This window comes from Mesoplodon mirus (assembly GCF_964341445.2).
Source record: "Mesoplodon mirus genome assembly, chromosome: 2".
Taxonomy (NCBI): Eukaryota; Metazoa; Chordata; class Mammalia; order Artiodactyla; family Ziphiidae; genus Mesoplodon; species Mesoplodon mirus.
This window is the reverse complement of record NC_138977.1, coordinates 31635349-31923706: the sequence shown is the minus strand read 5'-3', so window position 1 is coordinate 31923706 and position 288358 is coordinate 31635349. Positions and strand designations below refer to the sequence as shown.

The following is a 288358-nucleotide window of genomic DNA, read 5'->3' as shown; positions in this document are numbered from 1 at the left end:
GAATAGTCTTGGTTAGAGGAATTTACTCCCATCCAGGATGGGACACTTGTCATCTAGAGATAAAGGTAACGTATTACAGGAGAGAAAGAAGAAATGTTTCAACACATCTGTTGAAATCTATTTGACAGTGGATAGAGTCGACTCTAAAATGACATCATTTTCTATAATCCAAAGAGGCATCTAGTTTATCTGGAAGCCAGTAGTTTTCAATCCTGATCACCAGCGTCTCCGAGATTCCAAAACCACCTCAGGGTCAAGGCTTAGTTGTTCACCTGCAGGGGTCAAGATTGGTCTTTATCAAGTAATCAACCAACTCAGGGAGGATGAGAAGATAATGCAATAGTTTATGTATCCTAAAAACAATGAGTAAATTATAGTTTTACATGTTAAGGAAAAACTAAAACAGGGCACGATTTCTCAGGACACGATCCACAAGTGCCTTCAACAGAAGTATCTGAGGGAACTCTAGAATCTACTTTTGTATCAAGTTCCCTAACTAACTGTCATGCACATTAAAATTTGAGGACCATTGTTCTGAAGTTTCTCACTTGAACCACTAGCCTATATGAAAAGTACAAGACACTTTTGTATAGTATACACAGTACACAAGAAACAAAAAAGGAGTTAAAGGAGGAGAAATCTGTGCGGGCTGCTATCAGAAGATGTCATTGAAAATACAGAACTTAGGCTGAAACTTCAGAGAGAAGAAGATGCTTCTTCTAGATTTTAGAAGCAGAATTATACAAAGCAAAGAGACGCATGTGTAAGCCTGCAACGTGAAAAGTCTGAAAAGAGAATGGCCAGAATCTTTTATGGGACATAGTCTGAGTGATGGGCGAGGTAAAATCATATAGATCATGTATGGCTTGATGTAGTATTCATCTTCTTAAATTTGATGATAATTTGATTATAAAAAACAGGTAAGGAATTAGATCTAGCAAAAGTATAAATAATTAATTATTTATACATATATATATATATATATATATATATATGAATAGTAATGGGGGGAAAAAAACAGAGGTAAGGAGTTTGGCTAAGTAACTGCTTCAGAAAAGATGCACTGAAGGGAAGAGAGAGGTTCAGGCTTGGTGTGTGACTGGTCACCTCAGTATCCTGCTACAGAGATGGAATAAGTGTGAGAGAATGTATTCTATCTGAAGTTGAAATTTTATAACTAAATATAAATTTAACCAAACATAAATAAAGTCTTATTTCCATCTCTCCCTTATTGACCTTGTTCCCCCCTACCATAGGTGGTACCATGTAAAAATTTACCATGTTAAATTTTAGCATATCCTTTCAGCATTTCATTTTGCAGATAAACAAATATACACACACATGCACACTCTCCCCCTTTCCTACACAAAAGATGATATGTCTTAAAGGTGTCATTCTGCCCCTTGCTTTATTCACTTAAGAATGTATCCTGGAATCCACACCACATTGCCATGTACAGGATTGTCCTCATTCCTTTACATGTCTACCTAGTATTCCATTGTGAGGTGTACTACACATTTGGGTTGTGTTTGTTTTTTCTCTACTATTATTACATATATATGCATTTGCATTTGTATATATTTACTTATAAATATGTAATTCTTTACTATATTACACATACGTAACACAGTGTATATACAAATAACACTATGAATAATCTTTTGCTGACACCAGTCCTATTTATACTAATGTGTTCTTGGATTATATTCCTAGAAATTGGAATAACATCAGAGAATAAATGAATATGTAATTTGGAAAAATACTTCCAAATTTCCTTTTATGGGGGGTATAACAATTTTGCATTCCCACCCCATCATATGAGAGTGCCTAGTTCATCAAAACCTTGCCAACAGAATGTACTGTTAAACATTTGAAATGTTGCCAACCTGATAAATGAGAAGTAGTACCTCAATATAGTTTTAATTTGCATTTCTTCTATTGTGAGTTTGAGGATTTTAAAATATCTTTAAAGATCATTAAACTCGACATATATACACTACCAAATGTAAAATAGATAGCTAGTGGGAAGCAGCCGCATAGCACAGGGAGATCAGCTCAGTGCTTTGTGACCACCTAGAGGGGTGGGATAGGGAGGGTGGGAGGGAGACACAAGGGTGAGGGGATATGGGGATATATGTATACGTATAGCTGATTCACTTTGTTATAAAGCAGAAACTAACACAACATTGTAAAGCAATTATACTCCAATAAGGATGTTAAAAAAAATCATTAAACTCAATTTTTACTTCTTGTGAACTGTCATATCATTTACCCATTTTTATGTCTCTATTTGTCTTTCTTTTTCTTGTTTTTAGTATCTCCTTTAAATATTAGAAATACAAGATACAAATATTTTCTTTACAATGTGTGATTTTTCTTTTATTTGTTTATGGTTATTTGCCATGCAATTGTTTCTAAGTAGTCAAATATATCAATCCTTCCTTAAATGAGAGAGTCATAAAGTTTTAGCTGTTTTCCCAACAATGGTAATAAATTTTGGATAATTCATTGTCTTACCCAGACACTATTGCAAACAATGAATAATGTCTCAAAAAATGAATATAATTAAAAACCAGTTTGTGACACTAATGATGTCACTATTCTACCTAAGGATCAAATTGAGTGCACAGTTTTCACTTTATTAGTACTTTCATTCAGCCACATTTTATGATATTATCATCTGCACCAATCCCCTCATTTTACTAAGGACATAACTGAGACTCAGAGAAGTGGCCTGGTTTACCAGCACTCACCCACTGAATTAGGGGAGGTAGTTCTTGGGTTGGAACCAGCATTCCTAATTCTTCCCATACTGGCTTAACTTAGGGCTTCTTGGTTTCTATATTCATAAATCACCATAATAAGTATAAAGAATTATGTTCTCTACACTTTACTTCTTAATGAACAAACCTGACTTTTCATATCTTACCTCTTTTTTGGAAACCTAACCAGGAGTTATTTGGAGTTTTTCTGGCTTAATGGAGAAAAGACACAGGTGGGAACACAAAGATGACATTTGAATTCTCTTTGTTGTACATCCTTCTTTCCACATGCTGTGAAGAAAAACTGCCAGGTAGATATCATTTTCCAGGTTTCTTACTCCACCTTTCCCAATATGGTAGGCTGTGTTTTCCTGCAATTTCTCTCTCTCTAAACTAGATATTTAAAAGTAATGAATTTTCCTTGTGAAAACTGCCTGAGATATTTTAAGTTTCTCATTTTGGTGGCTTTGTCTATAGAGCATCCGCATTCACAGTGAGGGAAAGTAAATCACTGATAGTAAGGTCTTTCTCACTGGAAGTCTAAGGAAAGTAATCCAAAGCACATGGATCACAGAACAGTGAGGGGCAATTCCAGGAAGGAGAAATCCAGAGAAAATGCAGCCCCACATCTGGTGAATAAACTTTGACCAAGTCTTGAGATGACGCCTGAACCACATATGCCTTGGGCATCAGGAAGCCGACTTAATGAAGCTCTGTGCTGTAACCAGTGAAGCTATGAAAGTTTCTAGTTTGAACAAAACCAACCTAATTGTTTGCTAAAATAAAGCATATACACTCTAGACAAATACAACAGAACCCAGTACCCACAAAATAATGTTCACAATATCCAAGAAGAAATACAAAATTACCTGATGTACACAGAACTAGGATAATTTGACCAATACTCAAGAAGAAGAAAAATAGCCATTAACGTGACTAATCCTGAGATAATCTAGATGTTGGAAACACAAGACAATAAATTTAAAACATAAAAAACTCATCACAGAAATAGAAAATATAAAAAGAACAAAAAAATTAAACCAGAAATAAACAACACCTAAAATTTTAAAAAAAAGTGTTAGATGGGTTTAGTAACATAATTTAGTTAACAGAAGAAAAATATATTAAATTTAAAGAGAGATCAATAGAAAGGAGAGAAATTTTTAAAAAGTTAAAAACATGAACCTGGCATCAGGTGTATATAATAATATCAAAATTATATGACATATATAAATTTACAAGTAAAAGAAGCTCAATGAAATCCTAGCATAATAACTATGGAGAAAATCACACGTAAACACATCATAGTCAAACTGCTGAAGATCAAAGATAACAAGAAAACTTTGAAGGCAGCCAGAAACAAAACAATCCATTAAATACTGGGAGAAAAGAAAGTTTTAGGCCAGGGATTACTCATCAGAAACCCTGGAGTCCAGAATATATTGGTACAATATTTAAAGTGAAAAATAAAATAAAATAAAAGTAATGAGTTTTCCTCTGTTCTACTAAAGTTGGCTCTTACCACACTGTTTAACCATATTATTATAACTTTTAATTCAGTCTAATCACACAAATATTGCTTTCAATAATTAATATGAGCACTCTTTAGAATGTGTTAAAAGCCAGAGAAGAGAAAAAATTAATCAGTAAGAAGGAAGAACATTTATACTTTATCTTTAGCCAGAGATAAATTCAATCATCCATTTCCTACACACACACACACACACACACATCGCTACTTCTTATTGATGACTGTTTACACTCACTCATATGATTCTACTTTCTTTCTCTACTACATTTGTTCCAACTTCACTATCTTTGATTTTACTTTTTCCCATATTTTCTAATCCAAAATTGACCAGATGGTTAAGAAACCCAAGATACCAAGTGCTCCATGGATTTCTTTACAAAGCAGTAAATATGCCATGTGTTTTAGTTAATAAAAAGAGCCAAAACTGCTTACCATGATCTTTTTACTGTCTTGGTCATTAATATTTTAAAATATTTCTTATTCACCACTTTCATAAAAACAACTTATTCAAACAATGACTCATTATTGTACAATTTCCTTAACTAGCAAGTACACTTTATTCTCTTTTGAATAAGAACTCAAATATGTATTTTGCTTAAAGCATTTTTTATTCCATAACCAAGCAAAGCATGTTTTAGAAGAATTCATCAAATCATCCACTGTATGGAAGAAGTTTCATAAATTATAGTGCTATGTTTTTAAAAATGTAAATATAGTTCTCCATTGCTAATGGAAGTTTAATAGACTGATTCATCACAGGCCAAATAAATTACTGAGAGTAATTGAGGGACTTCCCTGGTAGTCCAGTGGTTAAGGCTCCATGCTCCCAATGCAGGAGGTACGGGTTTGATCCCTGCTCAGGGAAGATCTCACATGATGCATGGCACAGCCAAAAAATAAAATAAATTTCACAAGTGATATGTGAAAATATTTTTTTTAAAAAGAGTAATTGAGACTAAAGTGATCAAGATCTTATTCAATCATAAGTATCTCTGACCAACGGAAGCTAGTAAGAAGAGCAAAATACATCTATTGTTTTTCTCATAACTGAATATCTAGAGTTCAATAAATGTCACCTAAATAACCCACTCCAATTAATATTTTAAATTGAAGAATTATAGATCAAAGTACAAATTCTAGACTGTAATAAATAAAAACACATCCACGGTCAAGTAATTAATTTTACAATATCACAAGTCATTTTCACAAGTTACCAGACCTTTGGAATATTTTTGACCCTGAAAGACTTGCCTCTCTGTTCTTTTATAATGTCTCCCTTGGCCAAGCTATTATCTTATCTTTTTCTCAACTCCATGTCTTTTAAAACTAAGAGAATCTGCCCAAAGCATCATACAAGTTTTCAAAGCATGTTTGGCCTAAAATATTCAGCTACATGAATCAAAATTGACTCTTTTACCAAAATTTTCCAGACAAGTATTGATACCTCAATTTTTGAGTTTACTTCGCTTCTGTAATATATACTTACTATATGCAAAATCTAACATGTGTTTTTTATGTAATGCAGGCACTTTTTAAAACCATAGCTGGTGGAGTGAAGTGAATTGTATTCCCCCCACAGATATGGCTGGGTCCTGACCCTGGTATCAGTGAATGTAATCTTACTTGGAAACAGGGTCTTTGCAACTTTAATGAAACTATGGATCTCAAGATGAGCTCATCCTGGATTTAGAGTGAGCCATAAATTCAGTGACTTGTATCCTTATTAGAAAAATTAGAGAAGTTTGAGACACAGACTCACAGAGTAGAAGGTGATGTGAAGATGGAACAGAGATGGGTGTGATGAGCTAAGAGATATCAAAGATTGCCAACAGCTTCCAGAAGCCAGGAAACAGACAGAGAAGAGAACTGTGGGGGAATATACATTTTTGTTGTTTTCAGCCACCAAATTTGTGGTAATTTATTAGAGCAGCCTTAGGAAACTAATATACATGGTTAAACAGTAAGACAAGTAGTAGTTGCAAAAACTAGTTATTCATACACACAAGGTTTATAAGATACACCAGTTTCCAGTTTCTACCTGCAGTTTTACTTATACAAGTTTACAAATCAGTACTTCCACCACTATTTACAGTTTTGAAGCTGGGTGGCTGACATAATCCTCGAAATTTTAGAGGCTACTTGGAAAATATCCTCTTTTCTTTTTATGGTAGCCTACCTTATCTCTCAGATTGTTTCCTTTTGCTCTGTCTCCAAAAAAGAGTTTCACTCAGTTCTCCAAGGGTAAATTTGGAGAAGACATTTCCCCTGGTTTTCTAGAGAACGTCGTCGGCAATACAAAGAAAGAGATGTTTCTGATGTTGTCTGGGTGGAAGAGGAGCAGATACCTAGACAATTACTCTGTTCTCTCAGCCTCAGTTACAGAAGAAAGACCCTTGGTCCCTGGAAGAACAATATTCCTCAAAAACATACCTGACTACTCTTGGTTGAATTCTCTGATAGTCTATGGCTATTTTTGGTCAGATAGTTATTCTCTCCTGAAGTGTAATATAGTCTGGGCAATATATTCTCATGAAAGAATAGTATAAATCATAGAATGTTCCCAATGCATCCATCTTAGAAGTCTTTCATTCATTTGTTCAGTAAACACTTATTTAGCCTCTGCTTTGACTCAGGCACTGTAATAGGTATAGTAAACACAAAACCATTCAAGAAATAACTTTTTCCTGGCCAATAGGCAAGTGAAATAAATGCTCAATACCACTAATCATCAGAGAAATGGAAATCAAAGCCATAATGAGATACCACCTCACATGTGTCAGAATGTCAATCTTTAAAATGTCTACCAGTAACAAATGTTGGTAAGGATGTGTAGAAAAGGGAACACTCATACACTGTTGGTAGAAATGTAAATTGGTGCAGCCACTATGGAAAACAGTATGGATGTTCCTCAAAAAAACTAAAAATAGAGCTTACCATGTGATCCAGCAATTCCATTCCTGAGTATTTACCTGAAGAAAATGAAAACTATAATTCAAAAAGATACATGCACCCCAATGTTTATAGCAGCAATATTTACAATAGCAAAGGTATGAAAGCAAATTAAATGTCCATCAGCAGATGATTGGTTTAAGAAGATGTGGTATATATATACCATGGAATATCACTCAACCATAAAAAAGAATGAAATTTTGCCATTTGCAGCAACATGGATGGACCTAGAGAGTATCATGCTAAGTGAAATAAGTCAGAGAAAGACAAATACTCTATGTTATCACTTATATGTGGAATCTAAAAAAATTTTTTTAATGAACATATATAAGAAAACAGAAACAGACTCAGATATAGAGAACAAACTAGTCGTTACCAGTGGGGAGAGGGAAGAGGGGAGGGTCAAGATAGGGGTATGGGATTAAGAGACACAAACTACTATATATAAAATAAGTAAGCAACAAGGATATAGTGTACAGCCCAGGGAAATACAGCCATTATTTTCTAATAACTTTAAATGGAGTATAAGCTATAAAAATATTGAATTACTATGTTGTGCACCTGAAACTAATATAATATTGTAAATCAATTATACTTCAATAAAATAAAATGACTCTGGAAAAGATAATAAGTGAACCTTTCCCTCAAGTGGATAGAGGAATTGGAAAATAAGAAAATAAATTACAGTGTGGGATTAAAAAGAACCATTACAGAGATGTGGACAAAATGTTATGAAAACAAAACAAGAAAATGGAGCAATAAACTCTGCCTGAAAGCACTTAGAAAGAGATCACCGTCCAGACTTCCAGGAGGGACCCATGAAGGTGGCTACTCCCATGTGAGAGATGAAGATGGTGGAGGGAAAATAAGGACAAAGGCGAGGGGTGTGCAATGTTCCAGGATTCTCATGCACCTTGCAAAGGGGGAGCGTGTGTTCTCTGGCACTAAAGGGAGAGTTAGCCTTATTCAAATTAATCCAATCTGCATACTTGTCACAATGTGGATTAAGCCATTGGAATCTGAATCGGCAATGCCAAGAGGGAGAGAATCAGCTAGACACAGCCACGTTGGAAGCCGTAGGTCTCCCTCTGGGTCTTGGTGACCTCTCTGTAGAGCCCCTTGGTGCTGTTGACTGAGTATTTCCCAGGAAAGCCTGGCGCCACATACCCAGGACATGACACATGGCTTCACATCATTGAAGAAGAAAATGTTCCAGAAGAGAAGCAGCTCTAGCCCAAACAGAGGGAAAAAATCAAGCCCATCACAAAAAAGAGAGGTTCTAAATTAAAACGTTCACATTCCTTAATGCTGAATATATTGAATTTTGGTTGTCAGATCACCTTGGTTAACTATTGCTTATCCCTGCACTTATATGCTCCTGTGTGGAAGGTGTATAGAGGAATTTCTATAAAGGGATGGAACTAGGTTTTAAACAAACCTGAATGAACCTGCAGTGTAAGTGAAGTGGTCTCTCTTCATAACCACCCAAGAAGGTCATCTACTATTGTGGTGAGATGCTCAGCTACAAATGAAACTTGGCTCTTCATCTTTTCCCCTCCTCTGGCTAGAAGTGTGGTAGATAGCCCCCCAGAGGTGGGGAATTGGAAGTGGCTCCAATTCCAAGGGGAGCGTGGGCATTTTGGAATAATCAGAGGCTGATGCCAAGAACAGGAGATGGCTTTTGAGGCACAGAAGGTAGCCCTTTCAGAATACGAGTGTTTCCAAAAATGAAAGCTTGCGAAAGAATATCTTTTAAGAAGGTGTTTAATAGTTCCATGCTACAGTAAAAGGGAGTTTATTCAAACTATTTAAAAGTTTTTATGAACAAAAGCTGCTTGTCTCACAGTGATCCCTGAGAGCATGGGAAAGGGGGCTTGTTGTTGGATTCCTCAGAGGGGGATGCTTCACTCAACCATGGACCAGTGCCCCAAGCATCTGGGACCCTGGGAGTTGGGTAGTTACAGAACTGAGAGGTGAGAACTGGAATTAAAGATGTGTTGCTATAACTACATCAGGAGGGAAAGGGAGGGTGAACTCACCCAGCTGAATCTCCATCTACCAACACAGGAAGTTAAAGAGAAGGTCTTAAATTGAACAATAAAAATAACTGCTGGCACATATCATTGAGAACTATGGAAATAAACACCAGAGGTAACAGCTGAAGGAGTTGTGAATGGTTGTCTATGGACACCAGGAAAGAAGGGCAGAGACAGTGAAGCCAAGAGGCATCCTTTTAAAAATATAAATCTTTATTATAAATAATGAGCATTCATTCCTTTTGCAAAAATGTTTAACTTTAAAGAACCAAAAGGAAAACATACTGTATTATCTAAAAAAAATCAAGAACTGGGCCTCCCTGGTGGCGCAGTGGTTGAGAGTCCGCCTGCCGATGCAGGGGATACGGGTTCGTGCCCCAGTCTGGGAGGATCCCATATGCTGCGGAGCGGCTGGGCCCGTGAGCCATGGCCGCTGGGCCTGCGCATCCGGAGCCTGTGCTCCGCAACGGGAGAGGCCACAACAGTGAGAGGCCCGCATACTGCAAAAAAAAAAAAAAAAAAAAAAAAAAAAATCAAGAACTGATGTTTGATTTAACTAATGATAATGAGGTACATTTTATATAAATCAGTGTGCTTTCATCCCTTTAAAAAAATCTAGTAATTTAATATTTTTTCTATAACTCTTCACTAACTGGTAAGAAATCCACATACTCTCAGATTTATAACCAAGCACAGGAGGTTAGCAGCTGAGGTACACTGGTCAGGGTTGATTAAGGATCTACCTCTCTTTTTTTTAGATTCCATATATATGTGTTAGCATACGGTATTTGTTTTTCTCTTTCTGACATACTTCACTCTGTATGACAGACTCTAGGTCCATCCACCTCACTACAAATAACTCAATTTTGTTTCTTTTTATGGTTGAGTAATACTTCATTGTATATACGTGCCACATCTTCTTTATCCATTCATCTGTCAATGGACACTTAGGTTGTTCCCATGTCCTGGCTATTGTAAATAGAGCTGCAATGAACATTTTGGTACATGTCTCTTTTTGAATTATGGTTTTCTCAGGATATATGCCCAGTAGTGGGATTCCTGGGTCATATGGTATCTAAAAAAAAGAGAAAGGAAATTGCCCTGGGGCAGGACAGGAATAAAGATGCAGACATAGAGAATGGACTTGAGGACACAGGGAGGGGGAAGGGTAAGCTGGGACGAAGTCAGAGAGTAGCATTGACATATATGCACTACCAAATGTAAAATAGATAGTTAGTGGTTAGCAGCCACATAGCACAGGGAGATGAGCTCGGTGCTTTGTGACCACCTAGAGGGGTGGGATAGGGAGGGTGGGGGGGAGATGCAAGAGCGAGGGGATATGGGGATATATGTATACATATAGCTGATTCACTTTGCTATACACAGAAACTAACACAGCATTGTAAAGCATTTATACTCCAATAAAGATATTAATGGTTCTGAAGAACCTAGGGGCAGACAAAACTATAATTCAAAAAGATACGTGCACTCCTATGTTCACAGCACCACTATTTACAATAGCCAAGACACAGAAACAACCTAAATGTCCATTGACAGATGAATGGTTAAAGGAGATGTGGTACAGATATACAATGGAATATTACTCAGCCATAAAAAAGAATGAAATAATGCCATTTGCAGCAACATGGATGGACCTAGAGATTGTCATACTAAGTGAAGTAAATCAGACAGAGAAAGACAAATATCATATGATATCACTTATACTTGGAATCCAAAATATTACACAAATGAACTTATCTATGAAACAGACTCACAGACTACCATCTTATGGAAAAACCCAAACGAAATTTTTGGCCAACCCAATACATATATATATATATATGTGTGTGTGTGTGTGTGTGTAACCAAATCACTTTAGTGTACAGCAGAAATTAACACAACACTGTAAATCAACTATACTTCAATTAAAAAAACAAAACAACAATGATACCTAGGCCCTATGCCTGATAAACTAAATTCAAATAACTGGGTGTAGGACCCAGGCTTTGGTATTGTTTAAATCCTCCCAGATGGTTCTAGTATGACCCTAAGTTTACTAACCACTATTGTAGACATTTGTTTCTGTGGTGGCTCTGGTGTCAAGTATGCAGTTTGGTGATTATGTCACAGAGGGCCTGGAAGAATATTTTCATCTCTGCCTTGTCCTTCCCTGTGCCAAGTTCTTGAAACATGCTACTGTAGACTGAATGTCTGTGTCTCTCCAAAATTCATATGTGAAACTCAGTGTGATGGTATTAGGAGGTGAGGCATTTGTGAGAGGATTAGGTCATAAGGGTGGAGCCCTCATGAGTGGGATTAGTGACCTTATAAAAGAGAGTCCAGAGAGCTCCCTCCTTCTACCCACCATGTGAGGATACAGTGAGAAGGCAGTCATCTCTGGACATCTGACATCAAATCTGTTGGTGCCTGTATCTCAGGATTCCCCGCCTGCAGATCTGTGAAAAATAAACGCTTGTTGTTTAAGTCACCCAGTCTAAGGTATTTTGTTATATAAGTACAAACAGACTAACACAATGTCTACTCCAATAATGGAATCTATATTTATGCTTCTTTTATTACAAAGACTTTTGTTGCTACTTCTTTTTTTTTTTCAGAATATCCAATGTTTGCCTGGCCCCAGTAAAACAGATAGAATGGAGGGAAACAATAAATAATTAAGGAAAATAAAAATGTACACCTGACATAGGCAGATAATAGGAAAAATAAAAATCCTCCCTCATTAAAACTTATGAAAATTGTCTCAGTTATTTAATTTATTTTGCTTGCACCAGTTCCCAGACAGCCCAGACCTGAAACCAGCTGCCTTGGGACCCACAGGCCCATAGTCAGCTCTGCTATGGGACACAACCCCACCCATGAGTGAGCAGGCACCAGACCCAGGACTCCCTGGTCCATGAAGCCAGCTGCACCAGCACTTGGCCCTTCCACCACTACCTACAGTAGTCCATGCTGCCACAACAGAATAGAAGGGCCCACTCAACCCACATAGAGGGCACACTTGGTAACATAGCTCTGGTGACCAGAGAGGTATGCACTGCTGGGTCCCCTAGTATGTCCCCTACATAAGACTATTTCTCCAAGATAGGGAATTATAACCAACCTACCTAATACATAAAAATGAAAACAGAGAATTAGGCAAAATTATGTGACAAAGAATGTTCCAAATGAAGGAAGATAAAACCCCAGAAGAACTAAGCGAAGTAGAGATAAGCAATCTACACAATCAAGAGTTCAAAGTAATGATCATAAACTCAGGAGAGGAATCAATAAACACAGAGAGAAGTTTAACAAGAGTTAGAAAATAGAAAAAAGAACCAAACAGGGCTGAAGATTACAGAAACGGAAATGTAAAAACACACTATAAAGAGTCAACAGTAGATTCGATGATACACTGATACACTGATACAGATCAGTGAACTGGAATAGTAGTGGAAACCACTGATCTGACCGGAAAAAAAAAGGAATTTTTAAAAATGAGGACAGTTTAAGGGACCTCTGGGACAACATCAAGAGAGCTATCATTCACATGATAGGAGTCCCAGAGGAGAGGAGAGAAAAAGGCAGAAAATTTATTTGAAGCAATAATAGCTGCAAACTTCCCTAACTTGGGAAAGGAAACAGATATCCAGGTCCAGGAAACACAGAGAGTCCTGGTCAAGAGAAACTCAAAGAGGCCCACACTGAGACATATTATGATTAAAATAGTAGAAAATAAAGATAGAGAGAAACTTAAAAGAAGCAAGAGAAAAACAACTAGTTAAGTACAAGGGAAAAACCATAAGATTGTCAGCTGACTTTTCAGCAGAAACTCTGCATGCCAGAAGGGAGTGGCATGATATATTTATAGTGATGAAAGGAAAAAAAACTACAACCAAGATTTCCCAACCTCATGAGGATGTCATTCAGATTTGAAGGAGGGACAGAGAGTTTAACAGACAAGTAAAAGCTAAGAGTTCAGAGCCACAAAACCAGCCTTACAAGAAATGTTAAAGGGATTTTCTAAGTAGAAGAAAAGACCACAACTTAGAAATATGAAAATTCCAAAAGGAAAAATCTTATTGGTAAAGGAAAATACACAGTAAAGGTAGTAGATCAATGACTTAAAAAGCTAGTAGTAAAAATAAAAGACAAAAGTAGTTAAATCATCTATACCTGCAAAAATGGTTAAGAGAGACACACACACACCAAAAAATAAAAAAGATGTAAAAGTTGACATCAAAAATATTAAGCATGGTGGGTGGTAAGATGCAATGTGGTTAGAATGCATTTGAACTTAAAATATCATCAACTTAAAATAAGCTATATATATGTATATAACATATATTTGGCTAAATATAAACTTCAAGGTCACAACAAACCAAAAATCTATAATAGATACACACACAAAAAGAGAAAGGAATGCAAATATAACACAGTAATAGTCACCAATCACAAAGGAAGAGAATAAAAAAGAAAGGAATAGACAGAAACTATGGAAAAAAAAGGAACCAATTAACTGAATGGCAATAAGTATATACCTGTAAATAATCACTTTAAATGTAAATGGACTAAGTGCTCCAATCAGAAGACACAGACCGGCTGAATGGATACAAAACAAGACCTGTATATATGCTGTCTACAAAAGAGTTACTTCAAATCTAAAAACACATCCAGACTGAGAGTGAGGGGGTGCTAAAAGGCACTCTATGATAATGGAGACAAGAGGAAGGCTGGAGTAACAATACTACAATCAGACAAAATAGACTTTAAAACAAAGACTAAAACAGAAAAAGAAGGACCTTAAATAATGATAAAAACATTGATCCTACCAGAAGATATAACAAGTGTACATATATATGCACCCAAAATAGGACCACCTAAATACATAAAGCAAATATTAACAAACATAAAGGGAAAAACTGACAGTAATACCATAATAGTAGGGGACTTTTAACACTCCACTTACAGATTATCCAGACAGAAAATCAATTTAAAAACACTGACCTTAAATGACACATTAGTCAAATGGACTTCACAGACTATATATATATATATAATATATATATATATAAATATATATAATATATATATAATATATATATATATACATATACATTCCATCCAAAAGCAGCAAAATATACATTACTTTCAAGTGTACATGGAATATTCTCCAGGATAGATCACATGCTAGGCCAGAAAACATGTCTCAATAAATTTAAGGTTGAAATCATATCAAGCATCTTTTCTCACCACATTTCTATGATACTAGAAATCAACTATAAGAAAAATAATGCAAAAAACACAAACACATGGAAGCTCAACAATATGCTACTAAACAACAAATGGTTCACTAAAAAAATCAAAAAGGAAATAAAAAAATATTTGGGGACAAATGAAAATGGAAATGCCATTTTCTAAAACCTATAGGATGCAGCAAAAGCAGTTCTAAGAGGGAAGTTTACAGTGATACACACCTACCTTAGTAAGTAAGAAAATCTCAAATAAACAACCTAACCTTACACCTAAGGGAATTAGAAATAAAATAACTAATAAAACCCAACTTTAGTAGGAGGAAAGAAATAATAAAGAGCAGAGCAGAAATAAATGAATAGAGACTTTAGAAAACTAGAAAAGATCAATGAAACTAAGAGTTGATTCTTTGAAGAGATAAACAAAATTGATAAACCTTTAGACATACTCATTAAGAATAAAGAGAGAGGGCCCAAATATATAATCAGAAATGAAAAAAAGATGTTATGACAGACACCACAGAAATACAAGGGATCATAAAGAAATTACTGTGAACCTTTATATGACAATAAAATTGACAACCTAGAAGAAATGGATAAATTCCTAGAAATGTACACTCTCCCAAGCCTGAATCAGAGAGAAATACAAAATATTGACAGACCAATTACCAGTAATGAAATTAATTCCAAAAAAAAACTCCCAAGAAAATCCAAGACCAGATGTTTTCATAGATAAATACTACAAAACATTTTAAAAAGAGTTAACATCTATCCTTTTCAAACTATTCCCAAAAAATTGCATAAGAAGCAAAGATTCTGAACTCATTTTACAAACAACGATTCTGAACTCATTTTACAGCTCATTTTACAAAGTTACTGATTCTGAACTTTGTCTGGTTTGGCATCACCCTGATACCAAACCAGGCAAAGACACCACAAAAAAAAGAAAATTATAGGTCAATATCATTTATGAACATAGATGCACAACTTCTCAACCAAATATTACCTAACCAAATTCAACAATACATTAAAAGGATCATACACCATGATCAAGTGGGATTTATCCCCAGATGCAAAGATGGTTAATACCAGCAAATCGGTCAATGTGACACACCACATTAACAGACTGAAGAATAAAAATCATATGATCATTTCTATAGATGCAGAAAAATCTTTTGACAAAAATTCAACATCCGTTTATGAAAAAAACTCTTAACAAATGGGTCTAGAGGGAATATACCTCAATATAATATAAGCCATACATGACAAAACTACAGCCAACATTATATTAAACAGTGAAATGCTGAAAGCATTTTCTCTAAGATCAGGAACAAGATAATGCAGCTATACGTATACATATATCCCCATATCCCCTCTCTCTTGCATCTCCCTCGCACCCTCTCTATCCCACCCCTCTAGGTGGTCACAAAGCACCAAACTGATCTCCCTGTGCTATGCGTCTGCTTCCCACTAGCTATTATTTTACATTTGGTAGTGTATATATATGTCCATGCCACTGTCTCACTTCGTCCCCGCTTCCACTTCACCCCTTGTGTCTTCATGTCCCTTCTCTACCTTTGTGTCTTTATTCCTGTCCTGCCACAACGTTCATCAGTACCGTTTTGTTAGATTCCATATATATGTGTTACCATACGGTATTTGTTTTTCTCTTTCTGACTTACTTCCCTATGTATGACAGACTCTAGTTCCATCCACCTCACTACAAATAACTCAATTTTGTTCCTTTTTATGGCTGAGTAATATTCCACTGTATATATGTGCTACATCTTCTTTATCCATTCATCTCTTGATGGACATTTAGGTTGCTTCCATGTCCTGGCTATTGTAAATAGTGCTACAATGAACACTGTGGTACATGATTCTTTTATTTATTTATTTATTTATTTGCGGTACACGGGCCCCTCACTGTTGTGGCCTCTCCCGCTGTGGAGCACAGGCTCCAGACACGCAGGCCCAGCGACCATGGCTCAAGGGCCCAGCCGCTCTGCAGCATATGGGATCCTCCCGGACCGGGGCACGAACCCGTATCCCCTGCATCAGCAGGCGGACTCTCAACCACTGCGCCACCAGGGAGGCCCACATGACTCTTTTTGAATTATGGTTTTCTCAGGGTATATGCCCAGTAGTGGGATTGCGGGGTCATATGGTAGTTTTATTTTTAGTTTTTTAGGGAACTTGTATACTGTTCTCCATAGTGACTGTATCAAATTACATTCCTACCAACAGTACAGCAGGGTTCCCTTTTCTCCACACCCTCTCCAGCATTTATCGTTTCTAGACTTTTTGATGATGGCCATTCTGACTGGTGTGAGGTGCTACCTCATTGTGGTTTTGATTTGCATTTCTCTAATGATTAGTGATGTTGAGCATGTTTTCATGTGTTTCTTGGCCATCTGTATGGAGAAATGTCTATTTAGGTCTTCTGTCCATTTTTGGATTGGGTTGTGTGTTTTTTTAATATTGAGCTACATGCACTGTTTATATATTTTGGAGATTAATCATTTTTCCATTGATTCATTTGCAAATATTTTCTCCCATTCTGAGGCTTGTCTTTTTGTCTTGTTTACAGATTCCTTTGCTGCGCAAAAACTTTTAAGTTTCATTAGGTCCCATTTGGTTATTTTTGTTTTTATTTCTATTTCTCTAGAAGGTGGGTCAAAAAGGATCTTGCTGTGAAGCATCCATGAATTATTTTAAATGCTGTAGAAGGAGAAGGAGGAGGGGGAGGGGGAGAAGGGGGAGGAGAAAACTTTCAAGAAAACATTTGACAGCATAACTTGTGATTAGTAAGTCTGTCATTTGCCTCACACAATACCCATCCTCTGGATGGCACTCCTCTCCATTGCTGGATTGCACTTTGTAATGTGATGTTTTTGTTCAGGCACCACATCATTTTTGGTGCAGTATTCCTTTTTTAAAAAAGTCATATTACCATGTGACATTTTTCCAGATTGCTTTGTCCATAGGAGCCACTGAGATCAATCATTTTTTGAAATGCATACTTCTTTTTATGCAAATGAGAAAATCGCAAGGATTCGGGTCACAAAGTTTGACCTAAGAACACATTTAATACAATCAGGCCTCCATATCTGTGAGTTCCTCACCCACAGATTCCACCAATCACAGAACAAAAATACTTGAAAATTTTTAAAATTCCCCAAAATTCCAAAAAGCAGGACTTGAATGTGCCACACGTGCTGGCAACTATTTACATAGCGTTTGCCTTGTATCTACAACTATTTCCATAGCATTTACATTGTATTAGGTATCATAAGTAATCTAGAGATGATTTAAAGGACACAGGAGGATGTGCATAGGTCATATGCAAATGCTGCACTATCTCATATAAGGGACTTGAGCATCTGTGGATTTTGGTAACTGAATAGGGGGTGGTCCTGGACCACTCCCTGCCCCCCACCTCATGGATACTGAGGGATGACTGTGCTAAGAAGAGCCTCCTCTATCCGCTTTTCTCTCCAACTCACTATTTGTAGCAGCACTAGAATAAAGGGAAATCTTTTCACTGAGAAAAAATCGGAAAGCAGAATAATCTTTTTAAAATTCAAGTAAAAAATGAATTTATTTTCCAAATTCTTGTTAACTAACAAAATTCTAAAATCAAATTAAAGTTAGTTTATAGGAGAAGACAATGGTGGAAAAAATAATATAGGCACCACTGTGGCCTGACTTGTATCCCCCCAAAATTTACATGTTGAAACCCTAATCCCTGATGTGAAGCTATTTAGAGATGGGACTTTTGGAAGATAATTAGATTTAGGTGAGGTCATGAGAATGCAGCCTTCGTGATGGAATTAATGTCTCTATAAGAAGAGATACCAGAGCGCTCTCTCTCTTTCAATCCCCACCATGTGAGGACAGAGTGGGAAGGTGGCCATCCACAGCCAAGAAGAGGGTCCTCACCAAGAATGACCACCTTGGCTCCCTGCTCTCAGACGTTCCGGTCGCAGGAACTGTGAGAAATAACTGTGTGTTGTTAAGCTGTCCAGTCTGCAGTATTTTGTTACAGCAGCCCAGCTGACTGAGACGTCATTCCACATACTTTTATTATCAATGAAAGGTTTATATTATGTTGAAATAAATGTGTGTATTGCTATAGAAATACAGATATATTACTTTGAGTGGAATCCCTGGACATTTAGAAACAAGGCACAAGAGGAAAAAAATATTATTCTAGAATAATTTGTGAATATCTAAGTAAAAAGAGATGGTCATGTTCCATTGGCTCCCTGTCTGAGGGTCATGTGAGTCTAGTGCTGACCCAGCAAAACCTCCTGGAACCGAGCACACAGTGGGAGGACAGACAAATCCTCAGCTGAGACTCATTCAGAATCTACCTGCCATACTGGTTGACAAACAAATTCAGTTCAAATATAAGAGGTTTAGGCCTTCCTCACTACTGTGAAAGATTGAAATAAAAATATAGTGCCGAGTTTGGGATTGACATATACACACTACTATATTTAAAGTAGATAACCAACAAGGACCTACTGTATAGCACAGGGAACACTGCTCAATATTCCATAATAACCTAAATGGGAAAAGAATCTGAAAAAGAATAGATATATGTTTATGTATAACTGAATCACTTTGCTATGCACCTGAAACTAGTGCAACATTGTAAATCAACTATAGTCCAATATAAAATAATTTTTTAAAAAAATAGTGTCAACACGATATAATTGAATAAGGGTAATTGGCTCTTCAATCAGTACATGTGAGATTCACACTGAGCCACTTCCTGAAGACCTTGGGTTAATTCCTTAACTTCTCTGGAATTCAGTTTCCTCATCTGTAAAGATGAAAATGGTAATAATAGGCCTGCATCACTGAGTTGTGAGGATGCTAGGAAAGTGTCTGGGTTACAGCAAACTCTCCACTGATGTTTAATGCCCTGACATATCTGAATATTTAATTTGGTTCATAAACTAACATTCATCCAGAAAACAGCATAGACTCCAAAGACTCTGGAAAGCTTTAACAAATCTTTTTTTTTTTTTTCAGACCCTACTGAGAACTCAGTAGGCCTTTTACCAGTAAAAAATACATCCCCACTGTGGAAACAGTAAGTTTCATGGCATCATAAGATATGGAGAATTTTTGTAGCATATATTTATTGATCCACAGTTTTGGATGAGAATTGAAGAAATCTAGAAAAAAATATGTTCATTGCGTGTATGTGATTAGTTTTGTCAGAACACAGATATAATTGAAACAACTATATTTTAATTTTGATACAAGTTTTACAAAATTATACATACCTTCCCAATGGTCATGAATCAGTTTTCATAACAAACTTAAAGTAATTTTTTTAAAAATTCAGGCAAAGAAGCTTGGATTTAAGAAGGATTTAATTGTTCTTTCATGGTACCATTTTACATTCCAAACACATTGCTTTTTTTTTTTAATTTTAAAATCCTTTATAGCTTAAAAAATGCTAGCCATCATCTGAGCCATCAATGAGTAGAGTCATAACATCAAAGATCACTGATCACAGCTCATCATTACAAATATAGTAATAATTTTAAAAACTTGAAATATTGCAAGAATTATCAAAATGTGACATAGAGACATGAAGTGAGCAAATGTTGGAAAAAATGACATCAATAGATTTGCTCAACACAAAGAGTTGTCACAAACCTTAATTTGTAAAAAAAAAAAAAAAAAAATGCAGTGTCTGTGAAGCACAATAAAGTGAAGAGCAATAAAATGAGGTTTGTCTGTATCTTCTTTTAGCTCCATAAGGGGGTTTTATATCTCTCAACGTACAAGCTCCTATGATTATCTATTTATTCACCTAATTATAGCTCTAACGTATGTTCCAAAAGGATATGTTGTTGGAATTAACTAGCCAAATAAGTATTGAGAAATCTAATCCAACTGTCATACCCAGCCATTCTGTAGAGATAAAGAAAAATTTGGCCAAATTTCACAGGCCCCTATTAAAAGTGTTAATTTTTACACTTGGGAAAGGTCAGCTGTTAGATTTAGAACTGAAATGAAATATTTCTAGGAGGCAGTTGCCTCATCGTTGGTGTTTCTTTCCAATGTTGCCATTGAAGAGAACCCACTTTGTTTGAAAAATATTTACATCAAATTTCCAATGCAACCAACTCTAGGAGCTGCTGCTTTTTAATGTCATTAAAAAGACATAAAATATTTTGAAATTTTAAACATGTCCTCAAGAATCATTTTATGAGTATTTATAAAATGATTCAACCTGAAGGAGATGCAGGTGATATAAAAAGAAATTTCAGGTAAACTCAATGTCTTTGCTGAGGTGAAAAAAAGTTAAAAACTGAACTCTATAGGAGCCTGTACGTTAAGAGATATAAAACAAAACACATTGCTTTTTTATTCAATCTGAGAATTTCTGCCTTTTATGGGAGTGTTTAGACTATTGGGGGATTGTACCTTCTGGATCTTTGGGGTATTCTTTTCACCCTTGGCCTCAGGTAATTTTCTTACACACACGCACTGGTCTATACTCAGGGGAAGACTCTAGGGGACCCTCTACAGATCTTTGAAGTTCTCTGAAGCTCCCTTCTCTCTGCTTTGTAAATTTTTTTATTGAGATATAATTGTCATATAACACTGTGTGAGTTCAAGATGTACGTGTTGATTTAGCACACTTATATATTGCAATATGATGACTGCTGTAGCTTTATTTTACACCTCTGCCACATCATATAATTATCATTGCTTTTTTGTGGTAAGAAAAATTAAGATATAGTCTCTTAGCAACTTTGAAGTTTATAATACAGTGATGTTGATTATAATTACTATCCTGTGTGTTAAATCCCCAGAGCTCATTCACTTTCTAGTGGCAAGTTTGTACCCTTTGACCAAAATCTCCCCAATTTCTCCCCCAACCCCAGCTCCTGGTAACCACCACGCTAGTCTCTGTTTCTATGAGCTCAGCTTTTTTAGATTCCACAAGTGAGCGATATCCTTCAGTATTTGTCTTTCCCTGTCTGACTTATCTCACCATGCACAATGCCCCAAAACTTTCATGCCTCAGCCTACCCAGTCTCTCACCTCCATCTCCTCAACTCAGGGTACCATGACCTCCACCTGGCCACCCCTCTGCCTCTGCCACAGCCTGAAAACTCTCTCAGGCAGTGAACCAGGGAAATGGTAGGGATCACCTCACTTGTTTCTCCCCCCTCAGGGATTCTTGTCCTCTGTTGCTTGATGTCCAATGTCTTGATCAACCATTATTTCATGTATTAGGTCCAGTTTTTGGTGTTCAAGCAAAAGACTAAATCCAGTTCCCTGTTACTACAAAAGGCCTCTCTCCTTGATTTCTGAGATTAAAATGAGCACCTGCCCTGGGAGAGCCTTGGTTGTCCTCTCCCCATTGATGGACATGGAACCCTTGATTGCCTTCAGCTAATCCCATGATGCTTCCCAATGCCACAAATGGCCAGTCTCACTACTGCTCCAGTGGGATGGTGGTGGCCCAGGGATGGTCCTCTAGCACGCCCCCTGCTCTTCCTCACTGCAGCCCGTCATGCTCCCGGGCGAGGTCTCCAAGGCACGGCAGGAAGTAGGAGACACCAGTGCAAGCCCAGTGTGCATCATTTAAAGACCACTTGCCCTTGACAGCTGACTTGACTATCATCTTCTCATTGTATATTTTTTTATTTTTATTTTATATAGGAGTATAGTTGATTAACAATGTTGTGTTAGTTTCAGGTGTACAGCAAAGTGATTCAGTTATACATATATGTGTATCTATTCTTTTTCAAATTCTTTTCTCATTTAGATTGTTAAAGAACATTGAGCAGAGTTCCCTGTGACCTACAGTAGGTCCTTGTACTTTTATTTAAACTCAGTGCTATTCATTCCCTTTACACATTGTGTATAAACTATCTTAGAGAAAAACTGCTTGCCCTTCGGATTTTCATGACTTCTTCCTTCCCACCCAAGGCCTCCCCTATCATTTACAACCCAGGCAGAATGCAACCCAAGGTCCCTATGCTATCCAGCCTCTACTCACCACCACCACCCAGATCCACTTGGTACCCCAAGGGGTCTCAGTGCACATCTGAGGGGAAGCCAGACCACATCTCCATGCCCTGCTTACACCTCTAACAGTGCCCCTGAGCCCTGCGGCTGCAGTGGGGAGCAACTCAAGCTCAGCTGAGCCTGCAGTGATGCTTCTGGGGAAGATGCCTGAGTGGGCATCAAAGGCAGGCTTGGAGCTTGAACGCCAGCCTGTGAATTTGTACAGAGAGAATTGGGGGTGGGGAGAGAAGCAAGGGGGAGGGAGGAGTTCCTGGTGGCAGGTGCCCTGGCCCCATGATGGAGAAGGCACCCAGGGCTCTAAGGCCAGAGCTGCCCCACTGTAAACCTCTCCTTAAGGAACCATATCTAAAGGTACTTAACTATTTAAATGCTTCTGGTAAGAAACCTGCTTCTCTGGACCTAATGTAAATTCCTTGGAAAAAAATCAGACTCATAAATTTAGTGGCAGCAAATCTAGAAAAACCTGAAGGCTTCAGCAGAAAACTCATCCCCTCACTGGTGAAGTGGCTTTCTGACAGACGGTGACTAAAATAACACGGAGGTGTCTGGGGGGCAGATCGCAAGAACTAGAATGAAATAAAGTGTGCTTCTTCACATAGTATTAGCCATAATTCTAACCAGCATTTGCTTATGAGCTATGGTTGTATTTGTCTGCAGTGAATGGGCTCCAGGAACTTTGATTCCCATGATGGGGCTTGAATGCCCAGCACATGTCCTCATGTAGATGTGAGCCCTCCAGGGAGTTCCTGATGAACCTGGAAACCATCATAGGAAGAAATGTTCTCTGCCAAACCTTCCCTTCCATCCATTTCACTGCAAGCACTTGCCCAAACTGCACCAACATCTAAGTTTGTCATGTGGAAATAAAAGGAAATCGTCCAGATAAAAAGCTGACCATGCGCTGCCAAGATGATTCCTCACTAGGTTTGTTTACACACATTTACAGCTGACTGAAATGCAGTTTATCATTCCTTTGGGCTAAGCGAAACTTCTCATTTTGGCAAAACAATCCAAAAGGGCTTTTATAAACTAACAAGATATTTTTATTGCCTTGCGTCAGTAACAAAATTAAGAGATTTGTTTACGTGTTTCTTCTATTACATTTTTAGGTGAAATTCACAAACCAAACAGGAAGCCTAGCTTCATTAACCCATGACAGAAGGAAAGTGTCATATCTGAAAAGAACTTGTAAAACTTTTTAAAAAGTAGCATAATTTTTGCAATGTATTGCAGTGACAGTAAAAGACAGAAATTAGGTTTGATTTAAAGTCACACGACAGCACCACAAAATGATATTTTACACAGAAAACTTACTTCCTATCTCCAGAGGAAGACATAGGGAGATGGCAGTAACTTTCAAGGTGAAAAATGATTGGAAATTATCTTTAAACTCCAGCTGGGCACACATATAGCTGTGTCTGACAGTAATGCTAGTTGAAAGTTAAATGAATCTTACCAGAAAATTGGCAAAATGGAGACATTTGAATAAAATATATAAACCTTTATGTCTTTGACTTGTCTGGGAACTTGAATTTCTTCTGAGATTCAAAAAGGTATAGGACTGAAAAAATACGAAAAGTTAGGCACCAGGTCTATTTGTTCAGGGATAAGACAAGTGATACAAAGGAGATGGTCCTGAAAGGAAATGATTATGTGAAACCACTTAGGAGAAGAATCAGGCCTACACTTTAAGGAACTAGGATTAGCTTAAAGGGTCTTCGGTACCAGTGGTTATGCTGAATGAGACAAAATGCACAATATCCCTAAAATTACAGAACCAAACGCCAACGCAGTGGGGCACCCTTCCCACCGTGTCAGGACCTGACTCTTCCCCAGGACTGCCTGTCTGGAAGATAAAGCACACCAAGGAGGCAAATCCACTGCAAATGTCACCCCACCCTCATCTTGACACCCAAGACACATCCTTTTCACAAACTGAACAAAGTCCTGCCCCAGGAAAAGGTCACCCAGGCAACCTTGAAAGAGTAAATGGCTGCAAAAGTGTTTTTGTCAATTCAGAGTTCTTTCCTATCAACTCTGGTTAATAATTACTCTCTATACATTTATCCTTCCTTTAGAAGCAGTAGCCTTCTGCTTCCGGCCAAAATGGGATAACAGATCAGAATTCCCCTCCTGCCTGAAGTGATCAAGAATAGCGGCCGATACGATATACATAAAATAAATAATTGTAACTAAACATGCTTTTTTGCTAAAAAACGCTAACCATCATCTGAGCCTTACGGGAGTCATGATCTTTTGCAGTAGTAACATCAAAAATTACTGATCATAGGGTTTCCCTGGTGGTGCAGTGGTTGAGAGTCCTCCTGCTGATGCAGGGGACATGGGTTCGTGCCCCGGTCCGGGAAGATCCCACATGCCGCGGAGCAGCTGGGCCCGTGAGCCATGGCCGCTGAGCCTGCGCATCCGGAGCCTGTGCTCCGCAGCAGTAGAGGCCACAACTGTGAGAGGCCTGCGTACCATTAAAAAAAAAAAAGAAAAAAAAAAAAAACACTGATCACAGATCACCATGACAAATAGTATAAAAATGGAAAACTTTGAAACATTACGAGAACTACCGAAGTGTGACACAGAGACGTGAAGTGAGGGAGCCAATGCTGTTGGGAAAGTGGTGCCAACAGATTTGTTTGATGTGGGATTGTCGCAGACCTTCAGTCTGTAAAGAAATGACACACAGTATCTGCAAAGTGCAACAAAGTGAAGCACAATAAATTGGGGTATGTCTATAATTGCTTCCATAATGAGCTTCCAGTTATTATCTCATTTATTCCTCACAACAGCCCTTTAAAAGTAGGTATTAACCTTGTTTTTCAGATGAGAAAACAAGTTTAGAGAAGTTAATTGATCTTGCTCAGGGTGAAATCAGTAGACAACAGAAAGGACGTTTGATTTCAAGTCTATCTACCTCTGAAGGAGGTAATCTTACTGCATTAGTTTATCCTGACCCCCACCGCAGGTTAAAAATAAACCAGTAAGGTGAACTTTTAATACACAGTCTTTTGTTAGAAAGCGTTGGTAATAAGGATCTGAATTCTTGTTCCCAGGAGAGGGTGACCAGTCTCCAAGCTGGGCCCTGCTGTGTGCGTGTGATGGACCGGGGTGTGGATCGTACCTGTGAGCTCGTATCTGGTATGAGGGTCAAACCTTTTCTGCCAGGCTGAGCTAGACTCAGGGCTGCCAAATGGTGTGGCAAGAGGCAGCCATTCCTGGGAGTCGTCAGGTCGGATAACAGCTGGTAAGAAGCAGGGGGTTAAGTCACGAAGATGAAGGGAAGTCCTTCCTTCCATGTACTAACACTCACACGCTCTCCTGCCTCTTGTAAGCACCCTGGTGATTGTATCAGGCCCACCTGGATAATTCAGGACCCTCCTCTCACCTCCAGAGCTTCAGTTTCTCACACCTCCAAGGGCTTCTGCCATATAAGGATACATCCTCAGATTCCAGGGATTAAGATGTAGACACGGGATGGAGGATCATTTAGCCTACCATGGGCATGGGCAAGCATGTTTCTAATTCAAGCAACAGAACACATGGAGAACACCACAGCCCAACATGCAAACCAGTTAGGGAGCAGCAAACCACGTGCCCATCCTTCAGTGTTTCATCCCCCCCACAGCTTGTCCGGACTTCCTTCCCTAAGTCATGCACATTAGTGTTTAAGGATGACTGTGTGCCTAAAAGCAGGTGTGGCCAACAGCAAAGGAAATCTTGATTGAGCACCTACTGTGTGCCATGGACTGTTTGGGCACCAGGGATACAGCAGTGAAGTGCTCATTCAAGAGAGGCTGACTCAGTGGGGGGTGATTAACTTCTTGGTACAAAACAATTTTAGTTTATTATCCTATTACATTTTCCAACAGCCTTTTTTGTCGCTCTCCTAATAGCCTGTTTCTCTTGAGCTTTCTCCTCTGGTTTAGTGCTCCTTGGCTGGGAGGTTTTTTTTACTTATACATATGAAAAAGAGGCATTAAGTAGCATCTTAGTGATCCTCTGGGCCTCATCAAGAAAGCAAAATAGAAAGTCTATTTTAAGCACATCAAGTTTTAAAGCTTCTTCCAGAAAAATTAATTCCCTTGGCAGGGGGGATAAATTAGGAGTTGGGACTAACAGATACACACTACTATATATAAGAGATAACCAACAAGGGCCTACTGTATAGCACAGGGAACTCTACTGAATATCTTGTAATAAGGTATAATGGAAAAGAATCTGAAAAAGAATATTGTAACACACACACACATATACACATATACATATATAACTGAGTCACTCTGCTGTATAAACAACACGACATTTGTAAATCAACTATACTTCAATTAAAAAGTCACTGAAGGGCTTCCCTGGTGGCGCAGTGGTTGAGAGTCCGCCTGCCGATGCAGGGGACACGGGTTCGTGCCCTGGTCCGGGAAGATCCCACATGCCATGGAGCGGCTAGGCCCGTGAGTCATGGCTGCTGAGTCTGCGCATCCGGAGCCTGTGCTCCACAATGGGAGAGGCCACAGCAGTGAGAGGCCCACGTACCACAAAAAATATATATATATTTTTTTTCATGTCCAAAATCTTTTCAATTTGTAGTATTTTCTTAAAATGATTTTTCCTTTTTTACTACTCAGCCATAAAAAAGAAAAAAATAATGCCATTTTCAACAACATGGATGCAGCTAGAGATTATCATACTAAGTGAAATAAGTCAGAAAGAGAAAGACAAATACCATATAATATCATTTATATGTGGAATCTAAAATATGACACAGGGCCTCCCTGGTGGCGCAGTGGTTGAGAGTCCGCCTGCCGATGCAGGGGATACGGGTTCGTGCCCCGGTCTGGGAGGATCCCATATGCCGCGGAGCGGCTGGGCCCGTGAGCCATGGCCGCTGGGCCTGCGCATCCGGAGCCTGTGCTCCGCAACGGGAGAGGCCACAACAGTGAGAGGCCCGCATACCGCAAAAAAAAAAAATAAATAAAAATAAAATAAAATAAAATAAAATATGACACAAATGAACCTATCTATGAAACAGAAACAGACTCATAGAGAATAGACTGGTGCTTGCAGAGGTAGGGGGATGTGGGAGGGATGGATTGGGAGTTTAGGATTAGTGGAGGCAAAATGGTGTATATAGAATGGACAAACAACAAGGTCCTACTGTATAGCACAGGGAACTATATTCAATATCCTGGGATAATCCATAATAGAACAGATGTAGAGAACAAACCTACATACACCAAGGGGGGAAGTGGGGAGGGTAGGATGAATTGAGAGATTGGGATTGACATATATACACTAATAAGTATAAAATAGATAACTAATAAGAACCTGCCATACAAAAAATAAATTAAATTTAAATTTAAAAAACCATAATAGAAAAGAATATGAAAAAGAATGTGTATATATATATATATATATATATATATATACACACACACATATATATAACTTAGTCACTTTGCTATACAGCAGTAATTAACACAACACTGTAAATCAACTATAGTTCAATTTAAAAAGGGATCTTTCCTTTTCAATCTAACAAGATTCAGAGGAATGATATTTGCTCCTAACAAATCACACAGCACTAAGATAGGGGAAGGAGGGACGTGCCTCTATCAAATGTCACCTCCATGAACTGAGAAGTAATCAAACAGTATGTTAGCTTCTTTATTACAGACAAACGTGAAAATAATTCACCATCCTTCTGAATATTAGTCATTGGGAAAATGTAAAATAAAATCTTAAGACAGTATGTTAAACTCTTGATTGCATTGCAGATATAATGACTAAGGGTGAACAAAAGTCCAGCCAAACTGAAGTTCATTCCTTCTTGCTGGTGAGATCATCATGGCACCGAGGGAAACGTCCTTCAACGCATATCCTTGACCAGAACAAATGAGTCCAGGAGGCATAATATCATTATCCCTGCCAAAGCCTTTCTCTCTAGGGGCTTATACTGTCCCAGAGAAAAATGCATGTAAATTTCCCATGAATTCAGACACATTACATATTCTATGAAACATAAAAGAAGCAAGCAATACTTCATTGTTGAGTTGAAATTGTAGACTGATCATTACAATCTTCTTTTTCAGGTATTGTACTGTTCAAAGGGACAACTGTGCTTTCTTTAGAAAAAAATATGGAACAAGACAAAAAATTACCCTCTGTGACAGTATAATAGTTTTGCCAATTTTAAGTAACTATAGAAATAGGTCATAGATCTGTTTTGTTTGTTCCATGAGTCGTCACCAGAAAAATTAAATCAATAACATATAAAAATTTTTGCAGTTTTACATTTAGGAGAAGACTATGGGGGTGTTTTTTTGTTGTTTTATTTTTTGTTTACTTACAATTTACATGTAATAAATTGCACAGCTTTTAAGTTTGCTGAGTTTTGAGAAACGTATGCATCCATATAACTGAAATGTATACACCTATAACTGTGTTCAAAAGGGGCCCACATTTAGTCGAGTGCCCTACTATTACTACTGCCTTGAAGTTCTTAATAATTTCATCTTTGATCTTGTGTTTTATAAATAGAGCCTGTTTGGAAAATAGAACAAGACAAGCATCTATGGTTCCTTATTGCCCCATTGGCATCTGGCCTTTGCAAAGCCCCAGGAGGACAAAATTCCAGGAGACAAAGGATGAGTGGGAGTTCAGCTCAGTGAAACTCAAGGCAAGTGAAGCACCTTACCTCTTGGAACGAACAAACGTGAACACCACGGCCTCAGAAGCCATGATTCCCATGCCAGTCAGAACTTGCTTCCAACACAGGAAGGAAGTAACAGTGTTATAGGAAACACCAATGACCAAGGAAGGAAATGTCATATCCTTTCCTATTTTTGAGACTTCCCTGCATTGGCCAATCACTTATGCTGAAAATGATGCTCTAAAAGGAAAGGGAAGATAGGGCAGAGTGTAGCTTACTCATCATTAAGCCTAAGATACAGAGTGTTGGTGGAATGTTTCTGTGTCAATAAATGAAATTAAATCAGTTAAATTAGTTTTGTGCAGCATTTCCACTGTTTGGATAAGAACAAAAGACAGATGTGCGTATGAGCTATAAAACACAACAGTGTCATTTCAGTTATATAAGATAAATGTTCTTCTATTTGTATTTAGAACTGACACTGCACAATTTAAAGATGAACAGTAAATTTGAATATTGAATACTAAATTTAAATTTAGCCATTTTAATTGTTAATTTTTCCTTACTTTGAACAACACTAAATAGCAAGTAAAATGCCATGATAATTCAAATAGCAAATAAAGATGTCATGATAATTCAAAAGACTTCAGACAACATTAAATAGCAAATTAAAATGCCATGATAATTCAAAAGTGGCAGAAAGAAAAAGCTTTACATCTTAATACCTTTAAGGGCACTTGTCCCTGCTCTTTGAACAATGGCTCCACACTTTCCTTTTGCACTGGGCCATCCAAATTATGTGGCCGGCCCTGCTGCCCCATATACAGAATCTCATAATATTGTTTCTTGTGTGTCTTTTTAACCTCAACATAAAGCTTCTATGAGATACATACATGTTGTATGTATAGAGATTGTTCATTCCCTCCTGCTGTTAAAGCGCATTCCACTGGATAACCATACCATTGCCCATGTTGATGGACATATGTATTACTTCAAGTTTAGAGCTAATAAGAATAAAGCTGCTATGAACACACTCGTATAAGTCTTTTTGTGGGTATATGTTTCATTTCTCATAGATACCTAGGCGTAGAGTTGCTAGATCATTAAATATATATATTCATAAATATATATGAATTTGACAGATACTACAGAAAGCATTTTACAAAACGGTAAAAAGTTCTTTATCCTGGTATCCTTACCATCCTGATTTTTAAAACGTCGACATTTCCCCTTGTTTGCTTCATATTGCTTCTTTTAAAGAGTAAAACATTTGATACGGCTAATTCTCTACCCCCAGCTAGTCTCCCAACATCACAAGAAGTAACATGAAACCAAAGTTGGATCATGCCATTTCAAACATATTTTATGCACGTACATATCCAAAAACTATAAACTATGTATACCTTTTTTAAGCGTGATAGAATTTATGTAGAAATGGTATCACACCCAACATATTATTCTCTTGCTTCCTTTTTTCACCCTACATTACTGAGATGTAGTCATTTTGATAACTTTCTTTACTTCTTTATTTCATCTTTTCCTTTAACTAAACCTTTCATTGTTTGTGGTTACCATGACGTTTTGATACTGCAGTCGATTTATATTTATATATATATATATATATATATATATATATGTATGTATGATTGTTTTAAGTTGCTGATCTCTTAATTTCAAATATCCTGCATTCATACTCTCCTCTTCTCACGATTGCTGGTTTTGATATCATATTTGTGTGTGGATGACTTCCTACCTTTACAGTACGTTTGCCTTTGCCAGTGGGCTTTCACTGTAGGACGAAACCAGAGCTTACTTATTCATGTGTCTATGGACTGACAATTTGGCTGATCCCACATTTATCATTTTCACTATTACAAACAACACTGAAACAGACATTCTTACACCTTTCACCTCGTCCACCTACAAGGGTCTATTTAAGGTCAATACGTAGTATATGTGCATCTTTGACTTTATTGACAATTGTGAATTATTCTCCAAAATATTTGTGCTAATTTACATTCCCATAGCGATGTCAGATTCTCATCCTCACCAAAAGGTAGTATAGTCAGACTTTCAATTTTTGCTGACTTATGGGTGCATTTTCCAGATTCCTGAGATTTTGAATATCTTTGCATATGGTTATTGGCCAAATATGTTTCCTCTTTTGTGAGTTGTCTATTCATATTCTATACCTATTTTTTCTATTTTTGGTGTTTTTCCTATTGATTTGTATCTGTTCTTTATTCTGGACACAAACTTTTTGTTAGTTATGGTGTTGACAATATAATCTTCCAGTAAAAGATCTGGCTCTTAATTTTGTTTATGGTTTTTTGAGTCATACAGAAATTTTTCATTTCAGTGTAGTCAGAAATTTCCAATTTTTATTGATGACTTGTACTTCATTTGTCTCAAGAAGTCTTTTCCTATCCTAATATCATATAGATATTCTCCTAAATTTTCTTTCAAAAGTTTTAAGGGTTGGATTTTCATATTCTACCAGAACATATTTAGTAATTTTATAGAGAATGTGAGATTGATATCTAATTGTACTTTTTCCCACCTAGTTAGCAATTTTTACCCTATTTAATAGTCTTTTATCCCCACTGGTCTATAATGGCACCTCTTTTATACTCCAAATTTGTGTGTGTGTGTGTGTGTGTGCATTTGTGGGATCTATTTGCATCTCCTGATATCAAATTCATGCGTATTTAATTACCATCATTTTATTAAAAGTCTTGGAATCTGATGGAACAAATTAACCTTTTCTAATAAGTTCTTTCCTATTTAGAATAGTTTCTTATTTAATAACTCCAAAGGGGGAATTTTGTGATTATGCAATATTTTCTTTTGACTCTATTAAATTTATTGTTGTTCTAGGGCTATACATGGCAACCAGTTTTTCATAATTCAATCTCAAAATTCCTACTAGTAATATGCTTCTGTCATAGAAAACTTTGTGGCAAATAAAAATATGCTTGCAGATCTCTATGAAGTTTACTAAGCATTTTACAAAACATTACCTTGTGATTTACAGTAAGGCTGCAAAATAGATTTTCTCCCATTTTACAATGTGCAATCTTCAGAGCGCTTAAGTAAATTGCCCAAGTTCCCACTAACTTGCTGCTAATAAGCAACAAATCCAGGCGTCTAATTCTAATGTGTGACCTTTCCAATGAATCCTATTATCCTTTTGTAATGACTGTTATGGTCTCTATTATTACTTTTTTATAAGTTCACTTTTCTTAGTAGATCATTTGCCTCTCAATTATATTATAAGATTATAAAGGCAAGAAGACAGTGTCTTAGATACAGAGGTATCTAATAAATATTTATGGATTAGTTACCCAAAATATACAGACCTAACATTTAAGTTATTGATTTTTAAAAAATAAACTCTATAAATGAAGAGAAATGAGACCACCCTGAGTCTGTGTTATGTGGCATCATAGTGGAAGGAATACAGTGTAGATCTTGAAATAGAAAAATAAATGGAAAGTTTGTGGTAGACATTCCAAGTGAGCTCTACCCGCACTGTCCTTGATGTACAGTGAGTAAATGTCTTGGCCTGGGGATAAATTGAGGCCAGCTGGCTAGAGCTAGCTGTATAGAATAATGCCAAATTTTGGATTTTATCCTGTAGATAACTATGGAATAAAATTATTAGTAAAAAAAGAAATGAGGGAATTCCCTGGCAGTCTAGTGGTTAGGACTCGGAGAGTTCACTGCCAGGGCCCGGTTCAAATCCCCTGGTTGGGCTACTAAGATCCCACAAGCTGTGTGGCATGGCCAAAAAATAAAAATAAAAATAATTAAATAAATAGATAGATAAATGAGTCAAGAAGGAACAAAAAGTTATGGAAAAGTTTATTTCTAATGTGTTGTCATGTCCACATACTATTTGTACTATTAGTTATGTAACATTTATCTTTACAATGGATTCGCTTTCAAAACTTGGCAATAACATATGTGAAATCACAAGCTAGCTGTGCTTGTCCTAACTTTTCCAACATATTCAAATAAATATATAACTCTAAAGATAAAGACGGTTACCATGTTGTGCATCCCTGGGAACTAACCACTCTTATAGTGAAAAGCTTTGCCTTGACACTTACCGGTAATGTGACCTGCGCCAATTACCCCATGTCCATGTGCTTCAGTATCCTTCACTGTGAAATGGAGATAATATCAATTGTTCAAAGTTGCTGAGATGTTTGCATGATTGCAAAACTGCAGGGCAGGTGCTGGACATGGGGTAAACACCAGCCAATGTGACATCCTCCCTCCACGCTCAACTATTAAGCATCGGGGCAAATATGTCTGCACACATGTTCTCTGTCTTATGCCTATAATATCTGTTCAGTGCTAAGTCTATTATTTTGAAGATTTGCTATATCTTTGGATATTTTAAAAAGAAAATAGTTTTTAAAACGGGTTTACAAAGGAAGAAGTATTAACATTACATAATATTGTTTTCAATGCATTGTAGGTACCTGTATAATATGCTTTATTTCAGCAGTGCTTTTTACTTATGGAAATGGCATTCAGAAGCAACTTTGGCATCCAAATGTGTTTCCTTAATTTATTCGGCAGAGGAGCAAAGCCTAAGCCATTTTTATGGTGCTGTATGCTACTCTAATTCTCAGCTTCAGGGATCATTTCATAGGCAGAGGATGATCCTACATGTTGAATGCACAATTTGGGGGAAGATTACAGAAGGAAACTCTCAGAAAGGAGCTAGAAGAAGAAAGTGATTTAAAGCCCCATGGTTTGTGGCAATTGTATAATTTTTAGCACACCTGTACAAATTCAAGAAAAGCAACACTGATCTAATGAATTGTATATTACTGAGAAAGCAATACAAATATTCCCTATTGGTTATTCAGAAATTATGCAAATGAAATTTATTACTAAAATAAATTGTTAAGTTAGCCCTATAAGTCAAGAATGATACTGATTGGAGGAACGAAAGGTAAGGAAAGATTAAACCAGACTTTTCTTTGTGAAGCATTCTCATACTTTGGGCATTACAGAGTATAAAATAGTTTTGTTCTGTTTTGCTTTGATATGTTGTCGTGACCCAGTTTTGAGGCCCTAGTTAGAGGCCGGCCAGTTCCCCTTGTTGAGGAGTGGATTCAGTCCATACCCCAACCTCTTTCTTTACCTTATGGGGCTTTCACACTCAGGGCCATTATGCACCCACCCTAATCACCTGGGCCAGGTACCGGACACCTGGGGATGGCCCCAATGCCAGCAGCACTGGAAATTATTTCAATTAGCCAATCCACATGGAGCCCATGAAACCTGGCCCAGCTCACCTTGTTTGCCATCCTTAAGCCTCTTCCCATGGCTCCAGCTTGCTGTTACCCTATCCCCGTGCATCTGCCATGTGACCCTGAGTGGCAGCTCCACTCGTTTGGAGTCTATGAACCAAGAGTCCTGCATTTCATTTAGCCCAGCCTTTGTGTTACATCCTGCCACCCCAGGAAACTTAAATCCAACCTAATATCTCACATTATAAACGTGAGGTAACAAAAAACAATGTAAATAATGTTGTGCTCTTCTCCGATTTGTTAGTGACTAATTTCTCTTTAAATATAATTCGTTATTTTTACAATTGAAATTCCCAAAGAGTACCTTGAAGTCCTCCACTGGAATACATCCAGGAGGTGAATTTTGGACACAGATACAGCAGCTAATATTTTCTCAAATAACCAAAATATTTTGCATGATCTTAAAATCTGAGTCCATGGGGTAAAAAAAGTGTGGGAAAGGTGAGAATTGTGAAAATACAATCAATAAGAACTCCCTCATACCTATCACCGATATTGACCTTGCTAAGTACAGAAAAGGCTGGTGGAAGTTTTAAAGGATGGTTAAATTTTAAGTTCATCAAGGATCAGTCAGAGCATTGCATTACTTTGCCCAAACCCTCTACTTACCAAAAAACAATGTGTTTGTTTATATATCTAATCATATTTGTAAACTAAGAAAACCTGTACTAGTGGAAAGAACCACGGCTATAGCATCAGGCCTATCTGGGTCCCAATCTTGACTAGCCATGAGCTACCTTACGACATTGGGTAGATCCTTCAAGGTACTTTTCAAATATTACGTGTACATGTATTTGTAATTGTCACATGAGTGTATGAATGTGATGATATCACTCACACATGTTTAAAACACTCATTTTTTTCAGTCTTTTCCTTTTTGATGTGCTCCTCTATTCCCTGTCATCCCTGGGCTTCAGGCCATGCCACCTGCCTGCCTCCGACAACACACTTCCAGGGTTTGGCATCAAAATTTATCATCTACATTTTTCAAAGTTTAGACAAGACACACAAACATATACACACACACACGTAGCATATATATCATACATATCACTCCTGTGTAAAATAAAATCATAACCATCTCATTACACACACACACACACACACACACGTTTCTTGCTTTTTTCACACAACAGCTCACAAAAATTCCACTACCTCTATGAGTACAGTTATAATTATTTTTAATTGTGTATCTATACTATAATTTATTCAACCATTCTACTGATAAACGTGTACTTGGCTCTATTTACTTGTGCATTCATTTATTCCATTATTCATTTTCTTATTCATTTATTTTGGCTGCAGCAAATAATGCAGCAGTAGATATCTTTGAAAATATATGCTTATGTACTGAGACTCATAATTCTGAGACGCTTCCCAAGTGAAGGACTACTGAGTTAAAATGCACATGTATTTTTTATTTTTAATAGATATTTCCTGATTGCTTTCCCCAAAAGTTGTCAAATTGATATTTTCACAAGTATGTTTGAGGATTTATGTTCTCTGTATCCCAGCAGCAATTGCCGTTAGCAATCCTTTTAAGTTTAGTCAATCTGATACATGTGAAGTGGTATCTGGTTATCACTTTAAAATTGCCTTTCTTCTGATTATTAGTTAATTTGGCCATCTTTCAGTTTTTGTTGGGCATTTGGATTTGTTCTTTTCTTAATGACCTAGTCATATTATGTTTCTATTTCTTACACTAATAGATGAACCATTATATTGGTTATCTATTTGTTTTGCTAAGTATAATCTTTTAATCAAATATGTCTATCTTTATTTGCATAGCTGCTAAGTTTCTAGACTTTCTTAGGAATATCTTCAACAAACCTAGACAGTGCATGTATCCTAGATTTTATTGTAGGAGTTTTGTTATCTTATTTCTCACACTTAACTTGTTAATTTATTATACATGATGGATCTCCAATCTCATCAGCACCTTTATTATAGAATTAACATTCTGCCTCAAAACACTAGCTTTGTCAGTCACTAAATTTATTCTGAAGCCCATGTGCAGCAACGAAGACTCAACGCAGCCAAAATAAATAAATACTTTTTTTAAAAAAAGAGAGAATAAAGGTGCACAGAGCCGACAGGCACCAAAGTCAGGAAGAAGCATGCAAACAATCACTGCTAGCCAGGTGGTGGGGTCAGACACGTGTCCTAGCAGAACAAAGGTATCATCCCTGTTTTGCAAATGAGGAAACTGAGGTATAGAAAGGTTGAGAAACTTGCCCAAGATTGACAACCAGTAAGTGCTGGAAACAAGATTTGAACCTGAACTCCATCACTTTGCTAAACTTCCTCTTTCAGATTTCATAAATGGTTTCAAGAGTGAACCCATCCCTTGTATCAAAACACACATAATAGTAACTCAGGAAATAGCAACTGATTGATTGAATGATTCATATTTTTCATATACAGAGGGTATATACAATATTTCCCATTCTTAGGTACTATGGTAACTCCTAAGGGGCTTGGAGGGTTTTTTTGCTTTTTAATTTTTTTTTTTACAAATTTTCCTGTCGGCTATTCTTTTTCAGCTTTATTGAAGAATAAGTGACAAATACAACTGTAAGATATTTAAAGTGTACTCATGATGATTTTATATTCATATACATTGTGAGGGGATTAATACATCCATCACCTCACATATTTACATTTTTTTGGTAAGAACATTTAAGCTTTACTCTCTTAGAAAATTTCAGTTATACAATACAGTGTTATCAACTGTATTTATCATGTTATACATTAGATCCTCAGACCTTATTCATCTTATAAAGGGAAGTCAGTACCCTTTTACCAACCTCCCTTTATTTCTCCCACCCTCCTGGCCCCTGGCAACCACTTTTCTATTCTTTGTTTCTAGGACTTGACTTTTTTTTTAGATTCCACATATTTAAGTGATATCATGCAGTATTTGTCTTTCTCTGTCTGGCTTATTTCATTTACCATAATGCTCTCCAGGTTTATCCAAGTTGTTGCAGATTACAGGATTTCCTTCTTTTTTAAGGCTGAATGATATTCATATATATTTATCACATTCTCTTGATCCATTAATCCATTGATGGACATTTAAGGTATTTCCATACCTTGGCCATTGTGAATAATGTTGCAATGAACATAGGAGTACTTTGAGATAGTGATTTCATTTCCTTTGGATATTATGCCCAGAAGTTGGATGGCTAGATCATATGGTAGTTCTATTTTTAATTTCCTCAGGAACCTCCACACTGTTTTCCACAGTGGTACACCAATTTACATTCCCACCAACAGTGCACACGGGTTCCCTGTTCACACCCTCTCCAGAACTTGTATCACTTGCTTCTTTGATAACAGCCGTCCTAACTGGTGTGAGAAGACATCTCACTGTGGTTTTGATTTGCATTTCCCTAATGATTAGTTATGTTCATCACCTTTTCATGTACCTGTTGTTCACTTACATGTCTTCTATGGGAAAATGTCTATTCAGGTTCAGAAGGGCTTTGTTTATAACAGTTAGGTGAAAACCTTGCATGGATCTAGTCTGTACATTCTGAGCTCAGAGGGGCATTCACTGTAGTCAACAAGTGTACCTGGCCTGGAAAAAGAATCTAGTCATATTTTTCTCTGTAGATCCAAGAGCAAAAGTCACTGATGACAGCAGATGTGATGTAGAGCTGAATAATTCTCCTATAATTTGGTACCCCAGTTTATTCCACATACTTATATTTCTTGCTTATATTTCTACATACTTATATGTAGAAATATATTCTGGCCTAATCTTATGGTAGGTTTTATACTATCTTATTCACTGTATCGTCATTCTTTTATATCAAGTGCCTACTTTGCCACTAACCAAGGGACTTGCTACTCCTTCTCTGCACCTCGGAAATGACTCCCAGGAGGTGGGAAATCACCTGTCTTTCTCTCTGCTGCTCATCACACACCCCAGGTACCGTGTTGATCTGAAGGCAAGATCTGCTACCATAACCTGTGCTCTGCTCCGTCCCCCACTTCACATTCTCTCCCTTTCTTTTCTGTTTAGGAACAACATAAATTTATAGAGTAAAAAGAAGGAGAAGCAGTATATACAGAGTCATTCATTATAGCTCATGTGTTGGTTTACTTTGTTTTTAAGAAAACGTATGTTACATTTTTCCCAAAAAATCCATCAGTTTGTCTGATTAGCTTTTTACCTTGGCCTTATATCAAAAAATTATGTTTCACATTTAATGTATGAAATTGCAAAAGGCCATATCCATGAGTTCAAATTAACTTTTGGGGATGTGAGTGTTCTAGGAGACTTTTGTTTCCAAGTCTTAAAAAACACTTTGGTTGTTAGAAATACTTTTAACTTTTTTATCACAAATATAAATCTGTGAACCCATATCATCCTTCCCACAAACACCTGACTCACTTCTAACTCTGAGACTCTCTATTTACTGGCATTTACAAAGCAAAAGAGGTAAAAAATGCTCTTGGTCAATTCATGCCTTTCGTTTTGGTTTTGAGCTAAGCATTTTTGAATGTGTTTTATTAGAATGAGAGACTTTCAACACACACACATTGTGCCAGCCACATAAACTTGATGCTATGATATGAGATGGTCTCCACCTTCATGCTCTCCAAAGTCTCACATCGTCATTCTGACTGAGGCAGAAGAAGAGGTCATGGAAGGTCATACTACCGAAGCTTTTTCCAATTTTAAAACATCCCTGGCCATTTCACAAGGGATTGGAATTTCGAGCACACAAATCAGATGAGTTTGAGGCTGGCTCCATGATACTCTGCATAGTAATTGAAAAATCCTGTTAAGTTGTATCATTTGCCAAGAAACCTCTGAGTCTCTCTAGACCTGACTTTGAGTCTGCATAAGCAAAACCAGAAGGATTACAGAACAATTTTTTATCTGTTTGAGTCAAATTCAGTAGCTATGTTTCAGTTATTCCTATGGAAGTGGAATAGCACAGTGGCTAAGGATTCAGGTTTTGGGGATACATGTTTCAGTTACCTGCTGGTTGGGTGGGGTTAGACAAGTTGTTTAACCTCTCCAAATTTTAGTTTTCTTATCAATAAACTGGGGAATTAAAGTCATTAGTTTGTGTAAAGCATTAACACAGTGCCTGACAATAGTGAGTATTCAATAAATTCTATTTATTAAAATAGTAGAGCAAATCACACTTTTAGTCTTGGCTAATACACACAGTATATTCAGGTCAAAGATCATCCAAACATTGGGAAATAACTCAGAGTTGCTCTGCAGTGGGTCTGTTGCCATGAACTAGACACAGCCTGAGGAAACATATTTTAGTCCAGGTTTAGTAGAGCTAAAATTCCTCAGAGTAATTGAAAAATTCATACAGGGCAAGCAATTAAAGTTTTACACACTGTGATGTTATTCTCTATAACTTTCCTTAAAATTAGGATTTTTCCACAGAATGTTCAAGAAAACTTGCAATGAATGAATCATGTTTTTATAACCAAAATATCTGTGATATATTAAATATTTCTAGGTACTTAAGTCATAGAAACTATAAGTGTAGACAGATATTATAAACATCAATACAAATTTTAAACTGATGCACTGAAGACTTTTGAACTAGCCATTATCAAACTGTTAAGTCATCCATCATGCCAAGACAATTAATGCTAATAAATTTTTTTTTTTAAATGAACAGATGTAGAAAACAAACTTATGGTTACCAGAGGGGAAGGGAGGAAGGGATAAACTGGGAGATTGGGATTGACATATATACACTACTATATATAAAATAGATAACTAATAAGTACCTACTGTATAGCACAGGGACCTCTACTCAATATTCTGTAAAGACGTATATGGGAAAAGAAGCTAAAAAAAAAAGAAAATTGATACATGTGTACTTATAACTGATTCACTTTGCTGTACAGCAGAAACTAACACAACAATGTAAATCAACTATACCCCAATAAAAATTTTTAAGAAAACATGATCCAATGAAATGTATGAACTTTATTAAGAATTCCATGTATCTCAAGCTGTGTAGTAGGAACTGGGAATTGTAAGATTAAATCCTCACCTTCAGAGAATTCATAACTGAAAAAGGAAGCAGACAAACAAGTCATAATTTAAATGTACCTTTTAAGTGCTATAATAGAGACATGTTTAACTAGCTAAGAGAAGCAAGAAGAAATCCAAGTGGACTGGGGAGATGAGAGGAGCCTGGAAAGCTAGAGAGAACTTATCATCCTCGAACTGTACCTTAAAGAACAAGTAAGAATTTTCCAGGCTGGTAGAGTGAATATAGCATGGAGGGATGAACATACTATATGGCAAGCTTGCACCTCCTGACACACTGGCCTTTAAATCAGACCAAAACACCCGCACAAAATTTTCCCACATGGCTCAGAAATGCAAGTTTGGAGATAAACAGAGCTTCTTGACCTCATGTCCCTCCCACACTGCTCACTAATTCACCCCTGATTTGCCTGTCCCTACACTTCTGCTCCACACCCTGACTTCCTTACTACACCTCCCCCATTCAGTATTTGTGACCCGCTAGACAGTTAGAAATTTCTTAGACTCTGGTACACCTACAAGACTTTGGACTTCATTGCTTCCTTTCATGCATAGAGAATCACAACCAATATTTTAGAATTTTCCCTCCCAGTTTATTTCCTAAATAAAGACACATATAGATATTGATTTGGATATGTGCATATATACATGATGAGGAGAAAAGAAATTTGCTACACAGAAACATACTACAGCCCAACCTGAGCCAACCATGGTAAAACTGAGACCCTTTTGTTCCACTGAGCACCTTTATAGATTGGGTTCTATAAATATGAGCCCAGAGGAACTTCAGATTTCATCATAATGAAATAAATGAAGCATTGCTCCCTCCATAAAGAAGGTGAGAAACAGAAATATGAATCTACATTTGGTTAAACTAGAGCAATCTGAGCCTCCAAATCATAAAACAAAAGAAAGTGTACAAAAAGTTGGGAAGGTCAGACAGGAAGTACAGGAAGATATGAAGAAAGAACAATTGCAGCTGAAAAACTCAAAAACACCAGCAGAAACTCAATTCTCTAAAGTGAGTGTCATGCCCTGAGATATTTTTAGGAACTATTGCATACTTGAAACAAGATAAATGAAGCATGTAAACTAATAGTGGAAAGCTCCCTGGATCCTATTTGCCATCAAGTGTAAAATATCTCAGGGAGCAGAGATAATTTAGGAAACACATAGAGGAGCTATATTTTGGCAACCATCTGAGTGAGAGGCAAGGATGATTAAAAACAGACTATAGTGCCATTTTGAATTGACTAGAGAGGATTAAAAGCTAAAAGAATGTATTCAGCCCCATGTCATAAGTAGAATTCTCTTTATCAAGCTCTCCTGAAAAAGAAAAAAGATTATTCAGGAAAAATTCATTCAAAAATATAAACAATAATGAAAAAAGAAAACTGCATAAGATCTATTTTTTAAAAGGAGGCAGGCAGCAAGGAAAATAAATAAATGGTGTGTAGACTAATTACTGAAGAAATAATGACATGGAGCAAATAAAAATGGTAGCCTAATATACTGTGCTATATATGAAAAGCATGATGAAGCAAGAGCCTTTTTAAAACAAAAACACAAATCAGAGATACTAGAACTCAGAGCAGTCACAGCAAAAGAACAATAGAAGGTGGAAAATAAGCTAGGTCAGCTAAAGAAAGAAGCACAAGGAAAAAAAGCCATCACAGAAATGAGAATCAAATTGGAAGCAGCACAACAAAAAATAAGCACAGTAAGAAACTAGAGCACGGTTATACAAAAATTGAGTAAAATAGAAAGAGCTAAGGTTTTTAAATATTAGAAAGGAAATGGTGGCTTAGGAAGATAGGTGAAGGAGATCCAACGTTTGCATATATAGTGTTACCAAAGAAGAAAATCAAAGGACTAGAAAAGAAAAAAAAAAGACATAAATTAAGGAAATGTTCCAGAAACAAAAGAATTAAATCACAGATTGAAAAGAACATTTCTACAGGAAAATGGAACCATATTAATAAATAATAATAATCATTTATATTTATGTTTTTCAGGTAGTAACTCATTTAATCCTCACAACACTGAGATAGGCAGTATCACTGTCTGCATTTTACACCTGTAATAAAACTGAATTAGAGAAAGGTATCTAAGCAAAATGATCAAGTGACCTCTGTAGTAAAAGTTCTGAATAGATGTGACTTCTGTAAAAAAAAAAATAATTCATCATTAGAAGACAATAGAATAACACTCACAAAGTCCGCAAACAAAGAAGGTACAACCCAAGAATTTTATACACAGCCAAACTGTCATTCAAGCATAAAGACAACCAAAAAATACTCTTAAATATTTTAAAAACCCAGAGAACAAAATTTGCATAAATCTTTCCTTAAGAAACTGCTGGAAGATAAACTTCAGCCAAACAAGTGATGAATAGAAAAATTACTGCAGAAAGATTGGGCTTGAGTATTGATTCTACTTAAATATAGGACCAAGAACAAAAGAACCATTTTTTTAGTCTACATTGCCAAAACTTAGTCAAAAGATAAATTAAAATCTTGCCAAAAAATATCAAAACACAAAGCAATAATTTCTATAATATGGAGATTGCTCCTATACCATAATCTAAGTGTGATAAATTGAATTATTTTTCAAATTTTTCAATCCTCCTCCTATGGGATAATTATACATCCCCTGGCTTGTCGTACATAGGTGGAGACACTTTTGCTTTGACCAATGCGCTATGAACTGACACGTGTCACTTCCAAGCATTATGTATGCTTTTTGTTTGGCTTCTTTTGCCGGACACAAGATTTTTGAGATTTGCTCATGTTGTTACATACATCAGTAGTTTGTTCCTTTTTGTTGCTGATTCATATTCCATTGTGTGAGTAGACTACAGTGTAAGTATCTGTTTTCTTGTGGATGAACATTTGGGTTATTTCTAGTTTTAGGCTATTATGTATAATGCTGCTTTGGACATTCTTATGCAAGTCTTTTTGTGGACATGTGTTTTCAATTCTCTTAGGTAAATACTTAGGAGTAGAACTACCAGGTCATAACGTATCATAAAATAAACCTATGCTTAATTTTATATAAAGCTACCTGTTGGAGGAGGTCACTGAGAGGACATGACCACCAAGTGACCTGAGACCTGGACTCGGACGATGGGAGACTCCTCACTCCTGCCCTTTGTCCTTGGAATGTAGGATCTGCCCACTGTTCCTACACTAGGGCCATTTCAAGGATGCAGCCTTGAGAGAATAACTGTTGTCAGACTGAATATATGAATGAACCCCGTTAAGGTCTCTCTATAAACTTTGAGACTGAGGAAATCTATTCATCTTGTGGTGCCCAAGACTGCCTCATATGTAGGTTCCCTTGTTTGTTAAAGCTGCCATCTACCAATGTGGAGGGGCCCTCCTCGTCCTTCAGCCTCCCCCTGAGCTCTGTGTACAGGGGCCAGCTTTGAATTTCACCTGGGAAACTCCCAAGGTTTCAAACCAACACTCACAAACTTCCAAAGTGAGAGTTCTTCATCACTAATGTTTGGTGTTGCCAGTCTTCTCAACTTTAGCTATTCCAATGGGAGTAAAGTGGGAATTCACTGTGGACTTGATCTGCATTTCCCTGGTAACTGGTCAGGTTGAGTATATACCATTTGAATAACCTCTTTAGTGAGGTATCTTTTCAAGAGATTTGCTCCTTTTTATTGTGCTGTTCATCTTTTTTACTTTGTTCTTTACATGTTAATTTCAATGAGGGAGAGCTCTTCATTTTCTTTCTATTAGTTAGTGGATTCATTGTCCTCTCTAAGAAATTTTGCCTACCCCAGGATCATGAAGATATTGTAGAAGATTTTATTTTTATGGAAGAAGTTTTTTTTCCTCTAGAAATTTTATAATTTTAGTTGTTAAGTTAGGTACATGTTTCACTCAATTTGGAGTGCTGAGTGTGGTGAATGTCAAGGTTCACTTTTTCCCAGATATGTACCAATTATCTCAGCCACATTTGTTGAAAAGACTTTTCTTTGCCCACTGAATTAAATTGAACTGGCAACTTTTCAAAGAGCAATTGATGTCTGGGTGTCTATTTGGGGACTTTCCATTCTGTTGCATTGATCTATTTATCTATCCTAATATCAGTACCACTCTGTCTCGATTTCTGTAGCTTTGCAGTAATTCGTGAAATCAGATGCTGAAAAGTCCTCTAACTTTTTCTCCTGCAAGTCTCTTCTCACAATTCTAAGTTCTTTTTTTTCCCTCTAGAGAGAAAATCGATGATTCAAGAGAGGTAATAATTGTTCATGGTATGTATACAAGATTAACCATATTCCTTGTATTATCTATATCTTCTTATTTGCTGTATTCTTGTTTTCCTTTTTGGCTGCTTGTGTTGGGTCTTCACTGCTGCACACGGGCTTTCTCTAGTTGCCGTGAGAGGGGGCTATCTTTGTTGCGGTGCATAGGCTTCTTATTGCAGTGGCTTCTCTTGTTGCAGAACACAGGCTCTAAGCACGCTGGCTTCAGTAGTTGTGGCATGTGGGCTCAGTAGTTGTGGCTCATGGGCTCTAGAGCACAGGCTCAGTGGCCATGGCTCACAGGCTTAGTTGCTTCTCAGCATGTGGGGTCTTCCCAGACCAGGGCTCGAATCCATGTCCCCTGCATTGGCAGGGGGATTCTTAATCACTGCACCACCAGGGAAGTCCCAATTTGCTGTATTCTTGATGCTCTGGTATCTGGAGCCTTGCTGATGGGAAGGAGTCACTAATTCCAGGTTAGCTAATTCCTAGAGAGAGTAAAGGGCTTGCCTAGAAGCATGTCTTTGATATGAAATGCAATCAATTGGGGTCATAGACCCATATGCCTCACTTTATCAGGCTCTTGCTGTCTGGGAACACTATCCCCATGCCCCATCACCCCAAGGCCAGTTACTGGACAACTAGGGGTCACCCTAGCAGCCCCGAGCCCACCAAAATCCTTCAAAGTACCCATTCCCAAACCTGCTTAGCTTGCTTACCTGGTCCATTCCTTCCCATGAAAACCACAATAAAGGCTCCTACCCAGCACTTCCTCTCCCCTCTCTCTGTCAACTCCTCTTGCCCTGGTGCTTTCCCGTGTGACCTCACATGGCAGCCAGGCCTCCCATTTGTAGGGGGTTGTGAGTATAATGGAAACTTCTTCCTTCGCAACAATCATTTCTGTGTCTGCATGTCTTACCATACCTGCTCAACATATATCCCAGGTACCATTAAAACAATCACACATCACCAATACTGGGATTTATCATTTTAAAATTTTGTATCAATTTGATAGCCAAAATTGATGTTTTATTCTTAGTACCATCACTTGACTACCTAAGTATTTTACGGTTTTCTCTGTATGTTTGTTTTTTCATATTTCTTTATTGAAAAATTTCCCATGTTCTTTGTTCATTATTTTATTATGCCTTTGTATTGTTTTCCCTTTTGCTTCAGATAAGAATGCACAGACCACGCCTGAACTCTCTCAAGTGGTGACAGAATACAGACTTGCTGGGGTGACAATAAATAGTGCAATATGGCAGAAAAATTGTGCATTTGGAGAGCAGATGGAAATGCAGGTAGAAGCCAATATATGAAAGATCATGCATTACTTGCACAGGAAATTGCGTGTGTTTACTGCAATGTCACAGCTGAAGGGATAGGTAGGACTGGAGTGCTGACAAGTTAGTGAGCAGTTATTACCATACAGAGACAGACTGAGACTTTCAAAGGAAACATATCCAAGAACAAAAAGAAAACTCATAGCAAAAAAGCCAAGATCACGGAAAGACAACAAAACTGCAAGACAAATACAGAGGCTAGAAAAGGCTACAAAGGGTGATTGGGGTCAGAATGAAGGAACACAAGTCTTAGAATGACCCAAGTGAACCAAGCTGATGGTGATCAAACTTAAACTTAGAGCAGACCCAGGTCATTAAGATGGAGACGGACAAATCCAATCTCAGGAATGACAGAAACAAGGATTATGTACCCAAGAATTAGTCACAAAAATAATACTAATTAATCAATAAGTAAATAGAACAGGAGGAAAGTTTAGAGGTGATGAATGTGTTTATAGCATAAACTGTGGTGATGGTTTCACAGGTGTATACTTATCTCCAAACTCATCAAGTTATATGCATTACATATGTACAGCTTTTCGATGTCAATCCTTCTTCAGTAAAGTGGTTTTTAAAATGAAGAACCAATGCCTGGTGGGGTGAAGGATGTGAGACAGTTGTTTCAAAAAATTTAAAAAGGGATTGATTAGAAGTAAAAGTGCAATTGAAGACCCAGATAAAATAGGAATTCACAGATGTGTCATGGAGTCAATCATTATGCTTTTGCAGGATTTTCTACCAACATTCAGAGTATCAGGAGTAACAATGAAGAAAGCGGGTAAGCTCCACGTTAAATGTACAGAATTCTCTAACCGTTGTAAAGTTTATTGTCTTTTCTAACCAACCAGACTGTAAATTCCTGGAAAGTGGGGACCTGTGTTACACGACTTCTCATGCTTTACATCTCCTTGCTGTCATGTACAGATGAGCACTTAATATGTAAATATTAATAAATATGATACTGATATTTCTATTCTATTTCTTTAAGTGCATACTGCAACTGTGTTGAAGATGTCCAATGTCATGAGAAGTTCATGTGTTCATCCCTATCATGTGAACTGAAATACCCTTTTTTATACAGCAGGTTCTTATTAGTTATTTATTTTATACATATTAGTGTACATATGTCAATCCCAATCTCCCAATTTATCCTACCACTAGCCACCCCGCTTTTCCCCCTTGGTATCCATACGTTTGTTCTCACTGTCTGTGTCTCTATTTCTGCCTTGCAAACCCGTTCATCTGTACCATTTTTCTAGATTCCACATATATGCTTTAATATACGATTTTTTCTCTTTCTGACTTACTTCACTCTGTATGACAGTCTCTAGGTCCATCCACAGCTCTACAAATGACCTAATTTCATTCCTTTTTATGGCTGAGTAATATTCCATTGTATATATGTACCGCATCTTCTTTTTTTTTTTTTTTGCGGTACGCGTGCCTCTCACTGTTGTGGCCTCTCCCACTGCAGAGCACAGGCTCTGGATGCACAGGCTCAGCAGCCATGGCTCACGGGCCCAGCCGCTCCGCGGCATGTGGGATCTTCCCAGACCGGGGCATGAACCCGTGTCCCCTGCATCGGCAGGCAGACTGTCAACCACTGCACCACCAGGGAAGCCCCCACATCTTCTTTATCCATTCATCTGTCGATGGGCATTTAGGTTGCTTCCATGACCTGGCTATTGTAAATAGTGCTGCAATGAACATTGTGGTACATAACTCATTTGAATTATTGTCTTCTCAGGGTATATGTCCAGTAGTGGGACTGCTGGTCATACGGTAGTTCTATTTTTAGCTTTTTAAGGAATCTCCATGCTGTTCTCCCTAGTGGCTGTATGAATTTACATTCCCACCAATAATGCAAGAGGGTTCCCTTTTCTCTACACCCTCTCCAGCATTTATTGTTTGTAGTGTCTGGCCTTACATTTAGGTCTTTAATCCATTTTGAGTTTATTTTTGGGTAAGGTGTTAGGAAGTGTTCTAATTTCATTATTTTACATGTAGCTGTCCAGTTTTCCCAGCACCACTTTTTTTTTTTTTAGCATCTTTATTGGAGTATAATTGCTTTACAATGGTGTGTTAGTTTCAGCTTTATAACAAAGTGAAGCAGCTATACATATACATATGGCCCCATATCCCCTCCCTTTTGTGTCTCCCTCCCACACCCCCAATCCCACCTCTCTAGGTGGTCACAAAGCACCAAGCTGATCTCCTTGTGCTATGTGGCTGCTTTCCACTAACTATCTATTTTACATTTGGCAGTGTATATATGTCCATGTCACTATCTCACTTCGTCCCAGCTTACCCTTCCCCCTCCCCATGTCCTCAAGTCCATTCTCTACATCTGTATCTTTATTCCTGTCCTGCCCATAGGTTCTACAGAACCTTTTTTTTTTTTAGATTCCATATATATGCGTTAGTATACAGTATTTGTTTTTCTCTTTCTAACTTACTTCACTCTGTATGACAGACTCTAGGTCCATCCACCTCACTACAAATGACTCAATTTCATTTCTTTTTATAACTGAGTAATATCCCATTGTATATATGTGCCACAACTTCTTTATTGAGGAGACTGTCTTTTCTCCATTGTGTATCCTTTCCTCCTTTGTCATAGGTGTGTGGGTTTATCTCTGGGCTTTCTATCCTGTTCCTTTGACCTATATTTCTGTACCATACTGTCTTGATTTCTGTAACTTTGTAGTATAGTCTGAAGTCAGGGAGTCTGATTCCTCCAGCTCCATTTTTTCCCCTCAAGATTGCTTTGGTTATTCGTGGTCTTTTGTGTCTCCATACAAATTTTAAGATTTTTTGTTCTAGTTCTGTACAAAATGCCATTGGTAATTTGATAGGGATTGCATTGAATCTGCAGATTGTTTTGGGTAGTATAGTCATTTTCACATATTGATTCTTCCAATCCAAGAACACGGTATATCTCTCCATCTGTTTGTGTCATCTTTGATTTCTTTCATCAGTGTCTTATAATATTCTGAGTACAGGCATTTTACCTCCTTAGGTAGGTTTATTCCTAAGTATTTTATGCTTTTTGCTGTGATAGTGAATGGGATTGTTTTCTGTTCTTTTGGTTTAAACCACACAATGAGTTTTCTTATTTAAAACACGGTCTAACTTGTCAGAATCACACTGAAATAGTGTGTGAGGCTTGGATATAAAAGAAGCACTAATAAAGTTCATGACAAGCATAAACTACAGCCTAGCTACAGAGATAAGCTAGACATCAAACATTGAAAACTATTTTAGTGTCAATAACCTGTCTGGACCACTACCTCATCAGAGGTGTTTGAGGTCACACTGCATACAGCCTCTGTGTTTCACAGGCCATCTGTTCCAGGCCATGGGAACCACAGAAATAAGATGTATGAATAGGAAACTTCTGGAAGCCATTTAACTCCACTTGACTGCACATTCTCCCACCTCATACTGTTTGGAGCCTCTTAAGCAAACTATCTAATGTAAGTGGAGAGTAGAAAATGAATATATACGAGATCAGTGCATGAAACACAGGTGGCCAGGGGTGGCCTCTATTTGGGATAATGTTATTATTACAGAAGTTTCAAGATATTAAGAGGTCAATTTTAATTTAATGTTTTAGAGGAATAATTAATAGCTATATTGTTATAGTTTTTAAATGTCATGTTCTTTATAAATAGCACATGAAGAGATTTTTATGGGGAATTGGATCTATTCTGAGGCAATTATGAAATACAGAGTTTAATGCCAATCAATTTTTAAGCTAGTTGTTAATAGATCCTCCTTGCTTTCCACCACCCCCCCTTCCTCTTCCTCCTCACATAAATTTATTTTCTTTGGCAAACAGCAGCAACTACAACTGTAGTGATTTTCAATCCTGGCTTTGCATCAAAATTACCTGCAAAACTATTTTAAAATATTGATGCTGGGGCCTCCCTGGTGGCGCAGTGGTTGAGAGTCCGCCTGCCGATGCAGGGGATACGGGTTCGTGCCCCGGTCTGGGAGGATCCCATATGCCGCGGAGCGGCTGGGCCCGTGAGCCATGGCCGCTGGGCCTGCGCATCCGGAGCCTGTGCTCCGCAACGGGAGAGGCCACAACAGTGAGAGGCCCGCATACCGCAAAAAAAAAAAAAAAAAAAAAAAAAATATTGATGCTGGACCTTTACCCACAGATATTCTGATTCTGTGGAACTCATATGGGGTCTGGGAATATTTATACATTATTCCATAGGAGATTCTGAGGCACTGCTAGGGGTAAATATCCCTGGCTTAATTTCTATCCTGAACAATTGATAGATACTACATAAATTACAAGCAACAGGGATCCAAATGGTTTACACAGATGTCATTCTAGTTCCAGAAATGAATACAACTGCGATGTGTGTAACAGTAGTACGGACATTCCATGGGGATTGGTGGGCTGATGTAAGCACAACTCCTCACAAATCCTCAGGCCTGGTTGATGATGAAGCCTCACTGAAAACACATGATAGCACATTTTGCATCCACTGAGCACCAAGAGATAATGCCAGCCTTTTCTACGTTCCTGACAAAAGTGACATCATCTAGAGATTTCACTGACCCAATAGGAACAAGGGTACAGTCATGCTCTCCTCCTTCAGACAATGATTTCTGGATACTGTACTTGTCTCTCTTTTCTGAGATTTACGTGAACATTTCCCTGAGAACTAGTGTGTTTTCTGTTTATAGACAACACATGTAATCTTCTTGTTCCCCCTTTTCTTTGAAAACCAGGAAGTTTAGAACCACATTTTTTGCTCAAATTTAGTAACTATGTAAAACACTACTACCTGCATGTTTACAGTCTTTCTTCCCGGCTTTGCATTATTTTATATTTTCTCTCATACAGATCTTGCTTAAAGAGTTTCCATTTTGGGCCTTCCCTGGTGGCCCAGTGGTTGAGAGTCAGTCTGCCAATGCAAGGGACACAGGTTCGTGCCCCGGTCCAGGAAGATCCCACATGCCGTGGAGCGGCTGGGCCTGTGAGCCATGGCCCATGAGCCACGGCCGCTGAGCCTGCATGTCCGGAGCCTGTGCTCCACAATGGGAGAGGCCACAACAGTGAGAGGCCCGCAAAAGAGTTTCCATTTTGTTACATGAATTAGTTTAATTTTCCATTGAGTCAGCTTAACATGGAAAGTGATGATATTGGAATCATTTCTTTTTTTTTTTTTTTTTTTTTTTTTTTTTCTTTTTGCGGTATGCGGGCCTCTCACTGTTGTGGCCTCTCCCGTTGCGGAGCACAGGCTCCGGATGCGCAGGCCCAGCGGCCATGGCTCACGGGCCCAGCCGCTCCGCGGCATATGGGATCCCCCCAGACCGGGGCACGAACCCGTATCCCCTGCATCGGCAGGCGGACTCTCAACCACTGCGCCACCAGGGAGGCCCTGGAATCATTTCTAAATACAGTTACATAATTAGCAAAATAGATTAATTCTCAGCCAAAGGAATATTGAAAGGTCATCATGATGAGCCTTCCTGAGCTTCTCAGAAACTAAAGCAATTTAGAGGTAAATTCTGCTGTACAAATGTGTCATCATCACCTTCATAGATAACCTCGGTTGCAGTTCATTCTAAACTCAAATTTCTCCAAATTGGGAATCAGCAGTGATCATCTTACTTAGTTACACTCAGGAGGCTGGGGGATGGGCAGTCACTCAGGTGTACACCAGACAAAACACCTAGATGACATTTGTGATTGTAGATACAATGATTTATGTCATCTTTCCTATCTTCACTTCCTAGAGTAGCAGCCCTTATTTTAATTAAAGGATGCAGTGTTTTGACTCGTCATTGGCTAGGAAGGATCTGGTATATTTTCTGAATAATTATGCTTATAAGAAAGTCAATCAGCTTTCTCCAGAAATTTTTCAAAGTCTGTCCAGAACAAAGGTCTCCCAGGCCCTTGTAACCATTCAATATTTATGAAGAAGAAAGCAAGGTTTTTCATTATATATTATTAAATTGTTCTCAAAGATTTCTAAAGAGAAATCACACTGGAGTCTTAGGAAATTATTTTATTCTTCTGTTATGTTGTGATATTGTTGCCTGAAGACTATGATTAGAAATGGTCAAAAGTTTATTTCCATTGTTTAAGAATGGGTTTATACCCATCACTACAATAACAGAGAAATAGTACACAGTAGAGAATAAGTTAGGTAAACACTCCAGAAACCTAGGACAATTTCATAACTGCCAACCCAAGGCAATATTTTACAAGGTGGAATCTTCTAGATAAGAAGAATAAAACAGAATCTACCACCTTGAATATTCATCTTAGCTAGAGGTGGTGTGGTAGACATAATACAAGGTCTTGTACCTTGTATCCTCAGGTACCTTATCCTATTTAATGAAGATTATTGTTGGAGCTGATGTCTTTTTCTAAGAGTTTATTTGAGCAAAAAACAGTTCTAAGTGGGCAGGACCAAACTGCAAGTGATTAGGAGAGCTCCACCAACAAGAAGGAGTTTTATAGAGAAAAGGTGAAAGCACAGAAAGCAAATTATTGATGGGCTATAGCTTACCACCTAGTTGGCTATTTGTGATTGGTTGTCTTTAGCTTTCAATTTTGTAACCTTGAGCTTATAAGCTTAGATTTGAGGTCGTTTATGTTGGCCACCATGGCATTAGAACATCATAGGTCTAACAGCCTCCTTGTTTAATTAATTTAACAGTTCCCCCTTTTGGTCATCCTCACACATGAGCAACTGACCCAAACTTTGGTATTATCACCACTCTCAGTCACCACCTGAGTTAAGTTACTCCTGTCTTGTCCTGAAATTCATAAGCTGTGGTGTCAGAAGCTGATGACAGAGTCATGTCCTGTCTGTAGAGCAAGGGCTGCACATTAGAATCACCTTATAAACTCTTAAAATTCCCAAGACCAAAGCCAAATCCAGCCCAGTTGGATCAGAATATCTGGAGGAAAGATCTATGCATCAAATTTTAAGCTCCCATTAAACAGCCAAATTTGATGTCTAGCATCACCTAAAACCAAATAATTAAATTATTTTTAAGTTATATGTAACTTGAATCAAGAATCTCATTACAGAATGAATAAAATAATCCAATCAATCAATGATTTCACTTAAAGATCACTCTTAGTAATGTATGCTCTTTTTTCTACTGATATCTCCTTTTCCTTAAACAAGAGATTCCGAATTAGTGTTTTCATGGTAAATTGAGTGAAATTCCATAAAATATTTTATTATTAATTTTATTCAGGATGATTTTTGACAAATATTATACTCTTGGTTTAAATTTTAGACAGGAGTCTCAGAGCCAAATCATTACTCTAAAGGACAACAGACTTAATCTACAAGGCAAAATTTGTTTATAAAATATTTAGAAGGAGGGTCTATTTAAAAACATATGATTTATTCAGAATGAAAACACAATGAGCAAATTCAAATGAGTCTTGAAAAATAATTTGAAAGAAGAAGGAGTAATTCTGTTTTGCTCAAGAAAATTGCTACATTAGGGGGAAAAATCAATGGATAGTAAATTTCCTTTATCTGTCATGTGTCAGTTTCAAACAAAGAGTAAACAGGGCTTGCCATTCCCATGTCTGATTCTTATGAAATCTCATTGGTTTATGAATTCATTTGGAAGACAGTGTCATTAGTTTATACAAAATACCTAAATTCCAACGATTAGACATAAACTCTTATCTGTACTGTGTGTCAACTTAACTTACACTTTCAAAGGATGAATTGAGGTACAAAGACATTAAATGACTCAAATAAAATGTAAGTTTACTAATTTAGTATTATAATACCGACATTATCTCTGTATCCCAGAATCCCAGTAGTTTTCATAATAACCTCTTTTTCCATGAGAGCATCCCAATTTATACAAATTATTGTTCAAGACCCTTGTCAGGGTTTCAAATATCTCTTTAAAAAAAGTAAACACTTGTACTTCTTTCAAAGCTCTTCTCTTTGAGATTTCCAAAATTAATGGTGAAATTTAGTCTTGACATTGGTGAGTGGAAACATTCAAACCTGATGGGGAAGAAGACTTCCATATCCAATAAATCGAACAAATTTTTCAAGAACGATTCATGTTTATGGAAAGATCCACATGTAATGTTCCCAAGTCTGCCTTTCTGAGCCATCTGCTGTGTCTGTCATCAGACCAGTTGCATAAACCAGCACCTGGCCTTTCCAAAAATTGCCTGTTTTGCATCCATGAATCATATTGCTGACTTCAAGTGGTTGGTAACTCTTGCCATCAAAATTGGAGTTTTCTGACACAGCAAGGTTGATGTGCGCTGATTAGGAATAGGTTGTATAGGGAAAATGGACTGCTTATTTTCATGAGAATACTAACCTCAAACTGGAATTTCTATAGTAATTTCATGCTTTCTTCTTTATGTGCCGTAGAGATATATTTTAAGATTATCACAAAACAAAGCAATAGTAGTAATATTAGTAATAGTAATATTTAAAAGATGGACAAATATCTATAGCTGAAACTCCTGATCAGACAGTTTAGTGGGTATCTGGAACAGATTTTATGTCATAATTCCCAAGTGATCTTTACAGTTACCAATATTATATCAGTATTTTTCAAAATATGCCAGTCAAGAAGTCAACACCCAAGATTACTTAGCCTTCCCCCTACTGAGATGATTTACCCAAAACCTCAATGCCATGCCTTTCTCTAGGCTGGGAAGTACCACCCAACTTCCAGACATAGAGTTCCCATTTCCAGAGATGAGGAGTTATATCCATGTAAGACCCCTGTATGGGCCCACCAAATGCTATTGGACTCGACACTTTCTGGTCTCTGCATTTCTGTTCCGTTAGATCCTATTTCCTGGCCTCTTGTCCTAATCACACCCCTGCCTCCAAATTTCTCCTCCAGGTCCTTGGTAGAACTTCCCATGACACCTTTGACTGTGATGTCACCATCCCTTGACTCTGATGTCAGCTTCATCCTCTGAATTTATGATACTTGCTTTTCTCCAATTCAATGTAACTCATTTTGTTTTCTCCAGCTTGTAACCTCATGCTTTCCTCTCATGTCTCATCCACAAGCTCTCTGGATACTCTGTCATTTTCTCCTGACCAATCTCCACTGATCCACCACCCAGAACTGACAGCTGTACATGAAACACATATTATATACAAGCTGGGAATTGTGCATATTTATGAAGTAGGGCAGTGGTGATCCTTTAAAAGACAATAAATGGTCTTTATTTCACATGCTAACATGAATATCTCAATAAATAATTAAATGGGCAATTCACTGAGAGACAACTTTAAAAATAATAAATAAATAAAACCCAAAGAGAAAAACAATGCGCCAAAGACAACAGATGGTCAAATAATACAGCATGTATAAAACATTTGGGTAAAAAAACAATTTGTTGAGTGGAGTGGACAGAAAAGGCCAAACAAAATACACTAGAGATCTTCATAAACAAAACGAGGTGTGCATCTTTCAGGGAATCATTTCATTGAAATAGAAGGATACCTAACCTAGGATTTTAAATAGAATTATTTGACTTCTTTTGGAAATAACTTTTACAAAAATCCGATTTTCCCCCACATTCAATCTTTTAATGAATAAAGCAAACCCAAAGCATTTTAACGGTGCTCTACTCAGTGTGACCTTCTGTAATTAGTTTCACATGTGATTCTTGTGCAACTACTAAAGAAAAGGAAGAGATCTTAAGGTTAAAAAAGATTTATCGCGTTTTATCTTTGCTCTCCCAGTGTGTATGCACATACACACATAGGCACACGTAAACTCTCAAATCACCCTGGGAATAATAACCAGGGTCATGCAAGTTTACATCCTTTATGGGGGCGAGGGCCAGGGCAGGTTATGCAGCAATTGCGTAAGGAAACCTCAGCTGTCTCTTTATTCTTATGTAGCAGGAATGTGAAGGCAAAAATCACTCCCTCACATCAAACTGGCATTATAAACTTTGAAGGAAACATAGAACAAGGACAGTCAACCTCAGACTGGAAACATTTACAGGAAATATGCCTAATATGAGACAGAGTTAAATAAATGTCTAAGACCAATCTGAGGAAGGACACTCAGTTTTTAGAAGCAGCTACTCATCATCCTCTAAGGGATCTGCTGAGACATTCGCTCTCTGGCAGCACTGAGGCCACCATCTCCCAAATGTAATGAAAACAAAGACAAAGAGTACCTCCCTTGTCAGGAGCACACACTGCTAATTGAGACAGAGCTTGTTTCAAATCCCAATCACTTAAATGCCACTGAAGCTCTGTGACTTTGAGCAAGTTCCTTAATTCTCTAAGTCTTAATTTCCTTATCTTAATTTCCATTACATGGAAAATTCTTGGTTCTGTTGTTTGGCACAGGGTACATATTCAATAAATGTTAGCTGGAATAATAAACATGAATAACATGAATAACTTGATATTCAGAAGCATGCCATTGGTTTCTTACTAGACCCCCTTTGGTTCTCCAAGGACCTGCTTTTGTCTTGCAATTTCGTAGGTCCCAAGTTGGGAGTGACAAAAAAGCCTTGCCTAAGAGACTGTAGGCTGAATTCATGGGACAGGCTAAGGTAGGTGGCATTATCCTGATTAGAAAGGGAGAGATAGTGAAAAATAAACATAAATCTATGCCAGGACAAGAGGTACAAACATGGCCATGGAAAGCTATGAAAAGTTAACTATGTAACGTGAGGTAGTGAGTAGATGAACAGCTACATGGAACTGAGGTCAAGTTCTAAAGAGAAGGCAGCTTCATGGGTTGAGTTGTTGGGTTTTTTGTTTGTTCTTTATTTTTTTAATTTTTATTTTATATGGGAGTGTAGTTGATTTACAATGTTGTGTTAGTTTCAGGTGTACAGCACAGTGATTCAGTTATGCATATACATGTATCTATTCTTTTTCAAGTTCTTTTCCCATTTAGGTTATTACAGAATTGAGCAGAGTTCCCTGTGCGATATAGTAGGCCCTTGTTGGTTATCTATTTTAAATATAGCAGTGTGCATATGTCAATCCCAAATTCTTGGGTTGAGTAGTTGTGATGGTTAATTTTGTGTGTCAACTTGACTAGGCCAAGGGATGCCCAGGGAGCTGGTGAAACATGATTTCTGGGTGTGTCTGTGGAGTTGTTTCTGGAGGAGACTAGCATTTGAGTTGGTGAACTGAGTAAGACAGGTGACCGACCCTCCCCATCGTGGGAAGGCATCCTCAATTCTTTGAGGGCCTGAAGAGAGCACAAAGGCAGAGGCAGGTTGAATTCACTCTCTGCTCAATTGATTGAGTTGGGATATTGATTTTCTCTGCCCTTGGCACACCTGGTTATCAGGCCTTCTAGCTCAGCTTGTATCTACACCATTGGCCCTCTGACACTCAGGCCTTTCAACTACACCACTAGCAATCCTGGGTCCCCAGCTTGCAGATGGCAAATTGTGTGACTTCTCAGCCTCCATAATCCCCTGATAACAAAACTCTTTGTATATATTTTTTTCTCTCTGTGTCTGTCTCTATCCCTATCCTCCACTTGTTCTGTTTCTCTGGAGAACCCTGATTCACACAGGACTGTACAGCAAGTCCCCTCCATACGAGCCTTCAAGTTGCGAACTTTCAAAGATGCGAACGTGTGTTCGCATGTCCCGTCACGTAAGTTAGTTCACATGTCTGGCGTACATTGTCACGTGCGTGCATCCTCTACAAGTGGTTGTGCTTTTGTGTACTTTACTGTACAGGACTGCATAGAGTATTTTATTTCAAGTACTTTATTTCAAGATCAGGATGTCTGGAAGCAAGTGCAAAAGCAGCAGTGAAGTGGCTGGTACTGCTAAGAAGCGCCAGGAATTGGAGGCCCAGGGAAAGGATGAAGAGAGACAAGAGGAAGAATAAGTAACGGAAGAACTGAAGAGATTCATGACACAGGAAATGGCAAGGGGATTTTCTCTATCTGAGGAGGCACTGTTAGTTTCTTCAGGCACAGAACCTGAAGGTAGAAAGGTACACAAAGATTCCAGCAACCGTTCAGAATGCAATCCAGTCTTATCACATCATCTATGATGAGAGAAAAAGAGCTATGACCCAGACACCACTGGATCATTTTTTCAAGAGTGTAGATAGAATTGAATCCAGCAAGGAACCAGAACCTGTGCCATCAACGTCAGGCATGAATGAAATTGCAGCTTGCCCTCCGTTTCCTATTACTGATGATTCTTCAGCTCTACCATCTCCCACCTCCTCTCCCTCCTGCAGTCAGTAAGTCTTCCTGCCTGTTCACTCAATGCCAGCCCCTGTATGCCAGCTGTTGTGCTGTACTACTGTACTTTTCAAGGTGGTATACTGTAAGATTAAAAATGTTTATTTTTTGTGTTTGTTTGTTTTTATGTATTATTTGTGTGAAAAGTATTATAAACCTATTACACTGCAGTACTATATAGCCAACTGTGTTAGTTGGGTACCTAGGCTAACTTTGTTGGACTTACAAAAAAATTGGACTTACGAACACACTCTCGGAACGGAACTCGTTCCTATGTAGGGGACTTACTTGTAGCATATTTTCCCTTATACCCTGTATTAAAGGCTGTGTTTTGGTAGCTCTCCCAGTTCTACATCAGAAGAACTAGGCTTAGATGACTTCCTGGAGCAGGAAAACCATGTTAATTATCTGCATCAACATAAGAGATGGGATTAAAACATTAAAATTAAACATTAAAATTTTTTAATATTAAAAATTTTTAACATTAAAATTTTCTCATAGATTACCTACTCCCAGGCTAATGAGCCCAACATAAAGGTAACCCACTAACACATATGTTCTGTATGATCCCCCTGGACAGATGTCAATAGTGTGACTTCAAGAGATAATTTTTTAAAGTTAACTCTGTAATTCTAGGAGCATAGCAATTGCAGTGGAAGAATAGAAATGAGAAATAGGAAGCCTTTTCCAGTAAGAAGAACCCATGCCCAGTGAAGAGCAGCACCTCTGGTCATTGGGAATCTCACCTGGGGACTCTCCACAGCTCCACAAGCACAAGCTGCAGGGTCCACGAACACCCGAGATGACAACGTCACATAAAGGATCCTTTCAGCAACATTATGACCATGGTATCCCTACTTCCATGAGTCCAACATCTTGTAAATATTTTCCTACAGAGATCAAAATGCCAATATAATATAAACCACATTTATAACCTAGTGTCTTATTTCTTAATATTCTGTCATTGTCAATAGCAAAGTCATCCACTCATTGTCACCTGTTATTCAATTTTATAGATATTGTCTATAAAACACATCTTTGAAACTTAATAAGTCAATTCTGACATTTACCACCTAGAAAGCAATTGTATCTTCCTCGTGGGTTCTACAGCATATCACTTTGTGTTCACAGCACCTTTGGAGATGAGAAGAAAGACCTCTAAAAACATTCACAATTTTATCAAGGTAGACAACAGGAAAATATCTAAAGGACTTACTCAACAAGAATGCCAAAATTATCAAAGGAGGGACCACTAGTATGCACACACATCTTTTGGCTCCTGGTTTGACACCCGACTGCTTTGTGAATGCTGGTAGCTTAACACACACCTGCCTGAGGGCAGGAATAAAGACGCAGACATAGAGAATGGACTTGAGGACACGGGGAGGGGGAAGGGTAAGCTGGGACAAAGTGAGAGAGTGGCATAGACATATATACACTCTCAAATGTAAAATAGATAGCTGGTGGGTAGCAGCCACATAGCTCAGGGAGATCAGCTCGGTGCTTTGTGACCACCTAGATGGGTGGGATAGGGAAGGTGGGAGGGATACACAAGAGGGAGGGGATATGGGGATATATGTATATGTATAGTAGATTCATTTTGTTATAAAGCAGAAACTAACACAACATTGTAAAGCAATTATACTCTAATAAAGATGTTAAAAAAAGAATTTAAAGAAAAAAAAGATAAAGAATAAAGACACATTTTCTAATTAAAAAAAAAAGAGACCTGCCTGAGTAGTTCAATGATAAATCAATGAACCTGAGATTTAATGCAGCAAAGATAATGAGTGCTCTTTTTTTTAAATTTTATTTTATTTATTTTTTTATACAGCAGGTTCTTATTAGTTATCTATTTTATACATATTAGTGTATATGTATCAATCCCAATTTCCCAAATGAGTGCTCTTATACCACACCCCTTGCTGTTCACTTTGTTAAAGGTTCATGTTTTCCAATTCCTCTTTAATTCAATGGGACAAGAAGAAGAGGTAATCTTGGCCTGGTTCCATTTCATTATTTCTAAACCATTAATTTATTCCTTCCTTCAAGTTGTCTGCATTTGATTTCAAATTTACTATATTCTCCAAATCATCAACTGAACTCCAAAAACTATTTCTACCCCCTGTGATAACCTAAGGACTGACAGAAATTTCTCTAGTTCTCAGCCCTGAGTATCACTTCCCCACTTACTCTTGCATTTATTGATTCATTCATCCATTCAGGTCAGCATGTTTTTGCTTCCTATTACCATGGCCAGTATATTTGCTTGCTAGGTTTGCATGATAATGTACCACAGACTGAGCGATTTAAACAAGTGAGACTTATTTTCTCATAGTTCTGGAGGCTAAAAGCCCAAAGTCCAAATGTGAGCAGGGTTGGTTCTTTCTGAGGGCTGTGAGGGAAAGATCTACTCCCGGCATCTCTCCTTTGCTTATATATGACAGCTGTTTCCCTGGGTTTCTTCACATCGTCTTCCTTCTGTGTGCATCTGTGTCCACACTTCCCCATTTTTATAAGGACATTAGTCATATTGGAGGAGGGACCCAAGCTACTCCACTATAACCTCATCTTTTTTTTTTTTTTTGCTTTATAACAAATTTAATCAGTTATACATATACATATGTTCCCATATCCCCTCCCTTTTGTGTCTCCCTCCCACCCTCCCTATCCCACCCCTCCAGGCGGTCACAAAGCACCGAGCTGATCTCCCTGTGCTATGCGGCTGCTTCCCACTAGCTATCTACCTTACGTTTGGTAGTGTATATATGTCCATGCCGCTCTTTCACTTTGTCACAGCTTACCCTTCCCCCTCCCCATATCCTCAAGTCCATTCTCTAGTAGGTCTGTGTCTTTATTCCTGTCTTACCCCTATGTTCTTCATGACATTTTTTTTCTTAAATTCCATATATATGTGTCAGCATACAGTATTTGTCTTTCTCTTTCTGACTTACTTCACTCTGTATGACAGACTCTAGGTCCACCCACCTCATTACAAATAGCTCAATTTCATTTCTTTTTATGGCTGAGTAATATTCCATTGTATATATGTGCCACATCTTCTTTACCCATTCATCCGATGATGGACACTTAGGTTGTTGCCATCTCTGGGCTATTGTAAATAGGGCTGCTATGAACATTTTGGTACATGTCTCTTTTTGAATTATGGTTTTCTCAGGGTATATGCCCAGTAGTGGGATTGCTGGGTCATATGGTAGTTCTATTTGTAGTTTTTTAAGGAACCTCCATACCGTTCTCCATAGTGGCTGTACCAATTCACATTCCCACCAGCAGTGCAAGAGTGTTCCTTTTTTTCCACACCCTCTCCAGCATTTATTGTTTCTAGATTTTTTGATGATGGCCATTCTGACTGGTGTGAGATGATATCTCATTGTAGTTTTGATTTGCATTTCTCTAATGAGCAAAGATGTTGAGCATCCTTTCATGTGTTTGTTGGCAGTCTGTATATCTTCTGTGGAGAAATGTCTATTTAGGTCTTCTGCCCATTTTTGGATTGGGTTGTTTGTTTTTTTGTTATTGAGCTGCATGAGCTGCTTATAAATTGTGGAGATTAATCCTTTGTCAGTTGCTTCATTTGCAAATATTTTCTCCCATTCTGAGGGTTGTCTTTTGGTCTTGTTTATGGTTTCCTTTGCTGTGCAAAAGCTTTTAAGTTTCATTAGGTCCCATGTGTTTATTTTTGTCTTTATTTCCATTTCTCTAGGAGGTGGGTCAAAAAGGATCTTGCTGTGATTTATGTCATAGAGTGTTCTGCCTATATTTTCCTCTAAGAGTTTCATAGTGTCTGGCCTTACATTTAGGTCTTTAATCCATTTTGAGCTTATTTTTTTGTATGGTGTTAGGGAATGATCTAATCTCATACTTTTACATGTCCCTATCCAGTTTTCCCAGCACCCCTTATTGAAGAGACTGTCCTTTCTCCACTGTACATTCCTGCATCCTTTATCAAAGATAAGGTGACCATATGTCCGTGGGTTTATCTCTGGGCTTTCTATCCTGTTCCATTGATCTATCTTTCTGTTTTTGTGCCAGTACCATACTGTCTTGATTACTGTAGCTTTGTAGTATAGTCTGAAGTCAGGGAGCCTGATTCCTCCAGCTCCATTTTTCGTTCTCAAGATTGCTTTGGCTATTCGGGGTCTTTTGTGTTTCCATACAAATTGTGAAATTTTTTGCTCTAGTTCTGTGAAAAATGCCAGTGGTAGTTTGATAGGGATTGCATTGAATCTGTAGATTGCTTTGGGTAGTAGAGCCATTTTCACAATGTTGATTCTTCCAATCCAAGAACATGGTACATCTCTCCATCTATTTGTATCATCTTTAATTTCTTTCATCAGTGTCTTATAATTTTCTGCATACAGGTCTTTTGTCTCCTTAGCTAGGTTTATTCCTAGATATTTTATTCTTTTTGTTGCAATAGTAAATGGGAGTGTTTTCTTGATTTCACTTTCAGATTTTTCATCATTAGTATATAGGAATGCCAGAGATTTCTGTGCATTAATTTTGTATCCTGCAACTTTACCAAATTCATTGATTAGCTCTATTAGTTTTCTGGTAGCATCTTTAGGATTCTCTATGTATAGTATCATGTCATCTGCAAATAGTGACAGCTTTACTTCTTCTTTTCCAATTTGGATTCCTTTTATTTCCTTTTCTTCTCTGATTGCTGTGGCTAAAACTTCCAAAACTAGGTTGAATAAGAGTGGTGAGAGTGGGCAACCTTGTCTTGTTCCTGATCTTAGTGGAAATGGTTTCAGTTTTTCACCATTGAGGACGATGCTGGTTGTGGGTTTGTCATATATGGCCTTTATTATGTTGAGGAAAGTTCCCTCTATGCCTACTTTCTGCAGGGTTTTTATCACAAATGGGTGTTGAATTTTGTCGAAAGCTTTCTCTGCATCTATTGAGATGATCATATGGTTTTTCTCCTTCAATTTGTTAATATGGTGTATCATGTTGATTGATTTGCATATATTGAAGAATCCTTGCATTCCTGGAATAAACCCCACTTGATCATGGTGTATGATCCTTTTAATGTGCTGTTGGATTCTGTTTGCTAGTATTTTATTGAGGATTTTTGCATCTATGTTCATCAGTGATATTGGCCTGTAGTTTTCTTTCTTTGTGACATCCTTGTCTGGTTTTGGTATCAAGGTGATGGTGGCCTCGTAGAATGAGTTTGGGAGTGTTCCTCCCTCTGCTATATTTTGGAAGAGTTTGAGAAGGATAGGTCTTAGCTCTTCTCTAAATGCTTGATAGAATTCACCTGTGAAGCCATCTGGTCCTGGGCTTTTGTTTGTTGGAAGATTTTTTATCACAGTTTCAATTTCAGTGCTTGTGATTGGTCTGTTCATATTTTCTATTTCTTCCTGATTCAGTCTTGGCAGGTTGTGCATTTCTAAGAATTTGTCCATTTCTTCCAGGTTGTCCATTTTATTGGCATAGAGTTGCTTGTAGTAATCTCTCATGATCTTTTGTATTTCTGCAGTGTCAGTTGTTACTTCTCCTTTTTCATTTCTAATTCTATTGATTTGAGTCTTCTCCCTTTTTTTCTTGATGAGTCTGGCTAATGGTTTATCAATTTTGTTTATCTTCTCAAAGAACCAGCTTTTAGTTTTATTGATCTTTGCTATCGTTTCCTTCATTTCTTTTTCATTTATTTCTGATCTGATTTTTATGATTTCTTTCCTTCTGCTAACTTTGGGATGTTTTTGTTCTTCTTTCTCTAATTGCTTTAGGTGCAAGGTTAGGTTGTTTATTCGAGATGTTTCCTGTTTCTTAAGGTGGGATTGTATTGCTATAAACTTCCCTCTTAGAACTGCTTTTGCTTCATCCCATAGGTTTTGGGTCGTCGTGTCTCCATTGTCATTTGTTTCTAGGTATTTTTTAATTTCCCCTTTGATTTCTTCAGTGATCACTTCGTTATTAAGTAGTGTATTGTTTAGCCTCCATGTGTTTGTATTTTTTACAGCTCTTTTCCTGTAATTGATATCTAGTCTCATAGCATTGTGGTCGGAAAAGATACTTGATACAATTTCAATTTTCTTAAATTTACCAAGGCTTGATTTGTGACCCAAGATATGATCTATCCTGGAGAATGTTCCATGAGCACTTGAGAAAAATGTGTATTCTGTTGTTTTTGGATGGAATGTCCTATAAATATCAATTAAGTCCATCTTGTTTAATGTATCATTTAAAGCTTGTGTTTCCTTATTGATTTTCATTTTGGATGATCTGTCCATTGGTGGAAGTGGGGTGTTAAAGTTCCCTACTATGATTGTGTTACTGTCGATTTCTCCTTTTATGGCTGTTAGTATTTGCCTTATGTATTGAGGTGCTCCTATGTTTGGTGCATAAATATTTACAATTGTTATATCTTCTTCTTGGATCGATCCCTTGATCATTATGTAGTGTCCTTCTTTATCTCTTCTAGTAGTCTTTATTTTAAAGTCTATTTTGTCTGATATGAGAATTGCTACTCCAGCTTTCTTTTGGTTTCCATTTGCATGGAATATCTTTTTCCATCCCCTTACTTTCAGTCTGGATGTGTCTCTAGGTCTGAAGTGGGTCTCTTGTAGACAGCATATAGATGGGTCTTGTTTTTGTATCCATTCAGCCAATCTGTGTCTTTTGGTGGGAGCATTTAGTCCATTTACATTTAAGGTAATTATCGATATGTATGTTCCTATTCCCATTTTCTTAATTGTTTTGGGTTCGTTATTGTAGGTCTTTTACTTCTGTTGTGTTTCTTGCCTAGAGAAGTTCCTTTAGCATTTGTTGTAAAACTGGTTTGGTGGTGCTGAACTCTCTCAGCTTTTGCTTGTCTGTAAACGTTTTAATTTCTCCATCAAATCTGAATGAGATCCTTGCTGGGTAGAGTAATCTTGGTTGCAGGTTTTTCTCCTTCATCACTTTAATTATGTCCTGCCACTCCCTTCTGGCTTGTAGAGTTTCTGCTGAGAGATCAGCTGTTATCCTGATGGGGATTCCCTTGTGTGTTATTTGTTGTTTTTCCCTTGCTGCTTTTAATATGATTTCTTTGTGTTTAATTTTTGACAGTTCGATTAATATGTGTCTTGGCGTATTTCTCCTTGGATTTATTCTGTATGGGACTCTCTGTGCCTGCTGGACTTGATTAACTATTTCCTTTCCCATATTAGGGAAGTTTTCAACTATAATCTCTTCAAATATTTTCTCAGTCCCTTTCTTTTTCTCTTCTTCTTCTGGAACCCCTATAATTCGAATGTTGGTGCGTTTAATGTTGTCCCAGAGGTCTCTGAGACTGTCCTCTGTTCTTTTCATTCTTTTTTCTTTATTTTGCTCTGCAGCAGTTATTTCCACTATTTTATCTTCCACCTCACTTATCCGTTCTTCTGCCTCAGTTATTCTGCTATTGATCCCATCTAGAGTATTTTTCATTTCATTTATTGTGTTTTTAATCGATGCTTGATTCATCTTTAGTTCTTCTAGGTCCCTGTTAACTGTTTCTTGCATTTTGTCTATTCTATTTCCAAGATTTTGGATCTGGGAAATAGAATCTTGGATCATCTTTACCATCATTATTCTGACTTCTTTTTCAGGTAGACTGCCTATTACCTCTTCATTTGTTAGGTCTGGTGGGTTTTTATCTTGCTCCTTCTCCTGCTGTGTGTTTTTCTGTCTTCTCATTTTGCTTATGTTACTGTTATAACCTCATCTTCACTAATTACATCTTATTTCCAAATAAAATCACATGTTGAGGTCCTGGGGATTAGGACCTCAACATATGAATGTGGGTACAGGTAGAGGGAAACAATTTAACCCATAATCACCAGATGTAGTACCAAATCCTGAGGATCAAAGACCTCATGTAACACCTCCCTCCCAGCAACTTAACCAGAGGCCTTTGCCTCCTACTTTGTTGTAAAAACAAGATCCTTCAACTGTCATCATCTTCACCTCTTTATTGTAGATATTTCATTTCATATTTTTTGTCTTTCCATCCTTTTGTAAAGTGAATCCCACCCCTGTCTTAGGTCCCAAACTTCACCAACTATTCAGGGGCCTGAAAACCCACTTAAGTCTTCTCTCTCTAGCATTTTCACTTTTCCATTGACTCACTTCCTTATGCTCATAAAAAAGCAAAGTTTCTTCCATCCTGAAAAATCCATTTGGGGGACCCTCTCAATACATGAGAAACTAGCCATAAATAAGACTCACTAAGCAGAGGCTTCGAAAGAGTGCCGATGGTGATCCCATCTTTTTCCTTCTCAGACAGTGTTAAAATTATCTTGTTCTGTCCTCTACCCTCTTAGGTTCAATACTTGGGGGCCTGCAAATTTAACTGACCAAAGACAGATTAACAGGAGAAAAGGAACAAAAATGTTATTAGTATTTTACATGCATAGGAATTCACAGAAAATAAGTGAAACCCAAAGAAGCATTTAAACTCAGGGGTTTATATACCATTTTCACAAAGGAAAGGGGGGTTGGTCTTTGAAGGACACTAAATTGTGGCAAAATGACTAGGAAATATTTGGGGGAACTAATGGAAGATAAGGGTTATTTTAGTAAGATTGTTTATGCGGACCCATCTGTGGCCAACTCTCCATCTCCAGTGATAAGAGTTACTCTTCTCTTCCTGAAACAGAAGAAGGGGATACCTTCACAAAGGGAAATTTATGTCCTGCTTTTAGGCAGAAGAGGGGAGGGAAGCGAATTCTTCCTGCATCTTCCAAACAATCCTTATGACATTTTGGGGTGGCAGGTCCTGATCCCCTTCAGTTTCCACATGTTTGATTTTGAAATAAGTGACCCTACAAACTGTTGGTTTGCCCACATTTCCCACTCTGAATGAAATAGTTTTCAGTGTGTACCAGGATATAACTTTTCTAACCTATGTAAAGTGTCATTAAGTGATGTGGGCATCGTGTTTTCACATAGCTGTCATCCCATGTATTAAATTCACTGCTGAGGCAGTTTCTAATTTTAGAATTTAGATGGTAGATATTTAGAATATGTTCCATCAAGATAATCACTCAAATGTATTCTAATTTGTCAGGTATATTTACAAAGGTTTTATCTCTATTCAATTATATATTGCCTTTGGAGATAAAACCCTTTACTATACTTCTAATTGAAAATTTCTCTTGATAATTTTTTTTAAATGTTGTGGCTGCCAAGGGGGGAGGAGGGGTGGGGGAGGGAAGGAGTGGGAGTTTGGGGTTAGCAGAGGCAAAATATTATATATAGGATGGATAAACAACAAGGTCTTACTGTATAGCACAGGGAACAATATTCAATATTCCGTGACAAACCATAATGGAAAAGAACATGAAAAAGAATATATATATATACATATATATATGTGTATATATATATATATATATATATATATATATATATATATGGTCGAGTCACTTTGCTGTACAGAAGAAATTAACACAACATTGGAAATCAATTATGCTTCTATAAAATTAAAAAAATTTTAAATGACTCGATTATTATGAAAGAGTACTAAGAAACCAGGAGACCCCAGAGAAGAGCAAATGATACATATTCACAGCCCTGACAAGTAGGAAGAGAACTAAAAAGTGAGAAATGCTTTTGCAGGTAATGGAAGAAAAAATTCCATTCATGAGTAAAATTCAAGACAATGGTTGTTTAATAACCAAGTGAGAAATGTATTAGTCAAAAGATGTCTCTCGATACACAATTAACCTAATTTTCTATTCAGACACTAAAATGATCAAAATGGGGGAAAAGCTTCCAAAAGAATACTAAACACAGCATTCATTCATTTGCTCAACACTCAAAAATATGTATTTTGCTTCTGTTATGTCCCACACATGGTGCTAAGCACCAGGAACATAATACTGAGTAAGAATGACACAATTTTAATTACTCAGTAGAACAGGCTAACAAAGGAAAATTATACTACAAAGTGAGATACTGTTACAGAGAGGAGAGGAGATGTGAAAATACTTAGCAAGAGTTTCCAACCTCATATAGGCCTCTCTCCTATCTTTCTAAAGGAAAAGTGCCTAAAAGATAAATAGAAATTAAAGCAAACAGAGAGGGAAGTGTGTCCCAGGCAGAAGTAAGGAGAGTCAAAGAGACTGGTCGGATGAATTGGGAGATTGGGATTGACATATATACACTAATATGTATAAAATAGATTACTAATAAGGACCTCCTGTATAAAAAAATAAATAAAATAGAATTCAAAAATTCAAAAGAAAATTTTAATTAATTAATTATTTTAAAAAGAGAGACTAGTAGGGAAGTTTGGAATAATTCAGACAACCAGCATCAGTTCAAATGGTGGCGGCAGGGATTAAGAAAAAGAATGAATTTGAGAAATATTTATGGGATGGATTTGACAGCATTTGACGGTTGGGGGGACCCCAGGGAATGAAAAAAAAAAACAAAAGGAGTCAGGAGTGACTATCAGATCCCTGACTTCAGCAAAGAGGTTATGGTTCCCCTGGGTGAGGCCAGGACCACAAGAGGAGGAGCAGATGAAGGAGGAGAGATTGTGAGCGGCTTTGAACGTGCTGACGCTGGGATGATGCTGGGATGACGTTAGGATGCTGCTGGACAGGGCTACCAGGCAAGAAAGGAGCTCCAAAGAGTGGTCTCAGCCAGAGATCCTGACTCGGGACTTATCAGCAAATGGATGGTAACTAAAGCTAGGATAGGATGAGATTTCCCTGAGACCCTAAAAATAAGATGTGAACAAGGCCTAGGAGAGCACCTTGAGAATGAAGGTTGAACCCATTCAGAACATTTGCATTTTAAAGAGGAGCTGGTTGGGATAGGGGTTGGGTAGAAAAGAGTTCTGTTTCACACATACAAAGTTCATAAAGACTGAACATTTTTTTTTAAGCCTAGGTTAGAATTAGGTTCTAGCAGGCATCTTCCTGCTTCAGTAAAGGTCAGAGTAACAAAGGTCAAACTGGAGGAGTGACCACAAGTATTGATTTCTGCTGTTTATCAAGACCCTTTAAAATTGTTATAAAGGAATGAAATAGTTATAAACTCACTATAAACCTTGTAGCTGGAAGATACAGAGTTCCAGGAAGAAGCTATCTCAGAAAAATATTGCAGATTTAGTATTATTCTTGAGAAATTATTAAGAACTTGTGAGGGTAACAAAAACAAATGCAACAAATCAGAAACATAAGTAAAATCTTCAGGAAAAAAAACAAAAGATGCCTAAAAAAATGAGATATAATCAAAGCATAATGGGAGCCAGAGCAAAAGTAGTTACATAGCCATAACAAAGTAAATAGTATTTGCTGATTTTCAAGTTTCAGAATCCATCACTAAATAAAAGCAGAAGAATTAATTATAATTACTAAATAAAATTTATATCTTATCAACCTTAACAATTTAAAGTAAAATGCCAGAAATTTGGTGAAAAAGAGAAATAAAATTTGAAAGAAAGTCACATTCCAATGTGGGGAGTAAGAGTTATTGCCTATAGTATGCAACAAGAATTTAAAATACATTATTTAATTAATTATTTAAAACAGGCAGAATACTCTTTGACATAAATTGTAGCAATATTTTTCTTTTTGGATCTGTCTCCTAAAGCAAAGGAAATAAAAGCAAAACTAAACAAATTGGACCTAATTAAACTTAAAAGTTTCACACAGCAAAGTAAACTGTCAGCAAAATAAAAAGACAACTTATTGAATGGGAGAAAATAATTTTGCATTTTTCCAAAGGAGGCATGCAGATGGCCAACAGACTATGAAAAGATGCTCAACATCTCTAATCACCAGGGAAATGCAAATCACCACAATGAGATATCACTTCACACCTGTCAGAATGATCATCATTAAAAAAAAAAAAAGAACACAAATAACAAATGTTGGCAAGGATGTAGAGAAAAGGGAACCCTCCTACACTGTTACTGTTAGTGGGAATGTAAATTGGTGCAGCTGCTAAGGAGAACAGTGTGGAGACTTCTCAAACAACTAAAAATAGAGCAATTCCCAGCAATTCCACTCCTTGCTTTGTATTTATCCAAAATAAACCCCAATGTTCATAGCAGCATGATTTACAATTGCCAAGATATGCAAACAACCTAAGTGTCCATCAACAGAAAAAATGGATAAAGAAGATGTGTTATACATATATACACACAATGAAATAGTACTCAGTCATAAAAATGGATGAAATTTTGCCATGGATGGACTTGGAGGGCATTACACTCGGTGAAATAAGTCAGACAGGGAAAGACAAATACTGTCTGATATCACTTATATGTGGATTCTAAAAAATACAACAAACTAGTGAATATAACATAAAAGAAGCAGACTCACAGATATAGAGAACAAACTAGTGGTTACCAGTGGGGAGAGGGAAAGGAGGAGGGCCAATATAGAGGTAGGAATGTAAGAGGTACAAACTATTAGGTATAAAATAAGCAACAAGGATATATTGTACAATACAGGGAATATAGCTAATATATTATATAACTATAAATGGAGTATAACCTTTAAAAATTATGAATCACTATGTTGTACACTACTATACTTCAATGAAAAATACATAATTTAAATTTATCTTAAGGAACAAAAGTAAAATAATAACTATATTGGCATAAAGTAAAAAGGAAATTGAGTAAATTATGTAAGTGAGATGAATTTTATCTCTTATAGCAGAAAGCCGTGTCTAAAATTAAATCGTGTCTAAATTGTATTTAAAATTAATAAATCAAGTGTTAATGGTATGTGTATTCTATATGCAGAAATGCTGAAACTTCAAGAAGAAAGCATTGAAAATTAGCTTCCTCTGGGAAGGAAGAAGTGTGACTGAGAGCTTTTCATTACAAACCCTTAGCTACTCTTTGATTATCAACTGTGCACATGTTTTGTTTTCCATAATTTTTTTTTTTTACCATAATGAGGTCTGTAAAATTCTACTCCCAACCTGTTTGTCTCACTTTATTTCTCATTTCTCTCTCTCTTTCTCCTTCTCTGTCATGAAAACAAGCTGCAACCAAAATTGACTATCCAACAGAAACTCATCAGTCAGCCTATGTTCCCTCATGTGTGCCGTGGAGGAGCTCTACTTGGTGCTGAAGACAATTAAATCCAGCTGGAGCACCATTTCCTTTGCCAGAAGAACTTGTCTGGTCCTCTTGCTTGCAGCTGCAAACACTCACACCACCACCACCACACCGCCACCCACTGTAAAGCACATTTTTGAGAGCTGATGCCACTTGGTCTTTGGCTTAGCTTAGATCTGTAGCTTTGAAACTCTCTGCTACTTCTCAGCTACTGTGAGGTCTCTCCTGGAATTCAGCTCTGTGGAACCCTCTTCCCCTACTTGAGTCATGGTCTCCTCTGTTAATGTAATGACCCACTTCACATGACTGGTCTTCCCCCAAACCTCAGAAGCTGCTGACTTTGCATAGAGGTCACCATGTGACTTGGTGACTTCTTCTCCATCTGTCAGAATCTCACACATTCTCCCAGACCCACATCAAATACCAACTCCTCACAATTTCTTCTCTGTGCTCCACAGAACTTTGCTTCCTCTCTGTAATAGCAAAGGTCACCATGACTTATCACAAAGTTATTATTTATGTACATTTTTACATTTCTCTCAGTATTAAATTCTTTGAGGCCTAGGACTATGTCTTGCTCATCTCTTCTCTAACATAGTAAATGGAATAATTCAAAATATATAATACTCATTAGATGAAAATTTAACTACATTTCTTTTGGTGAGTCAATTTTCACGGTTATGCTTTGGGCAATTGGGAGTTATTTTCTATAAGTTTTGTGGGGAAGCCTCTTTTATTTTCTTTGCAAGCGTTTATTGTATGTTACTCCATTATTATATTATGGCTCTTATGAAATAATTAAAGATGGTTTGCAAAATAATAATATTTAATGAGGTTAATAAAATGGAAAATGTAAGTGTGAAAAGGAATCATATATGCAAAACATATTTTCCCTAATTGAGCCTCAATTTTGTTGGGTTTTTTTTTTTAGCTTTCTAACACCCAGAGCAAAAAGGGAAATACTAATTAATATCAACCTATATCTCTAAATATGCTCTAATCTGAAGATATTTGGAAACCTGGTAGATTTCTGAGAGAACTTTCCAACAGAATGAAAGATATATCAAAAGGTCTCACATATGGGTAATTGCAATCCCAGAAGCAGAAAATGGGGCAGAAAAAATATTTGATGAAATAATGAATCAATAATTCCCAAATTTAATGGAAGACATAAGTTAACAGTTTCAAGAAGCTCAGAAAACTCCAAGCAGGATAAATTCAAAATAAATAAATATAGACATACCACAATCAAACTGCAGAATCTCAACGTAAAGAGAGAATCTTAAAGCAGCCAGAAAAATACATAAATAAATAAAGAAAAAATTACATAATTTGAACAATGATTCTACTAATTGCTGACTTCCCATCAGAAGTTATGGCAACCAGAGTGAGTGGGTCAACATCTCTAAAGTGCTGAAAGAAAAAAATAGACAACCCAGAACTCTAAATTCAGTAACAATATCCTTTACAAATGAAGTGAAATAAGCACACGTCCAGATAAAAAGAAAAGTAGTGGAATTCATGACAAACAACTGTGCACTACAACAAAAGTTGAAGGAGATATTTTAGGCTGAAGAGAAATAATACCAGGTGGACATTCCAAACTTCAGGGAGGAATGAAGAGCATCAAAATTGTAAACATACATTCTAAAATAATAGATGATTATTTTATTTTAATTTCTTTAAAATGCATATGATTTTAAAGTGAAAGCTATAACACTCTTCTGAGATTTACAGCATAAGTAGATGAAATATATGTGACATAACACAATAGATGGGAAGGTAGTAAATGGACCTATAGTGTTGTAAAATCTCCCCATTTTACATGAAGTCAGACAATATTAACTCTGGGTAGACTGTGAAAGTTAAGGATGTACACTGTAATCCCAAGAGCAACTGCTAACACTGAAAAGGGGTATAACTGAAGACCAGATTTATAAATTAAAATGGAGTTCCAAAGAATATATATTCAATTAATCTAAAAGAAAGCAATAAAGGAGGAACAGAGGAACAAAAAGAAAGAGGACAAACAGAAAACAAATAGTAAAAGGGTAGACCTAAGTCTAATCATACCAGTAATTGCACTATTGGACTAAACACCCCAATTATAAGACAGAGGTTATCAGAATGAATTTTTTAAAGACTCAAATATATGTTATTTTAAGGAGACACAATTTAAATGTAAATATGCAAATATATTGAAATTAAATAGCTGCAGAAAATATGCCATGTAAAACTGTAAGCATAAAAAAGCTTAGAGTGTCTATACTATTTTTAGATAAAGTAGACTTCAAGACAAAGCATATTATTGGAGATAAAGAGGGACATTTCTTAATAATGAAAGAACCAATATATCCGAAAGATATAACAATCATAAATGTGTATGTGCCTATTAACAGAGCTTTAAAATACATGAAGAAAAATATGAGAATTAATGGAGAAATGGACAATTCCAGAATCATCGTTATACATTTTAACTTTTAACTCTCAACAATAGAAGAATTATTCTAAAATTTTCAGTAAAGAATAAATTATATGATTTTTGAAAAAGGGCTAACACCTGATTAAGACAATAAAAAGACACATACTAATGTTGTTGCTAATATCAATCTATGGAACAGTATTTACCAATGATTTTAAAATGTGTATTATTGCATTTGTTTACACTTATACGTGTACTGGTGTCTAATTACTTACTGCTGTTTTATTCTTAAAGCAATGAAGAACCATTAAAGATTTTTTATTGAGATATAACTGACATATAACATTATAGTAGTTTTAGGTTTAGTTTTCCTTTCTAATTCTGTTGATTTGAGTCTTTCCCCTTTTTTTCTTGATGAGTCTGGCTAACGGTTTATCAATTTTGTTTATCTTCTCTAAGAACGAACTCTTAGTTTTATTGATCTTTGTTATTGTTTCCTTCATTTCTCTTTCATTTATTTCTGATCTGATCTTTATGATTTCTTTCCTTCTGCTAACTTTGGGGTTCTTTGTTCTTCTTTCTCTAATTGCTTTAAATGTAAGTTTAGGTTGTTTATTTGAGATGTTTCTTGTTTCTTGAGGTAGGATTGTATTGCTATAAACTTCCCTCATAGAACTGTTTTTGCTGCATCCCATAGGTTTTGGATTGTCGTGTTTTCACTGTCATTTGTTTCTAGGTATTTTCTGATTTCCTCTTTGATTTCTTCAGTGATCTCTTGGTCATTAAGTAGTGTATTGTATAGCTTCCATGTGCTTGTATTTTTTACAGATTTTTCCTGTAACTGATATCTAGTGTCATAGTGTTGTGGTCAGAAAAGATACTTGATACAATTTCAATTTTCTTAAATTTATCAAGGCTTGATTTGTGAACCAAGATATGATCTATCCTGCAGAATGTTCCATAAGCACTTGAGGAGAATGTGTATTCTGTTGTTTTTGGATGGAATGTCCTATAAATATCAATTAAGTCCATCTTGTTTAATGTATCATTTAAAGCGTGTGTTTCATTATTTATTTTCATTTTGGATGATTTGTCCCTTGGTGAAAGTGGGGTGTTAAAGTCCCCTACTATGATTGTGTTACTGTCGATTTCCCTTTTTATGGCTGTTAGCATTTGCCTTATGTACTGAGGTACTCTTATGTTGGTGCCTAAATATTTACAGTTGTTATATCTTCTTCTTGGATTGATCCCTTGATCACTATATAGTGTCCTTCTTTGTCTCTTGTAATAGCCTTTACTTTAAAGTCTATTTTCTCTGATATGAGAATTGCTACTCCAGCTTTCTTTTGATTTCCATTTGCATGGATTATCTTTTTCCATCTCCTCACTTTCAGTCTGTATGTGCCTCTTGGTCTGAAGTGGGTCTTTTGTAGACAGCATATATATGGGTCTTGTTTTTGTATCCATTTTGCCAGCCTATGTCTTTTGTTTGGAGCATTTAATCCATTTACATTTAAGGTAATTATCAATATGTATGTTCCTATTACCATTTTCTTAATTGTTTTGGGTTTGTTTTTGTAGGTCCTTTTCTTCTCTTGTGTTTACCACTTAGAGAAGTTTCTTTAGCATTTGTTATAGAGATGGTTTGGTAGTGCTGAATTCTCTTAGCTTTTGCTTGTTTGTAAATCTTTTGATTTCTCCATCAAATCTGAATGAGATCCTTGCTGGGTAGAGTATTCTTGGTTGTAGGTTCTTCCCTTTCATCACTTTAAATATGTCCTGCCACTCCCTTCTGGCTTGCAGAGTTTCTGCTGAAAGATCAGCTGTTAATGTTATGGGGATTCCCTTGTGTGTTATTTGTTGTTTTTCCCTTGCTGCTTTTAATATGTTTTCTTTGTATTTAATTTTTGATAGTTTGATTAATATGTGTCTTGGCGTGTTTCTCCTTGGATTCATCCTGTATGGGACTCTCTGTGCTTCCTGGACTTGATTGACTATTTCCTTTCCCATATTAGAGAAGTTTTCAACTATAATTAATTTTTATAACATCTTTATTGGAGTATAATTGCTTTACAATGGTGTGTTATTTTCTGCTTTATAACAAAGTGAATCAGTTATACATATACATATGTTCCCATATCTCTTCCCTCTTGCATCTCCCTCCCTCCCACCCTCCCTATCCCACCCCTATAATTTCAGATATTTTCTCAGTCTCTTTCTTTTTCTCTTCTTCTTCTGGGACCCCTATAATTCAAATATTGGTGCATTTAATGTTGTCCCAGAGGTCTCTGAGACTGTCCTCAATTCTTTTCATTCTTTTTTCTTTATTCTGCTCTGTGGTAGTTATTTCCACTATTTTATCTTCCAGGTCACTTATCCATTCTTCTGCCTCAGTTATTCTGCTATTGATTCCTTCTAGAGAATTTTTAATTTTATTTATTTTGCTGTTCATCATTGATTGTTTGCTTTTTAGTTCTTTTAGGTCCTTGTTAAACATTTCTTGCATTTTCTCCATTCTATTTCCAAGATTTTGGATCATCTTTACTATCATTTCTCTGAATTCTTTTTTATGTAGACTTCCTATTTCTTCTTCATTTGTTAGGTCTGGTGGGTTTTGATCTTGCTGCTTCATCTGCTGTGTATTTCTCTGTCTTCTCATTTTGCTTAACTTACTGTGTTTGGGGTCTCCTTTTCGCAGGCTGCAGGTTCATAGTTCTCATTTTTGGTGTCTGCCCCCAGTGGGTAAGGTTGGTTCAGTGGGTTGTGAAGGCTTCCTGGTGGAGAGGACTGGTGCCTGTGTTCTGGTGGATGAGGCTGGATCTTGTCTTCCTGGTGGGCAGGACCATGTCTGGTGGTGAGCTTTGGGGTGTCTGTGAACTTAAGATTTTAGGCAGCCTCTCTGATAATGGATGGTGTTGTGTTCCTGTCTTGCTAGTTATTTGGCATGGGATGTCCAGCACTCGAGCTTGCTGGTCATTGAGTGGAGTCGGGTCTTAGTGTTGAGATGGAGATCTCTGGGAGAGCTCTCGCCAATTGATATTACATGGGGTTGGGAGGTTTCTGGTGGTCCAATGTCCTGAAATCAGCTCTCCCACCTCAGAAGCTCAGGCTTAACACCCGGCCGGAGCACCATGACCCTGTCAGCCACCTTCTGAGAAGTCTAAGGTCTTCTGCCAGCCTTGAGTAGGTGTCCTGTAGGAGTTGTTCCACATGTAGAAGTATTTTTGATGTATTTGTGGGGAGGAAGGTGATCTCCACATCTTACTCCACCTCCATCTTGAAGGCCTTCCTCCTCCCTTGTTGCTTTTAATATTTTTCTTTGAATTTAATTTTTGTTAGTTTGATTCATATGTGTCTTGGTGTGTTTCTCATAGTGTTCATCCTGTATGGGACTCTCTGTGGCTTCCTGGATTTGGGTGACTCTTTCCCTTCCCATGTTAGGGAAGTTTTCTACTATAATCTCTCCAAATATTTTCTCAGACTCTTTTTTTTCCTCTTCTTCTGGGCCGCCTATGATTTGAATGTTCATGAGTTTAGTGTTGTCCCAGAGGTCTCTGATATTGTCTTCAAGTTTTTCATTCTTTTTTGCTTTATTCTGCTCCTGGGCAGTTATTTACACCATTCTGCCTTCCAGCTCACTTATTCGTTCTTCTGCCTCAGTTATCCTGTTATTGATTTCTTCTAGTGTATTTTTCATTCCAGTTATTGTGTTGTTCATCTCTGTTTGTTTGTTCTTAATTCTTCTAGATCTCTGTTGAATATTTCTAGTATTTTGTCAGTCCATGCCTCCATTCTATTTCTGAGATTCTGGATCATCTTTACTCTCATTACTCTGAATTCTTTTTCAGGTAGGTTGCCTATTTCCTCTTCATTTATTTGGTCTTGTAGATTTTTACCTTACTGCTTCATCTGTGACATATTTTTTTGCAGTCTCCTTTTTTTTTTTTTTTCAATGGGTGGGAGTGTGTTCCTGTCTTACTGGTTGTTTGGCCTGAGGCTTTAGCACCGGAGTTTGTAGGCTGTTGGGTAGAGCCTGCTCTTGGTGCCAATATGAGCACCTCCAGGAGACCTCACTCTGATGAATACTCCCTGGAGTCTAAGGTTCTCTCTTAGCCCAGTGGTTCCGACTCAGAGGTCCCACTGAAGAAATTCTGGCCCAGCACCCAGCTTCTGAGCCAAGATCCCACAAGTTTTCTCTTAGAAAACTAAGAGATATGTTAGAAAGAATAAAAAATTAAAGAAATATATAAAACAACAACCAGAAGGTAAAACGGAACCACAGTAGTAAAAAAAAAAAAAAAAGGAGAAGAAATAAAAAGCAGGAAAAGGCCTTGGCTGTGGGGGGTGGGGTTAAGCAGGGGTGGGGTTTAGCCAGTGGGTGGGGCTTACACTTAAGATCCACAGGGCTGGAAATGCTCTGGGGGGTGGTGTTGGGGCTTAGGCTCAACGCAGCAGGAAGGGCCCAGGTGTGCTTCTGGCCTTGGAGGACAGAGGACCAGGTCCAGAACCCCAGCAGACTCACTGGGCCTGAATGGATTCGGGAAACACCCATGGTGTCTCCCCTGATCCTCCAGTACTGGAGGGTTCCCCCCACACTCCGCCTTTCCTCCTCTCGCCCCCCCCCACCACGCCCTGAGGACCAATGCAGCCCAGAGGGGGACTTGGAGGGCTGGGGACCCAGCCTGGGAGACCAGCAGGCCTCCCAGGGCCGAGTGGGTGGGGGAAATGCTCACCGTGCCTCCCCTGATTCTCCTATCCAGAGGTGGCCCCCTCCCTCCCACACCCCCAGGACCAATGTGGCCCAGAGGGGGCCCCGGAGAATGGAGAACCAGGCCCTGGAGCCCCACAGGCTTTCCAACGTCGGGTTGGGAAGGGGAAATGTTAGGCGCACTCCCCCTGATCCTCCAAGCCCCCGAGGATCCCTCAGGTATGGGAGCCCCTCCCCCCTCCAAGCCGCCCCTCAGGGGCACTGGTTCTGTCCAGCTTCCACATCTCCCCCCCCCATGTCTTACCTGGTTGTTCAGGGGTTCCTCCCATCTCCTTGGGCACTGAGGTCCACCACCAGTGTCAGGCAGTCACCCTAGCTGTGGGAAGACATACTCCATGTCCTTCCCTGCCGCCATCCTGACTCAACCCCTATAAATTACTTTGAAGCAGAGTATTACATATCATGAAATGACACATCTATATTGTATCTAAAACGTCAGCTATTTGTTTTCCGAATGAGGCAAGTAAAGACCAGAGCATTTAAGTGACTTATCAGAGTTTACACATCTCATCAGTGGCAAAACTGGGACTGTGACTCTCCATCTTCTACTGGTCCTGCTGGAACAAGCTACCTTTACTTTTCTAATTTAATCTTCCTTCCAGCATGTGGGAGACACCCCTTGCATAAATCAGGTAGTATCAAGTGCACCAAGCAGAGGTATCTGCCACAGACTGGGATTCTTAGGCTAGGGCTAAGGGCACTTAATCTCCTGTACAGCTGACCCCACGGAGTGAAAAGCAAACCAAATCACAGGCAAGTGAGCTTGCATTAGAGGCAAGGCTGCTATGGTTTCAGGGGAGCTGAATGCAATCTAGAAACCTGAAGCTGGACTCTGATGTCTGAGCATGTACAAAGTGTTTACAGGAAAAAGGCAAGGAGGAAGGATGCTCAGGGAGAGGGCAGGTGGCCAGACAGGGAACAGCAAGTCTAGTTTCCAGATCCCACCCCCTCGCTCAATCAGCTGCACTGTACTGCTTCTTTCATTCTGTTCATCTTGCACTAGGTAGGCTCAATCTGGGTAGAATGAGCCTGAAACTTGAGTGCCTTCATTTACAATAGTCTGAGAGAACTAAGTAAGGCAAGGTTAATAATACTAAACTCTGGCGACAGTTTGCATTTAACAAATGCCATCAACTGGTATTTACTGAGTAAGATGATAGATGATAGATAGATAGTTAGATAGAAAGATAGACAGATATATAGATAAGATAGGGAATAGATTAGATAGATAATAGATTAGATATATTAGATACATGGTAGATAGGTAAGATAGATAATAGATTAGATAAGATAGATTAGATAATAGATTAGCTAGGTAGATCAGATAGATATATGATAGATGATAGATAAGATAGATAGTAGATTAGTTAGATAATAGGTTAGTTAGATAGATTAGATGGATACATAATACATAATAGGTGATATATAGATTAGGTAGATAGATAATAGATTAGATAGATACAGGATATATGATAGATAGATAATTAGAGAGAGAGAGAGAGAGAGATGAGATAGATGCATGATAGATCATAGATAATAGTTAACTAGGTGTTGAGCTAGCTAAGACTGTCCTCATCTCCACCCTGTCAGTTCAGCAGAGGATCACTTAATTCTGTTGTGTCCTTATTACATCTCTCAAAGGCAACACATGAATCCACATGGGACTTGGTTTACCATTTAATCATTGATTCTCTGCTAAAATGACATAATAGCTTCAGATCATTTCCATCTAGGGTGAAATTGTTTATATTTTGTGCAAAATATATTTTGAAATACCTGTACCTATCCGTTGCTCTGTCCCTGGTGCACATTTTGTTTGATATCATTCCCTAGAAGTCATTTCATTCCAGAATTGTTTAATTAATGCTAAATTGAGACAGCTAAAATTGTCTTTTCATGTGGCTTAGCAATGATGAGCATCTCAAAAGTGTTGCCTGATTGACAGCTGTCTATTAGAAATGGATCCATAGGATGAACGATGTGACAGCATACATTTTAGCTCTTGGATTGCACTTTTTTTTTTTTTTTTTTTTTTTTTGCGGTACACGGGCCTCTCACTGTTGTGGCCTCTCCCGTTGCGGAGCACAGGCTCTGGACACGCAGGCTCAGCGGCCATGGCTCACGGGCCTAGCCGCTCCGCGGCATGTGGGATCTTCCCGGACCGGGGCACGAACCCGTGTCTCCTGCATCGGCAGGCGGACTCTCAACCACTGCGCCACCAGGGAAGCCCTGCACTTATTTTTAACGTATGGGTTGGCTTACTGTTATCTGAATATCTCTACATCATGAGGCCCTAATTAAGATTTTTACCAACCTCTTTCATTGGGACTTTCCCAGGTCTACAATCAAACAAACATTTAATAAAATGACTGTTTCTACTGCTGAAAATGATGATGGCAAATAGATTCAGAAGAATGGACCAAAGCCCTTAAATATCATTATCTAATTTTAAAATATGATACTGAAGAACATTATAGTGTATTTCAGTAATAGCAGGATGGAAAAACCACAAGATTAGAAACTTGAATCTATGTAGTACAGACAGGTTAATAATGGTCATCTGGCTTGACTCACTGGGTTGTTCTGAGAAGTAATTTTCAAACAAAAGATCTTGTTACTATTCAGAGAGCCACAATAAGGTTTCAAGAAGAAGTTCCAAGGTAAGAAAAGCTGTTGACTTCTATAAGCCTGTGTCAGCTACAGATGTGGAGTGGAAACCAGGATGCGCTCAGCCAAGCAGAGGCCGTGACATCACAGATTCTATGGAGCTCACAGTGCACGTTGATCACTGAACAACGTGGGCAGGAAGGGAAAGCAAGGCAGGGACAATGTCTGTTTGGGTTTATTGTTTTGTTTTGTTTTGTTTCATTTGTTCTCTATTTTTTTATTTAATTTTTATTTTATATTACAGTTGATACAATGTTGTGTTAGTTTCAGGTGCTTCACAGCAAAGTGATTCAGTTATACATATACATAGTTCCATTCTTTTTCAGATTCATTTCCCATATAGGTTATTACAGAGTATTGAATATAGTTCCCCGTGCTCTACAGTAGGTCCTTGTTGGTTATTTATTTTATATATAGTCATGTGTGTGTGTTCATCCAAAGCTCCTGATTTATCCCTCTCCCCACCAACATCTATTTGTTTTTAAAACTTTTTAAAGTATGTCTTCAAAACTGCAAAACAAGAACTAACACAACATTGTAAATCAGCTATACTCCAATAAAAAATTTTTTAATAAAATTAAATTTTTTAAAACGGCAAGAAAAACAAACAAGAAAATGAGAAAACACTTTAACTTAAATATAAGTAAGAAGAATTCTGTTTCAATTATCTGGTAAAGATCAATATTTAAACATTGTTCAGGGAAGTCTTTTGCTACAGTGTAGTTTTTCTCAACCAGGAGCAAGTTTGCCCCCAGGGGACATTTGCCAATGTCTGGGAACATTTTTAATTGTCACAACCTGGGCGTGCTATTGACCCCTAGTGGGTAGAGGCCAGGGATGCTGCTTAACAGACTATAGTACAAGGCAAAAGACAGCCCTTCACATTAAATAACGCTCTGGCCCTAAGTAAAAAATAGTGTCTGCTGCAATGTATGAAAGGGATACTCTGATACGCTCGGTTTTTTTCCGCCAACATGTTTATATAAAACTAATATTCCAGATTCACTGTCTTTACTAGAAATAAGAAAAAAGTGTTATCCTGAAAAATCAAATGTCTAAAACTGTTCCTCAGGGTAAATAGCTATGTTACCAAAATCTAATATCATCTTAATGAAATGAGAAATTATTTTGAAGTTTTGCAGGGATAATTTGAGATTAAAAATACATTGCAAGTATATATTGCTAAAGAGTATTTCCTGGCTGCTGGTCAATTGTGTATGTCTGTGACATCAGGCAAAATGTTCAAAGCTGACAAAATAACATCAGGATAGCATTGGAAACCTCTGTATTAACAGCTTACTTTATGCCAGACACTTCCCCAAGCAAGTTCCTCAGCTTTACTGTTGAGAAGTTTCTGATGGGTCTGCTCTTGACATGTCCCACAGCATCCTTCCAGGAAGCACTATTTCTAGAATAATTGTTTAAATTATTAACCACTTAAAACAATTATAGTATTATTATAAACAATAAACATTTAAGAAACACTTATTGAACATGAAATGAGCACTCAAATCCAGTTAACTATAAACAGTTCTACCAAAAGAATAGGGTTTTCATTAAATAAATCTGCTGAATGAATAAGGAATTGTGAGGATTCATATACCTCATTTCTCATTTCATGGTATTAATTACTTCTACAAGAAAAAAGAAAAGCAGTGTCAGTATAACCATATAGCCACCATTTAGAAATAGGAGTCAATGATATATTGGAGTCAATGATATAAAGTTAAGTAATTTAAATAGATTCTACATGAAGAGTGGTTAGGAGACTAACTTCACAAACAAATTTCTCATGTCAAAGTGCTACCCTTTGTTCTAGCAATAAGTGATCCTGTTGCAAAATAAGAATGATATAGCCTAGTTTAAAGAAAATGCATTCCTAATGCCATTTGCAGCAACATAGATAGACCTAGAGATTATCGTACTAAATGAAGTAAACCAGACAAGGACAAATATCATATGATATTTGTCTTATACGTGGAATCTTTAAAAAATGACACAAAAGAACTTATTTACAAAACAGAAATAGACCCATAGACATAGAAAACAAATTTGTGGTTACCAAAGGGGAAAGTTTGGGGGAGGGATAAATTAGGAGCTTGGGATTAACAGATACACACTACTGTATATAAAATAGATAAACAACAAGGACCTTTCGTATAGCACATGGAACTCTATCTTTTTTTTAAACATCTTTATTGGAGTATAACTGCTTTACAAGGGTGTGTTAGTTTCTGCTTTATAACAAAGTGAATCAGCTATACATATACATATATCCCCATATCTCCTCCCTCTTGCATCTCCCTCCCATCCTCCCTATACCACCCGTCGAGGTGATCAAAAGGCACCGAGCTGATCTCCCTGTGCTATGCGGCTGCTTCCCACTAGCTATCTACCTTATGTTTGGTAGTGTATATATGTCCATGCCACTGTCTCACTTCATCCCAGCTTACCCTTCCTCCTCCCCATGTCCTCAAGCCCATTCTCTATATATGCGTCTTTATTCCTGTCTTGTCCCTATCTATTCAATATCTTGTAATAAACTATAAAGGAAAAGAATCTGAAAAAGAATATGTACGTATACACATATATACACATATATGTATAACTGCATCACTGTGTTGTACACCTGAAACTAACATGATATTGTAAATCAACTATACTTCAATAAAAATTAAAATAAAAAAGAAAATGCATTCCATGCAAATGTTCTTTACATTTACATGTTTTTCCCCCCCACTGCTAAAAATAATGAAAGTCATCATCCTATGAACGGCTGCCATTTAGTAACCACCCACAATGCTCTAGAACCCATGCCAGACATTCCGTGTGCTCTGGGCTGATCATCACAGCTACCTGGCTGGAGAGATGTTTTCCTCCCGAGAGGCAAGGCTCGGCCAAGAATTAGCAACTCCACAACTCTCAAGAAGCAGACTGTGACTCAAACCCAGGAAGGTTTTACTCCACAGCCAATGACCCAGCGTGGTCTCCACCGTAGTAAAACTCACAAGTTTGAGAAAATTTAAGATTTTTTTGTCATTCCTTTAGATTGTTCTTTGAACAATATCCTATCCTTCAAATGCCTAAACTCAGACAGCTCATAAAAGATTGCTGGAAGTTACACTTTAATTCTTGCCTTATAGATAATTCCACAAAGGCATTTTTGCCCTGTGTAGTTCTGTTCGTTTCCCAGTCCCACGTCGTAGGGGAAAAAACAATTTGGGCTTGTGATGTATCTCCAAGCTCGATTTCTGTCTCTCTGCATGACTTTGATCAGTTCAGACATTTGTCAGAGTTCATACACACCCTCCTTTGTAGACTGTCACAAGGCATGCAAGCATGATGTTTAGAGTCAACAAGAAGAGCCTGTTTGTTCTCTGTCTGAAACTTTTCATCCCTGCTCAGATTTGTCTGTGCATGTGTGTGTGTGCACGTGCATGTGTGTGTGTGCGTGCCTGTGTGTGTGTGTGTAAAGAAGGATATTAAGACTTTGGAGAAGGCGGGTGGGGAGGAGAGATTCTGAGAGAGGAAGAAAGAAAAAAGAGGGAATGGAAAGAGAGAGGGAGAGTCAAGGGGAGAGGAGGGGGGAGCAGCTGCTTTGTAGCTGCTAAGATTGCAGACAGAAATAGCACACAACCACCGTGAGCCGATGCGACTCAGAAGCCAGGACCAAATTGTATTCACTTTCATTAATCAGTTTCTCTGAGGGAAGGAAATGACATCTGGTCCTGTCTTCCTCTACATCTTGATTTTTGGAAAATATTGTAAGTATGCTCAGCATTTAATTTTGTCTACCTTAGGATTTTATGAAATAATCAAAAGTACAAATGTTTATTACTGACATGTATGCTTTTAAGGTGCAACTGCTTTTTCTGATAAAACTGTTATCTCACTTCAGAATGATTCCTCTGAATACATTTCTGGTGTTTATATTAAAAACTAGAATACTAACATGCCAATGTAAACCTATGCTTCGTAACCACCAATTGGTTTGATATTAACAATTGTTTTATAAGCCATGGTATATTTCAAGAGGAGTGGTCCTTAAAGAGATTGCGTTCAAGGAATGTGCCCATTGACACATCCTGGGGAGGTCTGTACATTTGCTCCCGGCTCCTGTGTGTTTATAACGCTTCATTATCCTAGCCCTTTGTGATTTCTATCATAGGTACGCCTCCTTAGGGAAAGATGCATTCAGAAAACTCCTTTTTTTTATTTTTAGCACGGTTTCTCACTAGAAAGAAAAACCAGAGAAAGCAGGAAGCGGTGAAAACCACAAACACATGAGGAGCCCAAATGGACATTTTACTTTGGCTATCATGACAGTTTTTGCTTCCTCTCCGTATACGTGTTTTATTTTCAGAAAATCTGTTTTTTGATCAAAGGAAAGAGTTGTTCTTCATTAAACCTTATTGAAAGTTTATTAGGTAAATAGAAATAAAATGTTTTTGTTTCTTAGGTAATACATGATGAGGAAAGTCAAAGCAAATCAAGAAAGAAAACTTTCTGGTTCCCTTTCATACCTTGTGATGCTGGGAATTATTAAGCTGTAACAAATTTAGAATTCACAAGCATGTTTCCATTCCTCTGTCTCTTAAAAGTTTGCAGAAGTTTATTTACACTAAAACATGCTATTGAAGAATATCTCAAAGTAAATTTCAGTCCTAACTCTCTCAATTCTGATGGCAGGCACTGCACCAAAGTGATTTTTTTCCTTTATCTCCAGTCTTCCTGACCTCTTAGTACACCTCACTTTGTCAGTTGAAGATGTGGGTTTGCATGTAACCAAGGAAATGGCTCCAAATCCTTTAGAAACATTCTACTTCCTAGCTTTCTCCATCTCTGATCTTATTGCTGACATTCCCATTTTTTAACTAGAGGATGAAAAGTCAAAGTGCACACCATCACCAAAAGCTGAATGTTTCTAATATAATCCAAGTGTTTTGACTTTTGCAGCCAACACCCTCATAAATCCATAACATATTTTTCTATCTCCTCTCCAATTTCAATAAAATGAGCAGATTGAATAAGCCAAAGGAATACTTCCAAATAGGCATTCTAGGATGAGGGATTCAAGGGAATGTAAAAGGTATTCAGGGCAGGTAGAGAAGCAATTTGGCTGATGTGTTATCAGTCATTTGGTAACAATGTTCTATGTTTAGTAAAAAAGTTCTATGTTCTCTTTTGTCAATAAAAAATTATCTTCATGAGCAGAAAATAGGTAATAGTGATGAAGATGATCATTTTCAAGCCCTCCAACTTTTAAAATTTATCTTTGGACTTTTAAAATATGTTGATAATGCACTCTGAGTCCTCCTCCCTCCATGCCTTCCAGAAACAGAATTAGGCAAGCAAGACTTCTGGCTACATGCTGTCAACAGGGTGGGTGGGCTGGAGGGGCATTTGACAGGGGCCCCCAACCCACACCTATGACTCACCAGTTAGTTTATCCCATCATCAAGCCCCACCAATGAGAGGATTTCCTGGGCATATAGCAGAAGAAGTCAACCACATAATGACAACGTCTTAAATCTCCATAACTAACCGCATGGTTGTTGTTAGTGGTTTGTTTGTTAACCCACTCTCCTGTTGCCTTGAAAGGACAGTGTGCTATTATGGAAGATTTAAGGTGCTTGACAGCACTGCCCTGTACTAGCTCTATACTTTTCCACAATGACTTACCCTCTGAGTCTTAGTTTGTAAAATGGCAATAAAGTCTTTTACCCTATCTACCACCCAGAGCCCTTGTGTCTGGTTCTTTATTACATTAAGTGGCCTCCTTGGATCTTCAGAACAACTCTATTAGGTAGATACAATTAAGCACATGAGGAATGAAAGACCAAGGACATTCAGTACCTTGTCACAAGACTCAAGCTAATAAATGCCAAGATTTGAATGCTTTCATAGTCTACGCTCTTTCTCCCAGACCGTGAACATTCTCAGTAGAGATAATGTATACCACAGGGCTTTGAAAACGGAAAGCCCTTTATACACCTAAGCAATTATCAGTCACCCTTTTAACCAAAAATATTTATCGAATGCCAGTTACTTTAATAAGCAATAAGACTAAAGGGTGTCTACAGCATGGTCCCTGCTCTGAAGGGTTAGAGTGAAGGAGAGAGAAAGTTATCTAGGGTCACCAAACTCCAAGACAAGGGCAAAAACCTAGGGGTGCACAGAGAGGGGTGACATTAAGATTCAGAAAAGATTTCCTTTCAGCCTTGAGAATTTTTTATTCTTAAAAAATTCCTCCATCTATTGTCTAATTAGCTGTATTGTGCCAATGTTAATTTCTGAGTTTTGATAATGTACTCCAGTTAGATAAGATGGTTCCATTAGGGAAAGCTGGGTGAAGGGTATATGGGACCTCTTGTACTATTTCTGCCACTTCTTGTGAGTCTAAACTAGTGCAAAATTAAAAGTTATAGAATAATCCCCTGGAAGAATTGTATCCTAATTCCTTATCAGCACATTCTCTACTCATTACTTAAATGGTATCATCAAGCAAAAAATAATCATTTTACTTAACACTTTGTTTAGGCAGGGAATAAGTAAGGAAATAGGAAATAGAAGGGCCCAGATATGAACCTGATCCATTTTAGTATTTTGCCAAGGCTCAACCCATCTGGGAAGGTCCTCACTTTTGGATTCCAAGTGGCTACCTACAAGACCACCTGGTCTTTGCCTTGGGTTCTGGTACTGGCATATCTTCTAGCAACTGTCTTCTTTAACCATGAGGAAGGAGACAGGAAGAGCCTTTCCTGAACTAACCATCAGTACACAAAAACCAGACCTTTAGTACATGAAACAGGAGAATACTGGCATATTTACCCACCTCCAAATGATGGAAGAAAAAACTTTCCAATGTGCAGACTACAGAGTATCTAACAGTTCACCTGATATTTTTTAAGGTTGCTAACAATTTTATATTGTTCTTACTATGAATTTGGAATCACATCTTTACATTTCAAACAGAAAATTAACAAGTCTGTGCAAATGCAGCACCAGCATCTGTATAAAGATAAACAAATTATTACATTTGTGAACTAAATCGTTTTGCAAGCTTAATTTCACGCCTTAGGACAAACCTGTTAAACTGAAATGCCTGGAGTTGGGTATTCTAGTTAGGCTTATTTTTTGTCTGAAAAAAATAAGCTTTTTTATTATATAATTTTTAGGTGTACAACATTATAATTCAACATCTGTATACACTACAGAGTGGTCACCACCCCACATCTAGTTACCATCCATCACCATACAGCTGACATCCTTCACCCATTTCACCCACCCGCCCCCAACCCCCTTCCCTCTGGCAACCACTCATCTAATCTCTGTATCTATGAGTTTGGTTTTGTTTTACTTCATTTGTTTGTTTTGTTTTTTCAAGTCCATATATGAACGAAATCATACAGTATTTGACTTTCTCCATCTGCCTTACTTCACTTAGTGTGATGCCCTCCACGTCCATCCATGCTGTAAATGTAATCCATGGCAGGGCTGCATTCTCTTTTTATGGCTGAATAGTATCCATTGTGGATGTATACCCCATCTTCTTTATGCATTCATCCATCAATGAACAAAATCTGCACAGACCAGTTACTAGTAAGGAGTTTGAAACAGTAATCAAAAATCTCTCAACAAACAAACTGTACACATTTGTACCATTTTAGTGTCAAGTTCTAGGACTGTGTTATGGATGTGGTGGCCGTTATATCTCCCATTTATCGAGAGCTTTCCATGGACCACAAACTGTGCTAAATGCTTTACAAACATGATCTGACTTTATCCCTGTAACAACCTTAAGGGATATTCTCACTTTACAAAATAGGAAACAGAAAATGAGAAATATTAAGTCACAAGCCTGGCATCACCCCTTAGTAAGTGTTGCAAAAAGAGTTTTCAATCCAAGTCTGTGTTCTTGAATGGCCTACACTAGTAAAACATGATTCAGTGCTAATGCTTTCTAAAGCTACAATATCTTAGAATTAAAACAGACCTGAACAGATCCCCTCATCTAGCCCACTGGCCTTTAATTAAGCACGTTAGATATTTTTCCATTTTGGAGATTAAGCAGTAGAGAAATATTGACGAGCCCAAGGTCACAGAACTGGTAAATCCAAACATAAACAAAGTTTCCATTAGAGCAGGCTGTCCTCACCCCAGGGAAGTTTGAGAAATCCATGCTCCATATTTATGCATGTCCTCCTATGGGCCGGTACCATCTGCTTTACATACACTTCTCATCGTGCACCGGGGATTGATGAATGAGGATAGATGTGTAAATAATGAGAATGAATAGAAAATTAGACTCAACCTGTACTGGTTCCAGGATTTTGCTTGGAAAGCACTTTTGCTTACGGCCCATGGCACAGAGCTTTACCCACAGGAAGTACCAGTACATAGTGACTTCATTCTCATCTTAGCTCACTTCTCCCGCCCCCTGGATATTTTCTCCCCTTGTTGTGTCCACAGTCGCAGCAGCCCTATTTCCTGTCTCACGCGCAGTGGTCCAACACTCTCTCCTCTTCTCAGCTCTGCATCCCCACCCATCACCCTGGTCGGAATAAGTAGGCTCCATCTCTGAAACCAAAAGCTGTTTCCTTCTTTGGAAATAAACAGGGACAAGTTGTGAGTATTTCAAATTTAGTTTTTATTCTCTATCACAGCAAAGGTAAATGTTGAGTGGGAAAAAAGGACAGTATTAAGTGAGATCTCTGGTTATTTGTGTTAGGAATTGACATTCCTGTAAAATAGTTGTAGTTTATATAATAATTTGGAGATTTGATTTTCTGTTAAATAGATTTGTTTTATAATGATTTCAATATTACCTGAATTAACTAGAGCCACCTTATTTCTTACGTCTTCTATAATAATGAACATGTCTTTTAAAAATATTCAGTGCTCCCAAACTATGTGAAGATTATTTTGGGGGAGGGGGACCCTCGGCTTTTTCACTGGCTGTTCCAGGCCACACGGAGCCCTGGACCTTGGTCACCTCTGGTCACTCTGCCATCTCCTCTGTCCCCCTCTCCCTCCCCATCCTTCCTCCTCAACCTGCCCCCTACCCACATTGCCCCAGGAGCTCAAGTTCTCATTCTATAGTGAAGAACAACACAGAATCCAGGCCCACCTTTAGTCAAGGTGCCCACGTGATTTGCTATGAACAAGGACAGCAGATAATCTGATACATTCTCTAATAGTAAGGTTCACCCCTTTTAGAAGGCAGTTGAGTTTTTAAATCATCCTTTTTGCTTTTTGGTAGAGGGTTGAGTGTCTGCTTGAAGGTCACACAACTACATCCTCGAATCCACTGAAAAACCATTTCGCTGCACTATTTTCCCCTAACAGTCTTTTCTCTTGATTCTTACCTAATTCATTTAAAGAAACATTATATGAAGTCTCTTTTTCCATCTCCAGCAGTCTGAGTCCTCAGTGAATCGCAATTTGACAAAACAGTTTCCTCTTATGTCTGTCAAGTACTTTATAAATTTAAGTTTTATAAAATTAGACATTTTTGAGTTCAAAGGAAATGTAAAGCTCACAGCATACAACACGCTCATTTTTCATGTAGGAAGAAATTGAGGCCAGATAACTGTGCTCCCTTTTGTTTTAAGCTTTATTATCCTTTACTCACTTTTAAAAGTGGGTCTCCAGTTTCATATGTAGGACAGGACGGACAGGATATGCAAGAAAAATCAGAAGGGTAAAACATCACCTTTAAATAGAAAGAACCTAGACTGGGGTTATTAAACCCAGGATTATTACATTTATTATCCACCAAAATCCTAGCCTCAAAAATTAAGATTTGGCAATACACTGACCTTGTGTCATCATGTTTCACACACCCTGCCTGGCAGATAAACATTTTCTCAACCAAGGATAGACTGGGCAGAGGAGAGAAGCATCCTGATGACACCTTACCAAGTCCATGCTTGCACTCAGGTCCAAGTTTAAGGAAAGGGACTTTTCAAATTGTCAGAGTAAATTCAGACCCCGTGGATGTTTCCACTCTCTGCATCCCTCGCTCCCATGCTGTTCCCCAGACAACTATCTTGTCTTTAAAGATAGAGCATTTTCATCACGTGCCACGCCAATGAATGAATGGGGCCCCTGGGGTGTCCCGCTAAAGTGAAAGAGGCCTTGGGCGTGTGCTGCTGGGATGAGACTGAGATTGCCATGCACGGGTCCAGGAGAAAACTGTCTACGTCCCGGGACTAGTTGGTAGACGATCAGAGTCTCACTGCTTCTCGTTTCAAGACAGGTGCTTTCTTTTCTCTATCTTACCCTCCAATAGCTTAGGCACCAAATACCTATGTGATTAACCCCTCCCATAACCCCTTCCTCCTTTCCACCCCCAAAATCATCGTGTCTTCTGTCTCTGCGTCTACGCCGAGGCTGGTACCAGAGAGACGGGATGCATGTGAGACTCTGCTCCTATGAATAGAGGCCCCTACACTGGCTTCCCTCCCTTGCCTCACCGCAGCACAGACAACATTTCCTGAGATGGGCTCACACGTTTTCCAATATCGTGGGGCTTGAAGGGACGCTTACGCAAGCCGTGCAAGGCATCTTCGCTGCTACGTGATGCTCCCCAAACGTATTCACAATTCACTCTTCAGTAGCAAGTAAACCCCACACTGGTAGTAAACTCTCGGCTACCAGGCCAGTCCAACGTTCTACTTTTCATGTGGGGTGAGACTGTCTTTGCATTTTGGCTCCAGGCATAGAGAGATAAGGTGGAAGGTAAGCAAGTCTCCTTGGGCACTCTCCCACTTCCTTCAAGTTCTGGTCCTGCTCTGTGCTCACTTTCTCCTCCTTTTCATCCCTCCCCCGTAGAGTCTCAGCAGCATCTCCCCTCCTGGCCCCCACGGGGCCCAGATATTGATTCCCAGTTCTAATCAACCAGTTCCTCCTTCTCCCCTTTTTTATCTGAACCGTCCTCTCTATTCCTTAGGCTCACCACCCCTCCTGACAAAATCCACACGAGAGAATCTCTTGGTTCCAAATCTTGCAACCAGAATTCTTATTTCTACCCACCTCTTCTCTCTAAGATGCCCTCCTCATGAATTAGCACTTTCACAGAGGACGGTTGCCTATTAAACACACAATATGCACATTATACCCCATCCCCCCACCCGCATTTTGCAGTTAGTTACCAGGATTCATGGACATTTTTGGCTAATTTTGCAGTATTTAGTGAGATGGTTCCAATACCTGATCCTTGCAGTGTTAAGGAAGTTACGACCCTGAAAATTTCTGTAGTTGCGGCCATTTCAACAGATACATATTTCTTTACAGATTTCACATTAAAATGTTACAGACCAAGATATGCAAATGGACATGAACTGACACATTCTGAACAAAATTTATAAATGTGTGTACCTGGATCTACTGGGAGAAATCAGAGAAGCTGAGAAAGGCTTTTTTGGAAGCCTTCACGCAGGACACATACTGCAAGTATAAATTAGTGAAATAACTGATTAAGTTCTGAGGTGTGTCGGGCGCCGAGAACACCAATCACGCCTCCACCGAGTTCACTCACAAAGCCTCTAATCCTCGTCTTTCTTTTTCAACCTTTTCTCTCATCCTCTGCTGCTCACCCCAGGCTTTTGATATTTTAATAGGTTTTTCCCAGAGCAGGCTGGAAATGTTTGACTCATTTTTAACGGTCCAGAAGATTTCCCATTTTGACTTTCTTAGCTGTGGCCGATTTGTTGGAAATTGCAAAACTGCCTCATGATTTATAAATGTTTCTGCGTTCTCACACATTTCAAACTTAGATGAGAAGACGTCAGCAATCAGGCTGTCTGTTAGCTTCTCCTGACCTCCACTTAACCCTCCTCTTTGTGTTATGATCAGGAGAGGTGGCTGGTTTGGCTACGTTAAATATAGATTTTTCTTTCTGCCCTCTGGTTGCAGTCCTTACCCCTGATCTTCTGAACTCACAGCACAAAAATTTGTGCTCCCTGGAAAAAGGGATAGTTTTTGTTTGTTGAAGTTCAGCAACTTTTCTCAGCAACTGAGCATTCATCGCCAGTGTTGACCTGAAATAACGTGACAACTCATTTGTTCATCAAATCCAGTTTAATCGGGAAAAAAAAAACCCTGTACAAATCTTTTTGTAGTGCTGCTGGTTCTTAGGCATCTTTTTTCAAAGTTTCTAAGCTAGTTTATGTAGCTTCCATATAATCTCATGATCCATTCCAGTCATTATCTCTGAAGTTCCTTAGTTCAGAATCTAAGACAGATATAATGTATATCTTACTAGATAGACATGCATAAACACGAATTATTAAATTAAAATGAGAACAGATAGGTCAAGGCCAAGCATGTTATTATTACTGTATCCCCTCAACAGTTTGCCTGTGGCATAGTCACCATGAATGCCTGAATAGGCAAATGGAAAATGAATGTAGGACTGATCAAGAATGGAATTTAGCAAGGCGCATGTTACAGAACAAAGAAAGAATGATGCCACGTGGTATGGAATAAAAATCGTGTTTGCAGACAGAAAGCGAACCCTCAGAGATGTAACCACCCAGCTGGCCGTGATGTAGACAGGGGAAGGAATAAGACAAGGCGTATGTGTTGGCGATGATGTTAGTGTAACCCTTTAAAGCCATTATATGTGATACTAGCCTGGAATGGGCTCATAGGTAAAGACACTCATCTAGAACAAGGGCATCCACCTTTAATCATGCCTCTGAAAGGAGTTTTAAAAAGCCCCTTACACATGATCTCCTAAAAGGAGTCTTAGCAAATCCCATGGTCTCCCTTCTTGTCCATCTGTCTTCCATGCCCAGGAGCCTTTGCCTCTTTATACCCCGATTTCTGTCCAATCCAAGGCCGCCTGGACCCCCATCTTCCTCTCAGTTCCCCATCACTCAGCCTCCACTCCCGCTACACTCCTCTGCTGTTCTTGGGCACAAAGTTTCCTTTCTATTCTGACCCATTTTTCAGGAGAAAACTTTCTTTGCCCTTTTTTCCCCTCAGAACGCCCATGTAGAGGAGGAGTTCGCAGAAGAAGGTCAAAAGGCAATACCAGTATTCTCTGTCATGAAGTTTGAAGGTGGTGGGAAATGTTATAAACGATTACACACACACACACTCCAACAGTTTTGTTCCATCATTAGTATTAAGTATACCCAAACCAGATATCATATATAATATCAAATTTCCATACTTTTAGGCCACAAATCTCATGTTAAGAGATCAACTGAGGCAAATTAAAATGTTTAATAGTTTATGTGAGCAAAATGGATTTGAATTGAACAGCACCAAACTGGAAAGGGAAGTGGGAGACATACAGAGAAAGTTGCAGAGGCCAAGTGAGGAAATTGTTGCTTGGCTACCGCTTAGACGTTAGTCAGCTGTTTCTGATCGGTTGTCCCAGCTCTTTGGTTTCATGACCTTGAGGGCTTTATGGGCTTAGGTTTTGGTTTGCTTACCTCTGCTGCCATGGCTTGAGGGCCACCTCCATCTAAGGGGCTCCTTGTTTACTTAATTCAACAGTCAGATGTGCAGAAAATGAAATTTTATGTTTCTGTGACTCAACTCAGAGCTTGTGACTCCTGCGTAAAATAGCAGGACGATAAACTTGCTAATTCGAAATAGCTTGGCTTAAAAATCAGGCACTTTTTAAAAATATATAATCTTAATCACTTAAGAATTGTCTACTTGCTCCACCCTTTTCCAATTCTTCCCAAAAGCTTTTAGGTTCGAGGGCAGCTTCGGAAACATCCACGTGAGGGGGCAGGTAGAGAGATGAATTATCTACGTAACTTTGCCAGCTTCTCATGAAATGTAACTCGTTCCTCTGGGTGTGGGCATCAGCGCCTACCCAAGCATGTAAACACTTCCACCTTCTCTGGCTACCCGGCCAGATAACCCATGTTTCCCACCCAAGCAAGAGGCCGCTTCACACGGACTGTCTGCACCTAGCCAGCCTTCTCAGGAGAGCCTAGGAAACCTCAAAGGTCCTTCCTCCTGTGTCGGGAAGCAAGGGAGACGTGGGGCTGACTCAGACCCACAGCCATCCGGGCCCTGGTGCCATGCAGAGCACATGGCTTCTGCCAGAGTCATGCCCTTTCCTTGGGCTGTGCATTAGAATCTAAGATTCTAACCACCTCTGCTTGGGCAGCCCTACTCTCTGGTGACTCCCACCTCCTCCTTCCCCTAAGGAGCTCTAAATTCCAAGGGGACAGGAGGTTGTCACAAGCAACCATCACCAAGTTCAGGGAAGCAAGCTTGACCTCCCCTACAGGCTGTGGAAAGGCTCAATGCTCTGTGTCCTTCAGTATTTGGTGTTGATAGTCAAGCCAAGATGCTCAAATTCAAAAAAGCATACCAAGTTTCAAAACTATTCTCTCTCTCAAGCATCTGGCTTTTGCCATTGGCTATTTTTGGCAGATGACTCTTCTACAAAGGTTCTTCTGAGCTCTACACTCCCTGAGCAATCAAGTACAGTCCACCTGCCTCCTATGAGTGGGGAGGGGTTAAAAAAAATAAAGGAATAACCAAGAAGGAAGTATATTTGGATACATCCTAAAAGCATGGAGCATTTGACAAGCAGGAATTATAAACGCAAAGCCACAGACGTTTGACATAATAATTACAATGACATACATTAGTAAAATATGAACTCTTTGAGAATACGCAAAATATATAATATGAAATATTTAGCTGTATTTCCAACCGTGTTACGTGGACACTAATGAAGATACACGTTTACTCCCACTTTTAAGAAATTTCTAAGGAAAAAACAGAATTTACAAAACTTTCATAATGGTAGTAAATATGGTTATTCACTTTATCAGAGGGGTATCTTTGTTTGGTAGGGTTTTTTTAATCACCCAAAAAAGTGCCCACCCTATTCGGATTCTGATCAAAATCCTAGGCTCCTTCTGTGCTATTTCCTCCCACTTTCCATTCTGTTGCCCAGACCGGTGCCTCTTATTTCACTTACACCTACCTTTTGTGTGATTTTTGTTTTCAATCTCTTTTCCCTGCATTTTACCTAGTGCTTTCTTTTCCTGTTGTTCTAACCTACATTAATTACAATACTATAGACAAAAACACCAAAACATAGAAATGTCATTCAAATTGTGAAAAATTGTGTTTAGCTATTAACTTTCTTCCACAAATCCTTTCTGATGGAATGTCTTAAACAACGGAGTTTGTGATAAATAAGAGGAACAAAGAGTAGTCTGTCATGATGCTCCCATCCTACCTAGAAGCTGCACCATCACATTCACACGTCTCCAATGAGCTCCCAGGAAGCTACACTACTTTTAACTTCATCCTGGGGAAATTGTTGCAAGTTTTTAATATGACTGATAATGTGATTAGATACAAGAAATGTGCTAGGCCAAAGTTACCATAGTCGGATGATTAACATGAATTATTTATGCTATCTTATTTCTACATTGTGAGTCAGTTACCATATTGACGTTCTGATTAAATGATAACACTTGAAAGTGTTGTCTAATTAAATCCTCCCATGAACCATGAAGGGCGATGGATCCTCCCCTCACCAGAGGAGGGACTCAAGTCTCAAAGAGACTTGGGAATTTGCCAAGATCACAGGCTCCTAAGTGCTTAATGCAGGACGTGAATTCACATTTATCTGAGTTCTTTCCACTCGCCATACTAACACCAAAATCATCGTGCAGAGTTATGTATATTATCTCTCATTTTGTGGGACAGATGAGCAAACTGACCAAGCAAGTTGCACTCAATTCAGATCTACCACTTACTGCTTCCGGGGGAAGAGGTGGAGTCAGGGCAGGCACAGGTGGAGCGTGGGCAGGGCCAGACCTGGCAAAACTAGGAGGAGTTGGATGGATGCATTAAGAGTAGGGCTCAGGACAGGCTGGGAGATGCAGTTGGAGGAGCTCCCTGGAAAGACCAGGAAGCCTTTGTGAGCCACACTCAAGAATGACTTCAGACTTAGTGCATAAGCAGTTGGAAGGGAGGTTTTGCACAGAATGATATAGAGTTTTTTTCTTTAGGAAGTAACTCTGGCAACTTACCCAAAATAGTCTAGAATGTGAGAAACTGAAAGCAAACCCTAAAGGAGCGTGGAGGTTGCTCTCCATCTCTAAAGAGGAAGCGGCTGCGGCCAACACAAGTTGGCTGCTGCTTTTGACATTGCTTTCCTAGAACCTGAGTACATTTTCACTAGGAAATATACATTATGAAATATACAAAATACATGTGGAATACAACACAAAGTTTTTGTTTAATACCCACGTGCTGCAAACTACAGAGCCCACGAGCCCTGGCGTCTGTGCGCCACAACTAGAGAAGAGAAAACCCACACGCCACAACTAGAGAGAAGCCCACGCACCACATCAAAGAGCCTGCGTGCTGCAACGAAAGATCCCACATGCCTCAAGGAAGATCCTGCAACTAAGACCAGATGCAACCAAAAATAAATTAAATAAATAAATAAATAAATAATAAATCTTAAAAAAAAAGATAACAGAAAACACAGTTAACAAAGGAGCGTACAATGACGGACAGTAGGTGGACGAAGTGTCCATATACCTGGTCATTTGAATCAAATAGAAGATACTGACTATCTCGAGGTATAGTCCATCCTCTTCAATCAATAAGTAGCTTTGCAAAGCAGGGCTGTTAACTAAGAAAGTATTAGTCCAGTCAACAACTCAAAAGATTTTACTCAGCAGCTATAACCACCCAACAGTGGAGAAGTAGCATATATAAAAATAATTTAAAATACTTTGTTCATAGGTCCAAAACCTAATAACTATAAGAATATAATTTTACTCTATTTTAACACATTTACATTCTAATCAGTAACACTACCCATGGTAACTTTGATGCACAGGTGTACCTTGATGACTTCATTTCTAGGATTTTCCTTTAGGAATGGCACAATAAGCATAGGGTGAAATGGTGCGAAAATTTAAGGCGCATCATTGAAAATGTATCAAGATACTTTCAACCCTCAACACATTTTTAATCTCCCTAAAAATTGCAGAACCATAGTCATACTATCTAGAGAAATAGCTTGTGCAGAACATCTTTGAAGTCAGAATACATTATACCATTCTTGCGGTAATTATTAACTCAAGTACTAAACTTGAGATATATGACTGAAAATGGGCTCTTTTTGCAAATACTATATGCATTATAGAAAAACCATGTTAATGGCTTCTAACATGACAAGAAATGTTCTAACCACAGGTCACAGAAAGCTAAAAACAAATACATTTATGAAAAGACAAGTGATTCACCTTTAGTTGGACCAAGTAATGTCTTTCCACTGAATAAATTACTTTCTGGTCCAAATTAAATGCACATTTGGGAACTCTATTAACTCTTTAAAAATAACATAGTCAGAAAATTATATACATTCTGGAGTTGCAATATTGGCATACTAAATAGGGTATACACCGGTGGGCTGAAAGAATTCCATGCATACAGAATGCACAAAGTTTTATTTTTCCCCAAAAAAGTAAATCCCATGACAATTTAATTTCTTGTCAATTTAGAGAAACCTAGCTAATCTAGGAAAATAAGTTTGTATTTATTCAGTTAATGCAGATGTGTATTCTAGATTCTAAATCTAAACCCTCTTTAGGATTTTCACCATCATTTGATAACAAAGTACAAGTGTGATAAAAACAGTATTATTCCACCACCAGTTTTACTGAAAAGCTAGTCTTAATTTAAAATATTTCTCTCTTTATCCCTTTAATTTTCTCTTTCTTTCCTCCTTTCCTCCCTTTGCCCTAAAAAACAACTAAGGCTCCTTAGTCTGGTGGTTCCATAGACAATATGTAGCCCCCAGAGTTGCTATGGGACTGTAAAGGGTTCATGTCCTTTGAGGAAACAAATATTTGGTGGCTGATTATACTAGGATCAGGCCCAGGATGCTTTGGAGGACTTTGTTTTATCTTAAAACTGGAAGTTTGTACTTTCTGACCACCTTCATCCAATTCCCCTTCCCCTCACCCCGCCTCCGCACCTCTATTAACCACAAATCTGATTTTTTCTTCTATGAGTTTGTTTGTTTGATTGTTTTTGAAGTATAATTTACCTAAAACACAATGTTAGTTGATAGTGGCTGTATCAATTTACATTCCCACCAAGAGTGCAAGATGGTTCCCTTTTCTCCATACCCTCTCCAGCATTTATTGTTTGTAGATTTTTTGATGATGGCCATTCTAAGTGGTGTGAGGTGATACCTCATTGTAGTTTTGATTTACATTTCTCTAATGATTAGTGATGTTGAGCATCCTTTCATGTGTTTGTTGGCAATCTGTATATCTTCTTAGGACAAATGTCTATTTAGGTCTTCTGCCCATTTTTGGATTGGGTTGTTTGTTTTTTGGATATTGAGCTTCATGAGTGCTTGTAAATTTTGGAGATTAATCCTTTGTCAGTTGCTTCATTTGCAAATATTTTCTCCCATTCTGAGGGTTGTCTTTTTGTCTTGTTTATGGTTCCTTTTGCTGTGCAAAAGCTTTTAAGTTTCCTTAGGTCCCTTTTGTTTATTTTTGCTTTTATTTCCATTTCTCTAGGAGGTGGGTCAAAAAAGGATCTTGCTGTGATAGAGTGTCATAGAGTGTTGTGCCTATATTTTCCTCTAAGACTTTCAGAGTGTCTGCCTTACAATTAGGTCTTTAATCCATTTTGAGTTTATTTTTGTGTATTGTGTTAGGGAGCATTCTAATTTCATTCTTTTACATGTAGCCATCCAGTTTTCCCAGGACCACTTATTGAAGAGGCTATCTTTTCTCCATTGTTTATTCTTGCCTCCTTTATCAAAGATAAGGTGACCATATGTGCGTGGGTTTATCTCTGGGTTTTCTATCCTGTTCCATTGATCTATATTTCTGTTCTTGTGCCAGTACCATACTGTTTTGATTACTGTAGCTTTGTAGTATAGTCTGAAGCCAGGGAGCCTGATTTCTCCAGCTCCATTTTTCTTTCTCAAGATTGCTTTCACTATTTGGGGTCTTTTGTGTTTCCATACAAATTGTGAAATTTTTTGTTCTAGTTCTGGGAAAAAAATGCCACTTGTAGTTTGATAGGGAGTTCACTGAATCTGTAGATTACTTGGGCACTATAATCATTTTCACAATGTTGATTCTTCCAGTCCAAGAACATGGTATATCTCTCCATCTGTTCGTATCATCTTAAAATTCTTTCATCAGTGTCTTATAGTTTTCTGCATACAGGTCTTTTCTCTCCATACGTAGGTTTATTCCTAGGTATTTTATTCTTTTTGTTGCAATAGTAAATGGAAGTGTTTCCTTAATTTCTCTTTCACATTTTTCATCATTAGTGTATAGGAATGCAAGCGATTTCTGTGCATTAATTTTGTAACCTCCTACTTTTCCAACTTCATTGATTAGCTCTAGTAGGTTTCTGGAGGCATCTTAAGGATTCTCTATATATAGTATCATGTCATCTGCAAACAGTGACAGTTTTACTTCTTTTCCGATTTGGATTCATTTTATTTCTTTTTTTGTCTCTGATTGCTTGGCTAAAACTTCCAAAACTATGTTGAATAATAGTGGTGAGAGTGGGCAATCTTGTCTTGTTCCTGATCTTAGTGGAAATGGTTTAAGTTTTTGACCATTGAGAACAAGGTTGGCTGTGGGTTTCTCATATATGGCCTTTATTATGTTGAGGTAAGTTCCCTCTAGGTATACTGTCTAGAGAGTTTTTATCATAAATGTGTGTTGAATTTTGTCAAAAGCTTTTTCTGCATCTATTGAGATGATCATATGGTTTTTATCCTTCAATTTGTTAATATGGTGTATCACATTGATTTATTTGTGTGTATTGAAGAGTCCTTGAATTCCTGGGATAAACCCCACTTGATCATGGTGTATGATACTTTTCATGTGCTGCTGCATTCTGTTTGCTAGTATTTTGTTGAGGATTTTTGCATCTATGTTCATCAGTGATATTAGCCTGTAGTTTTCTTTTTTGTGACATCTTTGTCTGGTTTTAGTATCAGGGTGATTGTGGCCTCGTAGGATGAGTTTGGGAGTGTTCCTCCCTCTGCTATATTTTGGAAGAGTTTGAGAAGGATAGGTGTTAGCTCTTCTCTAAATATTTGATAGAATTCACCTGTGAAGCCATCTGGTCCTAGGCTTTTGTTTGTTGGAAGATTTTTTATCACAGTTTCAATTTCAGTGCTTGTGACTGGTCTGTTTGTGTTTTCTATTTCTTCCTCGTTCAGTCTCAGAAGGTTGTGCTTTTCTATGAACTTGTCCATTTCTTCCAGGTTGTCCATTTGATTGACATAGTTGCTTGTAGTAATTTCTCATGATCCTTTGTATTTCTGCAGTGTTAGTTGCTACTTCTGCTTTTTCATTTCTAATGCCATTGACTTGCGTCTTGTCCCTTTTTTTTCTTGATGAGTCTGGCTAATTGTTTACCACTTTTGTTTATTTTCTTAATGAACCAACTTTTAGTTTTATTGATCTTTGCTATCATTTCTTTCATTTCTTTTTCATTTATTTCTGATCTAATCTTTATGCTTTCTTCCCTTCTGCTAACTTTGGGGGTTTTTTGTTCTTCTTTTTCTAATTGCTTTAGGTATAAAGTTAAGTTGTCTATTTGAGGTGTTTCTTGTTTCTTGAGGTAGGATTTTAGTGCTATAAACTACCCTCTTAGAACTGCTTTTGCTGCCTCCTATAGGTTTAGGGCCATCATGTTTTCATCATCATTTGTTTCTAGGTATTTTTTGATTTCCTCTTGGATTTCTTCAGTGATCTCTTCATCATTAAGTATTGTATTGTTTAGCTTCCATGTGTTTGTATTTTTTACAGTTTTTTTCCTGTGATTAATATCTAGTCTCATAGTGTTGTAGTCAGAAAAGACACTTGACACGATTTTAATTTTCTTAAATTTACCAAAGCTTGATTTGTGACCAAGATATGATCTATCCTGGAGAATGTTCCATGAGCACTTGAGAAGAAAGTGTACTCTGTTGCTTTTGGATGGAATGTCTTATAAACATCAATTAAGTCCGGGTTGTTTAATGTATCATTTAAAGCTTGTGCTTCCTTATTTATTTTCATTTTGGTTGATCTATCCAATGGTGAAAGTGGGGTATTAAAGTCCCCTACTATGATTGTGTTACTGTCGATTTCCCCTTTTATGGCTGTTAGCCTTTGCCTTATGTACTGAGGTGCTCCTATGTTGGGTGCCTAAATATTTATAATTGTTGTATCTTCTTCTTGGATTGATCCCTTGATCATTATGTAGTGTCCTTCTTTGTCTCTTGTAACATTCTTTATTTTAAAGTCTAATTTGTCTGATATGAGAATTGCTACTCCAGCTTTCTTTTGATTTCCATTTGCATGGAATATCTTTTTCCATCCCCTCAGTTTCAGTCTGTATGTGTCCGTAGGTCTGAAGTGGGTCTCTTGTAACATTCTTTATTTTAAAGTCTAATTTGTCTGATATGAGAATTGCTACTCCAGCTTTCTTTTGATTTCCATTTGCATGGAATATCTTTTTCCATCCCCTCAGTTTCAGTCTGTATGTGTCCGTAGGTCTGAAGTGGGTCTCTTGTAACATTCTTTATTTTAAAGTCTAATTTGTCTGATATGAGAATTGCTACTCCAGCTTTCTTTTGATTTCCATTTGCATGGAATATCTTTTTCCATCCCCTCACTTTCAGTCTGTATGTGTCCCTAGGTCTGAAGTGGGTCTCTTGTAGACTGTATATATATGGGTCTTGTGTTTGTATCCATTTTGCCAGTCTGCGTCTTTTGGTTGGAGCATTTAATCCATTTACATTTAAGGTAATTATCAATATGTATGTTCCTATTACCATTTTCTTAATTTTGGGGGTTTGTTATTGTAGGTATTTTCCTTCCCTTTTGCTTCCTGCCTAGAGAAGTTCCTTTAGCATTTGTTGTAAAGCTGGTTTGGTGGTGCTGAATTCTCATAGCTTTTGCTTGTCTGTAAAGGTTTTAATTTCTCCATCAAATCTGAATGAGATCCTGGCTGTGTAGAGTAATCTTGGTTGTGGGCTTTTCCCTTTTATCACTTTAAATATGTCCTCCTCCTCCCTTCTGGCTTGCAGAGTTTCTGCTGAAAGATCAGCTGTTAACCTTTTGGGGATTCCCTTGTATGTTATTTGTGTTTTTTTCCCCTTGCTTCTTTTAATGTTTTTTCTTTGTGTTTAATTTTTGACAGTTTGATTAATATGTGTCTTGGCGTGTTTCTCCTTGGATTTATTCTGTATGGGACTCTCTGTGCTTCCTGGACTTGATTAACTATTTCCTTTCCCATATTAGGGAAGTCTTCAACTATAATCTCTTCAAATATTTTCTCAGTCCCTTTTTATCTTTTTCTTGGACCCCTATAATTCAAATGTTGGTGCATTTAATGTTGTCCCAGAGGTCTCTGTTCTCAATTCTCTTCATTCTTTTTTTCTTTATTCTGCTCTGTGATAGTTATTTTCACTATTTTATCTTCCAGGTCACTTATCTATTCTTCTGCCTGTTATTCTGCTATTGGTTCCTTCTAGAGAATTTTTAATTTCATTTATTTTGTTGTTCATTGATTGTTTGCTCTTTAGTTCTTCTACATCCTTGTTAAACGTGTCTTGTATTTTCTCCATTCTGTTTCCAAGATTTTGGATCATCTTTACTATCATTAGTCTGAATTCTTTATCAGGTAGACTGCCTATTTCCTCTTCATTTGTTAGTTCTGGTGGGTTTTTACATTGCTCCTTCATCGGCTGTGTATTTCTCTGTCTTCTCATTTTTCTTAACTTACTGCACTTGGGGTATTCTTTTTGCAGGCTGCAGGTCGTAGTTCCCATTGCTTTTGGTGTCTGCCCCCAGTGGGTAAGGTTGGTTCAGTGTGTTGTGTAGGCTTCCTGGTGGAGGGGACTGGTGCCTGTGTTTTGGTGGATGAGGCTGAATCTTGTCTTTCTGGTGGGCAGGACCATGTCCAGTGGTGTGTTTTGAGGTGTCTGTGAACTTATTATGATTTTAGGCAGCCTTTCTGCTAATAAGTGGGGTTGTGTTCCTGTCTTCCTAGTTGTTTAGCATGGGGTGTCTAGCACTGGACCTTGCTGGTCGTTGTGTGGAGCGGGGTCTTAGCATTGAGAGAGATCTCTGGGAGAACTCTCACCAATTGATATTACATGGTGCCAGGAGGTCTCTGGTGGACCAATGTCCTGAACTTGGCTCTCACCTCAGAGTCTCAGGCCTGACACCCTGCCAGAGCACCAAGACCCTGTCAGCCACGCAGCACCACACTGGGTTCCGAGGGGCTCGCTGCGAACAGGAAATGATGCCACCGCTTGGCCTCAGCCTCCTGAGGGATGACCTGGATGCTCCAGGGACACCATCCAGGGCAGAGTGAGAAGAGCTCCCACACCGAGGGACGCCCCCTCCCCCAACCCCACCTCCACAGGCTTCACTCTTAATTTCAGATGGCAGCATAAACAGAAATAAAATGTCGGGCAGTTGGCAACACAAACAAAGTACCCTTAGGTGGCTATGTTCATTAGAACTCAATCATGAATGATTTGAGGATGGGAGAGCTCTACAAAAGATTAAGTGGAGTATTAACTAGTTCCTGATAGACTTTTACAAGAAAAGCATAAGCAACCTTTACTTGGTATCAGAGAGAGTGTTAGCCCTCAAGTGGACCACGTGACTCTCAGCATCTCTGCCAATATTTGGCCCATGCTGCTTACAATTTCATGGGTTGTACAGTATAGAGTCTGTTAAATATAATTTAACACAGTTGTTAGTTACAATAGAAATTACCTGGAAATCAAGACCAGTGGATAAATGGACAACCAACAGAGACCTTCTGTATAGCACAGGGAACTCTGGTGAATATTCTGTAACAACCTAAATGGTAAAAGAATCTGGAAAAGAATAGTTACATGTATATGTGTAACTGCATCAGTTTGCTGTACACCTGAAACTAACACAACATTGTTAATCAACTGCACTCCAATATAAACTAAAAAAGACCAGTGGACTTAAAAAGAAGGGGAATTCACATTTAGTACATATGACTTCTGTGAAAGGCAGTAAGGGGCTCTTTCACATCCATTAGTTTTGTCTAATCACACCAAAAACCCTGGGAGGGAGTTTTACTAATCTCCATGTTCTGGAAGAGGGAACTGAGAAGTGACAAGACCTACTGAGAGCCCACAAGGGCACACTGGGAACTTCCAAGACACCCTCCCTGCCCAGCAGCAGGCACACTCAGCCTGTGCTGGACATGGGGGTGCAGGTGTAGGCACCAAGCGTTGGGAACTGCAATGGTCTGAAGTTGTGGTAACTCCAAGAAGAGGCAGAATCAGGAAAACACTACTTTCAGATTTAAATGAGCCTGTTTGACTTTGCTGAATAATACGTAGCTGTAGGGAAAAGCATTAAAATTAAGCCCATTGTATATGTCATTCACAAAATAACAGCTACATGGGAACTCTACAAAGGAAGCAGTGGCCACTTAATCTGTAGCCTGCAGATGTGCAGTTGGCTAACAATCCCTGCTCTGAGCTGCCCCATAATGGCATTTAGAAGCCTGCTTATTGTATATCCTCCCCAAAAGGTAATATCCCCACTATGCATCGTGAGACATTTGTGTCACGTCCAATAACAGTTTGTCCAACTCTCATAGCCTGTAAGTGCCTTTGAAATTGTCATTTGGCTTGAAGATGGAAAAAATATCACTTGGAAAAATATTTTCAAAGATGGAAAAAAATATCACTCCAAAATTAAACTCCAAGTCATAAACACACAGATGATATGGAATGACATATCTTATAAATAATATTTCTGGCATTTAAAATTCTTTGTGTCTCACACCCATAATTCTGAGAAAGCTTAAAGCACACATGCATCACACACACACACACACACACACACACACACACACACACACACACGGTGTCCAGGTAATTTCATATTTACTTTAAAACTGTGTGGGTATGTGTCCAAATACCAGGCAGATGGGAGTGAGTTAAATATTCTTCAAATAATAAAAATTCTAGGGAATTCTCTGGAAGTCCGGTGGTTAGGACTCAGTGCTTTCACTGCCATGGCCCAGGTTCAGTCCCTGGTTGGGGAACTAATATCCTGCAAGCCACGTGTCTCAGCCAAAAAATAAAAGCTAAAACCTGGAAACTTTACAAACGGTTTCAGCTACAATAAGTTTAAAAGATTAAAATACTTACCAAGCTTTTTTTATTGTACTTTGAAAATTTTCAAATCTACAAAAGTAGTACAATGAATACCCATATACCTTTCCTCTGGATTCACCCATTAATATTTCCCCACATTTACTTTTTCTCTCTCACCAAACTCACACACATGCATATGTTTTCTTGCTGAATGATTTGAGAGTAAATTGCAGACATCATGACTCTTCCCACCTAAGCATTTCAGCCTGGATCTCCTAAAAACTACATTCTCTTGGTCCCCATATGATGACTAAATTCAAGAAATTTAACATTAATAAAATAAGACTATCTAACGTCCATATTCATATTCCATCAATTTTCCTAATTATGTCCTCTATAGAAAAAAATATCTTTTTCCTAATCCAGGCTCCAGCCAGGATCACACCTTGCATTCAGCATCCTCAGCTCTGTAGCTTCCTTTAATCTGGAGACAATGATGTGAGTTTTGAAGAACGTGGGCCAGTGGTCTTATAGAATATTCCTCAATTTGGGTTTGTCTGATGCAAACACAAGACTGTTACAGAAGTTGTCATAGAAATACACCAGAGGAAAGCTACCTGCTGTGTTTGGGGTCTGATCTCTTGGTAAAGCATCTCCTCACATTTTCAATTCTTTTTCTTTAAAATTGTGACTCACGGGACTTCCTGTTTTAACCTGTCCCTTACTCTTCTAATTGTCCTCAGACAATCTTCAAACAGAGACTTGCATTTATCTAGCTTAATTTTCAAGGTCATCTCTGAAGTCTTAACCCTAACCCACACTTCCCCTTCCCTGGTTGGCAATCATTTCCAGGGTTCCTTCACCCTCGGAGCTCTGATGTTCCCCTCCAGGTAGCGAGCCTGCATTTCTGTTTTCATCCATCCCCTCTCTATCAGTGAGAAATGCACTCTACATGCAACAAAGAGAAAGACCAATCATCAGTGGGTTAAACAAATAAGAATTTATTTTTCTCACATAAACAATCCAGCAGAAAGTGTTTGCTGACACCAGATCAGCTGTCCAGCCATGCCATTAGGGTCCTCGGCTTTTCCTGTATTTCCCAGTCCACGATCCTTTGTGCTGGTTATTATGTTCCAGGCTTATCTCCTAATTCATGGAAAGATGGCCACTGTCGCTCCAGACATCAAGTCCATGTTCAAAGCAGGACGAAAGGGAAGAGTGGCATGTAGCTCCATCTTTCCCTGTTAGCTTTCCCAGAAATTCCTTTAGAAGACTTCTGCTTCTTAGATCTCATTGGTCAGGATTTAGTCCCAGAACCGTGCTTAATTGCCAAGGCAGCAGGAGAAGTGGGAAACAAGAGTAGCCTTATTGTTGAAGCCAGACATCTCCTCAGCCGTGACTGAAGGCATTGAGAGGCAAAGGGGAAATGGACAACAGGTGGGCAACATGCAGATTCTCTGGCTCCTCCAACACTATGTAGATTTACTCATTCTCTCCTGCTCAATTTTATTCTAGGTGCCTTCTCAATTTTTCTTCATTTATCTTCTCTCCCTTCTACATCCCCTTGAAAAATGAACTTTCACACAGTTTTATTATCACTTCATCTTCTTCCTAGAGTCAAATAATATTACAACCACTGGTACTGTCTCCACCTTTTACAGGTGAAGAAAGCTGAAATCTGGCAAGGTTGGCCAAATTCACCCATCAGTTGAGAGGCACACCCAAGAATAGAACATAACTCTACTATCAGCATTGTCAGATCTGCTGCTCAGAATACATGGTGCCTATGTTCCACTCTGCTCTGTTTGGACCCTCTTGCCCATGCCTTGGACATTTAAATATAAAATTCTCCATGAGGCTTCATCAATCCAGTTGTTTGTTTCTGGAAACTTCTCCAAAAAGCAAAAATAATGAGAAAACCTTATTTTTCCCTTTTTACTTTTTAAATTTACTCTCTAAATATAAAGGAGGGAGAAGTGGGGTGATAAACTATTGTCCTCCTTGGAAATGATTGCTCCTCTGAACCCTGAGTCTGAATTTGTAGAGCTTTCATCTCCAATACGTCTGTCAAGTAGCAATGGGACCATGTCTATTTAGATGCATCATTCTTGTCTTTGGCCTTGTTGGGAAACATCTTGGGACACCCAGGGCAACACAAACATAAAATACCTTTATGAAGCAGCCAGCATCTCATCCCTGCACTGCAAGATTTAAAAGGGGGACAGTGCACCCAGAATAGAAATAGTCAGAGAGGGAGTCAGTTTGAAGGTGTAATTGACCTTGGTCTTGAAGGGTAAGACTTAGCTGATAATAAGATATGTGGCAAAACTGTCACGAGCCAAGAAAGGGAAGCACAAATATGAATGGTTTTTCAGGGGTCTTATAAACAGGTCAATGGAGGGTGTGGGGGGACCAGTAGAGGGCAGTGGTTAAAAACACATGTTCTGAAGTCAGACAGACCTGTGTCTGAATCCCAGTTCTGCCACTTCCTAGCTCTGTGATTCCCCAAGCAAGTTACTCCTCTATGCCTTACCTTCTAAGCTGTAAGATCATGATAATATTAATAACTACTCAATGGCATTGTTACGAGGATGAAATAAAATAAGGTATGAAAAGTGCTTTGTGCTAGTGCCTCAAATATAGTAAATGCTTAAAAAATGAAAGAAAAAACTACTGATCAGAGTGCAAAGGTCAATGTACTGGACTCTTGGGTTTAGGAAAGTAGGTTGTGGCCAGTTGTGGAGGCTTTGGCTCTAAGGCTAAAGTGTAATCCAAAGGAAGCCATTAAAAGTGTACCAGCCAGACATGAGCTAATCCACACTGGAATCACAGCTGGGAGAGGGGGAGCGGAAAGCCACTGCTGGATGGAAAGCCTGTTAAGAAGATGCACAACAGTCCTTGTTTTATGGTTTTTATCTCTTGGCTGCACTACTAGTGTCATCAATGAACTGAGAAGGAATCAAATGGGAAGGTTACTTTTGTGTTCAATAGATCTCCAAATCTTTAGAAGTAAAGCTACACCCAAAACTTGAATCAGAGATACCAGTATAGAATTTCTGACAAGTTTTTCTAAAAAAGGGAGATGAGAAATGGGGATGTACTTGGCATGGGGAAAGAAGTGTGTTTTCTTCTGTCTTGTTTTTAAGAAGGGAGACACAAGAGCATGTTTCAGGAAAGAGGTGAAGATGGACGATGCTGAGAGAGAAGGGAGAACTGCTGGATCCGTCCTGAGTGGGAGAGAGAGATGGAGGCTGAGCTCAGGGGAGGGACTGGATTTAGACAACGTGAAGGGGGCATGGAAGAGGTGGAGCTCATGAGGGGGGGTCCATGTGGGATTTGTGAGGCTCCTCGGGTGGCCTCAGGAGGTGCTGGAGGCTCAAGGAGAGAAGGAAGGAAATAATCGTCTAAGAGATGGGAGAGTTCATGGGAGAGAGAACACTGCCGAGTGGCATCAAGGCCCCTCTCCCACCTCATTGGAAGGAGGCAGCAGTGTGCACGGCACATTTGGGGACCACAAACAGATCTGTTCATGGGTCAATGCTGTGTAAGTTCTGCAGTCAGACGGGAATGAGGACAGACAATAAGAAAGGCATAATTCTTAGGAAACTGAGTGTCCAATTCATCTGGCCCAGCATAAGTTATGAGAAAGAACATTAACAAAAGATTTAAAATGAGAAACTGGACTAAGACAAGATCATGAAGGGATATTGAGTGCCTGGATTTTGTCAGGACATTGGTATGTTTTTCTTTTTGTTTTTGTTTTGGTTTTTTTTCAGCTTTGTTGAGGTATAGACAATTGAATTTTTCAAGGTTTTCTGTGTATATCAGAGTACACACATGGCAAAATCTCAAATTTGAAGTCTAAAATGTTCCTTTAAATGGTAACTTCTTTTAAACATCTGTTTATGTTATTCATAGATTGATGGAACTAGTTCAAGCAGCCTGAAAATATTTGTGGCTGATCCCCTTAATTTTGGCAGAATATCCTTAAATTATCTATCCAATTTTTCAAAACCTCCAGAGATTCTCTTAGTAACCCAATCCATTGTTTAATGGTTCTTGTAGCTAAGAAACGATTCCTTATAACTAATTTGAAAATCGTCCCTGGCATCATAGCACAGAACAAACGGCAGCCTTTTCCTCATGTTACCTGCCAGAACAACAGCAATCACAGCCTTTCAAGAGATACAACAGCTGCACTGGTCCCTCTGCTTGGTAATGTCCATCTACTTCTAAGATCTCATGAAATCAATTAGAAAATCTCCACTAGAAGATAAACAAGCCACAGACGTAATGAATTGCCTGTCCTGCAAATGAGTGCATGTGTTCACAGGCTGCTGACACGGGATGCTTTCCCACTGGTGCTTCACCAATGCCTAATTCTGAGTTTCTCAACCTGGGCACTACTGACATTTTAGGATGATAACACTTTTGCGGGGTGACCTGTCCTGTGCATTGTGGGATACTTAGCAGCATCACTGGACTCTACTTATTAGATGCCAGTAGCACACCCCCAAGAGGTGATGATAAAAAAATATCTCCAGACTTTGCCAAATGTCCCTTTGGCTGCAAAATCATCCCTGACTGAGAGCCACTGGCTTGGTCCTACCTCGTTTCAAAAGGTCTAAAGAAAACCAGCTAATTACAATCAGTGTATTTTCATCTATTGCCAAAAAACCAGATTTTCATGCATTTGAATCATCTGTAAATAGCTTCAGATTATTTTTATTTTTTTTATTGAAGTATAGTTGACTTACAATGTTCTAGGAGTACAGAAAGGTGATTCAGTTATACACACACACATATACATATATATTATTTTTCAGATTCTTTGCCATTATAGGTTATTACAAGATATTGAATATAGTTCCCTATGCTATACAGTAGGTCCTTGATGTTTATCTATTTTATATGTAGTACTGTGTATCTGTTAACCCCAAATTCCCAATTTATCCCTCTTCCAGATTATTTTTATTAAAGAATAGTCACTTTAAAAAAAAAAGTCAAAATTTTCCCAAGGATATAAACTGAAGAGTAAAATCACCCCTTTCTCTTACCATTATTGTCCCACTTCCCAAAGACAACCACTGGCATTAGTTTCTTGTTAGTATATCAGAATTTTATAAATGATATAAATATATATCTTATACAAATAAAACCAGACTATATAGGCTGTTGTTCAACATACTTTCTGTAACTCAATGATATGTATTGAATATCTTATTATATTAGTAGGTGTATATCTACCTCACTTTCCAAAATGTTGAACTGAATATCTTATTATATTAGTAGGTGTATATCTAAATCACTTTCCAAGTTGTTGAACTGAATATCTATACAAGAATGCAGAGTTCTATAATTACATTATATATTTATTTAACAACCCCCTATTACTACTGGTATTTTTATTTATTTTGTTGTTGGATATCTGAAATAGTTATTGATAGTTAGCATTTAAAATAGAAACTATAAAATAAGTGGGTTAAATATAGGGAAAGTTTGCCTTTGTACATAGTTTTTCATATTTTGGTTTTGTAAATTTTGCTTCCTAACAAAGTATTTTAGCAAATTGCCTCTATACCTTTTATGCTGTGGGTAGTTACCCAAGAAAATAGGAATACTGCATAGTCTATAAAAAGGATTTCAAATGCTGGTGATAAGTCAGAGAATCCAATGAAACTCTTATCTTAGTGTTTACAAAAGCCATGGCTATTCAGAAACACTACAAACAATTAAACAATACTCACCTCCTTTATTTGAACCTAAGTTAGCAGAACTGCCTCTAAACAGTGACTGCATTGATTCCAGACTAACCATGCTGACATTTTCCATTTTAACATTTAATGTTGTTACAGAATGAGGGTTATAATTTCACTGAGTTAGTGTTTTCCATAGAAAATGAGTTCTCTAGACACATTCGTAAGTGCTTGTGCGCTACTGTCAAGGTCTGTCAAAAAGTAAAAGCTCAGTTTTATTCCATTAGTGATAAACCCCTAGGAACTTAGCTTCCAAGATATGTTTATTGAAACCCTTAATATTTTAGTTCTGATAGAGGGATTCAAGATTTGGACACAAGCCAGGTCAGATCATGTCTCCCCCCAAAAATGATAACCAGCCCCAGTACAATCACCTCACTATATGGTTAATGAGGGCAGTTTCCTCAAAACCACATTATTAAAATGCTTCACTGTACTTCCTCTTTGGCTTTGGCCCTTGAATTACTCTGGAACCCAATTAAGTCAAAGAGAAGCTATGATCACTGCAAAAAGTCTGGACCGTCTTTCCCTTTTCTGTGTACTACAGTTCCCCCAGACCCACAAAATGCAGATACGTATTTTTTAGTTATAAGGGAATGACAATAATTTGTCCCCCAGCAGAAAAAAAGAAAGCCACTGATTTTCACTCAGTACTGTGTCTCACTTGGCAACCAGTACATGTAACTGTTCATCTGTTTTTCCATCCACTTAATCTCAAAGGATTTCCAGGAGAAGAAAGAGATTTAAGTGCTTCATCCAAAAATATTTCTGCTGTTGCAATTAAAATTATTAAGCATGTTTTCCAAACTGCTTCAAATTTTGACTGTAATATTTACCTGACTTCTTATGCATCAGAGTAACTTTTCAGTTAGGGTGCTTTTCAAAAAATAATAATTTATAAATTTCTTAAATTATGAGTGATTTTTGTATGAGAGTATTCAAAGGAAAACAAGCTGTATTTGCAAAAATTTTAATTCAAGTATCACTAAAAGCAAGATGCACTTATACCAACATTAAGTACTAACGTATACCATGCTGACAGAGCCAGTGCCTCATCCCTGCCATGTTGTCACCGTTATCAACTGCCCCCTGCATCACGAGGGCTCTGCTAAGTGTTTTACTTCAGTTCTGAGTCTGTTGCTACCCATTCTATGTTGAAATTATTAATTTCCCCGTCCCAGTGCCTTACAAACTCCCACTGCAAAAATATATCCAGATATATTTAATACTTGATTTACTGTGGTCAGAAAGCCTTCAAAAACTTATTTAGAGTCTGGCGCTCAAGATGTCAAAGTGAGGAGGTAGTGGGTCCTCTGGTGCGAAATTCCGGATTTCCTTGGGTCTTCCGGTTGGAGCCATGATCAACTGTGCTGACAACACAGGAGCCAAAAATCTGTATATCATCTCTGTGAAGGGGACCAATGGATGACTAAATAGACTTCCTGCTGCTGGTATGGGTGACATGGTGATGGCCACTGTCAAGAAAGGCAAACCAGAGCTCAGAAAGAAGGTACATCCAGCAGTGGTAATTCGACAATGAAAGTCATACCAGAGAAAAGACGGTGTGTTTCTTTATTTTGAAGATAGATAACGCAGGGGTCATAGTAAACAATAAAGGCAAGATGAAAGGTTCTGCCATCAAAGGACCATTTGCAAAGGAATGTGCCGACTTGTGGCCCAGGATTGCATCCAATGCTGGCAGCATTGCAGGATTCTTCGGTGTATTTGTAAAAGAAAAATATGATAATAAAAATTACTTGCTCCATGTCACTCTTCTTGACACCACCTAACACTTACCCCCTCTGTAAAATAAAACTACCAGTGCAAAAAAAAAAGAAACAAAACTTATTCAGAAATACATCTACTCCTAAGCCGCGTATTTTCCCTGTGAGGTAAGTTTAGCAACATTTGCACTAAATCCCATATGCTTAAACTTTTCTGTCTCATCTATTCACTCCTTATCTAAGAGAGCTTGCTATCACATTTAAGACTAAAAAACTTAATTTAAAAATAAGCAAAGAAAAAAAAACCAATGATTCAAATGAAGCCATCTATTGTCCTCCTGCTGCTGTTCTCTTCCTTCATGCTTTGATGCCTGGTGTGTGCGTGTTTGCAAATTCACACACACCCAAGACTAACATAAACAGAGAGATGAAAAAGTGTTTGCTTACTCCGTTTAGGCCTCACATCCAGAAATCACTGAATCTTCCTTATTTAGAGCCAAACAACATAGAACCATCTAAACAGATTCTCAGTGAAGAGTAGCTTATCAGGATTGAGGGATAGATAGAGTAAGGCATGTATGGCTTAACAGAGCAGCTCCAATATTATAAGTTTATATTTTGAAAAGCCATTCTTTATTCCTTTCTTAATAACTACAGAAAAATAATAGAACTGGACCAAATTGTCTTGGTTGCTATGGAGCCACAAAAGATATATACTCTTTCACACCATACACAAAAATAAACTCAAAATGGATTAAAGACGTAAATGTTAGACTGGAAACCATAAAACTCCTAGAAGAAAATATAGGAAGAATACACTTTGACATAAATCGTAGCAATATTTTTTTGGAACTGTCTCCTCAGGCAAAGGTAACAAAAGCAAAAGTAGACAAATGGGACCTAATTAAACTTGAAAGCTTTTGCACAGCAAAGGAAACCATTAACAAAATGAAAAGACAACCTACTGACTGGGAGAAAATATTTGCAAATGATATGACCAGTAAAGGGTTAATATCCAAAATATATAAACAGCTCATACAATTCAATATCAAAATAACAAAGAACCAGATTAATAAATGGGCAGAAAACCTAAATAGACATTTTTCCAAAGAAGGCATACAGATGGTCAACAAGCACATGAAGAGATGCTCAACATCACCTATCATCAGGGAAAGGTAAATCAAAACCACAATGAGATATCACCTCACACCTGTCAGAATGGCCATCATCAAAAAGAACACAAATAACAAGCATTGGTGAGGATTTGGAGAAAAGAGAACCCTCCTACACTGTTGGTAGGAATGTAAATTGGTACAGCAACTTGAGGGCTTATATACTATTTTAACAAAGATGATAAATTGTGGGAAAGTGACAAGAGAGGGAAGGGGGCGATTGGGCTTCTATAGGTGGCAAGTTGTGGGCAGGTAAACCCATGGGGAAACCAATGGAAGAGAGGCTTGCTTTAGTAGTTTGTTTGTGCAGACTCATCTCAGTGAAAACTTTCCTTCTCTAGTGATAAGGGTTGTTCTCCTCCTGAATCAGGAGAGAGCAGGGGAATACCTTCATCTGGAGAAGGGATTTTTACATGGCTTCAAAGACCCCCTCTACAAAATGCTTATTAATCACAAAGGCTAACTTTACAGTGGAGAAGTGTGGGAGACATTACCTTGATAAAGTGACCGAAGTGATCATCACCAGGAATGGGACAAAGCAGATTTTGCACTACCTGACAGGTTGACATGAGCATCTCTTCTGTGAATTTCTTGCCGAAGGTGCCTAACCTAAATCTAATTATGATGAAATAAACCAAAATTCAGGAACACTCTAAAAAATAATTCAAGATAAGGAAAGACTGAGAAATTATTTCAGATCAAAGGAAACTAAAGGACTGTGACAACAAAAGGCAAGGAGTGACTGTGAACTAGATCCTTTCACTACAAAGGACATTTTTTGGTTAATACGTGAAACTTGAATGTGTTCTGAGATTTAAATGGCAGTAAGGGATCAATGTTCATTTTCTAATTTTGATGGTTCTAGTGTGGAGAATGTCCTTCTAGTAGGAGAATGTCTTTTCTTATAGGAAATACACACCAAAGTTTTTAGGGGGATGGAGCATGGTCAGGAACTTACTCTCAAATTGTTCAGAGGGGAAAACGTTCTTAATAATACATTTGCAACTTCTCTTTAAGTTTGAGGTCATCTCAAAATTAAAAAGTTATTTTTAAAATGTCTCTAAGATTCCAAATTTATTTATTGAATCATAATATTTGAAAATGTAGGACTAATTTCATGACACTATCATTAAAGAACTATACCTGTTTCTGGGTCTTCCCTGGTGGTGCAGTAGTTAAGTATCCATCTGCCAATGCAGGGGACACGGGTTCGAGCCCTGGTCTGGGAAGATCCCACATGTCATGGAGCAACTAAGCCCATGTGCCACAGCTACTGAGCCTGTGCTCTAGAGCCCGTGAGTCACAACTACTGAGCCCATGTGCCACAACTACTGAAGCCCACTCACACTAGGCCCACGAGCCACAACTACTGAGCCCGCATGCCTAGACCCCGTGCTCCGCAACAAGAGAAGCCACCACAATGAGAAGCCCGCACACCACAACGAAGAGTAGCCCCCTGCCTGCCACAACTAGAGAGAAAAGTCCGCAAGCAGCAATAAAGACCCAAGGCAGCCAAAAAATTAAATAAATAAATAATTTTTTAAAAGAACTATACCTGCTTCTAAATATAAGTTTTAAAGATAGGACATAAAAGTACAATATTCATAAAAGTAAGTTAGAGAGGAATTTTCAAAACAGGAGGATGAAAACACAAGCAGGTATGTTTAGTTAAAATGTCTTCAAACAGTCTCTGTGACTGCAGCCTTACAATTCATCAAAGAATTTTTCTGAAACCCTTGATTTTTAAAGTTGGTTCTTAAAAAATTAATAAATATGTAAAACAGTCTCAACACAGATCAATGTATTTATATGTACACTGCAGGTCTCTGAAATGTGTGATGTTCTACCAATGATATCCTGTGGTATACAAATCCTGTGTCTTGACTCTGTTCTAACCAATTTGTTGAGAAGAGATTGATAAATAATTTTTAAATAATTCCACAAGTGAGAACATTATGTGTAAAAAGCTCATTATTAAATAGATTTGACTATTTCCTTTATCAAATGATGTTCTCTGAAACAAGTAAGGACAGTCAAAACCTGACATAGATGGATTTCTCCCCTAGGAGAATGTCACCTGCCTTGTTATCAAAATATTCCACTGTATCTTACAAAGAAAATACTCACTTTTATTCTTTTCATGTTTTGATGATAGACCACAAATACGTTTTTACACAATAAGCTTTATTGACTGTTCAAACTATTCTGTTTTTCTCTTTATAATTGACTATTATTACTATTCTATAAGGTCTCAATGATTTACAAACTTAGTAAAGATAATAAGCAACAGCATTATCTTGGATTCTACAATAATCTTTGAAATCCTATAAATATGAGGTTTTAAATGGCACAGTTAATTTATGTCCCTCCACACAAAAACCTGCACATATATGTTAATAGGAGCTTTATTAAAAATTGTCAAAACTTCCACACAACCAAGATGTCCTTTCCTTAGGTGAATGGATAAACTGTGGTACCTTCAGACAAAGGGATATTATTTAGTACTAAAAAGAAGTGAATTACTAAGCCATGAAATGACATGGAGGAACCTTAAATGCATATTACTTAGTAAAAGAAGCCAATGTGAAAAGGTCAGGAACTATTTTATTTGATGCTATAGCACAATGTCTTGCGCAGGACCTTGCCCTCGGGACCTACCCCCCATATGAGTGAGCTTGGGCAGTGCTTTCCTGTTACTGCCCCTCCTCTTCTTCCCCCAGTATCAGACCAGCGGTAATTCTAAGCCAATGGTAACAATGCAAGAAAGTCTTGATTTCCAAAATGATTGGATGAAATGTTTTTGAAAGAGAAGAGGGGAATTGAGCTCAACTGTCAAGTATGGGCAGACATTTCATAGAAAAAAGAGGGATGGTGAGGACATTCCAGGTGGGAAACATGAGAAAAAGCAAAGAGCGGAGAATCCTGGCATCTTCTGGGGACTCGGAAAAGAACATCCTTTACGGTTGGAGGTTCTTGGAAAATAGTTGGCGTCAGGCTGGCGCGCAGGGTGAGGCTGCATACGGATGGTAGTGCCTGCCAGGCTGACAAGAAGGAAGGTCTGTGGAACGTGGGGAAACCGCTGTTTGCAGTGCCTTGGGTAAACCTCTCTCCCTTCCCTCCTCGCAGTTGCTCCCGGGAGCGGGCAGGATGTCTCATGCGCCCTGGGCTACTTCCCCTGCGGCAACACCACCAAATGCTTGCCTCAGCTGCTCCACTGTAATGGCGTGGACGACTGTGGGAACCAGGAGGACGAGGACAACTGTGGTGAGCATGCCCCGAGTTACAGCTGGATGGGGGTCGGGTCCCAGGAGCACCAGGGGAGGGAGGACCGGGGTCAAGTTGCTGAGACCTCTCGGTACAGAGAGAAATGGGAAATGAGAAAATGAAGTTGAAGTACAAAATATATGGCACTTAAGGAAATCTTACATTTATTTTATTAGCTTAACACATCCATTCTTATAAAGAAGATGCGGTTTTATACATATATATGTTTGTGTGTGTGTATAATATATACACAGTGCATATACAGTGTATAATATATACACAGTGGAATACTACTCAGCTATAAGAAACAATGAAATAATGCCATTTGCGGCAACATAGATGGACCTAGAGATTATCGTACTAAGTGAAGTAAGTCAGACAAAGACAAATATCATATGATATCACTCATATGTGGATTCTAAAATATGACACAAATGACCTATTTACGAAACAGAAACAGAATCACAGGCTTGGAAAACAAACTTATGGTTACCAAAGGGAAAAGGGTTGTAGGAGAGATAAATTAGGAGTCTGGGATTAACACATACACACCACTATATAGATAAACAACAAGGACCTAGGTATAGCACAGGGAATATATTCTTTTTTTAAATTAATTTTTATTGAAGTATAGTTGCTTTACAATGTTGTATTAGTTTCTGCTGTACAGCAAAGTGAATCAGGTGTACATATACATATATTCACTCTTTTTAAGATTCTTTTCCCATATAGGCCATTACAGTGTATTGAGGAGAGTTCAGCACAGGGAATATATTCTTTATCTTGTAATAAATTATAATGGAAAAGAATCTGTAAAAGAAAAAATATATATATTTACTTACTATGACATACATATGTACAACTGAATCACTTTGCTGTACACTGGAAATTAACACAACATTGTAAATCAACTATACTTCAATTAAAAAAAAAATCCATTCTTTCCTATGTATTAGCTCAGATTCTGTGGGGCAGCAATCCCAGCTGGGCTCAGCTGAGATCAGCTACACGGTCTTCTTGCCTCTGCTGCGCTTTCTCGATGCCTCTGCAGGCCTCTGTGGGTTGGCTCTGTCCCCGTGCCTGCAACCTGGGCTGAGACAGCTGGGGACACTGGCCCTTCTGCCACATCCCTCCCAAAGCACGTCATAAGGCCAGCCCTGTTCCAGCAGGGGAAATGGAGCGCTCCTCCTGCAGAGAGCAGCTCAAAGTTAAGTGCAAGGACCTCAGACAGAGGGAGGGCAGGCTGCAGGCATGCTTGACACAGTTGGTATTACATTTACTTTTCCCACAGACATTAATATTAACTTGCAGTGACTCAAAGAGTCCCACCTGCATGACCTTAGGAAGGTCTGTCTTTTAATTTAAATATTCCCAGGAGCAACCATGATTTGTCTGTTTATTTACCTTATTGAAACAGTAGCTGATATTTGAAGAAGTGATATTTTTCTACAATCTTGATTTTGTAGTTATGTGTGTATGTAGGGGTGTGTGTGTGTATGTGTCCTCTTGATTCAGGGATAGTTATTCAGGAGGTGGGTAAGCTTTCCCCCATCTCCTGAAAATGTAACTGTAGTTTATTTTGGGGGGGGGATAAATTATGCAGATTTCTATATTTGGTCCTGAAGGATGTTCATTACTCTGAATCCTGGTGAATTTTAATAGAGAGAATATAACACTAGGAAAGACATTCAGGTCTATTTCTTCAAACTTAGAATTGAATTCTGATGACAAGCATGGGCATGACTCTTGTGGAAACAGTACTTAATGGGAAGCAAAATCAGGTTGGAGATGCATCCTCCATAACTGTTTCTTCTTTCCCTCCTCTTCCTGCGGTGATTCCCACTCTCTGCAGGTCTGTGACCAGCCTCTCCCTCTCTGTCCCATCATTTCCATGTGTCTCTCCTTCTATTCCTCCTCTCTAGCTGCCCACCCGCATTCCTTCCTTTACTCTCTCTCAACTCCCCTTCTTATTTTCATCCTTCTCTTGTCCTCCATTCTTTTCTTTTTCAAATCAAATCCACCTCAGTATTCATAAATTAGATTTTAATTATTATTTAGCTCACTCCATTAAGTTTATACGCTGCTCATTATATAGATTTTAACACCTTTACTTCCAAAGAAAAAATCCAAGGAGTTGCTTTTAATTTCCAAGTAGCTGTAAAAACATTCCTACCACGCCTATCCCAAACTTGGGCTGAGATGCCCAGAAGGGTGGTTTTTATCTTATGGTCAGTGGACTCTGAGAATCAAGAAAATCTTCGGGCACGGTGCGGGGTCTGTAAATCCCCTGAAAACTATGAAATGTTGTGTATTTGTGTACATGTGCATTTTCGACAAGAAAAATGTTCGTAACTTAACAGCTCTGCAAAAGGTTTAGAGTTTTTAAAAGGCAAAAAGCTTCCTTATTCCTGTCATTGGCTAAAACAGAAATCTAGAAAAACAATTTCATCCCAAGCTGGAATCAGTTTCTCCCAACTAGCACTCTAAATCTGTCCATATAAAATCAGTAGTTGTGAGTAGTTTATGACAGTAATCGCAAAAGCAACAAATTTCCCTCACCTTCTTTGATTTATTTTTATTTTTATTTTTTTTGACAAGGAACTAATATTTATTAAGCACTTAATGTATACTAAATACCAACATTATACTTAAATTTTTTTTAATTTTATTATGGTAAGGACACAACATGAGATCTAGCCTTTTAAACTTTGAAGCAATTTTTAAGTCGGCCGTACTGTTCTTTTTTTTTTTTTAACATCTTTATTGGAGTATAATTGCTTTACAATGATGTGTTAGTTTCTGCTGTATAACAAAGTGAATCAGCTATACATACACATATATCCCCATATCCCCTCCCTCTTGTGTCTCCCTCCCACCCTCCCTATCCCACCCCTGTAGGTGGGCACAAAGCACAGAGCTGATCTCCCTGTGATTTCTTTTTAAAATAGAAACAAAGTTGTAGCAAGATTCCTCAACCAGGCATCAGAAGCTTCAGGCTCAGATCCTGGAAGTGCCTCTTTCTGTCTGTCATTACTTCAGCAAATCATTTCTTTGGGCTAAGTCCCGTTCCTTACTGTGAAATTGGAGTAATAAATTTATTGTAAGGATTAAGTGAGTTACAGGGGTAGAAATGCTTGTCATATAACGGGCACGCAGTAAATCTGGGCAGACCAGATTACTGACTACCATACTTGGCAGTTACTCTGGAATTCACCTCTTTGAAATTCTACCCGAGGAATTGTTTGCATTTGATGGGACTCCAAACCAGGGAAGTACTGGTTTGTAGGTGTGAAGAGAAGTATGAAGCAAGTTGAGACAAGGTAGTGTAAGCAATCTCTCCCCAAGCGGGAAGGGTATGCTGTGACAAAGCGAGAGAGAGGCATGGGCATACATACACTACCAAACGTAAGGTAGATAGCTAGTGGGAAGCAGCCGCATAGCACAGGGAGATCAGCTCGGTGCTTTGTGACCACCTAGAGGGGTGGGATAGGGAGGGTGGGAGGGAGGGAGATGCAAGAGGGAAGAGATATGGGAACATATGTATATGTATTACTGATTCACTTTGTTATAAAGCAGAAACTAACGCACCATTGTAAAGCAATTATACTCCAATAAAGATGTAAAAAAAAAAAAAGATCTTGCTAATGTATCATCTTAAGGATCTCGGACATGAGCAGGGAATGGTGTGTACTACTACCTTTTATGAAAAAGAAATATTCAGAGCATGGATCAAATAACTTAAGTTCTAGCTACATGTGTGTATAAATACCTTAAATATTAGCATGTGAAAATAAACAGCATTTATTTAATCAACTATTACAAATTATTAAAAATACAGGTGACATTTGGAAAGTAATTAAGATTTTTAAAACGAATAAGAGTATGCTCTTTTAAAATCTTTGTTACTCACCATTGTCGACATTTAAAAATCCCCACATCCAATTTTGGAAATTGGAAATTGGGGAAAATCATAATCCATTCCTATGAAGACATGTCTTTGTAACAAATATTATGTTAAACTGTTCCTGGTCTTCTTATGCCAGGATCACATAACTCTCCTGAAATTCACCTAGATCAGCAGATCCCCAAATGTAGTTCAGGACCAAACCCATCAGCGGCATCTAGGAAGTTGTTAGAAATGCAGGTTCTCAGGCTCCATCCCAGCCCTATTGACTCAGAAACTCTGCCACTGGCCCTGCAGTTTCTATAAGCTCTTTGTGTCTTTCAGACGCACAGTAGACTTTGAGAACCACTGACCTAAACCAAAGTGAGCAGGGAGTAAGGGATGCACGCGAAATAGTAGCCACAGCAGAACTAAACTTGAATCAAGACTTCAGTATGGCGTGCAAGCATTCTAACTTGCTACGAAACTCCATTATTGCAATTATTATCAATTTTTTTTGTTTCTATAAGAAAAATTGACACTCTACTAGTGGCAGTCATCTGGAAATACCAAAAAATTGAACTACGCTCAAAACCTCAAAGATGGCCAGTTGAGATGTTGCTGCTATTCATGCATGAAAGGGCTCGAACGTCCCAAGAGGGATGTCAGAATTTCACACCATTTTTACAGTCCAGGTCATAAAAATTATGAGATGTAGTTATTTCTTCCTGCTTCTCATTACTTTAATTTCCTTCACTAGCTGTGGTTTTTTCCTTTATTTTATAGTGTCTGGATAATTTATGCTCCCCCAGCTGTTCATTTTTAAGACATCCATATTTAAATTTGGTCTAAAAGGACCAAGTCAGAAAGTTGGTCCTTTTCAGAATATGTCAACCTCATGCATATTTGAATAAGCAGCATTAAATATATTTGCAATCACATAAAATACAATATCTTAGATATAAAAGGAAAACGCACAGTTAAAAATCACTTTCAGAGTGATCATTTACAGCTTAGTATATTGTCAAATAAAAAATCTTTTTCTAATGGAAGGGAGGACTTTTTTCTTGGTTAGACCTTTTAAAAGATACATCCTAAAATAAGTAGCTCCAAAAAGCTCTCCCTTATTCCCTTAAGCTACTTAACTTTGACACCAATAGTAATTATTAAAGTGGAGAAAAAAGTCAAACGGAAATAGTGGTAATAAAATTTAAGGAAGTCACTTAAAAAAAATGAAACACCACCAAATAAGTTAAACTGACTCCCTATGGATTGAACTATAATATAAACTAATTATATTTAGAAAGAACTGTTACTTTTGTATTATCACAGACATCTTAAACAAGTAGTCTAATTTGACTATAATTTTCCAGTTCTCTTAGAAAACCCATAAAAAAAAAGAATATAAAATATTTTTTAAAAGTAAAATATCTCAGTACAAAAAGCATAAGGTATCAAATCACTGAACATTTTTTATGGACACAATGCAAGGAAAAGTTTAAATCAAGTTTTTGATATAAAATGATTAAAGTTTTCAGTTGCATTCACAAGGATCCCTTCTTTCTAAAATATTTGGGGAATATAGAATTTATATACATATATATATATATATATATATATATATATATATATATATATATATGTCTACTAGGCAGTTACTCTGGAGTTCACATCTTTTTCATTCTATCCCAGGAATTGTTTACATTTGACTGAACTCCAAACCAGGGAAGTCCTGGTCAAAATTGATTGCACCGTTTTTATAACTTTGATCTTTACTGATAAACTCCAATATGGAAATGTACAAATTTTTCCTGAATTATGCCATTTGATATAATTCCCATATGTTTCCGCCATGTATTACTAACCCATTTATTCATCTCCATGCAGAACTATCACAGATGCAATCAGAAAAGAGGCTAAAAAAGAAATCTTTGAGTCATTACAGTAGTGTTTAGTGTTTAGTAGTGTTTAGTGTGACAGTAGTGTTTAGTGTGAACCAAAAAAGGAGGGACCATTCACTGTTTCAGCTAAAACTCTTAGATACTTGGGAGAATATGTCTGGGTAAATACCAAGGGAACCTGATTACAAAAAGGTGTGAGACTCTCATTCAGGAATTATCTTTGTTGATTTCAAACTGAGTGCCCACTTGGTAGTAAAAGTGAAATATTAAAATAGCATCAGAGGGGTGGGGCTCCGTCCCTGCCTCTGACACCCTCACATCTTACTTCTCTCAGCCTTCATTCTCTACTCCTGGAAAACGGAGATCAGCAACATTATAATGAATGTGCTTTGAGATCTCATGATGGTCTTTAGTATGCGTTAAATAGAATTTTGGCCGGGAAAGTGGAATCATATAACCTGAAGCACCTTAAAAATAACAAAGGACTGAAGACCTTCAAGATGGCGGAAGAGTAAGATGCGGAGATCACCTTCCTCCCCACAGATACACCAGAAATACATCTACATGTGGAACAACTCCTACAGAACACCTAACTGAACGCTGGCAGAAGACCTCAGACCTCCCAAAAGGCAAGAAACTCCCCCACGTACCTGGGTAGGGCAAAAGAAAAAAGAAAAAACAGAGACAAAAGGACAGGGATGGGACCTGCACCAGTGGGAGGGAGCCGTGAAGGAGGAAAGGTTTCCACACACTAGGAGCCCCTTCGCGGAAGGAGACTGCGGGTGGCGGAGCGGGGAGCTTCAGCGCCGCAGAGGAGAGCGCAGCAACAGGGATGCGGAGGGCAAAGTGGAGAGATTCCCGCACAGAGTATCGGCGCCGACCGGCACTCACCAGTCCGAGAGGCTTGTCTGCTCACCCGCCGGGGTGGGCGGGGCTGGGAGCTGAGGCTTGGCCTTTAGTCGGAGCGCAGGGAGAGGACTGGGGTTGGCGGCGTGAACATGGCCTGAAGGGGCTAGTGCGCCACGGCTGGCCGGGAGGGCGTCCGGGAAAATGTCTGGAACTGCCGAAGAGGTAAGAGACTTTTTCTTCCCTCTTTGTTTCCTGGTGCGCGAGGAGAGGGGATTAAGAGCGCCGCTTAAAGGAGCTCCAGAGACGGGCGCGAGCCGCGGCTAAAAGCGCGGACCCCAGAGACGGGCGTGGGATGCTGGGGCTGCTGCTGCCGCCGCCAAGAGGCCTGTGTGCAAGTGCAGGTCACTCTCCACACCTCCCCTCCCGGGAGCCTGTGCAGCCCGCCACTGCCAGCGTCCCGGGATCCAGGGACAACTTCTCCGGGAGAATGCATGGCGTGCCTTGGGCTGGTGCAACGTCACGCTGCCCTCTGCCACCACAGGCTCGCCCCGCCTCCGTGCCCCTCCCTCCCCTCGGCCTGAGTGAGCCAGAGCCCCCGAATCAGTGGCTCCTTTAACCCAGTCCTGTCTGAGCGAAGAACAGAAGGATGCCCTCCGGCGACCTACACGCAGAGGCAGGGCCAAATCCAAAGCTGAACCCCGGGAGCTGTGCGAACAAAGAAGAGAAAGGGAAATCTCTCCCAGCAGCCTCAGGAGCAGCGGATGAAATCTCCACAATCAACTTGATGTACCCTGCATCTGTGGAATACCTGAATAGACAACAAATCATCCCAAATTGAAGAGGTGGACTTTGGGAGCAACTATATATTTTTTTCCTTTTTCTCTTTTTGTGTGGGTGTATGTGTATGCTTCTGCATGTCATTTGTCTGTAAAGCATTGATTTTACAATTTGTCCTAGGGTTCTGTCTGTCCGTTGTTTTTCTTTTCTTTTTTTTTTTTTTAGTATAGTTTTAGGAATTGTTATCATTGGTGGATATGTTTTTGGGTTTGGATGCTCTCTTCTTTCTCTTTTTTAATTACTTTTTAATTTTTAATAGTTATTTTTTATTTTAATAACTTTATTTTATGTTATTTTATTCTTTCTTTCTTTCTTTTTTCCTCCCTTTTCTTCTGAGCCGAGTGGCTGAAAGGGTCTTGGTGCTCCAGCCAGTTGTCAGGCCTGTGCCTCTGAGGTGGGAGAGCCGAGTTCAGGACACTGGTCCACAAGAGACCTCCCAGCTCCATGTAATATCAAACAGCAAAAGCTCTCCAAGAGATCTCCATCTCAACGCTAAGAACCAACTCCACTCAACGACCAGCATGCTACAGTGCAGGACACCCTATGCCAAACAACTAGCAAGACAGGAGCACAACCCCACCCATTAGCAGAGAGGCTGCCTAAAATCATAATAATGTCACAGACACCCCAAAACACACCACCAGACATGGACCTGCCCACCAGAGAAACAAGATCCATGCTCATCTACCAGAACAAAGGCACTAGTCCCATCCACCAGGAAGTCTACACAACCCAGTGAACCAACCTCAGCCACTGGGGGCAGACACCAAAAACAACAGCAACTACTAACCTGCAGCCTGTGAAAAGGAGACTGTAAACACAGTAACTTAAGCAAAATGAGAAGACACAGAAACACACAGCAGATGAAGCAGCAAGGTAAAAACCCACCAGACCAAACAAATGAAGAGGAAGTAGGCAGTCTACCTGAAAAAGATTTCAGAGTCCTGATAGTAAAGATGATCCAAAATCTTGGAAATAGAATGGAGAAAATACAAGAAGTGTTTAACAAGGAGAACTAAACAGCAAACAAACAATGATGTACAACACAATAAATGAAATTAAAAATTCTCTAGAAAAAATCAGTACCAGAATAACTGAGGCAGAAGAAAGGATAAGTGACCTGGAAGATAAAATAGTGGAAATAAATACTGCAGAGCAGAATATGGATAAAAGAATGAAGAGAATTGAGAACAGTCTCAGAGACTTCTGGGACAACATTAAAAACACCAACATTTGAATTATAGGGGTCCCAGATGAAGAAGAGAAAAAGAAAACCACCAAGAAAATATTTGAAGAGATTATAGTTGAAAACTTCCCTAATATGGAAAAGGAAATAGTTAATCAAGTGCAGGAAGTGCAGAGAGTCCCATACAGGATAAATCCACAGAGAAACACACCAAGACATATATTAATCAAACTACCAAAAATTAAATACAAAGAACAAATATTAAAAGCAGCAAGGGAAAAACAACAAATAACATACAAGGGAATCCCCATAAGGTTAACAGCTGATCTTTCAGCAGAAACTCGGCAAGCCAGAAAAGAGTGGCAGAACACATTTAAAGTGATGAAAGGGAAAAACCTACAACCAAGATTACTCTACCCAGCAAGGATCTCATTCAGATTCAACAGAGAAATTAAAACCTTTACAGGCAAGCAAAAGCTAAGAGAACTCAGCATCACCAAATCAGCTTTACAACAAATGCTAAAGGAACTTCTCTAGGCAGGAAAGAAAAGAAAAGGAAAAGACCTAAAAAACCAACCCAAAAAATTAAGAAAATGGTAATAGGAATATGCATATCGATAACTAACTTAAATGTAAATGGATTAAATGCTCCAACCAAAAGACATAGACTGGCTGAATGGATACAAAAACAAGACCCATACATAGGCTGTCCTCAAGAGACCCACTTCAGACCTAGGGACACATACAGACTGAAAGTGAGGGGATGGAAAAAGATATTCCATGCAAATGGAAATCAAAAGAAAGCTGGAGTAACAATTCTCATATGAGACAAAATCGACATTAAAATAAAGACTATTACAAGAGACAAAGAGGGACACTACATAATGATCAAGCGATCCATCCAAGAAGAAGGTATAACAATGTAAATATTTAGGCACCCAACATAGGAGCACCTCAATACATAAGGCAAATGCTAACAGCCATAAAAGTGGAAATAAAAAATAACACAATCATAGTAGGGGACTTTAACACCCCACTTTCACCAAAGGACAGATCATCCAAAATGAAAATAAATAAGGAAACACAAGTTTTAAATGATACATTAAACAAGATGGACTTAATTGATATTTATAGGACATTCCATATAAAAACAAGAGAATACACTTTCTTCTCAAGTGCTCATGGAACATTCTGCAGGATATATCATATCTTGGGTCACAAATCAAGCCTTGGTAAATTTAAGAAAATTGAAATCGTATCAGGTATCTTTTCTGACCACAACGTTATGAGACTAGATATCTGTAAAAATACAAACACATGGAAGCTATACAATACACTACTTAATGACCAAGAGATCACTGAAGAAATCAAAGAGGAAATCAAAAAATACCTAGAAACAAATGACAATGAAAACACGACAGCCCAAAACCTATGGGATGCAGCAAAAGCAGTTTCAAGAGGGAAGTTTATAGCAATACAATCCTACCTCAAGAACCAAGAAACATCTCCAATAAACAACCTAACCTTAAACCTAAAGCAATTAGAGAAAGAAGAAAAAAACCCCAAAGGTAGCAGAAGGAAAGAAATCATATAGATCAGATGACAAATAAATGAAAAAGAAATGAAGGAAACAATAGCAGAGATCAATAAAACTAAAAGTTGATTCTTTAAGAAAATAAACAAAATTGATAAACCATTAGCCAGACTTCTCAAAAAAAAAAAAAGACTCAAATCAATAGAATTAGAAATGAAAAATGAGTAGTAACAACTGACACAGCAGAAATACAAAGGATCATGAGAGATTACTACAAACAAGTGTATGCCAATAAAATGGACAACCTGGAAGAAATGGATAAATTCTTAGAAATGCACAACCTTACGAGACCAAACCAGGAAGAAATAGAAAATATGAACAGACCAATCACAAGCACTGAAATTGAGTCTGTGATTAAAAATCTTCCAACAGGGCTTCCCTGGTGGCGCAGTGGTTGAGAATCTGCCTGACAATGCAGGGGATACGGGTTTGAGCCCTGGTATGGGAAGATCCCACATGCCGCGGAGCAACTGGGCCCGTGAGCCACAACTACTGAGCCTGCGCATCTGGAGCCTGTGCTCTGCAACAAGGGAGACCGTGACAGTGAGAGGCCCGTGCACCACAATGAAGAGTGGCCCCCGCTTGCCACAACTAGAGAAAGCCCGTGCACAGAAATGAAGACCCAACACAGCCATAAATAAATAAATAAATAAATATTTTTTTAAAAAAAAAATCTTCCAACAAACAAAAGCCCAGGATCAGGTGCCTTCAGAGGCGAATTCTGTCAAACATTTAGAGAAGAGCTAACACCTATCCTTCGCAAACTCTTCCAAAATATAGCAGAGGGAGGAACACTCCCAAACTCATTCTACGAGGCCACCATCACCTTGACACCAAAACCAGATGAAGATGTCACAAAGAAAGAAAACTACAGGCCAATATCACTTATTAACATCGATGTAAAACTCCTGAACAAAATACTAGCAAACAGAATGCAGCAGCACATGAAAAGGATCATACACCATGATCAAGTGGGGTTTATCCCAGGAATTCAAGGATTCTTTGGTGTATGCAAATCAATCAATGTGATAAACCATATTATCAAATTGAAGGAGAAAAACCATATGATCATCTTAGTAGTTGCAGAAAAAGCTTTCGACAAAATTCAACATCCATTTATGATAAAAATCCTCCAAAAAGTAGGCATAGAGGGAACTTACCTCAACACAGGCCATATATGACAAACCCACAGCCAACATCATTCTCAATGGTGAAAAACTGAAAACAATGGTGAAAAACTGAAAACATTTCCACTAAGATCAGGAGCAAGACAAGTTTGCACACTCTCACCACTATTATTCAACATAGTTTTGGAAGTTTTAGCAACAGCTATCAGAGAAGAAAAAGAAATAAAAGGAATCCAAACTGGAAAAGAAGAACTAAAGCTGCCACTGTTTGCAGATGACATGATACTATACATAGAGAATCCTAAAGACACTACCAGAAAACCACTAGAGCTAATCAATGAATTTGGTAAAGTAGCAGGATACAAAATTAATGCACAGAAATCTCTTGCATTCCTATACACTAATGATGGAAAATCTGAAAGAGAAATTAAGGAAACACTCCCATTTACCATTGCAACAAAAAGAATAAAATACCTAGGAATAACCCTACCTAAGGAGACAAAAGACTTGTATGCAGAAAACTATAACACACTGATGAAAAAAATTAAATATGATACAAACAGATGGAGAGATATGCCATGTTCTTGGATTAGAAGAATCAACATTGTGAAAATGACTATACTACCCAAAGCAATCTACAGATTCAATGCAATCCCTATCAAACTACCAGTGGCATTTTTCACAGAGCTAGAACAAAAAATTTCACAATTTGTATGGAAGCACAAAAGATCCCAAATAGCCAAAGCAATCTTTAGAAAGAAAAACGCAGCTGGAAGAATCAGACTCCCTGACTTCAGACTATACTACAAAGCTACAGTAATCAAGACAATATGGTACTGGCACAAAAACAGAAATATAGATCAATGGAACATGATAGAAAGCCCAGAGATAAACTCACGCACATATGGTCACCTTATCTTTGATAAAGGAGGCAAGAGTATTCAATGGAGGAAAGACAGGCTCTTCAATAAGTGGTGCTGGGAAACCTGGACAGCCACATGTAAAATAATGATATTAGAATGCTCCCTAACACTGTACACAAAAATAAACTCAAAATGGACTAGAGACCTAAATTTAAGGACAGACACTATAAAACTCTTAGAAGAAAACATAGGAAGAACACTCTATGACATAAATCACAGCAAGATCCTTTTTGACCCACCTCCTAGAGAAATGGAAATAAAAACAAAAATAAACAAATGGGACCTAAGGAAACTTAAAAGCTTTTGCACAGAAAAGGAAACCATAAACAAGACAAAAAGACAACCCTCAGAATGGGAGAAAATATTTGCCCACACATCAGTGGACAAAGGATTAATCTCCAAAATTTACAAGTAGGTCATGCAGCTCAATATCCAAAAAACAAACAACCCAATCCAAAAATGGGCAGAAGACCTAAATAGACATTTCTCCAAAGAAAACATACAGATTGCCAACAAACACACAAAAGGATATTCAACATCACTAATCGTTAGAGAAATGCAAATCAAAATTACAATGAGGTATCACCTCACATCAGTTAGAATGGCCATCATCAAAAAATCTACAAGCAATAAATGCTGGAGAGGGTGTGGAGAAAAGGGAACCCTCTTGCACTGCTGGTCAGAATGTGAATTGATACAGCCACCATGGAGAACATGGTGAGGTTCCTTAAAAAACTAAAAATAGAACTACCATAGGAATCCCACTACTGAGCATATACCCTGAGAAAACCATAATTCAAAAAGAGTCATGTCCACAGTGTTCATTGCAGCTCTATTTACAATAACCAGGACATGGAAGCAACCTAGGTGTCCATTGACAGATGAATGGATAAAGAAGATGTGGCAATATATACAATGGAATATTATTCAGCCTTAAAAAGAAATGAAATTGAGTTATTTTGTAGTGACGTGGATGGATCTAGAGACTGTCATACAGAGTGAAGTAAGTCAGAAAGTGAAAAACAAATACGGTGTGCTAACACATATATATGGAGTGTAAAAAAAAAAAAAAGGTTCTGAAGAACCTAGGGACAGGACAGGAATAAAGACACAGACGTAGAGAATGGACTTGAGGACACAGGGAGGGGGAAGGGTAAGCTGGGACGAAGTGAGATAGTGACATTGACATATATACACTCCCAAATGTAAAATAGATAGCTAGTGGGAAGCAGCCGCATAGCACAGGGAAATCAGCTCGGTGCTTTGTGACCACCTAGAGGGGTGGGGTAGGTAGGGTGGGAGGGAGATGCAAGAGGGAGGAGATATGGTGATACATGTATATGTATTAGAAAAGTAAAATAAAATACCATCAAATTCTCAAACGCTATGAAATTTATTGATTACATCCAGACTTTTATTTCAAAGGAACTCTGAGTTTCCAGATTAGAATTTGCTAGCACTCCTTCTGTATTATAAACAAATGACTGTGCAGAAAAAGGCTCCCCATCACAGTCATGCTGACCCATCCTCATCCCAGTTGGAGGCAGGTTGAATCACTCCACATTGGAAACCCAAGTTCAGATGCTGACCTCGGCAGCCTCTGAACATCACCCTGCTCTGCAGTTTAACAGCCTTGTCTACAGGAAAAGGATGAAGACATTGGTCCCTCTGTTTCCATATTTGTATTCCTTTGATCCACAGGGAAAACGGAAGCTTCCTCTAATACATTTTGGGTGATGCAGTAAGTTAGAATCTGCTAAAAATGTATGTCCACCCAGAACCTCAGAATGTGACCTTATGTGTAAATAGTGTCTTTGCAAATATAATGAAGGTGAGGAGTTTCTGATTTCCCCCTGGTTCAGCCCAGGCAGACCTTTCCCCTCTCCCTTTCTGGTCCAAGTCTCTTGTCTGGTCTGGAAACAGCAAAGCCCAGCTCTTCTTTATTTGTTTTTCCACATCTATTGTCAGTGCTCAAACCTGGGGCTTTGACAATCAAATACTAAGAATTTAATTCTTTTTTTATCTGCAGACATCTGTGTCATTCCTTTTCCAAGGCAATGAAAGTGGAAAATTCTAGCCTCTTGCTATAGGAAAAGGGCAGAGGGCAAGGAATTCAAGGGAAAGAAAACTTTATTAATAACCCCGATTATTTGCCTGTCACTAATCTATGAGAATTAGACAAACAGTATTTATTTATGGGTATGATGGTGATGATACATACCTTTTTAATAGGATTATAAGAATGTTTGAAGTGTATTCAAAGATCCTTTTAATTTTTAATTGGGCCTGCATTTAAAATTCTGGAACGCTAAATATCCCTTCATTTCCTTTTACACAGCTGTCAGGATGATGGCAATGCCAGGCAGTTTGATGTAGAACTTCCCTGTTCTCATTTTAGAATATTCCATTAAAGTTGGTAGTGTGTCTTTTTTAAGGTTAAAAAGACAGGAGAAAAAGTGACACAAGTCATAAATATGTGTATCGATACACAACTATGCATTGTACGTTCAAAAATGACTGGTTTTCTATTTATTATTCTCAAAATAGAGTTGGAAAAATGCATGTAGCTGAACCCCTGGCTTTTCTATAAATACAAACCTCATTTTAACTTCAAATATGTTTATCCAACAATGTTTCAATGATGTTTGAGATAACTCCACAAACACTTTCAGCTCAGAACGCTTCCTATGAGATAGGACACAAAAGGCAGTTTCTGTAGTGGCTTCGATTTCTTTTAAAAAATCCCCAGGATAATGTCACAGCCTTAATTTCTTCAGAGTTGCCTCTAAAGGTACTCAGAAATAGAGTCACAGATGTAGAAAACAAATTTATGGTTACCAAGTGGGAAAGGAGAGGAGGGATAAGTTGGGAGATTGGGATTGACACATACACACTACTATATATAAAATAGATAATCAACCAGAACCTACTGTATAGCACAGGGAACTCTACTCAGTACTCTGTAATGACCTATATGGCAAAAAAATCTAAAAAAGAGTGGATATATGTATATGTATAACTGAATCACTTTGCTGCACAGCAGAAACACAACACTGTAAATCAACTATCATCCAATAAAAATTAATTTTAAAAATAAAATAAAAAATAAAAGTACCCAGAAAGAGGCATATGTATTCCATCAGCAAACAGCTATTGTCATTCAGATTCAAGGAGATCTCACACTACTGGTCTGATGAATTGGTCTGTCTGACCACGCGACACCTCAAGGTCTATTTTAATGGCCCAGGGCACCTCTACTCTGGGGATCATTAATTACTGAGAAAAAGATGCTCCACTATGTCCCAAGAATGGGTGCTGAGAATTGAAATATCTGACAATCAGGGATGCTCTGCTTGGCATAAATCCACACTTTATAAATTAACCACATTGTAGCCAATAGGATTTATGCCTTCAGTTTCATGAAAGTGTAGAGCATTTAACACACAGCATCATGGCACCCTTATTTGTCCTGGCTTCCTCTCTGACAGAGGCATGAGTCCCTCGACTTTCAATACTCAAAATCCAAACATGAAAGGAACCCAGGAATGGCCCCTGCAAACCTACAGGACTGTTTGGGAACCGTGCTCTGGCACAGCCAGCTGGTGAGAGGTGCAGAGTCCTGAGCTCCACCCCCAGAAACATTGATCTAGTAGGTAAGAATGGGGCCCAGAAATCTGCATTTTAACACAGTGGGTGAGTAGCACACCTGTTAAAGTTTTGAAATGATTCACTTCCCAATGCAGACAATTTTAGTACCAAATTCAGAACCCCTTGAAAGTGATTAATTCAAACGTTAGCAGGCATCAGATCAGCCGGAGGGCTTGTTAAAATGCAAAATGCTGGACCCCATCTACAGAGTTTCTAATTGAAAGCTCCTGGAGTGGAGCCCAAGAATTTGCTTTTCTGTGAAGTTCCCAAGTGATGCTGATGCTACTCGTCCCAGATCTGCACTTTGAAAATCACTCATCTAGACTTTTTTTTAACTTTTTATTTTATATAGGAATATAGTCAATTAACAATATTGTGATAGTTTCACAACAAAGCAACTCAGCCATACATATACATGTATCCATTCTCCCCCAAACTCCCCTCCCATCCAGGCTGCCGCATTACACTGAGTAGAGTTCCCTGTGCTGTACAGTAGGTCCTTGTTGGTTACCCATTTTAAATATAGTAGTGTATACATGTCAATCCCAAACTCCCTCCCCTCCACCCGTCCCCCCTGGTAACCGTAAGTTCGTTCTCTAAGTCTGTGAGTCTTCTTGTGCAAATGCAGAAGCAAACAGTTCCCAACATGTATTAAAAGATGGCATATAAAAGAGTTAAACAAAATTAAAACTATTTCTTTAAGGCTGATTTCTCCTTTCATCGTACTAGCCTGCATTATTAATTCCAAGTGAGGATACAGGATTCAGCATTTCCCAAGCATATTTAACCACAGAACTCTCTTCTCAAGAAGAATCCTGGGAAGCAATTTGAAGAAAGCCTAATATAGCACCGTCACAACTATGCAGTGCCTTCAAGAAACTTGGACCTTTCCCATTCCCATCCAGACCTCAACCCTTGACACGCCACACATCCACCCCCCGCGCCAGTGCCGGGGAATGTGAGAGCATGGAGGAGAGAGATGCATTCTCCAGAATTCAGATTGGTGTGTCTAACCCACTTTTCCATAAAACTAAATTATAACAAATACTAGGTGCAAATGAAATAATGATTTACTATTTTATATACTTTATGAGAGCTAGTAAAAGTCATGTTTTAACTATATTAAAAGGACCTTAGAAGTCACTGAGGCAATAAAAATACATAAGCTAAGAAGATTAATTCCTATTATACTCTCATAAGGAGATAAAATACATATGTAAATAGGCACAGTATGAAGCAGATTATAATAAGTGTAACAAGATATATGAGCAAAGTGCCCTTAAATTACGGGCCACTTGCATTCATCTTCAGCAACTTTACTAAGGAAAAGAAATCTGATCCTTCTCATTGACAGGATTCTTCTTTTGCTAAATCTAGCCGTCCTCCACTGCAACATAAGAAGTGCTCTAGTCGGAGAAAATCCCATAATGCAGTTCTTCCAAAACTTGTTGTCAGACTCCCCCAGGGCATTGATGGAATATATAGACCCCCAGACCCCATACTGGCCAAATAAATCAGAGTCTCCAGTAGAGGAGCCTGGAAATCTGTGTTTTTGTTAAGTGCCCCAGTTCCCAAATTTTATTATATCAGGGAGACTGGGTTTTCTCTGAAGTGTCTTTGAGGACAGAGACCCATTCGTTCATTCATTCATTGAATTAGCACATACTTATTCACGCAGTATGCAAGACCAGTTTTTCTTGGTCTATGTCATTCATTCTTATTCAGAACATCATTACATGTTTTTAGTTTTAAAAAAACCTATTTTTAGTAAATATATATACTTAATGCTGTTCATGCAGCACTGCCAACACATACTAGCAACCATATCCCCTAACACAATATCCTCTTGTACTGTGCTCTCTACCCTGTGATACCTCAAAAAAAATCAGAGAGTCAAATTTCAGTGGGATCACAAGTAAAGTATGAAAAACCATTCTGCTCACTGTCCCAAACATCCTTGAAATGTGAAGGATATGGGATTTAAAATATAGAAACACATAATCCAAAAGCTGTTTCCTTAAAAATGCTAACGTTCCAACTTTGCAATTTTGGCTACATCTTCTACGTTCTGTGTTCCTGCTTTCTGGTGAGAGGAAGTAATGGGTGGCAAGAAGAAAATGCTTTGGGAAGGCAGGAAAGAAAGTAAATGCTAATTGCAAAGAAGCTTGTTTGTTTGAAGATGCTGCTATTTAAAAAGATCTCCCCGCAAAATATATGCTCTCACTTGGAGAACTATAAGCCGTCTTGTCCTGTTTCCTTCTGCATTCTCAAATTCCCCATCACCTCTCTTTCTCTTTTCCCTCTCTTTTCAACTCTGTGTGTGTGTGTGTGTGTGTGTGTGTGTGTGTGTTGAGGTACAATGAGGTAGAAAAGGAGAGAAAAGAATAAGATTAAGAAAGAGACAGAGAAGAGAAGTAGCATAAATAACTACATCACTTGGATTTGTTGGACTAAAGTGTTGCAACTACACCAGGTATAATGAACCCCTTTAGAACAGATGTTAAGCACCGCACCACCTATTACTGGTAAGAATGCAGCAAATTGCAACAGTTCAGTTGAAAAGCTCAGTGAAATACAGGGCCTGCTGAAGAACAAGAGAGAAGGAAAAGCAACGTCTTCTGGCGGTCACCCAACCACTCTGTCTCATGAATGTCACAGCAGCAGTGAGACACCACCTGCGGATACAGGCCCAGCCCTGCAATGCAGCACCTCACCTGAGTCCCATCGCTGTGTTCTGAGGTCCAGGAGGATGGGTCAGGACACGAATGTGAGCATGGGCGCTCTCTCCCCCTCCCCCAACCAGGCCCTGGCAGCCTGCGGGGTTGAGTCCTTCAGACATTTCCACCCTCGCTCTGTAGATACACAAAAACTCGTCTGTAAAAGTAATCAGTGCCTCAACATACCCAGAGCCAAAAGACTTCTCTTACCACGTGTTTCATCTGTAACGTTTATAAATGTATAAAAATTCATAACATTAGTATGAAAATTATTTTTAATTTTTTTTTTACAAATGATTCACAATAGTTCCATTGATCCATGGATAATAATAATGATGGGCTTAAATTCCAGTTAATAACTACTTCTGGTTGTTAAATAATTTTTTGTATAATTCACACAATGCTGATGTAAGCGCCTCAAGAATGGAAATGAAACAGGCAATAGAACAATAAATAGGTAACAGATAGTAACAGCTAAATATTTAAAGACAATGTCGTATAAAAGTTGGAATTTCTATAAGAGGAGTATAAACTGATTCAATCATCTTTGGACCTAGAAAAGAAAACATTAAAATAATGGTATTATTTTAATTCTTTGGTTATTTTTAATAATTCTGTTTCTTAGTCAAATCACTTAAAGTTCTCAGAATCCGTTTTTCCATCTGTAAGTAGAGTTCACAATAATGACGAAATAGAGTTACTAGGGGAGTTGACAAGTTATTTTCGTCAAGTAAAGTAACTAGCAGGCCTCCAACAAAAAAGTAACCTTGTCAGACAGGAGAAGGGAACCATTTATGCTGGGCAGGAAGGCTCAGTGGGATGAGGATTTAGGGTTTGCAAATTCAACTGAACACATTCAAAAGTCCCATTACAATTCGCAGGGTCCCTCTCTTTCCAAATCAGTGTCCTAATGTGCACTTAAAAGGCAGGACAAAATGTGAATTCAGCTTATGTTGTAAACTTAGCAACCCACTGGATCAGATTCTATCTGAGTTCTGAGGTCCCAAGAGATAAAAGGTTATCTTAGGGTAGTCATGGCCGCTCCCTGGTTCCCTGAATTTTCTTGAACTGATGACATCATACCCTGAGCTTGTCATTTTCTTTCCTTAATCTCTCCAGGGCCATCTCCATAGTCATCTCATTCCACAGCCCTTGACATTTCCCATTTTCATTCTGATGAGTTACCATAGCATCCACTTTGCCAGAGTCTATCCTTCGAGGAGGCTCATAATCACAGGAAGCCAAGAGTGATCATTGAAACAACTTTTTTGGGTTGCTGTGTGCCATAGACTATGAAAGTACCATTTTGTAATGGTGACAGGACTACCGTTATCTTCAAAACCATCCAGGTCAGATAAACAGCCCAACCTTACCATCCTTGAGATTATTCTGTTATCTGCAATCCCTTCTGGAAGGAAGAAAGAGAAACCACTCTAGATTTTTTTTTTTTTTTTTTTTTGCTTAAGAAAAAAGAGATTTCATACAGAGAAGAATGTGTTTATAGAATCATTATAAAGACAATAGAAGCAAGAGTCAGGGGTGAGGGAAACACCACCATAGTTGCAAGCATCTGCCCCATTACTACTGCTCATCAGCTCCTCACCCAGGAAGCTGGAACCTGAGACTGGCCACGATAACTGCCCCACCTCCACTAGGTACCCACAAGACTGGTGTCCACAAACTTCCAGTCTCGCAGGAGTGAGTCCCTTTGGTAGAAGCTTTTCTATAACAAGAACCTGAGTTGCTTGGGGTCTGGACAACATAGATCTAAGTTACCAGCTTCTGAAGAACAAGAAAGCATTCTAAACCGAAGATAGAATGCAGAGGAAGAAAACATGCACTAAATCCCACAGTCGCAACAAGCTACCGTCTCTATTTGCCTGAACAAGCCCATTCGTTCAGATTTCCTTCCCTTCCTCCTCTTACTCTGCCTAAGGTGCCACCTTCTTTACAATCATAGAGGCACCTTGACCTGGTTCCTGGGTGTTCAGAAGCTGAGATTTGCTGTTTCTGGGGTGCTTCTCTTGTCCACCCAGTTACTGGCACTCAGCTGGAGTCTCAGGCTGACATCTGCAGTTGGTAAACTTGAGGCCCATCAGTCATCTCTGAGATATCATAATGATATCATTGAGACATCATAATAATATCATTGAGATATAATAATATATTTGAGATATCATTATACTACTTTGCTACTGGTGTTTATTTTGAAATCTTCTGTAATAAAGAAGTTTTAAAACTAATAAGTAATACTAAAGGATGGAAACTGCTATAAATACAATGTTTAAATAGTCTATCTTCTTTCCAGTTTGTTTTTAGTGGGACTTTAATAGGAAGTATACTCTTACAAGCATACATAGCACTTATGTTAGAATATCTTTCCTTCCCCAAATGTAATCTTCATGGAAGAGTTAATGAGCCGTGAAAAGATAAGAAAATAACATGGAGATGGAGGAAAATTGTACAAATTATATTTAATCAGATATGAGCATATTCCAAAAAACAACTTTTCTGTTTTGAGCAGTTTGATAGATTGTAGGGACCATTCACCAATCCAGAGAATTTAGGAGGAATAGCAAGTTTACATGGAGACAGATAATGTGTTCCTTTCGGAGAATGTTGTGTTTGAGGTGCCTGTAGTGAACTGATCCCATGTTACACAAGATAAAGTGCAAGTTGGAAATATAATTTGGAAATCCTCTGATAAGGGTTAAAACCATGGATATGGTTGTCAATTTCACCAAATGCACACAACTAAACAAAATTGTACTCTCTAGACTCGATCTCAGGTTTGAATTATACATACATGGCAGAAATAACTTATAAAACAGATGCCAGATTTAATAGTAACTTAAAGAAATAGGATAAACTTTTATCATTTCTATCACCTGTTTATATGTTTATGAGTCCCAACAGCATCCTGAAAAAATGTTAGAACCTCTGGAAAGGATCCCATTCAAACCCACCCCCAACCTGCAGTGGGATGAAGGCTGGTACCATCTGCAGATGATAGAGAGAAGCTGCTCCTGCACCCCCATTCACATCCATTCTACCTCCTGACTGGCCTCATGTCTCGTTCAAAAATAACTGCAAGGTCATGAGGAATCTTGTGGAGAAAAAAAAATTTTCCCCCCAAATGAAGAGTTTTACTATTTTTTGTTTCACTTTATTTAAAAAATGATAAGTCTAATATCAAAATCAGAAAATATAGGGCTTCCCTGGTGGCGCAGTGGTTGAGAGTCCGCCTGCCAGTGCAGGGAGCGCGGGTTCGTGCCCCGGTCCGGGAGGATCCCACGTGCCGCGGAGCGGCTGGGCCCGTGAGCCATGGCCGCTGGGCCTGCGCGTCCGGAGCCTGTGCTCCGCAACGGGAGAGGCCACAACAGTGAGAGGCCCACGTAACGCCAAAAAAAAAAAAAAAAAAAAAAAAAATCAGAAAATATAGAAGAGAAAATATGTAAGAAAATATGTAAGAGGATAATCACTCAACATGATCCGTGATACCACAGTGCATTAAAAAAAAAAAAAAAGAATGAGATTGTGCTGGTCATGTTTTTTCTTTTTCTATTTAACAATCATGGCCATCCATCTCCCATGTTAATGCATCCATCTCCAACGTCAGTTTACAGGATTGAAGAAGATTGAGGGATTTATAATAAAGATGCTAACAGCAGTGTGCTGTGTTTCAATACATCTAAAGTATTGTTTGTTACTGCTATATTTAAAATAGATAACCAACAAGGACCAACTGTAGAGCACGAGGAACTCTGCTCAATACTCTGTAATAACCAAAAGTACTAAATTTCAAATTAGAATTTGAAAAATAATAGATATATGGATACGTATAACTGAATCACTTTGCTGTACACCTGAAATTAACACAACACTTAATCTACTAAACTCCAATATAAAATTAAAAAAAAAAATTTTTTAAGTTCTGTTTGTTGAAGTGTGGTTCAAACAAACACTATGTGCTGAAGAATCACCTCTAATGCCTGGTAAAAATGGAGATTACAGGACCCATCTCAGGCCTATGAAATCAGGATCTCTAGGTGAAGGGCCCAGAAATTCTCATTGCTGACAAGCTCCCAGATGACGTTCCTCTGTTTGTCAATCACTCATTATTTTTGTAATTAAGTTTTATCAGAGTAGAGTTGATTTACAATGCTGTGTTAGTTTCTGCTGTACAGCAAAGTGAATCAGTTATACATATACCTGTATCCACTTTTTTTAAGATTCTATTCTCATATAGGTCATTAAATTATTTTAAAGAGAGGACCTGTTTTCCCCAGCACAACAGAATATTTCTGTTCTTGAACTTTTCTGCTCTGTGATCTTTATTTTAGGTGACAACAATGGATGGTCTATGCAACTTGACAAATACTTTGCCAATTACTACAAAATGACTTCCTGGTATCCTTTTGTGGCAGAAACATCTGAATGCTGTAAGTAATCAGAGGGACTGACGGTCCTTGTCTATAGGTTCATAGTAAGACACCATGTTCTTAAAAGTTGGATCCAACATTTTTAAAAATTTATAGTTTTCTATTTGCAAAATTATAATGTTCTAGTAGACACTCAGCCTTAATTTGAGGATTTTATTTTAAGATCACTCAAGGATCATAAGTGCAACAGTAATAAATCATACCAGGTATTGCTGTGAACAAAATTAATGTCAGTCCATCAGGGTTGCTATTTTTCATGCCCCCTTTTCACAATCACTATAAACTCTGATATAAGAGCAACTCTGATATAAAGGAAACTGAAAATAGAAGAGCAGAGAAGCTGTTTGGATTTTAACGTTTGTAAGTGAGAAAGCTTCTGGAGTCTAAGCCATACCTTACATCTACCAAAAAAGCCTTATTAATTATAATCGGCTACTTTTAGTCACATACCGAAAACTTAAAAAAAACCTGGAAAGGGTCTGTAGGAGGGTATAACATTGAGGATAAACTATAATTTTTAAGATCAGAAAGATCTATATACATAATTCCTTTTAAATAAATGTTGTCTATTCTAATAAATTATTCAAATGTAAATGTGTGTCTTAAAGTTGTAATTTTAATCCTAGCTTTTCAAGCCTTGGTTAAAAAGCAGGGGTTGGGGAAAAGGATACTTCACTGTATTTTTCCCTTTATGTTCTACCACAAATTGTAAAGTACAGCTTTTTAAATTTTTTTAAATATTTTTTGACTTCCTTACTCAAAAGAGACTAAAAAAAACTGCTAGCAGTCCCCACTTTAAGGGGGTATACATCCCTCCTGTAAGTCTCACAGGTCACTCAGCAATCTGTCTTAACCTCATGTTGTCTTCTTGTCAAATATGGAGATCAGATTGCTTTATCATTAAAGAGCTAAAAGCTTTTGGGAAAGGAAAAAGTTAACAGGTATAATTTAACTACTAATACAAGGCAAAAAACTAATGGATTAAGCCATATGATCTCAAAATGTAGTTTTTATTTTCTTGTTTTATTGTACATCTTTTTCTTTTCATTTCTTAAATTTTAATTTAGTCTTTTTATATTTCACATTATTCCCAAAAGGATGTTAGGCAATTTACAATAAAAATATGGCTACGAACAGACTTAACCCATTAACATGACATAAGAGACAAAAATTCCATGGTGAGTGGGAAAAGGAATGGAGAAGAAAAATTAGATAAGGAAATCCTCACTAAGAAAAGTTACTGCGTAGTTCTTAATTCTGTAGACATTAGGTCAAAGATGGAAAATAATGGGCTACATAACTTTTTCATAGTCTGGTCTGTAAAGCAAAAATAAACAAAGGGGGAAAACAGATCAAGTTAGCAAGAGAAATAAATTTTTGCCTGATGATGAACTCTGGGAGAAATGTGTCCTAAGTATACTTACATAAGAGGAAAGCAGCTACACGAAAAAAAAAGTTTCAAAAAATACAAAGGTGATGTTTTATCAATTCTTAGTAATGAACAAATATATAATTTTAAATAAAGTTTTCAAGAAAGATAGGGGAGGGATGTAATTAATAATTCAATGTCTTTTTTCAAGCTTAAAAGCAGTGTAAAAATGAAATGGGAGGTGTAATGTAAAATTAAGGGGTGAAACTTAAATTAAGGTTCCTATTGTACTGATTTATTATTTTTTGTACTGCTTTATTTAAATCAGATTATAATAAGGATTTATTGGAAATTTAACTGAAAATGGCTTATAATACTTTTGGACTGGATGAAAGAATGTGAGGAATTCACATTTACAAAGTCACCTCTCAAGAACAAAATCATGGAAAACATATCCATCACTAGCCAATATATTAATAAAGTTAAAATTTCAAGAATTTGGAAAGTATGGAGATTTGGAAAGAATTGTTTACTCAGCCATAATTTCACCACTCAGAAGCTACCAGCATTAACTTGCTGGTGCATTACTCATCTTTTTTTATTTTAACATAGTTGAAATTTTCTATGCAATCCATTTTTATCATATTTTCAGGTAGCATTTTAGCATAATCAGATTTCCATATTATAAACATAAGTGACAATTTGTTTCATCCTTCTTTCCTGGTTGAATATTTAGGTGTCATTTTTCCCTATCACAGGTAACCTTGTAATCAGCATATATGGATTACCTGAATTCAGTCTGCATAATAGAAAGGACACACTGGGTTAATGCCAACTTCACCGCCCTCCATTTTTACCTCTCATACTGTCCCTCTCAGGACCCTCGTGTTCCATCCTAACCCTGTGCATCCCTTCCCCACAACATTCACATTAGCAGAGGATAGAGAGAGAGAATCAGTTTTCAGAGCTCCATCGCCAGAATGGTCACTTACAACCATAAACCTGTTTCAAAGTTCTTGGCACAGACTCTGTTTACAGAACACACAAAACCTAAATTATGATCGATCGTGAGCTCTCAGGATCCTGTAGGGAGTCTGCAGAGTTATTTGGGAGGAGAGGGAAAACACCTGTGGCCTCATAGCTGAGCAAAGAGACACCTGACTATTTCCAAGGCTGGAGCCAACCGTGTGCATCACTGTCATCCCCCAGCTTTGCCTCAGCGTGCCTTCTTTACCATGACGATGACATTCTACTCTTCAGAAGCTTTACTGTAAAGGTTATAGATTAAAAGTCTGCAAACAGACAGTTCTCACAAGAAGTTTTGTTTGTCCTATGATGATTTAAAATGTTTTAAGCTAGGCATTATTATTTTTAAGTAGGTAATTATATAGTACAAAACATTGTCTTTCTGGCTTCTTTGAGGAAGTTGGTTGACTTGGCCACAGATGTTCCTGTCGAAATATAGGACAACAGTTTGGAGAAGCTGTCCCACTGGGACTCCTGGGTGCAGTCTCTACCCGCTTTGCCTGCCCCTGTAGATGTTCGAGGCTGTAACCTCTGCTCCAAGTGCAGAGTTTCAAAGTAAACGTTGAAAAGATCACACTTCATTGCTCCCAGGAATCGTCCATTCCCCATCAAGTCAGCAGTCAGATGATGTCTATTACTCTGAATAATAATCCCATTTCGTTGCTTAGCTATATGAACACACCACTGCAAGTCTCTAACAAACTTTAGAAATATCAGGTCACATCTTTAGGACTACTGCTATAGCCCTACAAGGTAGTCAAAGGCATACATTCCATTTCCTCTCTCTTTCCAACTCTCATCAGTGAGAACAGAATGGCTATGCATGAGAAATATTCACTTCTTCAAGTGAAGCTGTAGGCATCCTTACATCCCTACATAAGCCAAAAGAAGTCTTTTGAAGAACTCCTGAATTAAAAAAAAAAAAAAATCTACCGGCACTATAGTTCAGAGTTGAGTTCTCTTTCTTGCTAGTTAAAAAGGGCTTCGTCTTCCGTTAAAACTATTAATACTTTATTCTTAAACAGCAGCTTTAATATGGACATTAACACCCATCACACCCTGTCCTGTCACCCTAGGACGTAACTGCTCTCCAAGGATAAGAAAGAGCAGATGACGTCATTCATTTTTCAACAAATGGAGAGGGACAGGCTGCTACTTTTTTTTTTTTTTTAAATGCATGGGCTGGTAAATGTATATGTTTCCTTATCTTCAAGTTCTAACATCATTTTAATGTTAAAAGCAAAACTTTGGAACCTTAATTTAAAGCTTTGCATAAATTGCTTACGTAAGACATGACACATTTTTGTATATGATTTTCTTATAGCTTTTTGTTTCTTTCTTTTCATTACCCTCCTGTTCCTGGTCCCTCATCATCCCCATTCCTTACTGCTTCCTCTTTATTCAGTGGTCGGTTCTGTGCCCGTGCAATGTCTTTGCCGAGGTTTAGAGCTTGATTGTGATGAGACCAATTTACGAGCTGTTCCATCAGTTTCTTCAAATGTGACTTTAATGTAAGTAGAAAAGAATGGCTTCATCCTGACAGCCAGAACAGCCCCTGTAAAATTGTATCATAATTCAGGTGTAATTGTCATTATTAATAATGCCTTGTCACTTAAGATGATATCATTGTTCCTTGGTCAATTATAATGATTGCTGATATTTATTTGCATTTATTACATGATAGATCTGACTCTAAATTATTCTATATGTTCACTTATTTAGCCCCTCATAACAATCTTATGAAGTATTTAGTATCGCCACATTTTATCTAAACAAAAGATACAATCAAGTGTATGTGCTGGGCTTCCCTGGTGGCACAGTGGTGGAGAGTCCGCCTGCCGATGCAGGGGACACGGGTTCGCGCCCAGGTCCGGGAAGATCCCACATGCTGCGGAGCGGCTGGGCCCGTGAGCCATGGCCGCTGAGCCTGCACGTCCAGAGCCTGTGCTCCACAATGGGAGAGGCCACAACAGTAAGAGGCCCGCGTACTGCAAAAAATAAATAAATAAATAAAAATACCTCTCAAATAAAATCTCTTTAAAAATTTTTAAATGATATTATGAATACAAGAGTGACATCATGAAGCAAAATGTTTCCTGAAAGCTAGTGTTAAAGTAAATAAAGTTTATAATTATTCATATTGTTTTTAAAAGTAAAGAAAAAACCTTTAAGTAAGAACCAAAATTTACATTTATTTCAGGTCACTCAAGTGGAACTTAATAAGGAAACTTCCTCCTGATGGCTTTAAGAAGTACCATGATCTTCAGAAGCTGTAAGGAAAATTTTAATTCTTAGTATTGAATTGACTAACATTTTTGGCATATCTGTTTCTTCCCACTTCTGCAGAGACAAACACTGCACCACTGCTTAAGTCTAATCCCTCTTTGGGGAATTATTTAGCCATTAGCTGGAGACTACCAGGTAACATTTTTTTTCCTGAGTAATTCTAGAAGCTATCCTAGAAAAATCTCAGATACCTATCCCCAAAGAAACCAGAGTACGTGTGCTATGAACCCTCCAACCACACTCCCCCTAAGTGAAGATACTCAAGAGGTTTTACGCTCTGCATTTCAATGCCCATCTTACAGAAAGATGTAATGACTCCTTACCAGAGCTGCCCTCAAGATTAGATAGAGAAGGGACTTCCCTGCTGGTCCAGTGGGTAAGGCTCCACGCTCCCAATGCAGGGGACTCAGGTTCGATCCCTGGTCAGAGAATTAGATCCCACATGCTACAACTACAGATCCTGCACGTGGCAACGAAGATCCCCTGTGCTGCAACTAAGACCTGGCACAGCCAAATAAATAAATAAATATTTAAAAATAAAAAAGATTAGGTAGAGAAGAATTTTCTTCCATATGTTTGCAAATTCAATCTTTACCTAAGATAGAAAGTCCTTGTGGTTTGAAACCTCCAAGCATGTTTTTTAGGGACTTAATTCCATTTTCACATCTGCCTCATTGGTTTAGTTTTATCTGAAATGCTAGCTTCTCTTCAGTCTAAGATTACCTATGTACTCACAGAATCCATAATGGCCCAGGGGATGGTTAACTGTTATTTAGGTCAACTTTGTGGCTAAATCGTATTGTCATAGGCTTAAACTGTTGGGTTTAAATATTCTGTGCCTGAATCACACTATCTAGAAAACGCCTCAGAATTCCCAGTTTCATTTTCACACCTACACTGGTTTGGGATTTGTTTTTACACTAGAGACCCCTGGTATACAGATATCATCTATCTGTACTTTTTCTTTAAGATAATAATGATAGAGCAGAATCAGAAGAAAAATTTATCCACTTTGTTTGATGAAATGTTCTCAAAGCTCAGATTACCTGCAGAAAAATATTTCACATCAGAAAATTAAATTCTAATAAAAATGACTTTTCAGAACTGTATTCTAGACATTTATCAATCGAGAAGAACTTTTCAAAATTAAACCTGATACACAAACATCAAGAGGATACTTCCTTACTTTATTTTCTGATTTCTGGAGTAGGAAGAATTTTTCTGGTCTGTAGCGCCACCTTATGTCCACATGGTTTAAAAGGAGTCGGGGCTTCAACTCTAAACATCAGGATTCAATAGTTTAGCAATTTTACACAGTGAACATTGAATTGATTCTTGAACAACTAATTTGTTCCAAGTAATAGATCAAAATACCCTAATTACCAAAAAAGTTCTAGTTGGTGATTAGAGATGTACTTTGGCTCCACCTCCAGGCAATATAATCTATTGCTTACTGGAAAATTACAGTAGTTAGAAATAAATGAACAAATACTTGTCAAAGTTTTTCTGTATATTAGTGAGAAAGATGCATTGCCTAGTAAACGATTGGACCACAGCATGTTCTGTGAGAGTGTTAGGTGTATAACAAACTTAACATTTTACAATCAAAGTTAGGTTTCTTGCATGCTGGAGAAATAGGGACTCTCCTTTAGTCAAAATTTCTAATTAACTGAGAGCTAGCTCATACTGGTTTATTCCTTATCACTCCTAAAATCTGTGAAAATTATACATAAACTCAGCAAACCCTGAAGAACAATGGTGACCTGCATCAGCAGAAGAAATAAGACTTGAAGCCCTTACTTTTGCCCTCGTTCACAACCTGGGGCCAGTGTACATAGATGTGCAGAGTTTAAATGGGTGTGTGGGATGCAACAGCTTGTGCTCCAGGTTCTGTTTCCTTTGACCTCCTGTTAACTCCAGGTCCAACCTCCATCATGACCTCAGTGAACTCCGCAGCCAGCATACTTCCTTGGCCTTCCAAGCTAATTTATCTTCTTCTAGACCTGATCCTTTTTTGTTGTTTGTTTTTTAATATGAAAACCAAGTGTTACTGTTTTTACTTCTTGTTCCTGGAAATTTTCTTTTAGCAAAAATTATACTTCTGGTTTCGGAAGTTTGGGGACTCTTTCAGGCTAAAAATAAGATACCAATGTATGCTTCCCCTAAAACTTGTCTCACCCTCTACATTCTGGAATATTGTCGATCTTCTCAGTCGACCTGATTCTTTCTATTTCTGTTTTTCTCTTTTGTCATATATATTCTTGGTAAGTTTCCTCAAACCATTTTTGGAGTGAAACTTAGGTGTCAAATTAATACAATTCAAGTTGGTTTGCTTGGCCAGTTTGTGGTTTACATGGAATATGGTTTGGGGTCTTAACAATGTCACAACCTTGTAGTTTTGCCAACACTGTGTTGAATACTGTCAAGTTTGTAGAATTATAGCAAAAAGTGTTAAAAATTTTAAAAGGCTTCTAGGCTCGTTTGATTAGTGAGTGCATTACCATACACTAAAACTGAAGTTTCACTCACTAAAAATTCAAACATTAAATTTTAGCTCTCATGTGTCTACCTTTATAACTGGAAGTTCCAAATAAAAACTAGCCTAATCATATGTGAACTTAATCAAGAAACAAAATGACATGATACCCAGCTCTGCTAAATTATTTTGTTATGTTTATCTTTTTTAATTTTTAAGAATTTTTTGACATTTCCTCTTTCATTTTTTTTAAAATTTTTATTGAAGTATAGTTGATTTACAGTGTTGTGTTCGTTTCAGGTGTACAGCACAGTGATTCAGTTACACATATATGTATAAATATATGTATTCTTTTTTGACATTCTCTTCCATTATAGGTTATCACAAGATATTGTGGTAAAATACGGACAACATAAAATGTACTGGCTTGACCATTAGTGTACGTTCAGAGGCCTTACATACACCCGCATCTTTGCAGGGCTATCACCATCATCCATCCACAGAACTCTTTTCATCTTGCAAAACTGAAACTCCATTTCCTTACGTTTTCCTTTTAATAATCATTTTCACAGGTGCCTGCAAAACAATAAGATTAGATCCGTATCTGTCTATGCTTTCCGAGGACTCTACAGTCTTACTAAACTGTAAGTACCAGCACCAATTAGTCTGCCCGTCCGTGGTGGCCTGCCAGCCCGACCCATCCCACCCAACACGGCCCTCCCGCCCACGACAGTGACCACGGGACGAGCAGACAGTGGACGGTGCAGCACAGCATTGGGGCCAAGGGCATGGGACCCTGAGTCACACGGGCTGCAGTCCCAGTCCTGACCTCACTACTCACTGGGTGTATGAACTTGAGAACTTAGTTTCCTTTCTAAGCATCAGCTCCCTCTACCGTAAAATGCAAACTACAACAGTACCTACCTCAGGATTGTTGTAAGGAACGAATGAGAAAATCCATGGGAAGAGTTGGGCACACTGTGCCGGGCACATAGTAGGAACTCAATATACATTAGCCGTGGTGACGGGAATGAGGATTGAATGAACTTTATCAACATGAGAAAGCCTGGTGATGATTAAAATTTATGAAGGAAAAAACCCAACGACTTCTCCAGTTACTCTTTTCCCACTAATTCTTTTACAAATACATAAAGCATTATAAGTTTAAAAGAACAAAGCTTTTTTTAAAATTATGGTAAAACATATATAACAAATTTGTCATTTTAATCCTTTTTAAGGGTTTCGTTCAGTGGCGTTCAGAACATTCACACTGTCGTACAACTGTCCATCTCCAGAACTATTCACCTTCCCAACTAAGACTCCACACCCACTAAACACACTAACTCCCCACAGCCCCTCCCAGCCCCTGGCACCCACCATGGTACTTTCTGTCTCTATGAATCTGACTACTCTAGGGGACCTCACAGAAGTGGAATCAGGTAATATTTTCCCTTTAGTGTGAGACCTTTTTCATCATGTCTTAAACTTAGCATAATACCTTCAAGTTTCAGGCATGTTGTAACATATATTGGAATTTCCTTCCTTCTTAAGACTGAATAATAGTCCATTGTGTGTGTGTGTGTGTGTGTGTGTGTGTGTGTATATATATATATATATATATATATATATATATAAAATACACCACATTTTCTATATTCATTCCTTGATGGATGGACATTTAGGTCGTTTCCACCTTTCGGCTATTGTGAATAATGCTGCTATGAACGTTGGTGTACAAATATTTGAGTCTTTGCTTTCCATTCTTTTGGGTGTACGCCCAGAAGTGGAATTGCTGGGTCATATGGTAGTTCTACATTTGATTTTCTGAGGACCCACCATACTGTTTTCCACAGCATCTGCACCACTTTACATTCTCATCAGCAACGCACAGCATTCCAATTCTTCCACATCCTCAACAACTCTTGCTATTTTCTGGGATTTTTGTTGTTGTTTTGTGTTGGGTTGTTTTTGATAACAGCCATCCTTATGGGTGTGAAGTAGTATCTCATTGTGGTTAAGAGCTAAGCTTTTTAAAATAGTCTTTCTCAAAGTTCCATTCCATTTCAGCTGCATTTTACCAGGCAGCTGAAACTTACCACCTAGAAGTTATTGAATGGAAATATAACCCAAAAAATCACATTAATAAACAACTCCCTGTATTTCTATTTCTGGCCCCTTGCCTTCTATCCTACCCCAGTTTTTACTCCTTAACCCAAAAAACTGTTTCTGGTCAGATTCCTCACTGGTTGTATCAGAGTTTGGGGTTGAGTCAAGAAGGCCACCTAATTGTTTACTAGCAGAGAAGGTCACCGGGGACCCAAAGTCTTAACAGTAACCCCTGTAGCTGCATCTATCCCTTCACTGCTCTTTCGTGTCTTAGCAAATTACTCAAAGTCAATACTGGGCTCCTCCTCATATGCTTCTGCCTGCCTTTCTCTACAGCCTCTCACAAATCTATTCAAAACTTGCTGAGCAACATCTGCTTGGTTTAAGGTTCAATGGATGTGCAGGAGGCTCTTGAAAGACAGTACAGCCTGGAGAGTAAACTTAAGCATCTTCCATCTGCTCCTTGGTTTTTTCCTGGCACGAGAATATTGTCTGGCTGTTAAAATGTCACACGGTTCTTGTCTTTCATGGGTAAACATCAGATACTGCTCTTCATTCATCCATAGACACTCATTACCCCTCACAGTGTGCAAGGTCTTCAGCGAGACACCGTGTGGGGCATAGAAAGACAAGTCAGACCTACTGCCTTCCAGCTCCTTATGACCCAGTATTTCAGGTAGAACCCTGTGCTTCCATCGGGGAGAGGCACCCGCTCGCTCTCTGGAAGCTTACAGTCTACGGTGGGGAAACAATGCCAACGTACACACAGCAACTAGAGAATGGCAAGGGAGTTTACTTAACTAAGACTTAAACCTATATTGTTCAGACCACAACTGCTAAGATGATTCCCTAAAAGGAGTGATAATTTGGATCCAAAGAAGTGAAGGATGACTCTGAAAAATGAAGCGGATGGGGCAAATCAGACAGCACAGGGCATGGGGGGTGGATCAAGTACCTTTCTAGAGGATTTCTAGTGGCTCTTAAGGGAAACCCTGAGGTGTTCAGGGCAAGTGTTGAAGAGATTCTTAACATCTTCCTGTGCCCAACTGGGGCTCCAGGCTTGCAAGGGAAGGAAGTGGCTCTAATATGGGGCCTTATTCTTTGCTACCCCCAAGAAAAGTCAAATCTGATGGGGAAGGGAAGATTCCTAGAAGGACAGATTTTACAAGATGTCAGCTCTAAGATCTGTCAGAGTAGCAAAAAGAGAAATCAGTGTGGTCCGTGTATCAGGGGAAGAGGAATTTGAACAAATACTTGCATGAGGATCATAGTCAATGAGGAAAAAGAACAGGAAAGAAGTTGAAGTGGGAGGTTGAACAGAGACCTCATTCTACTAATATGCACCAAGTGTTCCTGACATGCCTGGCTCAAATGTTCAACAGCCCAGTGAATTAGGTACTGGTGTTATTTCCGTTTTAGAGTTGGGGAAACTGAGGATTTCTGAAGTTGCTGTTTGTTTCAGGTCACACTATTAACAAGTAGCAAAGCCAGGAACCAAACTGTCTGACAGCAGATTCAGAGCCGTGAGTTGCTGCTTTAGAGAAACTGAGACAAAAATAAACATGCAAGACAATTTCTCTGCCATTTTAAGACAAAACGGAAGGAAAGGAATTTTGCACACATTTGAGTCCAATACTTTTGCTACCATTGTTAACCTTAGGTATTTTGAGAGTCTCACCTCCACTTTACCAAACCAAAAGGACAAAGTTAAGTGGAATTAGAGTTTTCCAAATATTTCCCTTTCTTTACCAGCTTCTGTTGGGCTGTGTGTGGTTGTGTTTGTGTCCAAAAGTTTTCTTCAGAAAAAAAAAGAAAAAAGGCCACATAAAGACTCTAAGGCCGGGGATTCCCTGGTGGTGCAGTAGTTAAGAATCTGCCTGCCAATTCAGGGGACACGAGTTCGAACACTGGTCCAGGAAGATCCCACATGCCGCAAAGCAACTAAGCACGTGTGCCACAACTACTGAGCCCATGTGCCACAACTACTGAGCCTGCCAGCCACAACTACTGAAACCCGCATGCCTAGAGCCCATGCTCCGCAACAAGAGGAGCCACCGCAATGAGAAGCCCGTGCACCGCAACGAAGAGTAGCCTGCGCTCACCACAACTAGAGAAAACCTGCACGCAGCAACGAATAAATAAATAAATAAATAAATTTTTTTAAAAATAAATAAGGCCTCTATAAAAGAAGGGAGGTGATTTTGAAAGTTGTTAAAAAGCTTTTGTTTGCTTTTGGAAGAAAACAAAGAAATAAACATGTAAGAGATCAGTATAACAGAAGGAAGAGTTGGTTCACTCTGCAGAAGAGTGAGAAGTAAAGTCGGGTCAAAGTACAATGGGTCTGACTCTCCAGCAAGGAATTCAGTGTCTTTTCTCCAGAGCAGGTCCATGCCTGCCTCCAGGGGCATCTCCCGCATCCCCTCACAGCCTCTTCACCTGACCCCCCACCTTGTCACCATCACACCTCTCACCTTTGCATAAGCCATTTCCTCTGCCTGGAATCACTCCCACCCACGCTTTGCTTTGTGAATGATACACCTCATCCAAGGCTCTTCTCAACTGAGCCTCCTTTCTTTTTCTTTTCTTTTTTTGTAATTAATGTTCATTGGAATATAGTTGCTTTACAATGTTGTCTTAGTTTCTGCTGTATAGCAAAGTGAATCAGCTATACGTATACATACAGCCCCTCTCTTTTGGATTTCCTTCCCATTTAGGTCACCACAGAGCACGGAGTAGAGGTCCCTGTGCCCTACAGTAGGTTCTCATTAGTTATCTATTTTATACACAGTATAATGTGTATATGTCAATCCCAATCTCCCAGTTCATCCCATGCCCTCCTTTCCCCCTTGGTGTCCATACGTTTATTCTCTACGTCCATGTCTCTATTTATGCTTTGCAAATAAGATAAGATGTGGCACAAATATACAATGGAATATTACTCAACCATAAAAAGGAACGAAATTGTGCCATTTGCAGAGACGTGGATGGACCTAGAGACTGTCATACAGAGTGAAGTAAGTCAGAAAGAGAAAAATAAATATCGTATAAACGCATATATGTGGCATCTAGAAAAATGGCACAGATGAACCTATTTGCAGGGCAGGAATAGAGACCTCTTTCTTTAACACTCCCTGTCCCCTCTCCCCTCCAAGCTCTGCTTCCCCAGTCCCAGCAGAGGCTGGCACCTCCTCCGCTGAAAAGTCAGAGGAACTGTATTTCTTGTTCTTTTCCCTCTGCTGCTGCAATAACTACCTGCTCACATGCTGTCTTCTACTAGATGCAAAGCCCCTCAGAGAAAGTGATTCCACACCTAGCACGATGCCGTAGCTTAGGGGCTCAAAACAATTTGATGAATAAATGAATAGACAGAGTGAGTGAGGGATTGGCTGATGGTTGGTTGATTATTGGGAAAAAAACTAGACGTGAAAAGGTAAGTGATAAAGAACTTTCAGGGCTCCGAAGGCAGGGAAATGGCCTGATGAGAACAACATATAAGAAAATTTAAGATGGACAATTATTGTTCTTCCTTTGCTTGTTATAAGATATCAAGAAGGTATCAAATTTACTGTAGTTATTTCTCTTTTTTCAGGTATCTCAGTCATAACAGAATAACCTTCTTGAAGCCGGGTGTTTTTGAAGATCTCCACAGACTAGAGTGGCTGTATGTTTAATTTATGTGGCATTTTATAGTACTAGTCTTTATGTTCGAAAAATATGTAAATGAACCCATTTTTTTCTTCTGGCTGGCAGGATAATTGAAGAGAATCATCTCAGTCGAATTTCCCCACTAACATTTTATGGACTAAATTCTCTTATTCTCCTGTAAGTACTAAAAATTTATGCAAATATTTCAACTGAAGGAAAAGGCATGAATAAAAATGACTGCTTTGGGTTTAACAGCACGACATTTGGAATTAAAACGCTAAAAGGGAATTTTCAACTAAAAACCATCTCCTAGTCATATCCTATGAGGCTATTTTGTAGTTGTAACAGTTTTATAAGATCTTCCATTTTCTAGAATGTCAGCCCATCAAAACTGAACACAGTCCCACTGCCATGTTTTATTGAAATATTCTTAAGCACACCAGTACTATCCTATATTAATCTTGGTAAAGAAAAATACGTTTGTTTAAAATCACCTCCTTTTCAGTATCCACTACTGAAGGGCACAGGACTTTTCTTCAGTTGCTGATGTTACTGCTTCCTCCATATGATGGCTACCGTTTGTCTAATTTTATTACTAACAAGCACTTAAATATATCAAGACTTACAGAAAAAAATTTGAGTGAGAAGACAACGACAACTTAGTAGATGTTCACGGCTTCATAAGAATAATGATAAAACCACGTTTGACTTCAGTTGAGAAAAGAAACAGAAAAATGAGACTCCTTTTTGTTTCTCTTTTTCAGAGCACTGATGAACAACGTCCTTACCCGCTTGCCTGACAAACCTCTTTGTCAGCACATGCCCAGGCTGCACTGGCTGTAAGTTGCTATATCTCCTCTTCTTTAAAATGTTTATTGAAATATAGTAGTTGACTTACACTGTTGTGTTAGCTTCAGGTGTACAACAAACTGATTCACTTATACATATACATACATCCACTCTTTTTAGATTCTTTTCCCATATAGGTCATTACAGAGTATTGAGTAGAGTTCTCTGTGCTATACAGTAGGTTCTTATTAGTTATCTATTTCATATATAGTAGTGTGTATATGTCAATCCCAAACTCTTAATTTATCCCTCCCCCCCTTTCCCCTTTGGTAACCATAGTTTGTTTTCTATGTCTGTGAGTCTCTTTCTGTTTTGTAAATAAGTTCATTTGTATCGTTTTTGTAGATTCCACATATAAGTGATATCATATGGTATTTGTTGCTTTCTGACTTACTTCACTTAGTGTGATAATCTCCAGGTTCATCCATGTTGCTGCAAATGACATTATTTCATTCTTTTTATGACTGAGTAATATTCCATTGTATATATGTACCACATCTTCTTTATCTATTCCTCTGTTGATGAATATTTAGGTTGCTTCCATCTCTTTGCTATTGTAAATAGTGCTGCTATGAACATTGGGGCGCATGTATATTTTCAAATTAGAGTTTTCTCCAGATATATGCCCAGGAGGTGGATTCCTAGATCATATGGTAGTTCTATTTTTAGATTTTTAAGGAACCTCCCTACTGTTCTCCATAGTGGCTTCACCAATTTACATTCCCACCAACAGTGTAGGAGGGTTCTCTCTATCTCTTCTTACAGAAGACAACTAACTTTTCTGGTTTTGCCTACTTCATTTCGGATGTCAGGTTTTTTCAAATGGCAGTTGTTAATATTTTTAGCATGATTTTCTTATTAAACATCCTTATTATCTAAGCTAACTCCTCTAAACTCTTACCAAAATAAAACATCTCCTAAAAACAAAACATACTTTGGAGGCAGGAAGAAGGAAGACAGAAGGGATGTTATGATATCTATATAACATCACCCCTTCCCCCTGTCAGTCTGTTCACCTGTTCATTTGGTACAGAGAGACTAAGCCACTTTAGTTTCATTGCCAAATTCTGTGTAATAAGAATATGATACTTAGACTTTATTTTTGAAGTCTCATCACAACAGAATATGTTCCACAGAGTTTTTCACACAGTAGTTTTGTTTGTGGTAATTAGCATCACTCTACCTATGCAGAACTCAATTACCCAGTAAATGTGTCTATTTAAAATACAGGCAAAAATGAAGAAATAAATCCAAAATATTTATTTAAATGTTCAGTCAATAACCTGCATATACTCTATATATGAAAATTCCCTCTGTCTTTTACTTGTAGGGAATTCCCAAAAGTTTGGTCGTTGGAGTTCTAAGCTCACAACAGACTAGAAGAGCCAACTTGAAAGTAGGAGAGGCAGCTAGAAACGTTGATTTTAGTAAGTAACAATTAGCAACCTGATAATAAAGCAGGAGCAAGACATGCGATAAAAAGCAGACAGAGTAACTCAAAACACACTAGTTTGGAACCATCTAGGGGAAGAGAAACATCCCCCAAATCATTAGTAAGTCCAGAGGGCATCTTAATATGACAGTATAGTATCCTCAGTAATGACGAACTAAGTCATCAAGGAAAGGGCAAACTAAGTGCAATATCCTTTGTGGTGATTAAATTTGAGCTCAAAAGAATTCATTAATGATTATTACATGCACAGTGATCCAAACTTAGTAATGAAGTAAAATTGATTAATATTTATATGAGTAAATTAAAAATTCATGCATTGAGACCAGAAGCGAATGTGGGAGATTTTATGCCCATACAATAAGAAATCTTTCCTTTGCTTTTAAAAAGGTAGCCAAATGTATATTTCAGATCAAAATAAAAAATGATTAGGATTTATAACTAAAGACGTAGACTTTTTAAATTTTTGTTACTAAAATTATAATCTTTAAATTTTAGCTATTCAAAACAACTCACTCCACATGCATCCCTGAGAGTGAATGTTGTCCCAATTTTAATTCTAGTAATAAGTTTTGCTTTATAAGAATTCATTTCTTTAAATTAATTACAATATCTTTACCTTGCACATGAACTTTCATTTAACAAAGTATAAACTAGAAAATCTGTTGGATGTGTCGGCAAACATTTGTTTAACTATGGTTAAGTAGAAAAATACAAATAAAACAAAAAGAGATATGACAGCCCAGAAGAATATATTTGCAAGATATACAACAGACTACAGATTAAAACCTTTAATATCGTTCTTTCAAAGCAATAAAAAATACTATAAACACCACACTAAAAGATGTGAAATTCAAAAAGGAGGGAATATAACTAATAAATAAGCATATGAACAGATGGGGCAATAGCCAAAGATGAGCTAAAGAGCAAGAGGGTAAAGTAAACTTTTATCTGGGGATGAGACAAAGCAAGTTTATATATAGGCAGAAGAAGCTAATGTAAAGAATTTGTAAACATGAAAAACAGTGAGGATGCATTATGGAGCAAGGTCCTGGAAGCCATGGAAAGGATGGACAAATAAGGTGGGATACACACACAGATGCAATAAAGATGAATGCACCTGCCCTGCTTCAATCGACATGGCACAATTTCAAGATCATAATATGAAGTATAAAGAAAAAGTCACTGAAGGATGCCTATTATATATGACAATTCAATTCCAACAGTGCTGTGCTGAAGCTGTAGACAGCCTCAAGACAATATTGCTCCCACTCTACCAATGAGAAAGAACTTTACAATCTACACAGTCTTAATTTTCTCCAGCCTGTCAGTCATAAGGCAAGCAGGTAAACTGGATTCTAAGGAGTGACCAAGAGAGACGGGACATATACAGTATTTCACCTTTGGCAGAGCACAAGGTGAAGAGTTGACCCTCATAGAGCAGGTACAAAGAAAACTGCTAAAATTTTAATAAACCTGTAAAGGTTAAGTGTGGGCTAGTGTAACCCTTTGGAATACTGGGAATCACACACTCAAGGGAGTCAGCTATTCCTAACAGCCTCTTTTTCTCTGGCCTCCACCAGCTCATGGAGAAAGCTGGGAGTAATTAAGGAAACCAGACAGAGTCTTTGGTGGCATGCAGGCACAAACCCCACCTTCTCCCCTAGACTCGTCCCTCTTAGGAAGCATAAACTCTACACCATGGGGAGAGGGACAGAAGATCTTCCTGCAGCCAGGGACTGTGCATAGATCCACTGCTTCCAAAGGAGCGGTATCAGCCAAAGCTCTCTACTCCAGCAATAGGGGCAAATAAACCTCTCCAGCCCAGGATCCTGCACTGTTGCAAAGTGGGTTAAGGCTTCTGGGGCATGTGGGACAACAATGCTGAGAAAGCCCCATCCCAGAAAGAGCAAGAGAAACAATCCTTGTCAAATTATAAAACAATCAACAGAACTAGGCCCAGAGATAACTCAGATGTTACAACTACCAAACAAGGAAAGTAAAATACTTATGATTAATCAGTTAAATGATATAGTGGGAAAGGTGAGCAAAACATGCACACATGGAAAATGTCTGCAAACTGATGGAAGCTTTAAAGAGAATCAGAGAATTACTTCAACAGGCTGAACACAGCTAACAAAAGAATCAATGACCTTGAAGATAGGTCAATAGAAAGCTTTCATTTGAATCAAAATGAGAACGGAGCATAAAATAAAGATAGAACAGAGAATCCAAAAGTTACAGGATAATATAAAAGTGTCTCAAAATGCGTTAAAGTGGTCACAGAAAAAGAAGAGAAGGACAACAGGACAGAAGATGTTACCAAAAAAACTGGAGTCTGCTCACCAGACACACAGCAAAGCCAATCTACTGGCACCAGATTGTGGTGAAGGAAAGTACAGCATATATTTCAGGTGCCAAGCAAGGAGAATGGACAGCCCATGCTCAAAAGACCCAAATTCCCTGATGGTTTTCAGGGAAGGGTTTTTAAAGGCAGTGTGAGGGAGGGGACTGCAGGGTGTGTGATCAGCTCGTGCACAATTCTCTGACTGGTTGGTGGTGAGGTAACAGGGTGATGTTATGGGAATCTCAATCATCAACCTTCTGGTTCCAACAAGCCTGGGGTCTACATGCTGGTGATCAGCATGCTATTAACTTCCTCCACCTGGTGAGGGTTTTAGTGTCTGCAAAACAACTCAAGGATATGGCTCAGGGTATTATCTATTGCCCTTGAGGAGGAACTAAAGGACCCTGAATTTGTTTTATGACTAAACTATTACTATTTTGTCTTGCTTGACTATTTTCCTTTGTTTCACCATTTTCTCACTTCTCTGATTAAATCTGCTCTTTGGAACTCAGGGAAGGCCTAGGAGGCTAAAGCTTTTCTACAAACAAGAGGTGGGGGACATAGGGTCCTGCTCGTTTTTCAAAGAAATATCTGAAGAGGTAATGACCAAGAATTTTCTAAAATGATGTAATACAACAAACCAAAAAATATCTAAGAACCTCAGAAAAGAAAACAAGCAGAAGTAGAAAAGAAAAAAAAAAAAAAAAAAAAAAAAAACTGGGGGCTTCCCTGGTGGCGCAGTGGTTGAGAGTCCGCCTGCTGATGCAGGGGATACGGGTTCGAGCCCTGGTCTGGGAAGATCCCACATGCCGCGGAATCACTAGGCCCGTGAGCCACAACTACTGAGCCTGCGCTTCTGGAGCCTGTGCTCCACAACAAGAGAGGCCGCGATAGTGAGAGGCCCGCGCACCGCGATGAAGAGTGGCCCCCGCTTCCCGCAACTAGAGGAAGCCCTCGCACAGAAACGAAGACCCAACACAGCCAAAAATAAATAAATAAATAAAGAAGCTTTCATTAAAAAAAAAAAAATCTTAAAAAAAAAAAAAAAAAACTGGACAAATCATAGTCAAACTGCTGAAAACCAAAGATAAAGAAAAGCAAAGAAAAAAGCTTGAGGCAACCAGAGAAAACAGAGATATTCAAGCTGTAAAACGAAGATAAGAAATGCAGCACTAATTTTTTTTAAAAGATGGAGGGGCTGTGTTAACATTGGAAAAAAATAGCCTTCTGAACAAAGACTATCACCAGGGATAAAGAGAAATATCACAGAATGATACAGGGCTCAATTTGGCAAGAGCCACAATAATCTTAAGTGAGTAAGCAGTTTCAAAGGAATAAAGTGAAACCATAAAACTATAAAGAAAAATAGCCTGGCGTCAAGAGATGTCATTTAAAACTAAGAAATCTACCAATATGTGGATATTTGATATTCCTAAGGTGAATATTAATAAATAACATATAATTGATCAAAATCCTATGGTGAGAGAGATGAAAGAAAAGGCAGGAAGACAATATATACTAATTTCATCATTTCTTATAATAGGAAATTGATAAGTGCTATTGTTATTCTCTAAGAAAGAGAAGATATAGTGTATTGGGTAAAGTTATAATTATAAAGGTTACCAATAGAATATACAAACCTTTTTCAACGTCAGAAGAAAAAAAAATTTTAAGCCATTTGTTGAAAGATTTCTTAATCTATAAAACCATATAATAATATTTTTAAATAGCAGACTAAGTTAAGATACAGTAGTCAGATCGATAAACATAAGTGGACTAAAATTACCTACTAAAAAGAAAAACAGATTTTCAAGTTGGATCACAGAGCAAAACCTAACTCAGTACTATGTACAAAAAAATCCATCTGTAACTAAGTGATTAAGAAAGATTAAAAATAAAAGACTCCTCAAAAGTATGCCATGTAAATGCAAACCAAAGAAAGCAGGCATCATTTTTTATCTAAGTAGGTAGAAGTTTGGCCAATTTGCATTAAGCAGTACAAAGAAGGACATTTAAATGCTATAGTGTGCAATTTCCAATATAAGATGTTATATTAGGAGTATATATATGCACCAAATAGATTCACATAACAACCAAAACAAAAGAAAAATAGACATACATAAGCGGTAAGAAATAATAATCTACCTCTTTCAGTCCATGAAAGATCAAGGAAAACCAGGAAAAGGATATGGGGAACTAAATAACATAGTTAACGAATTAGCTCTAACTGGTACATATCAAAGTGCAAAGTCCCTTCTCGATAACAGAACAGATTTATTTGGGGCGGCAAAGTGCCCAGCTAAAATACTACATTCCCAGACTTCCCCACGTCTAGACAGAGCCACGTGGCCGAGCCCTAACTAATGAGGAGGAAGACGTATAGTGTGGAACTTCTGGGCAACCTCCTTAGAGAGAAACACGCACACCCTCCCTTTCTTTCCTTATCCAGAAAAGACGGATATGATGGCTCAAGCTTTAGCAACATCTTGGAACACAAAGACAAGGACCTCTGGACAGTGAATATGAAAGACCTTAGGTTTCTAACAACTTGGTAAAATTACCAGACTAGCCCTGGACTACCTAACCCTAGATTTTTTTTTTTGTTAAATCCTTGTGTAGTTATGCTGTTATAGTTGGGTCTCTGTTCTATGTACCTGTGCTTAATCTTAATAGATATAAACTGAAAGTGAAGAACGCCCAAAAAACATTCACCAGAATTGACCATGTATATTAGGACATACACGTTCACAAACAAAACTCAGAAAACGCGGGATTAGCCTAAAGCAGAAGGAGGGTCATCACATCCTGGGTGTAGGAGACCAGGTGCACATACAGGTAAATCACGGATGTCGGGCAGAAAGGCAAAGGCTTTGCCCTCCTTCATCACCTCAATTTTCTCTGTGAGCCCCTAGGGGATGAGAGAGGGAATTGAGAGGGCAAGATTCTTGGTGTTTTTATTTTCTGTTATTGTTGTTCTTCAGATCCAAGAACCAAATTTTCATTTTCAGCCAGTTCTGCCATGTATAGAGGGAAACATAAAGTGGTTAGATTCAGAGGATCATTAAGTTGGAAAAGTGATCCAGGCATTAAGTAAGCAAAACACCCCCTCAGGTCCATTAGAACTTGGAGCCCTGGCACAAGGAACAGATTTGTATGCCATACCCCTGCATATCAAGAACTAAAACCTCTAATTTTAGGAAGAAAGCCAAAGCAAATTCACAAATAAAGATTAAAATAAACTCAACATTGAATTTAACAATTTAATCAAAAGTCCCTAGTTTATGCCTCTTACTGACTTTTACATATAGTAAATTAATATTAACTTAAATATTTTTGCTACCTTAATAGAAAAAAAAAGTTACAGGTGTAACTAACAAGAAAGTAACATCAAGAAATTTTGTGAGGCTTAGGAGAACGTCACCCCCTGGTGGTAGATTCCTGGTAACAACAACAAAATAAGAAAAGGAAATAGAACAGTCTGTGTCAATGATAACCTTCGTTATGGAAGGCCAAATGCCTGGGCCAAGACTAATGATCAAAAAAAGATAGTACAAGTGCTTTATTTCCAGTTTAATAGAATAATAGAAGTTTTTCTTTAGAAGGGTGATCTAGAATCAAGATTTAAGATTTTAACACAACATTCCATATGTACAGAAATCCTGTCTACAAAAACCTTGTTATAGTATATGCCCTTCTCAGATCACTATAGTAAGAAGAAGCTTATTCTCTGGACACCATGGATTGTGAGCTTAAATTTGAAATGTTTTGTGTCCTTCAACAAGTAAATCTGATTTTGCAGTCTGATGCAACAGAGAAAAGCCCTATGCCTGACTTCAAATATATCTCTCTTCTTTGCTCTTCTCTGTGATAAATACACCCTTTTAGTCCATTGACTTGATTTCTAGAACCCTTACATGCTGGCCTTCCAGATCTTCCAGATAGACTTTGATTTGTCAGCATCCATTTTTATTGCAGTGCCAAAATAAAACTAACTGTCCCAGATACAGCCTCTCCAGCAGAAAAAACAGGCATGTCCATTAATGTTACTCATGCTTCCTGCATAGATTTTAGTAGGTGTGTCAGACTTCAGCTCATATATTTTAGTGGCAATTGTTCCTGAATGGCTTTACGTGGTATGATGACTGGTAAGCTAAGTGCTGGGGTAAAACGAGTAGATTTAAGAGCCAGCATCTGCTTCTGAAAGTGTATCCCTGAGCTCGGCTAACTCTGTTCTATGAACTTCCACCATAAACCCTACGACAAGATAAAAGGCAGGCAATAGAAGAACGCCTTCATGAAAACCATGAAGCAGAGACAATAAAACATCAACTTTTTGACAAGTATGCTGCTCAGACCAGACTCCCGTTGGTGACCTAGCATCACACAGCAAGGGAGCTCAAGTCAGGTCTGCAAGCAGTACCCTGAGTCGGGAGTGGAGAGCCAAGGGCAGCTGTGGGTCTCCCTCTGCACTGGCCTGTGTGGCCATATAATAAAGCAAGAAAGTATGTTCTCAGGGGTAAAAGGCTATGGAGAATTTTTTCTGGGAGTGTCTAGGCAAGGGAGGTAGAGGTTAAACACTGTTTTGTGGTAGCATCTTCTGCAGCAATAGTAGAATCTTCTGTGGACTGTAGCAGAGTCACGCCACTCAGAGAAATGCCAGTGGTACCTCTGGACGGGTGTTTAATGCAGATCACTACGTGCTTTCTGTTTATATAGCTGGTAGTTACCACAACAAAAGCTTTCCATGGGGCTTTTTTCATTCACTTCACATTCTTTAGGATACATATGTACCCACATGAACACCTCATACCGATGCAACTCAAAACATTTTTACTATTAACACAGAAAAAAAGAAACATTATATATAAATATATCATTTCGGCTATTATGTAAGTGGCTACACTTACATTATGTGAGAATCCCTATGAAATAAACAGTATGTGGGAAAATGATATTTTACTAGAAAACAAATCATTCTTAACCGACTGATTTTGTGTGTGATTAAAATTTAGCTTTATCATTTTTTATTTTTATATTTCAGGGACTTTGAAGGCAACCATATCCATAATTTAAGGAATTTGACTTTTATTTCCTGCAGTAATTTAACTGTTTTGTAAGTAATGTTTTGTCCTTTTGAAGTACCGTTTTATCTCTTTACAAATAAAATGAATCATTTATGCGAACAGAATCTAGCATAAACATGCATAGTAATTACAGCAAATGTTCCCCTCAACTTGAAGTTTTTTGAAAAGGAAGCACATTGGCAAAATTACTGAAGTTCAAACCAGGCATAACCACAGATTCACAACATACATGGGTCATCACAATGGTACTATCTTATGTGAGACCTGCTTTTCTCAACCTTACAAGTAAGACCCAATTTAATGGGAAAAAAATTTCTCATAAACCACCTAGAATCTGCCCTTGGATCTCAGTTTGAGAAACACCAAGTTAAAGTCCTAATCTATAAAAATTATTACTGCAAAGATTGTGGGGGAAATTAATTATAACTTTTAGAAACTGTAGAATGTTCACTTCCCTGAGGATGTAACTGCGGACACCAGGATAAACCTTAGAATGTTATCGAGTATAATTTCTCCTTATACTCCTCTCTGGCTTATTTTAAATTCAGGGTGCCTCTTCCATAACAGTGAGGGATACTGGGTCTTCCTTCAGTATAAAAGTATAACTGCCTCATTTGCAGTTTATTCTTCCAGAAGAGTATTTTTCAAATTGTGGGTTGAAACTCACAAGCAGGTGATGAAAGCAATGTAGTATGTCCCGAGCCGCATTTTTAAAATGAAATAGAATAGAATAGAACTGAATTAAAACATCAGAGTGCAATTCAGATGATTAAATGTATTGTTCCATGAATCTTGGGTTGTGTGGGTGTATGTTATGTCCCAATGCAAAATGCATTTTCCTACTATTGGTTACCATGTGAAAAGTTTGAAAATCATCATACTAGAATATACAGGACCCCTGTGTATGGGCAATGCAATAGCTACCACTGACACAACAAAAATTTTTACCCAGTTATGCCCTCCGCCCCATTCCAGTGGGCTCAAAGCCACTGAAATGTGTGAACTTTTCTGCAGTGAGTTTAGCGGTCTTCAGATGCAGGATTCTATCAGTCATGCAAAACAGTTCATGGTAATTGCCCAAAGGAAACCAACTTGCACTTAAAGGACACAGGGCAAATAAATATCCAACAAATGTAGCCCTTCTTTTCTATTCTACTTGTATTTGTTTTTAGAGAACCCTCTGTATGAAGAAATCATTTGTGAGTTTCCTCTTGGCAGATGCTTGTGCTTTTCTGGTCCAAGGATGCTGGGAGAAAGTGGTAACGGTTTGGAGTGCTGAGAGGAAATAAATACTTAAGGATGGGACAAGGCCAGCTTCCAGGCATGTCCCACAATGCCTCAAGAACTGGAAATCTTTTAAAGGTTTCCTGTGAGTTAGTCCTTTATGCTATCTCATAACACGACATCAGGGCAGAGATGAACTGTCAGGACTTACAGTCTCATTCAGCATCCCAAACTAGAGATCTTCTGAGTTGGTCCAGCTTGAAGTAGACCTCCCGCAGCATCTCCACCCTAAATCACATCAACTGCCCAATGTGCACCAGTGCTATTGTGTGGGAGGTATTTTGTTCGACAGACACACCATGAAGCCTACAGAGGCGACCCTAAGACAGCTCCCTGGGCTGAAGCTCAGTCTGTATTCTCAGGAGTCGAGGTTTTCACTCTTCCCCTGTGGAGCTCTTCCCTAAATCACTTAGAACTTTGAACACTATTTTACTCTTATCATCACTGAAAGATCTGGGAAATTTAAGTTTAAAGTTATTACAGACTGGGTAATTTATGACGCTACTTCAACCTCTCTTGATGTGAAAAGTGCACTCCACGTAATTATCTTTGTTTTTGCAGGCTGTTAATCTCCTCTCCAATAATTCACCTATCAGTTACCTCTGGAAGCTACAACATCCTTTTCTTTTTACTTTCAGGGTAATGAGGAAAAACAAAATTAATCACCTCAGTGAAAACGCGTTTGCACCGCTCCAGAAACTAGATGAATTGTAAGCTCGGTTACACATATATTGATAAGAATTTTCTTTCTACTGTTCCAGTTCATAGTTTTCACACATATACATTTTTATACATTTAAGAAAGATTTATTTTTCTCTCTTCCTAGCACTATTTCTGCATACCTTGAGCCACAAAGGTATTCTGATAGTTTAAAAAATATGTGTAAAGGAAAACTATAAAATAAATATTTGAGGAAAGTGAGGTAAGGGAAACATAGCTGTGGAGAAAGAATAAAGTCTGGAGAGATCAATAAATAAAATACATCTTGCACCACTCTAACCCACTGCTGGAGAGGGAGCACAAATTTATCTTTAAGTTTCCTGGAGAGTTAGGATTTAAAACCAGGAGATAAAAAGACACCACTCTGCTGCTTCTGAAACCAAAGGCTAATCTTGGATCCATAAGGAAATTAGACACTACCATGGGTAACATCCCAGACTGTAATAATGGAAAAGAGAGCTATTTATAATGTCCCTTTTTTAAGATCAATGACACAGTTCCAAAGGACATTAAGACAACTCTCTGATAAATCAAAGCCTTGTGGTCCAAACACATAGGAGCTGATTGTCCAAATAAAACATACACAGGACAATAAATGAAGTACAGGTCCTTCAGACAGTTTTTTACTTTTTACCATTAATTTCTTCAATTGGGTTTTTGCTAAAGTTTAGGCTAGCCACCAGTTTGATTTTGTGAGTTCTAGAAAGAATCTGGGGAATGGACAGAAGGTACATGTTTGGCAATTAACTGGGCAGAACTTTGATTCATTAAAACCTGTCCATAAAAGTTAAAGAAGGTAGGGCTTCCCTGGTGGTGCAGTGGTTGAGAGCCCGCCTGCCGATGCAGGGGACACGGGTTCGTGCCCCGGTCCGGGAAGATCCCACATGCCGTGGAGCAGCTGGGCCCGTGAGCCATGGCCGCTGAGCCTGCGCGTCTGGAGCCTGTGCTCCGCAGCGGGAGAGGCCACAACAGTGAGAGGCCCGCGTACCACAAAAAAAAAAAAAAAAAAAAAAAAAAAATTTAAGAATGTAACTAAACTGTTTCTCGGGACACCTTACCTGCAAACGAAGACAGGTGGAGGGAATACATATGCCACAGACAGAAACGCTCCTCGGGAACCAATGCAGCATTCTGCTCCAAAACATCAATAAACAAGCCACTGAAACCCCAACGTTTTTCCATGACCATTTGCTTGAAACGTTTTTCAGTAGACAGTACCAATCATTCACAAAGCGCACAAGAAAATCTCGATAGATATCAGAACCAAGCACCTGCTGTAACAGCTCCCAGTGTCTGGCTAGTGAACCAGACCATCAACACATAGGAAATTATTTTATTCTCAGTAGTAGGGAGAGGTGCGTGTAGGTGACTCGAACAGTAGTATCTAGCCATGAAAATACAAGCTAATCGAGGGGTCCATACTTTTCCTTGTTTTATCCTACTTGCCACCGCGATCTGAATACCAGAAGGTAATTTCTGCCAATCCTGACTTGCATGGTGGCGCTGAGGTGCAGGTTCTAAGTATCAGTAACCAGTAGTGAGCATGGAACACAACAGCTTAGTCCGTAACCAGTGCTAATGCAGGTTCAGAGGTAAAGGAAAGAGCAACAAAGGGGCAGAGAGGGGCACCAAGGCCAAGAATTAGTCCTGCCTGAACCCTGCCGAATCCCATACCCAACGTTGGCTTGAAAAATCGGATTTACAGGGATGAAAATGGCATGTTTTCTAAGAGGTGATGGCTTTAAATGGGTGGGTCTAGACCTCAAATGAGTGACTCTCCCTTTGAGAGAGGGTTTGGACTACACTCTCTGCCCCTCCTGGCTTGATCCCACTGACAGAGTTAATGCGGGCAAATAAATTGGCAACAATCAGAATTGATTTCTCACAGTAGACTCTAAATAGTTCTGATGGCAGGAACTCTTTGCTACATGCTTGATTTACTTTGTGCTTTTAAAGTCAACTACTCTAGGTGATAATGTGTTTCCTGAGCCCATTCGGAAATGGACCTCAAGTCCAGTTAAGTTTAGACCAACTTTCCTAAAACGAAACTGAGAAAATGGTCTTTTTACCCATCACTTAGGGTCTAGGCCAAATGGTTCCCATTACATGATTCATGATAAAAGAACTATATGTCAGAATTGGCTCTAATAGCCAAAACAGCACTCCCATCAGAAACAGATGAACATGATATTTCAAGATTTAATATCCTAGTGGACTCTTCTAAATCTGTTTTTCACATTGCCTCACTAATATGATCAATCTTTTACTTGGCTTCCCATACAAAGAACTGGAATTGTGCCGCCACTTTTACCTAAATATGAAGCAGGTCGAGTCTGTTAATGGCCTTCTAGGTAGGGATACAAAGAATACAAAGAATACAAAGAATAGCTAGCCCAAAATTAAGCTAGATGCTGGAGAGCCCAAGATGAATAGGTACAGGGCTGGCACTGAAAGAGCTCACGTCCTTCAGAAGAGGAGAACGTATGTACAGAAACAGTTTTAATATGATGTTATAAGTGCTGTATATGTTATCCATGCCACATACGGGAGAACAGAGAAGAGAATGCCTAACCTCCCTGGTCACAGAGGAGTGACATGTGAGCAGAATCGTTTTTGTTTCTTTTTTAAGTATAGTTGGTTTACAATATTGTGTTAGTTTCAGATGTACGGCAAAGTGATTCAGTTATGCACACCCATTCTTTTTTCAGATTCTTTTCCCTTACAGAGTATTACAAGATATTGAATATAGTTCCCTGTGCTGTACAGTAAATCCTTGTTGTTTATCTGAGCAGAATCTTGAAGGATGAATAGGGAGTTCACCAGAAGACCAAGAATTAAAGCTTATTCCAGGCAGAAGGAAGCACCCGTGCAAAAACCCGGAGGCTGAAATATTGAGGTGCCTTCAGGCCCTGGTGAAAGTCATTTGACTGAGTAGAAAGTGGTAGGAAACTGAGCTGGAAAGCTAGACAGTGGCAAGATATTTAAAGGCTTTTTAATATCACACTAAGAAGTTTTGATTTTATCTTCTATGCAACAATGAGCTATTGAAGGATTTTAAGAAAGGGATGAAATTTTAGAGACATTCCTTTTGTTGTCAAATCAGACCATCTATCTTCACAGACAATTCACCCATGAAAACATAAATAACAAAAACAGCCTCAAGGTTCAGTTTACAGTATAAAAATAAAACATTTACAGCAAAGACATGTATAGTATTGATTACATTAGCTACTTTTTAGTTTTAAAAACTCAGTCTAAATCTATCTTGCCCTTCCAAGTTGAATAACCTAACTTTTGATTTGTAAGCACTGCAATAACAAATAGATCTATTCCCATGCTTCTCCCTGTAGCAACAAATAGGATTTGGAGATGGACAGGGAAAGTGGTTAGGCTTTCTCTTAGTATCTCTTGATGGCATTGAAGAACTCAAGCCTATTGAAAGATTGTCTTGTTTAGTAGAATCTGAGGCCTTTCTCATGAGAGTCGCCGCCGTCAAATCTACCGTAAGAGCTGCTACTGTCCGAAATCTTCTCACAACTAAGCTACAAGTTCATATCACTTTAGGCAGCCCAACCTCTATACATATATGAAGTAACATACAATATATGCTGCCCCAGGTGTGTATGAGATCCGGTGTATATCAGCTGTGGAAGAAACTGGAAACTGAAATAATCCACTTCCAGTTGAAAATTATAATACACCCAAGCAAAGGAAAAAATTAAGTTTCCAAAGCATATTTCTACTTTAGCAAAGGAAGGAAGGGAGGGAGGGAGGGAGGGAGGGAGGAAGGGGAGGAAGAAGAGAAAGGATGAAGGGCACAACACATATATTAATTGAACTAGAAAATTGTATCTATTAGAACTAGATCAAATACCACCAAGTACTGTCTCTGAGTGAGCAATAAAATGGGATAAAATATTTTTATCTTTTACCACCTCACTCCCTTTTTAAAGTTTTGACTTCTATTAACTAATATAACTCACTAATGGCATTGTTTGAAAGTTGTCTAATGGTTTTTTAATAAATTACAGAACTATGAGTAAAGTCTTAAGGAAATAATATGACATTTGCAATTGTTTCCCTAGGGATTTAGGAAGTAATAAGATTGAAAATCTTTCACCACTTGTCTTTAAGGATCTGAAGGAGCTCTCACAGTTGTAAGACTGATACGAATTTTGTATCTTTGTTTTTTAATTTATTTTACTTTTAAAAATTGTGATTAAAATATACATAATTATGTATATTTACCATTTTAACCATTTGTAACTGTACAACTGTGGCATTAACTTCATTCACATTGTTGTGCAACCATCACCACCATCCATCTCTAGAACTTTTCCATCTTTCCAAACTGAAACTCCATACATATTAAACACTAACTCCCCATCAACCCCTGCCCCTCCAGCATCCATCACTCTGTTCTGGCTCTATGAATTTGGCATTTCTAAGTACCTCATAAGTCAGTGGAATCATACATATTTGCCCCTTTATGACTGGCTTATTCCACTTAACATAATGTCCTCAAGGTTCATCCACAGGTTGTAGCATGTGTCAGAAGCTCTGAATAGTATCATTCTGAATAATAATCCGCTGTATGTAAGTCCCACATGGTGTTTATCCATTCATCCATTGGTGGACACTTGGGTGGCTTCCACCTTTTAGCTGCTATGAGTAGTGCTGCTATGAATGTGGGTGTACAAATATCTGTTCAAGAGCTTGCTTTCAATTCTTTGGGTATATAACCCCAGAAGTAGAATTACTGGATCATATGGCAACTCTATTTTTAATTTTTAAAGGAAACACCATACTCTTTTGCATAGTGGCTACACTAGTTTATATTCCCACTATCAGTGCACAAGGATTCTAATTTCTCCACCTCTTTAACAACACTTGTTATTTTATATTTTTTGATAATTGCCAATCTAATGGATATGAAATGGTGTTTCATTGTGGATTTGATTTGCATTTCTCTAATGATCAGTGATGTTGAGCATCCTTTCATGTGCTTATTGGCCATTCGTGTAACTTCTTTAGAGAATACCTATTCAAGTCTTTTGCCCGCTTTTAAACTGGGTTGTTTGGGGTTTTGTTGTTAAGTTGTAGGAGTGTATATATTTTAGATATTAAATGATTTTCAGATATATGATTCACAAATGTATGCTCCCATTATGTAGGTTGCCTTTTCACTCTGTTGACAGTGTCTTCTGATGCACAAAAGTTTTTGATTTAGATGTAGTCCAATTCTTGTTTTTCTTTTTCTTTTGTTACCTATGTTTTTGGTATCATATACAAGAAGTCATTGCCTAATCCAATGTCATGAAACTTTTCTCTTATGACTTCTTCTAAGAGTTTTAAAGTTTTAGCTTTTCTATTTAGGCCTTTAACCCATTTTGAGTTAATTCTGTACATGGTGGAAGCTAAGGGTCTAAGCTCTTTTTTTTTTTCATGTGGATATCTATCTGGTTTTCACAGCACTGTTTGTTGAAAAGATTGTCCTTTCCCCATTGAACAATCTTGGCACATTTTAAAAATTATTTGACTATATATACAAAGGCTTGTTCCTGGGCTCTCCATTCTATTCCATTGTTCTATACAACTATCTTTTAGCCAGCACCACACTGTTTTGACTACTGTAGCTTTGTAGTAAGTTTTGAATCAGGAAGTGAGACCTCCAACTTTTTTCTTCTTTTTCAAGATTGTTTTAGATATTCAGGTTCCCTTGAGATTCCACACGAATTTTAGGATGGATTTTTCTATTTATGCAAAAAAAAATCATTGGGATTTTGACAGAGATTACACTGAGTCTGTAATTTGCTTTGGGTAGTATTAACATCTTAACAATATTGTCTTCCAGCCCCAAAACACAGAATGTCTTCTTTAACTGATGTCTTCTTTAATTTCTTTCAGCAACATTTTGTTTTCAAAGTGCAAGTCTTTCACCTTTATTCAGTTTATTCCTAAGTACTTTGTTCTTTTGATGCTATTGTAAATGGAATCATTTTCTTATTTTTCTTTATGGATTGCTCATGGTTAGTGTATAGAAATGCATTTGATTATTGATTATTGTTTGATTATTATGTGTTGGTTTCACATATGGCAATTTTGTTTAATTTGTTTATTATAATAGTTCTGACAGTTTTTCTGTGTATGCGTGTGTGAAATCGTTAGGGTTTTATACACATAAAATCATGTCATCTGTGAACAGAGATCATTTTACTTCTCCCTTCACAATTTGGATGCCTTTTATTTCTTGCCTAATTGCTCTGGCTAGGACTTCCAGTGGTATGTTCAATAGAAATGGCAAAAGTGGGCATCCGTGTCTTCTTACTGATTTTAGAGGAAAAGCTTTCAGCCTTTCACCATTGGCTATGACACTCACTGTGGCTTTCCTATATGGCTTTTATTATATTAAGGTCGTTTCCTTCTGTTCATAGATTGTTGAGTCTCCTTCCATTCTTTCATACAACACATTTCTTCTTATTGTCATCCTTCCTCTCTTCCCTTCTTTCTGTAGTCACTGCCCCTCCCTCACCCAACTAATGGTCTAATCTGCAATAAATTTCTTAAAAAGTGAACCTACCCTGAGAAGTTCCCTTTAATCAACAATTCGTGTTTCAAGGTGTTGTTTTGCAAAGATTCTGAAATTTTCTCCATTTACACTCAGCTACACTGTCACTCTGACCTCTGTTTCTTTGTTTCTAACTATAGAGCCTTTTACTTTTAATTTCATGCCTCACAAATTGCTAGCACAATATGCCACTCTTTGATATGATTTATTGTAAAAAACATTCAATGTGATTTCACTAATTCAAGTTTTGGCTAAATGAGATTCTTCTTTCTTTCATTTAAACCACACCTGATGATAGGCAAAACCTGAAGTGGTGTAGCTTCCCTTTGGGTACCCTGCTGCTCCTCTGGTGGGACCATCTCTGGACCTCCCCACCTTCACGCTTACGTTCTCTCAGCTCTTTCATTAACGCACTTACTTACAGCCATGCACTGGCCTAAGAGTTCTGTTTCCATTAATCCATTTGAATGTCCAACGAGCCCTAGGGGTCAAGTGACATTGCTGTATTTTTTTTGTTACTGTTTAAAAGTAACCCTAAGTCAAGAGACACACTTTCTCTTTACTCAAATACTTTTTAAGAATTGACCTATTGCTGCTCTTTTTTTAAAACAGGAATCTTTCCTATAACCCAATCCAGAAAATTCAAGCAAACCAATTTGATTACCTTGTCAAACTCAAGTCTCTGTAAGTATACACCTATGGGGATAGTTTTATGATGTAATTTTTATTTACATACTAATAGCTAATAAATTCTATAAAATAAGATTGATAGGATCTCAAATCAGAAGCATTAGTCCCAGGATATTGGTTAAACTCCAGAAAAACATATAGGATGAGTGCTTGCTGGGCTACAAACAGATAGCTATTAGTTTAATCTTTCGTATTTATAAGCTACAAATTAGAAAATGATTAATAATTTCATATATTTCTGTAATCACCAGAAGCTTATATTGGATTGTTTGATTGATCCTCTGAAGGCATCTATGCATATTTATTCCTTCATTAGCACTGGGTATCTAAGAATTTATTATAGCCATTGTTATCCCAAGATGGAATGTTCTAGATGATATGTCATTAATTGCAACACACACATAAACACACACACACAAATTATGTTAGGATCTAAGAATTGCCTTAAGAAGGTAAGCTTCAGTTCTTTTAAGTGTTCCCTCAGTAAAATGGCATTTATTAGAAAAACATTTATTATTTAAAATTATTAGAAAAATTTCAAGAACGTAAAATGCCTCTGCTATTGCAATATTGTCTAAAAGATAATGCTTGTTCATTTATTTCAAAAATATATATTGAGTAGTTACTATGCAAAAAACATTGTTCCACTCTCTATTAGAAGCCAAAAAATTCAAATAAGCAGGATATATACATATAAATAGCAGAATCAAAAAGGCATTGGGAGAAAAAAATGGGTTATTATGGGATCATATGAAATCATGTGTGTGAAACTTTTGAAAATTGTAAAGCACTGTAGAATTTAAAGAATATTTCATTCAATAAAAAAATTTTTTAATAAAAAAATGTTTTAAGGAGTTGGGGAAGTGCCTAGGGAAGGTTAAGTACGAATGTTTGGTTCCAAATAAGTGTTAACTAACAGCATTTTACTAAACTGTCTGTCACAAAAACTCATTTTATTATACCCTGCATAACATATTTTGTTTGATAATTAATTTGATATTTTTAGCAGCCTAGAAGGAATTGAAATTTCAAATATCCAACAAAGGATGTTTAGACCTCTCACGAATCTCTCTCACATGTAAGCAGATGTTTTTTCTTGTTCTTCACCTTGATTTTAGTCTTTTACGTTTCCACATGTATTGTGCTAATACCTTCATACCCAATGCATCCAATCTATTAACATTTTCTACTGATTAATTTGCCTAAACGATAATTAACTCTTAAAGCGTTGGTATTGGGTGGGGTGATTTTTAGTTTTCCATGGTCTGGCAGAATGAAAGGAGTTTTGTCTGAATGTCAGACAGCAGGAGTGTGGAGGGAACCCACTCAGGCTTGTAAACTCTCCCGAGCCCTGATGCCACTCACTGATAGTCATGTTTGTCCACTCAGCTAGTAATTTGTGCACATGGCACAAATGCGACCAGATGAAGAAGTTACATAAACAACATAAAATAATTATAAATAATTCATGTAAATGGAGGAAGGGAAGAGAGAAATCCTCCTCAGTGAAAATTGCCCACAATGTCAGGGCATGATGTGCAAGGGTGTATGGATAAAGTGGTAAACCATGAAAAATCTTTTATTCAAACAGTGTGTCTCATCATGCCATCAATTACATGCTTCAGAAACATTTTCTTTAATTGAATGTAATATATAACAGTATATATATGAAATATATTAGAATGGTCTCCATGCCAAGGTAATTAATTCCCAATAATATAGAAAGTGTCATGGCAGTCACCACCACTCTATAATCTTGCTTGTATTTTAAATCTAACAGAGGATACTAGGAGTTTTTTTCCCATAATTCCTCAAAGAGCATGCTTATAAAAGTTTCCTTGGTTGCACACAACATAAAACACTCTGACTAAATTAAGCAAAGCAGAGTTTATTGGAAGAAAATGGTGTAGGTCACAAAACCCAAGAAACAACTCAAGGAGCAGAACTGAACTGGGCAGAAACCATGGCAGATCCTGGGATCCAGGCAGCAAGAGTTAAACTACAGGACAATATACTGTCATTGTCAAGTTTTTATCTTGTATTACTACAACTCCTTATACTATAAAGATTACTTATATTTTTTGCCAGACTATATCACTTTAGGGGCAAAGAGATCTAACTTAAATCCTAATTTCTGCACTTATTAGAAAATTTCCTAGCAGATAATTTGCCTCCATTGAAGAGTCATCTTCTTGTATGGTGATACTGACCTCAACCTCATGGAGCTGATCTGAGAAGTTATTCTTGATACTTGGAAGATGCTCAATAAACGGTGCTGGTGTTGGTGGTAGCACAGTAGTAATTACTGATTATCCCGATGGTGTTTTATTAACAAGGGAGGTCTCTCTACTGATGAAAAAATTCATTCAACACATATTTATCAAACACCCTATTATGTACCAAACTCTAGTGTGAGGATAAGCATGTTGGCAAGTAGCCAACACAAATTCTATACTAGAAAAGCCATAGAAGCACAGAGGACAAATTCTCTTCCCCTGCGTTTGAAAAAGGAAAATCAGTTGCAGCAACCATAGGAGTTATGTAACAGTGCATTTATTAACACATGCACTAAACACTGAAAACCCAGTAACAAGTTTCCTTGGGTGGATTGTCCTGATCACATGCTAACGTTTGATTTATATTCTAAGACATGTCTAACACTTGTATGTTTATTACGCCTTTTTGCGGCTCTCACCCGCACATTCTTTTAAAAACCAAGTTAATGAGAATTAAACTTAAGGTTAAATCTTCAGTATCCCTAATGTTTTACATTCATTCCTCTGAGTCTCATATTAAGATGTTTTCTTTCTACTGAGAGAATGTAGAAAATAGATATTAATGTAGAGTGACACTGACTTCAGTTTAAAATCTTCTTTTCCCTTCTCTTTGCACATCAGCTATTTTAAGAAGTTCCAGTACTGTGGCTATGCACCGCATGTTCGCAGCTGTAAACCAAACACTGATGGAATCTCATCTTTAGAGGATCTCTTGGCGAGCATTATTCAGAGAGTATTTGTCTGGGTTGTGTCTGCAGTTACGTGCTTTGGAAACATCTTTGTCATCTGTATGCGACCTTATATCAGATCTGAGAACAAGCTGCATGCCATGTCAATCATTTCCCTCTGCTGTGAGTATTTCCTGGCTGAAGGGGAATTACAGTTTCAAAATATATGAAAGCGTTGCTATTAGACAATAAGTAATGAGAGCAATAGAATTATGAATTTTTAAAAATTTCTCCCCTTTGCTTATATGTTGTTTTCACATTCGCTACAATGAAAATAAAATTACTTTAGCGATAAGAAAGAAAATAAGTTTTTAAAATAAGAAAACTCAGTCACCTTACACAGATTAATGAAGGGCTCATTCATTAATTTTTTTCTCATAAAGAAGCTTTTGTTCATTTGCTTTCTTCTCTGAAGGAAGAAGAAAGGGAATTTAATATTATTAAATAATTTATTTAAAATTATTAGATATTATAAATAATATTTTTATTATTTAATAAAATAATAATATTTTACCAAAGCATGTAAAATCTTTTACTATAATCAAATTGGACCCTTTCATGGTTCCAGAGCTGTGTTTATTTCTTGTTTGAATGTCCAGTTCATGGATGCTGACTTCAAACGTTGTTTTTCTGGTCTCTGAGCTTCTACATTCTTTTCCATTCATAATTTGAAATATTTAAATAAGAAAGTGTTTTAGGTAGTATTAAATTTTTTAAGTTTTTGAAACGTGATTGCAAGGTGTTATGTTAAATGAGGAATACAATAGTAAATTAATTAATTAAATAAAAGCAAGAAACCAGTCCTCAAGGTGTTTATAATCTTGGTCAAGTGGCCTATAATTTACCCATACTACCTCAAGCAAGAATCAATCTATATGATGTTCTACTTCTTTACAAGTGCTGTGCCATGTCTTACCCTCGCCCTCACTCAAAGTATAATGTCGAACTGTCTTTTCATTGCAAGCTACCCAAGAAACAGGACTCAGAAATGGTTTACTACTTTGTACTGTTAGCTACACAATTTTGAGTTTGCTCAATTTCCCTGAAAAGGCTAGAATATAACCTCGGTGTTTAAAGATTAGGGTCAGCCTTACGATGTATACCATGATGTGGCTTTAGGTTCGTTGTATAGAACGCTTACGTGGTCAAAAAAAAATCTCACCTACTCTCTGATATGTAATATTTGCTTAAAAAGCAAATACACCAAGAAGTGTATCACATTAACAGCTGATGTGGGGGATGGAGGAGTCTGAAAAGAGACAGAGAAAGATGTTCAGATGGGAAGAAAGAATCAGAGAGAACAGTTTTGCTTCGACCACCCCTGGGTGACTCATTTAAGCCCCTCAGAATTATACTGACTACAGAGTATTTCATAATTATTCACATCTTCAAAATGACAGACCTCAAAATTCATAGTCATTACTCTGTCATAGCAACTTCTGGATTACTTTCTCTGGGATTTTGAATTACTTAAGTTTCTTAAGCTGGGAGACTTTCAATGGAAGAGATGAACCAAATTATAACATCCCAATCTTGTCCCTAATTGAATGCTCATGCATTTTACTCATTTACTCAGCACTGCTAGGTGATGGGACTAGAACAGAAAGCAAAACAGACAAGATTCCTGCTCTTACAGACTGTGTGTTAGACGAAAACAGAGGAATGATTACATAATTGGCTGCAGAGGATGCTGTAAGAGTGCTTAGCAGGGAGAGTTGATGAAGTGGTCCTTACCCATAAATGAACTCTTAGAATAAAACTTCCCTCCCCCGCCCCCAAGATAGAAGGAACTTGGCTATTTGGGGCTAATATTAAAAATATTTCTGGGGCTTCCCTGGTGGAGCAGTGATTAAGAATCCACCTACCAATGCAGGGGACACGGGTTCGAGCCCTGGTCTGGGAAGATCCCACATGCCACAGAGCAACCAGGCCCGTGCACCACAACTGCTGAGCCTGTGTTCTAGGGCCCGCGAGCCACAACTGCTGAAGCCCGCACACCTAGAGCCCATGCTCCGCTACAAGAGAAGCCACCATGATGAGAAGCCCGCGCACCGCAACGAAGAGTGGCCCCTGCTCACCGCAACTAGAGAAAGCCCGCGCGCAGCAACGAAGACCCAACACAGCCAAAAATAAATAAATAATTTTTTTAAAAAATTCTGCTTAATGATAACTCCATCTTACCTGTTTATTTCTCTAAATTTGTGAAATTCACTGATCCCTGTAGGTGCCGACTGCCTGATGGGAATCTATTTGTTTGTGATCGGAGCCTTTGACCTGAAGTTTCGAGGAGAATACAACAAGCACGCACAGCTGTGGATGGAGAGTATTCATTGCCAGCTTCTGGGGTCCCTGGCCATTCTGTCCACAGAAGTATCAGTGTTACTTTTAACATTTCTGACAGTGGAAAAATATATCTGCATTGTATATCCTTTCAGATGTTTAAGACCTGGAAAATGCAGAACCATTACAGTTTTGATTCTCATTTGGATTATCGGTTTTATCGTGGCTTTCATTCCACTGAGCAATAAAGAATTTTTCAAAAACTACTACGGCACCAATGGGGTATGCTTCCCTCTTCATTCAGAAGATACAGAAAGTATTGGAGCCCAGATTTATTCAGTGGCAATTTTTCTTGGTAAGAAACTCTGTATTAGAAGCCCTTTCATTCAAATGCTAGAATAAATCACAATCTGAATCTCATTATGCTTTTTAATATTTACAACTTTCTATTTCAGATCTTCTAACCAGAATGGACATTGAGGGTGGATTGTATCAGAATTCCCTAAAGGGATTATTTTTTCTAAATTACCACTTCATCATATTAATTCTTATATGATACACTTTAATAAAAGACAAGATGCTAAATACTTGCATTTCATGCAATCACCCTAATAATACTAATCAAAACATATTTTAACTCTTTGCCTTTATAATATGAACAAATTCAAAGTAGCCACACAAGTCTTTGACTTGGGAGCAGACAACCAAGTATGTCCTCTTGTGAAAAATATTCTCAAAATATAACAAAGCAATTGAATTAGCAAAAAAATTAACACAAGACAGATTAATTTAATAAGCCCAAGATAGTCATTGAATCACTATAATCTAATTTTAATATGCCATTTTTAAATTAAACATTTCATCATTCTTATAGCTTCAACAATGTTTAAATTTTTTTAATTAATGATTTTTGTGCCTTAGTAATTCTTACAAAGAACAAAAAACACATTGTGGTCTTTGTATCTTCTCCTTTACAATAACAGCTAAGGGTATGTTTGCTTGTTCTGAAAGAATGTTCTTATTCATTAATCATCATCTTTGTGTTCTTCATAGGTATTAACTTAGCAGCATTTATCATCATAGTTTTTTCATATGGAAGCATGTTTTACAGCATCCATCAAAGTGCCATAACAGCAACCGAAGTACGGAATCAAGTTAGGAAAGAGATGATCCTTGCCAAACGTTTTTTCTTTATTGTATTTACTGATGCATTATGCTGGATACCCATCTTTATACTGAAATTTCTCTCATTGCTTCAGGTAGAAATACCAGGTATGAATTTTTTCTTCCTGTAAAGAAATAAAAAGTCTGTCCATTAATATTTGCCTTATATATTTAGGTGATTCTATGTTGGATGCATATACATTTATAATTGTTATATCCTTTTCTTGCATTGATCCCTTGATCATTATATAGTGTCAGTCTTTGTCTCTTGTAACAGTCTTCCATTTAAAGTCTATTTTGTCTGATATGAGTATTGCTACTCTGGCTTTCTTTTGATTCCCATTTGCATGGAATACCTTTTTCCATATTTCTTCCTGATTCACTCATAAGTTTTTGTTTCTAGGAATTTATCCATTTCTTGTAAGTTGTCCAATTTGTTGACATATACGTGTTAGTAGTATTCTCTGATGATTGTTTGTACTTCTGTGATATCAGTTGTAACTTCTATTTTTTCATTTCTAATTTTATTTATTTTGATCCCTTCTCTTTTTTTTTCTTGATGAGTCTGGCTAAAGATTTAGCAATATTTTATCTTTTCAAAAAACGAACTCTTAGTTTCACTGATCTTTTCGACTACTTTTCAGTCTCTATCTCATTTCTTTCTGCTCTGATCTTTATTACTTCCTTCCTTCTACTAACTTTGGGCCTTGTTTGTTCTTCTTCTAGTTCCTTTCATTAGAAAGTTAGATTGTCCATTTGGGATTTTTTTGTTTCTTGGGGTGTCCCTGAATCACTGTAAACTTCCCTCTTAGAACTGCTTTTGCTGTGGCTCATAGATTCTGGAGGGTTTTGTTTCTATTTTCATTCATCTTAAGGTAATTTTTTGTTTCCTCTTTGATTTCTTTGTTGACCCATTGGTTTTTTAGTAGCATGTTGTTTAGTCTACACATTTGTGTTTTTCCACTTTTCTTCCTGTAATTGGCTCCTAGTTTCATACTATTGTGGTTGGAAAAGATGCTTGATATGATTTTAGCCTTCTTAAATTTACTGAGACTTGTTGTGTGGCCTAGCATGTGATTTATCCTGGAAAATGTTGTATGCACATTTGAAAAGAATGTGTAATTTCCTGGTATTTTGGGGGGGGTGGGTTTTTTGGGTTTTTTTTTTGCAGTACACGGGCCTCTCACTGTTGTGGCCTCTCCCGTTGCGGAGCACAGGCTCCGGACGCGCAGGCTCAGTGGCCATGGCTCACGGGCCCAGGCGCTCCGCGGCATGTGGGATCTCCCTGGACTGGGGCACGAACTCGTGTCCCCTGCATCGGCAGGTGGACTCTCAACCACTGCGCCACCAGGGAAGCCCTAATTTCCTGTTTTTAATGGAATGTTCTGTAGTTACTTATTAAGTCCAACTGGTATAATATATCTCTTAAAGCCACTGTTTCCTTATTGATTTTCTGTCTGGATGATCTAGCCCTTGATGTGTGTGTGGTATTAAAGTCTCCTACCATCTTCTAATACTGTCAATTTCTCCCTTTATAGCTGATAATATTTGCTTTACATATTTAGGTGCTTCTATGTTAGGTGCACATATGTTTACAAATGTTATATCCTCTTCTTGGGTTTACCCTTTTATATAAGTGCCCTTCTATGTCTTTTGTTACAGACTTCTCTTTAAAGTCTATTTTGTCTGATATGTGTATTGCTAACCCAGCTTTCTTTTCATTTTCATTTGCATGGAATATCTTTTTCCATCTCTTCACTTTCAGTATGTGTGTATCTTTGCTCTAAAGTGACTCTCTTGTAGCTAGCATATAGATGGGGCTTGTTTTTTAATCCATTCAGCCACCCTGTGTCTTTTTATTGGAGCATTTAGTCCATTTACACTTAAAGTGGTTATTGGTAGGTATGTACTTATTGTCATTTTGTTACTTGTTTTCTGGTTGTTTTTGTAGTTCTTCTCTGTTCTTGTCTTCTTTTAGCATCTTCCCTTGATTTTCCTTAGTGTTATGTTTGGGTTCCTTTCCCTTTTTTGTGTGTGTATCTATTGTTGTTTTATGGTTTGTAGTTACCATGCCATATATATATTATATATATATATATATTACATATATGTATATAATATATATATTATATATATATATATATGTATACACACACACACACACGTAAACTGATAGTTAAGTTCAAATGCATTCTAAAAGCTCTACATTGTTATTCCCCCCTGAAGTTTTGTTTTGATGTCATATTCTACATCTTTATATGTATCCATTAACTGTTTATTGTAATTAGAGTTGATATTGATTTTACAAACTTTTGGTTTTAATCTTAGTACTAGCTCTTTTAAGTACTTGATCCACTGCCTTTACTCTATATTTGCCTTTATCAGTAAGATTTTTTTCCTTTATATATTTTACCTTTTATTACAGTCATTTTTTTTCACTTGAAAAAGTCCCTTTAACGGTTCTTGTAAGGCTGGTTTAGTGGTGATGACTTTTTTTAGTTTTTGTTTGTTGGGAAACTCTTTTTTTTTTTAATACATCTTTATTGGAGAACAATTGCTTCCCAATGCTGTGTGAGTCTCTGTTGTACAACAAAGTGAATCAACCATATGCATACATATGTCCCCATATCCCTCCCATCTTGAGCCTCCCTCCCACCCTCCCTATCTCACCCCTGTAAGTCACCACAAAGCACTGAGGTGATCTCACTGTGCTATGCTACTGCTGCTCTTTCAATTCTGAATAACATTGCCAGGTACAGTATCCTTGATTATAGGTTTTTTCCTTTCTTTCAACACTTTAAATATATCATGCCACTCCCTTCTGGCCTGCAAATTTCTGCTGAAAAGTCAGCTGGTAGCCTCATGGGGTTTCCCTTGTATGTGACTCTTTGCCTTTCTCTTGCTGCCTTTAAAATTCTCGCTTTAACTCTTGCCATTTTAATTATTATATGTCTTAGTGTGGATCTCTTTGAGTTTACTTTGTTTGGGACTTTATGTGCTTCCTGGATCAGATGCTTCCTTCTTCAGGTTAAATGAAATAATTTTCAGCCATTATTTAATCAAATACATTTTTTGCCCCCTTCCTCTCTCTTTTCTCCTTCTGGGAACCATAGAATGCAAATGTTAGTACACCTGACGTTGTCTCTGAGGTCCTTTAAACTATTCTCATTTTTTTTTTCTTTTTGCTATTCTGATTGAGTGATTTACACTATTCTGTCTTCCAGGTTGCTAAGGATTCTTCTGTTTCATTCTTCTGTATCACTTACTCTACTGTTGATACCCTCTAGTGTATTTTTCATTTCAGTTATTGTATTCTTCGGCTCTGATTGGTTCTCTTTTACATTTTCTGTTTCTTTGTTACAGTTGTGTGCTCCTCTAGTCCTTTCCCAAGGCGGGTGAACATTTTTATGACCATTGCTTTAAATTCTTTGTTAGGTAAATTACTTATCTCCACTTCTTTTGGTTTTTCTCCTGGGGTTTTATCTTGCTCTTTAATTTGGAAAATAGTCCTCTGTCATCTCATTTTGTTTGACTTTCTCTGTTTGTCTCTGTGAAATTAGGTAAAACAGTTGCCTATCCTGAGCTTGATTTGTGTCCTTATGTGGGAGCACCCCTATGCGGTCTGCACATGCCCAGTGGCTTTGGTGGGAGAGCTGAATCTGAAACAAACAGGGGCAAGGGTTTTCCTAGGGCATGTCAGGCCTCTCACCTTGGTGGGGGTTTGGGGGTTGGAGATGAAGGGGCTACAGTCAGAGCCCCATGTGAGCCAGGGCTTCTCCTGGGCCACTGGCAGCTGCTGCCTTGAGGGGTGGTGGGCTGGAGCCAGAGCATGGCGGGGGCTACAGCTTCTCCTGGTGCAAGCCGGAGGCCGCCACGTGTTCAAATTTTTTCCACAAATGCCAAAAAACATAGTGACTATGGGAACAAAGGAACAATGATTCCAACAAATTATACTCACTGTGTTGAAATTCTGATAATCCCATGCTTAAGATGACCAGAAAGGAACACAGGTCAAAATGATTATCAAATAATTACTTCATTTTTTTTTTTAGAACATAAGAAATTTTTCTTCCTGAAATACATAGCAATTTAGGGAACATTACACCAGAGTGTAAGAGACGATAGAAGAAGGCACTCTTGGTATTTAAAAATAAGGCGCATCACATTCATTAGGATGGCTGTTCTCAAAAACAGAAAATAACAAGTACCGGCAAGGATGTGGAGAAATTGGAACTCTTGTGCTGGGAGGAATGTAAAATGGCACAGCTGCTGTAGAAAACAGTATGGTGGTTCCTCAAAAACTTAAACATAGGATTACCATGTGACCCAGCAATTCTACTCCTGAGTATATACCCAAAAGAATTGAAAGCAGGGAATCAAACAGATATTCATACATCCATGTTCATGACAGCATTATTCACAGTAGCCAAAATGTGGGAGCGAAACAACCCGAGGGTCCCTCAACGGACAAATGCTTAAAGCAAATGAGTTATATACACACAATGGATTATTATTCAGCCTTTAAAGGGAGGAAATTCTGATACATGCTACAACATGGATAGATTTTGAAAACGTTATGCTACCGAAATAAGCCAGTCACAAAAGGACAGATTCTGTATGATTCCACTTATATGAGATAATTAGTGTAGTCAGAGTCACAGAGACGAAAAGTTTGTGAATGGCGTTGTCACAATTAGGGGGAGGAAGGGGGAGGGGGAGGGGGTAGTGTTTAAAGGTACAGAGTTTCAGTGTGGGAAGATGAAAAAGTTTTGGAAATGGATGGTGGTGATGGTTGCACAACAATGTGAATGTAGTTAATGCCACTGAACTGTACACTTAAAAATGGTTAAAATGGAAAAGTTTATGTTATGTATATTTTACCACAATAAAAAATGTATAAAATCCTGTTAACTGTATGTATACTGCAATATATATTCACACTTAAAAAATTTATAAACATACAACTTTAATTTTGCTTTATCCCATGGTTGGTGGTGATAGCGCCTTACATTTTATAAGTAAAAGAGGGAAGAGAGCATAAATTAAATTATAATAAAAAATCTGAGTATTAGGTAGTTGCATATATACTGCAGTAATTTTAAGATAAGGTTAGCCAAAGATGTTTTTACTGAAATAAATATCTAATCAAAAGCCTAAAAATGCATACCTGTTTTTCAAACCAAATACATAGCAGAAAAGAAATCTATTAAAGCTAAGTCTATATATTCTGAGAAATATTACATGTACTATCTAATAATTAAAACACTTGAAAAGGTATGATTTAAATACTAAACAATATTGTTTTTCCTAAGATGGAATCATATCTGAGTAATATATAATCACTTGGTAAAACACATTTCTACCCAATAGAATACTTTTGTTGATGTATTCGAGAAAAGCTACTTAGCAAAAAAACCTGGTTTTTGATAGTGTTAGCACCTCCCTCAAACACTGGCATCCTGGAAACACATACAGACTTGGTATTTAATTATGTAACATTAAGGGGAAAAAAATTAAGACTCAAAAGTCAGTGTGGGGGGCTGGGGGTTAGGGGAAACAAGGACAAGGTGTGTCCATACCTTGTAAACATCCAAGGAATTTCATTTTTCTCTTCCAGGTACCATAACATCTTGGGTAGTGATTTTTATTCTGCCTATCAACAGTGCTTTGAACCCAATTCTCTATACTCTGACCACAAGACCATTCAAAGAAATGATCCATCAGTTTTGGTATAACTACAGACAGAGAAGATCTACTGACAGCAAAGGAAGTCAGAAGACATATGCTCCATCATTCATCTGGGTAGAAATGTGGCCCCTGCAGGAGATGCCTTCTGAGCTAATGAAGCCAGCTCTTTTCAAAGACCCCTGTGAATTATCACTCATTTCTCAATCAACTAGACTCAATTCCTATTCATAACCGACTGAAACCTATTTCTACACAGAGAATACTGTGGGATGCTTTATGATGGATTTATTAGTATAAAATAAATGCCACAAAATAATTTATAATAACGGCTAAAATAAATTAGCTTACATGGACATGAGGTTATTTGGGAAAAAATCAAAATGACTGATGCCCATGTAAAGGTAAATAAATTATATTGATAATGTGTATAAACTGGTACATATTTTGGATAGGAAACTAAGAGAAATCTACTTCAAGGTTCATTCATTCTTTTACCATGCATTTACTGAGTACCCACTATGTGCATGGCACTGCAGTAAATTCCTGGGAGTAGACAGTATAGAATCTTTTCAATTTGCAGTGTTAAGTTGTATTTAACTACAAGAATATAAAAAGTCCATCTGCAGCTCCTAGTTTAAGGTAAAGCTTTGTCTGTCTTGCTTACCAGCAAAAGTAAGAATCACAGACACTCTTAAATAAAGGTTTATGGTTTTGGAATAATCAGTATACTAGCATCAGAGAAAATGTCTGATTATTAGCAAAGTACAGACATTTTGTTTTAAGAATTCATCTTACCTCTCTTCAAGTCTGTATACTTGAGAGCCAATAAACATATTTATTACTATGAAAAAAGAGCTCTGATATTAACTCAAAACAGCACCTCTCTGTCACTTCCTTCCCAGTTGTCTTTTTGCTTTAAATGAGCACCATTATATGAGATCATAAAAAGAGAATAAAAGTATGGCAAAGAAATGAATCAGAAAAGCTAGAACAAGGATAGACATTTAGATCAGTGAAACAGAAGTGAGAGTCCAGAAATAAAACCCTCATATTTAACAGTCAGTTGATGTTCAACAAAGATGCCAAGACAATCAAATGGGGAAAGAACAGTTTTTTCAACAAATGGTGCTGGTACAACTGGATATCCATATGCAAAATAATGAATTTGGACCCCTACCTTACACCATATACAAAAATTTACTCAAAACCAATCAATGACATAAATATGACATGAATCACTTAGAAGAAAATATATGGGAAATCTTCCAAACCCTGGATTTGGCAATGGATTCTTAGATATAACAACAAAAGCATGAGCAACAAAAGGAAAAAAAATGGATAAACTGGACTTCATCTAAGTTAAAACCTTTTGTGCATCAACAAACATTATTAAAAGAAGTGAAGACAACCTTCAGAATGAAAGAAGTTTCATTCATATATCTGAGAAGGGTTTAATGGCCAGAATATATAAAGAACTCTTATAACTCAACAAAAAAGACAAGCAACCCAATTTATTAAATGGGCAAAGGACTTGAATAGACTTTTCTCCAAAGAATATTCATAAATGGCCAATAATCATGTTCAATATCACTAATCATTAGGAAAATGCAAATTAAACTATAATGAGATAACACTGCACGTACTAGGAGGGCTATAATTAATAAAAACAAAAACAAAAACAGAAAATAACAAGTATCGGCAAGGATGTGGATATTGAAAACCTTTCTACATTGCTGGTCAGAATGTAAAATGATGCAGTCACTGTAGAAAACAGTTTGGTGATTCCTCAAAAGCTTATCATAGTATTCCCATATGATACAGCAATTTCATTCTTGGATATAAACCCAGAAGAAAACAGGACTCAGATACTTGTATTCAGATACTCATCATAGCATTATTCACAGCAGCCAAAAGATGGAAACAACCCAAGTGCCCGTGAACTGACGAACAGACAAATTGTGGTGTATACATATGATGGAATATTATTCAGCCATAAAAAGGGATAAATTCTGACACATGCTATAACATGATGAATGCAAATAAACCAGGCACAAAAAGTTCAAATAACGGTATGATTCCATTTACATGATATATCTAGAATAAGCAGATTCATAGAGACAAAGTAGATCAGAGGTTACTGAGGTGGGAGGGTTGGGGAGATGATGCCTGAGAAGCACAGAGTATCTTCTTGGGCAAAAAGAAGTTCTAAAATTGATTGTAGTGGTAGATAAACAACTCTGCAGTTATATGAAAAGCCACTGAATTGTACACTTTAGATGGGTGAATTTTATGGTGTGTAAATTATATCTCAATAAAGCAATTAAGGAAAAAGAAAAAAAGGGCCATAATGCACTGATTCAGGACCTGAACTTCAGGGGGAAAAGATCTGCATGTTTTACTCTATAGGACATTTTTACTCTACAGAGAAAGTCATCAGGGGATGAATTTACCTTCTGTTCATGTGGTCGGCAAGTTCACAGATACTTTTTAGCTCTGAGCTATTGAAATTTTTTGCTTTCATAATTTGAAAACACTACACAGGAATAAAATGTTTTCAGGTAGTTTTAAATACCCCCCAAATGTCTGAAACATGAAAATACTGGAATCAAAAACATAACAAATTTATTGAATAATTATATAGATTTCTTTTGAAAATAAACTACCCGAACTTTAATTCTGTTAAAAATATGGTTTGTCTGAGTCATTTCTGTTCTTACACGGAATGATACCAATACGTTTTCCACATGAAGAATGTGGTAGACTTTCAACAAATGTGTATATATATATATATATATATATATATATATATATATATATGTTTACATATATAAAGAGATTTATTATAAGGAATAGGCTCATGTGATTATGGAGGCTGGCAAGTCCAAAAACCTGCAGAGCCAATGTCCTAGTGCAAGTCCAAAGGCCAGAAGCTCTGTAGAACCAGGAAAAGCTAATGTCTCAGTTCACAGGTTATCAGGCAGGAAGAGCTATGTTTCCAAGGCCTTCGACTGATTGAATGAGGCCCACCCAGATTATGAAGGGCAATCTGTTTTACTCAGGCTACCAATTTAATTGTTAATCTCATCCAAAAATGCCCTCACACAAGCACCCAGAATGTTTGGCCAAAATATATGGGTACCCTGTGGTCCAGCCAAGTTGACACATAAACCATTGCATGGGAAGAGTAAATAAAATCACAACCTTGAATTTAATAGGTCTAACCAAAAGCTAGGTAGCTAGGTATGTTATAGACAAGCATATTAGTTTTGGTGTCAGAGGCCCTCAGGCATATTATTTCATATCAGCCTGTTTTCTATTCTGTAGATAGGAATAATATCACTTTCCTCAGAGAGCTAATATGGTTACATGAAATAATGTTTATAAAGCTCCCAGCATAGTGTCTGATGCATATTTCATACTAGGAACTTTTGAAACTAAATACACTATTTTAATGCTAAAAATTCCATCTTATTGACTTCAGCCTCTTGAGGCTTTTAAAAGTTTACATCAGTCAGAATAATAAATTGTCCTCTGAGGTTTGTATAGAGCTGGCAATGAGCTACTAAGTTTAAAATTTTTTCTGAAGTCTTTAAGAAATGTTTATGCTCTGAGCTCTTCCCCAATCTCTCCCATGAAGCAGAGCAAAAAGAAATATAAAATGGGATGATTTTCTTTAAAAGCTGCTCTTGAAAATAAGATGAACTTCTCTGTGGACCCTACCGGGCAACAGAAACTATAAGCAGAGCAGAGCTGCAGGCCTGTGAGCTCCGACATTAGCAGCTATAAGTTTGGTAGAGGAATTAACTAAAGTGTCCACAGACAGCTCAGTGCCTGAAATCAGGGTTAGCCCAAGCTGACGGCAATTAAATAAAATTAGAAATCAACTAACATGCTTTTTCTAACTTAAAAAAACATACATGGGGGAGGCAGGGAGAGGAACTCACACAAAAACCAAAGTAGTACAGATCACACTCATGACACAGCCCAAACAGGGGAAGTTACAGGGAATCTTAGCTTGAGATCAAGCAAATAGATCAAAAGAATAGAGAGCTCAGACCGAGGCATTTATATGGCAATCGAATGACATGTAGCATTGGAAACATGGTATTTGGAGGAACACTTATACAAAACAAGACCCGAAAATAAACCATAAGCAAAAAGAAATTCAGGTGGATTAAACACCTAAACATTAAAAACAAACTTTTTTAACTTTTGGAAAGACATATAGGAGAGCATCTTTATGACATTTCCTAGATAAGGCCCAGAAAACACTATTATGAAAGACTGGTGAGATTAAATTAAAATGAAAAACATTTATTCAAGGAGACTCTATAATCAAATACAAAAATAAACCACAGACTACAAAAGATAGTTGAAACATACATAATGGATCATTAGTTAGTATTCAAAATATGTAATACCTACAAATCCATAAGGGAAACACAAAACATAACAGAAAAATGGACAAAAGGTATGGTCTGGGAAATCACACTGCATTTCCTCAATAGGCTGGTACTTACACAAGTCAGCACTATTCAACGTGGGAGACTCTACAAGGCCATGGGTATCAGGCAAGAGACCACTGGGGCCCTCTGGTGGCTGGTTACTACATACACAAAATAGTACAGTTTTTTTTTTTTTAACTGAAGTATAGTTGATTTACAGTATTAGTTTCAGGACAGTACTTTGTAGTGTTTTGAAACCATGTATACGTATTAAAAATACAAGAACGCAAAGTAGAATATGCACCACCTCTAGGACAGTGGTTATCTCTGGGGAGAGAAGAAGGGGATGGGATCAAAGAGGTAACAAAACAAGCTCCAAATGCATCTAACATTTACATACATGCATAGATCTGAAGAAAACATACCAAATGTTAATTCATTAAATCCACATGGTGAGAATACATGGGTGTTCTTTAAATCATTCACCTTTTCTGTTAGGTTTGAAATATTTCAGTAAAAAGTTTTAAAATAATGAACCCAAATAAATGGAAATAACATTTGGTTTGAACAAAAGTTTATTTTTGTACATTTTAAAAATTGCAATTTTCATGACACATAAGAAAAACCGTTTTCTAATATCAAAATAAGCATCTCTTTGGTATAGGAACACACCATATGTGTTATCCTTAACTTAAAAAAATTAATCAAGAACCATGACCTAATATGCTAAACAAAACTATCCTTTGCCCATCCATGTGTCCCCTTTCACAGGCCCATTGTGGGGCTTGGGAATATAGTTCTGTACATACCTCCTTACCTACAAAGAAGTAAGATACTGTATCAGAGGAATCCAGAAGTTACACAGCAAGAGAATTAGTTGGTTCAATCACTGACATATACGACACAAACCCACCAAAAAAGAGAAAGAGAGAGGGAGCGCAACGTAAGATACGGGACAAGTAAAATAGAACACTGTCATGAAGATCAAATAATAGGAAAATAATTACATCATTTAAATTTGATGTATTTTTAAAAAGTAACTTGTTTAGAATTATATTTAGAATTTAGAATTAATACTTGCCAAGCTCCAAAAGTAATAATACAGAGCCACAATTTTGATAAGGCACGTTAAAGAGAGCAAACATATAACAACATCAAATATGAGAAATATCCATAAAAGCAGTTAACCTTAGAAAAAAAATAGGCATTCTTTCAAGACAGGTTTCAGTAAAAGCTTTTTTGGAAAGCATCATAGAAGGGTGAAAAATATTTATCATATATTTTAAAAAGCTGTCAACAGTTAAAGTTCAAAATCCTGTTTAAAAAAAAAAGACAACATTTTCCTTCAGGTCAATGAGGTTCTGACTCAAATATCTTTTCGAGAAACAATTATAATCTTTATGCTAAAAACAGGAAGAAAAAACAGCTTTTAGGGGCCTCCCTGGTGGCGCAGTGGTTGAGAGTCCGCCTGCCGATGCAGGGGATGCGGGTTCGTGCCCCGGTCTGGGAGGATCCCATATGCCGCGGAGCGGCTGGGCCCGTGAGCCATGGCCGCTGGGCCTGCGCGTCCGGAGCCTGTGCTCCACAACGGGAGAGGCCACGGCAGTGAGAGGCCCGCGTACGGAAAAAAAAAAAAAAAAAAAAAAAAAAAAAAAAAAAAACAGCTTTTAACTGTGTTGTCAACTCTTATTCATCAAACATTTAGTGATTGTTGTGTAACAGACTTCTAGCTGCTGGACATATATAAGTAATAAGACACAATCATTGGTTCTAGGAAACTTAGCCTAATGGAGCTGAATCTAACATTGGTCCATATAATAAAGCTCGACTTCAAACTCTGCCATTTTTGATATCTTCTTGCAAACTGAAGAGAATAATGGTCCACCTAGTTTGCTACTGGTAGCACTGTGGCATTATTAATATTATCTACTGATTAACTTTCATAGAAGAGTCTTTGAAAGTTTAGAGAACAGAAGGTGTTTAAAGATAAACGGGTCAGCATCAAAAATAACATCATATTCTGTTTTCACAAAATGAAGAAAACCAAGGAAAATTTCATCTTCTGTATACAGAACTGCTGGTGATTATCCTATCCACACGGTACATGTGCACACATCATAAATGAGGTGGTATGGATTATTACAGTCAAATCAGTTGTCAGGCTTCAAGGAATCATAGCCTTCTTTCAAGAGGTCCCGCCATGTTTTAAGGAAACGTGCATTTTCTGTACATTTGAAGGCAAGCTCTTCCACTTGAGCTGATACTGCAGATGCAGCTTCAAGAAGTTTGGTTAATGAAAATGCTGCCTGAAATTATATAAAAAAAAAAAGTCAAACAATAGAAGCTTATTTCTTTTTAAAATTCTCTCCGCATCTTATAAACCAACCTGAAAATAACTTAGAACCTCGAATCCAATGCCCAAGTTATTTTCTTTAAAAGTAAAAAAATCTACAAACTAAAACATCAGCTCTTTCGTGGAATCTAAGAAATTTTCTTTTTCTTTTTCTTTTTTTTTTTTTAATTTAGTTGCTTCTTTGCTTGCATCGGGTCTTAGTTGCAGCAGGCAGGCTCGTCCTTGGGGCACGCGGGCTCACTAGCTGCCCGGCGCCGGCTCTACAGCGCGCGGCTCAGATGCCCAGGTGGCAGGCGGGATCTTAGTCCCCCGACCAGGGCTCGGGCCCGCCTCCGCTGCGTTGCAAGGCGGATTCTTAACCACTGGACCACCCGGGAAGTCCCAGAAGTTCTTCTATATGAAGTAAGCTTTGAGGAAGTATGTCTGCGAGAAAGATAATCCATGACGGATGAAACATGAGCAGTCAGCATTTTTTTTTCGTTGAAAATACACTAGAGTCTCATTTAGCTCAGCAAGACGCCTTGGGCCCGTTGACACCAAGTACCAGAAGTATCTGAAGGTCTTCTTATGACACAGCTCTTACTGGTACGTGGGTACCAAGGGCCGTGCTCCACTGTCTTTACCTGTGAACGCGGCAGACCGTGAAAACGTACAGACCAAAGAACAGACCCTCACTCAAGTTACACATCGCACTGCATTCTACGCGCTCACTTGGAACCAGCCTGCTCAGCAGAGACAGAAACTGCAGCACCACTCTCGCCATTTTCTAGAACCAATACCGACTGAGCAACGAGACATTAACGGAGTTCACTCCGCAGTTTGCGATCTGCACGGGAGGGTCTCCCAGTTAAGACACACCCTACATTTTACCTTAAATCCTGAAACCGGGACCCCTCGGGGAGGCGGGGTCTGGAAATTGGAGTTTCAATAGAAGCCGTCCAGACCCGGCATCCCGGCAGACACCCCGGGGAGGGGTCTCTGCCCCGTTAGTGGAAGCCGTCTGGACCCCCGGGCGGGGAGTGACCCGTCCTGACTGGGTCCGCCCGGACAGATAATCGCCTTGTCAGCGGGCTCTGGGCAGATGGCCAACCGGGACGGGGGCGCCTTAAGTCCCGGCAGAGGGATCACGGCCTGGCCCTCAGCCCCGCAGACGAGGTGGGGCGCGCGATGCGAACTGCGCGGTTTCGGGTTACAGCGCCGGACGGGAACCCGGCGGCCGGGCACGAAGAAAACCCGGGGCGGGCGCGGCGCGGGAGGGGTGCCCGGGACACCCGACGCGGATCCTGAACACGGGCGGGACCGGCCCGGACCCGCCGGCCGCACTCACGTCTCCGATCTGCAGCTCCACCTTCTCCAGCGGGTCCACCGGCCGGCCGCTGTTCCTGTTCGGAACCGGCCGGCCCAAACCCCCCGGGGTGCCGGGGGAAGATGCTGAAGACGCGTCTGAAGACGAGGCAGAGGAGGGCGGCGGCTGCGGGGAAAGCCGCAGCTCCTCCGGGTCCGCCATGGAGCGGGCTGGGGGGTGGGACGGCACCTCGGTGGCCGAACCGATACCAACCGACTTTCAACCGCTCGCGCCTAAATCCCAGTGGGCCCGCCTCCTCGCCGCTCTCGGCCCTGGGCCGCGAAGCCCTGTCACTTTCTTGGGACAGCCAATCAGGTGCCAGTGAGTGCGCCTCGGGCGGCTCTGCGCTCCAGAAGCAGAAGACAACACCTCCCAGGGTGCCGTGCGCGCCGCTCCGCCCCACCTTCTTGGCACTGCGCGCGCGAAGCACCCTGGGATTGGTGGTCTCGGCCCCACAGAGCTCCGGCGGCCTCCGCGCGCCCGGGTGAGAGGCCGCGCCGCCTGCAGCCGCGGGCGGCGCCGGGACTTGGAGTCTCTTCCCGTCTCCCCTCAGTCCGTGACCCGGAAGCGCTGCTTTCGTCGCGTCTCGCGAGGCGTCAGTGCACAGCAAGAGGGAGGCGGGAGCGCTGTGAAGGCGGAGCGGTCGCTGAGGAGGGAGGCGGAGACTCCGCGCGTGTAGGCGGGCGATGGCGCCCCTCCCGGCCTAGAGGTCTCGCGCCCGGGCGAGCCGAGCCCGAGCTCCTCCCGCGGCATCCGCCAACGTACCGGCTGCAGTGAACATGCAGGTGCCGCTGGCCAGGCTGGCCTGCCCGGGTGAGCGGGGTCTGCGCGCGCGGGTGAGGGGAGCGAGGTCGCGGGGCAGCCCGGGCCCGCGTCGTTGGGTAGAACCAAGGCAGAGGGCGCGCGGTCAGCGCCCGGCGGACCCTGGGTTCCTCCTCGGCTTCCTCCCCGGCTCGTCCAGTTGCAGAGTTGACAACTAACTAGGCCAGAGGTCACGGGCGGAGGAAACTTGTCAGCACGGCGCCGCCGCGGAATCTCCCCGAGTGCCGGTGCTGAGCGCCTTCACGAAGCCCATGCGTTGTCTGTTGCCGAGTTGGAAATGGGTAAACTAACATTTGCACAGCTTTTCCCCCTTGGTCTTCAGCTGGCTGGCGTCTTGGCAGCCGTCCTACTCCTTTCTTAAGAATTTGAACCGTTCTGCCACCAGCATTAACTTTCAAATGCTGCCCAAGTGACCAGAGTGGATCTGGGGCCAGGAATTTTTCTGCGTTGCCTGAAATTAACTCTAGGGCTTGTCGTGTCATGGTTGCCCCTAGAACCGTCAGGATGACTTGGTAAAATACCTCATTACCCGCCCCCGCTTTCACTTAAGAAAAAAAAAGTAGAATGATGCAGCGGGATGGGTTTTGTTTTGTTTTGTTTTACTTAAAAACAAAAGAACGGTTAAAAAGTCAAAAAAAAAAAGTTTACTCCAGGATATTGAATTCTCCCACAACGGACTTAGTTTTTATCTTTAGTTTCTTTAAATTAATTTGTGGTTATAGAATAAACAGGTGTACCTATTGCAAAGTCAACGAATTTCATGAAATTAGAATTTTGTCAAATTCGGCCATCGTGGATTAAATAGTTAGGATTTCATTTAAAGTTTCCATACCTCGTGCGTGTATTACTACACCTAACGGGTAAGTATTGTTGACAGAAAAAGAAAAAAAAGCACAACCTAAAGGTTGCGAATTATGTTTTATTCGCAGACACACTGAACACTTAAGCCCAGAAGGCAGCCTCTTCAGGTAGCTCTGAGGGACTGTCCTGAAGAGGTCAGGGAGAAGTCAAGATGCAGAGGAGTTTTTGTAAAAACAAACAAACAAAAGCAAAAAAAAAAAAAAAAAAAAAAGCCAGGTAGTTGGAACATGAAAAGATTACTGCTCATTAGTGAAAAGCAGATATCTCAAGTTAATGAATTAAGCATTTTGCCAGGTATGGGAAGATGCAAGAGTCTGGCCTCATTGAACTCATTCCTTTGATGTGCACCTTTGCTCTCTGGGGCCAGTGTCCTGCTTCTCTCCATCCTGAATCCCCCCAGGGTGCACAGCTGGGACAGCTGCAGTGGCTGAGGGCTTGATGGCTCCACATCCTTTGTTTACTGAGATGGCAGGCTACATTCTTTGTCCACAGTGTCTCCTGTTAATCATAAATTTGACCAATATTTGGGAGTCATTTCATGACCAGTTTTTGTCCCATGGTGCTAGGAGGGCTCATTCCTAGATCAGGCGAAGATTCTGTTGATAGGCCACCCAATGTGTTATTTTGGGGATCGGGCCCTGTTGGTAATCTAAAATTCTCTGCAGCGCCTGTCTTACTAGTTTATGACGATCCAGGAGCTGTTTTCCCTTGTTACTTCTTCCCATATCTAAAGTTGCACTGTTACAATTATTCTAGAGTTATGTATGTGATCAGCTGTCTTAAGACATCATTGATTTTGTTGGAGGCCTGGTTACACATCGGGTAATGCAAGAGAAAGCACTCTTATAAAATAGACAGGATATAAGTAATACAGTTAATAACATTAATAAGGTCAGAGTGCAGCAGAGAGAGGGACAAGTCATAAGTAATTTGAAACTAACAAGAGAGCAAATTAAAACAATGATTAGTATAACTAGTTGTAATCTGGTCGAAATAAGCCATCAAGTCCCCAGGGGAGCCAGCTGGAGAAGCCAAATTCTGGAGGGATCAGGTAGAGAGAAAAAGAAATGTTTCATCTTCGTTTCCAAAGGTATACTTAATCAACTTGTGGGTAAGTGTAAGAGGAGAGGTTTTCCAGCTCAGTGGTATGATCTAAAAGTTGTCGGAAACTTTTATTTGTCAAATAGTCCTTTTTGTAAATCTTCTTGAAGATCTTCATTATATAAAAGCATCAGAGTAAAACAATGATTGTCTAAAAACGACAAAAGACTTAACATGGCATGGTTAAAGATCTGATTACAATGCAATTGACAAGAAACTTGGATATTTCTGTGACAAACAACATTTTAAGATAATAACTAGAATTATGACTGATAGCATTATACCAGGACATATCAGACTTAGGAATTCTTTACAAATTTTGGAATATCTATATGAATGACATCTAACCTTAGAAGGTATTATCACCACTTATTTGACAGTGTTTCCCATGTAAGTTAACATAAATAAACTTAGTTTAATATCTCTCTTTGAGATATCTCAGGATTCCTTTGAAGCATCTCAGAGTTAGCTGGGGGTCAGAAGAACTTTAGTTAGAATTTTCGATTTGGGAAGTTTGTCAAAAGTATCAAAAAGGTTTCAAAACACTTGGTCAAATAGGATCATAGGTCACTGTGAAACAACACTTATTCACTTAACGAAAGTGACAAAATACTTCAAAAGCAAAAACAGATCACTTAGAGGCACGGAAACTCAATCTCTTATCAAAAGCAGTGAAAACTTTGTTCTCTTAACAGAGAGAGGAACCAAGTCCAGTCCTACATCAGCCTATTTTTAATAACAAAATCCATTTACCTAATTAAATTTAATCTAATCCCAGCCTGACCATGTCCAGAACTCCTTTTCAGGGCTCCCTTTCTGCAAACCTTCCACAACTTTCTGTGTTCATATTAGTTTGTTCCTTAATTTTTTTATCCAGAAGTAAATGTCTCTAGGACAAAATCACCCTTCTTTTTCCAACAAATTCATTTCTATTCTTCATATCTTCTTTTGCTGAGAACATACATCCTACTTTCCTCGCACACTGAAATGTTTCCCTTAATATTTTTAGTAGCTTTGATTACATATTACAGTTTTAACCCTTAAAAACCTTAATCTTTAGCAAAAACTGAAAAGGAGCAAGTGATTGGGAACTGTTTGTTCACAAACAGCATTTCCTGATTAGAATATTCTATAACCTCTAGAAACATACATCTTCTCATAGCATAATTTCTTTCCTCAGTGTGGTACAAGATGTGTCCAATAAACCCAAACATCTTTAGTTTCCCTCTCGTAGGAGACAAAAGTAGGTAGATTTAGACCTGTTTAGCAATTCAAAGACACAGGAAGGGAAATGCAAGTTCACCCTAGAAGGACTTTTGTTACTTTAAGGTCAGAATTCTGAAAAGGTGTTTTATCAAGCCGGTTTTCTCTAACTTAACTGTGTGCACAATAAAAAAGCCCCATCTTTGTCATTTTCGAGGCAAGATTTCCTTTAATTCCCAATTAAGTAAGTACTTGTAAGTATAAGGTTTGTACGTACATAAACCTGGCTGGAGTCTTAGTTGGAGGCAAAGATTTTAGGCCAGCCTCTCACCTCATCACCCAGTCCAGAGCCCCCAGTGTCTTTCAGCCAGGACCCCCACACCCAGTATCTTTCATCTTGGGAACCAAGTGCCTGTTACACACCACCACATAAAACTCTGGATCATCAACCAGTAATCTGGAGCTCTGAGAACCAGGGGAGACTCACCCAGATTCGTCTGGAGTCTCTCAGGAGGTGGGTGGACAGAAGAGGCCTCTGCTGGTACCAAGGCTCCCATTCCTCAGAGAGTTCAGGTGAAGGAGAGAAGTCAGCTCTGTGTCCTTAGTGGTCGCCAAACTGTCAACTGGGGGATAAAAGAACACAGTGTAAAAGTTGAGAATTATGTTTTAGTCAACAGACATTCTGAGGACTACAGCCCGGGAGACAACCTCTGAGACAGCTCTGAGGGACTGCTCCAGAGACATAAGGGAAGAGCCAGGATCTGGAGAGTTTTTGCAACAATAACAACCAAAAACAAAAACAAACAGGTAGTTGGAACATCAAAAGATTACTGCTAATTAGAGAAAACTAAAAATCTCAAGTTAATGAATTTAGTGCTTTCCTCTGTATGGGAAGATGCAAGAGTCTGGGCTCATTGAAATTATTCCTTTGATGTGCACCTATACCATCTAGGGCCAGTATCCTGCTTTTCTCCATCCTGAATCCCCTCAGGGTGCACTCTTGGGGGCAGCTGCAGTGGCTGAGGGCTTCATGGCCTCAACATCCTTTGTTTACTGAGATGACAGGCTGACAGGAGACATTCTTTGTCCACAGTTTGCTTTATGTTTTTTGGAATATCAAAGTAATCGGACGCTATCTGCCCTACTCTTAATTTAGTTGAAATCATTCTTGGGTCAAGTGCTGTCCAAATTCCTCCCAAATTACCGTTTCTATTTTCATTGGGTCTTTAAATCATTGCCACTTCATAGCCGGGTGTTAGCACTACTGGCATCGAAGAGATGGACATAGAATTTTCATCTGTGATTTCGTATGGCGATGTTATGAGTTCACTGGACTTGCTGACCTCACTTCTCTACCGCAATTCAGCCAGTGTGTCTAAGTGTTTAAATCTCTAAAATGAAGTATCTGATTGTTTCAGAAAAGGGGTAAAGGTTGTGACTTTTTTTTTTTTTTTTAACCCCCTGGAGGAGATCAGACTACCCAGTTCCAGGTATTTTCAAGAAAATCATTAGCTGTATAAATAATGGAATTACAGTTTTGTCTGATACCAAATCATCAGTTTTCAGAAGCAAATAATAGCTTCTGTACACTAAACTACAATGCATCATAAAACAAATTTGTTTTTTATAATAAGTAAATATTCTTTTGAATGATGATAATACTATATTTGAACACTGGAACTGGGCACTCCTATAATATCTTTATCATTTTTTCAAGATTTAGGATAGGTGAAGGGATAACTAGGTTTTAAAAAATTATTCCCAATATTATAGTTTTTATTATGCTATTTTCCAGTAGAGAAAATTAGTTACCTTGACACTTTTTTTTGAGTGACTGTCAAAAACAGATTTTTAGTGTTTAAGAGGCTTTAGGGTTCAGTCACTTCAAATCTCTTCCCCTTCTGCATTCATCATAATCTTTAATTATTGATTGGTGCTAGGTTTTTACTTTTAAAACAGTCATTTTATTGGAAAGAATGAAACATAAAAATATATCAGTTATTCAGTGGGGTACTAAAGAATAAAAATAATTAGCCTATGCCAGGCTGACATCTCTCCTTTTAATCAGAAAAAAGAGAAAACAACTTGTTGTCAGGTTCCATTACTTGAGAGATCATTTCAAGTCCAATTGTAGTCTCAGAGTTGACTGGTGTTGGGAGGATTGAGAGGGGGATTGACTGGGATCATCTGACTTTCTCTTTCTCTGCTGTAAATGGGGATTGTGGTGCCCCACAATCTTCTTCATGAAGAAGACAATGTGGTATTAAAATTGAAAATTCCTATGTGCTCCATATGTCCATGAGAATGCAAATTTTATTATATATTCCAAATCCATGCAAAAGCCTTTGTTGGTCTTTACTATTTACTTGTTCCGTATTTAGAAATTTGTTCATGTGCAGATAGATGCTTCATTCTATTGATAAGATTGCTCTCTAACCCAGGAATTCGTTTTAGGAAATTAACACCAGAGATTTGCAGATACCTGGATGATAGTTAAAATTGTAATTAGGAAGGTACCTATCCCATTAACAACTGTGTATTAGCCACTTGCTTTGTGTAAGACATTCTAGATCCTGCACCGTAGTATTTCCAAGGCAGAGACTGACCGTAAACTTTAGAGCTGGTGGAGTGGGGAGAGTTCATAACCTACTGAATTCAAACACAAAGTAGACAGACTCCAGAGCCTATTCACTTAACTGCTGCCTTTTTCTTCGTTGCCTTTTTGTTTTGTTTTCAATTAATAAACTTTATTTTATTTAGTAGCTTTAGGTTGAAAGAAAAATTGAGTGGAAAGTACACAGAGTTTCCATGTAACTTTCTCCCTTTCCCCGTTAACATCTTGCACTGGTGTGGTACCTTCATCGCAACTGGGGAGACGTTATTATTAAAGTTCATAGTTTACGTTAAGGTTCACTCTGTGTGTTGGACAGTCTATGAGTTTTGACAAACGTGTAATGATGCGTATCCACCATTAATTACATTGTCATACAGAAGAGCCTCGCTGCCCTTCCTCCCTGAACGCCTGATACCCACTGATCTCTCACTGTCTCCATAGCTGTGCCTTTTCCAGAATGTTCTAGAGTTGGAATCATACAGGATGCAGCCTTTTCAATATGCATTTCCATTTCCTCCGTGTCTTTTCATTTTTTAGCCCTAAATAATATTGCATTGTATGGATGTACCACAGTCTGTTTATCCATTCACCTATTGAAGGACATCTCCCAAGTTTTGATCATTATGAATAAAGCTGTTATAAACGTACATGTGAAGATTTTTTTTAAATCTGGATGTTTTGTTTTATTTTACTGTGATAAGAACACAGCATGAGATATACACCGTTGACAAAATTTTAAATGTACAATGCATTATTGACTAGAGGTAAAGTGTCATTCAGGAGGTCTCTAGAGTTTGTTCATCTTGCTTGACTGTGGTTTTTTGTGTGGATGTTAATTTTCAACTCATTTTGGCAATTGCAATTGCTGGATCCTATGTTAAGGGTATGTTTAGCTTTGTTAGAAACTGCCAAACTGTCTTCCAAAGTGTCTGTACCATTTTACGTTCCCACCAGCAGTGAATGAGCGTTCCTGCTACTCCACGTCCTCTTAGCATTTGGTGTTGTCCATGTTCTGGGTTTTGGCCATTCTAATAGGTGGGTAGTGGTATCTCGTTGTTTTAATTTGCAATTCCCAAATGACACAAGATGTTCAGCATCTTTTCCTATGCTTATTTTCCATCTGAATATCTTCTTTGGTGAGGTGTCTGTTCAGATCTTTAGCCTATCTTTTAATTGAGTTGCTTGTTTTCTTGTTGAGTTGTATGAGTTCTTTGTATATTTTGTATGTCAGCCCTATATCAGCTTTGTGTTCTGCAGATATTTTCTTCCAGCCTACAGCTTAGCTGTTCATTCCCTCATGTTGGTCTTTTAATGCTTTTGATTTATGATTCTAGCCTGCCTTTTCACAGAGAATTACACTTAAAAAAAGCACTAACCTGTTTAATAATATCATGAGTCCATCATAAATAAGTACTCTAATAAAGGGAAATATAAAAAGGACTGATAGTCAATCAATAAATATTTGTACCTATATATAGGCTAACACTGGGATCTAGCATACAAAAAGAAAAAGGAATACTTCAGGAGTATTCTGTCTGCTGGGAAACACAGACAAATAAAAAAGACAGTTATGTTTATATCATTTTTTGGTCATATAGATGTTTTAAATTTTTAGTTAAGTGATCTTATGATTTTTGAGATTTTTTTGCCACACTTAGAAAAACATTTCCAAATCAAAGCTTCTTTAAAAAAAATTACAATTGTTTTCCCCATAATCTTTTGTGTGTGTGACTGTAAATGTTCTCTTTTAAGCAAGAGTTTTATTGAGATACAAGTTACACACCATACAATCACGTCATCTGAAGGATACGACTCAGTGGTGTTTAGTATATTCACAGAGTTGAGCAACCATCACCACAGTGTGTCTTAGAACATTGCCATCATCCCAGAAAGAAACCTCATACCCATTAACAATCACTCCCCGGCCCCTCCAGCCCTAGGCGACAACTCTCCATCCACTAATGGACATTTGGGTCGTTTCTACTGTGGGGCTGCTGTGAATAGCGTACCTATGAACATTCATGTACGAGTTTTTGTGCAGACATATGTTCTCTTTTATCTTAAGTATATACCTGAGGAAGGAGAGGTCAGAGGTCATGGGGGCAGGAGGCGTTCCTGCCACTGGCCTAGTTGCTGTGTAGCAGAGAGGTAGGCATCCGCCACCACGTTCTGGAAGGTTCTTGGGCTCGACTAGGGCAGTAGCGCCGGGACTTCAGGTCTCTGCTGGCTGAGTGGAGCCGCCACCATGTTTGGCCGCTTGGTGGTGGGGAGGCTGGTGCAGACAGCTGCACAGCAAGTGGCAGAGGATAAATTTGTTTTTGACTTGCCTGATTATGAAAATATCAACCGTGCTGTGGTTTTTATGCTGGGAACAGTCCCATTTCCTGAGGGAATGGAAGGATCTGTCTACTTTTCCTATCCTGATTCAAATGGAATGCCAGTATGGCAACTCTTAGGATTTGCCACAAATGGGAAACCAAGTGCCATCTTCAAAATTTCAGGTCTTAAATCTGGAGAAGGAAGCCAGCACCCTTTTGGAGCCATGAATATTGTCCGAACTCCATCTGTTGCTCAGATTGGAAGTTCAGTGGAATTACTGGACAGTCTGGCTCAGCAGACTTCTGTAGGTAATGCTGCTGTGTCTTCAGTTGACTCATTTACTCAGTTCACACAAAAGATATGGACAGCTTCTACAGTTTTGCTTCATTTGATGTCTCTCAGGCCCAGATGACACCAAGTCCATCTGAAATGTTCATTCCAACAAATATGGTTCTGAAATGGTATGAAAACTTCCTAAAATGACTAGCGCAGAACTTTGTCTTTTGGAAAACATAATTTGAATAAAATATTTTTAATGGAAAAAAAAGTATATACCTATGACTGAGTTATATGGAAACTGTATGTTTAACATTCTGAGGAACTGCCAGACTGTTTTCCAAAGTGGCTGCACCATTTTACTCCCCCACCAGCAGTGTACAAGGGTTCCAATTTCTCCACATCCTCACCAGCACTTGTTATGTCTTATTAATTATAGCCGTCTTAGTGGATATAAAGTGGTATCGTGTTGTGGTTTTGATTTGTATTTCTCTGATGTTTAATGATATTGAGCATCTTTTCATGTGCTTATTGGACATTTGTTTATCTCCTTTGGAGAAACATCTATTCAGATTCTTTGTGTGTTTTTAATTGGATTATTTGTCTTTTTATTATTAGAAATGAGTTCTTTATATATGCCAGATACAAGTCCCTTATCAGATATATGACGTGCAGATACTTTCTCCCCTTCCATGGGTTATCTTTTCCCTTTCTTGTTGGTATCTTATAAAAACAAAAAGTTATCATTTTTATGAAGGACAGTGTATCTGTTTTCTTTTTTGTTGCTTGTGCTTTTGGTGTCATAGCTAAGAAGCCATTGCCTAATCCAAGGTCACAAATATTTACACACCCTTTTTTTTTTTTTTTTGAGATAGCATGAGGAGTTTCCCATACACCCTTCACCGAGCTTAACTTCGTATCCGTAGAACAATTAGTAAGAAATTAACGTTGGTGCAGTACTGTTAACTAAACTACAGACTTTATTCAGATCCTTTTCTATCCAGGACCCCACATTGCTTCAGCTGTCACGTCTTCTCATATCAGGTCTACTTCAGTGTGGTAATTCCACTGTCTTTTCTTGTCTCTCATGACCTGGCACTTGCAGTGTGGACTGGTCAGGCATTTTGTAGGAGGTCCCTCGATCCGAGTCTGTCTGGTGCTTTCTCTTGATTAGACTAAGGTTGTGGATTTGGGAGAGGCATAGCACAGAGATGAGGAGCCCTTCTCATCACATTACATCATGTGATGCCTGTATGTCTTATTGCTGGTAATGGTAAACTTGATCACTTGGGTAAAGTGTCTGTCATATTTCTCCACTGTAAAGCTAGTATTTTTCCCTGCCACACTCTACTTGTTGGAAGCTAATCCCTAAGTTCAGCCCATACTCAAAAGCAGAGAATCAAATAATTTGTGGATCTATCACCATAATCTTTTTTTAAATTTATTTATTTATTTATTTTTGGCTGCGTTGGGTCTTTGTTGCTGTGTGCGGGCTTTCTCTAGTTGTGGTGAGCGGGGGCTACTCTTCGTTGTGGTGCACAGGCTTCTCATTGCTGTGTCTTCTCTTGTTGCGGAGCATGGGCTCTAGGCCCATGGGCTTAGTTGTGGCACATGGGCTCAGTAGTTGTGGCATGCGGGCTCTAGAGTGCAGGCTCAGTGGTTGTGGCTCACGGGCTTAGTTGCTCCGTGGCATGCGGGATCTTCCCGGACCAGGGCTCAAACCCGTGTCCCCTGCATTGGCAGGCGGATTCTTAACCACTGTGCCACCAGGGAAGTCGTCACCATAAACTTTTATACTTTGACTTTTCCTGTTAAAATCATTGATCAAATGGAATTCATTTTCATATAAGGAGAGAGGTATACTTTTTTCCAAATTTTCTACCTGTCTCTGACCATTTAATGAGGAGCTGTCTCTTCTTCCTTATTTGAAATGGTGTCTTTATCATATGACAGATCCTTAAGTGTATTCCGTCTGTTTCTAAACTCTTTATTCTGTTCCTTTGATTATTCCATCCCTTCTCCCATAACAGACTTTTAATTATTTAAGCTACAAATATAAGTTTTTGTATCTTTCAGGCCTATTCCCAAGGGAGGATTCTCTGCCCTTCTTTTATTAAGGGAAGGATTGCCATGGAGAGGAGTACCAGAGAAGGGAGTGAGAAATTGAAGATACAGGAGTTGTGGGGGGGGGTGTCTTTGACCTAGGAGTGTCTCTAAGAAGATGGGGAGGGTTAGCCTCGTCATCCAGGTGGAAGGATTACTCTAAGTAAGGAGAAAAGACATCTCTTTATTATAACCTGAGAGAATGGACAAAGGACAGACACAATACATATTACATTAGAGGTTCTTGCCAGGAATTGAGACAGTTCCCAGCTAATTGCTTCTGTCTTTCTGTGAGGTTTGATGTGCTTGGTTTCAGGTAAGGGAGGGAGGAGATAGAGGTGAAGGTTTAAGGACGACAGAGGTTTAATGAACATTCTTGCAGATAAATCTTTGCACACTTCTGTTTATTTCTATAAAATCCTATTTGCTAACTCAGAGAACAGATACGTTTTTGAGGCTCTCAGAAGATGCTGCTATATGGCAGCGTCCACTTAATTTAAAAGGAAGCTGACCATAAAACGCAGTTTGCCACCTTGTCCCGGCATAACCATTAGTACTGCCCCTTATTACTTTAAAAGTATCCAGTTTAGGTGATAAGTTATATGGTCATCCTATTTATAGATGAAGCTTGACATGAGGTAAATTGAATAAATTAGTTTATTAGATACTTTAAAAATGTTATAATTTGAAAACACTGCTTTCTGAGGAAAAGCCAGCTGAATTATTCACCTAGGAAAGAGACAATTCACAGCTAAGGGCTCTGCAGCATAGATGTAACTATTCACTGACAGTCCACAGTGTTAATGTGTCCAAAAGATATACATGTTTCCAAAGAGAAGGCATCACGTGGACTCATACAATTTCAGGTCAAGGTGGTACCTCAGTGGGGGAGTTCCTTGGCGGTCCAGTGGTGAGGATTCAGCACTTTCACTGCCGTGACCCTGGTTTCAGTCCCTGGTTGGGAAACTTAAGATGCCGCAAGCTGCGTGGTACGGCCCAAAACAAAAAAAGATGGTCCCTTAGTGATCACTTGGTAGCCCTTTACTTTTTTGAATGAGGAAACTGAAATCTAAAGCAGTTAAGTGATCTGTTTAAGGGTTTAGGGTAATTAACAGAAAATCAAACAGAAGCCAGATCTGATCCCCAATTGTAGATTTTTTTGTTTTTGCTTTAAAAATTTTTTTTTCAATCTACTCCTGAGAAAAACTAATTAGAAAAATAATACTGTCCATGATTTTTGTGCAGCATACCCAGCATACCAGTGCTTTCATGCCTTACAAATTAAGAAAAATTATCTACCTCTGTGTGCTACAAGATGGTCTTCAACTTCTGCTGTACCTCGAATCACTACCCACTATACTGTTCATCCCCGGGATAAGGACAAGCGATGGGAAGGTAAGTAATCGTTTCTGTAAAATTGTTGAGACTTTTCTAGACAGTTTGTATCATTTTTTGGAGGTAAATACTATATTTTTCATGATAGTGTAAAATCATCTAATAATATTTTATAACTTTACAAAATCTGTTACATATTAATATTTAGATAAGCAAACGCTTGCAAACTTTCTCAGTAATAAAAGTTGGTTTATGGAAGCTAAAATAAGATACGTCCTCGAACAGAACCTAAGAGAACAATAAACTAAGACAGTAATGGACTTAGTATAATTCTCATGGAAAGCAGAGGGGTTATTTCTATAAATAATGCTCTAAAGGATAGTGGGTACTTGTAACCCAGCCTGTAACTTTATCAGGTAATAGTCATCCCAGAATTGATATGTGGGTTTGGAGTATAGTTGATTTACGGTGTTGTGTTACTTTCTGCCTTACAGCAAAGTGAGTGGAATCTAAAAAAATGGTACAAATGAACTTCTTCGCAAAGCAGAAATGGAGTTACAGATGTTACATATGTTTAAACCCTCTCCCCTCCAGGGGTGAACATGGAGCGGTTTACAGATGAGGCAGACGTGGTAATCGTGGGTGCCGGCCCTGCGGGGCTCTCAGCAGCTGCTCGGCTCAAGCAGCTGGCGGCCCAGCACGAGAAGGACATCCGCGTGTGTCTGGTGGAGAAAGCTGCTCAGATAGGCATGCACACACTCTCGGGGGCTTGCCTGGATCCACGAGCTCTCCAAGAGCTGTTCCCAGACTGGAAGGAGAAGGGAGTATGAAAAGTAGTTTTTTATACCCAGTCTCGTCTTTATTGCATCTCTATTTCCAAATGAAAGGAATGTGGAAAACCTTTTCACCCAGTTCTGTCTCTTAGAGGATACTTGTAGATAGGTTTTTAATATTAAAAGGGCCAAAAAATTTGAATCATATCAAATATAGTTAAAATTTTAAGCTATTAACTCATCCTTATTTAATGCCTTCTGCACATAGCATCTGTGTACTGGATTTATGAGAGGGTATTATCTTGAGAAGATCTTTGAATAAATACAGCTTTTTGATTTTGAGGGTATTTTCTAACTTGTTCCATGGGTGTTTATATCATTGTTCTTAATAAAGTGTTCTATAACTTTCCTGGGACATTGCAGTATCTAAAGCCAAGGAGGATAATTTAATCTAATTTTCTAAGGAAGTACATTAATAAGACCCCTTATAACATAAGCAGAAAAGTCACTGGTATGACACACAGAGAATCAAGAGCTAGTTTTACTGCAGTCGTCATTTGTATGACCTTGGTTAAAATATTGTACTCTATGCATCTCAGTTTTTTTCTTCTGTAAGATGGGGTTTTCTTTGTTGTTGCTTTATTTTTGGCTGCATTGGGTCTTCGTTGCTGCACGTGGGCTTTCTCTAGTTGCAGCGAGCAGTGGCTGCTCTTTGTTGCGGTGCACGGGCTTCTCACTGTGGTGGCTTCTCTTGTTGCAGAGCATGGGCTCTAGGCACACGGGCTTCAGTAGTTGTGGCACGCGGGCTCAGTAGTTGTGGCTCACGGGCTCTAGAGCACAGGCTCAGTACTTGTGGCACATGGGCTTAGTTGCTCCACGGCATGTGGGATCTCCCCAGACCAGGGCTCAAACCCGTGTCCCCTGCATTGGCAGGCAGATTCTTAACCACTGTGCCACCAGGGAAGCCCTGTAAGATGGGTTTTATTACGCCTGTTCAAGGTATTCAGTGTTAGAATATTTTGTATCTGTGAACATACTCTGTAAAGATTGTTAAAAAACAAAATTCATCTGAGTAAATTTAAAGATCAAATTGACTTTATTCAGTGATTCTGGGCAGCATCCCATCTAGCAAACAGAAGGGAGCTCCAAGGAGCAGCAGAAGAGGAAAGGGTTTGACAGGCAGAAAGGGGGTGGGGCACAGAAGTCATAAGCAAAAGGGTTATTTCAGGGTATTCCCTGGCAGTCCAGTGGTTAGGACTCTACAATTTTTTTAAAAAGTAGGGGGGAAGGGTTAGTTCAGGCACTGTCGCCTCCCAGGCAAGGCTGCATGTGGTGCCTCACGAGGACTGGTGGAGAGGCTGGCGGGTAAGGTTACATTCCTTGTAGAGGCCGGAACTGATTGAGGTTAAGGTCAGGGCTGGGTTTGCTGACCTGGGGCTTTGCACAAGGGACGACACTCTTCTTTCTAAAGTAGTGAGCTCCTTGGAACTAGAAAGGCTATAACTATGCCTAATTAACTTTCTGTCTTCAATGTTATATCAAAAATAGGTATCACTGAATTATTATTGACACAATATCAATTCTAATAGAAAAAGTTTTTCACATCAAAGCCTTATGTAGCCAGGCAGATCCAATCCTTTCCATACCTGTTAATTGCCTTTATCCAGAGGAAAACTAAAACTCTTCTCTTTCCATGGAGCAGGAAGTTACAGCAGGTGCCTAGGCACCTCCCACAGAGTTAGGGAGACAGGAAGACAGCCCCCCTGATGTTCACTTTCAAAGGTGGCTCCAAGGCCCCCAGCAAAGATATTCCTGGGATGCCAACTGGCTTATTTAGGTTTAAAAAGATTCCCATGCATCTCAAAGAGACAAAGGGTTTACTGGTGTCAAGTTCTCCAAAGGAAGTGATGGAAGAAAAGTGAGAATAGTTCCCTTTCCTTTTTGACACAGTAGTTTATGATTTGTATTTACCTCACAAATATGAACTAAAGTCCTTTTCTCTCCTCCTTTTCTTTCCAGGCTCCACTTAACACTCCCGTAACAGAAGATAGATTTGGAATTTTGACAAAGAAATATAGAATTCCTGTGCCAGTTCTCCCAGGTGAGGAATGATAAATACTCGTAGACTTACAGAATTCCACAGCTGGAAGGAGCTACATTTCATCGGGTGGAATCCCTTCCTTTTACAGATGAGAAAACTAAGGCCCAGAGACTCGAAGGACTTAACCAAAATTTCACAGCTAGCTTGTGGGGAAGAAAGCAGGCCTAGAGCCCAGTGCTTTTGTCTTCCAGTCCAGAAGAATTGAGATAGTCTTGTAAGGCAACCAGGAATTTTTAATTTAGTCTGTAATGTCGTTTTCAATGTAATAATTTGAACTCTAGACCAGAATTGTTAGAAAATAAATTGAACTTATGGCCATAAGATGATGCATGTGTATTTATGTAGAAATTAGACATTGATTAGAATTTCTAAATTAAGTGTTTCTGTTTTTGAGATGTTTTACCCATAAAAAGTCAGACCTCTAAACCAAGCCTGTATCTGTAGGTCTCCCAATGAACAACCATGGCAATTACATCGTGCGCCTGGGACATCTGGTGAGCTGGATGGGAGAGCAGGCGGAAGCCCTGGGCGTGGAAGTGTACCCCGGCTACGCGGCTGCAGAGGTTGGTGCGGCCCTGTTCTTAGTGCTTATAGGACACGGTCTCTGTTTCTTCTGAAAAGCAACCAAGATGGGTACAGAGGTAAATAGATGTATATTTTCAAAAAGCCGTAGGATGTTAGAATTGCAAGATCAGAAGAAATCTTAGCAAGATCTCACCCAAAGAGTACTGGAAGTCCTTGTCACCACATCATGTGACTGTCCAGCTTAGGACTGAACACCTTCAAGGATGAAAAAATATCTCCGATGTTTGGTTTGTTGGTGATACTCTCTTCCTTAAGTTGAGGAGACGTTTATTTACTGTTTTATACTGTGTGGAACAAATCTGTGCCCTCCTCCAGGGAGCACTCTCCAGTTATAACTATGCCCTGCTCTCCTTCCCCACCTTCGCAGGTGGTTTTTCTCTTCCCACTTAAATAGTCTCCGTTCTTAAAGCCACCATGTTACACTTTGAGTCCCTTCAGTATTCTCCTTGCCCTCCTCTGACCACATTCCCTTTTTATTCCCTTTCTAAGTGGCACCCAGAATGTCTGCACTACTTCAAGCCTGCTGTACAGCAGGGCCATTCCCCTCTTCATTCTGGAAACTGTTCTTCTAGTAATTTCCTCAAAATAACTCTTTGGGCAGCCACATCGGACTGTAGCTTCTCACTGAATACTGTTGGGGAAATTATTAAAAATAAAATCTCCTGCCAGCCCAGAAAAATCACCTCTACATATTATAAACAAGAATGAAACAGTTTTTTTCTTGCCAAGACTACAGTGCAGCTACAGGCCATCTGCTAGGGAGGTCGCCAAAACAGAAAGAAATCTCACCCTTTTACAGAGTCAGGCAGATACAGTCCATTACATGCACGTTAATCGTCTCTATCCAAAGGACAAATAAAGCGTCTTGTATCTTCGTGACAAGCGGGAAGTGACAACGCGGAGGCCATCACAGAGCCCAGACTCTTCCCCCAGAGAGAGGGAGACCGGCCACCATCCTCCTCCATGGTCACATCTCAGGTGTGTCCCCGAGTACTCAAGAAACACATTGCTGAGATACAGACCTGGCAGGAGTCTTACTTCGCTTTTAACATGACTCCCCTATATCTAAGAGAGACAGAGAAAGGGTTTACAGTTAAGTTTTCTAAAGGAAATGCTTAAAAAAATCTGGATGGGAGAGGGAGTTCTCTTGTTTTTGGCACAAGCGAAAATTGAAAAACGTCGTTTTTACCTTTACAGTATATAAACCAAATAAAACACATGGTCCCTGCATTACACTTGCCACTACTGATTTCTGGTTTCCCAGTTCACGCACATGCATTTGGTTTTGCATTTCATCCAATTAAACTGTGTTCGACAGGAATCAAAGTCCCAAGTAGGTGTTTTGTAGCATCCATGATTTTCACTTTTTGAGTGTATCTGCACACATGCCCGCTTGCATGCGCTCTTTCTCCCTCCGTGTCTCTCTCTGTCTCTCTCTGGTCCCTTGCAGCTCTCCTCTCCTCCCCAGGTTTTGTACACCAAGGCCGTCTTCGGGTCCAGGCCATAGCCACATACTACTGTGGATTTGTTTTCAAGGTGTCACATCCACTGCTGCTGGTTCTTGTTCCACCTTTCCTCTCCCGTGCTCTCTGCTGTGAGGTTCTAGTGTACAGTTTGTTCTTTCCTGTCCAAAGAGCATTTTCCTCCAGAGGAAACAGAAACCAAATAAGAGAGAGAATTGTTATTTCTCATCTTCAGAATCATACCTTTGACCAGTTTTCCCTCTTCTTTGTGATCCAGAAATAAACTTCAATCACCCTTGGGCTGCCTTCAGCCCCTCTCTGTTTTGTCTTGTTGTTTGGTCTTTTGGTTTTGGGGTCTGGGCTCACTGGAGACAGAGACTTTCCCGACACTGTCCTCAGCCGCCCACCTGATGGCCCAGCCTGTCACGGGCGCTGACCCCAAGTTCTGTGTACATGCCTTTGACCCCTGAACTCGGCAGAGGGCTTCCCGCTGCATCTTCCCGGCTACTTCGTTGTCCTCTGGCAGCTCCCTCTGTTCTTCCTCACCAGGTTGGGGCGTTTCCTTCATTTCCAGCTGTTTGAGCTGTGTTCTGTCTAGAAGGGAGTAGCTTAGAAGCACATCGCCTTTTTTGCCAGAACGTTCTTAAGCCTTTGTCTCTATAACCTTGAGAACAAGCTCACCTTCTAAAAATCGAAGGCTGTTTATTGTTTCTTTGCAAGCAGTTGTGAATCCCTATGTGATAACCAAATGTGTTTTCATTCTAGGTCCTTTTTCATGAAGACGGTAGCGTGAAAGGAATTGCTACCAATGACGTAGGGATACAGAAGGATGGTGCGCCCAAGGTATGCACGTGAACAGTTCTGCGCTTCGCAAACTGACAGTGAAAGAGAAAGTCAACTCACACGCAATAATTTAGTCTTGCTTCAAACTGCACATTAATTAAGTGCATGTTAGAACATTAGTTATTAATGTGGAATTTTTCTCATTATTAAAAAATAGAGAAACATCTTTGAACTAACCATAATTTAGGCAAGTAGATATAACATGTTTAACAATAATTTTCTTAAAAGAAAAAACATGACATACAAATATCAAACAAACATGGGTCAAAAATTTTATTTCACTCATTAATTAATGAGGGAATCAGTAAGATATTACAACCAGTTCAAGGAGAATGAAAAACCATGCACACGTGGGTCAGCGGCTGGGCCACCTCCACAGTTTCCACTTCTGTGGACAAGAGTCATTTGCATTATTACTGTCAGTAATGCTGATGGAGTCTTTGACAGGATTTTGACATCTTTTGTTAAATGCAAAACTGATTGCCTTCATCTCTTTCAAAATAGGCTTTGATGGCCTTCTGGTTTTCACAACTTGTTATTTTTGCATTTGTAAAAGAAGAGCTCCTAAGACATGGATCTCACACTCTGTAAGATCCCTTGGAAAGGACAAGGAAAAAAAATACCTTGCTTTCCTATGATAACAAGAACAAAACACAAATTCACATCTTGATAAATTAACTTGCCTGTTCATGTTTATTTGTTGATTGTCTTAATTTCTCAACTAGAGTAGATCCTCCGTGAAGGTAGAGATCATGGAGGGTTACTCCAGAGCTAGCATAGTGCCAGGCAGTGCCGGGGCCTCAGTAGAGATTTGTCAACTCCTAGTTAGTCCTCTCTGCCATTCTAGAACAGAGCTGGGCATGTAGTCTAAGTCTCCTCCAGCAGATCATCCTGCTTTTCACTCCTTCCTGCATAGAGATTAGCAAGTGCCAAAGCTCTGAATCTTACCTGCATCGTCGTTCTCCTAGTGGCCTGGCTGGCTACACCAGAATCACATGAGGCCTTGGGGCTCAGCCTACCCTGTGGCAGGGCCCAAGAAACTGTCTTATATCAAGCCCCAGGGATTCTGATGCATAGCCAGGTTTGCAACACCTATTATCTTATCCTGCTTCTTATGGTGTGACATGTACCCTCAGCACAGGCCAGACTCTGATAGCAGGAGTTTGCAACAAAGTAAGTTCATTGCAGGGCGCCCAGCAAGGGGGTGTGAGACAAGCCTCTCAGATCCACTGCAGCCTGGTCTTCGGGTTCGGGGTGTTTTAAAGCAGAAGAATAAAGAAGCTGGGAAGAATCATCATCTCGTGACACGTCTTACTCTGTTTCGGGGGTCAGGGTGTCTCTGGTTGACAATGCTCTGGCTGGGTGGTCCACGCCTCAGGGGTCTCTGGGCTCATCTTGCCCTGGAGAAACAGCCTGAGTTTGTACGTTAGTGATGAGATCTACAAGAGCCATTTTAGTACAGTGACTATGTTATCAGTGACAGCCATTGTAGTCATCGGACTCTAGTTGACTGGTGTTGAGTGAGCACAGGATGAGGTCAGAGGGCACAGAAAGGGAACAGAGTTCTGGATGGAGAGGAATCATGAACTCAGTAAGGGAGCTCAGGCTTAAGGGAACTCAGTGATGATAAAAGGATAATGTCTTTCCTATATTCTTTCCTGTGTTACGGCTATTCTTTTCTGTATTATGATCATTTGATTATAAATTGCATTTTATTCTTTAAAAATGTCCATATTTAATATTACAATAACATTGAAGCATGTAAATTCTACCATTCTGATAGTTCTTTTTGTGTGTGTATTGTCAGGATATTTGTTCAAATGTATATTTTTGTGTCTTGTGCTTTGTAGTTGTAAAAACACTCATATATTGTATTTATATAGATATAAAAGCATAGAAGAGTATACTGGAGTCTCAGTAATTTGAGTTTGTAAATTTCTTTTTCTTTCTTTTTTTAATTTATTTATTTTTGGCTGTGTTGGGTCTTCGTTGCTGTGCGCGGGCTTTCTCTAGTTACGGCGAGCGGGGGCTACTCTTCGTTGTGGTGCACGGGCTTCTCATTGCGGTGGCTTCTCTTGTTGTGGAGCACGGGCTCTAGGTGCGCGGGCTTCAGTAGTTGTGGCACACGGGCTTAGTTGTTCCGCGGCACGTGGGATCTTCCCGGACCAGGGCTCGAACCCGTGTCCCCTGCATTGGCAGGTGGATTCTTAACCACTGCGCCACCAGGGAAGCCCATGCAAGTTTATTTTCATACGACCGGTAGGATGAGGAGAAGCAGGGATGGATTCTTTGTGCTCCACCAATTGGCTCCGTTGATCCCGGCGTGGTTAGGCTTCCTCCTGCTCTTGCACTGAAACATTCTCGTCGCTCACAGCACCTCCGCCTGGTGGTACCCAGTTCTCTGTCCTCTCACTTGGCCCCTGGTGGCCAGTGCTGGCACAGCTGAATAACTTCTTCCTTCCTGAAACGCTGTCTGGACCTGGCTTTTCACACCACCTTCTCCTGGTTTTCCTGGTGTTTCATGGCCCCTCCTGCCGCCTTTGCTTGCTCTTCCTCTGCTCCCTGTCCTCTGAGTATCCAGTGACAGGTCTTGAAACACGTCTCCCCTGAGTCCCAGAATCCTGTGTCCTGCTGCTCATTCAGTAGCTCTAATCTTAGGTCTAATAGGCATCTTACTGTCAGAATTCTGATGTGGATGTTTTCATGTTTCGGAGGTTAAGTAACTTGCCCAGGGTCAGGCCACTGTTAGGTAGTGGAGCTGGGGTTGGAATAGAGGCTCCAGAGCCGCCCCTTGCACACTAAGGAGCGTATTGCCTCTAAGAGGAATATTTTGGTCCATTAAGATCGAGTTGTTTTATAAGTGGTGCTGAGTAAACTGCATGTCCATCTGGAAGCAAAGAGTTAGACCTTCATTTTTTTTTAATTCTGATGATTTCTTAAAACAATAAAAAAATTAGAAATCTAGGTTATAATTACAACCTAGGTGTAGGGTAGATACCCCATCCTATAAAGGCAAGAAATTAAAAACCTATAAGAGGCAGGCCTTTTTTAACTATTTAAAAATTAAACACTTCTGTATACCAAAAATACTAGTGAGTCTGCAGATAAGCAGGAGATCGGGGGGAAATTTTTGACGACCCATGATGTCAAAGAGCACTTGTACATTGACAAGAAAAAAAGAGAACACAGTAGAAAAATGGGCGGAATCCTACAAAATGAAGAGCAGATCCCGGCGCACAGTAACCACTAGCCAGGAGGCAGGTCCTCTGATGTCTCTTATCTGGGCCCCAGGCTCCCGTGCCGGCTCCCCAGCCCTCCGCCAGCACCCGTGCCCTCCTCACGGCACACAGTCACACTTAGTCCTTGCACGCCCGCATAGTTATTTATGTTTAGCTCTGCCTCTGTGCCTCGCCCCAGGGAAAGGGACAGTGTTTTTCTATCATCTCTGCCCCAGTGCCTAGCATACAACCTGGCACACCAGAGGTGCTCAGTTAATATTTCTTGAATCAAAAAGAAAATGTTGCTGAAAAGAGTAATCCGGAAGATGCAAATTAAAATAGCAGTAAGTTAGCCAGCTCTACACTTAGCAAAACCGTGAAAGGAACAGTTATACTGTCACTAGCTAGAAATAGGAAAAGGGTCTTATACGCTGTGGGTGGAACTGTGAATTGTTCAGGCTTTGGGGAACGCAGTCTGGGAACATCTCGTAAAATAAGAGTAGGTGTGCCCTTTGACCAGTGCCACTACTGGGAACCTAGCTTACAGGAATAAAAGCACCAGCGTTGTAAGGATACATACACAGGGTGTATGTTTTATGACATTGCTTATCATCGCAAATAAACTGGAAACAGTGAATGCCTATTACCCATTAGCCGAATGGCTGGATAACCTACGGTGTTCCCACACGGACTACTGCCCGCCATTAAAAAGAAAGATTTGAGCCACATAGTGACTCGGAAAGGTTTCCATGAAGTATTACTGTGAGAAAAGTAAGACACAGAAAAGTCTGTATTATATGATGCTACCATTGTGAAATAAATCAGGAACCAAAAAAGTTGAGGTGTCTGTGTAAATACCTCAGTCCACAGGTGCATATGTATATATATTTGGGTAAAACTTGGCGTGCTAGGCTGTTAACAGGGTTTATGGACGAGTGAAGTATAGTAAGAGGAAGGAGATGGGAACAAATCCACAGGTACTGAGCACAGTCACTTATAGGACGTGTGTGCACGTATATGACGTTGGTGAGCTCTGCACAAGAGAAACACAGAGTCACCAACAAACGTGAAAGATGTTCGGACTCTCTAGTGACTGAACGTATGAAATCAGTAATGAAATAGTTCTTACCACTTAGACGGAAAATATTTCGCATCAAGGATATCAATCTGAGCCATGCTTATAATAGTGAAACAGCCTGGAATAACCTAAACGTCCAGTTATTGAGAGCAGATTGAGAAGGTAGGAATCTATTCAAGCATTAAAAATGAATGCTTAGGACTTCCCTGATGGCACAGTGGTTAAGAATCTGCCTGCCAGTGCAGGGGACACGGGTTCGAGCCCTGGTCTGGGAAGATCCCACATGCCGTGGAGCAACTAAGCCCATGCGCCACAACTACTGAGCCTGTGCTCTAGAGCCTGTGAGCCACAACTACTGAGCCCACGAGCCACAGCTACTGAGCCTGCATGCCTAGAGCCCATGCTCTGCAACAAGAGAAGCCACCACAGTGAGAAGCCTGTGCACCGCAATGAAGAGCAGCCCTTATTCTCTGCAACTAGAGAAAGCCCGCGCACAGCAATGAAGACCCAACACAGCCAAAAATTAATTACTTAATTTTTTTAATGAATGTTTAATTTGGTGTATATTGCCTTAGGCAAATCACTTTATATTGTATAATGTGAAAACAGTTATAAAATGCTTTGTCCGTATAAACCATTTTTTTGTATGAATGTGTCTGTGTACACACAATACCTGTAAACATATGAATGGAGAAATATCGGGAAATATATATTTCATAAGAGACTTTCCTTATTACTCTGCATTCCTTTATTCAGGAGCTTTACTGAGTACCTACCATGTGCCAGATATAAGTGCAAACTACAGAGAGCATGGGCTTCCCTGGTGGCGCAGTGGTTGAGAGTCCACCTGCCGATGCAGGGGACATGGGTTCGTGCCCCGGTCCTGGAAGATCCCACTTGCCATGGAGCGGCTGGGCCCGTGAGCTATGGCCGCTGAGCCTGCGCGTCTGGAGCCTGTGCTCCGCAACGGGAGAGGCCACAACAGTGAGAGGCCCGCGTACCGCAAAAAAAAAAAAAAAAAGAAGAAGAAGAAAAAAAAAAAATACAGAGAGCGAAAGAGAGAGAAAGACTTTGTAATTGTAGCTTATTTTTTCCCCTTGGAAAAAACAAATTTCAGTTTTACAGTATATATCCAGCAATAGAGAATAAGTAAAATTAAAGTGAAAAAAGCAAGTAGCTGAAGAGTATGTTTAGGATGATCCTGTTTGTGTTAGAAGGATATAAGTAGACTTATGTAGTTTTTTTATTCATGGAAATTTTCTGGCATATTCACAAGAAATCTATTAATAGTGTTTTTTGCTTCAAATCATGGGACTGGAAAATCAGGAACAATGGGGAAATGGCCTTTCACTTAAAAATAATTTTTTTTTAGTTATATAAGTTTCAGGTGTCTAGCATTATAATTCGACATCTGTATACACTAGACAGTTGTGAGCACCCCAAGCCTGGTTACCATCTATCACCACACGCTTGACCCCTTCACTCATTCCGGCTGCCCGCCTTCACTTCTCACTGTACATTCATTTGTAGATAATTTTTCATGGGGGGATGAGCATGCTTTATTTTTTTTTAAATTCATACAAACTTAACCATTCAATCAATATGACAAAGACACAAGATACATTATAAAATTAAATTAGATTCCACTTTCAACAGTGCTTAGTTCTGTTACTAAAATTATATATCTGCACCTTCTCTTCTATACCTGAATCATAGATCAATTCAAAACTGACCAGAATGTGAATATTTTTTAAATTGTCAAATATTACAATTTAACGTGTTCCTATTTCTTAGGCAACTTTTGAGCGGGGACTGGAACTACATGCCAAAGTCACAATTTTTGCAGAGGGCTGCCACGGACACCTGGCCAAGCAGCTGTACAGGAAGTTCAACTTGAGGGCCAACTGCGAGCCCCAGACGTACGGGATCGGGCTCAAGGAGGTACTCGAGTTTGCCGCTGTGACTTTCATGTGAAAAGATGAAGCTTACATTCATTTGTATTGTCATGTGGTTTATAATATTGATTTAATTTTATAGTTATATTTTTCATTAACCTGAAATGTTGATAATGACTGAAAATATTAGGGATATTTTTCAAGGGGCTGGAGAATATTACTAATCAAATTTCACTATTACCTAAATTGTGTCTGCATGTTCTAGTTGTTTTATCAAATGTTGATTGAAGTCTTGAATTTGAAAATATTTGTGATATTGATTTTTTTCATGGTAATGCCATCTGCCCTAATAGGATTTGACCTGTTATCCAATGCTCTTTGTAAAATGACCACATCCTACAAGAATTGTTTATTCAAAATTATAATGTAAAGATAATTTAGTTTATGAAATATACACTCAGCCATAGTATATTGACCTGCAGCCTAAAATTTAATTAGGCTGAGTGTTGTATATTTTCTCAGTTTATCCAAACCTTAGGTCTATTAGTGTAAAAGTTTCATCATAACTCTTTTGTTAAAAATCTTTTTAGGGTAAAGCTCAGAAAGTTTCAAATTCTATATATAACTAGATTCATTATATTGTGAATAAGGGCTTAATTGTTTTGGTAGACTGTACATAATTCTATGTGATGGCACATAATATCTGATTTTTAGATAATATTTCCTGTGGAAATTGTTGTTTGCAATTTAAAACGTAACCATTCTGAAAACAGGATGATCAGTTAGCTTCAGTCGGGGGGAGGGTGGTACAGGAGGGAGCACACTTTTTTTTTTTACTGAAGAATAACATCTGTCCTGTAAAGCAACAGATCCGAAGTGCAGGGCGCAGCTCACGTTCATGAGGTGAACACGCCCGTGTGGCCGTCACCAGGTCAGGGTGTAGGTGGTTCCCAGCACCCCATCTCTCCAGCGGCATTTCCCACAATTGCATGAACGCCTTACCCGTCTGAGAACTTAATGTCTTACAGAGTTCCTGACCTGTTTCTTTACTCCAATCATCCTGCTGCAGTTTGATGTCATTTTCTGGGATATTTGAAGTACTTTTTTGTGTGTTTCTCTTATTTCTGCTTTTCAGTTGTAACTTTCATAAAGAAGACATAAAACTTAGCAACTTTTATACATGTGGTGACATAAAACATCTAAGTAATACTCTAGGACTTTTTTTTAAGTTATGGATTATTGATGAGAAGAAGTGGAAACCCGGGAGAGTCGACCACACTGTTGGCTGGCCCCTGGACAGGAACACGTATGGGGGCTCTTTCCTCTATCACCTGAATGAAGGGGAGCCCCTCGTAGCTCTCGGCTTCGTGGTAAGTTACACTCCGTGATGGGAAGTTCCACTCTGAGAGCCACTGGGTCTTCAGTGTCACAAAACCAGGGCTTTGCATCTGGAGGATGTAAAAGGCTTCTCATTTAAAGCTTCCTCTCTGCTTTTATCCACATCTGAAGTGCTTATAGCCACTGTAGACAGTGGTCTGCTTCAGCTCACATAGCTGTAGTACAGTAGCTGCTACATGCCAGGCCCTGTGCTGGATGCTTCCCTGGGAATCCTGGTCCATAAAAATCCTGTGAAGTTGGTCTAGCGTTATTTTACTGGTGGGAAAACTGAAGTCCAGACAAGCTAAACAGCCTTCCCAGACACACGCATTAAGTGACAGAGGCAGGATTCATGCCCAAACCTGTCTGACCTGAAGCCCATGTCCACTGTGGCACACCACTGCAGGAAGTGCAGTCCACACTGGGTTTGAACCTCTAACTAAAACAGGACCATTTCCTCCCTTTTGGTCGCTTAAACATCTTTACAGTAAATTACATCTTGAACATTACAAGGAATGGAAAAGTGATATGAGTTACTGCACCTTGCAGTTGCAGCTTTATAGTTCAATGTCATGGTTAGACTTTTATATGACACGTTGTTAAATTTATGTATTGTTGTGTTCGGTGCATCACTTCGATTTAGTTTTTATAGTGACTTAATCTTTTCAAAGCAAAAAAGGTTTGGTTATTGATTTCAGCATTTTGGTAAAAATGTAATCTCTAATGTTTTTCACCTTTTTTTGTAAGTGTGATTACATTCTTTTTCTTCATTTTTGCCTCAGTAGTACTGCATCGAGCTTATTAGTTTATTTCTGGAGTTGGTATTGAGAAATGAATGATAAATTATTACAGCTCCTTTTGTAGAAACATAATGTGCAACACTTACCTACAGATATTTTTCTAATTTGGACTTTGATTTACAAATCACAATGATTTATTAATACGTTCTAAATATTTTCAAGTTCTGCCAATTATAAACACATGGCATCCTTTTGTTTACCCTTTCTTTTCCAAACAGATTTAATTGGGTTACTTATTTAAATTTGGGTCATTGCATACCTTTCTCCAAGTACTTTGAGTACAAGCAGTTTAATGTACATGTTCTCTGGTAAATATTGCTCACATTTCAGCCTGACATAATTTGAAATAACAATGTCTAATTTAAATATAAACATTTTAAGGTTGGTCTAGACTATCAAAATCCGTACCTAAGTCCATTTAGAGAGTTCCAGAGGTGGAAACACCACCCTAGCATCCAGCCGACGTTGGAAGGCGGGAAAAGGGTTGCATATGGAGCCAGAGCCCTCAATGAAGGTGGCTTTCAGGTAACACTTCTGTGTTTTTAATCCTTATTTCTGTATTATAAATTCAACGTTGAAACATAAGGTAACAACTTTAGATAAAGGATAGAAGATTATCTCAGGAAGAAAATTTAAGTAACTAAGCAAAGCACCCTAGTATTTATAAAACTGTACCACACCAGAGTTAAATGACACCATGAATTTAGTTTTAAGGACATACTGATTTCTAGAGAAAAATTCATGGGCTTTTTTGTTTGTTGGTTTGTCTTTAACCAGAGAATTTAAACTATGTGATCCAAGATCTTTTCCTTTATTCCTTTGCTGCCAGGAAACTCAAGGACAGATGTAGTTTTCAGCAAAGGTAATTAATTAGTCTCAACTACCTAGTGTCATCCATGCCCTTTAGGTGGCCTCTGTTAAGTTTTTACCCTTAATTGTCCTATTTTAGTATATGCTCAAAATAAATACTATCAAATGCAGTTAATTTATTATCTAGTTATTAAACAATGAAATAATTTATTAAGTATTTAGTTATTAAACAATGAAATAAGAGCTAGATGGCGAACTATGATAAAAGCTATTAGAACTGTTTTGGAAATAGTATTAGACAGGTAAGATGATCTAAAAGTCAGCTCTAAAACTTATACCAAACGGTTTGGTCAAGTTAATTAACTCCACGGGCGTTAAGGGATCATCTGTAAAATAAAGATCCCTTCTGTCTCTAATATTCTAGGAATCTAGAACTACTGATATTTTAGAAATCTGATATCTTTTTGTATTTAATCTGTTGTAAAAGTAACAAATAGATCATAGAAAATTGGGGAGAAAAGTTGACTTAACCTTTAAAGTGAAGTTCTAAATACATTCATAAAGTCAAGTAAAATCACAGCTAAATTATGAATGTCATCACTAGAACCCTAAAAATAACACTCCCTAAGTTCCGTTGCTGCGGGGTTACCTCCCGTGATGAGGTTTTTATTTCTGGAGCAGTTATTCATTTGCAGTAATATTTGCTAAATTTCCTATGTTCAAGCCCATTAAACATTTTTTTTTGTGTGTGTGTGTGGTACGCGGGCCTCTCACTGTTGTGGCCTCTCCCGTTGCGGAGCACAGGCTCCGGTCGCGCAGGCTCAGCGGCCATCGCCCACGGGCCCAGCCGCTCTGCAGCGTGTGGGATCCTTCCAGACCGGGGCACGAACCTGTGTCCCCTGCATCAGCAGGCGGACTCTCAACCACTGCGCCACCAGGGAAGCCCCCCATTAAACTTTTTTGAATAATGTGCATAATACCTATTGCCAGCCTAATTCTGCTCTTTAATTTATAGTGTAAAGGCTTCTGTATATTCAGTAGTACATATAGACTCGTGTTTATGACACCTGCCTTGTGTGCTTCAGCATCTCAGATGATCTTTAGATGAGCAGGAAGAGATAACCCCACACACACAATACACTTTTTACCTAAGTTTTCTGATTTAATTAGTCAAAGATTCAGAAACTTACTTCCATTAAGTTTTTGAAGACCCTTCAGAGACAAAAATTTGGAACATCCAATTTTATTTTGCGCTAACAAGTATTACATGACTTTTTATTTCTCTTTCTTCAGTCTGTACCAAAACTCCCCTTTCCTGGTGGGTTTCTAGTATTTGACCCCTGTGGGGTTTTTTTGGGGGGGGGTTCTTTTTTTTTCTTTTAGTGCAGGGAAGTGTAATGTTATTTTGGTGCAGAAATAGATTAGGTTACAGAAAAGTCCTAGGAAAAGAAAGTTACGAGACTGATTTTACCAATTGTCAGGTGGAAGGGTAAAATCTGTTACTGTAGAACTACTCCAGGCCATACCCATCTTCTTCAGCGATATGGCCTGGTTCCTCATTTTAACCCCCGTTATTTTGTTTGTTTTTTTAATTTATTTTATTTACTTTTGGCTGCCTTGGTTCTCCGTTGCTGTGCGCTGGCTTTCTCTAGTTGCGGCAAGCGGGGGCCACTCCACACTGCGGTGCGCGGGCCTCCCATTGCAGTGGATGGCCTCTCCCGCTGTGGAGCACAGGCTCTAGGCGCGCGGGCTCAGTAGTTGTGGTGCACGGGCTTAGTTGCTCCGCGGCATGTGGGCTCTTCCCGGACCAGGGCTCGATCCCGTGTTCCCTGCATTGGCAGGCAGATTCTTAACCACTGCGCCACCAGGGAAGCTCTAACCCCCGTTTAATGGATGTCCCAGAATACATCTCTCTGTACGACTTTTCCTGGGTCCCCCAGGTCCTTAACAAGATGTCCAGCTGCCCACACAGGGTAGGATCCTCCCAGAAGTGAAAAACACACATTTCCCTTGGGCCATAACATTTTTTATTCTTAGGACTTAAGCGCCCATTTGGAAGAATTTGCACTAGCAATCCATGTCCTTTTATTAAACGTCAGTCTTCTGGCTCTTGCATCAGACTTAGGATTAGCAGGGCCACAGCCTGATTTGAGAGGAGCATTGTCATGATCCAGGTTCCTAACCATTATCTCTGTCTGCAGCTCCTGGCATCCCAGAAAGCCCTTCCCCCTTGTTGTCTGCTCTGTGGCCCTGATTTCACGCTCTCTTATCTGCGTGGTTCTGATGCTGAGTTTGGTTGTAGAACAGCAGTCACCCCTGGGCCCGAGCCTTCTTGTACCAGCGTTGCTTTTGCTTCTCACCGCTCCTGCCTCGCAGTCAGAACTCTGTAATCATGGGAGCGCGGCCACAGCCCCTCGGCACAGCGGCTGATGGTGGCGGGCACCCTGTTGACCTCCTCTCCTCAGGGTCCCTCTCAGCCCATCGGCCACACTGTCAGGCACCCACCACTTTCGCAACAAAGACCCGTGGCATACTGTAGGAAGCCTCCAGGAGGGAAGAGCAACTGCATGGCTCTCTTCTTCCTTTCCACACTGTAGGTTACAGTACAGTCTCCTGAGGGAGGCAGTCGGTAACTTAGCTGCTACATCGTGGGGCTAAACCAAAACCATCACCCACCCTTTAGTACGTTGTTTTCCGTCAGCAGTGTATACTGAGGCCCAAACAACCATCTTAAAGTTTGTTTTGGAAATTCAGTTTATTCTTTGGTTAATTAAAATATATTATTTAAGGTAGTGGCTAATTGTGGCAATGCCATGATTAGAACCTAGGTTTCCCTCCCTGGACATCAAGGTAAAACAAGGAGGTATGAAAAGTTAAGATAACATCCTTTGTAAATCATGTGTTACCCACAATGCATGTAAAAGCAGATCACAATTGAGATAATAGACGTTCAGGTTTAGAGAATATTTCTAATTATGACATAGATATGTATAAATAAAAACATTTTATTTAAATGTTAATGCTCTGGTCTTAACATCTGTCTCATGTAGGTAAGTCATGCGGAGGGAGATGGAAAAAGTCTTAATAGAAAAAGAGTAATAGTTCTGATCCTCATTTTTAGAGGAGGAGAAAAACTGCCCTTGCTCTGATTTTTCTCTTCACTTGTATTCATTTTCATGTAATTTTTTTTTTCGGTTTTTCCCGACAGCTTTCAAAGAGGCTATAATTTGGAGTATTTGGTTCTGTTTGTTTAATTTGAACTAACAGATGCACTTTTGACTGTTTCTTTCCTCAGTCTATACCAAAACTCACCTTTCCTGGGGGCTTACTAATTGGTTGTAGCCCTGGTTTCATGAATGTTCCCAAGATCAAAGGGACCCACACAGCAATGAAAAGTGGGATTTTGGCAGCAGAATCTATTTTTAATCAACTAACTAGTGAGAATCTCCAATCAAAGACGATAGGTAAGAACTTCCATTTATTCTCAGGTTCTCCACGGGGACGTTTAAAAAGAAGCTATTTAAACATACACTCAGTGTACAGATAGAGGATGACAGTAGATACAGTTAGAAATCTTGGCGGTCTTGTATGTTTATTTCATTGGGCATTGGAAGATGCAGAGTGTGACTGTCCCTCTACACAAAGCGTCGAGATGCCTGCTGGGCAAAGCAAACTGCAGCCTGCTCGCGTGAGGAGGTTTTTACGGCCACGTGCCGTTTCATGAATGGAAAGTAGAGCGGGCCCGAGGTGTCGCGCCCCCTGGAAATAAGTTCGACGTGAGGGTCCCACCTCACATCGCACAGGCCCAGGTGGACCCTCGCGGGCGCCCCCCAACCTTCACTCCAGGGCAGGCAGCGGACCCGCCTCCGCCTTCACCTCCAGTCGCCCTCCATCCCGGACACGCTTCGTGGGTCCCAGGGGCACCCCGCTGACGGCCGGCCCCCGAGCTCCCTGCACCTCGGCTCGGATCTCTCTCCGGGGGCCTCGCGCGGACCTCACCAGTGAATCTGCACCGCGCACGCAGGCACGCAGCCCCGCCAGCCCCTCTCCCCGCGCCGCCCCCTCTCTGGTGTGTGCCACCTTCCAGCTCGGCTCACTGTTTAACGTACTTACTCACCAACCTCGTCCCCTGGGACGGACACTCCTCCCAGAGCAGGGGCTGGGCTCCCTGTGGACACAGACCCCAGGAGCGAGTCCGTAGGTGCCCGATAGGTGAGCCGTGTTCCGTAGAGTCAGGTGACACGCCCCTCCAGGTGGCCTGTACCTTCAGGTGGCTCGGGGACGGGAGAGGCGGGGCCGGTGCCTCAGACCCTCACCAAGTCCGCGTCCCGCCGGGCGCCGGCCCGCTTGCCCCGCGCACGTGCACGCGGCCGCACAGGTCAGGCCGGAGCAGGCAGGTCAGCGGCACCCGGAGGAGGGCGGTCGCGAGAACCAAGACGTCTTGTTAGAGATTAAGCGCAGGGCCCCAAGCTTTAGGTGCTGCCACCTCCTGGGGCCGCCGCAGCCGAGCGCCGCGAGCTGGGCAGCTCTAACCAGGAAGGTATGCGGAGTTCGCAGGCGAGCCCTTCGCAGCCGTGTCCAGTGTCCAGCTTCCGGGGGCCCCGGGCTCCTGGCAGAGCACCGCCGGCCCCTGCCTTGTCTTCCTCCGGCCGTCTCCTGGACGCCAGTCATTGGACCAAGGGCCCAGGCCGCTCCAGCATGCCCTCGTCTTAACTCGATATACCGGCGGCGACCCTCTTCTGACCGACTCTGAGACAGCTAGGGGTCAGGGCTTGAAAATACCTTTCTGGGCCGTCACGGTTCAGCCCGTAATGGGTAGAAGTGTTTCAGTGATCAGCTCCATAGGTAGCATAAACTCTCTTAGCTTCCTTTTCAGGTACACTGAATTTTGAAACTAATTTTCCATGCTACCAGTATGGCCTTACTGCCTGTTAAACAACCTATCAAGTGGGCATCTTTTTGGAAGATGTCAGCATTTATACATGAAACGTTCTTCAGGTGTGGTCTCATACGACCACCTGCTTTTTATAACTGTAAAAGTCATCTGTTATTTCGGTAGCAAAGTACCTTGACAATAAAGTGTTTTATACTCCTTGAGGCAATTTCACTTAACATTTCATGTTTTTCATAAAAAGGACTTGATGTAACTGAGTATGAGGACAATTTGAAGAAATCATGGGTGTGGAAAGAGCTATATGCCATCAGGAACGTCAGACCGTCCTGTCATGGCGTCCTGGGTGTGTACGGAGGGATGATTTACACTGGAATCTTCTACTGGATATTCAGAGGGATGGAGCCCTGGACCCTAAAACATAAAGGTAATTCCGGCCTGAGTATGAACGTTAGTCCTTACCTCAGGAAACGGGATCCAGTAAGTAGGGGAAAAAGGTGACCTTTTACACTTTACTGTTTTAAACTTGCTTTCTTAGAGAAATGATGAATTTAGGATCTTTAGGAGAACAGGGTATCATTGTTGAAAGAGGGCTAAAGTCTTATTTCTTCAGTATAATATTTACAGGTCTTTATTAAAATGTCTAAGGAAGTACTTTAGAATTAGATACATTTTTACTAAAAACCTTCCTCAAAACTTGGGAAGGTTCTGACTCTGATCAGCTCAAGCCAGCCAAGGACTGCACACCTATTGAGTATCCAAAACCAGATGGGCAGATCAGTTTTGACCTTTTGTCATCCGTGGCTCTGAGTGGCACGAACCATGAACACGACCAGCCGGCACATCTGACTTTGAAAGATGACAGTGTACCTGTCAACAGAAACCTGACCACATACGACGGGCCCGAGCAGCGGTTCTGCCCTGCAGGTCAGTACACTCATTTCCATCCACTCCTGAAACGTCAATAGGAGGATTTGCTTGAAACACGTTAGAAATAGGCTTCCGTTTTTTTTAAAAGAAATTTCTCCTTCTATTGCTTGGAAATTGTAAATGACTCCCATCTCCACCTTCCTTTCGAAAACTCATTATGTTTCCACTCTAATGCTAGAGCAGTAGGGATTTCTCGTTAAGCCTAATTCAGATGGCATTTCTCAAAAGCAGCCTTTCTCTGTTTACCCTCAGCGCAAGGTTAAGGGTTACGGGAAAAAGCACCAAACACCACTTTCCATGTTCACATAACTTAAAAACAAATCATTTCTGTCATGGCTGCTCCTGTCTGTGTATATGTATGCTCACATACACATACACATATAACATTATATATGTGTACATAGCCTAAAATACTAGACTTTGGCCACATGCAGCTCAGGGAAATGGTCCCGGACTTTAAATCCATCATGGATACAGTATCTTCCAGTGCTGAGCTTTCAACTAGAATTACAGCAGGAACTGGGTCTCGAGTGCTGGTAGAACAGCATTCAGGTGTGTGAAAATCAGTACATTCTGGACAGGAACTAGAACATACGCTCTGTGAGGGAGGGACCTCGACTGTCTCTTGAGTTTATCTTTTAACCATTTCTGTTATGTCACTGGGTTGTAAGCTGAGGGTAAGGGCTGACCTAATTTGTCTGTGCAGTCGTGGCGCACATGTATACGAGCAGATCTCATTTTATTGCACCTGGCAGATACTGCTTTTTTTTACAAAGTGAAGGTCCCTGGCAACCCCGCGTTGAAGAAGCCTACTGGTGCCATTTTTCCAACATTTGCTCACGCCACGTGTCACATGTGGTAATTCTTGCAAAATTTCAAACTTTCTCATTATTATATTTGATATTGTGCTCAGTGATCTTTGATGTTAGTACTACGACTCGCTGAAAGCTCAGATAGCATTTTTTAGCAATAAAGTGTATTTTAAGTAAGGCATGTACATTGTTTTTTAGACATAATGCTGTTATTGCATGCTTCACAGACTGCAAAGTAGCATAAATATAACTGTTACATATGCACTGGCAACCAAAAAATTCACGACTTGCTCTATTGTGATAATTCACTTTATTGTGGCGTCTGGGTCCTGAGGTATGTCCATATATAAGATCACACCCAAAACCTGCTCAACCTCGAGTTCCCTTGTTGGTAACGCCAACTCAGCCACATGCTGCTGTACCTTCTGCTTTTATCATTTTTAATTTATACAACAGCAAACGCACACACCCAGATCTCTGTAATGTTCGGTGGGTAAACATTCAGTCCACAAACCCTGAGGGCTTCTGTGGCTAGTTTCTCCATGACTTTAGCCTCCGCTTTAAAGGCAGCAACTGCACAGAGTTGCCTATGTTTCCTTACAGGAGTTTATGAATTTGTACCTTTGGAACAAGGTGATGGATTTCGGCTGCAGATAAATGCTCAGAACTGTGTGCACTGTAAAACATGTGATATTAAGGATCCAAGTCAGAATATTAACTGGGTGGTACCCGAAGGCGGTGGAGGCCCAGCATACAACGGAATGTAAATTGCAGCCGGCTTCACCCGTGCCAGTGTCTCTAAAACGGACGGCAAGTTAACTTCAAATGTTTGGAACTTTACAGGTGTCAAAAAAGCTTAAATATATTTTTGCTCAGAATGTTCATAATAACCAGTGAAATAATTTTATACTATACCTAAAACTGTCCCATAAAATACTATGAATCTCTCTCTTAAATAAAACTTTATAAATGATGTAGCATCTACTTCTCTCTCCAAGTCTTCTGAGATTCAGTACACTATTGGCACTACTGGCCTCCAATGTACATTTGACTCATCAGGCTCAGCACTTCCAGTGAAGTGTATCTCCTAGACCAGAGGTTGGCGTCCAGCCCACCACTCTTCTTACGCAGTTTTACTGGAACCACAGCGGTGCCTCCTGGTTTACACACTGTCGACGGGGGCTTTTGAGCTCCAGGTGCAGAACTGAGTAGCTGTGACAGACTGTAATGTCTACCTGACCCTTTAGAGACGTCTGCCAGCCCTGCACACAGGTCACAGATGCATCAAAGAACTGAGAAAAACAACATACATACTTAAGTTTTCATCTGTTTATTCAAACAAGATGTGTCTAGGAGTTTAAAATACACTGCACACCATTATCCTTTGTAATGCAGAGAGCCATTTAAAATGAGTTCAACTTCACCATATCTTGTAACACTGATCTATTAAGAGTGAATCCCTACCTGTATTCCTAGACTGCAAACAATGGGAACTGAAGTCTCAAAGGGAACACATTAGGGATCATACATAATAGACAAGACCCTTAAATTGTCTTACTCACTTTATACAATCAATTCATACTTAAGCAAAACTGAATTCCTTATTAAGCAAACATTTTTGCATAAGCTGCCTTCTCTTTATCTTTCTGTGCCTTTATCTTTTGCTTGACTTTCAGCAATTCTGCCTGGATAGCTGCAAAATAAATATGTAATATGAGTTATTTCTCAAAACATCCAAAAAATTAGGCTGACCAGCAAACTGATGCTTTAGTATGATAAAAAATGATATAACTCTTCGAAGAGTAACTGAGCCCTATTAACAGCACATTTTACTTGGAGAAAGCTACCACACAAACATAAAAACCACAGAGCACAATTTTAGGAGACTGTCCACCGAGAGAACTAACTGAATTACACACAGATGTGCCTTCTCCCTTCCATCAGAGGGGGGACCCCACTGAAGTACCTCCCCAAAGACCTATTTCCACATCTAGACCTAGAATCACCATTTGTACTTGGTTTATTTGAAAAACAGGCTTATTTTTGTCGCAGCTTTCCAAAACTTTCCTAAAACATATTCAGTAGCTAGAATATTTAGGTCATGGCCACGTTCAGCTTAAGAAATGGTCCCAAACACTAAATTCGCCCTAAATACTGTGTCTTCTAATGCTGCTCTTCCATCTAGAATTACAGGACAGCAGAGTAAACAGTCTTCAGACACGTGGAAAGCAGTGGGAGTGTAAGCTGAAGGCAGGGACCCTGACTTGTGCTTTCTGCAGCATGACTAGAGCCTGGCCTGTAACAGGCGTTCTGCAGTATCTGCTGGACAACCATCCTCTAAGTGACAAAGGGTATGCTGGTTCATGAGGATAAATTCTTAAGGGACAAAATGAACTTGCACTACTGAAACTGCCAACTTACCTTTATCCTCTGGTGCTATCTCCTGAGCTTTCTTAAGATCAGCCTTTAATTGGAAAAAAAAACATTTAAATATTAGGTTATGAGTTATGAAAATGGTTTTTTTTTTAATTAAATTTTAAAACAGAGGAGCTTCAAGATGGCAGAGGAGTAAGAGGCGGAGATCACCTTCCTCCCCACAGATACATCAAAACTACATCTACACATGGAACAAGCCCTACAGAACACCTACTGAACACTGACAGAAGACCTCAGACCCCCCAAAAGGCAAGAAACTCCCCACGTACCTGGGTAGGGCAAAAGAAAAAAGAAAACACACAGACAAAAGGACAGGGACGGGACCTGCACCAGTGGGAGGGAGCCGTGAAGGAGGAAAGGTTTCCACACACTAGGAGCCCCTTCGCGGGCGGAGACTGCGGGTGGCGGTGGGGGGAAGCTTCGGAGCCACAGAGGAGAGCGCAGCAACAGGGGTGCGGAGGGGAAAGCGGAGAGATTAACGCACAGAGGATCGGTGCCGACCAGCACTCACCAGCCTGAGAGGCTTGTCTGCTCACCCACCGGGGCGGGCAGGGCTGGGAGCTGTGGCTCGGGCTTTGGTCGGAGCACAGGGACAGGACTGCGGTTGGCGGCGTGAACACAACCTGAAGGGGTTAGTGCACCACGGCTGGCCGGGAGGGAGTCCAGGGAAAAGTCTGGACCTGCCTAAGACGCAAGAGACCTTTTCTTGCCTCTTTGTTTCCTGGTGCGCGAGGAGAGGGGATTCAGAGCACCGCCTACAGAAGCTCCAGAGACGGGCGCGAGCCGCGGCTAACAGCATGGACCCCAGACACGGGCATGCATGGGACACTAAGGCTGCTGCTGCCACCACCAAGAAGCCTATGTGCAAGCCCAGGTCACTCTCCACACCTCCCCTCCCGAAGCCTGTGCAGCCTGCCACTGCCAGGGTCCCGTGATCCAGGGACAACTTCCCTTCCCCGGGAGAACGCACGGCGCGCCTCAGGCTGGTGCAGCATCACGCTGGCCTCTGCCGCCACAGGCTCGCCCCGCCTCCGTGCCCCTCCTTCCCCCGGGCCTGAGTGAGGCAGAGCCCCCGAATCAGTGGCTCCTTTAACCCTGTCCTGTCTGAGCAAAGAACAGACATCCTCAGGCCACCTACACGCACAGGCGGGACCAAATCCAAAGCTGAACCCCAGGAGCTGTGCGAACAAAGAAGAGAAAGGGAAATCTCTCCCAGCAGCCTTAGGAGCAGCAGATTAAATCTCCACAATCAACTTGATGTACCCTGCATCTGTGGAATACCTGAACAGACAACGAATCATCCCAAATTGAGGAGGTGGACTTTGGGAGCAACGATATATATATATTTTTTCCCTTTTTCTCTTTTTCTCAGTGTCTATGTGTATGCTGCTGTGTGTGATTTTGTCTGTATAGCTTTGCTTTTACCATTTGTCCTAGGGTTCTGTTTGTCCGTTTTGGTTTTTTTTTATTATTACCTACAAAATTTTTTTCTTAATATTTTTTATTTTTTATTTTAATAGCTTTATTTTATTTTACTTTATTTTATTTTACCTTCATTCTTTCTTTTTTTCTCCCTTTTATTCTGAACCGTGTGGATGAAAGGCTCTTGGTGCTGCAGCCAGGAGTCAGTGCTGTGCCTCTGAGGTGGGAGAGCCAACTTCAGGACACTGGTCCACAAGAGACCTCCCAGCTCCACATAATATCAAATGGCGAAAATCTCCCAGAGATCTCCATCTCAACACCAAGACCCAACTCCACTCAACCACCAGCAAGCTACAGTGCAGGACACCCTATGCCAAACAACTAGCAAGACAGAAACACAAACCCACCCATTAGCAGAGAGGCTGCCTAAAATCATAATAAGGCCACAGACACCCCAAAACACACCACCAGACGTAGACCTGCTCACCAGAAAGACAAGATCCAGCCTCATCCACCAGAACACAGGCACTAGTCCCCTCCTCCAGGAAACCTACACAACCCATTAAACAAACCTTAGCCACTGGGGACAGACACCAAAAAAAACGAGAACTACGAACCTGCAGCCTGCAAAAAGGAGATCACAAACACAGTAAGTTAAGCAAAATGAGAAGACAGAGAAACACACAGCAGATGAAGGAGGAAGATAAAAACCCACCAGACCTAACAAATGAAGAGGAAATAGGCAGTCTACCTGAAAAACAATTCAGAATAATCATAGTAAAGATGATCCAAAATCTTGGAAATAGAATAGAGAAAATGCAAGAAACATTTAACAAGGACCTAGAAGAACTAAAGATGAAACAAGCAACAATGAACAACGCAATAAATGAAATTAAAAATACTCTATATGGGATCAATAGCGGAATAACTGAGGCAGAAGAACGGATAAGTGACCTGGAAGATAAAACAGTGGAAATAACTACCTCAGAGCAGAATAAAGAAAAAAGAATGAAAAGAATTGAGGACAGTCTCTGAGACTTCTGGGACAACATTAAACACACCAACATTCGAATTATAGGGGTCCCAGAAGAAGAAGAGAAATAGAAAGGGACTGAGAAAATATTTGAAGAGATTATAGTTGAAAACTTCCCTAATATGGGAAAAGAAATAGTTAATCAAGTCCAGGAAGCAGAGAGTCCCATACATGGTAAATCCAAGGAGAAACACTCCAAGACACATATTAATCAAACTATCAAAAATTAAATACAAAGAAAAAACATTAAAAGCAGCAAGGGAAAAATAACACATAAGGGAATCCCCATGAGGTTAACAGCTGATCTTTCAGCAGAAACTCTGCTAGCCAGAAGGGAGTGGCAGGACATATTTAAAGTGATGAAGGAGAAAAACCTGCAACAAAGATTACTCTACCCAGCAAGGATCTCATTCAGATTTGATGGCGAAATTAAAACCTTTACAGACAAGCAAAAGCTAAGAGAATTCAGCACCACCAAACCAGCTTTACAACAAACGCTAAAGGAACTTCTCTAGGCAGGAAACACAGGAGAAGGAAAAGACCTACAATAATAAACCCAAAACAATTAAGAAAATGGTAATAGGAACATACATATCGATAATTACCTTAAATGTAAATGGATTAAATGCTCCAACCAAAAGACACAGACTGGCTGAATGGATAGAAAAACAAGACCCATATACATATGCTGTCTACAAGAGACCCACTTCAGACCTAGGGACACATACAGACTGAAAGTGAGCGGATGGAAAAAGATACTCCATGCAAATGGAAATCAAAAGAAAGCTGGAGTAGCAATTCTCATATCAGACAAAATAGACTTTAAAACAAAGACTTTTACAAGAGACAAAGAAAGACAGTACATAATGATCAAGGGATCAATCCAAGAAGAAGATAGAACAATTGTAAATATTTATGCACCCAACATAGGAGCACCTCAATACATAAGGCAAATACTAACAGCCATAAAAGGGGAAGTCGACTAACACAATCATAGTAGGGGACTTTAACACCCCACTTTCACCAATGGACAGATCATCCAAGATGAAAATAAATAAGGAAACACAAGCTTTAAATGATACATTAAACATGATGGACTTAATTGATACTTATAGGACATTCCACCCAAAAACAACAATACACGTTCGTCTGAAGTGCTCACGGAACATTCTCCAGGATAGATCACATCTTGGGTCACAAATCAAGCCTTGGTAAATTTAAGAAAATTGAAATCGTATCAAGTATCTTTTCCGACCACAACACTATGAGACTAGGTATCAATTACAGGAAAAAAATCTGTAAGCAATACAAACACATGCAGTCTAAATAATATGCTACTAAACAACCAAGAGATCACTGAAGAAATCAAAGAGGAAATCAAAAAATACCTAGAAACAAATGACAAGGAAAACATGACTACACAAAACCTACAGGAGGCAACAAAAGCAGTTCTAAGAGGGAAGTTTGTAGCAGTACAATCCTACCTCAAGAAACAGGAAACATCTCAAACAACCTAACCTTACACCTAAAGCAATTAGAGAAAGAAGAAGAATAAAACCCCAAAGTTAGCAGAAGGAAAGAAATCATAAAGATAAGATCAGAAATAGATGAAAAAGAAATGAAGGAAATGATAGCAAAGAGCAATGAAACTAAAAGCTGGTTCTTTGAGAAAATAAGCAAAATTGATAAACCATTAGCCAGACTTATAAAAAAAAAAAAGGGAGAAGACTCCAGTCATAGAATTAGAAATGAAAAATGAGAAGTAACAACTGACACTGCCAAAATACAAAGGATCATGAGAGATTACTACAAGCAAATGTATGCCAATAAAGTGGACAACCTGGAAGAAATGGATCAATTCTTAGAAATGCACAACCTTCTGAGACCGAACCAGGAAGAAATAGAAAATATCTACAGACCAATCACAAGCACTGAGATTGAAACTGTGATTTAAAATCTTCCAACAAGGGCTTCCCTGGTGGCACAGGAGTTGAGAGTTCGCCTGCCGATGCAGGGGACACGGGTTCGTGCCCCAGTCCGGGAAGATCCCACATGCCGTGGAGTGGCTGGGCCCATGAACCATCGCCCCTGAGCCTGTGCGTCTGGAGTCTGTGCTCCGCAACGGGAGAGGCCACAACAGTGAGAGGCCCACGTACCGGGGGGGGGGGGGTGGGGGGGGGTGGAATCTTCCAGCAAACAAAAGCCCAGGACCAGATGGCTTCACAGGTGAATTCTATGCAACATTTAGAGAACACCTAACACCTGTCCTTCTCAAAACCTTCCAAAATATACCAGAGGGAGGAACACTCCCAAACTCATTCTACGAGGCCACAATCACCCTGATACCAAAACCAGACAAAGATGTCACAAAGCAAGAAAACTACAGGCCAATATCACTGATGAGCACAGATGCAAAAATCCTCAACAGAACAGTAGCAAACAGAATCCAGCAGCACATTAAAAGGATCTTACACTATGATCAAGTGGGGTTTATCCCAGGGATGCAAGAATTCTTCAGTATACGCAAATCAATCAATGTGATACACCATATTAACATACTGAACAATAAAAACCATATGATCATCTCAACAGATGCAGAGAAATCTTTCGACAAAATTCAACACCCATTTATGATAAAAACTCTCCAGAAAGTAGGCATAGAGGGAACTTTCCTCAACATAATAAAGGCCATATATGACAAACCCACAGCCAACATCATCCTCAATGGTGAAAAACTGAAACCATTTCCACTAAGATCAGGAACAAGGCAAGGTTGTCCACTCTCACCACTATTATTCAACATAGTTTTGGAAGTTTTAGCCACAGCAATCAGAGAAGAAAAAGAAATAATAGGAATCCAAATCGGAAGAGAAGAAGTAAAGCTGTCACTGTTTGCAGATGACATGATACTATACATAGAGAATCCTAAAGATGCTACCAGAAAACTACTAGAACTAATCAATGAATTTGGTAAAGTAGCAGGATACAAAATTAATGCACGGAAGTCTCTTGCATTCCTATACACTAATGATGAAAAATCTGTAAGAGAAATTAAGGGAACACTCCCATTTACCACTGCAACAAAAAGAATAAAATATGTAGGAACAAACCTACCTAAGGAGACAAAAGACCTGTATGCAGAAAACTATAAGACACTGATGAAAGAAATTGAAGATGATACAAACAGATGGAGAGATATACCATGTTCTTGGATTGGAAGAATCAACATTCTGAAAATGACTCTAGTACCCAAAGCAATCTACAGATTCAATGCAATCCGTATCAAACTACCACTGGCATTTTTCACAGAACTAGAACAAGAAATTTCACAATTGGTATGGAAACACAAAAGACCCCAAATAGCCAAAGCAATCTTGAGAACGAAAAATGGAGCTGGAGGAATCAGGCTCCCTGACTTCAGACTATACTACAAAGCTAAAGTAATCAAGACAGTATGGTACTGGCACAGAAACAGAAATATAGATCAATGGAACAGGATAGAGAGCCCAGAGATAAACCCATGCACCTACGGTCACCTTATGTTTGATAAAGGAGGCAAGAATATACAGTGGAGAAAAGACAGCCTCTTCAATAAGTGGTGTTGGGAAACCTGGACAGCTACATGTAGAAGAATGAAATTAGAACCTTCCCTAACACCATACACAAAAATAAACTCAAAATGGATTAAAGACCTAAATGTAAGGCCAGACACCATCAAACTCTTAGAGGAAAGCACTGGCAGAACACTCTATGACATAAATCACAGCAAGATTCTTTTTGACCCACTTCCTACAGAGATGGAAATAAAAGCAAAAATAAACAAATGGGGGCCTCCCTGGTGGCGCAGTGGTTGAGAGTCCGCCTGCCGATGCAGGGGATACGGGTTCGTGCCCCGGTCTGGGAGGATCCCATATGCCGCGGAGCGGCTGGGCCCGTGAGCCATGGCCGCTGGGCCTGCGCATCCGGAGCCTGTGCTCCGCAACGGGGGAGGCCACAGCAGTGAGAGGCCCGCATACCGCAAAAAGAAAAAAAAAAATAAATAAATAAACAAATGGGACCTAAGCAAAGTTAAAAGCTTTTGCACAGCAAAGAAAACCATAAACAAGATGAAAAGACAACCCTCAGAATGGGAGAAAATATTTGCAAATGAAGCAACGGACAAAGGATTATCTCCAAAATTTACAAGCAGCTCATGCAGCTCAATATTAAAAAAACAAACAACACAATCCAAAAATGGGCAGAAGAGCTAAACAGACATTTCTCCAAAGAAGGTATACAGATTGCCAACAAACACATGAAGGAATGCTCAACATCATTAATCATTAGAGAAATGTAAATCAAAACTACAATGAGGGGCCTCCCTGGTGGCGCAGTGGTTGAGAGTCCGCCTGCCGATGCAGGGGATACGGGTTCGTGCCCCGGTCCGGGAGGATCCCATATGCCGCGGAGCGGCTGGGCCCGTGAGCCATGGCCGCTGGGCCTGCGCGTCCGGAGCCTGTGCTCCGCAACGGGAGAGGCCACAACAGTGAGAGGCCCGCATACCGCAAAAAGAAAAAAAAATAAATAAATAAAACTACAATGAGGTATCACCTCACACAGGTCAGAATGGCCATCATCAAAAAATCTACAAACAATAAATGCTGGAGAGGGTGTGGAGAAAAGGAAACCCTGTTGCACTGTTGGTGGGAATGTAAGTTGATACAGCCACTATGGAGAACAGTATGGAGGTTCCTTAAAAAACTGAAAATAGAACTACCGTATGACCCAGCAATCCCATTACTGGGCATATACCCTGAGAAAACCATAATTCAAAAAGAGTCATGTACCACAATGTTCATTGCAGCTCTATTTACAATAGCCAGGACATGGAAGCAACGTTAAGTGTCCATCAACAGAGGAATGGATAAAGAAGAAGTGGCACACACATACAATGGAATACTACTCAGCCATAAAAAGGAACAAAACTGAGTTGTCTGTAGTGAGGTGGACGGACCTAGAGACTGTCACACAGTGAAGTAACTCAGAAAGAGAAAAATACCGTATGCTAACACATATATATGGAATCTAAAAAAAAAAAAATGGTCATGAAGAACCTAGGGGCTGGACAGGAATAAAGATGCAGACCTACTAGATAATGGACTTGAGGATACGGGGAGGGGGAAGGGTAAGCTGGGACAAAGTGAGAGAGTGGCAGTGACATATATACACTACCAAACGTAAAACAGACAGCTAGTGGAAAGCAGCCGCATAGCACAGGGACATCAGCTCGGTACTCTGTGACCACCTAGAGGGGTGGGATAGAGAGGGTGGGAGGGAGACACAAGAGGGAAGAGATACGGGGACATATGTACATGTGTAACTGATTCACTTTGTTGTAAAGCAGAAACACACGATTGTAAAGCAATTATACTCCAATAAAGATGTTAAAAAATAAAGTAAAATTTAAGACAAAACTTTACCAATGCTTGGTCGTATTCTTTTAGTCCTTGCCATCCTTGGGCTCTACGGTACAGTGCTTTGGTATTTGCCGGATCTATTTCAAGGACCTACAGAAAGTTATACAATTAATATTTTTATCTAACTACTGAGTACTATGTATACATGCTGGATTTCCATTTACTGCCCGTCAGCTCGAAACCAACTGTTCACTGTTTTGTGATAAGGGCGCTGGGCCCTGAGAGCCTGCGGTTACACGCTGCTTTGTCAGCAGAGGGCGCCCAGTGCCCACGGGCGAGGGACCCACTTCCCTTCCGGGTCCCTGTGAGCCTCCCGAGAGCTCCCCGAAGCTCCGGGGCACCCAGTGAGGCCCAGCCCCCATCCCCAAAGTGCCTGGCTCTCAGCCCAGAGCCTCCATGCAGCCCAGAGGGAGCAGCTGCTCCTGCATCACACGTCTCTGCACATATACACACACGTATACCCTGCAATGCCCAGATCCTTCAGCGTTCCCTCTCCTAGCCGACCCCTCGCTACTCCAATCCGCCCCTTATGTGTATCTGACAGTAACCTTGCTCTGTTGGAATTACTGTGTGGTGTCTATCTCCTGATTGGGCCCTAGCTGATAAGAGAAAAACATTCTGAATAGAAATTTGTATACACTCATTTAGTTGACATCTAGGGGTTTTTCAGGAGCATGAGTAACTTTTAATAGGTTTCTCCTCTGGAACATTTTTAAAATAGTGTATTTAGTAACATCTTTTAAAGGTCAATATTCAGATTTTACTGAAAAGGGTATATGGTATCTGCCTCACAAAGGTCAAAAAGCGATCCCGAGTGAAGAACCATCTCATCCTCTGTCGCATGCTCCCCCCTAATGAATACATTCTTATTCCTTATTCCACCTACCCGACTAAATTAGGATCTCATTTTATTTCCACTTGCTTGGGCATAGCTGATCCTTGTGACCTAGATTAATGTGCAATATACATAAAAATTACTAGAGGCGGTCTTTCTAAAATATATGTTTTAGTTTGGAAAACTGTTCAAACTGTGCAAGAGGGAGGCAGGCTGCCACCTTGCCAGCTTTGTCGGTTAGCACTCCCGGACGTCCCCGTGAAGGCAGGGGACCTTCCTGTGTGTCCCAACAGCACGCACTGTCCCTGTACAAGTCCTGACGACCCTACATTGAAACTGACTCCTTCTCGCACCAAAAAAGTTCCTGGAGGGGAGGGTCTTTCAATTAAAACACCGAAGCGTTTGTTAGCTGCTTAACCTGCTCCCAGCAGTGCGCTAAACACTTTACGTGCATTACACACGGTCTTCTTAACAATCCCAGGAGGAAAGTAGTATTTCCATTTGGCGTATAAAGAAATTCGGACTCTGCAAGTAGGAACTTGCTCAAGATTGCAAAGCGACGACGCTCTGCTAACAACCTGGCCGGCCACAGTCGCAGTCATTCCTGGCTCTGTCTTCCAATGCCTGGCACATGACAGGCGCTCAACAGTTAAGTGAATAAATGAGCTGAGGAAGAAAGTGTCTTCAGAGAAATTAAGTGATGTAGTGTTATCAGCTAAATGAATGGTCTGAGAGGAAGAACTGAGGTCCAGAATACTTAGAGATAAAGTGACTTAGATTATGTTTCACTGGGTCTCACTAGGTCCTCCGCAATAAGATAACAGTAGTGTCACATAAAACTGCCTTTGTTCGAAGTAGTAAGTCATCATCCAACTCTTTCAAAAAGGTAACATCAAGAGACTTACCTCCAAACAGCTGTCAACTGCTCCCTGCCAGTCGGACAGCTTCAGTTTGCAGGCGCCGATATTCAGCAGGCAGCTCAAAGCGACAGGCTGCAGCTTTGCTCTGTCTGAGTTCTCAGTAGCAGCCTTCGAGCCTTCCACATACCTGGAGAACACATCGGTACAAGCAGCAAGCAGCCCCCATTAAGACAACTCTGCTCTCCTCCACTCGGTCAAAATGTGCTGTGTCAGTTCTGATATAAAAGTTCATCACATGCTAGTATTAATGTTCTTAATGACCACAATCTTTTTATTAAATGCTTTCCTTTAGAAGATTTTTTTTTTTTACTTGTTCCAACTTCTTTCCCAAAATGTTCAAAGAAGCCAACTTAAGAACAATCCCCAAACCTAGAGATTATACAGTAAGGAAAACTTCTATTTGTAAAGCTCAGGTTTCCATCACCCACTTTCCAGTGTAATTAGGTTTGGAACCAAGGCTGTCACTGTGGGACAGGGACTGGAATGGGGACAGGTGAAGAGCCCTGTGGTGGTGATTCTGACTTGTCTTTTACTGTAGTTCCTAGCTGTTTACTGAAAAGGGCCTGGCCCCCAGAATTTGGTTTCTAGAGTCTGTCCCCCGCTGAAAAGAATCAGGGCTCCTTGGAGGAACTCAGATCTGGACACAAGTATAAGATGGGTCTGGACCATCTTGTGGCAGAAAGCAAGAGCTCACAGACTAACAGAACAAAGGGATACAGGAAAGGGGCTCCCACCAAACAATGGGGAAGCCTTCAAGCATCAGAAAGAATGACGGTAATAGTATAATTCGTTGAATTGATCAAATACTACAGTAATACTTTAAAAAAAGGAGGGTGGGGGGTCTTTCAAACAGAAGAACGCTAGCTTGTAACTGCAGAATGACAGAAAATCGCAGTTCTGCAAGCATCAATGTAATAACTGATTCAGGCAAAGGGCTTCAGTGATGCTGAAACCACTGGATGAAAGGCTAGGAATGAGATGTTCACACAATCTCACAACTATCACCTCACAGAGGACTTATTATTTACAAAGGGGAAAGGTACTTTCATAACAGAAACGTGGCTAACGCCACTTTAACCAAGTGCCAAAACTCAAAACGGGCAAAACTGCCATGTGCCTTCAGGACATGGTATCATAGGAAACATGCACGTCATCTATTCAAGTCCTTGCTAAAATATGTAACCTCAAACTAATCTTGAGGAAGCAATAAACACACACAGATGGTATTCCGTAAGACAACGGGCTTCGACGCCACAAAATGCAAATGACTAAAAAACGTGGAGATTATAAAGATTAGAGGAGCCTTAGAGGCATAAAACCAAAGGATACAATGGATACTGGCGTAAAAACAAAACAAAACTGAAACAACTGGGGACCTTTGAATATGGATGACATAATGATATTTGGGAGATGTTTTCATAGTCTTAAGGCCAAGTAGAAGAGTGTCCTGGCTTCTCAGGAAATACTTGCTAAAATATTGAGGGGTAAAGTGTCATGGCATCTGCAATTTCCTTTCAAAATGATCTACAAAAACAAGTGTGGCAAAACTTAAAAACTGGTGAACACAGGTAAAGGTACATGGCTATCCATGTACTATTCTTAACTTTTCTGTGTTTTGAAATTTTTCAAAATAAGAATCTGGAAGCAGCCAAAGAAATGCAACTATTTCAATACACCTGGTTACTCTGCAGGTAATATGCCAAAGATAGAAAAAACAACTCTTGAATTTCAGTTTATAATTCAATTTCAAATTCTTACAGCAATTTATTAAAAATATTTTATTACCTTAAAACTTTTGTGTATTTTTTAATGGCCATCTCCCAGTTCTGGGATTTGAAAAAAGTATTTCCAATGTTTTTTAAGTCTTCCGTTATTAATAAAATTTTATCTACCTGTATAAAAGAAAGAACACGAATATGTTGGGTTTGAGTATGTAACGCGGTTTAGTGCTAAGTTCCATCATTGAGACAGACTGATACAAAAAGCTCAAAATTTTAGTGCTAAATATTTTTAGCAGTTTAAGTACTTAAACTTTAACCCACGTGAAAGTACTCACATCTTTTACATCTATGTCTGCATCCTCGGGGAAGTCTGGATGACTGTCACCAGATCCATCCTTGGGGAATATTCCCCAATCATCCCCTTCCTTCAGTTCTCCACAATCTGCAGTAACGCACAACTGTAAAAATAACCCTAAATTGTAGAAGCGTCTACCATATTAATGACGACTTTAACAAGAGTCTGGGTTTAAAAGCTCTCCAGCCGCAAGGCATGAGCAACAGCGTCCAAGCCGCTTCTGACGCGACAGGCTGGCATCGGGAGGCGCACCTCTGCACACACCCCGAGGAGCACAGCAGGGTCACTTCGCAGCACATGTGCCTGCTGCTGCTGTCCAGCAGCTCCGCGTACATAGACTACGTGGGAAGTTTCATCATCCACTGTGGGATGCTCCTTACGTGGGCATGTGCCTTCGACTCACTGACTGCTGTTTCCTTCACACACTGAGTGGCCGCCCCCCTCCTGCAGGTCTGAGTCTCCAATTCCACTCACAACCCTGCCCGTGAGGGTGGGTCTGTGGTGGCCATGTGGATTCACAGACATTTAGAGCACAAGCATCTTGGGAGTGACATAATCCAGTCTAAACCCTTAAATGACTTATGTAGGATGAGGATACGGGCCAAGGAAAGTTAAAGAACAAGAGCAAGCCTAAACCACAAGTTAAATGGCAGAGAGGAGACCAAGGTTTCCCGGTTTCCTGCTCTCTCTGTACTCGTATACACACTGACTCAAAGTTTTGCAGGTCTAGGAGAGTTAAGTTACCAAAATCAGCAAGACTGATGCCGAAATCCTAACAACCTCCTTTTAAACTGCCCTCATCTCTCCCAGTGTAGAAAAGAGCTTTGAAGAAAAAGTGGCAGGTCCAGGCTTCTTTAACAAGAGCCGTCCTAACGTCTTTCAGCGAACCATCATCTGAGCCTTTTACTTACATTTGCTAAGACGGCAGCTAGGATAGCGAGGGTCTTACCCTGTCATGTGGTACTCACTTTGGCAGGTTTTTCACCTTTCACCTCCACATTCTCCAGAATCCTTGCCACACCCATTCCTTTAAGCACTTGGCCAAACACCACGTGTTTGCCATCCAGGTGAGGAGTGGGAACCATGGTGATGAAGAACTGGGAGCCGTTTGTGTTGCGGCCTGCATTTGCCATGCTCAGCAACCCCTCCTTATCGTGCTGCAGGAATAAACACCATTACAGAGAAGCAAGGTTAGAGCTATTGTCTGAGTTACTCTCTACCAACCACTCACAGAACTAGGGTGGACTGCAATACCGTTTAGATCACACAGTGTAGTGTAATCTTACTTTGTACCAATTGTAACCTTTAATTCACAAAACGTGGCATACTTAATCACTTTTTAAACTTTAAGAACAGCTTATGAAACCGAATGAAGTAACAAACAATCGTGGGGGGCAGGGGTGGTACTTCTAAACCAGCCCTATTGAGAAAATGCTTACGCTTCATCTTTAAGATGAAGATCTAGTAATTCGGCTTTGCCCGTTCTTATGGCGAGGGCGCTTTTTTCTGAAAAGCGTTCAACAGTGCTCCCGCTCTTAGGCCTACATTATGATTCTTCATGATTCTTTCTTTACACTGAGAACCGCAAGGGACATTCAGTTTAGACTGCAAGTTCCGTTAGGTCCTTTCCTACTCTCCAAGGAAGCCAAATATCACGGCTTTCCTCCGGGTGAAGCACTTCTTCAGAGAATGTCCAAAAGGAACCGCCGTGTACCTCCCGAAACCCAGCTTCTACCTTGGCCCAGCCTGCTCGAAGGCTCTGTGGTCCCACTGTCTTCCTCTTCCCACCTGAGCCGAAGGCTTCCTAAACGCACTCCTTGTTGGGCGGCACGTGTAACGCTCATGCTAGTCCTCCCGCCTAAGGTGCCTTTACCCCTCAGCCTAAATCTAGCCCTGCCGTCAAGGCCACCAAGCGTGTAGAAGGCAAGAAGAACCAAATGCCCTTGCAAAAGGCCCCCTTGCTTCTTCTCAACGTGTCCATCACATGATCTTAGTGTTCATCCTTCTGGTAGCTTCCCTTTCTCCCTTCCAAAAGTTTGGTGCTTTTCCCACGATATTAAATATTATTAACCCTATTTCCTCAGCCTCCTCACGCCTTTGTCCTTCCTCACTCACATCCCTCCCTCAAACTGGCATCTGTATTCTAGTTCCTTCTAACCAAATCTCAGCCACCTTGTGAGATCCAGTTTGCCCAGCTTAAGTATCCATTCCCCCTCAGTGTCTTCCCTAATATATATCATACTTTTTTCCTACAGCATACACAGAAAGTCACAATCAACTTTTAGCATTTACTAGAGTATTATTATATTATTCTCCAGTTGTCCTATGTGTTTTAATCTTGTCTTTCTGGCAAGATTTTCAATCCCTTATCATGAAGGCATTGCATTTTTATAAACTCTTTGGCGCCAGTGACAGTACTAGCTGCAGGCAATAAACTGTTTAAAAGACTGATGACATTTTATTCTCAAATTACCCTAATTACCTTGCTCATATTCCTCATTTCCAAAAAAAGTCACTTTACTTTTTGTACTTACATGTCCATTCTTATAACTTGAATGATGCAACATACCCCAATGGGGACATCTTGGGACAAGGAAGAAGGCACAGGCACCACTAATGTCCTTTAGAAGCCTGGACGTTAACCAGATCTGCTAGTTTGCAAATCCCCTGACATCCCAGACATTAGTGATGCTTTTGTTGCTCTTCAAGTTTAAGCATAAAGATGCACAAGTTACCATCCCTCTGACGAGCACATTTTTCCTGGAAACAGTTTTGCCATATGGTGGCCACCCTTAAAAACACACTGGCTTTACTGAAGTATAACCTGGATCACAATGAAATAGCTGTTGCATTCTTACCAATAAAATCACTACTGGATGAAATCTTTTCGCCTTAAAGATGTATATATATGGGGCTTCCCTGGTGGCGCAGTGGTTAAGAATCCGCCTGCCAATGCAGGGGACACGGGTTCGAGCCCTGGTCCGGGAAGATCCCACATGCCGCAGAGTGACTAAGCCCGTGCACCACAACTACTGAGCCTGTGCTCTAGAGCCCACGAGCCACAACTACTGAGCTCACGTGCCACAACTACTGAAGCCCGTGTGACTAGAGCCCGTGCTCCACAACAAGAGAAGCCACCGCAATGAGAAGCCCACGTACTGCAATGAAGAGCAGCCCCCGCTCGCCACAACTAGAGAAAGCCTGTGCGCAGCGATGAAGACCCAACACAGCCAAAAATAAATAAATAAAATAAATTTATTAACCAAAAAAAAGATGTATATTTACAAATATGATGCCTTTCACAAGGAGATCTGAGCACATCTGAGGCATTTATCCTAATTCAACAAGTATCCCAGACACATAACAACCTTTATTATCAGTAACAAACATGCATTTTTGTCTACTTTACCTTATAATGGAAATTTTCATCTTCAAATTTTTCACCATAAATACTTTCTCCACCTGTCCCATTCTGATTTGAGAAGTCTCCACCCTGAATCATAAACTTCTTAATAACTACAAAAAAGGAAAATCGCCATTAGAAGCTACGGACGACTGTAGCAATGCTGACTAACAGATATGTCGTAATGAGGACAACTTCTCTCCTGTCTTTCCCCACCTCCGTCCACAACTGCAAACTCTTAAAAGGCTTTTCACAGTCTGAGTCCCAGCTACTCCCACTCCCTGATGGCCCACTAACGCTCAAAAGAATCAGTTCACATGGCACCTCCCCTATAGAACTGTCAGACCCCAAAACTGGAACTCCTTATTTTTCTCCAACAGCATCTTGATTCTACCTCCCTTTTATCATATGTATCATAATGATCTGTCTCTCCCAGCAAACAATTAAGTACAGCAACTCCCTTTTTCCTCCTTGGTAACCATGTGCATGGCTGGGCACATAATGGTTACTCAAAAATGCTACTGAATAAACCAATCATTCCCAAGAGGTTTGTTACAGTGTAATGCAAGTACTTCAGCAAATATTATCACTTAGTAGCAAGGGTTCCCAAGAACACTGCCGCACGCTGAGATTTCCCAGGACTCACAGAACTCGGTATCTGTTTGTATTACACGGATGTAGTAAGTAAGAAGACACAGCTGGATGATAAAGAGAGAAGATACAGGAGGAGCCTGGAGGAATCCAGGTGTTCCCTTATGCTCCCTCGCTCCCATGAACGTTCACAGGGCACATTCCTCCTCCTCCCCCCAGCAAAGAAATGCAGCAACATGTGCAGTGTTTCTCCCCAGGAGGGCCCTGTAGAGACTCAGCACCCAAGGTCTCTGCTGGGGCTGATCCTGCAGGCACTGTCTGCCCAGCAGGAAGCAAAATTCCAGACTCCCAAAGAAAAGCAGTGTCCAGCGTAAATCAGATTGCACCAAGAGTCTAGGCAGAGTAAATCACCTTCAGGATTTGGAGAGTGGTTCAAGCGCCACGTTCCCTGACTCCAGGCAATGGCCACCCTTGCAAGTAGACTCTTCTAAGGCCAGCAGCCTCAGGCCTGCTATGTTAACTCTTTTCTGCACACCCTTTATTAGCACACAGGCACTCCTCCATCTATTGCGCTTTGCAGATACTGTGTTTTTTTTTTCTTTACAACCTGCAAGGCTTGTGGCAATCCTGCATAGAGCAAGTCTATCAGTGCCATTTTTTTCAAAAGCATTTGCTCATTTCATGTCTCTATCACATTTTGGTAATTCTTGCAATATTTCAAACTTTCATTATTATTTTTTATGGCGATCTGTGATGAGTAATCTTTGATGTTACTACTATAATTGTTTGGGCATTTTTTTAGCAATAAAGTATTTTTAGATTAAGGTACATACTTTTTTTTCAGACATAATGCTATTACACACAATAGACTACAGTATAAACATAACTTTTATATGCACTGGGAAACCAAAAATTTGTGTGACTTGCTTTACTGCAACATTCGCTTTATTGCAGTGGCCTGGAACTGAACCTGCAATATCTCCATGGTATGCTTATATTTTGGTATTTTATTAAACATGAAAGTAAATCAACAGTTTAAGTATTTTAAAATCACTGTTAATCTTTTCTTAATCAAGTTTTAGAAAAATTTAAATACTCATAGTTTAACTCATTTGTTTATTCATTAAACAAATATTTATTGCAGGCCTACTCAATAACTATACTGGATGCTAAGGACAAAATGGTGAGAAGATACAGTTTCTGAACTCATGGAGCCTACAGTCTATTGGGGGAGCCATCAAATAATCACTGAACAAAGGTATGACTACACAGTGTGACAAGTCACCTTTTAATCACACATCACACCAGGTGTCCAAGACACGGAATCTTTAAGTTGGCTGCAGTCTTCCCAAGCAATCCTGCCCAAAAAGTAGGCATAACTTTCTGTCACCAGGTAGTCAAGCTACCCAAGCCCTGTTTGTTTACCACGGCCACACCCTGGTGAAGCTAGGGTAGTCCATTTCTGTATAAATAAACCTTAGTACTCTCCCATAATTCATTCCACCTTCCACAGCCCAACCTTTATGAAACTGAGCTATCATCTCAGATCTCAAAGCATCCGTTTGGAAACTAACAGTATTTTTTTTTTTTTTTGGCGTCATACAGTTTGGAGGATTTTTTTTAATTGAGGTAAAATTTACATAGCATAAAATTAACCACTAACCATTTTAAAGTGTACAATTCAGTGACATTTAGTACATGCACAGGACTGTTAATTATCACCTCTGTCTAGTTTCAAGTTCTTTTCATCACCCCAAAACGAAAACCTTGTACAAATTAAAAGCAGTCACTCCCCATCCCTCTACCCCTAGCCCCTGGCAACCACCAATCTGCTTTCTGTCTCTATGGATTTATCTATTCTGGATATTTCATGTAAATGAAGTTATACAACAAGTGACCTTTTGTGTCTTGCTTTTATCACTTAGCATAATATTTTCGAGGTTTGTCCCCATGGTACCATGTGTCAGTACTTCATTACTTTTTATGGCTGAATAATAATCCATTGTATGTAACTGTTAACTCTCACCCTCTACTTAGTGTTTTCTTCCCTAACTCCTAAAGAACAGGATTCAATCACCTATAAGGAGAACCAGATTCAGAAAACGCATATGTACTTCGATGGAAAGGACATCCTTTGAAATGTAGAGGTTTCCCAGTGGTGGGTCCAATGCCTTTTTCTCCTGTACACAATGCACGAAAATTTTCTGCAGTTTTGGGTACAATATCTGCAAACAATTCCAAGACAATTCGACCAACTGAAAGAAAAAATGAAACTGTGTCAGTATGCAAAACAACCAGCTAAATAAGCAAATGGTAAAAGGAGAGTTGGTAAAATTATGGTGACTGAGATACCAAGTTCTCTTTTTTGGTCATTTTTCTAATATTCAAATTCAGTCTACCTCATGTTAAGTATCATGTATCTAGATGAGTTTGAAACAATTATTTTACTACATCTTACAAAGGATCATCAACACAGCAGCCAGAAGAGTAGCATCATTTAAGGACACCATGAACTAGGAATGGTCTTCATTTGATTAATGTCTCTGACATGTGCTCATAACTTCCCATCACCAAGTAACCAACACGAGAAAATGAAACATCCTGCGGGGTCACGTTGGCCATGCTGTAGGTACAGCTGTAGTCTTTGTGCTCTGTGGAACCTGCCCAGTGCTGCCTCTAAAGCAAAAGCTGAAAAGTTCACATTCTAGACAATTCCTAAGGCAGGTAAAAGTTAAACCTGGCACTAAATTTCAAAACAAAATGAATGTACTGATACATATAAGTCTGTGTGTGTGTGTGTGTGCACGCGCGCGTGCAGTCAATGGAAGAGGATCACCTGCCGCACCAGTAAGCAAAGGATGTTGCAGCCATCGAGCCCTCTCATCACAGCCGCCTGGACAGTGAGTCCTGCGGGGGCTCAACATAAAGACAAACGGGCTGCCCAGTGCCAAGCCCACCGAGCCCTCAGCCGCTGCAGCCAGCCCAAAGGTGCCCCCTGAGGAGACTCAGGGTCAGAAAGCACAGGACGCTGGCCCCGGCAGCCGAGGTGCACGTCCAAGGAAGGGTTTCAGTGAGCCCGGACTCTTGCATCTCCCCATACACAGAAAAGCGCTACGTCCCTTAACTTGACATGTCTGGTTTCCTCTGTTAACGGTCATCTTTTGATATTCCCACGACCTGGTTTTTGTTGCAACAACTCCTATATATCCCGGCTCCTCCCTTAGCCCTTCAGAGCAGTCCTCAGAGCTATCTGCCAGGCTGCACCCCGGGCTTAACGTCCTCAGTTTTGCCCACCAAATAAAACAAAAATCCGGAACTTTTATACAGTGGGTTTTTTTTTTTTCCAGCCAACAATGTGTATCCATAACCGTCCCCCCGGTCCCTGAATGCGGATGTCTCCTTTGTCCACACATTATTCAAACACACCGAGAGCAACTCAGCTACAAAGCAATGCGCTGATTCACCAGGTCTCAGGCGCCTCCGAGCTGCTACCGTAGCCTAGGCAACCACACCGCCACATGCACCTCACTTTCCCCAACGCCGACACAGAGGCGATGGCCACCGAGATGAACGGACCTCTAAGTTAAGAATCCGTAACAAGAAGAAAAAAATGCAAAAATCGTTTTAATTTACAGATATCGCGATAACTGCTGATACATGTCTCGTGGCAAGAGACACAGGGGAACGGGAGCCCCCGAAACGCATAACCGGAGTTTTCTGAATGTCCCCCAAATATAAAAGCAGGTGGCGGGGAAGGGAGGCCAAGTCGGGTGAGACAGACCCAAAGGCCGCCCCCACCCCCGGGACAGAAACTTCCAGAAACTTCCGCACGCCCCAGGGCACCGGTACAAGGTCGCGGGCCCGCCCCAGCCACTGGGACCCCGACCCCGGGAGCCCCGCCTCCTCACCTCGCTCCCCTCCGACGTCCACGTCCAAGAAGACTCGGGGGTTACTGGGGTTGGACGGCTTAGCCTGGGGGGACGGGTGCGACATTGTGGGCCGCAGGCGCGTTCGCGAGCGCCTCGGAACACCCCGTGGCCACCGCGCAGCCCGAACCCCAAAGCCGGCTGCGTCTGCGAAGAACCGCGGCGCTGGCCACCAACTTCCGACAGAGACCCGGAGGCCGCGGCCCAACTTCCGGCGTCTCCGCCCAACTTCCGGCGTCTCACCCCGACTTCCGGCGTTACGGCCCGACTTCCGGCGTCTCCGCCCGACTTCCGGCGTCGCTTGCGGACCTCCGGCGGCGTCTGCCTCCCCTCCTGGCCGTGGTTTCTCTGCCCCCGCTCCTCCCTCTTTTCTCGCTCACTGAAGCCGCAGCCGCAGTTGTTTCTGTCCTTGTCGCTCGAGCTTTATGGCTCTTCCTGCCGTCGTGGCGTGGAGGAGAGCGTGTCGGACGGCCACGCCCCTTCCAGCCTCCGGGCCCCGCTCACTGGCGAGGGGCCGCTGCTGTGAAGCTCCGTTTGTCTGGGAAACGGGGCAGGAAATGCCAAAGTCCGGGGGTCTGGGGCAGCCTGGCGGCGGCGCGTCCCTACTCCCCGGGCCAGGCCGGGGAGGCCGTGTTGTGCTTCGATCCTCACCCGGCCGTGGGAGTGAGGCGGGGGCCGGGCGGAGGGTTCCCGGCGCCGCGGCCTTGCTGTCGCCCGGGTCCCCGTAGAGGTGTGTGTGCAGGCCTCTGGCCCCGCCGCGGGGCAGCACGCCCTCGCCTCTTCGTGCAGCCTAATTCTGGAGAAGGGTGGTGTGGTCCTTAGCACTTCGCAGCGTTCTCTTTGCTTATTAACTTGCTGCTTCATCTGTCTCCTCCCGTTAGAATGGAACCCCGGGCAAGAATTGTCTTTTTTTTTTCCTCTTTCTGTCCCCGACGCTTCTCCCGGTGTCTGGCCTTGAGAATATTTATGAGAAAATGTTAGCAAGAGCGTTCGTTTCCATGTGCCTTTATGGACAACTCCAGAAGGGCCGCTCCATCAACTTCTCGCGCTGACCGTTTCAAATTCCAGCGCCTTAAAATTACTGTAGGGGCCTCCCTGGGGGTCCAGTGGTCAAGAATCCGCCTTCCAGTGCAGGGAAGGCGGGTGCCATCCCTGGTCTGGGAGCTAAGCTCCCGCGTGCCGCCGGGCAAAAGACCCAGCGCAGCCAAAAAACGAAGAACAGTTACTGTAAAATGTTAATTTCCAATGAGTTGATGTCCTTCGGTTTCATGGTGTTTATCCGTTCTGTTTCCCTGAAGATCCAGAAGGGCTCAGCACATAACCTCTGGGCCCCTTGATAAATAACAGAGTCGAAGTAAACTGTACCCTAACCCAGTCTCATTTCCAGGCTGCAAACTGGTAACTTTGACTTTGCCTCCAAATATCAAAGGATACATAAAAATTAAAATTTTTATTCTGATTTACTAGCTTAAAAGCAGCTTTTAGCTTATTATTCCAAAAATTGTCACTTTTACGCCATAACCTCATAACCATTCTTACCAAGATGAATATCCTGATTAACTAGGCAGCATAACTAAGCACTTCTATTTGGCTGTCAGACTTTGGGGGGGTTCAAATTCAGTCTCTAAAAGATACTATCCTGTGACTTTGGACAAATTACGTAGCCTCTCTGCCTCAGTTTCCTCATCTAAATCTGGGTAATAATATGTATATTTTAAGGCTTTTATGAGGATTAAGTGAATTAGGTGTTTTAGTATCTGACAGTACTCAATAAGTGTAAGCAATTATTAACCATAAATAGCCAATACTTTATTATAATAATTACTAATATCAGCATATTTTAAAATTAAGCTAAAACTGCAAAGGTGCTTTGAGGCTGCCTCTGCATTCTTAGAAAATAGAACGTGATTCTTCCTGTTATACAGGTTTCTGGGTGTAAGAGACTAATCCAAATGTTACTCTCACTGTGTCTAGAGTTTTCATAGTAAAGTAAAAGCTTTATATAAACTGTCATATTCCTTGAACCAACCCGAATAACAGAATCGTACCTTTGAAAACCTCTCCAGAACTGATCTCTAGTGAGAAGATAAATCCTCCTAGAAGACAACGTGTCAGTCTGCTTAGTTAAGACAGGGCTTCTGAGTTCTGAAGTCTTGCCCATGTGTAGCTAGAACAGAGCCAAGACTATGCACTATCTCTGAAGGCTAAGGACACAATTTCATCCCAAGAGAGGGAAGAATATTATTCCGAAGAGCCTATTACTGTTTCTGTCTGTTCCTTGTTAAGTGTGGCAGGATAATATTAACAGGTTGCCTCCTCCAACCACTATCCTCTTCTCTCGATGTTTTTGTGCATCACTCCACCCCAAACGAGCAGCTAGGCATTCTGTGCTTATTGCTCTAAGGGAAGATGTGACAGCAAAGAAAGCGTCCTTCCTGGCTTTGGTGTTGCAAAAGGCTTGGCTTTACAGGAACAAAAAAGACACCTGGCAGAGCAAGAGATTTGGATAAAACATGTTTTGTAAGAGCCTGGCTTTCCACTCGCAGAAAAAACTAAAACAAACCCAGCTCCTGTGCCGGGGACCAAGGAGGCTGTGAGTGGTACAGAGGGGAGAGAAGGAGGGGAGCAGTGGGGGCCGGTCTCCACTGTCCCCGAGATAGAGAGTCTGAACCAAGCTCCCCAGTCCCATCCCTGGGACACTGCAGACCTCCATAGTTGGGCTTGTGAGATCCGATAGCAGGAGGAAGGTGTGCCCAGAGACCCGAACACAGCCCAGCAAGGCAGTGGGCCCAGAGAGAGGATATGGACTCATGGGACTCATGGTGGGAGTAGGTAGGTGGCAACTAGATGGACTCTCAAAGACCTCCTGTGCCCTAACTTGGAATGCGAGCAAAACGGTATCCCTGTATATCCAGGTGTGCCGTGGAAGAGGAAAGACACGTCCACACTTGAAGGAAGCTTGCAGAAGGGAACTCTGAGCCCAACAGAGGCTGGGGAAACTGAAGACTGCGTTAAGATGCTGCGTTTCTCACTGGATGCCCATAGACAGATGGCATTGGAAACCAGAGGCTCCCAACCTAAACACTCGTCACCAAACTAGACATTCTCAAATTTAGATCCAACCGCGGGGGTGGTGGGAGATACCAGCAATTGGCAGAGATGATGGTATCACCAACCCTTTGGAAGAGGCAATTCAAAACTGAACTTAAGGTGAGTTATAGAAAAATAAACTTGTGTTTGTACCTTCACATGGGAATAGGCTGTGATAAGGACCCAGACCAGTTTGAAGTAACACCCAACCCCATTGTCAAAGGTAAGAAATCAGGCCCATGAGCCATGGCCGCTGAGCCTGTGCTCCGCAGCGAGAGAGGCCACGGCGGTGAGAGGCCCGCGTACCGCAAAAAAAAAATAAAACAAACAAACAAAAAAGGTAAGAAATCAGGAAGTACACCAGGGACTGGGGAAAAAGCTTCAGGATCTTAGATGTTAAGAGTCAGCCTCTGACAGCAAAATCGGAACTCGGGGCAAAGGTCCACATGCAACTCTCTAAGGAGACAACATGAATCTGCTCCTAGAAGGAGCGCTGGTGTGGATGAGGTGGCAAGGTGTCGGAGAAGGACCTGCTCTGAGCCGCTCAGAGAAACGGCTGCTTCCAGTGCAAGGTCAATCGTTAAACATTAGAGTGGAAAGGCAGCGCGCAGGCTCTGCCTGCTAGATGTGTGACTCTCTTAAGGATAATTGTAGGTCTTCTGAGTGGGAACGTTGAACCAACGGAAGACAGCAGATGCCACCAGGGGACAGCAGAGTCTCTGCCATGAGCAGAAATCATCCCACAGACAGAAATGGTGCCATGCGCTCTGGGCCTGAGGACCCCCATGTGACAAGATCCATCCTGCAGGAGCTGGAGGGGATGCGACAAAAAAGAGTATTGATGACCGGTGCACAGTGACACCAGGTAAGAGGGTTTATGTCTACTCGTTTCCTGAGGAGTAATAAGATTCATTCTAACTGTTTTCCATTGCAAAATGTGTATTTCTCTGATAGACCAAAACCAATGATACACTAATGTGAACCCCAAAAAACACTTGAAATCCTTTGTTTTTCTTCTCTCTGAAGAAAAATGTTCACATTCATCTACAAGGACTTCCTCAAAATGGATTTTATAATTACCACAAACAGAGGGCCTCCCTGGTGGCGCAGTGGTTGAGAGTCCGCCTGCCGATGCAGGGGAAACGGGTTCGTGCCCCGGTCTGGGAGGATCCCACATGCCGCGGAGCGGCTGGGCCCGTGAGCCATGGCCGCTGGGCCTGTGCGTCCGGAGCCTGTGCTCCGCAACGGGAGAGGCCACAACAGTGAGAGGCCCACATACCGCAAAAAAAAAAAAAAAAATTACCACAAACAGAAATAATACTAACCAACACCTACTGCTCATTGCTGTGTGCCAGCCTCTGTGCTGAGTGCTTTACATAATTAATGTTATTTAATCCTCAACATAACTCTGTGTCATAGGTGATCTTAACTTCCTATTTTATTACCAGGCAAATAAATGCTAGCAAGGTCACGAAAGTTGCCTAATGTGGCCTCCTAAGCCAATTCACTATGTACTAGAAAGATGGAACCTGACACTCTATATTTAAACCTATAAGATTTAAACACTGTGTAAGAAACTCCAAGATATTTAAAGGGCCCCGAGCTCCTTGTGACATCAGCACTGGATAATTGGTTTATCCTTCTATAAGTTGGCTTTGACCTGGCATCTTAAAACAGTTTAGGCTTCTATGCCTTTTGTAAGTCATTCTCTATCTATAGAATGTGAACCGAGGCAAATAAAACACTTTTCCATAGAAAAAGAAAACAATGATAAAATTTCCTCCTAATCACTTCACACAGAGATTAGAGAGTTGGTGCCAGTCTTCTGGTGTCTCCATGACGGGGCAGAGATTGAAGGCAAAAGAAACTAATAGACATGCAAGTAACAAATCCTGGTGACTGACTGAAGGGTTACCCTAAGTAGAAGCATCTGTATAGAGAAGGTCTGTTAGGACCTTTTGATTGACAGAGACTTTTGTGATACGTTGGAGGATTTAGGATTATCTCTAAAGAGGCAATGTAGGATTTTTAGCAGGGTTAACATTAAAAGATTTGCTTTTTTTTTTTTGGCGGTACGCGGGCCTCTCACCGCTGTGGCCTCTCCCGATGCGGAGCACAAGCTCCGGACGCGCAGGCTCAGCGGCCATGGCTCACGGGCCCAGCCGCTCCGTGGCATATAGGATCCTCCCGGACCGGGGCACGAACCCGCGTCCCCTGCACTGGCAGGCAGACTCCCAACCACTGCGCCACCAGGGAAGCCCAAAAGATTTGCATTTTTAAAGATTACTCCAGTTCTAGCATGGAGAACAAAATCAAAGGAGCCATAACAGATGGAAGGAGGACTGTGCACCACTTAGTAGTGGTGAGAGGTGACTCTAGCTTGTGCAACGATGCTGATAGTAAAGATGGATAAAAATTGATAGATGAGAAAGCCAAATGGGGAGGGAGGTGTGAAATCAACAGTTCCAAGCAATGGATTGGATATGGGATGTGACAGAGAACGGATGAAGGACAGACCACACCTGGAGATGGGGAGGCTATTTGCGATTTATGGTGGGAAACTGGAAGATAATATTTGAGCGGAATATCCTAAGTCTGGTCTTGGATACGTTGAGTTTGAGGTACCCTTGAGACATTCGAGTGGAGATGTTGAATAGTTAATTGGATATATCATGGGGGAGGTCTAAGATCAAGATGGAAATTTAGGGATCATTAGTATACAGGTGACAATTTCATGGGGATAGGTGTGATTTCGGGGGGAACAGAGCAGAGGGTGGGTAGAGAAGAGGTCCCAGGGCAGAGCCTTGAGGAACCACAACATTTAAAGGCCCAGGAGAGAAGGATATGTCTGAAATGGAGGCAGAGAAGAAAAGTCGGAAACACACCAAGGAAAGAATGTGGTACCTGGGAGCTCCCTGGCGGTCCAGTGGTTAGCACTCCACACTCTCACTGCCAAGAGCCTGGGTTCAGTCCCTGGTTGGGGAACTAAGATCCCACAAGCTGTGCAGTGCAGCCAAAAAAAAAAAAAAAAACCAATGTGGTATCATGGAAAGAAAATGTTTCAAGGAGAAAGTGAAAAACAGGTTGGCAGGTAAACGTGGGAGGTCAAGTAAAAAGAGGACTGAAAACATCCACTGAATATAGTGACCACGGAAGTCTTTGATGACCTTGCTCTGGCATTAATAATCAATGGTAGTACATCTCTAATGGAATAATTTGGGATTATTAATATCTTAAATTCATAGTAGTAACATTTATTCCCAATAATCTTAACATTAGTTTTAATGTCCTTAAACTTACTGAAAATGATAAGTACAGTATAGAATTCCTGTAAACATTTAAACGTCTTTGGAAAAAGAGCTTGTTTTTTTTTTTTTTTTTTTGCAGTACGTGGGCCTCTCACTGCTGTGGCCTCTCCCGCTGCGGAGCACAGGCTCCGGATGCGCAGGCTCAGCGGCCATGGCTCACGGGCCCAGCCGCTCAGCGGCATGTGGGATCCTCCCGGACCGGGGCACGAACCCACGTCCCCTGCATCGGCAGGCGGACTCTCAACCACTGCGCCACCAGGGAAGCCCGGGAAAAAGAGTTTTTTTTCCCACAGCATGATCCAGTTCCTTTGGCAGAATGATTTGTGGGAATTAAAAGAACTAACATTGCTGAATATCTACTGTGTGCCTGATGCTTTCACATGCCTTGTAAGCATCGTCTGCATCCTAGCGTCCATGTCAACCGTTCTAGATCAACACTGATGGCTGGTGGTGACAATCTGAAGTTCAAAAAGGTGAGTTGTCACATGGAAGGTTTTGAGTCCTCTTTCCTATACCACATCCCACCAAAGTTGTTGTGTCCCGAACTGAACTCTCATCTGCAAGTCCCCACACTCAAATTACGTTCTCGTGTCGTACCTTCTCTATTTTTTTAAAAGTATCATAGGCTAGAAATATTTAAGCTCTCACTCTGCAGAAGCAGAAAGCGTCTGGCAGGCAGCCAGTCCTCAGAAATGTTCATTGTCACAATCTGTCGGTTTCCCTCTATAACATTCTCAAATCCACCTCCCTCCTGTTCAGGAGCTTTCACACTTAGATGGAATTGTCATTGATGGGTCTGCCATCTCTAGATTTCCCCCTAATTTGTAAGAGGAGCATTAAATAACATGACGGATGGCGTTCCTGATAATACCAAAACACAGACTCTACTACTCCCCAAGGCTTTTTCTTGTATTGACCCTCAAAAACAAGTATACAGGAGCTCCCCTGGTGGTGCAGTGGTTGAGAGTCTGCCTGCCAATGCAGGGGACATGGGTTCGTGCCCCGGTCCGGGAAGATCCCACATGCCACGGAGCGGCTGGGCCCTTGAGCCATGGCCGCTGAGCCTGCGCGTCCGGAGCCTGTGCTCCGCAACAGGAGAGGCCACAACAGTGAGAGGCCCGCATACTGCAAAAAAAAAGTATACAAAGGAACATTTTGTTAAGTTATTTTTACAGGTGGCCAGAATAGTACTGTCTATTGAGGGGTATAGATTTCTAGAATTCAAATTCGAAGGATGGCTATGTTTAGTGAAACCAGGGCTTCGTGCTTATCATGTTCTTTTTGCAATCCCTGCTGACGGGTATGTGGTATCAGCTAGGCTTTTAACAGGCTCTGAATTGTGGCTCCATCATTGAGATGACAAGTGACAATGTGAAATGCAGGATTTCTATGCTGTTGATAGGAAAGTCATTCGAGTGCCCTGGATAGCAGACCAGTGTGAAGCAGAGAAGTGAGCTTGTATTTTTGCCCACAGAAAGGAATATCTCACCTTGCTAAGAAGAAAGCTTTCAGAGAGGGTTATGACTTTCCTCAAATCTCAACAATGGATCTATTTAAGTCCTGGAACTCTGCTGGTTGCCCCAGAAATCTGTACTACAAAGCATCATCCAAAAAAAAAAGTCAACCTTGACTGTAAAAGCTGTGAGGCTGGTATTTGAATCCCTTTTCACAGAGGAGAAAACCAGGTAGAAGAGGCTAAGGAACATGTCCCAAGGCTATGTTGTCAGAGCTGTCAGGCCATGAAACATGCTGGCTAGGTCACCAAGAGCATTGCTCTTTCTCTATCTCAATGTTTGGGAACATCTGCCAATAAAACAGTTTTGTTTTTATCATTAGTGATGATAGTTTTATCATTGTTGCTTTTGAGAAAAAATTAGCCAGCCGGTTCAGCTGCTTCTTGAGTATTCCCTTAAAAGTGACCACTGGACCATGCTGTTGGAAGGAGGCTGTGTGTTCAGGTCATTAAAAAATAACAAATCTTGGACCTCCCTAGTGGTGCAGTGGTTAAGACTCCACCTGCGAATGCAGGGGACACGGGTTTGAGCCCTGGTCTGGGAAGATCCCACATACACGAAGCGACTAAGCCCGTGCGCCACAACTACAGAGCCTGTGCTCTAGTGCCCACGAGCCACAATTACTGAGCCCACGTGCCACAACTACTGAAGCCCACGAGCCTAGAGCTCGTGCTCTAGAAGCCACCGCAATGAGAAGCCCGCGCACTGCAACGGAGAGTAGCCCCCGCTCGCCGCAACTAGAGAAAGTCCAATGCGCATCAACGAAGAACCGATGCAGCCAAAAATAAATTAATTAATTAAATTTAAATAAATCACAAATCTTTTAAGCTTCAAATGGAGAATTTAGATAATAATTATTTAATACACAGTTGAATTGGAATGGGATATAGGAAAACAGAATTTCTCTGTACTCAAGATTCTTGAGACATGCTGGAGGAGGACTCTATTCATTTGAGTTTACTTTTATATCTAGGAAAATACTCAGATATAATAAAGTGATAATACTTACTTAAGTATTTCCATTTAGTAGTATAACATCTACTGAGAAAAACTGTCTTTTCTTTTTTTTTTTTTTGCGGTACGCGGGCCTCTCACTGTTGTGGCCTCTCCCGTTGCGGAGCACAGGCTCCGGACGCGCAGGCTCAGCGGCCGTGGCTCACGGGCCCAGCCGCTCCGCGGCATGTGGGATCTTCCCGGACCAGACCACGAACCTGTGTCCCCTGCATCGGCAGGTGGACTCTCAACCCCTGCGCCACCAGGAAAGCCCTAGATTCCACTTATAAGCGATACCATATGATATTTGTCTTTCTCTGACGTACTTCGCTCAGTATGACAGTCTCTAGGTGCATCCATGGTGCTGCAAATGGCCTTATTTCGTTCTTTTTAACAGCCGAGTCGTATTCCATCGTGTATATGTGCCACAGCCTTTTTATCCATTCCTCTGTCCACGGACACTTAGTAGATTTTTTAACTTACCGGACAGCAGTGTCGGGGAAAGGTGGAGCCGGACCCGGAGCCGAGCCAGGTGGAGCGGCAGCAGGCGGGCCCGGGCTCTGGGAGCCGTAGCCCCAGGCACCGCGCACACCGGCGCCGCGCGGCACAGCCGTGGGCGGGCAGCGCGGACGGCGCAGGGGTGGGCCTGGGCCTCGGAGACGGCGCCGGCCGCCAAGGCTTTTTCCGTGGGCCGGCACACGGGAGTGACAGTGCTCAGCTAGCCATTGCTCTAGCGAAGCTGCTCATCCTGGGGGATCGCGAACCGATGCCCGCCCCCCACCGCTGGGACCGGCGTGCCGGAGAGGAAGGTCCTTTCCCCGCCGAGCGTCTCCACCCAAGCCGAGGACACTGCGCGGTGGGTGGGAAGCTAGGGCTGTGCCGAGGCCTGAGCCCCTGGCTGGCGTCCACCGCCCTCTGCACCGTGACTCAGGCGGCGTGAAGAAGGCTCTCTCTCCGGAGGAGATGGAGCAGGTTTCCGTCAAGCGTGGCATGAAGACGTCTCTGACGACGGTGGTGGAGACCTCCTACCTGATGATGATGATGCAGGGCGTGTCCCACATGCTGGCCCACCCACTGCGTGTCATCTCAGCGCACTGCGTGGTCCAGTTCGTGGGAGGAAGGCCAAGTACAGCGGAAAGTTGAGCTCCTTTGGGAAGATTTTCACAGAAGAGGGGCTGCTGGGATTCTTTGTCGGCTTCATCCCTCACCTCCTGGGAGGTGTGGTTTCCTTGCGGGGCTGTAACCTGCTGGCCCGCTTCCTCAGTGCCTAACTGGTGGGTGACAGTGTGGGTGACACCCCAGGGGGGCTGGGGAACGACCAGAATCCAAGTTCCCGGTTCATCCAGGCCCTGGCCATCCAGAGCCACCCCAGATATGTGATGGGGATGGCAGTGAGCATGCTGACCTGCTCCTTCCTGCTGGTGGGCAGTCTCATGGCTGTGAACACCTGCAGGCTGGGCCGCCGCCTCACTCAGTGTTCGAATCCGGATCCGCTGCTGGAAGGACCCGAGTGTGCAGGGCCAGTTCTTCCGAAGCTCCAGCCTGCTTCTCTGCCGGGTGTCATCAGGGTCATACCTTGCCCTGGAGTAACCTGAATCACCTAGAAAAGCACGCTGTCTCGGCCTGGACACTGTGGGTGAGGCCTGACCACTGTGGGACATGTGTAAGATGACCAGCCCAGCAAGACCTAGATGTGCTCCAGGCCAGCTGGGCTTCAGTTTCCGTAGGTGCCATGTGTCTGTCCAGAAGCAGGGGCTGGGTGGCAGTGAGACTGCATCCAGTGCATTGGTCGCTGTTAGGCCTGGGGAAGGTGGGGCAGAATCCCCTGGCTTTGCAGATTTCCCGAGTCTGCCTCGTGCAGGGGGCCAGAGAATGGCTCGTGGAGCCTGAGGTTGGATGAGCAAAGGCTCGTGAGGTCAGATCCCAGCCGCCATTCACAGCCCTTGGGTCAGCCCCAGCTCTCATTCTGCAGCTCAGCTGGGAGCATCGTGCTCCTGCTTTGTAAATAGGGTGTTATCCCCTTTCAGGAGCCACCGTCATGTCTAGGCCTTTGCTAGGAGGCTGTCTTCGTTTTTCTCAACACTGCTTTTCTGATAAGGCAGCACCTTCTGAATGGAAACCGTGTGACTGCTCAGAATGTGTCCCCCTTGTCAAATGCTCATCGGTTTCATGGTGACGCCTCATGTGCAGGATACGGTTACTTGTGCAGCTGTGAACACCCAGATGTTAGGTAGATCAGTGTCTCTAGTCCCATCCAGTTGGAAGTTCGTAATAAGATTTGACCCCTTTTCCCTCAAATAAATGCATTGGTGGTGATTTCGAAGAAAGTAAAATAAAATAAAATTCCCAGGTATTTTAACACCGTTTATGAGAAATGTAAATGGTAACAGACCCAGACTGTGGGACTGCATGGGCTAAAAGAAATGCCTTTATAATTTATAGTAAGGCAAATATTATTGTTTAAAATTATTTGTATATTATAAAATTTATAGTATTTAATTTTTAAACAGCTGATTTTTAAAATTCTCTACATATCTTTTAGTGGAAGATAAGCAATTACCATTAAACTGAAATTTTAAATAAGCACTAATATGTATTGCATGCTGATGTGTCACCAGTGTTCTATATACTTTATATCAATTTGCTTTTTAAGAAATAATTTACATGTTCAAAGAATATAATCAAAAAATGAAAAAGGTATAGAGTGAAAAGCTTTCTGGCCACTGAAGAAATACTTCAAAAATTTCCACCAGGAAATTCCAGCTTTAGGGGAAATCAATGCTACCATTTTCTTAAGTGTTTTTCTCGAGCTTTTCTGTGATTATACAAACAAATATATATATTTCCATCCCCTGTTTTTACACGTTGTTCTACACCTTGCTTCTTCTGATTAGCAGTATATCCTGGTAATATCTCATTCGATGGCATAAATATTTCCTTGTTCTTTATTACAGCATGGTATTTGATTGCATGAGTCCATCAGAACAAACCCTTATAGATGGACATTTAGGTTTTTTCCACTCTATTCTTACTATAACAGCACTGCAATAAATATCTGCTACAGTTATCAATTTGCTCATTTACAAGTACACCTGTTCAATAAATTCCAGATAGAAGAAGTGCTGGTCAGAGGTATGTGTGTGCATTTGATAGATATTGATAGATATTGTAAACTGTTTTATGTGGTGGCTGTGTCGATGTACACCCCCTTGAGCAGTATATCTGTCTCCACCAGACTGTCACCACCAGAGGTGTTATTGATCTTTTTGATCTTTGCCAATCAGACAGAAGTGCCTTATTTTGCTTTAAATGGATTTTCTTATTAATCCCTATAACATTAAGTACTATTATTATCACCATTTTATATATGAGAAATTAAAGCTTATAGAAGTTGGGATACTTGCTCAAAGTTACTCAGATAAAAGGTGGAAGAATCAAGATTAAACTCACCCTTGTCTGTGTCTTAAACAAAACTCCTAACCATTAAGGAACACAGCCAAATTATCTTGAAACTTAAATTATATTTCTTATAATTATTTTTGATGACTCAGAACTTAATTCAAAAGGTGCAGCAGGATTTTGCAGTATCTTAGTGTCAGCATTATTACTATAATTATCACTGAACAATAGATGTGTGTCCTAGTTTAAAAAGCATCCTTGTAGATAGAAGGCAGGTAAACCAGCTTCAGTGGTCTCATATGCTATCACGAATTCCGAAAAATTTCACCCCACCCCCCAAAACTTCAGCCCTCATAATCCACACCCAGTGGCTTGGTTTCACAGCTAGCTGAACACAGAGGGATGAACTTATATTAGCTGAAATAAAACTTCATTAAGCCTAGGATGCTGATGTCACAGTAACATGCTCGAAATCTAAAAGATAACACGAGGGGTACATAGCACCTTTCTTCTCCATAGTTCAAAGTGCTTTGCAAATATTAAGTTCGGGTCTTCCTCACATGTTGACGGAGTAAAGTCTGCAAAACAAACAACCAAAACCATGTGACTATTCCCTGTCGCCTCCTGACTTTATTGGAGAGACGGTATGTGGAGTGGAGAAACCAACCAGATGGGAATCATGCACTCACATCATTCCAGGCTGCAATTTGGAGACCTCACATACGCCGGTACTGGTGCAGGTTTGACTTGTTTGCAGCTCTCAGTGGCGTGTTTGAGGTCTCTGCCCACCTGGAGAGGTTTCACAAAGAGGAACCACTGTCACCACAAGCTCAGCTCAGAAGCCATGAAGTCTGACCAAGAATCTCCTGGGAGGTGTTTCATGTCAATGGAGAAAACACGGAGCATTCAACAAACGGTGCGGGGCAAATGGGGGACCATCTGAAAAAGCAATAAAGCCGGACATGTAATGCACATCTTGTACCAAAATGAATTCCAGATGCATAAAAGATTTAAATGGAAAAGAAAAAAAGTTATCTCAGATGGGAGAAGGCTTTTATAGTATGACACAATACTCAGAACCCATAAAAGAAAATAGTAATGAAATAGACTTCCAATTTTAAAAAATTCTGCATAGAAAAGCCCATCATAAATAAAGTCAAAGACAAATGACAAGCTGGGAACATTTTATTCTGTAGACTGAAAAAAAATGCACAATGTGAGAGTTGTGAGTTAAGTTTTATTTGGGGCAAAAGGAGGACTAGAGCCTGAGAGACAGCATTTCAGAGAGCTCTGAGAAACTGCTCCAAAGAGGCCAGGGAGGCGGGGGAGGTCAGTATGTACGTGACTCTGGTGAATGGGGGACGTGCAATCAAGCACACGTTTTGGCAGAAGTTTGCTGCAGTCTCGAGGAGCTGATGTCACCATGAAGGATTTTAGTGCTTTTCTAGATATGAGGAGATGCAAGAAACTGGGTTCATAAAATCGTCTCCTGAAAATATCTATCTGAAGACCTGTTCCGCCAGTTTCTCCCAGAGCACAGAGGGCCTCATTCCTGATCTCCAGCCTGAACTCCTTTCAGGGGGTGTTGAAGGTCAGCGGCTGCCGCGCCTCGTGATTTAATCCTCGTAGAGGTAGATGGCAAGTGCCAGTCTGTAGTTGGCAATTCCAACTATTATCACAGGCCAGTACTCATTTCTGTAGTTCACAAAGAGCTTCTACAAAGTAAATGAGAAGAACAACATCCTTAGAAAAGTGGCTGAGGAACACGAACTTAGTTTTCAGAAATGGAAATAGAAATGGCTCCTTTTTTTTTTAATGTTGTAGTAGCATTTGTATTTTATTTTTATTTATTTTTAATATCTTTATTGAAGCATAATTGCTCTACATTGTTCTGTTAGTTTCTGCTGTATAACAAAGTGAATCAGCTATACGTATACATATATCCCCATATCGCCTCCCTCCCACCCTCCCTATCCCACCCCTCTAGGTGGTCACAAAGCACCGAGCTGATCTCCCTGTGCTATGCGGCTGCTTCCCACTAGCTACCTATTTTACATTTGGTAGTGTATATATGTCCATGCCTCTCTCTCACTTCGTCCCAGCTTCCCAATCCCCCGCTGTGTCCTCAAGTCCGTTCTCTACATGTGTGTCTTTATTCCTGCCCTGCCACTAGGTTCATCAGTACTGTTTCTTTAGATTCCATATATGTGCATTAGCATACGGTATTTGTCTTTCTCTTTCTGACTGACTTCACTCTGTATGACAGAATCTAGGTTCATCCACATCACTACAAGTGACCCAATTTCTCTCCTTTTTATGGCTGAGTAATATTCCATTGTACATATGTGCCACATCTTCTTTATCCATTCGTCTGTCAGTGGACACTTAGGTTGCTTCCATGTCCTGGCAACTGTAAATAGTGCTGCAATGAACATTGTGGTACATGACTCTTTTTGAATTACGGTCTTCTCAGGGTATATACCCAGCAGTGGGATTGCTGGGTCATATGGTAGTTCTATTTTTGGTTTTTTAAGAAACCTCCATACTATTCTCCATAGTGGGTGTATCAATTTACATTCCCACCAACAGTGCAAGAGGGTTTCCTTTTCTCCACACACTCTCCAGCATTTATTGTTTGTAGATTTTTCAATGATGGCCATTTTGACTGGTGTGAGGTGATACCTCATTGTAGTTTTGATTTGTGTTTCTCTAATGATTAGTGATGTTGAGCATCTTTTCATGTGTAAGGCCAGACACTATAAAACTCTTAGAGGAAAACATAGGCAGAACACTCTTTGACATAAATCACAGCAAGATCTTTTTTGACCCACCTCCTAGAGTAATGGAAATAAAATAAAAAATAAACAAATTGGACCTAATGAAACCTAAATGCTTTTGCACAGCAAAGGAAACCATAAACAAGACGAAAAGACAACCCTGAGAATGGGAGAAAATATTTTCAAATGAAGCAACTGACCAAGGATTAATCTCCAAAATATACAAGCAGCTCATGTGGCTCAATATCGAAAAAACAACCCAATCCAAAAATGGGCAGAAGACCTAAATAGACATTTCTCCAAAGAAGAGATACAGATGGCCAGAAATGGCTCTTCAACTGATGTTCAAACTCTCACGTGAGAAAAGAAAGGCAAATTAAACTACACTCTGATTGTCAAGAATTCAAAAGCTGTTAACAGCCTCAATTGGCCAGGCTCTAGGGGAAACTTGTATGCTCATTCTGGTGATAGTAATTTGGTCAAATTTAGGATTTATGAAAACTCAAATGCTTATGCTCTTTGACCCACCAATTCTACTTCTAGGGGAATGTAATCTTGAAGAGGGTAGTCAGGAAAGGATTCGATGGAAAGGCAAAGTCTGAAGGAAGTGAGGGAGTGAGCTGCACTGATGCAGTGGGAAGACCAGCCCAGGCAGAGCACCTAAAGCTAAGATGAGTGGAGTGGGGGGGTGGGGAGGAAGAGGGACGGGGAGGGAGAGGCAGGCGGGTGGTGGGACAGCAGGAGGGCCAGTGTGGCCAGAGTGGGGAGAGCAAGGGGGAGACCATGCGGGAGATGGCAGAGAAGTTTTGGGGGAGCAGAACGGAAACACACATACACACATATATATACACATCTGAATATATACACATATATTCTTTCTTAGATTCTTTCCCGTTATAGGTTATTACAAGGTATTGAGCAGAGTTCCCTGTGCTGTAGAGTAGGTCCTTGTTGTTTGTTTATTTTATATATAGTCGTGTGTATCTGTTAAGCCCAAATTCCCAGCTTATCCCTCTCCACCTTCCCCTTTGCTAACCATAAGATTGTTATCTATGCTTGTGGGTCTATTTCTGTTTTGTAAATAAGTTCATTTGTATCGTTTTTTTTAGATTCCACATATAAGTGATATCATATGATATTTCTCTTTCTCCGTGAGACTTACTTCACTTAGTATGATCATCTCTAGGTCCATCCATGTTGCTGCAAATGACATTATTTCATTCTTTTTTATGGCTGAGTAATATTCCATTGTATATATGTACCACATCTTCCTTATCCATTCTTCTGTTGATGGACACTTAGGTTGCTTCTATATCTTGGTTATTGCAAGTAGTGCTGCTGTGAACACTGGGGTGCATGTATCTTTTTGAATTACAGTTTTGTCCAGATATATGCCCAGGAGTGGGATTGCTGGGTCATATGGTAATTCTATTTTTAGTTTTTTAAGGAACCTCCATACTGTTCTCCATAGTGGCTGCATCAATTTACATTCCCACCAACAGTGCAGGAGGGTTCCCTTTTCTCCACACCCTCTCCAGCATCTGCTGTTTGTAGACTTTGTGATGATGGCCATGCTTACCGGAGTGAGGTGGTGACCTGCACTTTTGAAAGCTCACCCTAACTGCTGTGCTAAGAACAGGGAGTGGGGCGGAGCAGTTAGGAGCGATGGGGTGAGGCACGAGATGACAAAGGGTGGCATCACGATGACAGCAGTAGAGGTGGTGGGAAATATACAGACTGTGGGTGTGTCGTGAAAGTAGTCACTCGGATTTATGACAGAGACTATCTGGGGTTGAGAGAAGGAGTCTAGAATGACTCTGAGGTTTCTGACCCGGAAAACTGGAGGGGTGACCTTCTATGAACTGTGATGAAGGAGTCTAAGTGGGGGCAGGCTGGGAAGGAGCTCAGGTGTCCAGTCACAGACAGGACCACGTGGAGGTGCTCGTTAGACACGCAGGTGGAAATACCAGCTCAACAGCTGGCTATACGAATTTGGGGTTTGGGGGAGGGACCCGGGCCGAAGCTCTAAAATTAGGAAGTCAGCACATATAAAATGGTCAGCAAAGCCTGAGAACTGGCTGGATGAGAGCATCAAGTTAGTGCACGTAGAGAAGGGAAATGGAAAAGCATCCTCCAGTGCACCAACACGTAGAGGTAGGAGTGGTCAGAGGAGCCACAGAACAGACTGGGAACCCAAGGGTGGAGTCCTGCGAGCCAGACAGAGGAGGTCACCCAGGGGGCACAGTGACAAGTTCCCACACTGCCGGTGGAGCGGGAAGAGGGGCCTGAGAACGGGCCACTCCATCTGTCATAGCAATGTGGGTTGTCAAGGAGCCTGACCACACACAGTCTTAGATGGTAGGAGGGTGAACGCGAGACCAAGGTGCGTTCCAGAAAGCAGAGAATCAAGCCTCTAGGTGTTACTACCTCTCAGCCAGAAAAAGAATGAAATAATGCCATTTGCAGCAACATGGATGGACCTGGAGATGAGCACACTAAGTGAAGTCAGCCAGACAGAGAACGATAAATACCATGTGATATCACACTTATATGTGGAATCTAAAATAGGACACAAATGAACTTATCTACGAAACAGAAACAGACTCACAGACATAGAGAACAGACTTGTGGTTGCCAAAGGGGAAATGGGGGGAGGGATAAATTAGGAGTTTGGGATTAACATGCACACACTACTATATATGAAATAAATAATCAACAAGGACCTACAGTATAGCACAGGGAATTATATTCAATATCCTGTAATAAACCATAATGGAAATGAAAATGAAAAAAATATATATTACATGTATTCTATATGTATATAACTGAATCACTTCTCTGTACACCTGAAACTAACACAACATTGTAAATCAACTTCGATTTTTAAAAATGGAAAAAGCTCTTACTATCAATTTACAGGAAATATAGGAGAGACAGGAACATGCTGGACAAAGTCAAGAGGGTGCAGTAAGCCGAATCCAGACGTGGGGACTTCCACGGGGAAAATGAGCTTTGGATAAAAAACCAGAAAACATAAATGGCATGAAAAGAGGGGAGGGGGAGAAACTGTTAGAGACGAAAAACTGCCTCTAAATACGATATGTTGAGCGCCTGAGTTGAGCCAATCTATTATTTTAAAAAAAAAGATGTTTTTGAGACAAACTAGGAAATTTAAACCCTGATCATGTATTTATTGTAGATTTGTTGTATGATATTGGTATCGTGACTGGCATTTTTTAGAGTCATTATCTGTTAGAGATGTACAGTGGATGATTTACAGGTGAATGATACGACGTCTGGGATTTGGTTTAAGATACTCCAGATTTAGGGAAGGCAGGTGCATGAAATAAGACTGACAAAATGTTTAGTCTTTGAAACTGGGTAATGATATATGTTTTTCTACCTTTGTGTATGCTTGAAGTCTTTCAAAATAAAATAGAAAGACGAAAGCTAAATTCAAGACATATAAAAAAGCAGCAGCAGAGTGCTGAAGGGATAGCCAGAAGGAAAGGGCGCTTGAAAGGCTTTTTAGATTTTTTTCAAGGTGGGAGAAATGAAGGAACATTTGTATGCTATGGGGAAGGTGAAGTAGAGAGAGAAAATGCGATGGTACCGGAGAAAAGGGAGAATGGCTAGGGTAAAGTCTCTGCATAGAGAAGAAGTTTTGAGATCTGGTGCAAACGTGGAAGAACGGACTGGTCACCCACAGTAGCAGGAGGTGGGCATGGGTGCGAGAGGCTCGGGACATAGGAGACAGGCGCGCCTTGAAATCCTGGAGCTTTCAGTTCCCTCAGGGAAATAGAACGCGGGGTCACCAGCAGAGCGTGAGGCTGGGGATGCCCTGTGGGAGGTCTGGGCAAGGAGGATGGTTTGTCCCGGAGGCCGGGTGAGGGAGAGGGATGGTGTGATTACCAGGCAGCCTACTGGGAGTTCAGTGGCCAGAAATTAAAGTGAGCCTGATCAGCAAGAGTTTTTCCTCTGGCCGGATACCATGGATGAGCGCAGGGGAGGGAGAGGTGGAGTTTCAACCAGGCTTGTGGTCCTGCCAGGGGAGTATTCAGACGGGAAAGAACCAAGGGCGTTGAGAGCTGTATTCTTTTTTTTTTTTTTTTTGGCGGTACGCGGGCCTCTCACTGCTGTGGCCTCTCCCGTTGCGGAGCACAGGCTCCGGACGCACAGGCCCAGCGGCCATGGCTCACGGGCCCAGCCGCTCCGCGGCATATGGGATCCCCCCAGACCGGGGCACGAACCCGTGTCCCCTGCATCGGCAGGCGGACTCTCAACCATTGCGCCACCAGGGAAGCCCCGAGAGCTGTATTCTTTAGAGTCAAGCTAGGCTGCTGTAACAAAGCAATCCAACATTAACTCTGAGACTTAAAGCAGATTTTATGTCTATTTCAAGCCACAGGCCAAAGTGACCATTCCAGGTCACTGGGTCTCAGCTTCAGAGGATCCTTTAAGGGGCAGAGGGAGGGGCCTTCTCTCTCGTTTGTCTTGCGTGATAGGGCTTTGTTCCCATCTGAATCGTGGGTACTGGGAAGCAGGCACATCTTTACCTGTTATCAGGAGGGGAAAGAACGCATGAGGAGAAAGCACTGCCCTTGTTTTAAGGGCCGGGCCTGCAGGGGTCGCACATCACTTAGGCTCATATTCCGTTGGTAAAAGGTTAGTCCTACGGCCACATTTAAATCAAGGAAGCCCAGGAAATGTAGTGTATGTGGCCAGCTGTGTGCTCAGCTATAATTCTAGCATTTTGGAAGGAAGATGGATAGGGCAGGTAGATAATTAGAACTCTCTGCAAGGGAGTGAAATAGTAATTGACCAAGGAAAGTATGCCAGGTAAGGAGGAGAGAGGGGGTCCGGGGGGCTGAGGCGTGACCGGGAGGTGGTGGGTCGAGGGGCTTCCGACCTCAGCACAGGGACAGGGTATCAGGGACCAGAGGCTCCGGGGGTGGCAGTGGTGGTACCAGAGCATGCTGACCATTGAGAGTATGAGGTCAAGCTTTAGGGTGTGATCTCACGGTGCATGACTGACCCTGGCAAAAGCCTAGGAAGAAAGGAAGTCAAGGGGCTGAGGGCTGGAAAGCTGAAGCCTGAGCCAAACGGATATTGAAATGACTTCGAATCATGACAGGACTTTTCCTGGAGACAAAGACCGGGAGCCCTGCTAAAATCTCTGAGAAATAAGGGCAAAGGACAGTGAGGCACAGGAGGTGGTGTATCTGATGACGTGAGATTCAAAGCTGGGCATGGGGGAAGGGGAGGAGTTTGAAACTGGCCTCGAGGAGGAAGGAGACCCCAACTCCACGCCACGCAGCTTACGGGACCTCAGCTCGCCGACCAGGGGTTGAACCCAGGGCCACGGCAGTGAAAGTGCCGAATCCTCACCACTAGGCCCCCAGGGAACTCCCTAGACATCCTTCTTAAAAGAAAATTTTAAATGATCCTTAATGTTCAGTGAAGATAATGTTTCTGGAACCCTCACATGTGGAAAAACTTTAGCATTTTTCTCAAAGCCTTAGGAAATCAGAAGCAAATATTTATCTCCTCTGGATCTCTGAGTGAATCCACATTGGGAGAATCTGTCTAATATCCAGGTCATTTTGTCTCTTTAGTTAAAAAAAGTATATCAAACGGCTTGTCAAATCTGCCATGTGGTATAATCAAGCCACACTATCATCCAGTTTTAAGAAACTATAATTCTTTTGAATCCTTTCCAAGAATCTCTCCCAGATTATTCCTGTCATGTTTCTAGTTTATGAATCAGGACTTTCATTCATTGATTTCTTCAACAAGTATTTCTTTCCTTAGCAACCGTTCCAGCACAGCTTTGTCCTAGGCACTTAGGAGGTTATAAGGCAGTCCATTTCCAATCCCACAAGGGTTTGCAATCTATTTGGGATGGCAAGAGGAAAAAAAGAAAAAGGAAGGAAGGAAGGAAGAATGCCTTTGAAGTGGGCAAAATATATGTATCTTAAATTCAGAAAAAAATATGCGAAACCCATGAAACAAAAACTATGAAACTTCATTGTGGGACATGAAACAAGGCTTGCAGAGGTGGAGAGACTTGCTGAGTTCCTGGATGGGAAGACTCAGTATTGGAACAATATCAAATATGCCCAAATTCATCTAAAATGCAGTGCACTTCAGTAAACATCCCAACCCGGATTTTTACAAAATTGACAAGTTGATCATAAAAATGATTGGGAAAGGTAAATGAGTCAAAATTTTTTTTTTATGAGAATGAGAGTAAGTGAGGGACTTGGCCTTTGACGGAAATCAAAATATCCTCTAAATCTATAATGACGAGAGTCTCATAATTGACTGGAAAGGAAAAAACAAATATGTAAAAGAGAATAGAAAGTCCATGAAAAACAGTTGGAAGTTAATGCTAACTTCTAACAGTGAGTTTTTCATATGTTGGACACCAGTCTAATTTTTAATGTTTAGAACACAGTGATTTTTTTAAAATTTGACTTGGAAAAAATTATAATGCTGTAACAAAATTCCCTCCATTCTCATCTACTTATTTATGTAAATACAGTTTCTCAGCATTTACATCTATAACAACAAAGGAAAAGTATGAATTAATGTTGAACCTGTCTGATTCTTATAATGAGTAATATTTATCCATAAGAGTAAGTAAGGTGAATCTTAGCTTTATCTGTCATTGAGAAATGCATTTATAGCACAATTTTATTTTTTATGTTTAAGAATTATAAATTTTTGTTATATTAATAAATTTTGAACTAGAATGATACAATATTTTAATTTAGAAATTCATTAACCCAGAAAATTAAATTTATATACATATTTTGTTACAGAGTATAATTGAATAATCAAAGATTTTGAAGTATACAAATTGTTTTACATTAAGATAAAATTATGTGGGAGAAGTGAAATAGAAATATTAGTTCAAGGATATCAAAGAATGATGCAAAATCTTTGCCTGTTAAACAAGAGGTATCATGCAGATTTCATTTGATATTTTATTGTACAGTATATTGATATAATTGCTTATGTGATTGTTTTTCTGTAATAGTTTGTCTTGTGAGAGTAGTTAAAAGGATAAGATTCTAGTGCCAGACTGATGGTTTCTAATGATTGATTGGCTGTTCATTAGCTGTGCACAGCTACGTAACTGCGTGTATCAGTTTTCTCATCTACAAAATGGGAGTGATAATACTACTTCCCTCATAGGGTTGTTGCCAGGGTTAAATGAACTAACAACAAGAACATGCTTAGGACAAGGTCTGGGACACAGTAAGTGTTATGGATGGGCTTGCTATTATTTTTAAGAAATAGTGTGCCACACCTAAGAATATCAGAGATGACTGATCTATTAATAAGAAACATTTGATATGCAAATTGGCATACAATCTGCTTAAATAACTAACAATTGCCATGCTATATGTTGTTATTCATTCAACAAATACTAACTTGGCTACTGGTTTGCACTGGTCTATGTGATGTATCTTTTAAAAATATTTAATACTTTTTATAGTCACTAAAATAAAAAAGTAACTGCTCTAACTTCTTAATGTATAACAAGGTTTAAAGAAAACGTATGAATCCAAATTTAATTCCTTCCAGCAATTAATCTGAAATCATATTTTGCTGTCCAGTTTAATCCAAATCACAACTCATGAACTCCTCTCATGTTTTATAAAGACAAAAACAATTTTTAAAAGGTTGAAAGGTTAAATAAATTTGAGAAAGGCTGGCTTACACCATAAAGTTACTAAAATGTTGAATAAAAGCACAAGGTTGTCAAAATACCTGCATTAACTTTTCTAGTTGGACTCCAGCACTATTAATGTGGCATTATTATATAAAGATACCACTGAATGACAACATATGCACGTTTTTTTCAACTGAATAAAATTTAACTATAGGCTTGGTCAACATCACTGGTAGGTGCCAATGGATCCACATTAACTTTTTCAAGCCACTAGATTTCTTTTTTAATTGAAGTATAGTTGATTTACACTTGTGTTAGTGTATCAAGCCACTCGATTTATATTCAATGCACTGCAGTACTAATGCACTGCTATTCTCCTTGGTAATGTGCTAAGCAATGGACTGAAAATTCAGCCAGTGCTTTCCAGTCTATAACATTAATGAGTTTTACAAAGTATTTAACTCACTACAACAATAATTAGCTGTGCTTTTGACCTTAATTAATGAATGGAATCTCAATTATTCTTGGAAGGAAGTCAGACAGAGAACAACAATGCTTAAACTTTTTTGGGTTTGGGGGCATCAAAGAGAATCTTAAAAGTATGGTCTCTCTCCAAAAAACTGCACATTCTTGCAAGACTTTGTGCAGAATTTCAGGGGATCTGAGTGATGTTTCTCAAAGTATTGTCCACAAACCATCTGCATCCAAATTTCTTTTTTTTTTTAATTAATTAATTTATTTATTTTTGGCTACGTTGGGTGTTCGTTGCTGTGCGCGGGCTTTCTCTAGTTGTGGCGAGCAGGGGCTGCTCTTCGTTGTGGTGTGCAGGCTTCTCACTGCGGTGGCCTCTCTTGTTGCAGAGCACGGACTCTAGGCATGCTAGAGAAAGCCCTTGCACAGAAACGAAGACCCAACAGAGCAAAAAAAAAAAAAACAAATTAATAAACTCCTACCCCCAACATCTTCTTTAAAAAAAAAATAACAATTAGGTATCACCTCACACTGGTCAGAATGGCCATCATCAAAAAATCTACAAACAATAAATGTTGGAGAGGGTGTGGAGAAAAGAAAACCCTGTTGCACTGTTGGTGGGAATGTAAATTGATACAGCCGCTACGGAGAACAGTATGGAGGTTCCTTAAAAAACTAAAAATAGTACTACCATATGACCCAGCAATCCCACTACTGGGCATATACCCTGAGAAAACCATAATTCAAAAAGCTACATATACCACAATGTTCATTGCAGCTCTATTTACAATAGCCAGGACCTGGAAGCAACCTAAGTATCCATCAACAGAGGAATGGATAAAGAAGATGTGGCACATATATACAATGGAATATTACTCAGCCATAAAAAGAAACAAAATTGAGTTACCTGTAGTGAGGTGTATGGACCTAGAGTCTGTCATACGGAGTGAGGTTAAGTCAGAAAGAGAAAAGCAAATACCGTACATTAACACATATATATGGAATCTAAAAAAAAAAAAAAAAAAAAAGGTTCTGATGAACCTAGGGGCAGGACAGGAATAAAGATGCAGACGTAGAGAATGGACTTGAGGACACGGGGAGGGGGATAGGTAAGCTGGGACGAAGTGAGAGAGTGGCATGGACATATATACACTACCAAATGTGAAATAGATAGCTAGCGGGAAGCAGCCACATAGCACAAGGAGATCAGCTCGGTGCTTTGTGACCACCTAGAGGGGTGGGGTAGGGAGGGTGGGAGGGAGACGCAAGAGGGAGGGGATATGGGGATATATGTATAGCTGATTCACTTTGTTATACAGCAGAAACTAACACACCCTTGTAAAGCAATTATACTCCAATAAAGATGTTTTAAAAATAAAATAAATAAAATAAAAAGTCAAACAGTACTGAAAGGCTTCCCTGGTGGCGCAGTGGTTGAGAATCCGCCTGCCAATGCAGGGGACACGGGTTCGAGCTCTGGTCCGGAGGATCCCACATGCCTCGGAGCAACTAAGCCCGTGAGCGACAACTACTGAGCCTGCACCTCTGGAGCCTGTGCTCCGCATAGGGAGAGGCCGAGACAGTGAGAGGCCCACGCACCGTGATGAAGAGCGGCCCCCGCTCGCTGCAACTAGAGAAATCCCTCGCGCAGAAACGAATACCCAGCACAGCCAAAAATAAATAAATTTAAAAAAACAAAACAAAAAAACAAACCAGCGGTCTCCTGCCCCACCCTTCCCCACAGCCAGTCCCAGCCCTACAGGTAACCACCTTCAAATTTCCTAGCTAGCTTCACTGATATCTTCCTCCATCTCTTTAAAAAGTTATATGCTTCTGTCACTCTTTTTTTTTTTTTATAACAAATTTAATCAGTTATACATATACATATGTTTCCATATCCCCTCCCTTTTGCGTCTCCCTCCCACCCTCCCTATCCCACCCCTCCAGGCGGTCACAAAGCATCGAGCTGATCTCCCTGTGCTATGCGGCTGCTTCCCACTAGCTATCTACCTTACGTTTGGTAGTGTATATATGTCCATGCCGCTCTTTCACTTTGTCACAGCTTACCCTTCCCCCTCCCCATATCCTCAAGTCCATTCTCTAGTAGGTCTGTGTCTTTATTCCTGTCTTACCCCTATGTTCTTCATGACATTTTTTTTCTTAAATTCCATATATATGTGTTAGCATACAGTATTTGTCTTTCTCTTTCTGACTTACTTCACTCTGTATGACAGACTCTCGGTCTATCCACCTCATTACAAATAGCTCAATTTCATTTCTTTTTATGGCTGAGTAATATTCCATTGTATATATGTGCCACATCTTCTTTATCCATTCATCCAATGATGGACACTTAGGTTGTTTCCATCTCCGGGCTATTGTAAATAGGGCTGCTATGAACATTTTGGTACATGTCTCTTTTTGAATTATGGTTTTCTCAGGGTATATGCCTAGTAGTGGGATTGCTGGGTCATATGGTAGTTCTATTTGTAGTTTTTTAAGGAACCTCCATACCGTTCTCCATAGTGGCTGTACCAATTCACATTCCCACCAACAGTGCAAGAGTGTTCCCTTTTCTCCACACCCTCTCCAGCATTTATTGTTTCTAGATTTTTTGATGATGGCCATTCTGACTGGTGTGAGATGATATCTCATTGTAGTTTTGATTTGCATTTCTCTAATGAGTAAAGATGTTGAGCATCCTTTCATGTGTTTGTTGGCAGTCTGTATATCTTCTTTGGAGAAATGTCTATTTAGGTCTTCTGCCCATTTTTGGATTGGGTTGTTTGTTTTTTTGCTATTGAGCTGCATGACCTGCTTATAAATTTTGGAGATTAATCCTTTGTCAGTTGCTTCATTTGCAAATATTTTCTCCCATTCTGAGGGTTGTCTTTTGGTCTTGTTTATGGTTTCCTTTGCTGTGCAAAAGCTTTTAAGTTTCATTAGGTCCCATGTGTTTATTTTTGTCTTAATTTCCATTTCTCTAGGAGGTGGGTCAAAAAGGATCTTGCTGTGATTTATGTCATAGAGTGTTCTGCCTATGTTTTCCTCTAAGAGTTTGATAGTGTCTGGCCTTACATTTAGGTCTTTAATCCATTTTGAGCTTATTTTTGTGTATGGTGTTAGGGAGTGATCTAATCTCATACTTTTACATGTCCCTATCCAGTTTTCCCAGCACCACTTATTGAAGAGACTGTCCTTTCTCCACTGTACATTCCTGCCTCCTTTATCAAAGATAAGGTGACCATATGTCCATGGGTTTATCTCTGGGCTTTCTATCCTGTTCCATTGATCTATCTTTCTGCTTTTGTGCCAGTACCATACTGTCTTGATGACTGTAGCTTTGTAGTATAGCCTGAAGTCAGGGAGCCTGATTCCTCCAGCTCCATTTTTCGTTCTCAAGATTGCTTTGGCTATTCGGGGTCTTTTGTGTTTCCATACAAATTGTGAAATTTTTTGTTCTAGTTCTGTGAAAAATGCCAGTGGTAGTTTGATAGGGATTGCATTGAACCTGTAGATTGCTTTGGGTAGTAGAGTCATTTTCACAATGTTGATTCTTCCAATCCAAGAACATGGTACATCTCTCCATCTATTTGTATCATCTTTAATTTCTTTCATCAGTGTCTTATAATTTTCTGCATACAGGTCTTTTGTCTCCTTAGGTAGGTTTATTCCTAGATATTTTATTCTCTTTGTTGCAATGGTAAATGGGAGTGTTTCCTTGATTTCACTTTCAGATTTTCATCATTAGTATATAGGAATGCCAGAGATTTCTGTGCATTAATTTTGTATCCTGCAACTTTACTAAATTCATTGATTAGCTCTAGTAGTTTTCTGGTAGCATCTTTAGGATTCTCTATGTATAGTATCATGTCATCTGCAAACAGTGACAGCTTTACTTCTTCTTTTCCAATTTGGATTCCTTTTATTTCCTTTTCTTCTCTGATTGCTGTGGCTAAAACTTCCAAAACTAGGTTGAATAAGAGTGGTGAGAGTGGGCAACCTTGTCTTGTTCCTGATCTTAGTGGAAATGGTTTCAGTTTTTCACCATTGAGGACGATGCTGGCTGTGGGTTTGTCATATATGGCCTTTATTATGTTGAGGAAAGTTCCCTCTATGCCTACTTTCTGCAGGGTTTTTATCATAAATGGGTGTTGAATTTTGTCGAAAGCTTTCTCTGCATCTAGTGAGATGATCATATGGTTTTTCTCCTTCAACTTGTTAATATGGTGTATCACATTGATTGATTTGCGTATATTGAAGAATCCTTGCATTCCTGGAATAAACCCCAGTTGATCATGGTGTATGATCCTTTTAATGTGCTCTTGGATTCTGTTTGCTAGTATTTTGTTGAGGATTTTTGCATCTATGTTCATCAGTGATATTGGCCTGTAGTTTTCTTTCTTTGTGACATCCTTGTCTGGTTTTGGTATCAAGGTGATGGTGGCCTCGTAGAATGAGTTTGGGAGTGTTCCTCCCTCTGCTATATTTTGGAAGAGTTTCAGAAGGATAGGTGTTAGCTCTTCTCTAAATGCTTGATAGAATTTGCCTGTGAAGCCATCTGGTCCTGGGCTTTTGTTTGTTGGAAGATTTTTTATCACAGTTTCAATTTCAGTGCTTGTGATTGGTCTGTTCATATTTTCTATTTCTTCCTGGTTCAGTCTCGGCAGGTTGTGCATTTCTAAGAATTTGTCCATTTCTTCCAGGTTGTCCATTTTATTGGCATAGAGTTGCTTATAGTAATCTCTCATGATCTTTTGTATTTCTGCAGTGTCAGTTGTTACTTCTCCTTTTTCATTTCTAATTCTATTGATTTGAGTCTTCTCCCTTTTTTTCTTGATGAGTCTGGCTAATGGTTTATCAATTTTGTTTATCTTCTCAAAGAACCAGCTTTTAGTTTTATTGATCTTTGCTATCGTTTCCTTCATTTCTTTTTCATTTATTTCTGATCTGATTTTTATGATTTCTTTCCTTCTGCTAACTTTGGGATGTTTTTGTTCTTCTTTCTCTAATTGCTTTAGGTGCAAGGTTAGGTTGTTTATTCGAGATGTTTCCTGTTTCTTAAGGTGGGATTGTATTGCTATAAACTTCCCTCTTAGAACTGCTTTTGCTGCATCCCATAGGTTTTGGGTCGTCGTGTCTCCATTGTCATTTGTTTCTAGGTATTTTTTAATTTCCTCTTTGATTTCTTCAGTGATCACTTCGTTATTAAGTAGTGTATTGTTTAGCCTCCATGTGTTTGTATTTTTTACAGCTCTTTTCCTGTAATTGATATCTAGTCTCATAGCATTGTGGTCGGAAAAGATACTTGATACAATTTCAATTTTCTTAAATTTACCAAGGCTTGATTTGTGACCCAAGATATGATCTATCCTGGAGAATGTTCCATGAGCACTTGAGAAAAATGTGTATTCTGTTGTTTTTGGATGGAATGTCCTATAAATATCAATTAAGTCCATCTTGTTTAATGTATCATTTAAAGCTTGTGTTTCCTTATTTATTTTCATTTTGGATGATCTGTCCATTGGTGAAAGTGGGGTGTTAAAGTCCCCTACTATGATTGTGTTACTGTCGATTTCTCCTTTTATGGCTGTTAGTATTTGCCTTATGTATTGAGGTGCTCCTATGTTGGGTGCATAAATATTTACAATTGTTATATCTTCTTCTTGGATCGATCCCTTGATCATTATGTAGTGTCCTTCTTTGTCTCTTCTAGTAGTCTTTATTTTAAAGTCTATTTTGTCTGATATGAGAATTGCTACTCCAGCTTTCTTTTGATTTCCATTTGCATGGAATATCTTTTTCCATCCCCTTACTTTCAGTCTGTATGTGTCTCTAGGTCTGAAGTGGGTCTCTTGTAGACAGCATATATATGGGTCTTGTTTTTGTATCCATTCAGTCAATCTGTATCTTTTGGTGGGAGCATTTAGTCCATTTACATTTAAGGTAATTATCGATATGTATGTTCCTATTCCCATTTTCTTAATTGTTTTGGGTTCGTTATTGTAGGTCTTTTACTTCTGTTGTGTTTCTTGCCTAGAGAAGTTCCTTTAGCATTTGTTGTAAAGCTGGTTTGGTGGTGCTGAACTCTCTCAGCTTTTGCTTGTCTGTAAACGTTTTAATTTCTCCATCAAATCTGAATGAGATCCTTGCTGGGTAGAGTAATCTTGGTTGCAGGTTTTTCTCCTTCATCACTTTAATTATGTCCTGCCACTCCCTTCTGGCTTGTAGAGTTTCTGCTGAGAGATCAGCTGTTATCCTGATGGTGATTCCCTTGTGTGTTATTTGTTGTTTTTGCCTTGCTGCTTTTAATATGATTTCTTTGTGTTTAATTTTTGACAGTTTGATTAATATGTGTCTTGGCGTATTTCTCCTTGGATTTATTCTGTATGGGACTCTCTGTGCCTCCTGGACTTGATTAACTATTTCCTTTCCCATATTAGGGAAGTTTTCAACTATAATCTCTTCAAATATTTTCTCAGTCCCTTTCTTTTTCTCTTCTTCTTCTGGAACCCCTATAATTCGAATGTTGGTGCGTTTAATGTTGTCCCAGAGGTCTCTGAGACTGTCCTCTGTTCTTTTCATTCTTTTTTCTTTATTTTGCTCTGCAGCAGTTATTTCCACTATTTTATCTTCCACCTCACTTATCCGTTCTTCTGCCTCAGTTATTCTGCTATTGATCCCATCTAGAGTATTTTTTATTTCATGTATTGTGTTTTTAATCGATGCTTGATTCATCTTTAGTTCTTCTAGGTCCTTGTTAACTGTTTCTTGCATTTTGTCTATTCTATTTCCAAGATTTTGGATCTGGGAAATAGAATCTTGGATCATCTTTACCATCATTATTCTGAATTCTTTTTCAGGTAGACTGCCTATTACCTCTTCATTTGTTAGATCTGGTGGGTTTTTATCTTGCTCCTTCTCCTGCTGTGTGTTTTTCTGTCTTCTCATTTTGCTTATGTTACTGTGTTTGGGGTCTCCTTTTTGCAGGCTGCCGGTTCGTAGTTCCCGTTGTTTTTGGTGTCTGTCCCCAGTGGCTAAGGTTGGTCTAGTGGGTTGTGTAGGCTTCCTGGTGGAGGGGACTAGTGCCTGTGTTCTGGTGGATGAGGCTGGATCTTGTCTTTCTGGTGGGCAGGTCCACGTCTGGTGGTGTGTTTTGGGGTGTCTGCGGACTTTTTATGATTTTAGGCCACCTCTCTGCTAATGGGTGGCGTTGTGTTCCTGTCTTGCTATTTGTTTGGCATAGGGTGTCCAGCACTGTAGCTTGCTGGTCGTTGAGTGAAGCTGGGTGCTGGTGTTGAGATGGAGATCTCTGGAAGATTTTTGCCGTTTGATATTATGTGGAGCTGGGAGGTCTCTTGTGGACCAGTGTCCTGAAGTTGGCTCTCCCACCTCAGAGGCACAGCACTGACTCCAGGCTCCTCAATTTGGGATGATGTGTTGTCTATTCATGTATTCCACAGATGCAGGGTACATCAAGTTGATTGTGGAGCTTTAATCCGCTGCTTCTGAGGCTGCTGGGAGAGGTTTCCCTTTCTCTTCTTTGTTCTCACAGCTCCTGGGTCTCAGCTTTGGATTTGGCCCCGCCTCTGCGTGTAGGTCGCCGGAGGGCGTCTGTTCTTCGCTCAGACAGGACAGGGTTAAAGGAGCAGCCGCTTCGGGGACTCTTGCTCACTCAGGCCAGGCGGGAGGGAGGGGCATGGAGTGCGGGGCGAGCCTGCAGCGGCAGAGGTCGGCGTGACGTTGCACCAGCCCGAGGCGCGCCGTGCGTTCTCCCAGGGAAGCCGCCCCTGGATCCCGGGACCCCGGCAGTGGCGGGCTGCACAGGCTCCCGGAAGGGCGGTGTGGGCAGTGACCTGCGCTCGCACACAGGCTTGTTGGCGGCGGCAGCAGCAGCAGCCCCAGCGTCCCACGCCCGTCACTGGGCTCCGCGCCTCCAGTCGCGACTCGCGCCCGTCTGTGGAGCCCCCCCAAGCAGCGCCCCCAATCCCCTCTCCTCGCGCACCAGGAAACCAAGAGGGAAGAAAAAGTCTCTTGCCTCTTCGGCAGCTCCAGAGTTTTCCCGGACTCCCTGCCGGCCAGCCGTGGCACACCAGCCCCCCTCACGCTGAGTTCTCGCCGCCAGCCCCAGTCCTCCCCCCGCGCTCCGACCGAAGCCCGAGCCTCAGCTTCCAGCGCTGCGCGCCCCGGCGGGCGAGCAGACAAGCCTCTCGGGCTGGTGAGCGCCGCTCGGCACCGATCCTCCGCGTGGGGACCTCTCCGCTTTGCCCTACCCAGGTATGTGGGGAGTTTCTTGCCCCCCGGGAGGTCTGGGGTCTTCTGCCAGCGTTCAGCAGGCGTTCCGCAGGAGTTGTTCCACGTGTAGCTGTACTTCTGGTGTATCCGTGGGGAGGAAGGCGATCTCCGCATCCTACTCTTCCGCCATCTTACCCGGAAGTGCTTCTGTCACTCTTGATTTGCCAATTTAAGTCCTTGTCTCTTGACTTCCCGCCATTGTGAATAAATACTAGACTATCCCTCCCTTACCCCGACCCCACTTTTCTTCTTCCCTCCCCCAGCATAGTTACGTATAATCTTTGTTAAGTCAATAGCTGACGTTACATTAGTGAGACTATATAAATATCGGTCACTCAGTGACCAAGAACCAACTAATGCATTTCAACCACACTTTTTCTTTTCCTGCATACGCTTTCTTTTTTTCTGAAGTTAATAATTGCCTCGGGCTTCCCTGGTGGCGCAGTGGTTGAGAGTCCGCCTGCCGATGCAGGGGACATGGGTTCGTGCCCTGGTCTGGGAAGATCCCACATGCCGTGGAGCGGCTGGGCCTGTGAGCCATGGCCGCTGAGCCTGCGCGTCCGGAGCCTGAGTTCCACAATTGGAGAGGTCACAACAGTGAGAGGCCCACGTACAGCAAAAAAAAAAAAATAAATTAAAAAAAATAAAAATAAAAAAATAATTGCCTCATTTTATCATTTGTTTGGTTTTCCAGCTACCTATCGTTAATTTTCCCCAATGCTCCAGCATCTCTGCCATATGCTTATTAAGAATATACTCCTTACACTCGAATACTTCTGTTCTGTTTTTCTTAGCTACCTCTGGAGCCCCTTCCCTTCTCCTGCCCGTGGCCTGTTGTTTTCTAGAGGTCCTGGGTCGCCCTTCCTGTCACCTAGCTGCTTTTTTTCCTAGTATCTTCTTGCCTGTATCTTCCCTTTTCTTGTTTTAATCCCCTATTTTGCTAACGTACATCTTCCAGCTGCCTGAAAAAGAATGGAGGTACAATGTTTGAAAACTTGTGTATCTAAAAGTGTGTGTATTCTACACTACTGATTTATCGGTTAGTATAGTCCAGGATACTAGGATGAAAACAGTCTTCCCTCTGAACGTTTAAGGTGGCGCTCTGTCATCTGCCACCATCAAGAGCGGCTAGAAACGGCTCTGATGCTGTTCTGAGTCCTGCTCCTTTTTTTTTTTTTTTTTTTTTGCGGTACACGGGCCTCTCACTGTTGTGGCCTCTCCTGTTGCGGAGCGCAGGCTCTGGACGCGCAGGCTCAGCAGCCATGGCTCACGGGCCCAGCCGCTCCGCGACATGTGGGATCTTCCCGGACCGGGGCACGAACCCGCGTCCCCTGCATCAGCAGGCAGACTCTCAACCACTGCGCCACCAGGGAAGCCCCCTGCTCCACTTTTTGATTAGCTTTTCTCTCTGAAAGGTTTTACAATTTTTTTTCCCTTATCCAAGATGTTCTGAAATTTAATGATGAAATGCCTTGAAGTTCAAGGACATGTCTCGTTCTGGGCAGGCCCTATCCATATGGGGACACCTCCCCTTCAGCTATGGGAAATTTTCTTTTATTATTTCTTTGGTGATTTGCTCCCCACTGTTTTCTCTGATCTCCTTTCTGAAGCTCCTATTAGTAAGTCTCTGGACGGATTCACCAACATTCTCATCTTTCCTCTTCAATTTTTCCATCTTTCCCAACTTTATCCTTCCGTTCTTTTCACTGAATATTTTATTTACATCATATATTTAATTTTCAAGAGCGCTTTCTTGTTGAGTGTTCTTCCTTCATCGCTTCCTGTTTTTGTGTTACAGGCATATCTTACTTTGTCCCTTTGATGCTATTAATCAATTACAGCTTTGAAGTGCCGTTCTCCTTGCATTGTCTGTTTGCTCCAGATCCCTTTCACTTCTGTGTGTATTTTCCTTATCATGTTGCAGGTGTTCATCACATGGTTACATGGTTACCGATTCCTGGACTGCCCTTCATACTGAAGAGTGAGACTCTAAACATTTTAGAAGAAATTCTCCGTGTGGAGTACTGATTTGTGAAATCCACAAGCAGGTGCTCTGTAGAGAACCGGCCTCCCACTGGGCTCCTGCCACGGCAGGTGTCTGGAGAGCTTTTGTCTGCCGCCATCCTCTCTCTCTGGCCAGGCACTCACCTGATGCCCCTCTTTGGCCCACAGATGGATAGACAGTGCCTGGTAGTGCAGGGTGAGGACAGGAGGGCCCTGGGCCTAGAAGGGCCCTAACTAGTTCACGTGTAGACCTTCACCTGTCCTTCAGGGACCCTCACCTCCCAAGTGGGGAGGCTTCAGAGTCTCGGCGGGGCTGGCCCGCGTCTTCATTCTTGGGTTTGAACTCCTCCTCTCTGATCAACTAGTTACTCCTGCTTCATCCACTTTCCACCTGCAAACACTTGTCCTTGGCCAAACGTTTGTGGAAATCTTTCCTGCCCTTTGTCCTTGTTCCTTGCAGGCCGACACTTTCTTATTCCTCTGCTGTCGTTTTAGTGGGCTTTGAGGAAGTGGAGGTGGGGCAGAATGCGGGTGGGCAAGTCTCAGTTTGAAGCAGAATTCCGAAGTAATTTTTGTGCAACAAACAGGGAAGGGTCAGTGGCTAGGGCACAGGTGGCATTGGCACACAAGATGACTACTGGCTAAATATGAGAACTGGATGAATTCACGTAGAATTCACGATTGAAGAGCAATGAAGTATGATGTCTGTTGAACTACTGACTTAAGCGGTCATCAGACCCCCAAAATAAAATCCCTGTCAAATGAACAAGTGAACAAAAAAGAAAAAAAAAGACAGAAAAAGGAAGGAAGGAAGGTCACACACGTTATGTGTAGCTATTTCTACTTACCCAGCTTGCAGATGGACACATGATCATATCCATCTTTGTACCTCCCTGCATCCTCTAAATGTTACGCATTGTGTTTGAGTGTGAATGAGTGTGTGGGAGAGGGTTTATGTATCGCTCCCAAGACCTCACCTCTGGAGGTGAAATAAAGTCCACAGAATCTGAAATATGTGCATGAATTTAAGTGCCTGGACCAAAGTTACACACCTTAGAGGCATTAATAAATAGGTAAACATTACCTGAAAAGAAACTATTTTTTTTAAAGTTTGGAAGAAGGAAGTGTCTTGTGGGCAGTTTTTTAAACTGAGAAGTAACAGTATCAGATCAACATTTTTACATTTAATTTGTTCAGAAAACGCCACCTCCCCGCTACCGATTACCTCACAGAATCCACGTATGGAGCTGGAGATGCAAAAATCCATAATCCTCGGTCCTGTCAATAGTTGTATTCATGGCCAGTTAGGGTAATGCTCCTTCAAACGTAGGAAAATATGCAATAAAAAATGGAGTTTGCTATGTTTAACTTCTTTTTAAAATTTATTTAAAAATTATTTTTCACACAACTATGTATAAAATAGACAACTAACGAGAACCTAGCCTGTGTATAGCACAGGGAACTCTACTCAATGCTCTGTGGTGACCTAAACGGGAAGGAAATCCAAAAAAGAGAGGATATATGTGTATGTATGGCTGACTCACTTTGCTGTACAGCAGAAACTAACACAACATTGTAAAGCAACTATACTCCAATAAAAATTAATTAAAAATTATTTTCACCATTCCTTTATTCTTGCCTCTTATAAATGATTTGCAAAATGACATCAAAATCTGAAAACAATAGAGGAGGTCCATTCATGATGACTGTTCCCCTGGTACACTGAAAGTTAAGCAGGTAGGGCTTATTTGCCTCAAATAACAAGCAATTGAGGACAGAAAACAGGACCCTCTCTTATACATTGCTTCTGGCTTCAGATACTAGCAAATTATCTCACTGAATGGGGAAGGTCAGCTGGGGTACAGGGACTGTGGCTCAATAACGTATTGAGGGACACACCTCCCTGCTCTGGCTGGTTTCATGCTCAGGCTGCAGCAAAAGAGCTATCGCGTTACATGTAGACATACAACCTCCAAAGGAAGGGAAAACCCTACCTCCCTCCTTATAGCTCTCTATGAAGAGTGCAGAAACTTCCAGAACGCCTCCTTCCCCTCCGGCTCCTTTCCCGCTTGCCTCCTGTTCCCCATTAGCTCATTCCTGAGCTACCACCTTGCAAAAGCAACGGGATTTCCCGTAGATCTTTCAGACTCAGGCTGGGGATAGTGTCGGTCTGCCCTGAGGCGCACAGGCCTGGGGGAGGAACGGACACCTGAACAAAACTGGGCTTCTGTTGGGAAGAAGGGGGTAACAGGTATCGGGTAGGCTACAGGCTCCACGACATTCTAATTGTGGAAGCAAAACACCTAAATCAATTTACAGAACTCACACTCAGATTGGAGGGAACGCTCACCGGGACTCAGAATGGAATAGGACCAGGAAGTCAGCCTTCCCCATCTGAGACCTATTCTGCATCTCCAGACCCTCAGGATATTGTCTGAGTTCCTCCTCCTCTCCATGGCTGCCTGCAGGAGCAGCCGGTGGATTATTTTCCAAGACGGAGGATGAGGTGGATGAGACTATGGAAGGACCAGTGCTGGAGCCTGGGACGACGCTAAACCTCAGGGGTGAAGCAGTGACCAACGGATGCCAGGGGACACAAGGGGTTTCTGAAGAGACCCGGAACAGCCAGGAGGAGAAACAATGAAGCTGGGGTGCAAGGGCTGTCTGGAGCTGTCTCCCAGAACTCGGTGGGTTAGGATTTTTGTAACACTTAAAATCCAAAGCAAGGGTTTCCCTGGTGGCGCAGTGGTTGAGAGTCTGCCTGCCGATGCAGGGGACACGGGTTCGTGCCCCGGTCCAGGAAGATCCCACATGCCGCGGAGCGGCATGGCCTGTGAGCCATGGCCGCTGAGCCTGCGCGTCCGGAGCCTATGCTCTGCAACGGGAGAGGCCACAACAGTGAGAGGCCCGCGTATCGCAAAAAAAAAAAAAAAAAAATCCAAAGCAAGAAAGGTGTGGCCAGAACCAGGATGAAGAACAACGTGGAGTTGAGAGGAAGCAAAGTGGGAGAAGGGCACCATTTCAGTTCCTTTTTTCTCCCTTAACTGAAGTGTTGTCTTTAGTTGTAAATGCACACTTTTCCTTTAGAGTTGCCCAGTCAGGTCCAAAACTGAGAAAGATGGCGGGTCAGGCTGAGTTTTTAATTGTCCCTTGTGGATGATCCCACAGCCTTGGACAGGGGTGGGACAGAAACAGCCCTTGGAGGTGAGGAACAAAGGACACCACACCAAATTCCTCTTTGGTACGCTGTTGCAAAAGCTGCTAGGCACACCACGAGTACGCAGATTTTAGTTTTAAGAATAAAAGACATTTTCTGACCAAGGATGGGGTAAGTAAGGAACGGTGGTGTGTGGCCGGCCATAATATGACTCGGGACCTTGTCTTAATAAAATCATAACAGATGAGACCAATACCTGAAATACAGGATACTGACTAATACTGGCAGTCCTGTGAGGTAGATGCTTTCAATAAACAGAGAGAAACAGCCGAGCTGCAAATCAGGGTTCTGTGCACACTCCATCATGGGAAAGGATGAACTAGTGTGAACATTTAATTCACCATTTCAATGGTAAAAATCTGAAGAAAAAAAAAATGACTGCGTTTCAATTTCTACCACCTTTCCCATACTTTTGTGAAATTTCAGCACATCTTCACTCACAGCTAGTTTCCCACCAAGGCCAGAAACCTACGCAATAAAAAATGATAATGCAAATTAAATTGGGCCCAGAAGAGATATGTTGGGTTATATTTCTATTCATGGAAATACATTTGCCTTTTTGAGTCTCCAGGAGTCCTCCTTCCAACAAGTCTAAGAGAATCCAGGTGAAGCGCTCAGTGACCGCGGCTCATGCAGGACATGGTGTGGGTCGGGATCTCACCACCGTGGAAAAGCTGGGCAGCCAGCGCTGGAAGGCTGGTCCCTCACACCGCCGCCGGGAGTTCTCACAGACCCAGGGAAGGGCTGGCAGGTGAGTGAACTCAGGTACCACGGTAAGTCCTCCCTTCCCCACACCAAACAGCGTCTGCCTGGTATCAGGTTAGGATGTGCTGTTACATGTGTATTAGGAAAGCAGTCCCTTGTTCTAAAATAGCTTAAGTTTCTAAATCTACGTAGTTTACTCCACGTGCAACTTTTTACGTAATTATGGGATGGTGGCCCAAGATGCCAAACAGCAAGTTACTCGACCAAATATTAAAAAAACACAAAACCTCACAAAACCCGGAGAACTCTCACGTGGATCCGGCACTAGCGCCAGTACCTGGGGTGTCGCGAGATTCCGTCCAATCAGCCCCTGAGCTGCGACCTCGTGCAGAAATCCCGCTCCCCCAGCGCACGCCTCCCGCGAACGAGCCCGCGCACCTGCACGGGCGAAGGCCCAGGTTCAGCGGCTTTGTCTCAATGCGACTAAGACCCGCCCTGCAGCTCTCCGGGGCTCCGAGGGACGCAGCGCCCCGGGAACCCCCGCCGCCTTCGGAGCTGCGCCCCCCCTCCCACGGGTCCCGGGCCCAGTCCCAGCGCCCCCCCAGCCCTGCCCCACGGGACCCCGGCCACAGTCCCGGCACCCCCCCGCCCAGTCCCACACGGGACCCCGCCCATCGACCCCTACCCCCCCAACGGGACCCCGCCCAGCGTCCCCCGCCCCGCCCACGGGACCCCGGCCCCAGTTCCAGCACCAACCCCCCCCCCGCCCCCGCAAGGGACCCCGCCCCGCGTCCCAGCGCCCTCCGGCGCCCTCCCGCCCCAACACCACCGGGCCCCGCCCCC

The 288358-nt window shown here is 39.9% G+C and overlaps 4 protein-coding genes and 3 pseudogenes across 12 annotated transcripts; 5 read left to right on the top strand and 2 right to left on the bottom strand.

The window, feature by feature from the left end:
• Positions 1–85113: 85113 nt before the first annotated feature.
• On the top strand, positions 85114–185841 carry RXFP1 (relaxin family peptide receptor 1; the record flags this gene model as incomplete). 4 transcript variants are annotated; one of them, XM_082607733.1, is made up of 18 exons in its annotated part: positions 85114–85162; positions 118330–118467; positions 141476–141574; positions 145375–145480; positions 146170–146241; positions 149304–149375; positions 154427–154498; positions 154588–154659; positions 155247–155321; positions 164170–164241; positions 166135–166206; positions 170302–170373; positions 173397–173468; positions 174481–174552; positions 176372–176601; positions 178703–179113; positions 179812–180030; positions 185540–185841. In XM_082607733.1, the coding sequence occupies 18 exons, from the start codon at positions 85114–85116 to the stop codon at positions 185839–185841; spliced, it is 2277 nt and encodes a 758-aa protein (XP_082463859.1). The 4 variants fall into 4 exon arrangements, with proteins under 4 accessions (XP_082463859.1, XP_082463858.1, XP_082463860.1 ...); XM_082607732.1 differs by having other exon boundaries at positions 145294–145480; XM_082607734.1 differs by lacking the exon at positions 141476–141574.
• On the top strand, positions 93827–114431 carry LOC309798632 (large ribosomal subunit protein uL14-like; annotated as a pseudogene). Its single transcript has 4 exons — positions 93827–93928; positions 94392–94467; positions 110617–110766; positions 113606–114431. The product of its transcript is annotated as a large ribosomal subunit protein uL14-like (transcript).
• A 4067-nt stretch (positions 185842–189908) lies between the features above and the next one.
• LOC309794463 (uncharacterized protein C4orf46 homolog) lies at positions 189909–194021 on the bottom strand. Its single transcript, XM_082605990.1, has 2 exons — positions 193736–194021; positions 189909–192361 (listed from the first exon to the last, which is right to left on the bottom strand). The coding sequence occupies exons 1-2, from the start codon at positions 193913–193915 to the stop codon at positions 192206–192208; spliced, it is 336 nt and encodes a 111-aa protein (XP_082462116.1). The 5' UTR covers positions 193916–194021; the 3' UTR covers positions 189909–192205.
• A 386-nt stretch (positions 194022–194407) lies between these two features.
• Positions 194408–228936, top strand: ETFDH (electron transfer flavoprotein dehydrogenase). 2 transcript variants are annotated; one of them, XM_082605940.1, is made up of 13 exons: positions 194408–194566; positions 206298–206447; positions 206982–207211; positions 209180–209261; positions 209706–209824; positions 212075–212152; positions 218243–218389; positions 219573–219713; positions 220902–221045; positions 224626–224794; positions 226466–226648; positions 226927–227148; positions 228567–228936. In XM_082605940.1, the coding sequence occupies exons 1-13, from the start codon at positions 194533–194535 to the stop codon at positions 228728–228730; spliced, it is 1863 nt and encodes a 620-aa protein (XP_082462066.1). In that variant the 5' UTR covers positions 194408–194532; the 3' UTR covers positions 228731–228936. The 2 variants fall into 2 exon arrangements, with proteins under 2 accessions (XP_082462066.1, XP_082462067.1); XM_082605941.1 differs by lacking the exon at positions 194408–194566 and adding an exon at positions 194578–194856.
• LOC309794006 (protein Hikeshi-like) lies at positions 202600–203219 on the top strand (annotated as a pseudogene). The gene has a single exon. The product of its transcript is annotated as a protein Hikeshi-like (transcript).
• Positions 228937–229274: 338 nt separating the features above from the next.
• On the bottom strand, positions 229275–250253 carry PPID (peptidylprolyl isomerase D). Of its 2 annotated transcripts, XM_082605960.1 has the most exons (10): positions 250044–250253; positions 248250–248390; positions 245551–245657; positions 243110–243298; positions 242122–242244; positions 241851–241957; positions 240051–240192; positions 238314–238400; positions 230385–230427; positions 229275–229656 (listed from the first exon to the last, which is right to left on the bottom strand). In XM_082605960.1, exons 1-10 carry the CDS (start codon positions 250126–250128, stop codon positions 229568–229570), a joined length of 1113 nt encoding a protein of 370 aa, XP_082462086.1. In that variant the 5' UTR covers positions 250129–250253; the 3' UTR covers positions 229275–229567. The 2 variants fall into 2 exon arrangements, with proteins under 2 accessions (XP_082462086.1, XP_082462087.1); XM_082605961.1 differs by lacking the exon at positions 250044–250253 and having other exon boundaries at positions 248213–248327.
• A 132-nt stretch (positions 250254–250385) lies between these two features.
• On the top strand, positions 250386–262256 carry LOC309794455 (mitochondrial carrier homolog 1-like; annotated as a pseudogene). The gene is made up of 3 exons (XR_014296227.1): positions 250386–254016; positions 256539–256932; positions 259364–262256. The product of XR_014296227.1 is annotated as a mitochondrial carrier homolog 1-like (transcript).
• The last annotated feature ends 26102 nt before the right edge of the window (positions 262257–288358 follow it).

Bases quoted from the DNA above. Each gene is read 5' to 3' on its own strand.
- LOC309794463 (XM_082605990.1), bottom strand. From the start codon at position 193,915: ATGGCGGACCCGGAGGAGCTGCGGCTTTCCCCGCAGCCGCCGCCCTCC. The intron at 192,362-193,735 runs GTGAGTGCGGCC...ATATAATTTCAG, and splicing joins TGGAGCTGCAGATCGGAGAC to GCAGCATTTTCATTAACCAA.
- ETFDH (XM_082605940.1), top strand. From the start codon at position 194,533: ATGCAGGTGCCGCTGGCCAGGCTGGCCTGCCCGG. The intron at 209,262-209,705 runs GTGAGGAATGAT...CTGTATCTGTAG, and splicing joins TCCTGTGCCAGTTCTCCCAG to GTCTCCCAATGAACAACCAT. The intron at 209,825-212,074 runs GTTGGTGCGGCC...TTTTCATTCTAG, and splicing joins CCGGCTACGCGGCTGCAGAG to GTCCTTTTTCATGAAGACGG.
- PPID (XM_082605960.1), bottom strand. From the start codon at position 250,128: ATGTCGCACCCGTCCCCCCAGGCTAAGCCGTCCAACCCCAGTAACCCC. The intron at 248,391-250,043 runs GTGAGGAGGCGG...TTTTTCTTTCAG, and splicing joins GGACGTCGGAGGGGAGCGAG to TTGGTCGAATTGTCTTGGAA. The intron at 245,658-248,249 runs GTACATATGCGT...CCTTTTTTGTAG, and splicing joins AGGATGTCCTTTCCATCGAA to TTATTAAGAAGTTTATGATT.